At 46.2% G+C, this 288,358-nt stretch overlaps 5 protein-coding genes across 11 annotated transcripts; 3 read left to right on the top strand and 2 right to left on the bottom strand.

Annotated features, from left to right (window-relative positions):
* Positions 1-6,760: 6,760 nt before the first annotated feature.
* On the bottom strand, positions 6,761-58,069 carry LOC144504313 (homeobox-containing protein 1-like). Of its 5 annotated transcripts, none has more exons than XM_078229459.1 (9): positions 57,822-58,069; positions 24,268-24,741; positions 23,055-23,140; positions 20,343-20,453; positions 19,443-19,596; positions 14,896-14,978; positions 13,942-14,037; positions 11,012-11,103; positions 6,761-8,478 (listed from the first exon to the last, which is right to left on the bottom strand). In XM_078229459.1, exons 2-9 carry the CDS (start codon positions 24,729-24,731, stop codon positions 8,338-8,340), a joined length of 1,227 nt encoding a protein of 408 aa, XP_078085585.1. In that variant the 5' UTR covers positions 24,732-24,741; positions 57,822-58,069; the 3' UTR covers positions 6,761-8,337. The 5 variants fall into 5 exon arrangements, with proteins under 5 accessions (XP_078085585.1, XP_078085586.1, XP_078085587.1 ...); XM_078229460.1 differs by having other exon boundaries at positions 11,012-11,106; positions 19,443-19,593; positions 57,822-58,052; XM_078229461.1 differs by having other exon boundaries at positions 11,012-11,100; positions 57,822-58,052.
* A 230-nt stretch (positions 58,070-58,299) lies between these two features.
* Positions 58,300-105,284, top strand: ints9 (integrator complex subunit 9). Of its 2 annotated transcripts, none has more exons than XM_078229462.1 (17): positions 58,300-58,357; positions 63,695-63,822; positions 65,521-65,581; positions 70,867-70,929; positions 72,670-72,809; positions 81,115-81,201; positions 85,394-85,514; positions 86,465-86,599; positions 87,644-87,755; positions 90,854-91,034; positions 92,336-92,396; positions 94,691-94,862; positions 95,104-95,228; positions 96,683-96,850; positions 97,919-98,017; positions 99,510-99,647; positions 103,949-105,284. In XM_078229462.1, the coding sequence occupies exons 1-17, from the start codon at positions 58,349-58,351 to the stop codon at positions 104,123-104,125; spliced, it is 1,977 nt and encodes a 658-aa protein (XP_078085588.1). In that variant the 5' UTR covers positions 58,300-58,348; the 3' UTR covers positions 104,126-105,284. The 2 variants fall into 2 exon arrangements, with proteins under 2 accessions (XP_078085588.1, XP_078085589.1); XM_078229463.1 differs by lacking the exon at positions 58,300-58,357 and adding an exon at positions 58,362-58,487.
* A 16,288-nt stretch (positions 105,285-121,572) lies between these two features.
* map3k21 (mitogen-activated protein kinase kinase kinase 21) lies at positions 121,573-214,888 on the top strand. Of its 2 annotated transcripts, XM_078229464.1 has the most exons (11): positions 121,573-122,488; positions 190,319-190,499; positions 194,087-194,235; positions 195,821-195,996; positions 200,062-200,302; positions 202,067-202,189; positions 204,655-204,777; positions 206,736-206,889; positions 209,779-209,879; positions 210,599-211,378; positions 212,398-214,888. In XM_078229464.1, the coding sequence occupies exons 1-11, from the start codon at positions 121,693-121,695 to the stop codon at positions 212,832-212,834; spliced, it is 3,261 nt and encodes a 1,086-aa protein (XP_078085590.1). In that variant the 5' UTR covers positions 121,573-121,692; the 3' UTR covers positions 212,835-214,888. The 2 variants fall into 2 exon arrangements, with proteins under 2 accessions (XP_078085590.1, XP_078085591.1); XM_078229465.1 differs by lacking the exon at positions 204,655-204,777.
* Positions 214,889-225,952: 11,064 nt separating this feature from the next.
* Positions 225,953-228,247, bottom strand: LOC144504891 (microtubule-associated protein 1 light chain 3 gamma-like). The gene is made up of 4 exons (XM_078230639.1): positions 228,190-228,247; positions 228,030-228,085; positions 227,845-227,951; positions 225,953-226,118 (listed from the first exon to the last, which is right to left on the bottom strand). The coding sequence occupies exons 1-4, from the start codon at positions 228,245-228,247 to the stop codon at positions 225,953-225,955; spliced, it is 387 nt and encodes a 128-aa protein (XP_078086765.1).
* Positions 228,248-243,186: 14,939 nt separating this feature from the next.
* On the top strand, positions 243,187-261,949 carry dact2 (dishevelled-binding antagonist of beta-catenin 2). Its single transcript, XM_078230524.1, has 4 exons — positions 243,187-243,444; positions 255,055-255,187; positions 258,887-259,189; positions 260,095-261,949. The coding sequence occupies exons 1-4, from the start codon at positions 243,187-243,189 to the stop codon at positions 261,696-261,698; spliced, it is 2,298 nt and encodes a 765-aa protein (XP_078086650.1). The 3' UTR covers positions 261,699-261,949.
* Positions 261,950-288,358: the final 26,409 nt, after the last annotated feature.

The following is a 288,358-nucleotide window of genomic DNA, read 5'->3' on the forward strand; positions in this document are numbered from 1 at the left end:
TACTGTGTTATCTTTAATTAACAGAGCTACCCCACCTCCTTTTCCTTCCTGTCTATCCTTCCGAAATGTCTGATACCCTTGGATATTCAGTTCCCAATCCTGGTCACCCTGCAACCACGTTTCTGTAATGGCCACTAGATCATACCCATTTGTACTGATTTGTGCCGTCAACTCATTCACTTTACCTGAATGCACGTAGCATTCAAAACAAAGTGTCTTGATGCTAGCCTTTATATGGACCCGATTTGTTAGTGCATTCTTTTGATTGCACGCTCTGTCCCTACCTGTCGCAAACTGGTTATCCTTCCCCAGACCATCTCCTTGCACTGCGTTGACCACCTCCCTCTTTGTGTTTGTCACCTTTTTTACTCTGCCTGAGCCCTTGACTCCTTTTAACTAGATGAATGTCCTCATCATTAACCTTCACTCGTACTCTCTCCTTTACCATTGATTTTGTAATTTTCCATACCCCTGAACCCCCCCCCCCCCCCCCCCCCCCCACTATTTAGTTTAAAGCCCTATTTACAGCCCTGGTTATACGATTCGCCAGGACTCTGGTCCCAGCACGATTCAGACAAAGACAGTCCCATCTTCCCCAATACTGGTGCCAATGTCCCATGAATTCAAACCCATTCCTTCCACACCAATCTTTGAGCCACGCATTTATCCTGTGCCAATTCGCTTGTGGCTCAGGTAGTAATCCAGGGATTACCACCTTGTTGGCTCTGTTTTTTAATTTGGCTCCTAGCTTTTCATACTCCCTCTGCAGAACCTCTGTTCCTGTTCTGCCTATATCGTTGGCACCTATGTGGACCACTACAACTTCCTCTGCAGCCCAGATGAGATATCCTGGACCCAAGCACCAGGCAGGCAACACAACCTTTGGGATTCTCGATCCTGGTCACAAAGAACAGTGTCAATGCCCCTAACTACACTATCCCCAATTACCACTACATTTCTTTTTTCTTCCTCCACCTGAACGGCTCCCTGTACCACGGTGCCGTGGGCAGTTTGCTCGTCGTCCTTGCGGTCCCCATTCCCATCCACACTGGGAGCAAGAATCTCAAACCTGCTGTACAGATTCAGGGACTGAACAAAGTAGTTTTGTTGCCCAAAGAGGAAATTGTGGGTTTCCGTGCACTGTATTTGTAACAAGAAATACTTTGGGACGAGCACTTTTGCAGTCTTGTTTAAAGATCAATAGGAGGGTGTAATGGTTAATCAAGAGAAATTTATGAGAAAAGAATTAATCACTGGGTGGTCATCAGTCGGAATAATCTAGAGGATAAAGTTAGGGAGTCAAAAGAGAAGAGTTTGAAATACAGCTGGTTCGTTGATGGATGACTTAGACAAGAAGAAAGAAAAGATTTCTACTGCAGTCGAGAACAACTGTGTGAAGATTGGAGCAAGACGCAGGATTTGTGATGTTTGCGTTTTCCGCTCATACTGTATGGTCTAAAAAATATAGGGACATAAGATTGCATTTTTTCTATTCCTTGGTTCTGAGGGAATCACTGTGTGCTTTCAGCCTTTTATGTTTCCCTTCATTTGATGTGTGAAAGAGACTAGCAAAGAAACCCCATTTTAAAAGTCACAGAAGCAGTGAATACAGAACGATTTAAATTATAGTTTATTTTTTCCTACTTAGTACAATACAGAGATTTAACACAAATTTTAAAAAATAATTTCTCAAAACAAAACTGTACAAACAGCATCATAACATGTTTGACTTTTTTTGCAGAACAGTCTACTGTCCAAAAAAGGCACTAATCCAGAATAGAAAAAAAACACAAGGACTCGAATGAAAATACAACTTCTGCTCAGTATATATTTACTTGGAAAAAAATCTAAGGCTTTTTTTTAAAGATTATCCTGTTCACCTTCCAGTTTGGAAATCAATTGGCTATTTCAATGCAGACCTGCCACATTTCCTGCATTATTTACCCCTCTCCCCAAACAAACCTGGAATGTGTGGGGTTTCATTAATGACTGGTATCGTGCATCTCTTTTTCTATCCTGGTTTTAAAAAAAGCAGAAATTGCAAAGCAAGCCTTTCAAAGGCAAACAAATGCAGAATACATAAGATATGGAATATGAATAGGTCATTTGGCCCTATTGGGGCCTACTCCCCCGTTGAGTAAGGCCTTAACTCCACATTCCTGCCTACCCACCCCCTCATGACCCCTTTGTCGATCAAAAATCTGTCTAACTCAGCCTTGAATATATCCAAAGATCCTGCCTCTCGTGCTCTCTGCCAGTGAGAATTCCAAACACTAACAGCCTTCCTCATCTCCATATTAAATCAGAAACCCCTTATTTTTGAACTGTGCCCCTAGTTCTAGATCCCCACAATCTTGTGATAAGATCAGCGCTCATTCTTCTATACTAGAGTATGGGGCCCAACCTTTCCTTGTAAAACAAACCTCTTGTTCCAGTATAAAGTCATAATGTTGTCATCTTTTCTGAACCATTTATGATTTTGCAGTGGTTTTATTTGCACTGTCATTGCTCCTCCAAGCTGCTGCTTTCTCGGTAGGCAGAAGATTCCTTTATCTATGCTACACAAATATCTTTTAATAAAGAACTTGTGAAAATTTATGATTCACACGTGGTGTTGCTCAGGTTGTGAACCCAGCAACATGTGGATCTGAGCTTAATTCAGAATGATTCCTATTTCCAGAGCTCAACTGTATGGTTGACTGGGAAGGATAGAATGTGGCATTTCTGCCAGTCTGAGAGATATAGAAGAGCCCATTATTAACAAGTCAAAATGTGGAACCACAATGGCCTGTGACTGGGCAGCTCTTTTGTACACACACTTTCCTTAAAGACAGCTTGGCAACATCTTGTACTAACGTCATTGCCTCAGAATTATTACGGGTGCTTGTCCACCATTGCAGAGTTAGAGTGATTCTGGCTACACTCACTGTGACTAGAGGGACAAGTGATCAGGGAGGGGGAACTATGTTCCTCCTTTGGTTGGATGGAGGTAATGAAGTGTCCAGAATTGAGTCAGAGGTTTACAGCATGGAAACAGACCCTTTGGCCCAACTTGCCCATGCCATCCCTTTTTTTTAAACCCTTAAGCTAGTCATAGTGTGGTTCTTTTGAATGAGCAACTACGATGTACTGAAATTTGATCTTCAAGAACAGAGATTATAATAAATTAATCCATGACCACAATGTTGAAGTAGGGCCAGAAACAACAACCCTGTACAATCAGTCCTGTCGTCACTTAATCCTTTGTAAAAAAAAAATGTATAAAATTGATTAAAGTGAGCAGAAGTTAAAACAGTTTTTGATACACAGAATAGTTTTGCTAAAAGGCATGGTTACAGCAGAGGGGCTTGCACAGATACAATGTCCTGTGCTGTAAATTTCCATGGTTAAGATTTGCCTCATTTGTCTGATGTCAGACTGGGGGAAGTGACAAGTTTGGAGAAAGGGATTGGGATGAATTGGCATCAGTTGTTAAAAGGGAAAGTTTATTAGTGTCACAAGTAGGCTTACATTAACACTGCAATGAAGTTACTGTGAAAATCCCCTAGTCGCCACATGCTGGTGTCTGTTCGGATACACTGAGGGAGAATTTAGCATAGCCAATGCACCTAACCAGCACACATCTTTTGGACTATCACAGCAAACTGGAGCACGTGCAACAAATGCATGCAGACACAGGGAGAAAGTGCAAACTCTGCACAGTCACCCGGGTCCCTGGCACTGTGAGATTGCAGTGCTAACCACTGTGCCACCCACAGTAGCTTGCTTATATTTTTGCAGCAGTTTTTTCGAACTGAATCTACCCCCTTCCTTCTGAGCCGTCAGTTTCTACCAGGTTCTGAAAATACAATGGCAGGAATTCCTTGTCCTAACTTGAACTATACAGGCATTTCAACTCTCAAACTATGAATACAAGTGCTGCTTGTATTCATTCACAGTTCCTTGTACTGCTCTTTTATGAAAGGGATGCTAATATTGATCCAATTTATGAAAACCTACCCCCAGTCAAAATCCAGTGTCTGTCTAAAGTTAAGAACATGATTCATTCAGGTAGTGTGTGTCTTTTAGGTCTGGCACTGGCTCTCGCATGCAAAATGGAAAGAGTAACAAGACAATCCCTTTAGAAAGTATCTTGATGTGTGGAAAACATTTGAGGCTGTGTTAGTGGAGAAGGTGGAATTGGAATATAGATAACACAGCTGCTAGAATAGCAAATAAAACTTGCATCAAGAGCAGGATTATGCGAACCTGAACCCTTCCTTCAGTTAACCTACAGAATATTCCCTGTCTGCTTAGCAGAAAAATACATCAATTTATTTTACAAGACAAACAAAACCATTAATGAGCAGCGTCTCTATTCCAGTGCATTAGTTTCTAAGTTTGGCAGCATTAGCTCAAAAAATGTACAGAAAGTGAATGGTTATTTTGATAACTGTCATTGACAGATCAGTCAACCCTGTCAAAGGGTAATTTAAGAGTTGGTCACATTATTAATGGGACATCATTGACAGATCAGCCAGAAAGCCTAGTTTTCACAAACCAAGGGCAGCCATTTTCAACAAGTTTATTTCTACTGTCCCTGGGAGAGATGCTGCAAACTAATGTGACCGCTTCCTTACATAATAGCTATTGGTAATGGCAAGTTGGTTGTTGCAACAAGAGATTTACTATCATTTAGAGGTTGCCAGTTTAATTGCCTCCTCGCTTTTCTCATGCAAACTCTGGTACTTGAATCGATCACATTGCATTCATTAAACATCATAATTCACAAAACCTGTTGCACGCAGTTGAACTACTTACCCTACTGAACCAAGGGACTGGTGTTGGTGATAGCCTGGCCCTAGATCAGAAATCTGATGCTCCATCAACAACATTGTGATCATTGAAAAAAACCGGATCCCGTTTACATATTTCCTTGTCATTCATTCTCCCACACACTCTGCAGCTGATTCGCTCTTCATGAATGGTTAATGCTCTCAGGTACAAATTACTCATAACTGCTGTTACAATTCACTTGTCAGGGCAGGTGGCTTACTCTAGACTTTTAGTTGCCTGCCTGCTGCAGACAGTAGCTTTTTAATGTAATATTCACAGGATATGGACTGTGTTGGCACGGTCAACCCAGTCAGAGGGTAATTTAAGAGTCAGTCACATTATTAATGGGACTGCAGTTACAGGTCAGAACGGCAAGTTTTCTTCCCCAAAGTCATTGTTCAGTGATACTAGTCCAAAATTGACAAGAAAAAAAAACTTTATGCAGCGAGTGGTTAATTACTGGAATGTATCCACAAAATGGACGGTCAAAGTTACTGTGGAATAGATAAAAGGGGGAGGCATCCAGGCCGGGACATGAGCTGAGTTAGGATCAGCTGGGTTTCCAATCCATCCACCTGAACGTGGAAATGCAGGGATGTAAAACAGTTTCATTAAGTCAGCGGGACTGATTATCAGACAAAGGGTTTTCACCAGCGATGTCACCCCACCCAAATCTCCCATTTCACACCCTGTACTCCTCACTGATCCTAAAAATAAAGGCAAAATGCTGCAGATGTTGGAATCTGAAACGAAAACAGAAAATGCTGGAGAAACTCAGCAGGTCTGACAGCATCTGCGGAGACCCAACGTTACAAGTTTGGATAAAAGCAAATTACTGCGGATGCTGGAATCTTAGCTTTGACAAAGGGTCATCTGGACTCGAAACGTCAGCTCTTTTCTCTCCTTACAGATGCTGCCAGACCTGCTGAGATTTTCCAGCATTTTCTCTTTTGGTTTCCAAGTTTGGATAATCAGCTCTGATGTGGAGATGCCGGCGTTGGACTGGGGTGAACACAGTAAGAAGTCTCACAACACCAGGTTAAAGTCCAACAGGTTTATTTGGTAGCAAATACCATAAGCTTTCGGAGCACTGCTCCTTTGTCAGATGGAGTGGAAATCTGCTCTCAAACAGTGCAAACAGACAGAATCAAGTTGCAGAATACTGATTAGAATGCGAATCCTACAGCCAGCCAGGTCTTAAATGTACAGACAATGTGGGTGGAGGGAACATTAAACACAGGTTAAAGAGATGTGTATTGTCTCCAGACAGAACCTCTGCAGGACGTGCCGGATCATCGACACGGATGCCATCATCTCACGTGAGAACACCATCTACCAGGTACACAGTACCTACTCTTGCAACTCAGCCAACGTTGTCTACCTGATACGCTGCAGGAAAGGATGTCCCAAGGCATGGTACATTGGGGAAACCATGCAGACGCTACGACAACGGATGAATGAACACCGCTCGACAATCACCAGGCAAGACTGTTCTCTTCCTGTGGGGGAGCACTTCAGCAGTCACGGGCATTCAGCCTTGGATCTTCAGGTAAGCGTTCTCCAAGGCGGCCTTCACAACACACGACAGCGCAGAGTCGCTGAGCAGAAACTGATAGCCAGGTTCCGCACGCATGAGGACGGCCTAAACCGGGATGTTGGATTTATGTTACATTATCAGTAACCCCCACAGCTTGCCTCCTGGACTTGCAGAATTTCACTAGCTGTTCTGTCTGGAGACAATACACATCTCTTTAACCTGTGTTTAATGTTCCCTCCACCCACATTGTCTGTACATTTAAGACCTGGCTGGCTGTAGGATTCGCATTCTAATCAGTATTCTGCAACTTGATTCTGTCTGTTTGCACTGTTTGAGAACAGATTTCCACTCCATCTGACGAAGGAGCAGTGCTCCGAAAGCTTATGGTATTTGCTACCAAATAAACCTGTTGGACTTTAACCTGGTGTTGTGAGACTTCTTACTGTAATCAGCTCTGACGCAGGGTCATCCAGACTCGAAACGTTGGCTCTATTCTCTCTCTCCCCAGATGCTGTCAGACCTGCTGAGTTTCTTCAGCATTTTCTATTTTTGTCCCTAAAGCTACGGGGCTCAAATTCCTTTTTGTTGAAATGCTTCCACAAGCACACAAGGAAGCACCCATTGTGTTCTTCCCTCCTCTCCCCCTTTCCCTGCACTGCTCTGAAACCTGTTACATCCTTGACTTTTTTCCTGTTCTGATGAAAGGTCACTGACCTGAAACATTAACTTCTTGTTCCACAGATACGGTCCCTGCTGCTATTTCATACGTGTGGAATACCCTGTGTCACGTTTATGTGGGCATTGCACAAGGGAAATACTGTGCACACAAAAAATAGCTTTCAATCTGCCTTTGATCATTATTAAAACAGAGTACAGAAAGGAAGTACGACTGATGAGTCACCATGTCCTTTCAGAATATTTTTTTGACAACAGCACACCGGCAGTGGGCATACTAACATCCACGGCACAAGAGTTGAATTAGGAACATTCTTTTGGAACTAAAAGGAAGTGAATGGGGTCTACCGGTTGCAGTGGGTAAATTCTCGGAAACAGAAAGGATGATCTCTCCCAGTCTGGACATGGAATCAAACTTGTATTTACTGCAAATCTAATAAAATCAGACGTTATACCAAGTTCAACCGTGAATCTTCCCTCAAGTCAATTACGTAAGTACGATTCCAGTGGTCAGTTCCCCGTTTATGCAAGACTTGTTATCTAATTAACTGCCCAGGCCTGTCTCTACACGTATTGGTGATATCTTGCAATTTTTGGTGGCTAGTTAGCACCAAAAATTGTCACTGGTTATATAACAGAAACAATTTTCCCTCCTCTGAAACTCCGAGGGATGTGGCATGATCCAGTCCTAGTCCAATAGCAGGAGAAATATTTTGTCTGTGATTCTGAACCAACCAGCATTTTCAATTCCCAAATCCATCATGGATAACAAAGACTAACGGTCATATAAGTAGCAAATCTAAGCAGGTTTGGCCAAGGAATGCGTACCTCCAACCGGGAATATGTAATATTAGAGGTTGAAGCCTGGGTAGGTGGAATCAGTCAATCCAGGATGTCCATTGCAGAGTTCTGGGTGCTGGGGGGCCTTGAGCCATAACTGTGGAGTGCGGTGGCAGGAGAAGAACCCTTAAAAGCTACAATGCCCAAAGTTTGAGGTTACAGACTGGCTAGTACATTTGTATGGAATGCTAGGCTCAGGAACACTTCACGCTTGGGATACTGGGTTCCCAGGAATGTTTGCGGTCAGACAGTAAGGGCAGAGGTGCACCTTTGACCGGGACAATGGAGGGCTTCGGGGTGAGAGGCACGACTTATTGCCCGAGTCATCTCACAGGATAGCTTACCGAAATCTGGATGAAGAGAACCCTATTAACTAGTTCAAAACAAGATCACGCACAGATATATTGAGATTACATTAAAGATAGGGTAGGCCAATGATGTACCAAATCTCAGTCCTTCCCAACAGTGCTTCAGTCATCTTCGATCACCTCTCTCTTTATTTCGTTACCCCCTTGTCTGGCTAATGCCAGGATGGTGTGATTGACTGCAGCCATTTCAACAGCTAAAGAGATAGGATCTTGCTGGGGATCACTGTGACTTGTGTTGTCATCCTGTGTTCAGGAGAGAAAAAAACATTGGTTCATAAAATTGTGAACCTAGCATAAACAAGTCTCTGCCCTTTTCTCTAATGCCCTCTTCTCCTGATGGCAGTGTTAGCTAGGATATGGACTATTGGGCACAAGTAGCCCGTTGCCACCTCACCCAAATGATCAATCTTCAGACAAGAGTCAGCAGTTTCTGCCTGCTCTTCTTCACCCAATGTCCACATGTAGGCAAGAGTTACTAAATGGAGATCAGGAGCAGGAAGCCCCAACCCCGCTCAGGGACATTGAGACCATTGGTAATGATTTAACTGATGTCAACTCATACTTAACTGGGATCAAAATGAAGACCTCTCTCATCTGTACAGCTCACTACCGCAATGGACAATTTGCCCTCTGACCCATTATGTTGCTGCAATTTTGCTTTTTTGTTGGTGTTGAGATCCAGCACTTATTCTGAAGTGTGAAAGCAATAAAACAAGTGTAGAATTCAGTGCCAAATACAGTTATAAAAAAAATACCAGCACCAGAGATCACTGATCCTGAGGCAATAGAATTGGCCTCAACCAGCCCTGCACCACATTGGAGACGCAATTAGCCCAGTATGATAACAGGCAAGTTGTTGTTGTTTCACCGATGAGTACAGTTTATTTATTAGTGTCACAAGTAAGGCTTACATTAACACTGCAATGAAGTTACTGTGAAAATCCCTTAGTCACCACACTCCAGCACCTGTTCGGGTACACTGAGGGAGAATTTAGCACAGCCAACGCACCTAACCAGCACGTCTTTCAGACTGTGGGAGGAAACCCACGCAGACAGAGGGAGAACGTGCAAACTCCACACAGACAGTCACCCAAGCTGGGAATTGAACCTGGGTCCCTGGCTCTGTGAGGCAGCAGTGCTAACCACTGTGTCACCCTGGGATGGGGAGCCTTCGACAATAGGACAGCTTGCTAAACAATTTCACAGACACATTAAGATCCAATTGTGTAGCATGGACCAAAACTGAGCACATGGGTGCTGTGCTCCTACAGTGAAGACTATGAAGTGTTGTTTCTTGGCCCATGTCATCTGGACTGGTGCAGGATGCATGAAGAATTTGAAGAAAATTATTTCCTCGAATTTTATCTGTGATTCTTTTGACTATCCCAAGCGATGACATGGGGCAAACGTCCAGTGTGATGTTCCAGCCATCAGGAAACGTTGGGCAAGTTTGATGGGCCAGTTGTTATTTTTCTGGCTGTCAATTGCTTGTGCTCTCTTAGAAAGAACATTTTTTTAATTCATTCGTGGGACAAGGACATCATTGGCTGGTCAGCATTTATTTCCCATTTCTAGTTGCCCGAGGGCAGTTGAGAGTCAACCACATTACTGTGGCTCTGGAGTCACATGAAAGCCAGACCAGGTAAGGACAGCAGATTTCCTTCTCTAAAGGACAGATAGGTTTTTCCAACAATCGACAATGGTTTCATGGTCATCAGTAGATTCTTAATTCCAGATATTTTTTTATTGAATTCAAATTCCACCACCTGCCATGGCGGGATTCGAACCCGAGTCCCCAGAACATTGGCTGCCTTTCCGGATTAACAGTCTAATGATAATACCACTAGGCCTCCCCTTGATGGTGAACTAGTTGGAGTTTTTACAACTGTCGGCAGCTTTCACGATCATTATGTTCTGCTGCTACCTTTACAACTAAAATGCTATTGTGGTGGGATTTGAACTCCTAACACTGGCTTGCCTTCAGCTAGAGCAGTGAGTCCAATGCTGGGTGCCACACTGGGTTTACTAGAATGGCACCAGGGCCTTCAGTGACATGGAAACTGGAGTTGAGTGAATGAGAAACTGTTTCCACTGGCAGGAGGGTCAGTCAGCAGAGGACAAGGACTTCTAAGGCGATTGGTAAAAGGACCAGAAGTGGCGTTTAACAAGTTGTTGTGATCTGGAATGTGTTAATGTCTTGTCAATTACATTGTTACAGTTAAGAGAAACAGGTGATGGATATTAATTATCTTTGAGCACATGGGGGATAGCTGGGACACTGGGTCGAATGGGAGAAGAGCTCTGAGACTGAACCAATCAATAAACTCTCAATAAAGAAAAGCTCTGCGTCTTGGATTCAGCTCCATCAACCGGTTTGAGTCCTATTAACAGGATGCATTGCCCGATAGGGTGATGGAAACAGATTCAACTATAACATTCAAAACACAAGTGGATTAAAAAACAAATAAACTCTACCAAAGAGCTGGCACAGCCACAATGGGCTGAATGGCCTCTTTCTGTGCTGTATCATGCTATAAATACAACCCCACCATGTACTGTGCACATATACGTCAGACAGGAGCAGGATCAGCCTCAGTTATTGTGCCCTTTAGGTAAAACAGCTCAGGTGTGAAAGATTTGGGTCATACCAGAGGATTGTCAATGCTCACGGAGCCCAAGTGAAATCAGGGCCATCACGCGATGGACAGATTTTTAAAAAAAACAATTTTAAAAATGCAAGTATTTTTGAAAGACCTAAATGGGGAACAATCTCTACCTGCTCCAGAAAATCACTGCCGTCGATATCGTCGCTATTGGAATGTCCGCCCGGACTCTGTACATCGATACCGTGAGTTTCCAGGATTGCTGCTTCTTTGAAAAAGCAAAATTTTCCATAAGAAAATAATATTGCTGCTCCAAAAATAAATGTTCAGCTTAGGGAGTGTCTCCAAAAATCCCACAGTTAGTTCCAATGTCAGCCACTGAATCTGACCATGGAGAAGGTCGACTGGCTAAAAGCTAGCACTGATGTGGAGATGCCGGCGTTGGACTGGGGTAAACACACTAAGAAGTTTCTCAACAATAATTTGTAAATTATTTTGTAAATTGAGTTTGTGTCTTTATATGCCCTGTTTGTGAACAGAACTCCCACTTACCTGATGAAGGAGCAGCGCTCCGAAAGCTAGTGGCTTTTGCTACCAAATAAACCTGTTGGACTTTAACCTGGTGTTGTGAGACTTCTTACTATAAAAGCTAGCAGCCACTAATGGCGAATTGGAGAATAAAAACAAAAGCACCTCACACTTAGAGCGTTTCTACACTATGGGCACCATCTCTGATGTTAGTGTGTACTGCATGTCTACAGTCAGCATGTTTGCATCATAGAATCCCTACAGTACAGGAGGCTGCTATTCGGCCCATCGAGTCTGTACCGACCACAATCCCACCCAGGCCCTATTCACATAATCTCACATATTTACCCTGCTAATTCCCCTGACATTAGGGTCAATTTAGCATGGCCAATCAACCTAACTTACACATCTTTGGACTGTGGGAGGAAAGCCACACAGACACGGGGAGAACGTGCAAACTCCACACAGACAGTGACCCGAGGCTGGAATTGAACCTGGGTCCCTGGCGCTGAGGCGCAGAAGTGCTAACCCACTGTGCCACCCATCCATGCTGTGTGTCCACATGAGCATGCTGAGCACTGGTTTCCTCTATATGTATTCATAGGTATGTGTGCGAACCCACTGTCCCTGTCATTGTCTGGATCAATAATCAGATTTTAGCACACCATTTACACAGAATGCATCTTTTAAACAAAGCACTGACAGGCCACTTAGCCTAGTGGCAGCAGTGTGAAAACTGGCCGCAATGGCGATTGCCAACGAGGGTGCAAGGGTAGCAGGATAGAGCTACAATAACAGAACTGTCATCATTTCCGTGACGACGAGAGCAGGAGAGCACAGAGGGGGTCCCGGATGTCACTCATGCCACAGTCTCCTGAACAACCTCTTATTCTGTGACAGTGTACGTGACAAGTGATATCACAAAATTCCTGAACCAATGTTTCCTTCTCTGAGGGGTGCAGCAGTAGTGGGGGGGTATAATTGGCCTCAACTCCCCTGGGCTAGGAGGGGGGGGTGTCATGAAACAGTTGCAGGAGTCCTCAGTTCCTGACCACAATGTAGAGACTCACGCTGGATAGTGTCCATGTGTGAACATTGGACAGGGACAGGACAAGCTGAGCTGTGACATGCCCTCTGGTGGATACAGCGACAGAGAGTTAATAAAAGACTAAGCTGAAATGCGAAACAAAGTCAGTTGGATGAGAAAGTGAAGCACAGCCACTCCCTGTAAGGTCAGATCTCAATGAATATCAGACTTTTTTGGTTGGGACAGAATATGGAAGCAAGAAAAAGGAAAGAAATTGAAACAAATTTAATGATATAATCCAAAAAAGAGCAGGGGACTAGAGAATGGAGGCTGGAGATTTGATAGAGATGTTCAAAATCATGAGGGGACTGGACAGAGTAGATAGGGCAAAACTGTTCCTCCTCGTAAAGGGATTGAGAATGAGAGGGAAAACAGATTTAAAGCGATTTGCAAAAGTAGTAAATGTGGTGTGAGAAAAAAAGCTTTTTCACACAGAGTGGTTGGGGTCTGTAATGCACTGCCTGTGTGTGATGGAGGCAGGTTTAATCGAGACATTCAGGAGGGAATTAGATGATTACTTGAAGAGAAACAATGTGTGGCGTTAGGGGAAAAGACAGGGGAATGACACTTAGCCATGATGGGCCAAATGGCCTCCTCCTGCACCATAACAATTCTGTTAACCAGAAGTTAAAGATTATAGCTAGTGGAAAAGATAGAATCATAGAATCCCTACAGTGCAGAAGAGGCAGTTCAGCCCACCCAGTCTGCACCGACTCTCTGACAGAGAGTCTTATACCCAGGCCCTCTTTACCCCCCCACCCCCGTAACTGCACTCATTTCCCATGGCTAATCCATCTAACCTACACATCTTGGGACACTAAGGGACAATTTAGCATGGCCAATCCACTTGACCAGCACATCTTCGGAGTGTGGAAGGAAACAGGAGCACCCGGAGGAAACCCACGCAGACTTGGGGAGAACGTGCAGACCCAAGGCTGGAATTGAACCTGGGTCCCTGGTGCTGTGAGGCAGCAGTGCTAACCACCGTGCCACTCCAAGTTTTTCTCTTTAGAAAACAGGAGAACAGATGGAGGTCTTTAAACTCATGAATGGGTTGTACACGGTAATACGGAGTGAAATGTTTACAGGATCCAAAAACAGGGACCCTAAATACAGGATAGCGATTATTGAATCCAACCGGGAAATGAGGAGAAATGTCTTTGCTTAAACTAGTTAGAATTTGGAAGCCCCTGCCACAGGAAATGGTTGAGGCAAATAGCTTAAATACTTTCAAAAGGAAATTAGACAAGTACATGAGAGAGAAAGAAATGCAGCAAGGCTGAAATGAGGCAGATGGAATGGAAGGAGGCTCATGCGGAGTGTGTAAAACAAGCCAACATTAGCTGGGCTGAATGGCCTGTTACTCTCTGGTATCACTAAGCCAAAAGAACAATGAGGTTATAACCTCCTCGCAGGGTTGACTGAAGATTGGGGGCTTTCTTTCTGAGAAGCGCTTTTACTAAACCCAACCATTTCCAACAACGTTACCAATGTTCGCTCTCCTCTTGATCTCCTTCCTGCGATTGGCAAACCAGTTGTACACTTTCAGCGGGGTGACACGCTCAGACTCGGTCAGTTTCCTGCCTACAACAACAACAAAACGTGTCAGTCAGATCTCCAGGAAACAAGCAGCCGCTTTCTAAAATGTGGGGAAGGGAGAGGGAAGGGGCCAGCAATCTGCAGCAGAGCTGAATGGCACCCGTCCAGTGGTACTGCTGCAAAACCTGCATCACAAAAACAACCGGTATTTACGTAGCGCCTTTAACATAATCAAACATCCCAAGGCACTTTGCAGGAGCATTGCAAAGCAAAATTAAACACTGAACCACATGAGGGCAGATGACCAAAAGCTTGGTCAAAGAGATTGGTTTTAATCTGAAAGAAGCAGAGAGCTTCAGAGGGGACTTGCAGAGCTTAGGACCTTGGCAGCTGAAGTACAAATATACCAAATGTCTCCAGCAAGAGCCAACAGGTCTCTCTATGCCTTTGTCCTAGGTGTCCTGTGCATTTTCCAGCATTTCTTGCTTTTATTTCCATTTATAGAGAACATTTCTCAAGCCCTGGGCATCCCAAAGTCCTTTTTCAAGTGCTAATGTACAACACAAAGCAGCCGTTTAATATAATTCCCACAAACAGTAATGTGATAACCCCAGATAATCTGATTGTGATTGAGGGATAAATATCGGAGAGGGTGTTGAGTACTGTAGTAATGCCTTGGGATCTTTTCTGAGCTGACAAGGCCTCAGTTTAAGATCTCATCAGGAAAATGACACTGCAGCGCTTATTAGCATGCACCAGTGCATCAACCAAGATTTGTTTGTTTTTCAGTTTCTGGAGAGGGATCTGTTCTGATTTAAAAATGACAAGACGGCTACGCACTGACCACAACCCACACTGTTGCCAAACTCTGAAATATTCTCCTCCTTGAACACAGCTCCTTACCTGGCTTCTGTATGACTGCATTGCAAGCATTTGAAATCTCCTCCCTCTTAGCTTCATCTGGGTATTGGTTGTCATTGAAGTAACTAAATGAAGGAAAACAGGTCACAGCTTCAACAATATTACAGCTTACAGCCAGAAACAAAAAAAAGCGGTGGTTTATTTGAAAAGGTTCTCACGGCTGTTATGAATGTGCAGATCAGGCACAGCTGGGAAGAGATGGTACTTTAAGCAACATCCGAACAAGTTAATGCTCAGTTGTGGGTTACTGTGCAATTATTGCAGTTCTGCAGCACAGGGGAAGTGATGGCCTAGTGGTATTACCGCTGGACTATTAGTGCAGAAACTCAGCTAATGTTCTGGGGACCCGTGTTCGAATCCCGCCACGGCAGATAGTGGAATTTGAATTCAATTTTTAAAAAATTATCTGGAATTAAGAATCTACTGATGACCATGAGACCATTGTCGAAAAACTCATCTGTTTCACTAATGTCCTTTAGGGAAGGAAATCTGCCGCCCTTACCCAGTCTGGCCTACATGTGACTCCAGAGCTGCAGCAATGTGGTTGACTCTCAACTGCCCTCTGAACAAGGGCAACTGGGAAGGGTAATAAATGCTGGCCAGCCAGTGACGCCCATGTCCCATGAATGAATAAAAAAAAAGTATTGCTGCCTCTTTGTGCCAAGGATGCAGATTCAATTCCGGCCTCGGGTCTCCGTGTCGAGTTTGCACATTCTCCCTGTGTCTGCGTGGATTTCCTCCGGTTTCCTCCCACAGTCCAAAGATGTGCAGGTTAGAGTCATAGCGTCATAGAGAGTTACAGCATGGAAACAGGCCCTTCGGCCCAACTTGTCCATGCCACCCTTTTTTTTTTAAAACCCCTAAGCTAATCCCAATTGCCCGCATTTCGCCCATATCCCTCTATACCCATTGTACCCATGTAACTATCTAAATGCATTTTAAAAGACAAAATTGTACCCGCCTCTACTACCTCTGGCAGCTTGTTCCAGACACTCACCACCCTGTGTGTGAAAAAATGCCCCTCTGGACACTTTTGTATCTCTCCCCTACCTTTGGGAAAAGATACTGACTATCTCGCTGACCTATATCCCTCATTATTTTATAGACCTCTATAAGTTCACCCCTCAGCCTCCTACGCTCCAGAGAAAAAAGTCCCCGTCTATCCAGCCTCTCCTTATAACTCAATCCATCAAGTCCCAGTAGCATCCTAGTAAATCTTTTCTGCACTCTTTCTAGTTTAATAATATCCTTTCTATAATAGGGCAACCAGAATTGCACACAGTATTCCAAGTGTGGCCTTACCAATGTCTTGTTAAAGTTGTAGAAGACATTCCAACTCCTGTATTCAATGTTCTGACCGATGAAACCAAGCATGCCGAATGCCTTCTTCACCACTCTGTCCACCTATGACTCCACTTTCAAGGAGCTATGAACATGTACCTCTAGATCTCTGTTTTGTAACTCCCCCCAACTCCCTATCATTAACTGAGTAAGTCTTGCCCTGGTTCAATCTACCAAAATACATCACCTCGCATTTATCTAAATTAAACTCCATCTGGCATTCGTCAGGCCACTGGCCCAATTGATCAAGATCCCGTTGCAATTGGAGATAACATTCTTCATTGTCCACTATGCCACCAATCTTAGTGTCATCTGCAAACTTACTAACCATGCCTCCTATATTCTCATCCAAATCATTAATATAAATAACAAATAACAATGGACCCAGCACTGATCCCCGAGGCGCACCGCTGGTCACAGGCCTCCAGTTTGAAAAACAACTCTCTACAACCACCCTCTGGCTTCTGTCAAGAAGCCAATTTTGTATCCATTTAGATACCTCACCCTGGATCCCGTGAGATTTAACCTTATGCAACAACATACCATGCGGTACCTTGTCAAAGGCCTTGTTAGGTGAATTGGCCATGCCATATTGCCCCTTAGTGTCCAAGTTGTGTATGTTCGGTGGATTAGGCATAGTAAATGCGCAGGGTTATGGGGATATGGCAAAGGATGTGGGCGTGGGTAAGATGCTCTTTCGGAGACAGTGCAGACATGATGGGCCAAATGGCCCCCTGCACTTTGGGATTCTGTGATTCTTCAATGTCCTATGTTAGGAGTTGTGGGTTTTATACAAACCGAAAAGACATTGTTTGAATTTACATGTGAAAACCATCACACGACTGGTTGTTGATAGGTTTGAGATGCAGTATAATGAGGATAAATGTGAAGTTATCCACTTCAGATGGAGAAACAGAATGGCAGAGTATTATTTAACTGGTGAGTGACTGGGAAACGTTGACATACAAAGGGACCTGTGTGTCCTAGTACGCCAGACACTGAAAGCTAGCATACAGGTCCAGCAAGCAGTCAGGAAGGCAAATGGCATGTTGGCCTTCATTGTAAGAGGACTTGATCACAGTAGCAAGAATGTCTTACTGTAAATGATGTGGAGATGCCGGTGTTGGACTGGGGTAAACACAGTAAGGAGTCTAACAACACCAGGTTAAAGTTCAACAGGTTTATTTGGTAGCAAACGCCACTAGCTTTCGGAGCGCTGCTCCTTCGTCAGGTGAGTGGGAGATCTGTTCATAAACAGCAAACAGGGCATATAAAGACACAAACTCAATTTACAGAATAATGAATAATGATTGAAGCTACGACATCTCCTCCGGAGCCTTCAACATGTCATTGATGAAGACGAACATCTCGCCAAGGCCATCCCCACACCCCCACTTCTTGCCTTCAAACAACCGCACAACCTCAAACAGACCATTGTCCGCAGCAAACTAGCCAGCCTTCAGGAGAACAGTGACCACGACACCACACAACCCTGCCACAGCAACCGCTGCAAGACGTGCCGGATCATCGACACGGATGCCATCATCTCACGTGAGAACACCATCCATCAGGTACACGGTACCTACTCTTGCAACTCGGCCAACATCATCTACCTGATACGCTGCAGGAAAGGATGTCCCGAGGCATGGTACATGGGGAAACCATGCAGGCGCTACGACAACGGATAAATGAACACCGCTCGACAATCCAGGCAAGACTGTTCTCTTCCTGTTGGGGAGCACTTCAGCGGTCACGGGCATTTGGCCTCTGATCTTCGGGTAAGCATTCTCCAAGGCAGCCTTCACAACACACGACAGCGCAGAGTCGCTAAGCAGAAACTGATAGCCAGGTTCCGCACACACGAGGACGGCCTCAACTGGGATCTTGGGTTCATGTCACACTATCTGTAACTCCCACAACTTGCCTGGACTTGCAAAGTCTCACTGGCTGTCCTATCTGGAGACAATACACATCTCTTTAACCTGTGCTAATGCTCTCTCCACTCACATTGTCTGTACCTTTAAGACTTGATTAGCTGTAAAGACTCGCATTCCAATCATTATTCATTATTTTGTAAATTGAGTTTGTGTCTTTATATGCCCTGTTTGCTGTTTCTGAGCAGATCTCCCACTCACCTGACGAAGGAGCAGCACTCCGAAAGCTAGTGCCGTTTGCTACCAAATAAACTTTATGGACTTTAACCTGGTGTTGTTAAGACTCCTTACTGTAAATGTACAGGGCCTTGGTGAGACCACACCTGGAGTATTGTGTGCAGTATTGGTCTCCTTACCTAAGAAAGGATACACTTGTCATAGATGCAGTGCAGCAAAAGTTCACCAGACTGATCCCCAGGATGGCAGGATTGCTGCATGAGGAGAGATGGAGTCGACTAGGTCTGTATTCAGATGAATGAGAGGGGACCTAATTGAAACATATGAAATTCAAAGCTGGACATACTGGATGCAGGGATGATGTTTCTTCTGATGGGGGGTGGGGGTTGATCACAGTCTCAGGATACGGGAATGGGATACATTTAGGACTGAGATGAGGAGAAATTTCTTCACTGAGAGGGTAGTGAACCGGAGGAATTCTCCAACACAGAAGGCTGTGCAGGCCAAGTAACTGAAGGTATTTATGAAGGAAACAGATAGATTTCTAGACCCTAAATATATCAAGGAATATGGGGAAAGCGCTGGAGTATGGGGTTGAGATAGAGGATCAGCCATGGCCATGTTGAACAATGATGTGGAGATGCCGGCGTCGGACTGGGGTGAACACAGTAAGAGTTTTAACAACACCAGGTTAAAGTCCAACAGGTTTATTTGGTAGCAAACACCATTAGCTTTCGGGGAGCAGCGCTCCGAAAGCTAATGTTGAACAATGGCGGGCTCGAAGGATCAAATGGCCTAATCCTGCTGCTATTTTCTATGTAAATACATGAGCTTCATTCAGCAATTAACCATCTTACGGGGCATAAACCCATATCCTAATCCAATGTGGAGCACTGTATTTGTATAACCACTGATGGACAAGTGCTCTCTGCAATTCTGCTGACCAGACTTCAGGCTGCAGCAACTGTCCAGGCGTTTAATATCAAACACACACTATCGCGATGCACAACCAGCATGTGACATACGTCAACACAATTCAGAATCTGCAATGGAACATAGATCTCAGGCAGAAGGTACCTTTCCATGACCGTCAGGCACTCCTTCCGCCAGGTGAACCGGCTGCCTCTTCGGAGACGGAAATTGCCCGATGTAGCGCCAATGGGTGGCGTCGTTTGTTTCCACTCTGGTTCTTCGGTGGTGGACGAGGCTGGCCTCATGTTTAAGGTAGCTCCTCCAAAACAAGAAAAGGAAAGACACTTAATCAAAATATCAGCTCCAGGACTGGAGAAACAAGTCTCCCACCCCATGGTCGGCTGCATGTTTCAAAACCTTCACATCTTTTTTTTGGATATCTCAGTTTTGGTCCCTATCCTATCCCCAAGATATTCAACCTCCAGAATCAGCCAAAGCAATATTCAAAACTATGGTAATCTCGTGGTTGTAGGGCAAAGGCAACTTAATCTCAATAACCATCTGCAATTCAATGATACCTAGGTCCTCATTACCTTTTCCAGCTATTGCCAAACCCAAGCTTGCTGTCACATGATTACCACTTTTTGCTACATCATGCCCCTTCTTTCTGGTTCTTTTCACTCTTGGTGGAGCTCTGCATTCTGTACCCTGACCCATTCACCTTAGTCTTGAAAGGAAAACTGGTATCAAATACAAACACATTGGGGTTCATTCAAATCTGGAGTTTCCATTCTAGGCCGAGTTGTCTGTGGACACTGGCTATGATCTGCAGGAACCTGTAACAGTGCCTCCCATGGGAAAGGAAATGCAACCATGGGTGAAATCGTGACTGTTCCTACCATTGTCAGCAGCCGACTCACTCTGCATTTAAATGTTTACTACAGGTGAGTCCACCCCAGGATAGGTCTCATCTGAGAGCCCCATTCACAGCTAGTCTGAAAGTCCGTGCTCCTGGCAATTCAGAGCCGTGTGAGGCGTTTAACAAGCAAAGGAGTTATCCAATACCTGGATTTATCTTCTCCAGGAGGTACCATCTGTATAAAGTCCGCTTCTTGGGTTCACTCATGTCTAATCCCTGCTGCAACAGCCACTGGGAAATGAAACTGCGACTCATTCCTGAAACCACAGAGAAGGTGTCCCCTGGTTAATGCTGCGCACACTTGGACCATTGTCGGGTTTTATTTTTGGTCAATTCACCTCCTGATGCTTCATCTGAGTAACCATTGCTGTTGATTCTCACCACTGTGAGCCCACACAACAACTGTCTGCAAGCTGTCAAAGGTTCTGTAGCCAAGCACACTCCTGCCCTGTCCCAACCTTCAGCCAAAGTTAGTTCAAAGTTAAAAGTTTTAAAGTTTATTGGTGTCACAAGTAGGCTTATATTAACACTGCAATGGAGTTACTGTGAAAATCCCCTAGTCGTCACACTCCGGCACCTGTTCAGGTACATTGAGGGAGAATTTAGCACGGCCAATACACCTAACCAGCACGTCTTTCAGATTGTAGGAGGAAACCGGAGCAACCAGAGGAAACCCACGCAGACATGGGGAGAATGTGCAGATTCTGCACAGACAGTGACCCAAGCTGGGAACCGAACCTGGGTCCCTGGTGCCGTGAGGCAGCAGTGCTAACCACTGTGCCACCAATGCGTTAGTGGGTAGGGATAAGGAGCAAGAGACAAGGATAATTCCACCTTTCCTCGGGTCAGGGGGAGGGGGTTTGGGCATGGGATTGGCAGCATTCTAACTATTGAAGAATGACATGCTTCTTGAATAAGTGAATCCTGGAACTTCAAAATAAATTAATTTACAGGATGTGGGCATTACTGGCTGGGCCAGCATTTATTGCCAATCCCTAGTCGCCCTTGAGAAGATGGTGGTGAGCTGCCTTCTTGAACCGCTGCAGTCCATTTGGTGTAGATAGAACCACAGCGCTGCTAGGGAGGGAATTCCAGGATAGATCCAGCGACTGTGAAGGAACAAACGTCCTCGAGTGTTATTGCAGCTGTTACTCATCCAGGTAAGGGGAGAGAGAGTATTCCATCACACTCCTGACTTACACCTTGTAGATGGTGGACAGGCTTTGAGGAGTCATGAAGTGAGTTACCTGCTGCAGGATTCCTAGCCTTTGGCCTTCTCTGATAGCCACAGTATTTATATGGCTACACCTGTTCAGTTTCTGGCCAATGGCAACTCCAAGGTCGATAGTGTGGGATTTAGTGCTGGTAAAGCCATTGAATGTGACAAGACAATGATTAGATCCTCTCTTGTTGGAGATGGTCACTGCCTGGCACTTGTGTGGCACAAATGTTACTTGCCACATTTCAGTTATCTGACATGGCAGCATTTAGTTAGTTAGGATCAAGGGTTTGTTGGGTTGCAAAGGGTAAATTAAAAGATAAGTTAATTTATGAGGTAATTAATCACATAACCTCTTATACAATGCATTATTTTTGCAGCGCAGTGACTACTGTTACATTTTCCTACGCAACAGTCATTTTGACACCAGCAACATCCTACCTGCAGCTATGAGATAAAAGACCAGTTAATATATTTTAACTGGTGACTGACTGCACTCAAACTTTAAATTCTATTTGAAAAGCAGAATACTGCAGATGCTGGAAATCTGAAATAAAAATGGAGAATGCTGGAACTTACTCAGCAGGTTATAGCAGTGTTGTTGGATGCCTGCTAAGTATTTCCAGCATTCTCTGTTCCATCTTATATTGTTCAGTTATCAGCTGTGGAAGAACTTCTGGATATATAAATGCAAGTCTGTTTGTTCTATTCTGTCAGGGCTGCACTTCAGGCCAATATCCAACAGGCAAATATGAAGGGAGTTTTAAATTTTTCACTTAAATTCGAATGAAGTCCTCAAATCATAGAATAGAATCCCTACAGTGCAGAAGGAAGCCATTCGGCCCATCGAGTCTGCACTGACCACAATCCCAGCCGGGCCCTATCCCCGTAATCCCACATATTCACCCTGCCAATCCCCCGATACTAGGGTTAATTTAGCATGGCCAATCAACCTAACCCACACATCTTTGGACAGTATGATGTATGTACCTGCAATGCGAACAAACTTGTGAACGTATTGGCAATACATCTCTTGCATAAGGGCGGCACGGTGGTTAGCACTGTTAGCGCCAGGGACCCAGGTTCGATTCCCGGCTTGGGTCACTGTCTATGTGGAGTTTGCACGTTCTCCCAGTGTCTGCGTGGGTTTCCTCCCACCGTCCGAAAGATGTGCGGGTTAGGTGGATTGGCCATGCTAAATTGCTCCTTGGTGTCAGGGGGACTAGTTAGGGTAAATGCATGGGGTTATGGGGATAGGGCCTGGGTGGGATTGTGGTTGGTGCAGACTCGATGGGCCGAATGGCCTCCTTGTACACTGTAGGATTCTATGATAATGGGCTTTCTCCATTGCAGTGGTGTTTTTACTGTACTCCACTCTTTACCACTTGTTCCTGCTCTCCACACTCAATGGACAAAGCAGGAGAGTTGAGAATGATTTGAAAAAGCTTGGTGGGAGTTACAATCTACCTGGCAGGCCCATGATCATTGGAAAATTTTACATAAACTTTCAAAGATCCAACATGTTTACAATGTCCTGTCTAACGTGTAAAATTAGCTCTACGATTCTATAACATGTTTTGAGCACTTCTTTTCAAAAGTAAATCGATCTTAAGCACAGGTTGGTTCGCTGCCTCCTCACCTGTGACCTGGCCCACGATAGTCTGGGAAATCATCCGATTAGAAAGAAAGCTCTTAATGTCTTCTTTAACAGCAGTGCTGTCCCTCCTACAGATCGTAAACAAGAGGGGGGGGGGAAAGAAACAGCATTAAAGCCTTCTAGCAAACGCTTCTATGTTTCGGAGTTTCAATACCTTTCCACTTCTCTTTCCGAGAAAGGTGTGGTTTTGTTGATCAACCCATTAAAACACAGTTATCTTATCATCAGTCAATTCCATTTAAAGACTCGGGCGGCAGATTGCAACAGTGAGAGCATACCCAGTTTAACTGCTCACAAAGCTCGCTTTGCCATGCAACCTTTTGTTTTAAAATATATAGAATCATAGAATCCCTACGGTGCAGAACAGACCATTCGGCCCATCGAGTCTGCACCGACTCTCTGACAGAGTATCTTACCCAAGCCCTCTCCCCACCCTATTTGTAACCCCACAAATTTACCTGCACATCTTTGGACTAATGGGAGGAAACCGGAGCACCCGGAGGAAACCCACGCAGACACGGGGAGAACGTGCAAACTCCATGCAGACAGTGACCCAAGGCTGGAATTGAACCCGGGTCCCTGGAGCTGAGAGGCAGCCGTGCTAACCACCGTGCCACCAACATCATATCGCGTGGTTCTCTTTAGTGCCTCTCGGTCTATTTAGCATTTCACCATTAGTCAAGAGTTTCCCCATCAGGTGTTGGGAGATAAGCCAATGATAAACCCACACAGACACTGGTCAAATTTGAGGGCAGTAAGAGTTTTAACAACACCAGGTTAAAAGGACAGAATCCACATCCTGCTTTGTGTTTAAATAGAATTATACACATCCATTGCATTGAAATCTCAGTGACATACTGCACAGGAACAGGAGGAAGCTGTTCAGCCTCTCGAGCCTGTCCTGTCATTGAATTAAATCATGGTTGATCTTTAACTCCATTTACCTGCTGTGATTCTATATTGCTCAAAGCCCTCGACTAGCAACGATCTAAGGCTCTTGGAACCAAAACAAAAGTGCTACTTACCTGGCGAGCTTCCTGTGTATTATGCCATGCCAGAGTGGGGCTCCTGAGCTACACCAGCTGATAATACAGAGTTAACCATCACGGCACAATCCATTGCCTTATCAGATGGCAGGCTGATGTTGGTGTATAATAATCGCAACAGCAAAATAACCTCAGTCATTTCAACTAACCTCATGAGCTCCTCAACCTTTTCTTCTAGGTCCATCTCCTCTTCCATCGTGTGAGAGCCCCCCGTCCTCTGGCTGCTGTTGCTGTGGAAACGGTTGGGCGACAGCCTGCCGTTAGCCACCGGCAGCTTTTCATTGTTAATGCTCTCTCGTCCGTTCAGGTTGGTGCTGCACGGCGGCGGGGAGGTGTCGTAGCTGTTACTCGGAGACGGCGACGCGCCGCTGTACTGGGTCTGCGTCGCAGCCGTGACTGTCGAGGACGACGCGGGGACGTTGTTGCTGTTGCCACAGGAACTGTTGCTGTAGCTGTGCCGCTTGCCGAATTTCTCCGCGTGCTCCTGATCGAGTCGGTCCAGAGTCTCCAGTGCGTGGATTATGTCACGCTTTGTCATTCCGCTTCTTCGAAGTCGCTGCAACAAATCGATCTGTTCGATTGTAAACCTAGGCTCGTCTGTGTAGTGTGACATTATGTTACTGCTGTATGGAACACAGAAAAAGGGCATTATTAAAACCCCAATGGTGAAGGAACACAGCAATCTCAGTTGATTTATTACTGTCCCATGTACTAACATACAGTGAAAAGTATTATTTCTTGCGCGCTATACAGACAAAACATACCGTTCATAGTGAAGGAAAGGAGAGAGTGCAGAATGCAGTGTTACAGTCATAGCTCGGGTGTAGAGAAAGATCAATTTAATGCGAGGTAGGTCCATTCAACAGTCTGACAGCAGCAGGGAAGAAGCTGTTCTTGAGTCAGTTGGTACGTGACCTCAGACTTTTGTATCTTTTTCCCGACGGAAGAAGGTGGAAGAGAGAATGCCCGGGGTGCGTGGGGTCCTTAATTATGCTGGCTGCTTTTCCCCGAGGCAGCGGGAAGTGTAGACAGAGTCAGTGGATGGGAGGCTGGTTACGCCTTGTCTTTTTTATTCCATTAAAAAGTGACTCCAATAACCTCAATCACGGAATGTCATTATAAACTCAGTTACAATCCCTGATCCCTCAAAATCAGTATCAAAATGCTGCAAAAAGGGAGGGGGGAAACAACACACACACACGCATACCCTTGGGTCCAAATGTGTTGTGTTGTAGCTGTGCACTTGTACCATACACTTAATTCATTACTTCAGACTGCTCCTACTGTCACTATTAGCAATTTACCTCAGAGTCATAGAGTCGTACAGTGCAGAAAAGGCCCTTCCGCCCTTCGAGTCTGCATCGACAATAATTGCCACTAAAGGCGCACCAATCCCATTTTCCAGCACTTGTCCCACATCCCTGAATGTTGTGATGTTTTAAGTGCTCATCCAACTACTTTTTAAAGATTGTAAGGTTGTTACATAACGCTGTCTGAACATAGAAACTTGTGTTAAAGACAAAATGTTTACCCTGGTGTCTTTCAGTAAACATACAGATACAGTATGAGCAATTCCCTGCAGTCAAACCCTAGTGACACTTGTCCTGAATACTAGCAGAAAAGATTGTCTTTAGAAATTCTGTGTCATGGCAAAGACACCATTTTGTAACAGAGCGACAATTTTTCCAGAACTGGTTGGCAACATCATTCTGAGAAAAGGGCCAAAATTCCGTCCAAGTATCCAATTCCCCTGTGAGGGTAATATCATTGCCACCATGAAGGTAGCCGTTTTGTGATTTGACAAGTCCCTAGCCACCAACTCCATCCCTCTCCCTGGCAACTATGATGCTGAAACACTGACCTTCACAACTTTGGTGTCATATTTGCCCCCGGAATAAGATTTCAACCATATATCTGCGCTACACCATCACTAAGACAGCCCATTTCAACCTCCAAAACATCACCCAACTTCACTCGTACCCCGAACCTTTGCAGCTAAACCCTCATCCGTGCTTTTGTGACCTCCTAACTTGGCAGTCACACCAAATCCCCACTCACCCATCACTCCTGAACTCTGTGACCTACACTGGCTCCTGGTTCAGCAATGCCTCAATTCAAAAATTCTCATCCTTTTTTTCAGTTCCCCCCATTGCTTGCCCTCCATTATCTATCTGATTTCTCCCAGTTCTCGCCCCCCCACCCCACCCCCCGACTCCCTTCCTCCCTTTCCTCATCTAAGGCACTTGAAACATATTAATTTGACCAAGCTTTTGGTCACCAGTGCTAGTTTCTCACACGCCTCAGTGTCATATTTTGTCTGAAGCGTTCAAGTCAGGTGACCCTGACTTATACAAGAAAGCCAGATATGATCTAAGGAGATCCATCAAAGATGCCAAAATACGGTACTGGACCAAGCTAGAGTCCCAGGCTAGCCACACTGACCTCCGTCGACTATGGCAAGGTCTGCACGACATAACAGGCTACAAGATGAAGGCATGTAAAATTGCCAGCTCCAATGCATTCCTCCCTGATCAGCTCAATGCATTTTACGCCCGTTTTGAGCAAGAGGTCAGTGAGAGCATGCCCTTCACCCTGGAAGAACCTGTATCTGGGGTCACCATTGCAGATGTCAGAACAGCTTTCTTGAAGGTCAACCCTCGGAAAGCGACTGGCCCCAATGGGGTGTTAGCGCGAGTGGGCGAATATGACCACTACGGACCCAGAGTCAGGTTCAACAATGGCACAGCTTTATTGCTTTACGTCGACAGAGATACAATCAGGACATACAGACAATAACAGTCCCGAAGGTACTCTGAAGGCCCACCAAAACGGGTTATAGTTATAGTGATATTCTGTAGTTGATGTGTAAATGGTTTGTTTATGGTTTTCTGCTATGGTCATCCTGTTTAATGGGTTTTTAGGTGTGGAGTTGATGTGTTAAGTCTGGTGATTGGCTAGTCTAGGGAGGTGAGAATTGTCTGAGATCTCCGGACTTTCTTATACAATAGGCGTTTAATTGGATATCAGGAAGTCTTCCAGGTCTCGGAGACTTTCTGAAGTGTTTGATAAGGGCTTCCTGATATCCTTGGAGCCAATTTAATTAAATGGAAGGGTATGCTAATGTGAGTTCCTGAGTCCTTTTGTCAGCCTTGTTTCTGCGTTTTAAAAGACCTGCTTGTCTGTTCACACTTTGTGCCTGGGTGCTGCTTTGTCCTGTTTCATTTATTTGATTTTATTCCAAGAAATATTTAATCTAAGGAATCTCAGAAATTTGTGTCCGCTTACAGTTCCCCCCTGTCGGTCGGGAGTGGACTTGTTCCACCTCCCTCAGACCGACAAATTTTGTGTCCGGTGCTCCCTGCCTCTGCACGCTGCAGTCGTACAGTTTAGGGGAGCCACGGGAGCTTGTCAAATTAAGTGTATGCGGGAGTAATCCTCCCGATTTGTTAACTGTCCGACCACGCCAATTGTCCTAACTAAGTTTTTATGTGATTTTGTTTTCTTCCGCTGGCGGTATGTGGAGCATGTTGCTACTCCCCAGGAAAGTGCTAAGATGAGTTGGATGACAACCAGTGTATGTGAAATGATTCGGATCCAGGGGTGGATGTTTACGTTTAGACTCCAGTCCCACACCTCCTGTGCCCATGTTTGGCTTTGTAATGCCGTTTCGGTGTCCTGCTCCAAGGTTTTGATATGTGATTGTCGCTGATGGTATAACCGGACGGAGTGTCCTACTTTGAGTCGGAGCTCTCTTAGAACTTCAGTCAGGTGTGGGATGGGGGCTTGCTCGGGTTCCTGATAGTCTTTTAAGTTATCCTTTAGAGGGTCTGTGGCATTAAAAGTTACTGTCTGTCTATTTCGGATATTGGTGATGTGAGCCTGACCTATAGTGACCGGTCTGCGCGGGGTGAAACAGAAGTTTGGGTTGGGGATTGGGCATGTTAGTCCATTGTATATAAATGATGTACGTGTGGTGGCCACACAGTATCTACCCCGTCCCCCGTATCCTGCCCGGGCGAAGTGTGGATCGATGGGTGTAATTTCTAGGGTGCAGTCCTGTGTCCGGTTAAACCCACATTCTGCTGCCTCTCCTTGTCTCAGTGGGTGAGGACAGATGGTGATCTCTCCCTGCTGTTTGCACCCTGCGAGAGAGACACTGGACATTATACCATGCCTGGAGATGGCCGTGGTTTCGGTTATGTGGTAGCGGAGGGAGGCATTGCCCCCAACAACACCAATGTTTTCAATCCGGAAGATAGGGAACGGCCCTGCGTCCTGTGTGACTGTTGGAACCAACAGAACCATTCCTATCCCGGTGCCCTCACTAACCTCGCAGTCCGGGATCACTGGATACACCCGTGTCATCCCTTTCAGGGTCCGGTCATCCAGCACCCACTTCTGATCTGCAAGTTGCGCTAGCTGGGCGCTGTCGATCCAGTCGGGCACCTCCCCGCTGTGTACCTGGTCCAGATTGTGTCGTACTTGTGCTACCATCCACTGACCACACGCATGGCATAGCTGTCCCTGTTGTACCCAGGCAGTGTCCTCCCTCTCCCTGTCTATGAGGTTATAGGTCCGGGCGTGTGCTTCTAGTACTGCAATCCCATCTAATCGGATGTGGGCGCCCGCTTCCCCTAGAAAGGTTTGCTCAGCCTGTTGGTCTAGTGACCGCCGTAAGATGTTCTTCATCACCCCTTTTAGTTGTTCAATTTTGTTGTTAAGACCCTGGATGTCAATGGAGTTAACCACTGTGGATCCTGTGTTTAACCCCGTGAATATGTCATTGACAATGCCCCTTTTATTCCTGTATGTGTTTGTGTTTCCCCTGTAATGTGTAGCCCCCATTGGGTCAATGGCCCGTTTTATGGTCTCCCTTCCCAACATTCGTTACAAGTTTTGTGTCTGCTCCGAGCAATACTCTGGCACCTGAATTCCTGAAATATCAATCAGGACAGGTACGACCTCATGTTTCACATTATCATATACAATCTCCCCCTCGTTCCACAATACCAGTCCTCCCTCCGGACCCTTGCTTTGCAAGGGGCAGGGTAAGATTTCGGGTGTTGTAGTCGTGGGGCCCCGCGTTGGAAGCGGCGCGAAGCGTACATACAGTGAGACTGTGGGAGCCTCAACAAGTCCGTAATAGCCGCAAATGTCCATGTCCGGTTTTAAAATGTCCTGTGGTAGTGTAACCAGTGGGTTGTCGGGGAGGGCGCAGATGGTCCCGAAAGTGCAGTCGTTTCTGTTCCGAAGGTCCCGTCATTGGATGCATGTTCGGAGTCCTTCTAAGGTGCGAGTGAAGCAGATCTCGTTGATACCCGGGTAAACTTGTAGCCATGCATTAAAATAAGCTCTACTGTCCATAGGGTTTGGTTCAGCTGGCACACACAATGCCTCAGGTGTGTTGAAGGTTACCCCGTGGAATCGCGGGTAGATGGGGTGTTCTATGGGTGCAATACCCGTCAGGAAGGTCGCCGTGAGGATCATCCTCCAAGTGGTCCACATAGTTCTGGAGAGGGGGTTGGGGGAGGGTATATAAAACCTGGTGGCCACCAGACGTTAGATTGATATCAAATGACTAACTTAATCTATTTATCTATTCATGTTTATATTCCTATATACATATATACATCCGTGCCACGGTTGGCGCACGACTCCTTTGTGCCAAAAATAAAAGTTGTTATTCCGACCTCCGCTGTCTGGACAAAGATGGTTAGGGGCCAATACGTGGAGTGGTCGGAGCATCCCTGTCTTTACAGTCAGTCTGTCCTGTCTCTTTCCCGTGGTGGTAGGATTTTAATTGTGACCAATGTTTCCAGCGGCCCCTTCCCTTAACATCGACACAGGCACATGTGTCGCTGGTAAGGATAATCTCGTGGGGTCCTATCCATTTTGGTGCAAACCCGGGTCGGTCTGGGGCAACCCGAATGAAAACTTTATCCCCTACTTGGGGGAGGGTGGTGGTGTGACTGACATTTTGATCTCTAGCCTGGTCTCTGGCTGCGTGGTGCAGATCTCGGAGCTGTAAGTCTAGATGCTGTACATATCTCTTGATTTTGTCCTGAAGGGGTGCCATTTCTTCCCCCTCCACGGCAATGTTTTCTGGGAGTCGCATTGCCCTCCCGGTCATTAGCTCAAACGGGGTGAGCCCTACGGTAAGACCTGGGGTGGCCCGTAGGCGCATCAAAATACAAGGAAGGACATCTACCCACCCCTGACCTGTCTCTGCGATGGATTTGGCTATCGCATTTTTGAGAGTTCGGTTCATCCGCTCTACCATTCCAGCACTTTGAGGGTGGTACGGGATGTGGAATCGCTGTCGGATTCCTAGGGCTTTGCAAGCGTGCTTCATCACCTTGCCTGTAAAGTGTGTCCCCTGGTCAGAGTCCAGTTGCAGCGGGACTCCCCACCTTGGTATTATTTCATATGCCAGGATGCGGGCTACAGTGGTCGCCCCGCAATCCTGAGTTGGAAAGGCTTCTACCCATCGGGTGAACTGGTCTGAGGACGAGGCAGTACTTCTTCCCGCGGCTGGTGGGTAGGGGGCCGATGAAATCAATTTGGAGGTTTTCCCAAGGTCCCTTTGGTCTGGGTTGGTGCTAATTTAACTTTCAGGGGCCGACCGGGGTTATGCTGAGCGCATATAATACATCTTTGCCAGTGCTTAGCTACATCTCGCCCCATCCCTGGGCACCACCAATCAGCTGATAAGCGGGCCAGGGTCCCATCCCGGCCGGAGTGGTCCGGTTCGTGGTGGAGTCGGAGTAGTTCAGCCTGTGTGAATGAAGGGGCAACTACCTGGTGCCCTCTGCGCCATACCCCATTCTTATCTAGGGACACCCCTGCCTGCTCCCACCGTGCCACCTCGTCTGGGTCAGTGCTGCCCTGGAGTTTACAAATGTCCACCTCTTCCGTGGGTGGAGTGGTGATGGCGGCTCCCTGCGGGAGGGCTTCCCCAGCTGCAGCTTTGGCAGCAGCATCTGCTAGTTGGTTTCCCTTTTGCTCCACAGTCCTCGCCTTCTGGTGGGCTTTTATTTTAATTACGGCTGCTTCCGAGGGTAACCTGGATGCCGTTGCCAAGTCTCGGATTATGTTTTCGTGTTTTACGTGCCCCCCCACCCCCTGCGGTGATGAATCCGCACCTTTTCCATGCCATCATATAGTCATGGACCACCCCAAACGCATATTGGCTGTCTGTATATACATTTATCCGTTTGTCCCTTCCCGCTTTAAAGGCCTCTGTGAGTGCTACAAGTTCAGCCACCTGAGCGGAGGTTTCCCCACTCAGGGTGTCCCTTGCTATCAGTGCCCCTTCCTGATCTCCCACTGCCCAGCCTGTGCGGTACTGTCCCTCCACTTGTCTTCGGGAACCATCCACATGTAACGTTAAATCGGGGTTGTCCAGGGGCTGATCATTAATCCCATCCTCTGCGTCAGTGTCTGGATTAATTGGACAGTGGTGCGGGCTGCCCTCTGGAAGGAACCCCTCTGCAGGGTTTCTTCCGGTATCTCGCACAATTTTAATGGACTGATCCCGGGGAAGGAGCACTGCCTCCCAGTTGGCCCTCCGAGCAACGGAGACAGTTCGGAGTCGACCGGTATTCAGTAGCTCAACTATAGTGTGTTTTGTGTGCAAAATGATCTGCCCTAACATAGTGATGGGTTCACACACCTTGACTGCCCATGCGGCACAGTCCAGGGCTGCCACACATTTGTGCAGTCCTTTGGCTACCGGGGACTGTCGGGCGGAGTAGTTTGCTACGGGTCGCATGGTGCCCCCACATTCTTGGGTCACCGCGGAGCTGTAAAATCCCTCCTCCGAATTGTAAAAGAGGTGGAAGGGCTTCGTTCTGTTGGGCAGGCACGAGGCTGGGGCTGCGAGTAGTTCTGATTTTAGGTGGGTGTCTGCTGCCTCCTGCTCAGGTCCCCATTCAATTGTTTCTGCTCCTGGTCTCCCCCCTTTACCAGTCGCTGGATTGGTTCTGCCAGGGATGCAAATTGGTCAATAAAATTCCGGCAATAGTTAAAGAGCCCCATAACCCTACGGACCCCTCTAACTGTATTAGGACGGGGCATATTGACAATTGCTGTTTTTCGGTCAGTGGGGAGAGTTTTCTTTCCCTGGCTTATGTCGTGCCCCAAGTACCGGACTTCAGATTTGGCGAGTTGTGCCTTGGTTGGGTTGATTTTAAATCCTGCTGTCTGTAAACCAGCAGCTTTTGCTACCAAATAAACCTGTTGGACTTTAACCTGGTGTTGTTAAACTTCTTACTGTGTTTACCCCAGTCCAACGCCGGCATCTCCACATCATGTCTGTAAACCACGCAGGATTACCGACAGGGCTCCTAGATGTCCCATGGGGTTGGTGGAAGCGATCAGAATGTCGTCCACAGATTGAAGGAAGGTGCTCTTATAGGGGGACAGGTCACAATGAGGGCTCTGCTCATAACCCGGTGGAATATGTTGGGGCTGTTGTGGAATCCCTGGGGGAGACGAGTCCAGGTGTATTGCTTACCTCCACAGGTAAAGGCGAACCTCTCCTGGGAGTCTGGGTGGAGTGGGATTGACCAGAATCAGTTTGCTATATCTAGCACGGAGAATATACAATGTTCAGGTTGCAATCCGTTAAAGATGGTGGCCGAGTTCGCAACAATAGGGTGTTCCTTTGGGGTTACCCTATTCAGGGCGGTATAATCTATGGTCAGCTGGTAGCTTCCGTCTGGCTTACGGACGGGCCACATCGGGGAATTGGTTGTGATACCGTGGGTCTCAGGATGCCCTGGGCAACCAAAGCCTGGACGATTGTTTCGGTCGCCTGCAGCGCTTCGGGTTTTATGGGGTATTGGGTGTGGGGAGTGTGAACCGGTCCTTGTATCTGTAGGGGAGGGATCCTTACGATAACGCAGTCTTGCTTGCCCACCGCCCAGACTCGGGGTAATGATTGGCACAGGAGCCCCACGTGTCCTTCCTTTCCCCAGTCTCGGGTCGTGTGAGTAGGGGCTCCCATACGTATGGCTGCTACGTTTTTATTGGGGACCCAGTATCCCTGAATCCCGCTTTTAAGTTCCTTTCTTGCAGTCCACAGCAGGCGCTTATTAAAAGCGTCCACCACTGCTCCTAACTCTCCGAGGAAATCTACCCCCAAGATTGTTCCCTCTCGGTTTGGGCCCACCCAGGAGTGTACAGGGAGTAGGATTCCTTCTATCTCAAGTCGGACTGCTTCGCTTTGGTATGCTGTAGTCCTATCTCCCCCTACTCCTACCACTACGATGGAACGGTGGGTGGTGGGTAGTGCCATGTTAGTGAGGGATATCGAAGCCCCCGTATCTATTAATACTTTGCATCGCCGGCCTCCTAACGATGCATTAACCCAAATACGGGGGTCCGTTCCCAGGGTGGGGGCCGATGCCACTCATGCGGACTTCTGTGCCGCGAGAGTTTGTACAATATCCAGCAGCTGCTGGTGGCTGAGGTGCGCAATATCGGAGACGACTTTGTTCTCCCTTATATCCGGGGCGCTTGCCGGGGTTTGATCATATTTCGGGGGCGCTCTCTCTCTCCTTGGGAACCTTCTGCTTCTGCAGGCTGATTCGGTGTGACCGAATCTGCCGCACTGTGGCATATGTTAGAGGGATGGGGTGCCTGAGCTCACTCCATCTGACGAAGGAGCAGCAAGCTCCGAAAGCTTTGGTATTTGCTACCAAATAAACCTGTTGGACTTTAACCTGGTGTTGTGAGACTTCTTACTGTGCCTGAGCTCGGCAGTCCTTTTTATAATGGCCCGATTTCCCACACCTGTAGCAATTCCCTCCTTCAGTCCCCAGAGCTGATATCCCTACTCTGGCACTTTGGATCTTTCTTTGTTGATTATCTACAGTGATGGCCCAGTTCTCTAGTTCATCAAAGGTGTTGAAATTTACCAACCCGGTTTTCAGAACTGCTTGGTGCTCCGGGCTCAGTCCATCCCTATATAATTGGAGGAACGCGGGGTTCTGCCTATCTGCATCGGGCATTCCCCCGTGGGCCATAAAGGCATCAAATTTCCGTCACCCATATTCCTGGGCCCCTTCCTCCTTCCCCTACTATTGCGCCCCAGCTCACGGGGACCTGCCCCATGGTCTGGACAATATCATTTTTAAAGTCTGCCAGAGCCTGATCCTGCTCTCGGCGACTCTCATCCAGGTTTGCACACCAGGACCCATTCTGGTGCTCTGCCTGAAGCCGGGCCCAATAATTCTCGGGCATCTTGGCTCTTATCAGCCCTGCTATGTCCTGGTTATGTAGGTTATGACACAGTTGCATTTCCTTAACCTTCTGCCAGAAGATCGCATAACTGTGTCTGGGCTGGAGGGTCGGGAGTTTCTCTAATAATTTCATTGTGTCTCCCGGTGTGAGTGACACATAGATCATTTTAATCTGGGTCTGCCGCCCTCGCCCATCTCTCCCTTGTCCCCCAGGAACGCATTCGATCTTTAAGGGAGCTGCCCTAGCGTCCTGGGACGGGGTCGGTGGTCAACGGGAGGTCCCCCCCCCCTGTCGGGCACAGTGAGCCCGTTTCATCCATTAAGCATTCCCAATTGGGACACTCCTCACTTGGAAATTCATGTGAGAAGTGGGACAGTGCTGGCAGCACGGGGTTAGCAGCCATCACAGCGGCGCGCTTTCGCTGTGCGGACTGTTCTTGCTTGTCCTGAACATATTTATGAACTCGCCCTGCTAGAGTGATGTGGGCTTTTAATATCAGGATCCAAGCCTTATCATCTTTATTCCTCTTTTCTTTCGCCCACCATTCCCGTTGGTTTTCAAGTGGGTCTTGGGGTTTCCACCCTGCTTTGATCATGCTTTTAATTAGTGTCTTATTTTTGTCTGCTAGATAGCGGGTGAGGGACCCTTCCGGCCCCCCATTCAAAAGTGATGCCCTCGCTATCCATGGTGCTGATTCTTACTAAGACCGGTGGTGTGCTAGTCCTGGCTCTGGTGCTTCTCACAGATACTTGTGTGGGTATCTCTGAGGTTACTGGTTTGGTGTTCCCACTGTCAGTGTGTTTAAACTTTCAGCAGCAACACGCAGAGCCCGTCCTGCGTGTAGCGGGGAGATTACCGCGCACAGAGGCAGGTGAGCTCTGACCACGACTACAGGGTGTGGAGATGCCGGCGTTGGACTGGGGTAAACACAGTAAGAAGTTTAACAACACCAGGTTAAAGTCCAACAGGTTTATTTGGTAGCAAAAGCCACACAAGCTTTCGAAGCTCTAAGCCCCTTCTCACCTGAAGAAGGGGCTTAGAGCTTCGAAAGCTTGTGTGGCTTTTGCTACCAAATAAACCTGTTGGACTTTAACCTGGTGTTGTTAAACTTCTTACTACGACTACAGGGGCCAGGGCCACCCTTTCCTTGCCAACTCCTATCGTTAAATCAATCCTCAGAGGCTCACCGTTTTCCCTATCTCCTCGGGATCACCCTGACCTGGGTGCGGACAGGCGTGGAATTGACCGCAGATAGGAGTTCCCCCGGCTTATAGCCGTTCTTTTGCGCTACCAGAGGTCTCCTGCTCGTAGTGGTCGAGGCACTCAGAGGCTCCAGACTTAGTAGCGCCCGGACATGTAGCAGACTCCTCGCGGATTCTGCCCCCAGTGGCCCGAACCTTTCGCGCCTGCAGAGGTCCTACCCGACTGGCAGTGCCCGGACTTGTACCAAACTCCGAGAGCCCGATCACAGTGGCCCAAACTTGGACGTCCTCCCGGCTTCTACTATTTTCAAACTCTGTCCTGTCAGGTACCTATAGGTCAGTTAGTTTATGGTCGGGTTCATCGTCAGGGGTACATGGAATGTAATGGCAACACAATCAATCTCAGTTCGTGACCCTACTCGCCCGCCCAAAAAGAACCTACCCTACTGTGCAGTTTACTGAACAGACTCTGTTCACAACTTCAGATCGCGGCAGCCGTGAAGCACCGCTCTGACACTGGGAACGCCCGCGGATTTAAAAGAGTAAAAATACTCACCCAGTGCCCAGAGACGATGTTCCAGCGACGGTCACGGTCCCGGACGAGCCCCCAATTGTTAACGCGAGTGGGCGAATACGACCACTACGGACCCAGAGTCAGGTTCAACAATGGCACAGCTTTATTGCTTTACGTCGACGGAGGTACAATCAGGAGATACATACAATAACAGTCCCGAAGGTACTCTGAAGGCCCGCCAAAACGGGTTATAGTTATAGTGGTATTCTGTAGTTGATGTGTAAATGGTTTGTTTATGGTTTTCTGCTATGGTCATCCTGTTTAATGGGTTTTTAGGTGCGGGGTTGATGTGTTAAGTCTGATGATTGGCTAGTCTAGGGAGGTGAGAATTGTCTGAGATCTCCAGAGTTTCTTATACAATAGGTGTTTAATTGGATATCAGGAAGTCTTCCAGGTCTCGGAGACCTTCTGAAGTGTTTGATAAGGGCTTCCTGATATCCTTGGAGCCAATTTAATTAAATGGAAGGGTATGCTAATGTGAGTTCCTGAGTCCTTTTGTCAGCCTTGTTTCTGCGTTTTAAAAGACCTGCTTGCTTGTCTGTTCACACTTTGTGCCTGGGTGCTGCTTTGTCCTGTTTCATTTATTTGATTTTATTCTAAGAAATATTTAATCTAAGGAATCACAGAAATTTGTGTCCGCTTACAGGGGTATCCGGACGAGCACTCAGATCCTGCGCGGATCAGCTGGCAGGGGTATTCGCAGACATCTTCAACCTCTGTTATAAAGTTTTTGAAATATCTTCATTACATTAAATGGGGCTACATTAAAACAGGGAGTTTTTAATCCATCTGTGTTGGTAACAGCATGTTTAATGCTGCTGTATCTGTAAGGAGACAAGACAGCTTTTTATTCTGCTGTGAGGCTGATATGAAGCTCCCGCCCACTAATACCAAATCAGTGAAATGCCAACTTTGTGGTGGTTAGTTAGACTTAGAATTCACTGAATGAAGGACATGATATAATAGCCTTTACCCTGGGTTAAGTAGACAATGTACTGAATGCTGAAACTCTAATGGGAGATCACCCATCACCTTTGCATCAATGTGTGCCACCTGCACATACCTTTTGCTCCAAAACCTACGTACAAAAAAGACCCAGTGTCTAGAATTTTCATTCCTGGCACAGAGGTTACAGATCCAAGCTGGTCTCGAGCACCATGTATCAACAATAACACAGAGGAGTTTGTTTTAAATCCAGTTATGAAATTACTTAAATACCTTACACAGAGGTTACAAAATGGAGGTGTGGTAATGTCACTGGACTAATAACTGAGGCGCCCAGGCTAATGCTCTGGGGACACAGGTTCAAATTCCACCGCAAATTTTAAATTCAATTAATAAATCTGGAATATAAAGCTAGTATCAGTAATGGCAACTATCACTGATTTCTGTAAACACCCATCCAGGTCACTAATGTCCTTTAGGGAAGGAAATCTGCTGTCCTTTCTGCATCTGGCCTACGTGACAACAGACCCACAGCAACACCCCCTGAAATGGCCTGGAAAGCCGTTCAGATCCAGGGCAATTAGCGATGGGCAAACAATGCCGGCCTCGTCACTTACGTTCACACCCTACAGAAGAGTTAAAAAAGCACAAAGTGCCCAAAACATTTTTCTTCATCCATATATCTAAGCTAATCTAAAAACTGACAGTCTCTGCCTCAACTGCTAATCCTGAAAGTGAATTCCACAGTACACAACTCTGGATATTTCTCCTGTGCGCTGTTCGAAATCGCTTGCATTTTATCTTCTATCTATAGCCTCTTGTTCCAGATCCCTGTGACTAGAGATTGTTCGCTTCTATCTTCCATGTCTCATCCTTTCATTATTTTAAACTCACTTTTATCACCTGTAATCTGCTGTTAAAGCCCCAGTTTCTTTGTTAAATTGCTTTCTGTATTTCCTCAAACCAAGCAGCGTCGTAGAGGATTTGTACAGTATTGTATTTTCTCAAAAACCTGAATATCTTCCCATTGTAAGTGACGTTTATTTTTTTTTAAAGTTTTAGTTTATTTATTGTTGTTACAAGTCGGTTTACATTAATACTGCAATGAAGTTACTGTGAAAATCCCCTAGTCGCCGCACTCCGGCGCCTGTTTGGGTACAGTGAGGGAGAATTTAGCATGGTCAATGCACCTAACCAGCACATCTTTCAGACTGTGGGAGGAAACCGGAGCACCTGGAGGAAACCCACACAGACACGGGGAGAACGTGCAGACTCCGCACAGACAGTGACCCAAGCCGGGAACTGAAACCTGGTCCCTGGCGCTGGGAGGCAGTAGTGCTAACCACTGTGCCACCCAAAGGTCATCTTTGCTTTTATTCTCTACTTAATGGTCAACTTCTATCCTCTTTTTTCAAAACTGTTCTATCCATCTGACTTAAATGTCTTATGAAGCTGTGAACAGCCCCCCTACAAAAAACTCCCTCTGATCTTGCTCGGCACCCTGCCTATGTAATTTTAAACACCCATAAGGTGTTTAAAATTAAACACCTTTAATTGGAGGATAATTCATGTTTTTTTTGCTCAAATATATTTGCTTGACATTTATTTATGCAACTCCACCTGCCACTTTTTTTTTTAAAGCCTGTTCCCCATTGGCAGCTACCTTTGATCTTCTGAAGGCTGAACTCCAACTTGTGCTCTTGGCATCAGTTTAAAACTCTGACACTAATTCCTCTGGGCCGATATCTCAGTCACCGATAAAGGCACTGAACAGAAATAGAACCAGATTGAATGTAGCACGGAATAAGTGGCGATTGCACTAAAACACACACAATTCTTGCAGGGATCTACAGGGTAGACGCAGGATGTTTCCCCTGGCAGGGGGGTTGGTTTTGGGGGAGTGGGGGGATGTTGATCTAGAACCAAGGGACACAGTCTCAGAATAGGTGACAGGTCCATTTAGGTACAAGATGAGGAATTTCTTCACTCAAGAGGTTGGTAAATCTTTGGAATTCTCTACCCCAGAGGGCTATGGACGCTCAATCATGGAACACGTTTAAGCCAGAGATCGTTAGATTTATAGATGTAAAAAGACATCGAGGAGTGCGGGGATAGTGTGGGAAAATAGCGATGAGGTAGATCGGCCATGATCCAGTCGAATGGTGGAGCTGGCACGAGGGGCTGAATAGCCTATTCCTGCCCCATTTCTTTTGTCACCTCCTAGTCCAACTGTTCTTTAGCTATTACTAAGTGATACCCTTTATCTTGTCAAAGGATTTTCTTAAGTCCATAAGTATGACAGCCCCTAAATGTCTGTAACTCCCTAAGAGAATTCTACCAGTCGAGTACAATCATCCCCTTCTTGGAATCTGTGCCGAGTACTTCTATTTTCCCTTTTAGATGAAATTTTTCTCTTTTCATTACCAATTAGAGACACTAACATTTTCCCTAACTAGCTGCTCTGTATTTATCTTGATTTTTAAAAAATGGGTACAATACTGGTAACTCCCAGTCTTTCAATGCATAAATCAGGCCTCTGAAATTTCCTCCTTTAGGATATCAGGGTGTGTTCCACCTGGTCTTGCCAATTCCGCCTACTTTACCCCAACTATCAACATCCTGAGGGTTACCATTGACCAGAACCTGAACTGGACTAGCTCTATAAACAATGTGGCTGCAAGGGGAGTCATGATGTGGAGATGCCGGCGTTGGACTGGGGTAAACACAGTAAGAAGTTTAACAACACCAGGTTAAAGTTCAACAGGTTTATTTGGTAGCAAAAGCCACACAAGCTTTCGGGGGCTTAGAGCCTCGAAAGCTTGTGTGGCTTTTGCTACCAAATAAACCTGTTGGACTTTAACCTGGTGTTGTTAAACTTCTTACTGCAAGGGGAGGTCAGAGGCTAGCAATCCTGTGGTGTGTAACTCACCTCCTGACTCTCCAAAGCCTGTTCACCATCTACATGGTACAAGTCAGGGGTGTGATGGAATACTCTCCACTTGCCTGGATAAATGTTGGTCCAACAACACTCGAGAAGTTTCACACCAACCAGAGACAAAGCAGCCGGCTTGATTGGCACCTCATCCACAAACATTCACACCTCTACCACCGATGCACAGTAGCAGCAGTGTGTACTATCTACAAGATGCACTGCAGGAACTCATCAAGGCTCCTTATACAGCACCTTCCAAACCCATGGTCATTATCACCTAGGTCACAGACAGCAGATACTAGACAACACCACCAGGAAGTTCCTCTCCAAGTCACTCACAATCTTGACTTGGAAATATATCGATGCTCCTTCACTGTTGCTGGGTCAAAATCCTGCGATTCCCTCCCTAACAGCACTGTGGGTGTACCGACACCACATGGATTGCAGTGGTTCAAGAAGGCAGTTCATCATCTGCTCAAGCATTACGGATGGGCAATAAATTCAGCTTAGCTGGCGAAGCTCACATTCCATGAATGAATAAAAATTAACCGAGTTATATTTTTTTCATCCTTCACCTGTTTATTTAATTCTTTCTTGGGACGTGGGCATCGCTGGAAATGCCAGTATTTCTTGTCCATCCCTAGCTGCCCTTGAACCGAGTGGCTTGCCAGACCATTTCAGAGGGCAGTTAGATGCAACCACACTGCTATAGGTCTGGAATCACATGTAGGTCAGACTGGTTAAGGATGGTAGATTTTCTTCCTGGAAGGATACGAGTGAACCAGATGGATTTTTACAATAATTAATAATAGTTGCCACAGTCACATCACTTAAACTAGCTTTATTTTCCAGATTTATTAACTTAACATTAAATTCCACAGGTGCCATGGTGGGGGTTTGAACCCGTGTCCCCAGAGCATTAGCCTGAGCCTCTGGATTACTAGTCCAATGTCATTAACAGCCACTGTCTCCCCTATTGTCTCCACTGTTGATCACTGTGTTTACTCTCAACCAATTCAGGATTCACTTCCTCTCTGATATCCTCTTTACTGAATTCAAATTTCACCACCTGCCCTGGTGGGATTTGAACCTGGATCCCTACAGCATTACCCTGACTGTCTGGATTACTAGCCCAGTGACAATACCACTAAGCCACCACCTTCCTCAACAATATCCCCTTTATTAAAGAACTGTGCAAATTACTTATCAAGTACCTCATCAATTTTTATTGCCTGCAAATTGCCAATCTTCTCAGTTCCACCTCCCTGTTGCTAATTCTCTCTCCGCTGTGTCCCTTTAGCTTTCTGATCTCACTTTTAACCGATTAAATGTTCATACCCTCTTTTAGTTTTCTCATTTTTATTCTTGCAGCCTATTTTTCTAATTGTAACCAGATTCTAATATCCTTTATTTATCCAGGGCATTGCAAATAGCTTCCTTTTTAATGATTAATCTGTAGCTTTACAACCTCTTTTTTTAATAGAAGATAGTCCCACTGTTGCCATACATCCTTGTGTGTCAATTTCTCCTCACGCCTCAGCTACTGTGATCTTTCATCTTTCTAAAACCTGCTGGAACACAATCTGCTTTCTAGGTGTTGTACTGACCTTTTTCCCTTCCTAGTTGAATCTTAAACCCTATCATATCGGGTTGATATTCTCAGCCCACATTTCTCTGATCTATTTCATTACCCATTCCAAATCTACAGAAACAATTCCTCTCTCAAAGAATCACTAACATACTGCTTGAAGGAATCCTCTGCATATTTTACAAGTTCTGTTCCCACTTCTCCATTTACTCCCTCGTTCTGTCCTAATAGATAAACTGAGACTCAGACTCGGCACTCAAACTCTTGAATTATTTATAATAAATCTCCCTTATTATACTCTACCAAGTTACCACAAAAGTATCAAACTCTACCATAAAACTTTAGCACCAGGCATCAAACTTTGTCATTCACAAAGTATTCAACCTCTGACCTTGCTTTGTTAGACACTAAGTAACTAACCACTGACTTACTTCGTTATACACAAAGTATTCAAAACTTCACAAAATATCCAAACCCTTGACTTGGACTTAGAGATACTACCCGTGGAGAGGCAAACTGATCAGATTCCCTCCCAGTGGACTTTGTTTCGATGTCTCCGAGTCTCAGACTCGGGGTCTTGCTGCTTCTTCTGCAGTGTTGATCCTGGGTTATTGCTGCCAATGTCTCCCCTTGTATAGAGGTTGCTGGCACTGATCATGCTTCCAGTCATGTACTTGTAGGACTGGCACAAATCAATCATGGTCACCAATGCTGAAGAATCATGCCTATATCAGAGGTCGCAATTACCTCAGGAACATGACACAGGAATCTGTGTTCAGTCACTATCTATTCAAGGCACAGCAACAGCCACTGACCAATCAACTCTCGTGTTTGTTCCATAGCTGCATATTCTTTCTTTGCTGCTCCCAGTCCTTAGCCTGATTCAGAGTTAGCCCTTTTCATAGAATCATAGAAACCCTACAGTGCAGAAAGAGGCCATCTGGCCCATCGAGTCTGCACCGACCACAATCCCACCCAGGCCCTACCCCCATATCCTCAGATATTTTACCCGCTAATTCCTCTAACCTACACATCTCAGGACACTAAGGGGCAATTTTAGCATGGCCAATCAACCTAACCCGCACATCTTTAGACTGTGGGAGGAAACCAGAGCACCCGGAGGAAACCCACGCAGACACGAGGAGGATGTGCGAACTCCACACAGACAGTGACCCAATTCGGGAGTCGAACCCAGGTCCCTGGAGCTGTGAAGCAGCAGTGCTACCGTGCCGCCCCCATCAGGCTTTGTTGGTGCCGTTATGAATACCCATACTCTGGCCATACTCATCTAGCACCTGCTTCCTTCTTCTAATGTGTGTGTCCACCTACTTCCAACTTGATGCATCAGATTGGCCTTTCAAAGAGAACTAAATATAGGTGTTAAATGGATCCCAAGCCAGTTGAAATATGAAACTAGACAAAAATTATATTCTTTATAGCATTACATATGTCTGCCTCCTACTAACTAACCCAATTAAGTTGATCTTTCTCTACACCCTAGCTATGACTGTAACACTATATTCTGCACTCTCTTGTTTCCTTCTCTATGAACGGTATGCTGTCTGTATAGCGTGCAAGAAACAATACTTTTCACTGTATGTTAGTACATGTGACAATAATAAATCAAATCTATGTCCTGGTACTTAAGCGTCTCACCTGTGCATCTTAATATAACCAACAAACCATTCACAATAGGTGGACAATCCAAGTGCAAAATATTGCAGATGCTGAAAATCTGAAATAACAGAAAACGCTGCAAATATTCAGGTCAGCATCTGCGGAGAGAGTAACGGAGATTAACTTTTCAGGCCAATGGCATTTAATCAGAAAATCAAAGTTCTGTGAAAAGGCTATCAGCCTGAAATGTTTCCAGCATTTTCTGTTTTTATCAGTGGATAATTAATTGACTTCAAAATTAACAGGTTTGAAAATTGAATGAAAATGAAAATAGAATATCTATGGTACAGAAAGAGGCCATTTGACCCATCGAGTCTGTACCGACCACAATCCCACCCAGGCCCTACTCTCATAGCCCTCATTTATCCTGCTAATCCACCTGATATTACAGTCAATTTAACATGGCCAACTAACCTAACCCACACATCTGTGGCGTGAGGGGGGAAACCGGAGCACCCGGAGGAAACCCACGCAGACACGGGCAGAATGTGCAAACCCCACACAGACAGTCGCCAAGGCTGGAATTCAACCTGGGTCTCTGGCGCTGTGAGGCAGCAGTGTTAACCACTGTGCCATTGTGCCTCCCAGAAAATGTCTCCCTCTTCACCTTCAAACACCCTTGTGCTAACTTTTCATTTCAGCTGTATAGTTATGAGAGACGGAGAGAATAAAGATGAACAGGAATGTCAATGGAAACAACAGCTCCAGCCATTGGTTCTTCAGTGTGTGTCGGTGGTGGAAAGCGGGCTTTGCACACACAGTAGAAACGCCACAGAAAGAGGGCAAAAGGAAAGAGTTTGAGTTATATGGTGTCTAACTGTGTTGAGTGTCTTAAAGGAAAATGAGTGTTTTCTTGTGCCATGACTGTCATATTGACAAACGGGGAGAACATTTCAGACACAAGGTTCCACAATCAAAGATGACATGGCTAACTAATCTGTTTTGACAGTGTTAGTCAAAGAATCCCCCTCCTGCTGATTGCTACCCAACTACTGCTGAAAACTCAACACAACAATGGGATTGGGTACAGCTAGGATGCCCCTATGGGCAAACAGCACACTGACACACATTTCCCAATGGGCAAGATGCTGGATTTCTATTAATGTCTACATCTGACAATTAGTGTTTTTATGAGAGAGAATAAAGTGGAAAGAGAAAGCCAGTCAAGATAATAAAATCTTCTCGTGGTGACATCCTCAGCCTTCTGGATATTAAACTTCCATCACAATGTTGGCTACTTTCTCAGAAATCACTTCCATATCTTGATTTCTTTTGGGTGTCAGTGGCAACGCCAACATTTGCTGCTCATCCCAATTACCCTTAAATTGAGTGGCTTTCTAGGCCATTTCAGAGGGCAGTTAAGGAGCGACACGGTGGCACAGTGGTTAGCATTGCTGCCTAACAGCGCCAGGGAGCCGGGTTCGATTCCCGGCTTGGGTCACTGTCTGTGCGGAGTCTGCACGTTCTCCCCGTGTCTGCGTGCATTTCCTCCGGGTGCTCCGGTTTCCTCCCACAGTCCGAAAGATGTGCTGGTTAGATGCATTTGCCGTGCTAAATTCACCCTCCGTGTACCCGAACAGGTGCAGGAGTGTGGTAACTAGGGGATTTCAACAGTAATTTCATTGCAGTGTTAATGGAATCCTACTTGCAACAAATAAAATTATAAGAGTCAACCACATTGCTGTGGGTCTGGAGTCACATACAGGCCAGGCGGGCAAGGACGGCAGATTTCCTTCCCTAAAGGACATTAGTGAACAAGGTGGATTTTTATGACAATCAATAATAGTTTCACGGTCAGATTATTAAAATACCTTTCAATTCCAGATTTATTAATTGAATTTTGATTTGTCACATGTATTAGTACACGTGAAAAGTATTGTTTCTTGCACGCCATACAAAGCATACCGTTCATAGAGAAGAAAACGAGGGAGTGCAGAATGTAGTGTTACAGTCATAGCTAGGGTGTAGAGAAAGATCAACTTAATGCAAGGTAAGTCCATTCAAAGGTCTGACAGCAGCAGGGAAGAAGCTGTTCTTGTGTTTGGTGGTACGTGACCTCAGACTTTATCATTTTCCCCGAACGAAGAAGGTGGAAGTGTGTGTGTTTGGGGTCCTTAATTATGCTGGCTGCTTTGCCGAGGCAGCGGGAAGTGTAGACAGAGTCAGTGGATGAGAGGCTGGTTTGCGTGATGGATTGGGCTACATTCACAATCTTTTGTAGTTTCTTACAGTCTTGGGCAGAGCAGGAGCCATACCAAGCTGTGATACAACCGGAAAGAATGCTTTCTATGGTGCATCTGTAAAGGTTGGTGAGAGTTGCAGCTGGTTTCCAAATTGCCAAATTTCCTTGGTCTTCTGAGAAAGTAGAGACATTGGTGGGTTTTCTTAACTATAGTGTCGGCGTGGGAGGACCAGGACAGGTTGTTGGTGATCTGGGCACCTAAAAACCTGAAGCTCTCGACCCTTTCTACTTCATCCCCATTGATGTAGACAGAGGCATGTTCTCTTCTAGGCTTTCTGAAATTGATGACAATCTCCTTCCTTTTGTTGACATTGAGGGAGAGATTATTGTCATCGCACCAGTTCACCAGATTCTCTATCTCATTCCCGTACTCTGTCTCATCATTGTTTGAGCTCCAACCCACTATGGTGGTGTCATCACCAGCTGCCATGGCGGGGTTTGAACCTGTACCCTCAAAGCCTGGACCACTGGATTACTATTCCAGCAACATTATGCAGGGAGATGATGGAGTCGTGGTGAATAAAAACAAGGCCATTCAGGTGGGGGGAGATGACGTGGGATGGAAAGATGCTTGTGTGCAGCATCAACACTGCCACAATCTGGCTGCAGTGAATGGCTTGTCTGGGCTTTCAATTTTACGTAAAATCACCGCACCAAATGATGTTGGAACTAAAGGGGGCAAATTTTGTGCTCCAAGATATCCCCTTGAGATTTTGTTGGCTTCCAGAGCTCATTCTTCATTTTCACACACGAGTGTTCAGATATAGATTTTTGAACAGTAAAGGAATTGAGGGTTATGGTCAGCAGGTGGGTAAGTGGAGCCGAGTCCATTAAAAGATCAGCCATGATCTTATTGAATGGCGGAGCAGGCTCGAGGGGCCAGACGGCCTACTCCTGCTCTGGGTTCTTACGCTCAAGGCACTATTCTTTCTTAGTTCCTTGGTATTTTCTCTCAAATTTGGATTCTAAATACAACTCCCAATTTACAATAATAAACTAAGATCAGATTCTTCTCAAATTCCAACTTTTGGATCCAATGAAACAGAAATCGCAAGGCTATAGAGAAAAAGCAAGGGTGTAAATCCACAGAAAGAATTTAACATAATGAATGAGATTAAATATTATAATTTGATTAAGAATTTTAAATGGAAGTCAATTGAGCTTCAATGACACCTTAGATGAGTGTTTCTGGACAGTGCATGACAACATCTCGTTAGAAATGTCAGTTCAAAGTACCAAATTATAGAATGGAATTTTAAAAAACGGGACAAGATAATGGTCTACCACCTCTCTCCGCCTCACACTGGGGTGGCAGGGAGACTTTCACATACACTGACTGACCTGCTGCCCACCAGTCCCAGGGGCTCCAATGGTGCAAACCCACCCCAGTTGAAGCCAGGCCCGGACGCAGTCATTGGCAGATTTTCCATGGCCCGGAGCCATGACACAAGTGAGCATCCCCTGCCGGGGGAACAAGTGTAGGACAGAGAGAGCGGGGAGCCTGCAGCAACCCCAGGGTCTGATACCTGCTCAGGTCAAAGCCAAGAGCCAGTTTCAACTGGCAGCATCCACCAGCACAATGCTCAGTGCACAATGTCACAGGGTTCAAAACACAGTGGCAGTAGAGGAATTCTCCCCCTGAAAGTTCCCAAAACTCTGTGAAATTTCACTCAAAGGGGCAGCCACTGAAAGAAATGCTGGCCCGATACGTGGAGGGATTGAATCTGCTCTTCCAATCACAGATCCTGTCATTCCCCATCTTGCTGTTGCTCCAGAGACTGAATGGAAGAGCAGTTATGCAACCCATTTTGAGGTGGGAAGCTCACTGATGTGCTGGCTAGTGATGTGTGAAGAAGCTGTGTCTTCCTGTGGACAGAACTGCTGTGCCTGCTTAACAACAGCTAGAGAGTGACTAGTAATGTGAGAATATGGTAGCGACCACTGGACAAGTGTGGAAGGCCCCCCACTCTGCCAAGCAAGCCTCGATTTCTTTATATACATTTTGTGGGTGGGCTAAAAGAACTCGGGGGTGCACAGGGCAGGAGTCTAATCAACCAGGTATTGAGAACTCACTTACTAATCATGCGCCAAATTAGAAGCCGAGATACATTCATCCACATTTACATTCTTAACTACTGTTATTTCCTGGTTAACACTCAAGACAACATATAGAACCCACCCACCCCACCACCTGTCTGAACTGATCTCAACCTGCATTGTAGACACCCGACAGAAGAATATACAATTGAAATCGTTACACGAAAGCTGGCAATGGAAGAGAGCCAAACAATGATCGAAGCCACTGGAGGAATTGATAAAATATCAAAGAGTAAATAACTTTGGGAAGCAGCTCGCCACGTGCTCCGCTAGAAAATATTTGTAACAATTCAAATTATGCAAAAAATAAATGTTGTAATTGCATGGAAATAGTCTGAAATCCTCTTGCTGTTTTGGGGGATTGTTGTTCAGAGGGGAGGAGTGCCATGTATGTTGGGACATAGCCACTTTAAGACAACGGTTCAGGTGACCCTAGATGTGGGGTGATCTTCCCAGGAACCGCCCTGAGAGAGGGGAGTAGTAGTTTGGAGTGTGGAGCGAGTAAGACCTGCAATAAATACCCGTGCTCCCTGACGCCTGTCTAGTGTGACAGTAGTCCTCAATCGTCAAGAATTTAACAGAAACATTGGCTCCATTCTCTCTCCAGGTGCTGTCAGACCTGCTGAGATTTTCCAGGGTTTTCTGTTTTTGTTGCAGATTCCAGCATCCGCAGTATTTTGCCCTTATATTTATATTATTGCCAATGAGTTTTGGATGTAAATCCATACACCAGGAAGATCAGAAGTTTTTCCCTGCTCCACTGTCCCATCCGATAAACAGTCTGCGCTTACATCACAAATACACAAATGCTTTACGAAATGAGCAGTTTGTAATAAAAAGAGTAAAATCCAAAATGAAAGACCATCAGCGTCCAGTTCCCTTAAATTTCAACAAAGCAGAATGTGTTCAATCCATGCTGATAATTTCAGCAGATTCTGGTTTTATTCTGAAAGAGTTTCACTTGACACAATGACAGAAAGTGTCTTTATTTGATAGGGGGCTAATATAACCATCAGGGGGTTTGTTTCAAATGCTGTTGAACGCTGGGTTTTCAAAATAGCTCTCCAAAGAGAGAAAGGGCAGAGACAGGCAGTCAGCAGCAACATAAAATTTACTTACCCTATAACAGTGAAAACGGAATGTCAGTCATACAGTCAGACTGCACACAAGACAGGTCCTGTCTACAATACGTTTATTGGTAGAAAGGGGAGGTGATGGCCTACTGCTATTGTTGCAAGACTATTATTCCAGAAACTCAGCTGATGTTCTGGGGACCCGGGTTCGAATCCCACCAAAGCAGATGGTGCAATTTGAATTTTTAAAAAACATCTGGAGTTAAAAATCTACTGATGACCGTGAAACCGTTGTCGATTGTCGGAAAAGCCCATCTGGTTCACTCATGTCCTTTAGGGAAGGAAATCTGCTGTCCTTACCCGGTCTGGTCTACATGCGACTCCAGAACCACAGCAATGTATTGACTCTCAACTGCCCTCCCAGGGCAACTAGGGGTGAGCAATAAATGCTGGCCAGCCAGCCACGCCCATGTCCCACAAATGAATAAATGAATTTAAAAAATCCAGAGCTTATAAAATTCCCACGGCACCTTCTTTTCCCAAAGGTAGGGGAGTCTAAAACTCGAGGGCATAGGTTTAAGGTGAGAGGGGAAAGATACAAAAGTGTCCAGAGGGGCAATTTTTTCACAGAGGGTGGTGAGTATCTGGAACAAGCTGCCAGAGGTAGTAGTAGAGGCGGGTACAATTTTGTCTTTTAAAAAGCATTTAGATAGTTACATGGGTACGATGGGTATAGAGGGATATGGGCCAAATGTAGGCAATTGGGATTAGCTTTGGGGTTTTAAAAAAGAAAGGGGGGCATGGAAAAGTTGGGCCGTAGAGCCTGTTTCCATGCTGTAAACCTCTATGACTCTCCCATGCGAGTGCAGGAGATACAACACCTCCCCCCTACCCAGCATCTAGGGGCTGGAGGTGAAACTCATTTCCAATAAGTTAATTTGTGCCAAGCAGTTTGAATTTTCATTTTGGGAGATGTGTTTATAATAAATGTACAATAGTTGGTCTTTGTGCTATCTAAAGGAAACACTTAAAAATAAATCAACACAATCACAGAAGGTTATGTTACTTGGTGACTGCGCGTCTAATAAAAGGGGCAGTGAGAATGACAAAGGAAAGCCCTCAAAAAATATATATTTTGACCTCTGCTATGTCGAGCATGTTGAGGCTGGAACCCCCCACCTCCTATCTGGCCACCACAGAGATGCTCCAGCTGGCTGGCAATGCTGCCCAACACTAGATTTCCTGCATCATCCGGTCACCTGCAGCTCACCACGCGCAAAGGCCAGGAACTCGATGGGATGCAGGGCGGGCTCACACAGCCCAGAGCAGGTTTCTGCCCAACATCCAGCAGCCCAGCAAATCAGGGGGAAAAAAAGAGCATGAGGAAGGGGATCTGTGATTGGAGGAGCTGGAGCAGCCACATGGGAGAGACACAATCTGCGATTGGAGGAGCAGCTCCTCACACAGATTCTGTCTGCTGTATTTGGTGCGGCTCCAATCAAAATACACAGGACTGACACTTCTTGAATGCTTTGCCCCCATCATTGAGTTTTCAGGGGCTACGTGAGGCCTCCAGGGTGAATTTGAACCCTGGACTTAGTGTCAAGCAAACTGAAGCAACAAACAACCTGCTGGACTCAGCACTACAAGCCAAGTAAGTAATCTCATATCAGGCTAAAGCCCAACAGGTTTATTTGGTAGCATGAGCTTTTGGAGCACTGCCCCTTCATCAGGTGAGTGCAGGATTTGTTTCACAAGCAGGGCCTATAAGATTATGGAACTTGGAAGTTCTGCACACGAGGACAGCCTCAACCAGAATCTTGGGTTCATGTCACACTGCCTGTAACCTCCAAGATTTGCCTGGGCTTGCAAAATCTCACTAACTTTCCTGGCTGAAGACAATTCACATCTCTTTAACCTGTGCTTAACCCTCTCTCCACTCACATTGTCTGCACCTGTAAAGACTTGAATATCTGTTAAGACTCGCATTCCAACCATCATCTTGTAATTAATTTGTGTCTATGTAGGCCCTGCTTGTGAAACAAATCCTGCACTCACCTGATGAAGGGGCAGTGCTTCGAAAGCTCATGCTACCAAATAAACCTGTTGGACTTTAACCTGGTGTTGTGAGACTAATTGACTATGAGTTTTGCCTGCACTGGACCGAGTAATTGAGTCCAAACCCAGGTTTCAATCTCTGGTTGCCCTATGAAATTGGCCATATAGGAGAATAGAATCAGCAGACTTAGCTGACATGTTGGGGGCACCACAAATAGGCTGGAATCATTATCAGAACATAGAAGGTTCGCTGATGCAAGGGTCAATACAGCCAGGCCAACAGTCAAACTCCAGACATGTAGTGAGACTTGCTATTAGTTAGGGCAGCATGGTGGCACAGTGGTTAGCACTGCTGCCTCACAATGCCAGGGACCCGGATTCAATTCCCGTGTAGAGTCTGCACATTCTCCCTGTGTCTGCGTGGGTTTCCTTCCACAGTCCAAAGATGTGCGGGTTGGGTTGATTGGCCATGCTAAATTGGCCCTTAGTGTCAGGGATTAGCAGGGTAAATATGTGGGGTTACAGGGATAGGGCCTAAGAGGGATTGTTGTTGGTGCAGACGCCATGGGCTGAATGGCCTCCTTCTGCACTTTACGAATTCTAGTCAGGTTAGGAATAGGGAATTGGACAATAAGATTGTCCGACGGTCTGCTGCAAGAATCTAAGACCAACTCTTGGAGGCAAGACAGGACCCTGAGTGCAGGACACAGGAGACTGATCACCTCCACGTTTAAAGTTTTTAAAAAATGTATTTATTGGTCACAAGTAAGGCTTACATTAACACTGCAATGAAGTTACTGTGAAATTTCCCTCGTTTGGGCCAATGCACCTAACCAGCACGTCTTTCAGACTGTGGAAGGAAACCGGAGCACCCGGAGGAAACCCACGCAGACACTGGGAGAACATGCAAACTCCACACAGTGACCCGAGGCCCGAATTGAACCTGGGTCCCTGGCGCTGTGAGGCAGCGGTGCTAACCACTGTGCCGCTCCTGTATGTAAAGGGTAGTATTGCTCTGTGCAAGAAGTGAGCTTGTGCATTGGTTTTTGTATTCTGCCTATTAAACTAGTCGTATTTTAAACATAAAATTATAGTGGTATTTTCTCCAGTACTACTGCATGACCAGGGACTTATTACCTCAATGAGGGTCTTGCTTCCTGGATTAACAGTGAAATAGGCACAATACTATCACAATAAAAAGAAAAATGGCAAAGGCTGAAAACTTAAAATCAAAATATTTGCTGTACGAGGACAGATCCTCTTTAATCCGTCTTCGATGGGTTCTGCTGCATCCATGCACTCACAGGGTTACAGAAGATCCCATGGTACTATAAAAACAACAGGCAGCTCCTTCTGCTGATCTAGCCAATGTCTATCTCTCCTCCAACATCGATTAAAAAGATAATTAGTCTCAGTGACTGTGGGATCTTGCCATGCACAAACTGGCTGCCACATTCGCAACGGTGATTCCATTTCAAAAGTATAATCGCTGTATTGCATGTTCTCCCCGTGTCTATTGGAAGATCTTGAGAATATGAAAGGTGCCCGAAGATGCAAACATGCCAAAAAACATTTAACAAATTCCCAACTGAAAGGGAACTAGTTAAAACCACAATATGTGGAAATCCTGAGAAGATTGTGGGACTGGATAAGAAACAGAACAAAAAAACGATAGGAAACTGTGTACTCGTGAGGCGTGGCGTTGCAAGTAGGAAGTTAAAACTGATCACAGGAATTTCACAGTAACTTCATTGCAGTGTTAATGTAAGCTTTACTTGTGACTAATAAATAAAAAGGAATCTTTGCTCAGATCCAGAGCGAAAAGAATAAATTGTTAAATTTACAGAAACCCCTGAAATAAAGAGAAATGCAATTAGGGTTTTGTGAAAAGGTTCATATTTATGCCGGTAATCAGCAAATGGAACTTAATACCAGCAAATGCAAAGTAATGAACACTGGAAGAAAGAATGGTGTTCGCAGGTATTCAATGGAAGCAGAGAGGCTGCCTGGGGGTGAAAACAATGTTGAGATAATGTGGAGAAATAATTAAAAGGCAAATCGAATGTTGGGATGGGGATAAATCACATAGGCCATACTAAGGCTCTAGAAGGCATTCATTTTCAACACTTAAATTCTGGCAGCCACATTCAAAAGAATTAAATTGCACTCATTTAGTGCCTTTCACAACCTCAGGATGTCCTAAAGCACTTTACAGCCAATGGAGTACCTTTGAAGTACATTCGCTATTGTAAAGTAAGAAACAGGGCAGCCAATTTGCAAACAGCAAATTCCTGCAAATAGCCACGTGATGATGGCCCGATAATGTGTATTTGTCACATTGATTGAGGGATAAACATTAGCTGGGATGACACCCCTGCTCTTCTTCAAGATTCCACTGTGGTATCTTTTACATGATGTGGAGATGCCGGCATTGGACTGGGGTAAACACAGTAAGGGTTTTAACAACACCAGGTTAAAGTCCAACAGGTTTATTTGGTAGCATTTGCTACCAAATAAATACCAATGGTATTTGCTACCAAATAAACCTGGTGTTGTTAAAACCCTTACTGAATCTTTTACATCCACCCGAAAGGTCTGACAGACCTCGGTTTAAGTCTCAGCCGAAAGACAAAGATTTTAGAAAAATATTTCCTTTCTTACAGGGTGATAAACCCTGCCGGCATGGTGGCACAGTGGTTAGCATTGCTGCCTCACAGCACGGGGAACCAGGGTTCAATTCACTGGCTCGGGTCACTGTCTGTGTGGAGTCTGAACGTTCTCCCCATGTCTGCGTGGGTTTCCTCCGGGTGCTCCGGTTTCCTTCCACAGTCTGAAAGACGTGCTGGTTAGGGTGCATTGGCCGTGCTAAATTCTCCCTCCGAACAGGCGCCGGAGTGTGGCGACGAGGGGATTTTCGCAGTAACTTCATTGCAGCGTTAATGTAAGCCTACTTGTGACATTAAATAAACAAACTAAACTTTAAATAAATTTTAAAAACCCTTGGAATGATCCAGCACACAGAACGGGAGTTGAAGACAAATTCGGATGCTCACTGGGAGAGTTGAAATGATCAAGTGGATTGATTTTATTTCCGCTCATCCCTGGCTTTGTTTCATGTTCTTATAAATAACAATAAATTGTAAAAACAGACCAAACTTGACTCTCTTCTCGCAAGCATTGCTTCTGGACAAGGTATTTCTGCTGGAATCAGCATTATGGAATTCTGCGCTGCTCCAAAGGCTTTTTTAAATAAAAACTTTCCTGCTCTTTGCAGAACTCAGTGCCTGAACTGGAAGCTCAGAATTCTAGAACGCCTTCAGAGGAACCATGAAGAGACAAAACAAACACATCGCTATTGTAGCCGGCTGAAAAGTTCTCTTTTAAACAAGGCATTTCTGGGCAGATCTAATTTTGTCACTCATGCACTCAAGTGCTTTCAGCCATTCGAACAAGGCCACGTGTGACCACCATTGCCATCCCATTCACAGTCAAGTTTATGCAGCTGCCTCACAAATAAGGAACTCAACTGTATTCAGCCTGTCTTTGTGCAAGCCCCGTGTATAAAATATCAAGATGAAATAACCCAGAGAAAACTTGCACCAAACTTAATTCCAGTGCATTCTTGAGCATATCTGAAGATATCCAGTTATGTTGCAAAATTAGATTTTATCTGATCCTTTAAAATCCCCATTTAATGAGGGACATTCCACTGTCCAGCCTCTGTTTAAATATAACAGAGTGATTAGAATACAGAACCTTCACTTTTCAAGCTACCCCTGTGCCACGGCAGCCTATAGCACATATACAATAAGACTGGCAGGGTTTTTAGCACATATGGAAACTCATGTAAACAACAGCACACAAAGTCAAAAGTCACATTTGAAGATTATCAGGTCACCTATGTAAAAGCAAAATACTGCGGATGCTGGAATCTGAAACAAAAACATAAAATGCTGGAAAATCTCAGCAGGTCTGACAGCATTTGTGGGAGGAAGAATAGAGCCAACGCTTTGAAACATTGGCTCTATTCTCTCCCCACAGACGCTGTCAGGACTGCTGAGATTTTCCAGTATTTCCTGTTTTTGTATCAGGTTACCTATGATTATCATGATTTTACCTGCCTTCAAACAAGTGGTGATAACATGAGGTTATACCATCCTTTACCACATCTTTATCATAGAATCGTAGAGTTTTACAGCACAGAGAAAGGCCCTTCAGCCCATCGTGTCGGCGCCGGCCGTCAAGCACCTATCTATTCTAATCCCATTTTCCAACATTGGTCCATAGCCTTGTATGCTATGGAATTTCAAGCGCTCATCTAAATGCTTCTTAAACACTGAGGCAATTCAATATAATTTCAGACGGAAATGTCTAATTTAACCGTGGTCACATCTGGTTGTCGCTCACAATCCTGTGCTGGTTCACCTCTGACAGTCCCGCAGTGAGTTCCAGATTCCCACCACCCTCTGGGTGAAAAAGCTTTTCCTCAAATCCTCTAAATCTCCTGCCCCTTACCTTAAATCTCTGGCCTCTGATTATTGACCCCTCTGCTTTGGGGAAACGTTTTTTCCTATCTACCCTATGTCCCTCATAATTTTGTACACCTTGATCAGACCCCCCCCCCTTTATTCCTACAAAACTCATCTCCAAACTCCGTGGCCTGGGCCTCGACTCCTCCCTCTGCAACTGGATCCTGAACTTCCTAACCCACAGACCGCAGTCAGGAAGGAGAGGCAACAACACCTCCTCCATTTTCTATGTTTCTATATATGGGGGTGAAGGGGGGGGGAAATCAGGAAATTAAATTCAATTTGATCAGCCATGATCAAAATGAATGGCAGAGCAGGCTCGAATGGCCTACTCTGCTTCTATTTTCTATGTTTCCACGATCATCCTCAACTCCGGTGCCCCACAAGGCTGTGTTCTCAGCCCCCTACTATACTCCTTATACACCTATGACTGTGTGGCCAAATTCCCCTCTAACTCAATGTTCAAGTTTGCTGATGACATCACCGTAGTGGGTTGGATCGCAAACAATGACGAGATGGAGTACAGGAAAGAGATAGAGAATCTGGTGGACTGGTGTGACGACAATAACTTCTTCCTCAATGTCAATAAAATGAAGGAGATAATCATCGACTTCAGGAAACGTAGTGGAGAACATGCTCCTGTCTACATCAACGGGGATGAAGCAGAAATAGTTAAGAGCTTCAGGTTTTTAGGTGTCCAGATCATCAACAACCTGTCCTGGTCCCCTCATGCCAACACTATAGTTAAGAAAGCCCACCAACCGCCTCTACTTTCTCAGGAGACTAAGGAAATTTGGCATGTCCACTATGACTCTCACCAACATTTACAGATGCACCATAGAAAGCATTCTTTTTGGTTGTATCACAGCTTGGTATGGCTCCTGCTCTGCCCAAGACCACTACAAAGAGTTGAGAACGAAGCCCAGTCCATCACTCAAGTTAGCCTCCCATCCATGACTCTGTCTACACTTCCCGTTACCTCGGAAAAGCAGCCAACATAATTAAGGACCTCACACACCCCAGACATTCTCCCTTCCACCTTCTTCTGTCGGGAAAAAGATACAAAAGTCTGAGGTCACGTATCAACCGACTCAAGGACAGCTTCTTCCCTGCTGCCAGACTTTTGAATGGACCTACCTCGCATTAAGTTGATCTTTTTCTACACCCTAGCTGTGACTTTAACACTACATTCTGCACTCTCTCCTTTTCTTCCCCAAGTACAGTATGCTTTGTCTGCATAGTGCACAAGAAACAATACTTTTCACTGCATGCCAATACATGTGACAATAATAAATCAAATCTAATCAGCCTTCTCTGCTCTCGGAGAACAACACAGTAAGAAGTCTCACAACACCAGGTTAAAGTCCAACAGGTTTATTTGGTAGCAAGAGCCACTAGCTTTCGGAGCGCTGCCCCTTCATCAGGTGAGTGGGAGTTCTGTTCACAAACAGGGCGTATAAAGACACAAACTCAATTTACAAAATAATGGTTGGAATGCAAGTCTTTACAGGTAATCAAGTCTTAAAGGTACAGACAATGTGAGTGGAGAGAGGGTTAAGCACAGGAGAACAACTCCAGCCTCTCTTCAGAGCTGTTTTACCAGGCAACATCCTGGTAAATCTCCTCTGCATCCTTTCTAGTGCAATCACATCCTTGATCATATTTGGCCAAAGATTTGGAATGGAAATCACTTTAAACTGATGATGTTCTATAAAATATGGAATGGATTGGAGGAAATTGACACAAACAGGTACCTGGTGTTCCGCAGCAATGACCAAACAGGAGATAGTCATCCATACAAACTACAAAGACTTTTCCCAGACAGTGCATCAACAATCTTGCTTCCCAAAGACAAAAGACCCATCTTTGGATTATTTCAATTATAAGTTATCAGGACTACCATCTCAGCAGCTCACATCTGCTTTAGTGAGCACTACCCAGATAAATGTTGGCAGGATACAGACAAGAGTCTGCAATGTCAACGCAGCCAAACCAGAAGGAGAAATACACAAGAGTCGAATGATTCAGCCTCACACACGTTTCAGGACTTTACAGGTGTTTTATCTCCATGTGGAAACTTACCATAAGTCATCCTAGTACGGTGAGATTGTGCAGTGCAAAGGTCCACTGCAAACTTACTTGCCTGCATGGCCCTTGTGGAGAGTCTTGAGAGAAGACATTTCCCAACGCCATTGTAACCTTATTCAGAAATGTCACATCTCATTCGGTTTAAGTAACACACTCATTTATTTTCTTAAATAACATTCATAATATTGACGCATTGGTACTCTGGAAAAAAAATAAGCACCTTTGTTTGTGTTTATCACCTTTCTTATTTTAAATCTCTGCATTTTCTTTAAAATTTGACAGCTGTTAACTAGCCCTGAGTTGACTCAATGCAAAGTGGCCACACACACAAAATACTATATAGGAGAACACAACCTTCTGCACTGTGGCCTAAAATAAAACAAAAAAGACTTAAGGATCACTTCCCACAACTAAAAACAAACAGCCTCAAGCTGAAATAAATAAAACACTTACCACCTTCTCAGCTTCCTCTGTGATTGTTAGAAATAGCCTCACCCATTTAAACATAACCAGGGTGTTTTCTCCCCCCAAGGATTCATTTGTGTTTTTTTTTAATTAAAAGTGCAGAGAAACTTTCTTAAACCTGCGCCTCAGGAGTAGGAGTGAGAGTGAGCCCCTTTGTCTGCCTCAGACCCGCCATGATTAACAACATCAAACTCCCACAGAGGGAGGGAGCCGGCCCAGCGCTCTCTCCCTCCCACACCCCCCCGCCCTCACAGGGCCGCGCCCCGCGGGGCACGCCGGGACTTGTAGTCCGCGGCCCCCTGCCGGCCGGCCGCCGGGACAGCGCCGGACTACACCTCCCGCCCTGCCTTGCGGGCCATGCCGGGTCCACGCATGCGCCCTCCCTTTGACCTCCCTCTCTCACTCTCTCCCCCACAAAGGGCCGTTGAACCTTGACATTTGACCTCCTGGAAAGGTGGTGGGGGAGGGGGAGCTGCCCATGGAAACAGCTCTGGCTGCTTGAAGACGGGGAGAAAATGAAGCTGGTGAGCAAATTTAATTTAAGAACTGATTTGAGGGGGATTTACCTCGTGGAGGCTCAGCCATTATGGGATAGTTGTGAGTGTAGATGAAGCTAAGGCAGTCCAACTTGGAGCAAAGAGACAAGCAGTTCATGTGAGTTTAACAGAGTTCAGTATGAGTTATCGATATAATACCATGTCTGTGTGTTCATCTTGTGCTCTGGAAGGAGGGGTGAGGTATGCCTGCCTCTTTACTCTAATTGCATCATTTATTATTGTCACAAGTAGGCTTACATTAACGTTGCAATGAAGTTACTGTGAAAATCCCCTAGCCGCCACACTCCGGCGCCGCTTCGGGTAACATTGAGGGAGAATTTAGCATAGCCGATCCACCTAACCAGCACGTCTTTCGGAGGAAACCGGAGCACCCAGAGGAAACCCACGCAGACACGGGGAGAACGTGCAGACTCTGCGCAGTTGGTGACCCAAGCTGGGAATCGAACCCGGCTCCCTGGCGCTGTGAGGCAGCAGTGCTAACCGCTGTGCCACTGTTCTTCCCTGTGGACATGCTGTTCAATATGAGTTTAACAGAGTTCAGTATGAATTATCTGTATAATATTATGTGTGTGTATTTATCTTGTGGTATACGAGGAGGAGGGAGGGGGTATACCTGCCTCTTAACTCAAGCTAATGTCTGAAATGACCTGTGGGGAAATAGTCCAAATTTCAGAGAATCATAGAATCCTACAGTGCAGAAGGAAGCCATTCGGTCCATCGAGTCTGCACCGACCACAATCCCACCCACGCCTTATGCCCGTAACTCCAGGAAACGACTTCAGGAATAAAGGAGAATGTGCCCCTGTCTACATCAATGGGGACGAAGTAGAAAGGGTCGAGAGCTTCAAGTTTTTAGGTGTCCAGATCACCAACAACTTGTCCTGGTCCCCCCATGCCGACACTATAGTTAAGAAAGCCCACCAACGCCTCTACTTTCTCAGAAGACTAAGGAAATTTGGCATGTCAGCTACGACTCTCACCAACGTTTACAGATGCATCATAGAAAGCATTCTTTCTGATTGTATCACAGCTTGGTATGGCTCCTGCTCTGCCCAAGACCGCAAAGAACTACAAAAGGTCGAGAATGTTGCCCAATCCATCATGCAAACCTAGCCATCCATCCATTGGCTCTGTCTACACTTCCCGCTGCCTCAGCAAAGCAGCCAGCATAATTAAGGACCCCACACACCCCAGACATTCTCTCTTCCACCTTCTTCCGTTGGGAAAAGATACAAAAATCTGAAGTCATGTACCAACCGACTCAAGAACAGCTTCTTCCCTGCTGCCATCAGACTTTTGAATGGACCTACTTTGCATTAAGTTGATCTTTCTCTACACCCTAGCTATGACTGTTAACTACATTCTGCACTCTCGTTTCCTTCTCTATGAATGGTATGCTTTGTATAGCGCGCAAGAAACAATACTTTTCACTGTATGTTAATACATGAGGGCAATAATAAATCAAATCAAGGCCACAATTGAACCCGGCTCCCTGGAGCTGTGAGGCAACAGTGCTAGCCATTGTGCCACCCTATGCTGCCAGATGTGTGGGTTAGGTAGATTGGCCATGCTAAATTGCCGCTTAGTGTCAAGGGTACTAGTGGGGTAAATACGTGGGGTTATAGGGAATGGGCCTGGGTGGGATTGTTGTTGAATCTGGCTCGATGGGGCAAATAGCCTCCTTCTGCACTGTGGGGATTCTATGAAATTTCAAGGTACCTCCTGGATGCTTTGGAATATGATGTGGAGATGCCGGCGTTGGACTGGGGTAAACACAGTAAGAAGTCTAACAACACCAGGTTAAAGTCCAACAGGTTTATTTGGTAGCAAAAGCCTTTGCTACCAAATAAACCTGTTGAACTTTAACCTGGTGTTGTTAGACTTCTTACAGTGCTTTGGAATATGTCAGCTAGGATGGTTTAGCTTCAATTAAAAGGCCTTTTCTCCTCGAGTTTTATCCAGCCACCTGGATGAGAAGGGTGCCCCTACAAAAGGGCACAAAGTATTCCCCATCACCCACACCCCATCACCGTATCCCAACTGTTTCTTGTTAGCTTGTACTTTGGCTCCTTTCATGCTGTCAATAACGACATGCAACTTTCACAACATCAGGGTGTTCCAAGTGGGCTGAACAGCCAGTGGGTGATTTTTTTTGGCATAGTCACTGTGAGGGAAACACGACAGCCAGTTTGTATATGGCAAGCTCCCATTAAAAGCACGGTCATAATAGCCAGATAAGGCCATTAGAAAAAAGAGTGAGAGTAGGCCATAGGCTTGTTGATCCTGCTGTGCTACTCAATATGATCATAGTAAGAAGTCTCACAGCACCAGCTTAAAGTCCAACAGGTTTATTTGGTATCACCAGCTTTCGGAGGGCTGCTTCTTCATCCTCTCTGCATTTGTGAACCCACCTCTCGACTCACCTGAGGAAGGAGTAGCGCTCCGAAAGTTCGCGATTCCAACTAAACCTGTTGAACTTTAACCTGGTGTTGTGAGACTTCTTACTGTGCCCACCCCAGTCCAACACCGGCATCTCCACAATATGATCATGGCTGTTTTTCGTCAATGGATAAATGTTGACCAGCACAATCTTTAGTTCCACACTGCTGGTGATACTATTAGCTGCCAGGTCATGTTCTGGAATACCTTCTATTAACTCATCTTGCTTCCTAACACTCTCATTAAATCTCGCTCTCTGATCCAGCCTTCGCTCATCCCTGCTAATGTTTATTCCTTTGGATGGGTATCCATTTTTCCTTGTACCTCTGTAAAGTTGCTTGTGTAAATACAGATTGGATGGTGATTGCTGACAACAGCCACTGCCGCAAATGATCACATGCCTACTGAGAAAGGACAAGATCGATAACCTGGAAAATTCAACTTTTTAAGGTGGCAAAGTGATTAGCGGGCAGTACGGTGGCACAGTGGTTAGCACTGCTGCCTCACAGCGCCAGGGTCCCAGGTTCAATTCCGGCCTCGGGTCACTGTCGGTGTGGAGTTTGCACATTCTCCCCATGTCTGTGTGGGTTTCCTCTGGGTGCTCTGGTTTCCTCCCACAGTCCAAAGATGTGCGGGTTAGGTTGATTGGCCGTGCTAAATTGACCGTAGCGTCAGGGGGACTAGCAGGATAAACGCGTGGGGTTACGGTAAAAGGGCTAGGCTGGGATTATGGTTGGTACATACTTGATGGGCCAAATGGCCTCCTTCTGTACTGTAGGGATTCTATGATTTAGGGTTGGAAGCCCCAACAATGACAAGACAGAGGACAGGATTGAGAGAATCTGGTGAACTGGTGCGATGACAATAGTCTCTCCCTCAAGGTCAACAAAATGAAGGAGATTGTCATCGACTTCAGGAAGCGTAAAGGAGAACATGCCCCTGTCTACATCAATGCAGACAAAGTAGAAATGGTCGAGAGCTTCAAGTTTTTAGGTGTCCAGATCATCAACAACCTGTCCTGGTCCTCCCACGCCGACGCTACCATTAAGAAAGCCCACCAACACCTCTACTTTCTCAGAAGACTAAAGAAATTTGGCATGTCAGCTACGACTCTCACCAACTTCTATAGATGCCCCATAGAAAGCATTCTTTCTGGTTGTATCACAGCTTGGCATGGCTCATGTTCTGCCCAAGACTTCAAGAAACTACAAAAGGTCGTGAATGTAACCCAATCCATCACGCAAACCAGCCTGCCAACAATTGACTCTGTCAACACTTCCCGCTGCCTTGGCAAAGCAGCCAGCATAATTAAGGACCCCACGCATCCTGGACATACTCTCTTCCACCTTCTTCCGTCAGGAAAAAGATACAAAAGTTTGAGGTCACGTACCAACTGACTCTAGAACAGCTTCTTCCCTGCTGCCATCAGACTTTTGAATGGATCTACCTTGCATTAAGTTGATCTTTCTCTACACCCCAGCTTTGACTGTAACACTGCATTCTGCACTCTTTCCTTCTCTATGAATGGTATGCTTTGCCTGTATAGCATGTAAGAAACAATACTTTTCACTATACTAATACATGTGACAATAATATATCAAATCAAACCAGTTCGCTGGAATTTACTTTGTTTTTAAAAAATCTTTTATAACTTACAAGTTGCTGTAGCAAATAGGAGACTTAGTTCAAGGAGTTCCAATGGATGATGTGGTCACTTTAATTGAAGAAAAATACTTTCTCTTAGTACAGCTTCCCTGTGATTTTTGTTTTAAATTTTTCCGTGGAATGTGGGTGTCACTGGCTGGGCCAGCATTTATTGCCCATCCCTAATTGCCCTTAAGAAGGTGCTGGTGAGCTGCCTTCTTGAACTGCTGTCTATTTGGTGTAGGTTCATCCACGGTGCTGTTAGGGAAAGAATTCAGAGATTTAGACTCAGCCACGATGAAGGAATGGTAATACAATTCCAAGTTAGGATGATGAGTGTCTTGGAGGGAAACTTGACGCTGGTGATGTTCCTATGCTGCCCTTGCCTTTCTGGGTGGTGGAGGTTGTGGGTTTGGAAATTGCTGTTGAAGGAAGTGTGGCGAGTTGCTACAGTGCATTTTGTATCCGGTATTGGCTGCTGCCACTACTGTGTGCCAGTAGTGGAGGGAGTGAATGTTTAACCATTTATGGATGTCCTCAAAGCATCCCTAAAGAGACTAAACATACCTGCTGACTCATGGAAGTCCTTGACTAGCGACTGATCAAAATGGAGAAGGTTTATTCAGGAAGGCACGGAACACGTTGAGAGACTTCGTTGGGTGCAGGCGGAAGGAGATGGTTAGATTCTCTCTAGCTGGAGATCATCGTTGCCAGAAGCTTGACTGGTTCAATTTGCTTGGCACTTATCTATTAGCCCAAGCTTGAATGTTGCACAGCATGTGGCCACGGACTGCTTCAGTATCTGAGGAGTGGCGAATGCTACTGAACCTTGTGCATCACTTTACACAAGGTGGCACAGTGGTTAGCACTGCTGCCTCACAGCACCAGGGACCCAAGTTCGATTCCCGGCTTGGGTCATTGTCTGTGTGGAGTCTACACATTCTCCCCATGTCTGTGTGCATTTCCTCCGGGTGCTCTGGTTTCCTCCTACAGTCCGAAAGATGTGCTGGTTAGGGTGCATTGGCCATGTTAAAATTCTCCCCCAGTGTACCTGAACAGGTGCCAAAGTGGTGACTAGGGGATTTTCACAGTGACTTCATTGCAGTGTTAAGGTAAGCCTACTTGTGACATTTTAATAAATAAACTTTAGACTTTTAAACCTATACGTGTTTGTATGTTTCTTTGAACAGTGGAACACTGTTATTTTGCTTCTTCCCTCAGTACTGCTTGTCTGGTCATCCGACATTACCATGCAATGTCCTGAAGTTCAAGTCCACCACTATCATGCTGGACTGTGGGTTAGACATGACCTCAGCACTCCACTTCCTGCCTTTGCCACTTGTCCACAGGTAAGCTTTTCCTATTGAATATTCCAATATCTCTAGGTGACATTTAAAATTGTAAATCCTGGAGGCTGCACCAATATTTCTTTTTGTCAGATAAACCACCTGCTGTAAGATTGCAATGGACGTACTAGAAACACCCCAGGTTAAACCCCTCATCCCTGCTGAATTATCTTAGCTAAACTGGGGTAATGATGAGGGTAGAACATCAGTGACACCAGACTCCCACAAATAACAATCAACCCGTGTTCCTACTGCTGATCAGTGGAGCTACAGGACAACGCCGCAGGCCTCTTGATCTGAGAGTGTCTGTACGTTCTGTCTCTCATCCACCCACCACACCTACCTGATGTTGCTGCAGTGCATGGATATAATAATCCTGAATTTGCAAGAGCTGGAACTGCCTTCAAAAGCGAAGTTCAATCCTTTGGAACAAGACACAGATCAGAGCTAAAGTTGGGACGGGGATCGGGGGTGGTATATGTCAAAGAAGACCTGCTCCTTAGGAGGGAGGGAAAGAGTGCCAGTGGAGTTTATCCGTGGCAATATGAATGGTGCCAGCACGTGCAAAGGTGGCAGCACAAAATGGACGGCTCGACAAATGTTCCAGCAAACTTCAGGAGAGAGTGGGGAATAATGATTGTCAAACAAACCAACACTGAAGTGAAATAGTTTAACAATCTGAGAGTATAAAAAAGTATCCGCTGTGGGCTGGAATTTCTAGAAAAGGAATAATAGAAAATCTTTGCAATTTTCCAGTCACTCCACAATCAATATCCCGTCACCCCCATCAGGAACCTGCAAGAAGGGCTCTGTGTGTGAATATATGTGGTGTCTTGCATAGTGTCTAACAGTAGATGCGATTCTGTGATCTTGCTAAACAATTCTGATTGTGTTCTGGGGACCTGGGTTCAAATCCTGCCACGGGCAGGTGGTGGAATTTGAATTCAGTAATATTTTTTTAAAATCTGGAATTAAGAATCTACTGATGACCATGAAACCATTGTCGATTGTCAGGGAAAACCCATCTGGTTCATTCATGTCCTTTAGGGAAGGAAATCTGCCGTCCTTACCTGGTCTGGTCTACATGTGACTCCAGAGCCACAGCAATGTGGTTGACTCTCAACTGCCCTCAGACAACTAGGGATGGGCAATATATGCTGGCCAGCCAATGACGCCCATATCCCACGAATGAATAAAGAAAAAGAACTGCACTGAACAGCATTTTAAGATTATAATTTGGGCTCGCAGTGTGGCTCACATGTGTCAGGAGCCACATACATTCACACACAGGGCCCTGTCCTTAGAACATGTCCACACATTGCGCTTTCTTCAACAGAACAGAAAGTTAGGTAATAGCCATTCCCTGGTTCATTCCCCGGTTCATTCCCCAGGGCAATTCCTTGACCAATCAGAGTCGGCCTGCCCAGTTTGAATTTGAAATAAACTGGGCAGTTAACTGTTTCATGTTGCATTCTCCGTGGCAACGCGTCCACCAATCAGAGTCCACTGGCCAACCAATCTGCACCGTCTTCCCATGCGGTATAAATTCTTGTCACATTTACATTTGACACAATTTTGCAAACTATTCTGGAGAATGTAGATTGAAAAGCTTTGGTAGTGTGCATTATTATAATGTAGATGAAAATGTTTAGATTGGGGCAAAGGTTTTTTTTTTAAACGACGTTTGTTTTTCTCTCCAAGCCCGAGACTTTCGAAGTTGCCAGGCTGGATTTCAAAGGATGGAAATACCATGCTGGAAAAGGTATGATAGGAATGGAAGCTGTGTACTGTGCAAACGTGAGAAATTCATTCTGAATGCTGGTCACAACTGTTCACAACATTCTGCAGTAAACACTTTACCTTTCTTAATGTGGGTGAGAAGACGTTGAGTTTCTCTCTCTCTTTCTCTCTCTCTCTCTCTCTCTCTCTCTATCTGTCTGGCCCAACCCGGCCCAGCATCATTTTCCATTAAAGAGACCAGTAACTTTTTGTTTAAGATAAAAGCAAAATGCTGCAGATGCTGGAATCTGAAACAAAAACAGAAAATGCTGGAAAATCTCAGCAGGTCTGACAGCTTCCGCAGAGAGAGAATAGAGCCAACGTTTCAAGTCTGGATGACCCTTCGTCGGAGCTAAGGGCAAGAAAATCAGCAGAGATTTATACTATTGAGGGGGGGGGGGTGGTAATTCGACAAAGGGAATGTAAATGGTGGTGATTAAAGGCTGAGAAAGGTGCTAAAAGCGTCCATTAAGGGATTGGAATATATGAATGGCAGAACAGAGGTACAGATTGTTAAGGGACTGCCTGAGAAATGTGGCAGTTGCCCAGGAGGGGGGGTTATGGTAGTGGTGGCAGGAGAGCGAGAATGGAAGTGAGAATGAAGGGTGATAAAAATGGATGAAAAGAAGAAATGAAATAAAATAAATGGAAATGGAGTGAAGGTAGAGGGGAGAGTTCATGCTCTGAAGTTGTTGAACTCAATGTCCAGTCCAGAAGTCTGAAAAGTGCCCAAACGGAAGATGAGATGCTGTTTCTCCAGTTTGCGTCGGGGTTCACTGGAACATTGCAAAAGGCCCAGGACGGACATGTGGACAGGAGAGCAGGGGATGTGTTGAAGTGGGAAGCGACAGGAAGGTCTGGGTCCTGCTTGCAGACGGACCGAAGGTGTTCAGCAAAGTGGTCACTCAATCTGTGGTGTCTCCAATGTAGAGTAGACCGCATTGGGAGCAGTGAATGACACTTATAACACCTTTCTCAGCCGCCACCTTCATCATTCACATTTTCTTTGCCCAATTACAGCACACCCCCCACCTTCTCTGCTGATTCTCTTTGCCCTTCGCTCTGATGAAGGGTCATCCAGACTTGAAACGTCGGCTCTTTTCTCTCTCCACAGATGCTGTCCGACCTGCTGAGATTTTCCAGCATTTTCAACTTTTTATTTAAAGTGGACAAAGTTTGAAATCCTACTTGTCCACTCGGAGAATGCGGGCACAAGTTTCCATGGTTTACTGTGCAAAGTCAGAAAAGTAAAACAAATCTACAATGTATATCTTATGCTCTAAAGTTCAGAATTCACATCAAGTAAATACAAATTAACGGGCAAACTGAGGTTGAATGCACCTTCAATGGCAGATGGGATAAAGACAAATCCCACAGATTTCTCAGCAACCCACCTAGACACCAGTGACCATTGTGAGTCACAAAACCTTGTTACAACCCTTGTCTCCAAGTGACCTTCTGCCACCTTCTCAGCTTCCACAGACGTCTCTGTTAACAGCTCTCAAGTCGTCTTTGTGAGCTACAAACCACACAAGATCCAAACTGCAACCACTTGCTACACCAAACAGCTCCCAAGGCTTCTCTGAGCCCAACCCTCTGGAGCCTGCAAGCAGCAGCACTTTTTCGGTATGGAGTCTCTTCCCCTGCTGTAGATGCTCAGATAAATTGAAACCAGTGATCCACCTCAAGTTCCACCTATCTCTCCGTTACCAGTTAGCCGTTCAATGTTCACTGAATGCTTGAACTAATTGAACTCTAATGTCAAATACAGAACATCTTTGTTGACTGCACTTCTTTGCAAGCAGTGCAGACATTGTCTCCAGTTCTCTAGCTAAGTAAGGCAACCTGCTGTTTTATGGCTCCATCGCTTCTATTTCAACGCTATTACAGAAACATGGGTAACATTCTGAACTGCTATTTTCTTTTAGGCGTGCTGGCAATCTCTGGAGCCCAGCATTTTGGTTACAATCTTCCCAGAGTGAAACAAAGAAAATTACAGCACAGGAACAGGCCCTTCAGCCCTCCAAGCCTGCACCGACCATGCTGCCCGACTGAACTAAAACCCCCTATCCTTCCGGGGACCGTATCCCTCTACTCCCATCCTATTCATGTATTTGTTAAGACGCCCCTTAAAAGTCACTGTCGTATCCGCTTCCACTACCTCCCCCGGCAGCGAGTTCCAAGCACCCATCACCCTCTGTGTAAAAGATCTGCCTCGTACATCTCCTTTAAACCTTGCCCCTCACACCTTAAAACTATGCCCCCCGAGTAACTGACTCTTCCACCCTGGGAAAAAGCTTCTGACTATCCACTCTGTCCATGGCTCTCATAATCTTGTAGACTTCCATCAGGTCTCCCCTCAACCTCCGTCGTTCCAGTGAGAACAAACCAAGTTTCTCCAACCTTTCCTCGTAGCTAATGTCCTCCATACCAGGCAACATCCTGGTAGATCTTTTCTGTACCCTCTCCAAAGCCTCCACATCTTTCTGGTAGTGTGGCGACCAGAATTGAACACAATATTCCAAGTGCGGCCTAACTAAGGTTCTATAAAGCTGCAACATGACTTGCCAATTTTTAAACTCAATGCCCCGGCCGATGAAGGCAAGCATGCCGTATGCCTTCTTGACTACCTTCTCCACCTGCGTTGCCACTTTCAGTGACCTGTGTATCTGTACACCCAGATCCCTCTGCCTATCAATGCTCTTAAGGGTCCTGCCATTTACTGTATATTTCCTATCTGTATTAGACCTTCCAAAATGCATTACCTCACATTTGTCTGGATTAAATTCCATTTGCCATCTCTCCGCCCAAGCCTCCAACCGATCTATATCCTCTGATGGTCCTCATCACTGTCCGCAAACTTAGTAATCAAACCAGTTACATTTTCCTCCAAATCATAGCAAAGGTCCTACCACTGATCCCTGAGGAACACCATTTGTCACAGCCCTCCATTCAGAAACACACCCTTCCACTGCTACTCTCTGTCTTCTTTGACCGAGTAAGAAGTCTCACAGCACCAGGTTAAAGTCCGACAGGTTTATTTGGTAGCAAAAGCCACTAGCTTTCGGAGCGCTGCTCCTTCGTCAGGTGAGTGGGAGTTCTGTTCACAAACAGGGCATATAAAGACACAAACACAATTTACAGAATAATGGTTGGAATGCGAGTCTTTACAGGTAATCAAGTCTTAAAGGTACAGACAATGTGAGTGGAGAGAGGGTTAAGCACAGGTTAAAGAGATATGTATTGTCTCCAGACAGGACAGTTTCTTTGACCAGGTCAGTTCTGTATCCACCTTGCCAGCTCACCTCTGATCCCATGCGACTTCACCTTCTGTACCAGTCTGCCATGAGGGATCTTGTCAAAGGCCTTATTGAAGTCCATGTGGACAACATCCACTGCCCTACCCTCATCAATCATTACCTCTAAAATATTAACATCAACCAGGAACTAGTTATTTGTCACAAATGGACCTGGCACTTTTTCTTGTACATTTTCTGCAAGTAAATGCCAGCCAATGTAAAAGCTCCCTTTCCATTTTTGTTTCTGCTTCCTTCCCAGTGGAAATTGTTGGAATATACCTTTTCCTTTCTAGAGATCAGGAATATAAAATGTTTGGAGGAAGGGGTGGTTGGAGAGTGTTGTTACAGCTGTACAAAGTTCAACTTCAGAGCCTGAACTCTCCCACCCACCTTCGCCCCATTTCCATTTATTTTATTTCATTTCTTCTCTTCATCTCGTTCATCCATTTTCATCACTTTTTATTCTTCTTTCCATTTTTCCACTTTTGAAATCTCGCTCTTCATCTTGCCTCTAAACCCCCGATGCCCCCTTCAGGGCCAACTGCCACATTCCTCAGGTAGACCCTTAACAATCCATAACTTGTTCTGCCATTCACACATTCCAATCCCTTAATGGACGCTTTTCACACCTTTTATCATAACCATTTACATTTCCTTTGACCAATTACAGCTGTCCCCTCCCATAGTATAAATCTTGTCTGATTTTCTTTGCTTTCAGCTCTGATGAAGGGTCATCCAGACTCTCAACGTTGGTTCTATTCTCTCTGTACAGATGCTATCAGACCTGCTGACTTTCTCCAGCATTTTCTGGTTTTGTACAAAGTCCTGTTCTGAACACATTGGGGAGTACTGTCTTTAGCTCTGGGCAGCAAACCTTAGAAAGGATGTATTGACCATAGTGCATTGCAAATTTGCCAGACTGTTTCTGGTGTTCCAAGAGGTTAAACTACGAGGAGGAATTACATAAACGAGCATTATATTCCTTGGAACATCGGAAGTTAAGGGAAGATATGACTGAGGGTTTTAGGATTATGAAAGATATTGGCAGGTGACATAAATTCAGAATCAAAGCCAAGCCTTTCAGGAGATGACACAGTAAGAAGTCTTGCAACACCAGGTTAAAGTCCAACAGGTTTATTTGGTAGCACGAGCTTTTGGAGCGCTGCTCCTTCATCAGCTGACTCACCTGATGAAGGAGCAGCTCTCCAGAAGCTCGTGATTCCAAATAAACCTGTTGGGCTTTAACCTGCTGTTGCGAGACTTCTTACTGTGCCCACCCCAGTCCAACGCCGGCATCTCCACTTTCAGGAGATGAGTTCGGAAACACTTCTTCACACAAAGGGTGGTAAGAGTATGGAACTCTTCCCTGCAGAAAGCAGAATGAGCAATCTGAATTAATCATTTTAAATCTAAGATGGTTTGATTGTTTTGTTGGATAAGAATATCAAGGAATATGGAGGACAAGGCAGATCAATGGACTTTGGATATAGATTAGCCATAGTCTGTTTGAATGGTGGAACAGACTTGAGGGTTCAAGTAGCCTACTCCTAAGTTCCTAGAATGCACCGGATGGGGCAAGGCACTCCAGGCTTTTAGCAAAACAAAAACAGGGTAACTTTGGCCCTCAAAGAGTTGAGTCTGTTCTTGTAGATCCTCATTCTGTTGGACAGCACAATGGTCATTGTGGACTTGAGGAAAGTGACAGCGAGGTACGGTGTAGCAGTGTAGACATCGAGTGACTCCATCCCTAAGGTGACATCACTGAGCATACGCACAGGTAAAGGGGAGATCAGGGATGGAACCGTGGGCTGCCGGTCACAGTTATTGACCTGGTTGCGAATGGTGAGCGTGCAAGGTGGGGACTCTGAATACTGCACAGGTTTTACCTCACTCATTCAGAAACATCAGTAACTATTTGTAATTCCTTGCATAGGTTTCAAACACCATTAATTTAATGTTTCAATTCTAGGAGCTGAAAGATTGTGCTGGGCGAGTGTTCGTTGATTCTGTACCAGAATTCTGCCTACCTGAGGTAAAAGAAATTACATTGTGATATGGCATCAGAAAGAGCAATAGTTTGATGTTGATCGGGAAGCATTATCATAGAATCCCTACAATGCAGAAAGAGTCTGCTGTGACTCTCTGAAAGCGCATCCCATCCAGGCTCACCCCTCTGCCGTCACCCATAACCTCACACATTTACCTCACTAATCCCCTAACCTACACACCTTTGGACACTAACAGGGCAATTTAGCATGGCCAATCCACCTTACCTGCACATCTTTAGAGTGAGAGGAAACCGGAGCACCCGGAGGAAACCCATGCTGACACAGGAAAAACGTGCAAACTCCACATAGACCAGTGGTTCCCAAACTTTTTTCACTGGGTCGCACTTTCGGAATAAAAATTTGCTCACGCCACACCGAATTTTTTATTGATAAGAAATACATTCAAAAACAAAAAAAAACAACTCCTAGCAGTGCTTGATTCATAACATAGAACACAACTACTTTATAATATGATCATGGGACATCCAGGAAGTATAAAACAATGCTTGTTTAAACCATGTTTAAATGTTTCTTTGATTGTCCTTGAATCTTCCCGCCACACTTGCCATCCTCTCTCGCCGCACCAGTGGGGCGCACCGCTCCCTTTGGGAACCACTGACATAGACAGTTACCCAAGGCCGGAATTGAACCCGGGTCCCTGGTGCTGTGAGGCAGCAGTGCTAACCACTGTGCCACCCATTCGTATTGTTGTGTCCAGTAGCAAGGTCCATGGCCTCCCATTCATACTGGGACCTCTAGCAATGAAACAGTGGATCCTCATTCACTTTGGCTTCTTCAACAGTAACAATTTCCGTAAACTGCTGCTCGTATTCACATGTCAGTGCTGTGTTTTCCATGGAGCAGGGGCTAGGATCAATACCTGAGCAGTCTGACATTGGGAGAATGGTGAAAATGGCTGGAGCTGCTCTGAAAAGTCTGAGCTTCGTCCTTACCAATCACCCCACCATAGAATCCCTACAGTGCCGAAAGAGGCCATTCGGCCCATCGAGTCAGCACCGACCATAATCCCACCCAGGCCCCATCCCTGTAACTCCATGCATTTACCCTAGCTAGTCAGCCTGACACTTAAGGGGCAATTTAGCATGGCCAATCCACCTAACCCGCACAACTTTGGACTGTGGGAGGAAACCCACGCAGACACGGGAAGAATGTGCAGACTCCGCACAGACAGTGACCCAAGCCGGGAATTGAACCCGGGTCCTTAGTGCTGTGAGGCAGCAGTGCTAACCACTGTGCCGCCCCATAAGGAGCATGAGGCCCTGTTCGGGTTTTTGTTTCGAAATATAACATTTTTATGCACCGACTCTGGGAGAGTGCATTTCCCGAAACTCGTGCTTCCCAAACTTTTTCCCCACTGGTATCTCAGTTTGAGGCTTTGAACCCTCGGTGGGAGCAGGGGGAGATGTGTGAGAGCAGAGGGCAGAGTTTTATTATCTTCGCATATTTTAAAAATTTACCTTTTCAGTAGAAGCCAGGTCTACTCAAGCCCACCAGTAAAATATCACAAGGATTTAAAGGGGCCTCCACAGCTGTTAACGTTTAGACGGCGCTCTGCGGCAAACATTCTTACCCCAGAATCGCATCTCATTTGGGAAGCCCCACCTTAAACATCCCTTCCCTTTTAGACATGATGTCCTTTGCACTGGAGCTCGTTTCACATTGTCGCTGTATTTCTCTAAAATTTTTTGTAACCTCCACTGCAGACAGAGTTACTGGACCTCTCCACTGTAGATGTCATCCTGATATCAAATTATCACTGTATGATGGCACTGCCGTACATCACAGAGCACACTGGCTTCACCGGGACTGTATATTCCACCGAGCCCACAATGCAGATTGGAAGGTAAGCACTTCAGTAGTGTTTTAAACATGATTTTATTCTTTTTTTTCTCTCCTTTCCTCATTTTCTATCCTCCCCCTCTCTGCTGGCAATGACTGCAGTCCCCTGGTTGGAATGACCTGGAACGACCCTGGTTGGAATTTTTTTTTAAATTCATTTGTAGGACCTGGGTGTCGCTGGCTGGCCAGCATTTATTGCCTATCCCGACTTGCCCTTGGAATAGTCAACCACATTGCTGTGGCTCTGGAGTCAGGCCAGGTAAAGATGGCAGATTTCCTTCCCCAAAGGGCATTGTTGGGTTTTTCCAACAATCAACAATGGTTTTATGGTCATCAGTAGGTTCTTAATTCCAGATTTTTTAAATATTGAATTCAAATTCCACCATCTGCCATGGCGGGATTTGAATCCGTGGCGGGATTCGTCACCAGAACGTTAGCTGAGTTTCTGGATTAATAATCAAGCGATAATACTACTAAGCCGTCGTCTTCCCAATACTATTCTACATGCAGTGTTTGCCTATCGGTAACTTTCTCAAAGCGGCCGTTCAAGTGTCACCTGCAGGATCACTTAATGTTCCTCTAAAGGCCAATGTGCACAGAAGCAACCCAAGCTGGTACAAGAACAGACAGACCGCTGGGAGTGTTCTGCTGAAGGTGGCAGGACAAAGCAGTTAATAAAACAGATGTCCATCGACTCTCTATCAATTTTGTTAGTAGCATCCTCAAAAACACTCCCAACCAGCTTGTCAAACATGATTTCCCATTCCTGCAGTCCATGCTGACCGTGTCCAACCAGATCATGCTTATCCAAGTGTCCATTTATCAGACAGGAAAATAGAGATGTTTTAGAGCAGCTGTACGGGGCCTTGGTGAGACTACATTTGGAATACTGTGTACCGTTTTGATCTAATTTCAAAACATATACAATTGCATTCGAGGCAGTTCAGCAAAGATTCACTCAACTCATGCCTGGGATGAGTGGTTTATTTTCTCAGGAAAGGTTGAACAGTTTGAGCCTATACCCATTGGAATTTAGAAGAATGAGAGGTTTTCTTATTGGAATGCAAGATTCTGAAGGGATTTGATAGGGTAGAAACAAGGAGGATGTTTCCACTTGTGGGAGAGACAGGAACTAGGAGACCCAGTTCAAAAATAAGAGGTCGGCCATATAAGATGGAGATCAGGAGAAATGTTTTCCCTCAGGGTGGAATGTTTTTGATTTGATTTATTATTGTCACATGTATTGGTATGCAGTGAAAAGTATTGTTTCTTGAGTGCTGTACAGACAAAACATACCGTTCATAGAGAAGGAAATGAGAGAGTGCAGAATGTAGTGTTACAGTCATAGCTAGGGTGTAGAGAAAGATCAGCTTAATGCAGGATAAGTCCATTCAAAAGTCTGACAGCAGCAGGGAAGAAGCTGTTCTTGAGTCGGTTGGTACGTGACCTCAGACTTTTGTATCTTTTTCCCGACGGAAGAAGGTGGAAGAGAGAACGTCCGGGGTGCATGGGGTCCTTAATTATGCTGGCTGCTTTGCTGAGGCAGTGGGAAGTGTAGACAGAGTCCATGGATGGGAGGCTGGTTTGCGTGATGGACTGAGCTACATTCACGACCTTTTGTAGTTCCTTGCGGTCTTGGGCAGAGCAGGAGCCATACCAAGCTGTGATATAACCAGAAATAATTATTTCTATGGTGCACTTGTAAAAGTTGGCGAGAGTCATAGCTGACATGCCAAATTTCCTTAGTCTTCTGAGAAAGTAGAGGTGTTGGTGGGCTTTCTTAACTATAGTTTAGGCATGGGGGGACCAGGACAGGTTGTTGGTGATCCGGACACCTAAAAACCTGAAGATCTCGACCCTTTCTACTTCATCCCCATTGATGTAGACAGTGGCATGTTCTCCTTTTACGCTTCCTGAAGTTGATGACAATCTCCTTCGTTTTGTTGACATTGAGGGAGAGATTATTGTTGCCGCACCAGTTGACCAGATTTTCTATCTCATTCCTGTACTCTGTCTCGTCATTGTTTGAGACCTGACCGGTCGCTCTTGCCCTGAAACTGGAAAATCCCGTCCAAGGTCATAGAATTATAGAATCTCCTACAGTGCAGAAGGAGGCCATTCGGTCCATGGAGTCTGCACTGATAACCATCCCACCCAGGCCCTATTCCCATAACCCCAAGTATTTATCCTTGATAGTCCCTCTGACACTAAGGTCAATTTAGCATGGCCAATCCACCTAAACCGCACATCCTTGGACTGTGGGAGGAAACCGGAGCACCCGGAGGAAACCCATGCAGACACTGGGAAAAGTGCAGACTCTGCACAGACAGTGACCCAAGCCAGGAATTGAATCTGGGTCCCTGGCGCTGTGAGGCAGCTGCACTAACCACTGTGCCACCCCTAAAAGGTCTATGGACCTTTCCATAATCTGCCCCTTGCCTGCTATGATTCCCGTGGCAGAATGGGAAAATTCGCCCAAAAGGGTAATTAGTCTGTGCAGTTGTTTTCCCCAGAAAGCAATGGAGGCTGAGTTATTGAATTTATTCAAGTCAGAGTTGGATAATTTTTCAATAGATAAAGGAGGTCAAGGGTTATGGGGGAAAAAGTGGGGTTGAGATGCAACCAGGTCAGCCATGATCTTATTGAATGGTGGAGCCTGAGGGCTGAATGGCCTATTCCTCCTAAGTCCTGTGTTGATTAAGAGTTTAGATAAAGTGTTTCCAAAGGCTTCAGGATCAATAACCACTGATTTATGATTGGCTAAAGAACCAGAGGTGACATGAGGAAAACCTTTTAATGCGATGGCTGGAGAATGGAGCCGGAGCAGACACGATGGGCCGAATGGCCTCCTTCTTTTCTGTAAAATTCTATGATTCTAAGGGCCGATTATGATTGGGAATGCACTGCCTGATAAAATGGTGGATATAGATTCAGTAGGAGCCTTTATAAGGGAATCGAACAGATACAGGAAGGAGGAAGATTACAGGGACAAGAAGGAACTGGATTGTGGGACCAACTGGATTGCTCTTCTAAGAGAGCCAGCACTGACGACGGGCTGAATGATCTCATTCTGTGTTGTATTAATCTACGATTCCAAGTTCCCCGCCAGGTCATTTAAAATGCCCGTATTTTCAACACAACCGGGTTGGAATCCTGGATCTCTTTGCCTAACAGCAAAGTGGGAATACTTCCATGACAATTCCCATCACCACCTTCTCAAGGGCAACTGTGGTTGAGCAAAAATTGTCAGCCTTGGCAGCCAAGCTCACCTCCCAACAATGAAGTCTTGTAATGGTCCATATCAGAAAACCTCAAGACTGGAAAAGATTGTGGGTTTATCTGTTCTCCCCTCCTGCTATAGTAATGATTGTAAATAATGTACTTCTTGTCAAGACCTTGAATGAAGCTAAATTTTTTACCCTTGTTAAGCTGTTCCAAAAATAAACACTCACTCCCTCAGTGACGTAATGCTTTCTGGTAGCAAGCTTGAATCGATCCCTTTTCAGCTTGTACCTCTTTCCCTAACCCACACCAAATCAGATATCCCTGACTAACCTTTGGAAATTGAGCCATTGAATCATTACAGCACGGAAGGTGACCATTCGGCCCGTGGAGTTCGTGCTGGCTCTCTGTGCAGCACTCCAGTCATTTAGAAGTCAGAGCAAATTATAAAAGTGCTGAAAGATCTGCTTGACACAGGTCAAGTGGCACCTGAAGGAGGAATTTAGGTGCAGCTAGGTAGTCAACATCTTTCCCCAAAGGAAGGGGAGTCTAAAACTAGAGGGCATCTATTTAAAGTGAGAGGGGAGAGATACAAAAGGGTTCAGAGGGGCACTTTTGTTCACACAGAGGGTGGTGAGTGTCTGGAACGAGCTGCCAGAGGTAGTAGTAGAGACGGGTACAATTTTGTCTTTTAAAAAGCATTTAGACAGTTGCATGGGTAAGATGAGTATCGAGGGATATGGGCCAAATGCGGGCAATTGGGACTAGCTTAGTGGTTTTTTAAAAAAAGGGCGGCATGGACAAGTTGGGCCGAAGGGCCTGTTTCCATGTTGTAAACCTCTATGACTCTATAATTTTTGGGTGTGTCTCTATACCTGAGCTCGCAGGAGACTAATGCATAACCTTATTTAATTCGTCCTATATTGAATTGTGGAGTAGCTATGTGACCGAGTGCAATCGCAGAGAGGCAAGTGTATGTCCTCAGTGGTGAGAGGCTGGGACATTTCGATGTCCAAAGGGATCTGGGTGTCCTGTTGGAGTCACTAAAAGCTACCATGCAGGTGCAGCAAGCAATGAGGAAGGCAAATGGTATGTTGGCCTTCACCACAAGGGGATTTGAGTACAGAAGTAAGAAGGCTTGGTGAGACCACACCTGGAATATTGTGTACAGTTTTGGTCATCTTATCTAAGGAAGGATCTCAAGTCACATTGGTGCCACACAAGTGCCAGGTAATGATGACCTCCAGCAAGCGAGATTCTAACCATCTCCCCATGATATTCAATAGTAATGCCATTGCTGAATTCCCTACTATCAGCATCCTGGGGGGTTACCATTGACTAGAAACTGAACTGATCAGCCTTATAAATACTGTGGCTACAAGAGCAAGTCAGAGGATCGGACCCTGTAGCAGGTAACTCATCTCCTGATTCCCCAAAGACTTGTCCATCATCTATAAAGCACAAGGGTGAGGGGTGTGATAGAAGACTCCATTTGCCTGTTCAAGTGCAGATCCATCAACACTCCACTGTAATCGGCACAATCCAGGACAAAGTAGCCTGCTTGATTGGCACCCCATTTGCCACCTTCAACATTCAGTCCCTCGATCACTGTGCACAGTGGAAGCAGTGTGTACCATACACAAGATGCACTGCAGCAACCCACCTAATCTTCAACGGCATCTTTCAAACCCACAACCTCTACCACCTAGAAGGACAAGGGCAGCAGATGCATGTGAACATCAACACCACCTGCAGGTTTCCCTCCAAGTTACCATCCTGCCTTGGAAATATATCGCCGTTGCTTCACAATCGTTGAGTCAAAATCCTGGAACTCTCTCCCTACAACACAGGAACTGCAGCGGTTCGAAAAGTCATTGCACCTTCATCTTCAGGGCAATTAAGGATGGGCAATAAGTGCTGTCTTAGCCACATCCCATGAACAAATAATAAATATTTGCCATAGAGGAAGTGCAACGGATGTTCACCAGACTAATCCCTTGGATGACAGGATTCTCTTAGGAGAAATTCAGGAAACCAGGCCTATATTCTCTTGAGTTTTGAAGAATGAGAGGTATTCCCATTGAAACTTACTAAATTCTTACAGGGAATGACAGGGTAGATGGGGATAGGGTATCATAGAATCCCTACACTGCAGCAAGAGGCCATTTGACCCATCGAACCTACACCAACAATCCTACCCAGGCCCCGCCCCCGTAACCCTACTAATCCCCCTGACACTAAGGGGCAATTTAGCGTGGCCAATCGCACATATTTCCCTCGGTTGGTATGTCTCAGACTAAGCTATTTAAGACTTGTTGTGTAAGTAAAGTGTTTGCATCTCTGCTGGTATAACATCATGGGACCCTCAGTGAGGTAAGCGCAGAGATTTATGGGCATTTGGGGCTCTTCCATCTGAGATCTGGAACAAGCCAACATCTCCTCAATAAACCTGCATCGTGTTTGACTTAAACCCACCGGTGTGGCACCTCATTGCTTTTCTCTTTGTGGTAACTCCTGATCGATACGTAACGAGACTGAGATGAGGGGGAATGTCTTCACTCGGAGGGTGGTGAATCGTTGAAATTCTCTACCCCAGAGCGATGTGGAATTCGATTTCTAAGCATGTTCAAGATAATGGAGGGAAATGACGTAAAAGTCAATGATCGACCATGATCTGACGAATGGTGGAGCAGGCTCGATGGGCCGAATGGCCTACTCCTGCTCCTCTGTTCCTAAAGCCACTGAAGGTGTTCAGATGAGAGTTTTAAAAAAATCATACTTGGCCTTAATTATCGTAGTTTCTCAGGCACTTTGCATAATTGCTGTATGGAGTAACTCCAGAAGAGAACTGATCAACTCTGCTGTTCTTTCTCAAGATCACCACTGAGCTCCAAATTTAACTTCTTGTCACCCTGAGACTCAGTCTCACAGTGGCTACCAAAACTCGAAACACCCAACTGAATTAAGATGTAAAACAACAAGATTTAAGAGTAAAAGCAAAATACCACAGACGCTGGAAATCTGATATAAAAACAGACAATGCTGGAAACGTTCAGCAGACCTGGCAGCATCTGTGGAGAGAGAAACAGAGTTAATGTTTCATAGAAACATAGAAGATAGGAGCAGGAGGAGACCATTCGACCCTGCTCCGCCATTCATCACGATCATGGCTGATCATCCAACTCAGTAGCTTGATCCCACCTTCCCCCCCATATCCTTTGATCCCCTTCACCCCAAGTGCTGTATCTAATTGCTTCTTGAAAACATTCAATGTTTTGGTTTCAACTACTTCCTGTGTCAGCGAATTCCACAGGCTGACCTCCCTCTGGGTGAAGAAATTTCCCCTCGTCTCTGTCCTAAACGGTCTACCCTGTATCCTCCAGACTGTGACCCCTAGTTCTGGACACACACCCATCACTTACCCTGTCTAGCCTTGTTAGAATTTTATAGGTTTCTATGAGATCTTCCCTCCCCTCATTCTTCTGAACTCCGGCGGATGCAATCCTAACGGACTTGATCTCTCCTCGTACGTCAGTCCCGCCATCCCAGGAATCAGCCTGGAAAATCTCTGCACTCCCTCGAGAGCAAGAACATCCTTCTTCAGATAAGGAGACCGAAACTGCACGCAGCACTCCACGTGTGGTCTCACCAAGGCCGTGTATAATTGCAGCAAGACATTCCTGCTCCTGCAGTCAAATCCTCTCGCTGTGAATCGAGCCCACGATGACTCTTCTACAACTCTGAAGATTTAAAAATAGTCCAGTGCCGTAACTCACCCCTACATTGAATAAACTAGAATGTCTGCTGAACACTGCACCTTGATAACGTAAAGACCCCAACCCTAATCTCATGATAGGGCGGCACGGTAGCACAGTGGTTAGCACTGCTGCTTCACAGCTCCAGGTTCCCGGGATCGATTCCCGGCTCGGGTCACTGTCTGTGTGGAGTTTGCACATTCTCCCCGTGTCTGCGTGGGTTTCCTCCGGGTGCTCCGGTTTCCGACCACAGTCCAAAGATGTGCGGGTTAGGTTGATTGGCCAGGTTAAAAAATTGCCCCTTAGAGTCCTGGGATGTGTAGAGGAATTAGCGGGTAAAATATGTGGGGGTAGGGCCTGGGTGGGATTGTGGTCGGTGCAGACTCGATGGGCCGAATGGCCTCCTTCTGCACTGTAGGGTTTCTATGATTAGTACATTATTCTGTTTTTACCATTTTTTTTGTATTTTTATATTTTAGTTGGAATGTAGTTTAATTTAACTTATAATTATAAATCAATATATTAATAAATTAATCTATAAAATATTTAATTTATAATAAAAAATTTAATTGGAAACCTACCACAATTTGCCCTTTGGCCATGAAAGTTTTTTTAAAAATCATTGTCCCTGCTATAAATCATAGAATCGCTTCAGCAGAAGGAGGCCATTCAGCCCAACAAGCCCACACCAACAACAATCACTATCCCCGTAACCCCACCTATTTACCCTCCTAATCCTCCTGACACTAAGGGGCAATTTACCATTGGCCAATCCACCTAACCCCCACACACACATTTGGACTGTGGGAGGAAACCGGAGCACCCAGAGGAAACCTGTGCAAACTTCACACAGACAGTGACCCAAGCCAGGAATCAAACCCGGTTCCCTCTCGCTGTGAGGCAGCAGTGCTAACCTCTGTGCCACTGTGCTGCCCTGATGCAGTTTATCATGGTGTATATAATGGTGTCTGTCTGATGCAGTTTAGTACATTTCCATTCTGTTTAAATCATTGACATTTCAAGTGGGGTGGCACAGTAGCACAGTGGTTTTCACTGCTGCCTCACAGCCCCAGGGACCCAGGTTCGATTCCCGGCTTGGGTCACCTAAGTGTGGAGTTTGCACGTTCTCCCTGTGTCTGTGTGGGTTTCCTCCGGGTGCTCCGGTTTCCTCCCACAGTCCGAAAGACGTGCTGGTTAGGTGCATTGGCCGTGCTAAATTCTCCCTCAGTGTACCCTAGGGGATTTTCACAGTAACTTCATTGCAGTGTTAATGTAAGCCAACTTGTGACTAATAAATAAACTTAATCTGTATTTTTCTCCTGTTTTCAACAGGCTTCTCATGGAAGAGCTGGTGAACTTTATGGAACGTGTGCCCAAGTCACAGTCTGCCACCTACTGGAAGAACCGAGAAATGCTCAGGTACAATGAGCAGAACCATTCCTGACTAACACTCTGCAATGTTTCTCTCTCTCATTTCTTGATGAGATTTGTGTGAGGGTTTTCTGACAGAAGTCCAGTACAATGAATGTTAGCAGTTTTAATGCTGACGTTTATCAATTTATTTTCCTTTTTTTTTACATTTAAGTTATTGCAAGTCCACCTAGTTACCAGAAAGATAGGTTACAAAAAACACAACTCTGATATTACTGTGAGGAAATGCCTGTGGAAAGTTATAGGGAATCATCCCAATATGTTGTGCAGCTGAGTATTACAGCATTTAGAGGTGTAAATGAATAGAGCCAGCCATGTAAATACCGTGGCTGCATCATCTACAACAAGGGTGTCCAAATGTAATGCACGAGGGGCCACATTTCAATGTCTTTCTCACTCACTCAATCCCAGAAAGAGAAGGCAATCGCAATTTATCTTGCCATGGGGCAGGACGGTGGCACAGTGATTAGCACTGCTGCCTCTCAGCACCCGGGGCCTGGGTTCAATTCACAGCTTGGGTTACTGTCTATGTGGAATTTGCACGTTCTCCCCGTGTCTGCGTGGGTTTCCTCCCACGGACCAAAGATGTGCCGGTTAGGTGGATTGGCCATGCTAAATTGCTCCTGAGTGTCAAAGGGACTAGCTAGGGTAAATGCATGGTTTAGGGCCTGAGTGGAATTGTGGTCGGTGCAGACTCGATGGGCCGAATGGCCTCTTTCTGCACTGCAGGGATTCTATGATTCTAAACAATTTTAAAAAGTGCATTTTTATGAACAGACTACAAATGAGAATTCTAATTTATTAGCTTGCTTTCTCATCTCTATGTTGAACACTGATTTAGCGAGAGATCTGAAATTGTTTTTCTTGGACAAGTAGCCAGTGCACACTTGATGTTGCAATGTGGAACATTCTGGATAAATGTCCGTCTGTCGGGAGTGATCTTGATTTTATTTTGAGGCTTTCAATTCCTGCGGGGAAGACAGGTGTTTTTGCAGCAATAACTGCAGTGCAAAGAATTGTTTTGATAGATTTGGATAAGACTTTGAGAGAATGTGTTGACTCCGCCATGACAGACAGCCAAGTCCTCCGAGAGCTCTCTTCATTTCGCTATATAAATGGATCTCTGTTAGTTCCAGTTGGAACACCTCAGTTCCAGGTGAATCAGCAAACAGCTTCAGTTTGTCACAGTGTTCCCAGAAATCCACAAAGCTTTGTTTGAATCGATCTCTCAGGCTGCCTTTCAGTGCAGAACACTTTTTTCATGTTTTAACATCTCACCAAGTGTTGTGAAATGGACAACTTTCTTCATAATCAACTGTTTCAGAATCAGTTCTAACTTCTAAACGAATGGCTGGACCTGCTCATAATGTTTGTGGACAAATTGATCCTTACCTTGTCGTTTCACATTTGAGTCTGCAATACTCATGGATGATGTCTAGGAACGCCAAGTGGGTGGCACAATGGTTAGCACTGCTGCCTCACAGCGCCAGGGACCCGGGTTCGATTCCCGGCTGGGGTCACTGTCTGTGTGGAGTCTGCACGTTCTCCCCGTGTCTGTGTGGGTTTCCTCCGGGTGCTCCGGTTTCCTCCCACAGTCTGAAAGACGTGCTGGTTAGGTGCATTGACCCGAACAGGTGCCGGAATGTGGCGACTAGAGGATTTTCACAGTAACTTCATTGCAGTGTTAATGTAAGCCTTACTTGTGACTAATAAATAAACTTTACTTTTACTTTACTTTATTCAGCCACAACATCTTTTCCTTTGTCTGTCATGAAGGTTTTTATTTTTTTCAAGCAGCGATGAGAATCTCGCTGGTCCAGCCGTCCTGTTTAACCAGCAGACATAGCTGAAGGAAATGACAATGTTGTGGTCTGGTCCTATCTCTCCGTAAAAAAGGCTTGGAGCTGTCAGTGATTCAGCCCCTTGGACCTTGTGAGTGGGCTGTAGAAACAACCCTTACCATCACATGCTTCACCTCCAGGGTCTTTGCACACAGCTGTTTTGGATGAAAGATGCAGTGATGAGTGATGGCTTCATGAGGCACTGATTTGAGTAAGAGAATACTGAGTCCATTGTGCCCGTCTGCCATCTCAGGATCTCCATCAGCAATCAGACCACAAAGTTTGTCATCTGGAAGATTGAATTTCACCTAGACACATTTTACAAGGGCGGCACAGTGGTTAGCCCTGCTGCCTCACAGCGCCAGGGTCCCAGGTTAAATTCCCAACTTGGGTCAGTGTCTGCGGAGTCTGCACGTTCTCCCTGTGTCTGCGTAGGTGCTCCGGTTTCCTCCCACACTCTGAAAGATGTGCTGGTTAGGTGCATTAGCCATGATAAATTCTCCCTCAGTGTTAGGAATGTGTTAACAGACCTTCCAATTAAGTCCTAATTTGATGTCAATTATTCAATAGAAGTCACTGATATATAAAGGGGCCACAGGTGGCACTGTTTGTTCGTGGAGAATTGTGTGTGGTGTTGGATCAAAGAAATAAAGGTATTTTATAAAGAAGCAGAACTTGTGTCTCCTTTACAGCAACTGAGAGGCTCAAACAGTGTACTCTAACAGGCACTGGAGTGTGGCGACTAGGGGATTTTCACAGTAACTTCATTGCAGTGTTAATGTAAGCCTACTTGTGACACTAATAATTAAACTTAAACTCGAGACTGTCTTGTCCTGTTGTTGTGCCTTTCATCAGATATTGGCTGAGCAGTTTTTCAATTATTTTGAGACTTTTCGTGACTGCTTATACAAAGGTTGCCAGTTGAGCTGTTTCACTCACATCTGTGCTGTCATCGAACCCTAGACTCTAAAACTGACAGGCATTGAGTCTTTTCATCAGAAAATGTTGAATGTTGGCTGCTCGGTCGCCTACTCTTCTGGCAGCGGTCCGATGCGCAAGACTGGTTTTCTCTACCATGGACTTGTTATCAGGACATGCCCCAGATACAAATGTACCCTAGCAGCCTTTCGCAAATTTCCCCACCAGACAACAGCTTTCCTCTCTTGCCTGTTGCGTCAGCTATCAAAAAGAACAGTCCTGGTCGCTGCCTCAGAACTCTGGTTTGCAGCTTCGAAGAAAGATTGTTGCCTGATAATGTTTTATTTCTCACCTGACCCGTGAGGCTGTCAAATTTGCCAGCACATTTCGTAGAGTAATGTCCCTTGGTTTGTATTCCTTGAAAGCAGCAGACACAATATGCCCCCCGTTCTAAAATCATAGAATCCCTACTGTGCAGAAAGAGGCCATTCAGCCCACCCGAGTCTGCACCAACAACAATCCCACCCAGGCCCTATCCCAGTAATCCCACTCTGCTAACCCCCTGACACTAAGGGGCAAATTAGCATGGCCTAACCTGCACATCTTTGGGCTGTGGGAAGAAACCGGAGCACCCGGAGGAAACCCACGCAGACACGGAAGAATGTGCAAACTCCACACAGACAGTGACTCGAGGCCGGGATTGAACCCGGGTCCCTGTGAGGCAGCAGCACTAATCACTGTGCCACCGTGCTGCCCAATTTGTGCTTAATAACAAAAAAAATCAACAATCCAAGAGCCTTTGGAGACCTGACATTCCGAATCAGCTTTCCCTATCTTGCCAATAATCAAGGGAGCCGCCATCTTTGCTTTGATAAGCATTATGGGTAGACATTGTTCGAGATGTAGATCTATCCAGGTACATATCGATACTTAAGGTCGATGGAGTGAAAACCTCAGCAATTAGGTTCAGAGTTGAAAGACACCTGAAGCTCACTTGGGCTGTGTATTTCACCACCTGTCAGTACCAGTTATGAAAGGTTGGTGGAGCAGATAGAAAGCTTTGGTGGGCCAGACTCTGGCCCATGGGTTCTATGTTGAACAACCCTGATCTTCAAAATGCACTGCAGCAACTCGCCAAGGAAGCAATTCCCAAAGCCACAATCTCTCCCACCTAAAGGGCAAGGGCAATGGATGCATGAGAACACTAGTTCCCCTCTAAGCCGCACACAGTCACCCAAGGCCGGAATTGAGCCCGGGTCCCTGACGCTGTGAGGCAGCAGTGCGAATCACTGTGCCACCCCTGTGATTGCAAGCAACTCAACTGCTCCCTGTGATTGCAAGTTTAGGATTTTAACCATATCCTGGGCAAAGAGCTTTCTCTCGTTATTATTCCTGAAGGTGTTACCTTACTCTGTTTACAGGCACTTACCGGCACCTCTGAAGGATGCTGTGGAGGTTTTGACGTGGAAACGGTGTTACACAATGTCGGAAGTAAACTTGGCCCTAAGTAAAGTTCAGCTCGTAGGATACTCTCAGAAAATAGTAAGTACCAGTTTCTCATTTAAGTGATGGCCAAACTTCCTGGGTGAGGGAAACAGAATGGTGTGAATGCAAAGCAAAGTTGTCAACAGTTGAAAAAGGTGGGTTAACATCTTGGGTAGAACCCTTCACCTCAATATCTTGCTTCGATATTTGATTGCCAGCATAGGGTGGCACAGTGGTTGGCACCATTACGGAAACTGATTCAGTTCCAGATTTTTATTAATTAACTGAGCTCAAATTCGACCAGCTGCCGTGGCATTAGCCCGGGCCTCTGGATTGCTACTCCAGTAGCATTACCACAATGCCATTACCTTGAGGCAGCACGGTGGCACAGTGGTTAGCACTGCTGCCTCACAGCACCAGAGACCTGGGTTCAATTCCCGGCTTGGGTCACTGTCTGTGGGGAGTTTGCACATTCTCCCCGCATCTGCGTGGGTTTCCTCCGGGTGCTCCGGTTTCCTCCCACAGTCTGAAAGACGTGCTGGTTAGGGTGCATTGGCCGTGCTAAATTCTCCCACAGTGTACCCAAACAGGCGCCGGAGTGTGGCAACTAGGGGATTTTCACAGTAGCTTCATTTCAGTGTTAATGTAAGCCTACTTGTGACAATAAAAAATAAAGTTTAATCTTTAACAGGTCTCTGCATTTGGAGGCCACAATCGACCTCTCCTGCCACAGTATAGGGACGCAGAAGATCAGCCAAGTTTGAGTTGCTAATCACTGTCCAAATGAATATTGCTGGAAAGTGTGTGGGTGTGGATTTCAGATGAGGACATCTGTGAAAGCCTCATGGTAGAATAGCCTACCAACATTGACTGCCTTAGCTCAGAGTGACTAAACACGACTTTCGGAAAGTGGGGAGAGAAATTGAGGAGGGGGATTAGAGTCTGTTTTGAAGATCACTTTCTAAAATGCCTTTATTTGAGTTCTGTTCTTGTCTGTGGAATCTCAGGAGCTCTTTGGTGCAGTACAGATCACCCCACTCAGCTCGGGCTATTGTCTGGGCAGCTCCAATTGGATCATCCAGTCGCACTACGAGAAAGTGGCCTATGTGTCTGGGTCCTCGCTGCTCACCACGCACCCACAGGTAACTATGTCCTCTTTTCCTCATCCTTACCATTGGTGGCAGAGCCCTCTAATATTTATTACGGTGCTTTTAACACCCCAAACCGTCCCAAGATACTTAACAGAAGCTTCATGAATAAGAGCGTTTTGGACACCAATAAGAAGTCTCACAACACGGGTGGCACAGTGGTTAGCACTGCTGCTTCACAGCTCCAGGGACCCGGGTTCGATTCCCAGCTTGGGTCACTGTCTGTGTGGAGTTTGCATATTCTCCTCGTGTCTGCGTGGGTTTCCTCCAGGTGCTCCGGTTTCCTCCCACAGTCCAAAGATGTGCGGGTTAGGTTGATTGGCCATGCTAAAATTGCCCCTTAGTGTCCTGGGATGCGTAGATTAGAGGGATTAGCGGGTAAATATGTAGGGATATGGGGGTAGGGCCTGGGTGGGATTGTGGTCGGTGCAGACTCGATGGGCCGAATGGCCTCTTTCTGTACTGTAGGGTTTCTATGATGAACACCAGGTGTAACCCCCACCATTTGGCCTGGGTTTGCAAAATCCTCCTGACTGTCCTGGCTTGAGACAATTCACTCCTCTTTAACCTGTGATTATCCCTCTCTCCACTCGCACTGTCTGTACCTGTAAAGACTTTATTACCTGAAAAGACTCGCATTCCAACCATTATCTTGCAAGCGGGTCTTTGTCTATATATGCCGTGTTTGTGAAACTACCTCTCCACTCACCCGATGAAGAGCAGCACTTCGAAAGCTCGTGATTCCAAATAAACCTGTTGGACTTTAACCTGTTGTTTGTGAGACTTCTTACTGTGCCCACCCCAGTCCAACGCCGGCATCTCCACATCATTTAGACACCAAGTTATTGGAACAGATCATGGAAAACTTGGTTCAAAGCGTTGGGTTTTTAAGGAGCAACTGAGAGAAGAAACGATAAGACAGATTAACAAATGGGGAAGCCAGTCATTTATACGATTATAAGTTTAAACTTTAAAACTCTTGGAGTGCGGCTGGCTGAAGAAAGAATCGCTTAAAAAAAAATACAATTTTTTTTTCAGCCCATGGAGCAAACCTCCCTGAAAAATAGTGATGTCCTCATCCTGACTGGCCTGACGCAGATCCCTACCGCGAATCCTGATGGCATGTTGGGAGAATTCTGCAGTAACCTAGGTAACACACTGGGAGGAGGTGTGATAAGATCGGGGAGCTCCATCTTCCTCCCTGCTGGGCTGAAAATGTTTTATTTTCTATCAATTCTCGATATGTTTTGTTTTAAGGCCTCTGTGTTTGATATGTACTTTACCACCTCAAGATCAATATTTAAGTTCTAATATTTCTGCCTGCGTAGCAGTCACCACACCTCAGAAACATTATTGTATAGAATTTTACAGCACAGGAACAGGTAAGTCTGTAGGTCTGTGCTGGTGTTTGTGGTCCACGTGAGTCCCCCTCACCCTACTCGGTGGCACAGTGGTTAGCACTGCTGCCTCACAGCACCAGGGACCCTGGTTCAATTCCAGCCTCGGGTTACTGTCTGTGAGGAGTTTGCACATTCTCCCCGTGTCTGCGTGGGTTTCCTCCGGGTGCTCTGGTTTTCTCCCACACTCCAAAAATGTGCGGGTTAGGTTGATTGGCCATGCTAAATAGAAATCATAGAAACCGTACAGTACAGAAAGAGGCCATTCGGCCCATCGAGTCTGCACCGACCACAATCCCACCCAGGCCCTACCCCCCTATGCCTATATATTTACCCACTAATCCCTCTAACCTACACATCTCAGGACACTAAGGGCAATTTTTAGCATAGCCAATCAACCTAACCCGCACATCTTTGGACTGTGGGAGGAAGCCGGAGCACCCGGAGGAAACCCATGCAGACACGAGGAGAATGTGCAAACTCCACACAGACAGTGACCCAAGCTGGGAATCGAACCCAGGTCCCTGGAGCTGTGAAGCAGCAGTGCTAACCACTGTGCTACCGTGCTGCAAATTGCCCCTTAGTGTCATGGGGATTAGGAGGGTAAATACGTGGGGTTCCGGGATTAGGGCCTGGGTGGGAGGAAACCAGAGCACCCAGAGGAAACCCATGCAGCCATGGGGAGAATGTTGAAACTCCACACAGACAGTGACCCGAGGCCAGAATTGAACCTGGGTCCCTGGTGCTCTGAGGCAGAATGCTAACCACTGTGCCACCGTGTCGCCCTGAATTCTCCCGAATTCCCCGTTGGAACTATTAATGGCTATTTTTATTTATTGTACAGTGGTTGTTATTAACCCTCCCCCCCCCCTCCCTTTATTGGGTCACCAGGCAGCATTCCCTTTCCGAGAGGAAAGAGAGCAGAATTCCAGATGTTGTACATTAACAACTCTTGAGACATTTCGATATGATCGATTATGAATGCATTCAGTAAAGTTATTTTTGGCCACGCATGTTGCTGAAGACGTGATTGCGGAATGATTTTGAGGAATAAAATGACTTGCAAAAGAATATCTTCAAGAACAACAGATAGTCTGACTGTTGGAGGAAGCACAGTAAGAAGTCTCACAACACCAGGTTAAAGTCCAACAGGTTTATTTGGTAGCAAATACCATAAGCTTTCGGAGCGCTGCTCCTTCGTCAGATGGAGTGGTCTCTGTTCTCCAATAGTGCACAGACACAGAAATCAAGTTACAGAATACTAATTAGAATGCAAATCTCTACAGCCAGCCAGGTCTTAAAAGGTACAGATAATGTGGTTGGAGGGAACATTAAACACAGGTTAAAGAGATGTATATTGTCTCCAGACAGAACAGCTGGTGAGATTATGCAAGACCAGGGGCAAGCTTTGGGGGTTACTGATAATGTGACATAAATCCAACATCCCGGTTTAGGCCGTCCTTATGTGTGCGGAACTTGGCTATCAGTTTCTGCTCAGCGACTCTGCGCTGTCGTGTGTCGTGAAGGCCGCCTTGGAGAACGCTTACCTGAAGATCCAAGGCTGAATGCCATGACTGCTGAAGTGCTCCCCCACACGAAGAGAACAGTCTTGCCTGGTGATTGTCGAGCGGTGTTCATTCATCCGTTGTCGTAGCATCTGCATGGTTTCCCCAATGTACCATGCCTCGGGACATCCTTTCCTGCAGCGTATCAGGTAGACAACGTTGGCCGAGTTGCAAGAGTATGTACTGTGTTGGAGGGAGACCAGAATGGCATCCTTCTCTGCACCTCCTGTCCCAGCGAACGCACTCGTGCCCAGTATAACATCAAACATCAGCTGCAAGGAAACTCCCAACAGGTATTTTCACAGTTGGGCTGGATTGGTAGATTGGGTCAGTGGACTTTCCTCTCATCTCCAGTCCAAACTGACGGCTCTGTTGGTGCGAGAGGAAAAGATGGCAAATGCCGGAAGTCTGGAATCAAGACAGAAAGCGCTGGGAATGTTCAGGAGCTCAGGCAGCATCTGCGGAAGAGAGAGAAACAGAGTTAGCATTTCCAAGAGGTTGATGATCTTTCACCGGAACTGGGAGAACTTTAGAAACGTAAGGGGAATGGGGAAAAGAGCAAAAAGGAAAGGCCGCTGATCGTGTGGAAGAAAGTTCCAAAGTCCTCTGATGGACAACCATCCGTGCAAAATCCCTCAAACTGACCTGACAGACCAGGCGAGTGAGTGAAGGAGACTGGTTTGAGATACAGAAGTCTCGCACTCAATGTTGCCTATGGTGCAATTCCAAAACTGGCGCAAAGATACATTGTTTAAGGCAGAGGAGGGATTTTTATTGTGCATCTGGCTCTAATATTTAAGATACGGAGATGCCGGAGTTGGACTGGGGTGGGCACAGTAAGAAGTCTCACAAGACCAGGTTAAAGTCCAACAGGTTTATTTGGAAGCACGAGCTTTCGGAGCGCTGCTCCTTCATCAGGTGAGTAGAGAGTTGGGTTCATAAACGGGGCATGTATAGCTCGTGATACCAAATAAACCTGTTGGACTTTAACCTGGTATTTTGAGACTCTTTACTCTAATATTTAACTTCAGCGTTCTTGATGGTGACGGTGTTCCCAAACCTGATGGACACAGGGAGGGGGGGGGAAAACACTTAACGTTTTTTTAAAAAAAGGCCAAACAAATTTTTTAAAAATCTAAAGAGCTTTGTCTGCCGCCCTCTAAATCCACTTCTCCAGATTTTAAGATTGCTGTATATACGTGCAGCTGAGTTAACGAACTTTGCTCTGTGACAAAAGGCATCTTTCTCTTTGTAATACCTCCATGTGGATTTTTTTCCACCCTCAGCCGTGACCGTCCGAAGTGGTGGGAATGTCCTGGTTCCGTGCTATCCCTCGGGCGTCATTTACGACTTGCTGGAATGTCTGTATCAGTACATCGACTCCGCTGGGCTTTCCAGTATCCCGTTCTACTTCATTTCCCCTGTAGCCAACAGCTCGCTGGAGTTCTCCCAAATCTTTGCAGAGTGGTAAGTGTGTGAGAATCCTGCATTTAATGAACTGGGCACTCAGTTCATTGACGTTACAAAGAGAGAATTTTATTCTTATTTTTACATTTTCTTCCCAGCTATAATCCAGGCCGAAAGAGAGACTTTTATTTCCAGTTTTGTTTTTAACCAAATTCAAATTCTCACATTGCCAAGGTGGGATTTGAACACCATTTGCTGAATTATCAGCTCAAACTGCTGGGTTAACAGCCTGGTAAAGCAATCACAAACACAACTGCATCCATATTTGTATGTATAAGCTATTTAGATATTTTAATACTTCAATTTGCCATTTTAATTTTTTAAATTTCATTTGTGGGACATGGGCATCGCTGGCTGGCCAGCATTTATTGCCCATCCCTAGTTGCCCACAGATAGTTGAGAGTCAACCACATTGCTGTGGCTCTGGAGTCACATGTAGGCCAGACCAGGTAAGGGCAGCAGATTTCCTTCTCTAACGGACATAAAATGAACCAGATGGGTTTTTCTGATAATTGACAATGGTTTCATGATGATCAGTAGATTCTTAATTCCAGATTTTTTTTATTGAATTCAAATTCCACACCTGCCGTGATGGGATTTGAACCTGGGTCCCCAGAACATTAGCTGAGTTTCCGGATTCTAGCGATAATACCACCAGGCTATCGCCTCCCCAATTTAGGAACATAGGAGCAGGTATAGGCCATTCAGCCCCTCTAGCCTGCTTCACCATTCAGCTAATTAGATCATGGCTAATCTCCCTCAACTCCCACACTATTCCCACATCCTTTGATTTCTTTAATATCGAGAAATCTATTGATCTCTGTCCTGGGTAGGGAATTCCAAAGATTAACCACCTCTGAATTAAGAAATCCTAAATGGCTTGCCTCTTATTCTGACACTATGTCCCCTGGTTATAGACTCCACCAGCCCAGGGAAACATCCTTTCTGCATCTCCCCTGTTGAGCCCTGCAAGAATTTTCTATACTTCACAGCGATCACCTGTTCTAAACGCTAGAGAATATAGACCCAAACTCCACAATTCCTCCACATAGGGCAATGCTGCTATCCCAGGGATCAGTCTGGTGAACCTTTGGTGCACTAGCTGTAAGTAAGTATACCCTATCTTGAGTAAGGAGACCAATACTGTGGACAATACTCCAGTTGTGGTCTTTTAAGTTTCTATACAACTGCAGCAAGACTTCTTTACTCCAGCTTACTGTTTGGTGACATTTTCTCGTTATGACAATCTCTGAATGCTTACTGGTTTCACTTTTTTTCCTCCCTACCCTCTTCCACTTAAGGCTTTGCCACAATAAACAGTCAAAGGTCTATCTGCCAGAGCCGCCATTCCCACACGCAGAGGTAAGGGAACAGCTGGAAGAACTTTTGAGGCATCTGGCCATTTGGTAAACATAGAATTATGCAGCACATGACTAGCTTTAGGATCGATGTTTCTGTAGTATTCCGAGAAACCCTACAGTGCAGAAAGAGGCCATTTGGCCCATCGAGTCTGCGCCGATCACAATCCCACCCAAACCCTATCCCCATATCCCTACATATTTACCCACTAATCCCCCTAACCTACGCATCTCAGGACATTAAGGGCAATTTTTAGCACGGCCAATCAACCTAACCCGCACATCTTTGGACTGTGGGAGGAAACCGGAGCACCCGGAGGAAACCCACACAGACACTAGGAGAATGGGCTGAAAAATGGCAAATGGAGTTTAACCCTGATAAATGTGAGGTGATTCATTTTGGTAGGTCTAATTTAAATGTGGACTACAGGGTCAAAGGTAGGGTTCTGAAGACTGTGGAGGAACAGAGAGATCTTGGGGTCCATATCCACAGATCTCTGAAGGTTGCCACTCAAGTGGATAGAGCTGTGAAGAAGGCCTATAGTGTGTTAGCTTTTATTAACAGGGGGTTGGAGTTTAAGAGCCGTGGGGTTATGCTGCAACTGTACAGGACCTTGGTGAGACCACATTTGGAATATTGTGTGCAGTTCTGGTCACCTCACTATAAGAAGGATGTGGAAGCGCTGGAAAGAGTGCAGAGGAGATTTACCAGGGTGCTGCCTGGTTTGGAGGGTAGGTCTTATGGGGAAAGGTTGAGGGAGCTAGGGCTATTCTCTCTGGAGCGGAGGAGGCTGAGGGGAGACTTAATAGAGGTTTATAAAATGATGAAGGGGATAGATAGAGTGAACGTTCAAAGACTATTTCCTCGGGTGGATGGAGCTATTACAAGGGGGCATAACTATAGGATTCATGGTGGGAGATATAGGAAGGATATCAGAGGTAGGTTCTTTACGCAGAGAGTGGTTGGGGTGTGGAATGGACTGCCTGCAGTGATAGTGGAGTCAGCTACTTTAGGAACATTTAAGCGGTTATTGGATAGGCACATGGAGCACACCAGGATGATAGGGAGTGGGATAGCTTGATCTTGGTTTCAGATAAAGCTCGGCACAACATCGTGGGCCGAAGGGCCTGTTCTGTGCTGTACTGTTCTATGTTCTGCTCTAATGTGCAAACTCCACACAGACAGTGACCCGAGCCGGGATTCGAACCCAGGTCCCTGGAGCTGTGAAGCAGCAGTGCTAACCACTGTGCTACCGTGCCGCCTGTATTTCTGCATGTTACCGACACAGTGGAAAAGCAGTCCACCTTTCAACTCTATTTACCTATGAAAGTTACCTTTAATGACGCTTTGAATGTGATATTATTGTGTATTTATTAATGTAAATAACGAGCAGCTGTGCCGATTTGTTAATTAAATGGGGTGAGGAGAGTGGTCAATATGCTTTCCAGGGCTAAGGCAGCTATTAAAATGCCTTGGTGAACATAGGAGTTAGGAGAAGGAATGCGCCATTCAGCCCTTCGAGCCTGCCAGCAAACCCCCCCCATAGCTTTTGACTTCCTTGTCTGTCAAAAATCTGATTCTGCCTTTTAATAAATTTAAGATTTGCAATGCAGTGGTCTGAGAATTGTAACGTGATGCTATAAGTGAGTTCTAATGATTCTGCCCCACAAAACCTTGAAATATGCCCTCCCTCACACACTTCCCACCACTTGGTTGCGGGCAATCACTTAGCAGAAGACCAAACTAAGCACTTTCCCGTCAGAGAGGGAACAATAGAGAATCTCCAGCCTATTGTCTTCATAGAATCCTACAGTGCAGAAAGAGGCCATTCGGCCCATCGAGTCTGCACTGACCACAATCCCACCCAGGTCCTATCCACAAATCCCTACATATTTACCCACTAACCCCTCTAACCTATGCATCCCGGGACACTAAGGGGCAATTTAGAATGGCCAATCAACCTAGCCCGCACATCTTTGGAGTGTGGGAGGAAACCAGAGCACCCGGAGGAAACCCACGCAGACACGGGGAGAATGTGCAAACTCCACACAGACAGCGACCCGAGCCGGGATTCGAACCCAGGTCCCTGGAGCTGTGAAGCAGCAGTGCTAACCACTGTGCTACCGTGCCGCCCAGTCTTGTGCAGAACGTGGGAACAAATCAAATGCCCATTCTTTTAGTCCAAGAGGGGGAGTAGAGGAGGCTGTATTTATTGTGCTGAACCCATTGAAGCCACACAGCACTGTTAATCGTGTTCTTTGCTTTCTTCTTACCTGGTCTTATTTTCTTGTCTCCAGCTAATTTTGACCAATAAATTGAAGCACTACCCCAGTATCCACGGGGAATTCAGCAATGACTTCAAGCAGCCGTGTGTGGTATTCACGGGCCACCCATCTCTGCGCTATGGAGACGTCGTCCATTTCCTGGAGCTGTGGGGCAAATCCAGCCTCAACACCATCATTTTCACAGGTAACTGAGCCATTGCCAATCGAAAAGGGAGCTGGGAGACGGGTTGTGAGGGGTAGCGTCATCCATCTTTCCTGTGAGGTGTTAAACTGAGGCCTTGTCTGACCTCTCTGACACATGTAAATAATCCCATGTACAAAAATACAGAACAGCTCTGTTTCCATCACTAACATCCTGAGTGTAAGCAAATCTGCCTTTTAAATTAATAGTCATTGTACACTGATGCATCTAATTTTCCTTTCAGAACCAGATTTCTCCTACCTAGATGCTTTGGCACCATACCAGCCACTGGCTATGAAATGCGTTTACTGTCCAATCGATACGCGATTAAACTTCATTCAAGTTTCCAAGTTATTGAAGGAGGTTCAGGTATGATGGGTGATTGCTGGGGTGGGTGGCTGATCTTGTTCTGGATGTCTTTTGGGTTAAGAGTGAGCAGAAAGCCTCAGACAATGAGGGTGGTCTTCCCAGCGAAATGGGTTGATTATTTATTGTTGCCGTTCGGTTTAGATTTCAGATGGATGTTTCACAAATCCAGATATGATGCAGTTTACAAAGCCAAAGATATTGCACATTCTGTTCACTTTGCTGACTCAAAAAGTTTGGAAAGTTGCCCGATAAATTGCCAACTGCAGGATTTCCTTCAGTTTTCAAAACAGAATAAGAAGTCTCACAACACCAGGTTAAAGTCCAACAGGTTTATTTGGAATCACGAACTTTCAGAGCGCTGCTCCTTCATCGGGTAAGTATTGATGACGGAGCAGCGCTCCGAAAGCTCGTGATTCCAAATAAACCTGTTGGACTTTAACCTGGTGTTGTGAGACTTCTTACTGTGCTTACCCCAGTCCAACACCGGCATCTCCACATCATGGATACCATTTACAAGACAGATGCAGACAAAGAAAGCAACTCGGTCCTATCTTGCTCATCCAACTGTTCCCTTTCTCTCCCGCCAACCTTAGAATCATAGAATCCTACAGTGCAGAAGGAGGCCATTAGGCCCATGGAGGCTGCACTGACAACAATCGCACCAGGCCCTATTCCCGTAACCCCACATGTTTACCCTGCTAATCCCCTGACACTAGGGTCTATTTATCATGGCCAATCAACCTAACCCGCACATCTTTGGACTGTGGGTGGAAAATGCAGCACCCGGAGGAAACCCGCACGGGCACAGAGAGAACGTGCAAACTCCACACAGACAGTCACCTGAGGCTGGAATTGAACCCGGGTCGCTGGCGCTGAGAGGCAGCAGTGCTAACCATTGTGCCACCGTGCCACCCTTGCTGGCTAGTCCAGTACACCAACACTCACTTTGCAAAAACAGCAATATCCGAATGAGCCAAGTGTGTGATTACCAGCACAGATACCACCTTGCCGTTCAGTCCAAAGATGTGCAGCTTAGGTTGATTGGCCATGCTAAATTGCCCCTTGGTGCCCCTGGTTAGGGGGCTGAGTGGGGTAAATACATGGGGTTACAGGGTTAGGGTTTGTGTGGAATGATCTGCTGGAGGTTCGGTGCAGACCCGATGGGCCAAATGGCCTCCTTCTGCACTGTAGGGATTCTATGATTCTGAGACCATGAAAGATCAGGTAAGAGTTGTTTGACATTGATTTGCCTACAGAGGGAAGTTGCAACTCTGTTCTCTGTATTTTTTCATGCTAAAGCTTGTGGAAATGTGAAGATCAACCAGGCTCAGGAGAGACGAGATGGCTCCTCTATCTTCCCCCTCGCACCCTTATTGTCGGTGAATCTCAGGGCGTGAGAATGATCTGTGGAATGTTAATTTTTTTCCCCCTCTTTCCCCATCTTGCCTTTCCAGCCATTGCATGTTGTGTGTCCGGAGCAATATACCCAACCTCCACCCGCCCAATCACACCGCACAGACCTGATGATTGACTGCCAGCCCCCACCAATGGCCTACCGGAGGGCTGAAGTACTGACCCTCCCCTTCAAAAGGCGCTATGAGAAGATTGAGCTCATGCCTGATGTAAGTGTGTGGCGGTTTATTAATCTCTTGATGGTGTTATGCATTTTTTAAAAGTGTGTTTGTTTCATTTTTTTCCCCTCTCCTTCACCCCTTTTCAAACTTAACACCTTTCCGCATGCAAGGATGAGCCTGGACTCCCCTTTGTATTGAAGACTGGATGGCAGCCACGACTTGAAACGTTCAAGAAGCACAGTGGCAGAGTAGTTAACACTGCTGCTTCACAATGCCGGGGACCCAGGTTTGATTCCCGGCTTGGGTCTCTGTCTGTGCAGAGTCTGCACGTCCTCCCTGTGTCTGCGTGGGTTTCCTCCGGATGCCCTGGTTTCCTCCCACAAACCGAAAGACTAGTTGGGTGCATTGGCCATGCTAAATTCTCCCGCAGTGTACCCGAACAGGTGCCGGAGTCTGGCCACTAGGGGATTTCCACAGTAGCTTCAATGCAGTGTTAATGCAGCCTACTTGTGACACTAATAAATAAACTAAAAAAGCTAAAGATAGAATGGCTGAGATCAGACTCTTTACCGTGGGGAGAGGAAAGCCAACATATTGCCACTCCAAACTGGTGGCACTTGAAGGTTCATTGTGCAGAATGGACTAAATGCTCAGTTCCCAATGCTGGGTTAACAAACGTTTGGAGTGTGTTTTAACCACGCTTTACTTTCCAAGTTTTGCACATGTAACAAGAAAGAAAAGTTCTGCACTCTCAGAGGTGGCGTCTCTCAGTGAAATTCTAAGCCGAGTCCCATCTGCCATCTTCAGGTCCTGTGGCATTATTTTGAGGAAGAGTAAGGGAGGGTTTTCCCTGCTGTCCTGGCCACTATTTAGCCCCCAGCCAACTTCACTGTAGCGGGTGACCTGGTAACTATCTCACTGCTCTTTGTGGAGCTTGCTGTGTACACGCTGGCTGCCATATTGCCATCACAACAGTGACTACACATCTTAAATAAAAAGTACATTGTTGGCTGCAAAGAGACTTTATGGTGGCTGTAAAAGGTGCTATGTGAATGCATGGTTTTCCTTTCCTTGCTCCCGTGTTCTAATTCCTCTCCCATCATCACTGTTTTACAGCTTGCCGAATCCCTTGTGCCTTCCGAGATCAAACCTGGCATCTCCATGGCAACTGTGTCTGCAGTACTACAGACCAAAGACAACAAGCATGTACTACAGGTAAGTCACATAGAGAGAAGTTCACTAGTCCAGCAGCGTTGACGAATGCCCACCTGATTTAGTTAAATAAATGATGCCAGCGCATGGGAGCACCACAGGTTAGTATGCCATCTCCTTTACCCTCCTTCCCCCCTCTCTACCACCCCCCTCCCCCCCTGCCTCCCCCAAACCAGAAACTCAGAACATGGACAACTGCCGCTAAGTATTGCTGCTCAATTGCACTTTATAAAGCTGGCACAAGGTATGATTACTGGCAGTCATACAAGTTCCCAGGGCACTACTTGGGGTGGCACAGTGGTTAGCACTGCTGCCTCACAGCACCAGGCAGGCGGGTTTGATTCCGGCCTTGGGTCACTGTCTGTGCGAAGTTTGCATGTTCTCCTCGTGTCTGTGTGGGTTTCCTCCGGGTGCTCCGGTTTCCTCCCACAGTCCAAAGATGTGCGGGTTAGGTGGATTGGCCATGGTAAATTGTCCCTTAGTGTCCCAAGATTGCCGGCTCTGGGGAATAGCAAGGTAAATGCGTGGGGTTACTGGGCGGGGGCAGGGTGTGGGCCTGGTAAGATGTTCTGTTGGAGAGTCAATGTGGACTCGATGGGATGAATGGCCTCCTTCTGCATGTGATTCTATGAAAGAAGAGCAGGGTGTTCACTAAATATTTATATTCAACCAGCATTGTTAACACGGGCAATCTCGTCATTCATCTTATTACTGTTTGCGGGAGCTTGCTGTGCACAAATTAGACTCTTGTGTTTCCCCACATTATAACTCCAACTTCAAATAAATGTATTGGCTGCAATTACTTTGGGATGTCCTAACGAAAATTGCAAGTTTGTTCATTTATTCTTTGTTTCTTTCTCCCGCTGTCTCATCTCTTTCCATTAATTAGCCATGCTTCATTAGTGAATTATCAATGGGAATGAGTTGGACCTGCCTACTGTAATTATTGAAGTAGTCAGTTCTCCCAGGGATTGCCTTCTGAAGTCTATTTAATTCTGAAGAGATGTTGCTTAATTCTGTGGCTGATTTCATGGGATCATACAGTGCGGAAGAAGGCCATTCGGCCCATCGTGTCTGCACCGACCACAATCCCACCCAAGCCCTATGCTCATAACCCCATGCATTTACCCTGCTAATCCCCCTGACATTAAGGGGCAATTTAGCATGGCCAATCCCCCTAACCTGCACTCTTTGGAGTGTGGGAGGAAACTGGAACACCCGGAGGAAACCCACGCAGACATGGGAAGAATGTGCAAACTCCACACAGACAATGGCCCAAGGCGGGAATTGAACCTGGGTCCCTGGCGCTTGAAGCGGCAGTGCTAACCACTGTGCCACTGTGCTGCTCCAAATTTCTTGAGATTGAGTAATTTGATTGGTATCCATCATTGTACACCGTTTGTTAAGACAATGGGGTGAAATGTTGGGTGGCTCTTGCTTGCACCTTTATGTTCTTATTAAATGCATTTTAATATTCCAATCTTCTCCTTTCCAGTCGCTCCCAAAGTCAATACAACAGCAAACTGGCAAGAAGAGGAAGCGGGTAAATGACGATTCTCCAGAGTTCAAACCTCCCAAACCACTGCTGTGCGGTTCAATCACCATCGAACAGTTTGTACAGAGCCTAGAGAAGGTGACTATCTGCAGCGCTCTCTGAAACAACTCTGGCCTCCTCTGCTTTCCCAAGGCCACAGCTCAATCACTGCTGACCCTGCCTTCAGCTGCCAAGGCCCCAAACCCGGAGGGAGATTCCTTCCTCGTGCCTTTCCAGCTCCTCTCTCCTTCAAATCACCGCTTAAAACCTATCTCGAGCTTTTAATCACCTGTCCTACTATCTGCTCAGACAGCTCGGAGTCACATTTGTCTATTATGCTTCTGTTACGCGCCTTGGGACGTTTCAGTATGTAAGGGTGCCGTGTAAGGCAATGGAAACAGAAAATGCTGGAGAAACTTGGCAGGTCTGACAGTATTTGTAGAGAGCCAAGAGTTAACATCTCGAGTCCAATATGATTCTTTGGAACAGAATCTATAAATGCATCTTGTCAATTAACATTGTGGAGGCATAGAATCTTCCAAAGTTGTGACTGTAAAACTAAAACCGGGGTATAAGTGTTTTAGGCGAGACAGAGGAGGGGCTAAAAAAGGTGGGGGAGTAGTGATATTAGTTAAGGAGCATATTACCGCGGTGCAGAGGGTAGACAACTTGGAGGGGTCATGTACTGAGTCGCTGTGGGTGGAACTCAGAAACAGGAAGGGTGCAGTCACTATGCTGGGGGTGTACTACAGACCACCCAACAGCCCACGGGAAGTGGAGGAAAGGATATGTCAGGAGATTCTGGATAGGTGCAGAAAAAATAGGGTTGTTGTAGTGGGGGACTTTAATTTCCCTGGCACAGACTGGAAAGTGCTTAGAGCTGGGGGTCCGGACGGGGAGGAATTTGTAAAATGCGTACTGGAAGGTTCTTTGAAACAGTATGTAGATAGCCCGACTAGAGAAGGGGCTATACTGGACCTAGTTCTGGGAAATGAGCCCGGTCAGGTTGTCAAAGTTTCGGTAGGGGAACATGTGGCAAATAGTGACCACAACTCTGTTAACTTTAGGATAGTAATGGACAAGGATGAGTGCTGTCCTACAGGCAGGGTGCTAAATTGGGAGAAGGCTAACTATAGCCGGATTAGGCAGGAATTGGTGTATGTTGATTGGGAGAGGATGTTCGAGGGTAAGTCTGCGTCTGGCATGTGGGAGTCTTTTAAGGAACTATTGATAAGGCTGCAGGATAGGCATGTGCCTGTAAAAAGGAAAGATAGGAAAGGTAGGATTCGAGAGCCGTGGATAACCAGGGAAATTGAGGATCTGACTAAAATGAAAAGGGAGGCGTACGTTAAGTCCAGGCAACTGAAAACAGATGGAGCTCTGGAGGAATACAGAGAGAGTAGGAAAGAACTCAAACGGGGAGTTAGAAGGGCAAAAAGAGGTCACGAGATGTTCTTGGCAGGCAGGATTAAGGAGATTCTTAAGGCATTCTATTCATACGTTAGGAACAAAAGAGTTGTCAGGGAGAAAATCGGACCTCTCAGGGACAAAGGAGGGGAATTATGCTTAGAACCCAAGGGAATAGGGGAGATCCGAAATGAATACTTTGCATCGGTATTCACGAAGGAGAGGGGCGTGTTAACTGGGAGTGTCTCGGAGGGAGGTGTTGACCCGTTAGAGAAAACCTCCATTACAAGAGAGGAAGTGTTAGGTTTTTTAGGGAACATTAAAACTGACAAAGCCCCAGGGCCTGATGGCATCTATCCTCGACTGCTCAGGGAGACGAGAGATGAAATTGCTGGGCCTCTGACGGAAATCTTTGTCGCTTCTTTGGACACGGGTGAGGTCCCTGAGGATTGGAGGATAGCAAATGTGGTCCCGTTGTTTAAGAAGGGTAGCAGGGATAACCCAGGAAATTATAGGCCGGTGAGCTTGACGTCCGTGGTAGGGAAGTTGTTGGAGAGGATTCTTAAAGACAGGATGTATGTGCATTTAGAACGGAACTAGTTAGTGACAGACAGCATGGTTTTGTAAGAGGGAGGTCGTGCCTTACAAATTTGGTGGAGTTTTTTGAGGAAGTGACAAAAACGGTTGATGAAGGAAGGGCCGTGGATGTCGTCTATATGGATTTCAGTAAGGCATTTGACAAAGTCCCACATGGCAGGTTGGTTAAGAAGGTTAAGGCTCATGGGATACAAGGAGAAGTGGCTTGGCCATAGGAGACAGAGGGTAGTGGTCGAAGGGTCTTTTTCCAGCTGGAGGTCTGTGACCAGTGGTGTTCCGCAGGGCTCTGTACTGGGGCCTCTGCTATTTGTGATATATATAAATGATTTGGAAGAAGGTGTAACTGGTGCAATCAGCAAGTTTGCAGATGACACGAAGATGGCTGGACTTGCGGATAGCGAAGGGCATTGTCGGGCAATACAGCAGGATATAGATAGGCTGGAAAATTGGGCGGAGAGGTGGCAGATGGAGTTTAATCTGGATAAATGCGAAGTGATGCATTTTGGGAGAAATAATGTAGGGAGGAGTTATACAATAAATGGCAGAGTCATCAGGAGTGTAGGAACACAGAGGGACCTAGGTGTGCAAGTCCACAAATCCTTGAAGGTGGCAACACAGGTGGAGAAAGTGGTGAAGAAGGCATATGGTATGCTTGCCTTTATAGGACGGGGTATAGAGTATAAACGCTGGAGCCTGATGATGCAGCTGTATAGAACGCTGGTTAGGCCACATTTGGAGTACTGCGTCCAGTTCTGGTCGCCGCACTACCAGAAGGACATGGAGGTGTTAGAGAGAGTGCAGAGAAGGTTTACCAGGATATTGCCTGGTATGGAGGGTCTTAGCTATGAGGAGAGATTGGGTAAACTGGGGTTGTTCTCCCTGGAAAGACGGAGAATGAGGGGAGATCTAATAGAGGTGTACAAGATTATGAAGGGTATAGATAGGGTGAACAGTGGGAAGCTTTTTCCCAGGTTGGAGGTGACGATCACGAGGGGTCACGGGCTCAAGGTGAGAGGGGCGAAGTATAACTTAGATATCAGAGGGATGTTTTTTACACAGAGAGTGGTGGGGGCCTGGAATGCGCTGCCAAGTAGGGTGGTGGAGGCAGGCACGCTGACATCGTTTAAGACTTACCTGGATAGTCACATGAGCAGTCTGGGAATGGAGGGATACAAACGATTGGTCTAGTTGGACCAAGGAGCGGCACAGGCTTGGAGGGCCGAAGGGCCTGTTTCCTGTGCTGTACTGTTCTTTGTTCTTTGTTCTTTGAGGCTTGATAATAATGGTACCTTCACTGTGACGGTAACCCTGACATTCTGCGGTTGATAAATTGCGTTATTGTGACCAAAGGACTGCTATCCTAACTGTAACATGGAGTTGCCGGCGTTGGACTGGGGTGGACTCAGTAAGAAGTCTCACAACACCAGGTTAAAATCCAACAGGTTTATTTGGAATCACGAGCTTTCAGAGCGTAGACTCACCTGATGAAGGAGCAGAATAAACCTGTTGGACTTTAACCTGCTGTTGGGAGACTTCTTACTGATCCTAACTGTAGTGAGACCATTTCGTTTTCTCCATGCCCGATTAAAACACCCTTTCCTCCCCCAGCTCCACGTTGATGAAGAAGGCATTTCTTCAGGTTAAAACTGTCTCCAAAATGACACACTGTTTGCGTACCAACACAAACGTCTCCAACCTTTCACTGATTCTATGGCCTGATTTGCGTCTGTATGTATTGTGGGTTCCCTCAAATGTGTAGGACTCGCCAGAGTCGGAGGCGGGGCAAGGTTGTGGGATGGTGAGGATGTGAAGTCCCTATCCAAACACATTGACTGAAGGGAGCCCCTTTCCTGTCTTAATCAAAGCAAATCACTGCGGGATGCTAGAATCTGAAACCAAAAGAGAAAATGCTGGAGAATCTCAGCAGGTCTGGCAGCATCTGTAAGGAGAGAAAAGAGCTGACGTTTCGAGTCCAGCTTTGACAAAGGGTCATCTGGATTCGAAACATCAGCTCTTTGCTCTCCTTACAGATGTTTCCTTTCCTATCTTGCTCACCCATATTCCATTGTGGGTGTTTGTCTGGCTCTGTAACGAATACAGTTTTTTTTTGGAAGTATATTTTTTTCTCATCATTTCTCTCATCCCGCCTGTGACCAATCTTAATGATTTGTGAGTGTGCCGGCAAGTAGTTTGATCCCGAGGGAGGAAGCAGAGTGACTAGCAGGGAACCTGATCCCTATTTCCCCACTCTGTGACACAATACTTTGATATTCCCAAAGGAATGTGCCACGCTACTGCTAGTGCTTTTCTATTTTTTTTAATAGCATTTTAGCTGAGGAGCAGCTGGATACACTCTCCTCAGTCCCTCGGTTCATTGTTCCCTTGTTTCTTCGCAGCATGGCATCACAGATGTGAAGGTTGAGGACACGCCAGAGGGACACATTGTCCACCTTCAGTCTGAAGACACACTGGTTCAAATCGAGGAAGATTCCACGCACATCATTTGCGACAACAATGAGCCGCTGCGCACCAAACTCCGAGACTTGGTCCTTAAATTTCTGCAGAAGCTGTGAGAGGTTCTGACCTGTTGTGACGCAGATTAGTGGCTTCTGGATTTGGGACTGGCTGATCGAAGCACAATATAAACCCGTCGTTGTGCCCTGTTTTAGGAAGAGGAGTCGGCCGTGCAGCCCCTTGAACCTCTTTCACCATTCATTTAGATCATTGGTGTTCAGTATCTGAACTTCATTTGGTGAGACCTTCAACCACTAATCAATCTCAGTTTTAACAATTTTAATTAAATTTTAATTTTTAATCCCCGCCCCCGCGCCAGGATCAGCAACTTTTTGAGAGAGAGTTCCAGACTTTCATTTGGCTGATGTCAGAAAGCGCGTATTTTTCACTCGGTGAACAGAGCGAGGTCTAGCTCTAATTTGGATGTTATATTTGTCTTTGTTCTGAACTCCCCCATCAGGAAAGTAGTTTATTTCTCTCTCTCTCTCTCCCTTTTTATCTCTCTCTCTCTCCTTTCCTTTCTTTCTTTCTCTCTCCCTTTCTCTCTCTCTCCCTCTCTCTCTCTCTCCCTTTCTCTCTCTCTCTCCCTTTCTCTCTCTCTCTCCCTTTTTCTCTCTCTCTCCCTTTTTCTCTCTCTCTCTCTCCCTTTTTCTCTCTCTCTCTCTCCCTTTTCTCTCTCTCTCTCTCCCTTTTTCTCTCTCTCTCTCCCTTTTTCTCTCTCTCCCTTTTTCTCTCTCCCTTTTTCTTTCTCTCTCTCCCTTTTTCTTTCTCTCTCTCCCTTTTTCTCTCTCTCTCTCTCCCTTTTTCTCTCTCTCTCTCCCTTTTTCTCTCTCTCTCCCCCTTTTTCTCTCTCTCTCCCCCTTTTTCTCTCTCTCTCCCCCTTTTTCTCTCTCTCTCCCCCTTTTTCTCTCTCTCCCTTTTTCTCTCTCTCTCTCTCCCTTTTTCTCTCTCTCTCGCTCCCTTTTTCTCTCTCTCTCTCTCTCCCTTTTTCTCTCTCTCTCTCCCTTTTTCTCTCTCTCTCTCTCCCTTTTTCTCTCTCTCTCTCTCTCTCCCTTTTTCTCTCTCTCTCCCTTTTTCTCTCTCTCTCCCTTTTTCTCTCTCTCCCTTTTTCTCTCTCTCCCTTTTTCTCTCTCTCTCCCTTTTTCTCTCTCTCTCCCTTTTTCTCTCTCTCTCCCTTTTTCTCTCTCTCTCCCTTTTTCTCTCTCTCTCCCTTTTTCTCTCTCTCTCCCTTTTTCTCTCTCTCTCCCTTTTTCTCTCTCTCTCCCTTGTTCTCTCTCTCTCCCTTGTTCTCTCTCTCTCCCTTGTTCTCTCTCTCTCCCTTGTTCTCTCTCTCTCCCTTGTTCTCTCTCTCTCCCTTGTTCTCTCTCTCTCCCTTGTTCTCTCTCTCTCCCTTGTTCTCTCTCTCTCCCTTGTTCTCTCTCTCTCCCTTGTTCTCTCTCTCTCCCTTGTTCTCTCTCTCTCCCTTGTTCTCTCTCTCTCCCTTGTTCTCTCTCTCTGCCTTGTTCTCTCTCTCTCCCTTGTTCTCTCTCTCTCCCTTGTTTTCTCTCTCTCTCCCTTGTTCTCTCTCTCTCCCTTGTTCTCTCTCTCTCCCTTTTTTCTCTCTCTTTTTTCTCTCTCTCCCTTTTTCTCTCCCTTTTTTTCTTTTTTTCTCTCTCCCTTTTTTCTCTCTCTCCCTTTTTTTTCTCTCTCTCTCCCTTTTTTCTCTCTCTCTCTCCCTTTTTTCTCTCTCTCTCTCCCTTTTTTCTCTTTTTTCTCTTTTTTTCTCTCTTTTTTTCTCTTTTTTTCTCTCCCTTTTTTTCTCTCTCTCCCTTTTTTTCTCTCTCTCCCTTTTTTTCTCTCGCTCCCTTTTTTTCTCTCGCTCCCTTTTTTTCTCTCTCTCCCTTTTTTCTCTCTCTCCCTTTTTTCTCTCTCTCCCTTTTTTTTCTCCCTTTTTTTCTCTCTCCCTTTTTCTCTCCCTTTTTCTCTCTCCCTTTTTCTCTCTCTCTCCCTTTTTCTCTCTCTCTCTCCCTTTTTCTCTCTCTCTCTCCCTTTTTCTCTCTCTCTCTCCCTTTTCTCTCTCTCTCTCCCTTTTTCTCTCTCTCTCTCTCCCTTTTTCTCTCTCTCCCTTTCTCTCTCTCTCTCCCTTTTTCTCTCTCTCTCTCCCTTTTTCTCTCTCTCTCCCTTTTTCTCTCTCTCTCTCCCTTTTTCTCTCTCTCTCCCTTTTTCTTTCTCTCTCTCTCCCTTTTTCTTTCTCTCTCTCCCTTTTTCTCTCTCTCTCTCCTTTTTCTCTCTCTCCCTTTTTCTCTCTCTCTCCCTTTTTCTCTCTCTCTCTCTCCCTTTTTCTCTCTCTCTCTCTCCCTTTTTCTCTCTCTCTCTCTCCCTTTTTCTCTTTCTCTCTCCCCCTTTTTCTCTCTCTCTCTCTCCCTTTTTCTCTCTCTCTCTCTCTCCCTTTTTCTCTCTCTCTCTCTCTCCCTTTTTCTCTCTCTCTCTCCCTTTTTCTCTCTCTCTCTCTCCCTTTTTCTCTCTCTCTCTCTCTCTCCTTTTTCTCTCTCTCTCTCTCCCTTTTTCTCTCTCTCTCTCTCCCTTTTTCTCTCTCTCTCTCTCCCTTTTTCTCTCTCTCTCTCTCCCTTTTTCTCTCTCTCTCTCTCCCTTTTTCTCTCTCTCTCCCTTTTTCTCTCTCTCTCTCTCCCTTTTTCTCTCTCTCTCTCTCCCTTTTTCTCTCTCTCTCTCTCCCTTTTTCTCTTTCTCTCTCCCCCTTTTTCTCTCTCTCTCTCTCCCTTTTTCTCTCTCTCTCTCTCTCCCTTTTTCTCTCTCTCTCTCTCTCCCTTTTTCTCTCTCTCTCTCCCTTTTTCTCTCTCTCTCTCTCCCTTTTTCTCTCTCTCTCTCTCTCTCCCTTTTTCTCTCTCTCTCTCTCTCCCTTTTTCTCTCTCTCTCTCTCCCTTTTTCTCTCTCTCTCCCTTTTTCTCTCTCTCTCTCCCTTTTTCTCTCTCTCTCTCTCCCTTTTTCTCTCTCTCTCTCTCCCTTTTTCTCTTTCTCTCTCCCCCTTTTTCTCTCTCTCTCTCTCCCTTTTTCTCTCTCTCTCTCTCTCCCTTTTTCTCTCTCTCTCTCCCTTTTTCTCTCTCTCTCTCCCTTTTTCTCTCTCTCTCTCTCCCTTTTTCTCTCTCTCTCTCTCTCTCCCTTTTTCTCTCTCTCTCTCTCTCCCTTTTTCTCTCTCTCTCTCTCCCTTTTTCTCTCTCTCTCCCTTTTTCTCTCTCTCTCTCCCTTTTTCTCTCTCTCTCTCTCCCTTTTTCTCTCTCTCTCTCTCCCTTTTTCTCTCTCTCTCTCTCCCTTTTTCTCTCTCTCTCCCTTTTTCTCTCTCTCTCCCTTTTTCTCTCTCTCTCCCCCTTTTTCTCTCTCTCTCTCCCTTTTTCTCTCTCTCTCTCTCCCTTTTTCTCTCTCTCTCTCTCCCTTTTTCTCTCTCTCTCCCTTTTTCTCTCTCTCTCCCTTTTTCTCTCTCTCTCCCTTTTTCTCTCTCTCTCCCTTTTTCTCTCTCTCTCCCTTTTTCTCTCTCTCTCTCTCTTTTCTCTCTCTCTCTCTCTTTTCTCTCTCTCTCTCTCCCTTTTTCTCTCTCTCTCTCTCCCTTTTTCTCTCTCTCTCTTTTCTCTCTCTCTCTCCCTTTTTCTCTCTCTCTCTCCCTTTTTCTCTCTCTCTCTCTCCCTTTTTCTCTTTTTTCTCTTTTTCTTTTTTTTTCTCTCTTTCTCCCTCGCTCTCTTTCTTTCTCTCTCTCTCTCCCCCTCTCCCTCCTCCTCTCTCTCTCTCTCTTTTTCTCTCTCTCTTTGTATCTACCATAACAGCACTCATTTTAACTACCAGGTAATCTCAGTTAGATCAGTCCTTAATCCCCCATTCAAGGACAGGCATGAACAGACGATGATATAACTGCAATTATGAAGTCTGTGAGTTGATACTTTCACTGTAGCCTCAAGGCTTGATAATAGCTATGATCTAAGGGGTGGTGTTAATCAATTGATGACAATGCCAATGTCAGATGTGACTGAATTGAGGTTGCTCTTGTCCCCTGAGTCAGAAAGTTGTGGGTTCAAGTCCCACGCCAAAGTCTTCAGCAGAAAGAATGCAGGCTGACACTCCAGTGCTGTACTGAGGGAATGCCACACTGTCTCTTTGATGAAACATTAAACCAAGACCCTATCAGCCTTTTCAGTTGGATCCAGGGGCACTGTTTAGTAAAGGAGCCAGGGAGTTCTCCATGGTGATGTGACCCATAATGATTCCCTCAACACCAGCAAAAATACATCATCTGGACATTATCACATTACTGTTTGTGGGAGTTTACTGTGTTTAAATAGGCTGCTAAGTATCCGACAGTGACTATACTTCAAAAGTACTTAATTGTCTGCAAACTGCTTTGGGACGTTATTTGGTTGCAAAGGCTTTATATAAATGCACATTTTCTATGACATTAAACTTAAAATTCTTGATGTGTGATATATTCTGTGAATAGCGGCTCATTGATCAAGATCCTTTCTCTATCAGCAGACTGCAAATATCTCCCAGCCGATATTTCAGACAACTTTATCTGCGATGTATATTTTATAAAGCAATGACTGGAAATCATTTGATGAAGGATCATGTCTTGCGGTGCCCCACATACGTGTTGCCCACATACATGTTGTCCACAGAACATCCAATGGAAAACACAAGCATTCCAGCAGCATCCAGAGTGCCTGGGGATTTATCAGCAGTCCCAGTGATTTCTCCAGCACTATTTTTTTTTTAACTCCAATAAAGTCAGTACAGACCTGATGGGCTGAATGGCCTCCTTCTGTACAGTAAGAAGTCTCACAACACCAGGTTAAAGTCCAACAGGTTTATTTGGTAGGCAGGGATACTATGATGATACTGATTTTCTTCCATTCTTAATTCTCACTGGATCCTTGTTTCCCTAACATTTCTGGGACATTATTTGCGTCTTCTGTGAAGACAGAACTAAAGTAATTGTCTAATTGCTCTGCCATTTGCTTGTTCCCCATTATCAATTCTCCTGTTTCAACGCAAGAACACAAGAAACAGAAGCAGGAGTGGGCCACCAGGCCCTTCATGCCTGCTCCACCATTCAATACGACCATGGCTGATCTATGCCAGCCTCGGCTCCTTTTCTGTGCCACTCCTCCATAGCCCTCTATTCCTTGATCTTTCAGACTTGTAAGGGACCTACATTTGTCTTCACTAATCTTTTTCTTTTTACCTACTTTTCTACACTTAATAGTGTAAGTATTTTGAATTCTTATTATTTACCAATGTGGCATTCTTAAGGAATATTATACCAAAATACAGTATGCATAAGAAGTTACTGCAAATAAACTTGAATCAAGTTTTTAATGTTTGGCTACAAAAAGACATTCTTTAAAGTGTTAATCATTAATAATCATTCAAACACATCCCCGTGCCTGTGTGGGTTTCCTCCGGGTGCTCCGGTTTCCTCCCACAATCCAAAGATGTGCAGGTTAGCTTAATTGGCCATGCTTTAGTGCCTCTAATCAGGGTAAATACATGGGGTTTCAGGGGTAGGGCTTGGGTGGGATTGTTGTCGGTGCAGGCTTGATGGGCCAAATGGCCTCCTTCACTGTAGGGATTCTGTGATTCACAGACGTATGGGAATGCCAATACACCACACAATGAAAAAGAGCCAGTTACCATGCTTCTTTCACAAGACAACTTCCCATTTCCAATCTGTATCACTGTATCAATTTAAACTGTAAAGGACACACGTGACGTAGTGAGTAATTTGTGGGCTGGGAAAAGAAGCAGTCATTTTCCATGTTTTTGACGATGGGACCAAAATAATCTAATTTTTTTTTTTAAGAAGTCTAGGAGTGCATACATTTACAACAGGACATTGCCCTTTGCAGACAGAAGGAGCATGTCAACACATTGCACATTTTTCAACTCCAACAAAATCTTGGAGGACAGCCATTCCCTGATTCATTCCCCCTGACAATGCCTTGACCAATTAGAGTGGACCTGCCTGGTTTGAATTTAAACAAAAGCTTGGCAGTTAACTGTTCCCTGGTGCATTCTACATTACAATGTCTCCACCAATCAGAGTCAACTTGCCAACTAATCAGCATCCTCTTCTCATGCTGTATAAATAATTCTCTTTATATTTTGTATTCTTGTGAATTTGTCCTGATGAGTGTAAGATGAAAAGCTTCACAGCATATCTCTTTTTTTTCAACAGTACTCAAGTTCTGTGCTACCAAGTGACTATTTGAAAACCTTGTTTATTTTACACCACTAATGTTGATCATTCACCTTCTACGGGAAGTTTTCTAGATTTGAGGCACTGAAGTTTCAGCAGCAGTAATTTTCTAATACAGGGGACATCCTCTCACCACTTTCCTCGCCCAATAGTCCTTGTGCAATTTGACCTACGTGAACCCTGAACTTAATTATGTGCTCTTCTGAGGGATTGTTGTACAGTGTCTCTGTTATCTAAAGTTAATAAATCAAGTAATAACTTAATTACCCTTCAATGCCTCTCCCTCATCTACATGGTTGATGGTGGGAGTGTGATTGATTCCGCTATGCTCACCTGGTTAAGTCATGATGTGGAGACGCTGGCGTTGGACTGGGGTAAACACAGTAAGAAGTTTAACAACACCAGGTTAAAGTCCAACAGGTTTATTTGGTAGCAAAAGCCACACAAGCTTTCGGAGCCTTAAGCCCCTTCTTCAGGTGAGTGGGAATTCTGTTCACAAACTATTGCGGTTACGGGCATTCGGCCTCTGATATTTGGGTAAGCGTTCTCCAAGGCGGCCTTCACGACACACGACGGTGCCGAGTCACTGAGCAGAAACTGATAGCCAAGTTCCGCACACATTAGGAGGGCCTCAACCGGGATATTGGGTTCATGTCACACTATCTGTATTCCCCACAGCTTGCCTGGACCTGCAGAGTCTCACTGGCTGTCCTGTCTGGAGACAATACACATCTCTTTAACCTGTCTTAATGCTCTCTCCACTCACATTGTTTGTAACTTAAACACTTGATTATCTGTAAGTATTCGCATTCCAACCATTATTCTGTAAATTGAGTTTGTGTCTTTATATGCCCTGTTTGTAAACAGAATTCCCACTCACCTGAAGAAGGGGCTTAAGGCTCCGAAAGCTTGTGGCTTTTGCTACCAAATAAACCTGTTGGACTTCAACCTGGTGTTGTTAAACTTCACCTGGTTAAGCCCAGTTTTCTTCCTTTGTTGTTTGTTTCAGATTTCCAGTAATTATTGAAAGAGGTAGATAGTTGAAAAGGGCATTATAGCTGTGAGACATCCTTTCCTTCCATCATTGTGTTGATTCAGTGTGTTGGAGATGGGAAAGTCCCATGTATTCCTTAATAACCTGAATTTACAACAACTTGCACTGTTAATATAAGAAAATATTCCAGGTGCTTTACAGGGACACAATCAAGATATGACACTGAGCCACCAAAGAAAATATTAGGGCAGATGACCAAGTACTTTATGTTTTAAGGAGTGTCTTAAAGGAGGAAAGTAAGGTAGAGAGGGGCCAGGCATGGCCACCAACGGTAGAACACTTAGAATTGGGATGTTCGAGAGTCTAGAATTAGAGCACAGATATCTCAAAAGTGTTGTAGGACATTACAGGGGAGAAAGTTAGGAAATTAAAGAGAGGGAAGGGCGAGGCAATGGAGGAACTTGCAAAAGAGGATGAGAATTTTAAACCTTGACCAGGACACAGTGTGGGTCAGTGAGCACAGGGCAGGTGGGAGAGCAGGTTTTGATGCACGTCAGGACACAGACAGGTCTGTGTTAGAAGAGTTGGGCCTGCAGGTTAGAAAGCGATTGGTGCACTTCTATTGGTCCAGATCTAATTGTGATGCCATTATAGTTGTGATTATTGAAACAGCAACTGATTATACAGAAGTGGACTCAATCGTTGGGTTGCTGCATTTAGTAGATGGCCCTTAGCATCCATTAGATGGCAGCAAATCGTTGTGGCAATAGGGCAAGGCAGAAACAGCAAGGCCAGTGACTCTGAGCCAGACACGTTTGATAAGTCTTAAAGCTAGAAATGGTAATATCGGGAGCCGCACTTCTCGGTGACTGATGTTCCTTATAATAAGCTCCAAAAAATATATACATTTATTGGGGAATGAAAATCTACTATGCTGGAACTGATATCAATCAGTCAATTTTAACCTCGTTAAAATAGTCTTCTCACTGATTCTTAGCTTGCGTTCAGCCAAGAACACTCGGTTCCAGATCTCACTTCACCCTTGGTCCAAACATGGTACAACAGAACTGAATTCCAGAGGAGGGTTGAGATGATGGTGTTGACGTTTGACCGAGTGTAGCACTAAGGAGTCTGGGTGAAATCTCAGTCAACGGGAATGAGGGGGGGAAACCCATCATTGATTTGAGTCATGTCTAGCCCAAAGGAAGATGATCATGGCTGTTCTCGAACATTGCTGCAGGAGTTCCTCAGGACAGTGACGTAGGCCCAAACACCTTCAACTGCTTCATCGATGCTGGACATTCACTGATGTTCAGTTCCATTCACAACTGCTCAGGTAATGAAGCATTCTGTGCCTGCCTTCCTGCAGCAAGATCTGGACAAAACTCACATTTGGGCTGGTAAATGGAAAGTTGCCTCACAACGACCATCTCCAATGAGAAATTCTAACTTTCTGTATATCTTCAACAGCATTGCTGTTGCTGTATCTCCTCCATCATCAACGTCCTGAGGGTTACCATTGACCAGAAACTTAACTGGACCACATAAACACTGGCTACCAAAACAGGTCAGAGTCTGGGAATTCTGCAGTGAGTGCCTCACCACCTGACTCCCCAAAGCCTGTCCACCACCCACAAGGCACAAGTTAGGAAATGTGATGGAATACTCTCCAATTGCCTGGATGAGGGCAGCTCCAACTACACTCGAGAAACTTGACATCATCCTGGACAAAGGAATCTGCATGAGTCATACCCCATCTACCACCTTCAACATTCACTTCCTCCGCCATGGATGCACAGTGGCAGCAGTTTGTACAATCTACAACATGCACTGCAGCAACTCACCAAGTCTCCTTTGATAGCACCTTCCAAGCTCGTGACCTCTACCATCTAGAAGGGCAAAGGCAGTAGACACATGGAAACCCCACCACCTCCAAGACACACACCAGCCTGACTTGGAACCATATTGTCATTCCTTCACTGTTGCTGGGTCCAAGTCATGGAACTCCCTTTCTAACAGCACTGTGGGTGTACATACAGTACATGGGCTGCAGGGGTTCAAGAAAGTGGAGCCAATGGCCTAGTAGTATTATCGCTAGACTATTAATCCAGAAACTCAGCTAATGTTCTGGGGACCAGGGTTCGAATCCCGCCACAGCAGGTGGTGATAAAAAAACATCTGGAATTAAGAATCTACCGATGCCCATGAAACGATTGTCGATTGTTGGAAAAACCCATCTGGTTCACTAATGTCCTTTAGAGAAGGAAATCTGCCGTCCTTACCTGGTCTGGCCTACATGTGACTCCAGAGCCACAGCAATGCGGTTGACTCTCAACTACCCTCGGGCAACTAGGAATGGGCAATAAATGTTGGCCAGCCAGCATCGCCCATGTCCCACGAATGAACTTAAAAAAACTTTAGGAATGGACAACAAATGCTGGCTTTTCCAGTGATGCCCACATCGATGAACACATTTGAAAGAAAACCCTGCCAGATGGGAACTGGGGTCAATGGAGGGCAAAATAGGGCAGAATGTAAAACAGGTGCCAGCCTCGAACACACTCACTTTGTACTGGGTGGTTTGGTTTAAAATTACCCTCCATATGTTGGCACCTATATGCCCATCCACTAAACTGAGAAAGAGCAAGAAACAAAAGAATTTTGCAACAGCTGAATTGCTTTTTATTTGTGCCCATGTGTAGAAACACTATCGTGTGGGACAGCAGTTAGGTGTTAATGTTACTAGGTTAGTAATCCAGAAATCCAGACTGTGGAGGCATGAGTTCAAATCCCACCACAGCAGCTGGGCAAATTTAAATTCAATTAATAAAATCTAGAAAGTAATTCTAGTCGTGATTATGAAATTACCCAATTATCGTAAAACCTATCTGGTTCACTGCTGTCAGTCAGGAGTGTAAATCTGCCATTCTTACCTGGTCTGGTTGACATCTGACACCAGAAACTCAGTAATGTGGTTGACTCTTAAATGCTATCTGTAATGGCAAAGTAAGCCACCCAATAATTGGCAGGTCTGACAGCATCTGTGGAGAGAGAATAGAGCCAATGTTTTGAGTCTAGATGACCCTTCATCAGAGCTGAGAGCAAAGAGAATCAGCAGAGCTTTATACTATGAGGAGCTGGGGGGATGGGGATGAGGGAGGGAGGGAGGGGGGGGGGTGGCAGGGCAGTGGGGGAGCAGAGCAGGGTGGGGGGTGGCAGGGCAGTGGGGGAGCAGAGCAGGGTGGGGGGTGTGCAAGAAGGAGAGCTGGAATGTAGAAGTGGAAAAATTGAAGTGAGAAAGAAGGATGATAAAATGGATGAATGAGATGAAGTAAAATAAATGGAAATGGGGTGAAGGTGGAGTGGAGAGTTCACGCTCTGAAGTTGTTGAACTCAATGTTCAGTATGGAAGGCTGTAAGGTGTCCAATCGGAAGATGAGGTGCTTTTCCCCCAGTTTGCGTTGGGGTTCACTAGAACATTGCAAAAGGCCAAGGATGGACGTGTGGGCAGGAGAGCAGGGTGGTGTGTTGAAGTGGCAAGTGACAGGAAGATCTGAGTCCTGCTTGCGGGCGGACCGAAGTTGTTCAGCAAAGTGGTCACCCAATCTGCGTTTGGTCTCCGATGTAGAGTAGACCGCATTGGGAGCCGCTGCCTCACCTGAAAAGGGCGTTTAGGACCTGGAACAGTGAGCAGGGAGGAGATAAAGGGGCAGGTGTTGCACCTTCTACGATTACATGGAAAGGTTCAATGGGCAGAGGGTGATGGAGGAGTGGACCAGGGTGGTTCCTGCGGAATGCTGACAGTGGGGTGAGGGGAAGATGTGTTGAGTAGTGGCATCATGCTGGAATTGGCAGAAATGGCGGAGGATGATCCTTTGAATCTGGAGACCTGGGGTGAAAAATGAGGACAAGAGGGACCCTATCCTGGTTCTGGGAGGGAGGGGAGGTGGTGAGAGCAGTGGCCTAGGGGATGGATCAGACGTGGTTGAGAACCCTGTCAACCACAGTGGGTGGAAAACCGTGATTGAGGAAGAAGGAAGACTTATTGGCAGTGCTATTTTAGAAGGTGGCATCATCAGAACAGATGTGGTGAAGGCGAAGGAAGTGAAAGAATGGGATGGAGTCCTTACATGGCATGGGGTATGAAGAGCTGTAGTCATGGTAGTTGTGGGAGTCGGTGGGCTTGTAATGCATACAGGTGGACAGTTTATCACCAGAAATAGAGACAGAGAGGTCAAGGAAGGGAAGAAAAGTGTCAGAGATGGACCACGTGAAGGTGGTAGAGGGGTGGAATTGGAAGCAAAATTGATAAATCTTTCCAGGTCCAGACAAGGACATGAAGTGGCACCAAATAGTTGTCAATGTACCGATAAAGGAGCTGTGAGAGGGGTCCAGGGTCAGACTGGAACAGGAAATGCTCTACATAATCCATAAAGAGACAGGCATAACTGGGACCCATGGGGTGTCCATAGCCACGCCTATTATTTGGAGGAAGTGAGACGAGTTAAAGGAGAAATTATTGAGTGAGAGAACCAGTTCAGCCAGGATTCAGGCCTTTTGGCTATGATCAAGCTTGTACCAAGCCCAAGATGGGGTGCAGTGCCTTATCTTGTCAGCTTGGATCTTGTTTGTCTATCTTGTGGGGACCTTGAGTTGGATTCAATTGGATTTGAATTTGGTTTTTGGAGCAAGAAGATGGATTTGGGTTTGCCTGGTCCATTCTGAGCACTGGCTTTGTAACTTTAAGAATGGAGTAAAACATTTTTAAAAAAAAGTTAGGGTTCAGCTAAGATCAAGCATCAGATCAAGATCAGGTGCAATGCCTTTCCTTGTCAGCTTGGGTCTTGCATGTCTCTCTTGTGGAAACCATGAATTAGTTCAATTTGAAACTATTAATGATTTTGAATATTTATACTGAATGTCCTCTTCAACTTTTGTACTGGAAGGAGAGTAACATCAACCTCTCCGAGCTCTCTCTCGGATCCAGGATTTTATCTGGGCTGATTATCTTTATTTATTTATTATTTATTAGTGTCACAAGTAGGCTTACATTAACACTGCAATTAAGTGACTGTGAAAATCCCCTAGTCGCCACACTCCAGCACCTGTTCGGGTACACTGAGGAAGAATTTAGCACGGCCAATGCACCTAACCAGCACATCTTTCGGACTGTGGGAGGAAATGGAGCACCCGGAGGAAACCCACACAGACACAGGGGGAACGTGCAAACTCCACACAGACAGTGACCCAAGCTGGGAATTGAACCCGGCTCCCTGGCGCTGTGAGGCAGCAGTGCTAACCATTGTGCCACCATGCTGCCCAATGTTCTCATTGCAATGTTGAGGTTGTCCTTTTCATGATGATACTGTAGAATCACTTGAGGTTCTAATACATTCTATGTATCAACTTGAGTAAGAGGCTAACCTGTGGAAGATAGTTTTCTGTCCCCAAATACAATGATTTTTTAAACCTCAGACCTCTTTGTCCTCCGTTCTGCTTGTTGACTCACATCATAGATAATCATAGAATCCCTACAGTGCAGAAAGAGACCATTCGGCCCATCAAGTCTGCACCGACCGCAATTCCATTCAGACCTGATCCCCATAACCCTATGCATTTACCCTTGCTAGTCCCCCGTCACTAAGGGGCAATTTAGCGTGGTCAATCCACCTAACCTGCACATCTTTGAACAGTGGGAGGAAACTGGAGCACCCGAAGGAAACCCAAGCAGACACGGGGCAGAATGTGCAGGCTCCGCACAGACAGTGACCCAAGCTGGGAATCGAACCCAGGTCGCTGGCACTGTGAGGCAGCAGTGCTAACCACTGTCACCATGCCGCCCAAGTATCAGTACCTGGAAGTCCGGGTCAGTGAGATGCAGTGAAGCAAATTCTCTGTCTTCCAATAAAAACAAATCCCAAGCCTGGGCATAAAAAATAATGTCCAAACAATTGTCTTTCATGCTTCAAAACCCCTGTGCGTGCAACTGAAGGGATTCCACCAATCTACCGATCCAGGACTAGAAAGTGTTGTTGACAGGTGTTGGTGGGTACCCGAGGTGACCAGTACTGTCAGGAAAACTCAGACAATACAAGACTCGTGAATCCAATGTTTCTGAACCAAAGACGTAACTTTATTTAACTAGCAGCTGCTAGGAGATCATCATAGGGTCGAGTCAGCTCTCAGATGGTGCAGCCAGACCACTCTGAATAGATCTGACTTTTACAATTCTAAACAGATCAATTATAGGTTTTCTTAACAATCATTCTTGTCTTACATTAGCTTAAAATCAATCATCTTTAATATACAAATATCAATAATCATCCTGTCATGCACCTCAGCCAATTGCATCTCACCATCCAGAATAATGATATCTCATTCATCCATTAAATCCGGACGCTAACTCCCTTCTTGGCTAAAGTCACTTCCCCGTTGCCAGGTTACCCTAGACACTCACTATAGGGGTCAAAGTGACTGTTCCCACTGGATCATTGCCAAACTGGATAGACACGTCCGGGCATGCTCCCATTCTGAGTCTGGACGATGAATATGCCAATTTATGAAGTTACAATATGTGATCCCGCATAAGAAACTTTCTGATATGAATTTTGCTAACTATAGGGTTCCCAGGGTTTTAGTTCTGAACTATTCACCTTTACCATCACACCTTGCAGTAACTTGCCTTCGGCTAAAGTGGACAATGATTCATACAGTACTTAAAATACATTTAAAATATCAGCATATATGTATTAAGTCATAATTACTTCTTTAATTCTCTTACTGCAATGTGTGTAAACTATTCTCTTGAGAATCATTTATCTGTTAGCTGGTAGCTCTGTCAGTGCCTTAATGTCTACTGTCCAAAAACCTTATTAACTGGTTAGAAATTCCCCACATCAATGGGTGACAAAAAAGGGAAACATTTTGTTTTCCCCACTAGCTCACCCCAACATTTTACACTGACCTGTCAACAATTATATTTATGTTTACACAGTGGGTTCAAATCTCACTCCAGTCTGGAGCCCAAAATACTTAGCTGAGACTCCAGTACTGAGTGAGCGCATTGTTAGAGGTGCCATCTTTTAGATGAAATATTAAACCGCGACTCCATCCGCCCCTCTCAGGTAGATGTAAAAGATCCAAAGATGCTATTTTGGAGAAGAGCATATTTATCTCTCAGTCATTATCATGTTGCTATTCGTGGGAGCCTGCAGGTTGACTGCCATGCTTCCTACATTACAATGTTGAGTATACTTAAAAATATTTCATTGGCAATAAAGAGCATTGAGCCACCTTGTTGATTCGATTTGATTTATTATTGTCACATGTATTATACAGTGAAAAATATTGTTTCTTGCACGCTATACAGACAAAGCATACCATTCACAGAGAAGGAAAGGAGAGAGTGTAGAATGTAGTGTTACAGTCATAGCTAGGGTGTAGAGAAAGGTCAACTTAATACGAGATAGATCTGTTCAAAAGTCTGATGGCAGCAGGGAAGAAGCTGTTCTTGGGTCGGTTGGTACGTGACCTCAGACTTTTGTATCTTTTTCCCGACAGAAGAAGTGGAAGAGAGAATGTCCAGGGTGCATGGGGTCCTTAATTATGCTGGCTGCTTTCCTGAGGCAGCGGGAAGTGTAGACAGACTCAATGGATGGGAGGCTGGTTTGCGTAATGAACTGGGCTTCATTCACAACCCTTTGTAGTTTCTTGCGGTCTTGGGCAGAGCAGGAGCCATACCAAGTTGTGTTACAACCAGAAATAATGTTTTCTATGGTGCATCTGTAAAGGTTGGCGAGAGTCATCGTAGAAACCCTACAGTGCAGAAAGAGGCTATTTGGCCCATCGAGTCTGCACCGACCACAATCCCACCCAGGCCCTACCCCCATATCCCTACATATTTACCCGCTAATCCCTTTAACCTACGCATCTCAGGACACTAAGGAGCAATTTTAGCATGGCCAATCAACCTACCCCGCACATCTTTGGACATCATAGCGGACATGCCAAATTTCCTTAGCCTCCTGAGAAAGTAGAGGCTTTGATGGGCTTTCTTAACTGTAGTGTGTGAAAGGTGCTCTACAAACCTGTTGTCTGTGAGATGCTGTCACTGTTGTAATGCCTGGAAAAATTGTGCTTCTTGCGTGAGGCAGATTTGTGGGTCAAACTCTACCTAAGGCAAGGATTATTTGTGAATTGGATGGAGCTAATGACATTGCCAGCGGGGAGACATGTCAGCCACGGTTTAGTAGTTCAAAAATACTTCATTGGCTCAAGAGCATTTTGGGATGTCCAGTGGTTGCACAAGGTGCTATGTAAATGCAAATCTTTCTGGAGGGAGTGACAGATCTGACCGGTTAATAACTTATGCTGGACGAAGTGAGAGCCCTAGCCTAAGCTCCCGGCTGCTGCCCCGGGCACATCCCTCCACTTTCACAACCCAATATTTACACTCCCACCCCCAACCTCACGCACTCCCAGCCCCTCCCCCACACTTCCAGCTCCTCCCCCACACTTCCAGCTCCTCCCGCACACACTCCCAGCCCCTCCCCCACACATTCCCAACTCCTCCCGCACACACTCCCAGCCCCTCCCTCACACTTCCAGCTCCTCTCGCACACACTCCCAGCCCCTCCCCCACACTTCCAGCTCCTCCCGCACACACTCCCAGCCCCTCCGCAAACACTCCGAGCCCCTCCCCCACACACTCCCAGCTCCTCCCTCACACTTCCAGCTCCTCTCGCACACACTCCCAGCCCCTCCCCCACACTTCCAGCTCCTCCCGCACACACTCCCAGCCCCTCCCCCACACTTCCAGCTCCTCTCGCACACACTCCCAGCCCCTCCCCCACACACTCCCAGCCCCTCCCCCACACTTCCAGCTCCTCCCGCACACACTCCCAGCCCCTCCCCAAACACTCCGAGCCCCTCCCCCACACACTCCCAGCTCCTCCCACACACACTCCCAGCCCCTCCCCCACACACTCCCAGCTCCTCCCGCACACACTACCAGCCGCTCCCCCACATATTCCCAGCCCCAACCCCACACACTCCCAACTCCTCCCGCACACACCCCCAACACCTTCCCCACACTCCCAGCCCCTCCCCCACATTTCCAGCCATCATACACTCCCAGCCCCTCTCCCACACACCCCGACCCTCCCGCACACACTCCCAGACTCTCCCTCACACTCCCAGACCCTCCCTCACACTCCCAGCTCCTCCCGCACACACTCCGAGCCCCTCCCCCACACACTCTCAGCTCTTCCCGCACACACTCCGAGCCCCTCCCCCCACACACTCCCAGCTCCTCCCACACACACTCCCAGCCCCTCTCCCACATACTCCCAGCCCCAACCCCACGCACTCCCAGCCCCTCTCCCACACACCCAGACCCTCCCCCACACACTCCCAGACCCTTCCTCACAATCCCAGCCCGCCCCCCACACATTCCCAGCTCCTCCCGTACACACTCCCAGCCCTCCCCCACATACTCCCAGCCCCCCCCCCCACATACTCCCAGCCCCCCCCCCCACATACTCCCAGCCCCCCCCACATACTTCCAGCCCCAGTCCCACACACTCCCAGCTCATCCCGCATACACCCCCAACCCCCCCCCCAAAATTCCCAGCCCCTCTCCCACACACCCAGACCCTCCCTCACAATCCCAGCCCGTCCCCAGCATACTCCCAGCCCCTCCCCACACACACCCAGCCCCTCCCCACACACCCCCAGCCCCACATTCCCAGCCGCTCTCCCACACACTCAGTCCCTCCCCCACACATCCAGCCCCCACATACACACTCCCAGCCCCACCCCCACACACTCTCAGCACCTCCCCCCACACCCAGCCCCTCCCCCCACATACTCCCAGCCCCTCCCCCCATCCCAGACCCTCCCCCCCACACACACACACACATGTCCAGCGTTGGCCAATGGCAGTGTCCTTGCGAAAGGGACGGGTCGGAGTTGGCCCAATGGCAGTGCGGTGGGCAGGGGCGGGGCTATACCTGGCCAATCGCCAGTGTCCTGAGCAGGGGCGCGGCTGAGACTGGCCAATGGCAATGAGGGGGCGGGACTTATACTGCCCAATGGCAGTGAAGGGGCGGGGCTGACGCTGACCAATGGCAATGAGGGGGCGGGGCCGACACTGGCCAATGGCAGTCAGGGGCGGGGCTGACACTGGCCAATGGCAGTCGGGGGCGGGGCTAACGCTGGCCAATGGCAGTGAGGGGGCGGGGCGTGCCGGTGACCGGGAGTGACCCCGCGCGCGCTGAGTGAGGCCGGGGACGGAGCGCCGAGTCCATGGAGCCGGAGCGGCTGGCGGAGTGGGCGGCGGCGGGCAGGCAGGACGAGGGAGCCGCCGCCTCTGCTGCGCCGCTGGGACTGGGCCCATGAGCGCGACTGGAGGCGGCGGCGGCTGCGGGGCGGCGGTTGCTATGGAGCCGCTGGAGGCCTTGTTCAGCCCCGATGTGGGAGTTGACGGCGGCGGCGGCCGGGACATGGGCCTGGGCCCCGGGGCCGGCTCCTTCTGGACGGCGGTGTTCGACTACGAGGCGAGCGCCGAGGACGAGCTGAGCCTGCGGCGGGGCGATGTGCTGGAGGTGCTGTCCACGGACGCCAAGGTGTCGGGCGACGAGGGCTGGTGGACGGGCAAGATCGGCGAGCGGGTCGGCATCTTCCCCGCCAACTACGTGAGCCGGCCGGCGGCGCGGGCCCGGGGGCGGCCTCAGGCGGCCGAGCTGCCGGGACAGGCCGGCCGGGAGGCCCAGGCCGCCACCGAGATCGAGTTCAGCCAGCTGAGCCTGCAGGAGATCATCGGCGTGGGCGGCTTCGGCAAGGTGTACCGCGGCACCTGGCGGGGGCAGCCCGTGGCCGTCAAGGCGGCCCGCCGGGACCCCGACGAGGAGGCGGGCGCCACGGCCGAGAGCGCCCGGCGGGAGGCCCGGCTCTTCGCCATGCTCCGGCACCGCAACATCATCGCCCTGCGCGGCGTCTGCCTGCAGGAGCCCAACCTCTGCCTGGTCATGGAGTACGCCCAGGGCGGGCCCCTCAACCGGGCCCTGGCCGGCCGCCGCATCCCGCCCCGCACCCTCGTCAACTGGGCCGTGCAGATCGCCCGCGGGATGTGCTACCTGCACGCCGAGGCCATCGTGCCGATCATCCACCGGGACCTGAAATCCAGCAACAGTGAGTACCGGGGGGGGGGGGGGGGGGAGAGACAGCTTTAACTGGAGAGGGGGGGCTGTGTACACGGGGAGAGGGGGGCGGGGTGTGTACACGGAGAGGGGGGGGGCTGTGTACACAGGGAGTGGGGGGGGGCTGTGTACACGGGGAGAGGAGGGGGGGCTGTGTACACGGGGAGAGGAGGGGGGGGCTGTGTACACGGGGAGAGGAGGGGGGGCTGTGTACACGGGGAGAGGAGGGGGGGGCTGTGTACACGGGGAGAGGAGGGGGGGGGCTGTGTACACGGGGAGAGGAGGGGGGGGGCTGTGTACACGGGGAGAGGAGGGGGGGCTGTGTACACGGGGAGAGGAGGGGGGGCTGTGTACACGGGGAGAGGAGGGGGGGCTGTGTACACGGGGAGAGGAGGGGGGGCTGTGTACACGGGGAGCGGGTGGGGGGGGGCTGTGTACACAGGGGTCTCCTGAATTGTGTACACGGGGGTGGTTCTCCTGGATTGTCTACACGGAGGGGGAGGGGGTCTCCTGGATTATGTACACAGGGCATCCTTGGCTGTGTATACAATGTTGAGAGGGCCCTCTGTTGTGCCAGCTGTGCGTTGGGCAGGGGCCTTGGCCGTGACTGCTCTGTATTGGTCAGAGGCCTTGGTTGTACCTGCTGTGTGTTTGGGGCGCAGTCATCACTGTGTTGTGGGATCATTGCCTTGCACATAGTGATATGTCAGAGCTCAGGGTGAGATTGAGAGCTATAAAAGATTAGGGGGCTGCCAGAACTATATTGATGGAAGAAGGAGAGAGATAGGATGAGTTAGAGCCGTATACATTTTGTGTGGATTAGCGTACGTAAGAGTTTCGTAACAGCAGTAATTGGATTGGAGCTTTAGGCAATGTTATAAATGAGTTGCTCAATGAAAACAATATTGCATGCGGGGTGAACAATGTCACAGTTGTTTAGTGTTATAAATGGATGGGGTGTCTATATATACACCGATGTTTACACTCCACATGAGCCGCTTTACACCCATGTTAGCCTAACTCAGTCAAAATATTCTTCCAAGGGCCTGTTCCTGTGCTGTACTGTTCTAAGTATTCCTTTCTCCCTCATATATTTATCTATATGTTTCCCTTCGTTTAACAATGTCAATTGCCTCATCCTCCTCTGGCAACTCTACATTCTCTCCACTTCTCTGGATAAAGAATTTTCTCCTGAATATGTTTTGGATGTATTAGTTTTGAAGCTTGTACCTGTGCTTTTGGATGCCGCCACAAGTTGAAACATCTTCTCTCTGTCGACCCAAATGATGCCCGATCTGAATTTTGAAAGATTTTGTAACATTGTAGTACATTTTCAGTTGTGATTGGAGTAGAATGCAGTCATGTTATCACTTGCTCTCTGCCATGTTTATAGCATTTTCCTACAGTAGTAAAAATGGTCAGAGTTTGAGACATAGTTATAGATGGGTTGGATTTGCATAAAATGTTTGAAGTGGATCAAATTTATTTATTTAATCTGGGATATGGGCATCGCTGGCTAGGCCAGCATTTTTATTGCTCTTGAGAGTGTGGCGAGCTGCGTTCTTGAACTACTGCAGTCTGTGTGGTGTCGCTACACTCTCAGCGCTATTAGGGAGGGAGTTCCAGGATTTTTACCCAGCAACGGTGAAGGAATGGTGTATAGTTCCAAGTCCTGACGGTCTATGCTTGGAGGAGAACTTGCAGGCGGTGATGTTCCCATGCATCTTCTGCCCTTGTGTTTCTAGGTAGAGGTTGCAGGTTTGGAAGCTGTCTTCGTGATTTCCTGCTATGAATCTTGCGGTTGGTATATACTGCTGCTCTTGTGCGTTGGTTGCAGAGAGAGTGGATATTGGAGTCGATGGGTGGTGTGCCAATCATCTGAGCTTGTGTTGCCTTGCAGAGTGTCCAGCTTCTTGAGTGTTGTTGGAGCATCACTCATCCAGACAAGTGGAGAGTATTCCATTGCACTCCTGATTTGTGCCTTGTAGATGGTGGACATGCTTGGGGAGTCAGGAAGTGAATTACTCTTCACAGAACTCCCAGCCTCTGCTGACCTGCTCTATATCCCATATAATTTTGTACACCTCGATGAGCTTCCCCTCTGCTGTCTCTGTTCTATACAATAATGATGTGGAGATGCCGGCATTGGACTGGGGTAAACACAGTAAGGAGTCTAACAACACCAGGTTAAAGTCCAACAGGTTTATTTGGTAGCAAACGCCACTAGCTTTCGGAGCGCTGCTCCTTCGTCAGATGAGTGGGAGATCTGCTCGCAAACAGGGCATACTCTCCACTCGCATTGTCTGTACCTTTAAGACTTGATTAGCTGTAAAGACTCTCATTCCAATCATTATTCATTATTCTGTAAATTGAGTTTGTGTCTTAATATGCCCTGTTTGTGAACAGAACTCCCACTTACCTGACGAAGGAGCAGCGCTCCGAAAGCTAGTGGCTTTTGCTACCAAATAAACCTGTTGGACTTTAACCTGGTGTTGTGAGACTCCTTACTGTCTATACAACAATCCCAGCCTATCCAGCCTCTCTTCATAGCTGAAAACGCTCGAGCCCAGGCAACATCTTGGTGGATCTACTCTGCACCCATTCTACTTCAATCACATCCTTCCTGTAGTGTGGTGGCAGGAACTGGGCACAGCACTTTAGTTGTGGCCAAACAAACGTTTTATATAGCTCCATCATAACCACCTTGCTCTTATATTCGGCTAATAATGGCTGCCTTATCAACCAGTCCTGCTGCCTTCAGGGATTATGGACATGTGCCCCAAGGTTCCTCTGTAGTTCCTAGCACCCTACCATTCATTGACTGTTCCCTTGAATTTTCCAAAATGCATCACCTCTCAATTTTCAGGGTTAAATTATATTTGCCACTGTTTTATCTGTCTGACCAGTCTATATCATCCTGTAATCTAAGGCTTTCCCTTGCTATTTGCCACACCACCAATATTCACGTAATCTGCAAACTTGCTGATTATACCTGGTGTTAATGTCTAGATCGTTAACGTACTGTGATAATGAGGTGTGATGAGGCTAGGAGCTATGTTGCCCTGGCAGCACTCGAGAGTGTGAATGAGCAGGTTGTCTCTGAGTAAGTGTCACCTGAGCACTGTGGATGACCCATCACTTTGATTGAGAGTAGACTGCTGGGATGGTAATTGGCTGGGTTAGACTTATCCTGCCTTTTATACACAGGACGTACATGGGCAATTTTCCATATTGCCGGCTAGATGCCAGTGTTGTAGCTGCACAGTTTTGCTAATGGCTCAGCTAGTTCTGAAGCACAGGTCTTCAGTACTTTTGCTGTAATATTGTCAAGGCCCATCGCCTTCGGCCGTTTCTTGACATCATGTGGAGTGAATCGAATTGGATGAAGACTGACTTCTGTATTTCTGGGAATCTTGGGAGGAGACCAAGATGGATCATCCACTCAGCACTCTTGGCTGAGGATTGGTGCTGCTGTAGTTTGAAAAATGGATGAGTTATTTTTATGATAACTTGGGACTGCTTTATGTATTACTCTTTATCTGGTGGGTCCTTTCACTTCTTGATTTTTTTATCTTAGTTCTGATCTGTTTATTTTCAATGATATATGCTTGTGAATTCTTTGTTGTTTATGTCTGTGTATCTCGGTATGCCTGGTCCCACATCAACTCTTGTGTGGAACAATGTTTCCTCCAATTACAGTTGGAAAGACTGAAACTTCCAATCCTGTATCATCTCCAAGGTAGTTTACTCCACTGCCCCAGCCATCTGTTGCTCATCCATACTCATTACCACATGACCCAAATTTTCATTACTCTCCTGACTGGCCTCCCATCTTCCACCATACAATAATTGGCGAGCCCTATTCACCTTTCGCCCTGTGCATGATTGACTTCCTGTACCCAAATGCTTCAATTTTGAAAATTCTTATTATAATGACATCCCTCGGTGGCCTTGTCCCTTCCTGCAGTAACCTTTAATGCTGAGAGGCTTGTGTTTCTGCAACACAGAGGCCCTTGCCCACTGGCGGCCTTGCCTTCAGCTGACTATAGACTGGACCATACAGCGGCCTCATGCAAGGCCAGGGGCCTGCTCTGTCCAAGGCCACAATAAACTACAGCCTCCCATCCATTGACTCTGTCTACACTTTAAAACTTGCATCTTTGACCAAGCCTCACTGGGTCAATGTCTGTGCGGAATCTGTGCCGTGGTGCATTACTTCCCACTGCTGCGACTTTGTTTCTGGGATCTTTATATTCCCGTTGCATTATTTTGTCACGCGTCTACCATTTATCTAATTCCATGACTCCTGTCAAATATTTCTGAATGGGGCAAGTTGGTAGCAACATTGAATTTTAGGAAAGAGGAAGGCAGGCAGTGGGGAAATACTTACAAATGCTTGGGTTTTCTGACCCTGTATTGAAACATGTGTAAACAGTAAAGCGGAGGTTATTTAATTAGCAAGTAGGCAGCGTTACAGGAAAGGTGAGATATTCCATTTAAAGGTGCTACTCAGTGATGGCGTCAGACTAAAGAGTCAGTAACAAGTACGGGGAATGTTTTGAAGAGGGATTGCATTGGATTTGAGATGTTAATTCTGTTTCTCTCTCCACAGATGCTGCCAGGCCAGCTGAGTTTTTCCAGCATTTAATTTTTATTTCAGATCTCAATGCAAATAAGATGGAACATATATACGGAACATGTATACTAGTGCCATGGGCTCTGAGTGCTTTTTGAAAGTATCTGTGGAAATGTTTGTTGATTGGGTTCGGAAGGTCTTTGGAATAGTCCAATGGCATGGTCCAGTGAACATGTTGAATGTTGCTGCTGATTGTGACCAGAAATGTACAAAGAAATTCTTTCAGCCTTGATGTAATTCAGGGAATATTTATTATTGAGTCTAGTAGTCATAGTACATTGTGTCCCATTTAATTACATTCTAAATTGTGTGTATAGAATTATGAATGAGGGTGAGTAATAGGTTGTAATTTAACTGGTGGGGAGAGGTGGTTCACGTGGCTTCACAATGCTGAGTGGTTTGTAGATTTATTTTTAAAAATATCTGTTATAGTTTCCAAATAAAATCTGGGCAGTTCAAAGCAGTGCCAAGCTGAGTAATGTGATGTGGTTCACAAGATGGTCTGAGGATGCCGTTTTTCCACAGGTAGAAAGGAAGGTGCAGTTATTGGGACTGAGTTGTTAGTCTGGAGTCTGAATCCTAGTTAACAATTGTTATGAAGGCCACGGGGGAATCGTCAGTAGATCCCCCCGGAGGCCTCGTGGAATACAAGCTCCCTTGTTAGGTGAGTGGAGGCTCACCCAGTAGCGCAGGAGCAGTGGCAAGGGGGGGGGGAGAGAGAGAGGGAGAGGGAGAGAGAGAGATTAAAACCAACTGGATCCTCTCAAGCCAGCAGTCAAGAGACTTGGGACTGATCTGTAGCTGCTGAATGGCGCCTTGAACACACTGGAAATACAGGGTGATTGATGACGGAAGACTGGCCTCAGTAAGATTGTTATATTAGCGACAAGGAGTAAAGCGAGTTTTTTTTCCCTCCAGATCATCTTTACTGTCCAGACAAGTAATCCTCGGGTAAGAAAGGTGCCACTTTTTGGTAAACTTGAAGTCTAGGATGCAAGCATGGAAGACTGGGCCCAGTACTCTGAGCGCATGTGTTACTACTTTGGACCAACAATATTGAGGGGGCCAAGGAGCAAAAAGTGATCCTGCATGCGGGGGCCCGACCTTCACTGTTGTCAAAAGCCTGACCTATCCAGCTGTTCCCGACTCCAAAACCTTTAATGAATTGGTGGACTTGGTTAAAGGCTATTATGACCCGAAACCTTCCATAATACTCCAGCGATACCACTTTAACACAGCAGGGCAAACCCCTGGGGAATCTGTCACCGCACTTCTGGCCAGGTTGTGAAAATTGGCAGAGCACTGTGAATTTGGGCCACACCTGAATGACATGTTCCGAGATAGACTGGTCTGTGGAATTAACAATGTGACAATCGAAACAAAATTATTGACAGAACCCAGTTTGGATCTAAAGAACGCCACTGGGATAGCTCTATCATTGGAGAATGCCGAGAAAGGAGCTCAGGAACTACTGGGGACATCAGATAGCAGTGTCCTCCGATTGCGGGGGGGAGGGATCTCATGCAACATTTATCCCTTTACTGAGAGCCATGGTATTGGTAAAATATCCCAGGATCCCTTCCATCAGTGAAGCCTGAGTCGCATCACCAGGCAGTCGAGGAAGGACAGGGCCAGCCTTCAAACTCAGAGCGTATTCCAGAAGGTTGTACATGCGAGATGACAGACTATTGCAAGTGCTGCAGAAGACCGTAACCGAGGCCGAGATATAGGGACAGTCAAAATGCGTTCTATTTCATAAAAAAGGCCAAGGTCATTAACAGACCGTACCTTTCAGGTAGGCCCACAGCCAGAAACAGGGACAATGCAGTTAAACCACATCTCCATGACAAAGGTTGTTCCCATAATGGTGGAGTTGTTAGTAAATGACCACCTATTAAAAAGGGAAGTGGATATGTGGGCTGCAATCTCCATTATTGAGGGGCAGACACATGATTCTCTCCAGGCTGGTATTCAACTCCTGAACTTAGAAAAAACACAGAGCAGGCAGGCCACCTACACGGGGGCTTGCAGATAAGGGGCACCATTGCAACCCTAGTGATTTGGCTGCAATCAGCTCGACTTCCACTCACCATCGTACAGGGATAAGGACCTAGCCTTATGGGGAGAGATTGGGTGAACTGGCTGGAGATCTTCAGGCTGGGTGCAGTGGACTGTACAAAGTTATGGAGTTGTACAGCGCAGAAAAAGCCCTTTGGCCATCGAGTCTGCACCGACAACAAGTACCCCGAAGTCTCCCAAGAAAAGGTTGGGAAAATAAGGGGAGCCAAAGCTAAGATCTATGTTCATAGAAATCATAGAAACCCTACAGTGCAGAAGGAGGCCATTCGGCCCATCTAGTCTGCACCGACCACAATCCCACCCAGGCCCTACCCCCACATATTTACCCGCTAATCCCACTAACCTACGCATCTCAGGACTCTAAGGGGCAATTTTTAACCTGGCCAATCAACCTAACCCGCACATCTTTGGACTGTGGGAGGAAACCGGAGCACCCGGAGGAAACCCACGCAGACACGAGGAGAATGTGCAAACTCCACACAGACAGTGACCCGAGCCGGGAATCGAACCCAGGACCCTGGAGCTGTGAAGCAGCAGTGCTAACCACTGTGCTACCGTGCCGCCCATTTGTTGACCCCCGACACCTGAGTGTTCTAGAGTGAGTCCAGTTCCATACTTCCGATTGGAAAAAATAGTGTCGGAACCAGAACTCCTGGAAAAGTTGGGCATAATAAATCCCGTGCAGTTCGCAGATTGGGCTGCACCTGTTGTTCCTGTCCTTAAACCAGATAAGTCGATCTGACTTTGTGGAGACTATAAGTTTACTGTCGATAGGGTTTCTAAGCTTGATACCCTGGTACACCAGGTTAACTGGAGGTCAAACATTTCTGAAGTTGGACTTGAGCCATGCGTGTCTCCAACTTAAATTGGACAAGCCTTCCCAAAAGTGACAATTAATAAGCACAAAGACCTATACAGTACACTCCTCCTGCCCTTTGGGTCTCGTCTGCATGTGCCATTTTTCAACGGGTCATGGAGAACATGCTCCAAGGTTTACCTCAGGTAACGGTGTACCTGGATGATGTCTTGGTTGCTGAAACTTTGGAATGTGAACATCTAGCGAATCTGGAAGAGGTTTAACGGCAACTTCCCGTGTTCAGGGTGCGCCTGAAAAGGGAAAACTATGTCTTCCAAGCAAGTGTTGTGCCCTATTTGGGCTATCGGGTAGATGGCAACGACTTTCATCCGGTGGAGGACAAGATGAGGGCCATGAAGGAGGTCTTGGGGATTCCGCAGCTGGATGCTTTCAACAGTGTTAAACAGCAATTTAGTCCTCTAATTTATTGGTCCATTTTGACCCCAAAAAGGACCTTGTCTTGACATGTGATGACTCTCTGTACAGGGTGGAATGGTACTGGCACATCAGTGGATGGAACTGAGAAGCCTTTTGCGCCTGCTTCTAGCAGGACGCTGAGGGGAGGTATTCCCAGATCGGGAAAGAGGGGTTGGCATTTGACTTCGGTGTTTTTTTAAAAAATCCAGTCAAACGCCTATTGTAAACGCTTCTTTGTAACTGAGCATAAACCATTGCTGTGACTTTTAAGGCAATACCTCCCCACCCCTGTATTGCCTCTGCCGGGATACAGCATTGGGTCTTGTTGTTGGCAGCTTGTGAATGCCCCCTAGAGCACCGCCCCAGGACCCTGATAGCTAACACTGATGCATTGACACCAGCTACTTGCTGACGAAGAGGCTGTGATGAACCGCAGTTTTGTGGACACCTTACTGGTGTCTGTGAGGAAAATCCAGCACTGGACGCACAGACCCAGTATTATCTAAATCAAAAACACAATATTACATGGGAGGTTTAGAGGAGAGCCCTCGGGTTAAATGAAACTCTACTGGACAAAGAAAGACCCGCTCAGCGTTGAGGATGACAACATCCTCTGAAGTTTCTGCGTAGTTGTCCCTCGCCAGGGTGAGTCCGTTTCTTATGGATTTACACCACAGCTACCCTGGGATTTTGGAGATATAAATGCTAGCCAGGAGATACGTATGGTGGGCCGGTGACGATGCAGCCATTACCGACTTGGTCAGACAATGAGAGTTGTGCCAAGAACATCAAAAACTGCCCCTCCCCCAGCCTCCCTACATCCATCCGAGTGGCCTGAGAGGCCCTGGGTGCAAATGCCTGTAGACTTTGCAAGGCCTTTTTTTGGGCTCCATGTTCTTAATTATGGTTGATACGTATTTCAAATGGTTGGAGATATATCGCATGGGTTCCCATGCTACCATTGAAAAACTACAGCAATATTTCTGCATGCATGGGATACCTAAAGTCTTGGCCTCTGACGATGGCACTTCCTTTATTAGCACCGAGTTTCAGATCTCATGCTTTCCAATGGAATCAAACACATTAGGACAGCACCCAGTCCACCGTCATCGAATGGATTGGCTGAATGAGCGGTGCAGGCGTTTAAACTCGGCTTGAAGAAGCAACCTGCAGCATTTAGAGGAGATTTTCACGGTAACTTCGTGGTAGTGTTAATGTACGTCTACTTGTGACTAATAAACACAATAAATAGAGATTAAACTGGTGTGATTTTTATTCGATTACAGAACTACCCTTCAAACAATGACTAATTGCCCCAGGGGAATTAATAATGGGACAGAGGCTTCAGACAAGCTGAAGCCAACTGTTCCCAAACCTGGCAGGGAGGGTGGAGTCCCAATAAAAGAACTAGAAGAACTATGATTCTGTAAGAATGGAAAGAACGTTCAAAACCGGCAACCTGGTCCACCTGAGGAACTTGGGGGCAGCCTCTGATAGATTTCCAAGATCATAACGGGCCCATGTCTTATAAGGTTCAAGTCCAGGGCAAAATTGTCAGGAAGCAGCTAGACCATCTCAGGAGTAGGGGGCCTGTGTCGGTACAGGCCTCATTACCAGCCATGGGGCTGGCCGCTGCTGGCATCAAGCCACGATTGGAAGTCGCCCTCCTGCCTGCCCCTCTGGTGATGAGGACACGGATTCTGAGATGGAAGTGGGAGAGACCGGCGCCCCTGCTGAAGCGAGACCTCAAGAAGAACCAGAGTCGGTGGCTTTACGGCGCTCCCGCTGGAAGTGAAGGTCTCCAATTTGCTTCACATCCCCCGATCTGGTCCTGCCTCTAATCGACCCCAGGCCGATCGCTAAGTGGCAGGGGTGTTGGGAAAGACATGGACTTGAGGGGGAGGGATGTAATGATGGCCTCGCAGGGACTAATCAGTCCATCTCCCTGTGGGCCTTGTAGAATATGAGCTCCCCTATTTGGTGAGTGGAGACTCACCCAAAAGGGAAAGAGCAGTGGGGGGGGAGGGGGGTTTAAAAGAACAGCTTCTTCCCTGTTGCCATCAGACTTTTGAATGGATCTACCTCGCACTAAGTTGATCTTTCTCTACACCCTAGCTATGACTGTAACACTACATTCTGCACTCTCTCGTTTCCTTCTCTATGAACGGTATGCTTTGGATAGTGCACAAGAAACAACACGTTTCACTGTATACTAATACATGTGACAATAATAAATCAAATCAAAGCCAGCTGGCTGCACTCACGCCGGCAGTTGAAAGAGTCGGGGCTAACCTGTGCTCTGTAACCACTGAACGGCATTTTGAACACACTGTAAATAAAGGGTGATTGGTGACGCAAGACTGGCCTCTATGACTATTGCATCAATCATCTTGTTCAAATGCCAGATTCTCCCTGTACCCAGATGAAGCAGTTTACAACTCTGCTCAGTGCCGAGATGCCTCTGCACCCACCACTCTCTACTGGAGGTTTCACTGAAAAGCTTGTGTGGTTTATAAGAGTCATCTGAAGACTGATATGAGATGACTGCACTGGTGGGTTTTGGTGGGTTCCATGGTTTATTATATGGCTGAGGTTCATTGTCCTGGCCCACCAATAGAGAATAGCCTCCGTGAGGAGGCACCAAAGCCCTGCCTGCTGTTACAAAAACATGAGCCACATGAGGGAATATGGTAGCCATGATGTAGAGATGCCAGCGTTGGACTGGGTTGGGCACAGTAAGAAGTCTCACGACGTCAGGTTAAAGTCCAACAGGTTTATTCGGAATCACGAACTTACGGAGTGGCCACTCACCTGATGAGGAAGGGGCAGCGCTCCGAAAGCTCGTGATTCCAAATAAACCTGTTGGACCTTAACCTGGTGTTGTGAGACTTTCTTGAGGGAATAGGGAATTTAAGAGTAGAGTAGGGATTCCTTTCTTTTAATTTATGCTTTGTCTCTCTTTAAAATACACACAGCAAGGAGGGCAAGCTTAGGAAGCTATTTACTCAGCTGTCTCTCTTGTTTCTTCTCTCTTCATTTTACTTCTGTTTGGATTTGTGATGTTGCCTGTGGAATGAGGGGGCACTGGGGACCAGAGCACAGCAACCATCGTATGAGAGTGTACTTTACAACAACATTGGCATGTGTGACCACGATGTGGAGATGCCGGCATTGGACTGGGGTAAACACAGTAAGAAGTTTAACAACATCAGGTTAAAGTCCAACAGGTTTATTTGGTAGCAAAAACCACAAGCTTTCGGAGCTCCAAGCCCCTTCTTCAGGTGAGTGGGAATTCTGTTCACAAACAGGGCATATAAAGACACAAACTCAATTTACATGAATAATGGTTGGAATGCGAATACTTACAGCTAATCAAGTCAAATCTAGGCAAATTCCATGGTTCCAAGACTTGATGAGCTGTAAGTATTCGCATTCCAACCATTATTCATGTAAATTGAGTCTGTGTCTTTATATGCCCTGTTTGTGAACAGAATTCCCACTCATCTGAAGAAGGGGCTTGGAGCTCCGAAAGCTTGTGTGGCTTTTGCTACCAAATAAACCTGTTGGACTTTAACCTGGTGTTGTTAAACTTCTTAATGTGTGACCACACCATGTCTTGGAATTTCCCCTTCTCTCCCTCTCCTTTGTGCACCAATTTCTTTTTGTGCCGACTCACATTAATTATCAAACCTTATGTTTGGTATGTGGTGCCACAGTTGTGACTCAAGTGACTATTTCTGAGAGAGCCAGATGTGATTTTTTTTTTAGCAAATCCCATTTTTTTTCATTGGGAACACTGAAATCCATTTCCCCCTCCTCCAACTCGTTTGATTGCTGAATAGTACGCTGTGCCTGAGATCAGCAATCTTACTGCAGGTGGGCAATGACTTGTTTGTATCGTGGATCTTTTCTTAAATAATCCTATAATTATTGAGGGAGGTGGGAGACATTCAGTTCTAGGTAATGCAAATTTGCGCAAGAGTTTTCCAAATGCTTGGGTGCAGTTCCATGTTTTGCTACATCACCTGATGCGTGTGAGCACAAGTTGTTAATTATGTTTAAGACTGTTATTGTTTGTGTTGCTGCCTTACCTTGTATTGTTATGGTTCAGATCAGGAACTCGAGTGTTTTATGGAATCCACCTGGATCATCAGTTTTGCATCTTGAATTTGCCTAGATTCCTGACAGTACAGAAGGAGGCCATTTGGCCCATCGGGTCTGTACTAACCACACTCCCACTCAGACCCTATTCTCGTAACCCCACGCATTTACCCTGCTAATCCCTCTGACACTCAGGTCAATTTAGCATAGCCAATGAACCTAACCTGCACATCTTTGAACTGTGGGAGGAAACCAACGCAGACGCGGGGAGAATGTGCAAACTCCACACAGATAGTGACCCGAGACCGGAATTGAGCCTGGATCCCTGGCGCTGTGAGGCAGCAGTGCTAACTACTGTGCCACCGTGCCATGAGGATAAGCATGATATGTTTCACCTCGGGTGAAATGACACACTAGGGAGCTTTTATCCGAAAAAGTTTATTTAGGAATGTAGTTAATATGTATGGAAAGAAAATTAGCAATAACTTTTATCAATTACAAACAAAAACAAAACAACCATGAACATGTATAACCCTTAACAGATAAATCTCAAGATGTTCCAATCGAACAAAACTCCCCACAAACAAAAAAAACCCTTTCCACAGGTTTAACACAGCAAAGACTAATGCTCATGTGATACTGGAACTAAGTCCTTTGGTTGGAGACTTGAAACCCTGACTTCTCAGCTTGTAACTTGTAGCAACCCTTCTGGTTACCCTCAGAACAGTTTGAAGTCAGAACAACTTCCCAGATCACCAGGGAGAGATTCTGGTCTCAGCAGATTCTCTGCTCCAGGAAGGCAAGAAGCCTTACTTCCAGCTGACCAGCAGAATTTCCAAAATCAAGAAGAAAGAGAGACACTGCTTTCAGTCTGATATATACCCCCCTTCTAAACCCTATCTGCAGCCAAACCAAAAATGAACTCTTAAAATCACTAGGATTCACCTGAGTTAAAGATATATTGGGAACAGAAAAAGATTTTTAGACCCAACAGTTAGCTCCCTTTTCCAGGGATCTGCTCTAGCTACCCATCTTAGAATCGTTGAATTCCTATAGTGCAGATGGAGGCCATTCGGCTCATCAAACCCGCACTGACAACAATTCCACCCATGGCCTATCCCCATAACCCCACGTATTTACCCTTCAAATCCCTCTGACACTAAGAGGCAATTTAGCATAGCCAAACAACCTAACCCACACATCTTTGGACTGTGGGAGGAAACCGGAGGAAACCCACATGGACACGGGGAGAACGTACAAACTCCACAGAGAATGACCCGATTATCTCACTGTATGTGACATAGAATCCTCTATACAGTCCATCTAATTGTTCCTTTACCTCGAGGTCAACTCATTCCAGAGCTCTGCTATCCTTTCATTAACATGGTTCCTTCTTGTTTTTCACTTCCTCATTTAATCTCATGTCCCCGGTAGAGTAATTGAGACTTTCACCATTTTGCAGTTATCTTGGACCGATATCAGTCATGCATTGTCGGACATCTGGTAAAGACACAGGACCAATTGAGTAATTCATATTGGGAAATTGGCACATTGACCAAATTTAGCTGTTGAAATATGTCTATGACGAATGAAGTCCATTCATATTGCTTCTTCCACAGACTCTAGTTCCTCTCCAACATGTCAAAAATTCATATTGCAAATTATAAACCAAATACAGAAACCTAATCCAGGGGCGGCACAGTGGTTAGCACTGCTGCCTCACAGTGCCAGGGACCCGGGTTCGATTCTCTGCTTGGGTCACTGTCTGTGTGGAGTTTGCACATTCTCCCCATGTCTGCGTGGGTTTCCTCCGGGTACTCCGGTTTCTTCCCACAGTCCAAAGATGTGTGGATTAGTTGGATTGGCCATTCTAAAATTGCCCCTTCGTGTCAAGGGGACTAGCTAGGGTAAATGTGTGGGGTTATGGGGGTGGGCCTGGGTGGGATTGTGGTCGGTGCGGACCCGGTGGGCCGAATGGCCTCCTTCTGCACTGTATGATTCTATGATTGTGATTGTAAATGCACGTTCTTGGCATGCAGTGTTTTGCATAGGGCGGGATTTTCCAGCCCTTCACGTTGCTTGGATTTTCCAGTCCTGCCGAAGCCGAGCCACTGCGGCGGGTTCCCAGCGGCGGGGTGGGCAAGCCAGGAAAATGTCTAGACATCGGCGGTACCAGAAGATCCCGCTGCAGTAAGCTGGAATATTCCACCCAATCGAGTTAACTGCACGGAAATAGGCCATTCTGCTGAACTAGGGTATGCTGGCATTTTACAATTCAACTTCCGTAACCTCGTATTCCTGTCCCCCGATTTACTTGTCTAGATTCTGTTTAAATGCATCTGTGCTATTCAACACCTTTACATTTACTGCACTGAATTCCATCATCATTTAAAAATGAGCCTATTGTGAAATAGGCTTTAATTCTGCGCCAGCAGTTGTTACCGGTGTTGTTCTTCAGCTATTTTCTATTTCTGGTTTAGCAGTGTGCTGGATCTGTCTTGTCGTACGGCTCTTGTGCAGCCAGCGGCAACACCAAAGCGAAGTCGCTGGGCTGAGTAAGGTTGGCGGCTGGCAAGACCAAACAGAGATCTTCCCAGCTGGCAGAGAGTTTACTTTGGTATAGTGTGAGACCTGTGCATCGAGAGCCAGCGGCACGAACCTGGCACCCAGCCCAGTATAAAGATGACTTCAATTCATTGCCTCACTTTATAGCTACGACTGCCCACCAGTGAAAAACACTCAACTATGATACTTCATCTAGGGTTAAACAACTTTTAAGCACTTTTGATCAATGCATCCCAGAGAAGAATCTGCAATCATACCATTTGAAGTTTAAGCAAATTGGGGAAACTAGGTTTCGCTGTGGGCGGCACGGTGGTTAGCACTGCTGCCTCTCGGAGCCAGGGACCCGGGTTTGAATCCCAGCTTGGGTCACACTGCGGAGTCTACACATTCTTCCCGTGTCTGCGTGGGTTTCCTCCGGGTGCTCTGGTTTCTTCCCCACACCCTGAAAGACTGTGCATTAGCCATGCTAAATTCTCCCTCAGTATACCCAAACAGGCGCCGGAGTGTGGCAATTGGGGGATTTTCACGGTAACTTCATTGCGGTGTTAATGTAAGCCTACTTGTGACTAATAGATAAACTTTAACTTTCACTCTTAGAGGGTTGTAGCTGAACCATCATTGAATATACTCAAGACTGAGACAGAAAGATTTTTGGTCCCTTGGGAAGCTGAGGCATAAGATTAGCCACGATTGTATTAAATGGCAGAGCAGGCTGCGAGGGCCGTATGGTCTACTGCTCCTATTTCTTCTGCTCTTGTGTTTTTACAGAATACTTACCAAGCAAGGAGTAGACTGGTGTTGTGTTTTGCAAGGCAGTTAGAAAGCTGATATCAATGCTCTCTCAGAAAGGATTGGGGCTCACCTGAGCTAAGTATAGACAGCCAACTTTTTAAAAAATTGTTTCTCTATTTATAAATTATTTCCCATGTTCGGTCAGCCTGACCTAATCGTCTCTGCTGCCGAGCAAGCAGGTGGGGCAGCATTCTCCACGTTGCTGCCAATGTTCCCATTGTTAGCTGTCTGGTGTGACTTACTCCAATTTCCTCCCTCCCCGCACATACCACCTCCAAAAAACTTCATTAATTTAATGCTCATTCCCATTGTCCTTCTGAATGCCTTTAATTTGGGTTTTTGCATTTTTCATCTCGTGTTACAGAATTCTTCCTAATGCTGTGTCAAATTTAGCTCAAAATGATTCGAATCATGGAATGTTTATAGCACAAGAGGAGGCTATTTGGCCCATCAAGCCTAAACTAGCCCTCGAGAAGCAATTCAGCTCATGCCGTTCCCCTGCTTTTTCTCCGTGGCTCTGCAAATGTTTCATTTTCAGATAATGATCCAATTCGCTTTTGAAAGTCTTGATAAATCCTATCTCCACCACATTCTCAGGCTGTGCGTTCCAGATGCTAACCATTTGCTGTGTGAAAATGATTTTCCTCGTGTTGCCATTGCTTCATTTACCAAATATTTCCGATCGATGCCCTCTGCTGGTTCCTGATCATTCAACCAGTGCAAACAGTTTCTCCCTATCTGCTCCGTCCAGATTCCTTGTGATTTTGAATACATCAATCAAATCTCCTGTCAACCTTCTCTTCCCCACGGAGACCAGTCCCAACTTCTCCACCCTATCTACATAACTGAATTTCCTCATTCCTGGAGCCAGCCACGTCAGTCTTTTCTGCACCTTCTCAAGTGCCTTTGCATTCTTCCTAAGGTGTGGTGTGCAGAACTGGACACACTTCCCCCGTTGAGGCTGAACCAGTACTTTTTACAGATTCAACGTAACTTCCTAGATTTTGTACTTTTATGCTCCTATTTAAAAAGCCCAGGATGCCACAACTTTAAACTTTTACAGCAGCTAGTGCTGTAAAAAGGATGTGTCTACTTTTGACCAACGTGCCCTCGACACAAGGTGTCGGGAACCGGCAGTACTGCATCACCTTCATCTAGCCCAAGTTAGAAGGTCAAGCGTTAGACAGGGTAGATTCAGAAAGAATGTTCCCAATGGTGGGGGAGTCCAGAGCTAGGGGTCATAGTTTGAGGATAAGGGGTAAACCTTTTAGAACTGAAGTGAGGAGAAATTTCTTCACCCAGAGGGTGGTGAATGTGTGGAATTCACTACCACAGAAAGTAGTTGAGGCCAAAACATTGTCTGATTTCAAGAAGAAATTAGATATAGCTCTTGGGACTAAAGGGATCAAGGAAAGAGGGGGATCAGGACATTGAATTCGATGATCAAAATGAATGGCAGAGCAGGCTCGAAGGGCTGAATGGCCTCCTACTGCTTCTAGTTTCTATGTTTCTAAGCTAGAAAAGTGAGGCTGTGCATTTCAGGATAAGTAACTAGGAGTGGCGTGACATTCCGACCTGATTGTCACTCCATGGTAGTTATGGCCCATTGTCTCGCTGGGTTGTACCTCCCAAGATGAACCACTTCTCTGCATTAACTTTCATTTGCCCTCCCCAATAGCACAGTAAATTTGCCCACCTGGCAAGATTAGTCCCAGATCTGTTTGTGCCCCAATCTGTACCGGTTCCATCTCCTGATGATCACTGATCCCAACGCCCCCAAAATCGAGAACCCTGCTTCCTACACCATCCTTCCAGCCACATGTTCATCCGCTCTATCCTCCCATTTCTTTACTCCCGGTACCACGTACGAGTGAGTAACCTGGAGATACCCCTGCTTGCTAAGTTCCCACCTAGCTCCCTAAATTCTGATTGAAGGACTGCACACCTCTTTCTACCAACATCATTGGTACCATTGGACCACAACTGCTGGCAGTTCAGCCTCCCCTCTTGCGGGGGGAGGGCTCTGCAGTGACATGCTTGACCCCAGCACCAGCTGCAGAAACACCTGCCTGCCCTTCTAACAATCAACGGTCTTATCACGAATTGGACAGAAAGTGGATTATTTTGAAAGAAAAGCGGAGCTCGAATGTTTGTTTTAAATGGTAAATGTTTGTATCTGCTTTCTGGTAAGGCAGCATGCGCATTCTGTGTCACTGAACCGTGGGAGTGGAGTTGTGAATACAAAAATACTCCGTTCGGGCACCAAGACCTTTTGCTGTCAAGCACGTGTTCCCATTGTTCTGAGCAGGAGAATGCTTAACAGGTGTTATATTTGCCAAGACTGAATTCCAAGCTGGCCACATCAGCCTTGGCATCCGCACTATTCTACCTCTAAATGCTACACTCCCCAAGCACCGCCTGCATTCAAGATTGCTTTGTCTACGTTTGAGCAACTTTCATTTGCAAAGGAAGGCAATCTATAAGGGAAGCTACTTGCACTGTACGCCTTCAAATGTCTTCCCGCTTCGATTTTTGTCTTGTCTACGAAGAGTGTCATTCCCCAGTGGTGTGGGTTGGCATGTAACCTCTTTGACTTTTTCCCTACATGACAACATGACTGCACTTCTCTGTTATTCTCTGCTATTTCGTTTTTGGGCGGCACTGCGGCCCAGGGGTTAGCACTGCTGCCTCACAGCGTCAGGGATCTGAGTTCGATTCCCAGCTTGGGTCACTGTCTGTTGAGTTTGCACATTCTCCCCATGTCTGCGTGGGTTTCCTCCGGGTGCTCCGGTTTCCTCCCACAGTCTGAAAGACGTGCTGGTTAGGTGAATTGGCCATGTTAAATTCTCCCTTTGTACCCGAACAGGCGCTGGAGTGTGGCGACTCGGGGATTTTCACAGTTAACGTTGCAGTGTTAATGTAAGCCTACTTGTGGCTAATAAATCAACTTCACTTCAAAAAACTGATGCTGACTGCAAAGCGCTTTGCGATGTCCTGCGTTAAAGGTTCTGTATAAATGCAGATCGTCTCTATCAGTGCTGCTTCAAAACACCTCGCTTGGATAGAATCATAAAATCCCACAGTGCAGGAGGCCATTTGGTCCATCGGGTCTGCACCACAACCCCATGCATATACCCTAGCTACTCCCCCTGACACTAAGGAGCAATTTAGCATGGCCATTCTACCTAACACGCACATCTTTGGACTGTGGGAGGAAGCCGGAGCACCCGGAGGAAACCCACGCAGACACGGGGAGAATGTGTAGACTCCACACAGACAGTGACCCAAGGCCGGAATTGAACCCAGATCCCTGGCGCTGTGAGGCAGCAGTGCTAACCAGTGTGCCACCGTGCCGCCCCAAAGCTAAATGATGTGTGGGTGCTGGGGATTTGAAATAAAAACAGAAAATGCTGGAAATTCTCAGTGTGAGAGGCAACATCTATGGAGGGAGAAGCAGAGTTAATGCTTCTGGTCATTTGCCTTTCATCAGAATTGCACCTGAAAATACATTTCTGGCTGTCAAGTACTTTCTGATAGATTACCAACCCGAAACATTGACTTTGTCTCTCTCTCCAAGGGCACTGCCTGACCTGTCGAATATTTCTAGCACCGCTTGGACACCTGAGATTGCTTTTTTTACTTCCTCTCCCAGTGTAAACTCTTGTCTTTCCCATGTAATACACGATGTAGCACAAGAGTTATGGATTTATTTGTTTTTTCTTGCCCTCCCCTTGAAGTTGTTGATGCTACTGGTTCTAATGGCACCAGCTCTCCTGCTGTAATTTGTGCAAATGGCTCCTCTCTATATCTAATGTGGGCTTTGGTGGACTTACTTGCCTGTGGAGTTGTGACAGCCATCGGGAGCAGGAACCTTGGCTGTGATTTTACACCCCATCCCCAACTAGCTGTCTCTTATGCCTTAAAATAAAGGTTTAATTTGATTAATAGGTGAGTGAGTAATTGGGTGGCACCATGTTTAGCAAATGTGTTTAGTACAATGTTGGTAAATGTGAGGTCATCCATTTTGGTAGGAATAACAGCAAAATGGACTATTATTTAAATGGTAAAAAATTGCAGCATGCTGCTGTGCAGAGGGACCTGGGTGTCCTTGTGCAGGAATCTCAAGGAGTTGGTTTGCAGGTGCAGCAGGTAATTAAGAAAGCAAATGGAAATTTGTCCTTCATTGCTAGAGGGATGGAGTTTTAAACAGCAAGATTATGTTGCAGCTGTATAAGATGCTGGTGAGGCCACACCTGGAGTACTGTGTATAGTTTTGGTCTCCTTGAGAAAGGATATATTGGCACTGGAGGGGCTGCAGAGGAGATTCACTAGGTTGATTGTGGAGTTGAGAGGGTTGCCTTATGAGGAGAGACTGAGTAGACTGGGGCTATACTCACTGGAATTCAGAAGAATGAGGGGAGATCTTATAGAAACATATTATGAAGGGAATGGATAAGATAGAAGCAGGGAGTTGTTTCCACTGGCGGGTGAAACTAGAATTAGGGGGAATAGCCTCAAAATAAGGGGAAGCAGATTTAGGACTGAGTTGAGGAGGAGTTTCTTCACACAAAGGGTTGTGAATCTGTGGCATTCCCTGCCCAGTGAAGCAGTTGAGGCTACCTCATTGAATGTTTTTAAGGCAAGGATAGATAAATTTTTGAACAGTAAAGGAATTAAGGGTTATGGTGAGCGGGCGGGTAAGTGGAGTTGAGTCCACAAAAAGATCAGCCATGATCTTATTGAATGGCGGAGCAGACTCGAGGGGCCAGATGGCCTACTCCTGCTCCTAGTTCTTATGTTCTTAGCACTGCTGCCTCACAGTGCCAGGGACCTGGATTCAATTCCGGCCTCGGGTCACTGTCTGTGTGGAGTTTGCACATTCTCCCCGTGTCTGCGCGGGTTTCCTCCCACAGTCCAAAGATGTGCGGGTTAGGTTGATTGGCCATGCTAAATTGACCCTAGTATCACGGGATTAGCAGGGTGAATTCGTGGGGTTATGGGGATAGGGCCTGGGTGGGATTGTGGTCGGTGCAGACTCGATGGGCTGAATGGCCTCCTTCTGCTATGGGATTCTATTCTGTTATTAAAGGCATTGCTGATGGAAGTTCGATGGTACACTGCAGGTCTACAGTGATATCAAGTTAGTCAATCGTAGCGGTGAGATTGTGGTTGGTGCAGACTCGATGGGCCAAATGGCCGCCTTCTGCACTGTAGGATTCTATGAGATGTGGGATAATTCACCAAAATGCTGCACGCTAGATGGGGCGAAACAGATCATTCAAGATCCTCTTTCCTGATCACTATTCAGTTCCTTCCTATAGTCCCCAGCCAGCAAATGCATGTGTGCTGAGGGCGAGGCTTGATATGTTTGGCCTCCATAAATAAATCTGATTGTTGCTTTAGCTGATGAAGAATGACAAATGGAGTGAGATAGCAGAGGGCTGTTGGTGCCTATTGGCCATGCTAAACATGCTAAATCCACACAGTGTCTATTGATCCAGAAAAAAAGCAAAATGAGCCAAATAAACTGCAATAATGAAGAATGAGATGTTGAATTTCCTGCTGAATTGGAGTGACTGCTACTTGCTATCCATGGTGTAAATATGTTTACAATTCTCATCACTGCCAAAGGATTTGATTGAAGGTCGTGCATTATTCTATAAATGTACCAGCAATCACAGACTTGTATTCAGCATGTTTCCTAATGCAGGAAGATGCTGCTGAAGACTGCGATTGCATGCTGCTGCTCATTGTAAACCCTCCTTGTGTTGAAAACACTCGCTGTGTAACTTAGCACGTTCACAGTCATTTGGAGAGTTGCGGTTAGACGAAAGTCTTGGGCAAATTGGACCAAATCCAGGCACGCAGATGTCAGTAGTCAAAGGAAGAAGTGCTACTCAAACAGGAATTCACTGCTTTCTGAGGCATTGAAACCAATGCTAAATGCGTCCTTTCAGTATTAATCACTCATTGTACTTTTGTATGAACAACTGGATCCTGAAGAATGTTTGCTTCTGGTAATTTATTTAAGCCCTTTTTGGTATAATTGGGAGCCGTGCAAAAATCTCAAGCAAATTATAGGAAACTTCCCTCCATCTAGCTTAGGCAAAACAAGAGAACTCGTGTATAATAAGGGTTGAAAACAAGCAGTCTGCTGCCATTCGGTGCACAATACTCATGATCTTTTCTTGGTAAATGGATCTACTAACATCTGTGTGACTGTACAAACACCAAATTTCAGCTTATTGACCAAATACCAAATGTGTTTATCTGCAGGACAAATAACTGCATATCTATGATGAAGCTGGAGAGAAGTTTATTTATTAGTGTAGCAATGAAGTTGCTGCGAAAATCCCCTGGTCGCCAGACTCCGGCGCCTGTTCGGGTACACTGAGGGAGAATTCAGCATGGCCGATCCACCGAACCAGCACGTCTTTCGGACTGTGGGTGGAAACCGGAGCACCCGGAGGAAACCCGCGCAGACACAGGGAGAATGTGCAGACTCTGCACGGACAGTGACCCAAGCCGGGAATCGAACCCGGGTCCCTGGCGCTGTGAGGCCATGATGTGGAGATGCCGGCGTTGGATGGTAAATGCTGTGAGGCAGCAGTGCTTCAACCACTGTGCCGCAGTGCCGCCCATGGCCGAATAGCAGCATTTGACGTAATTAAGTTAGCAGCAGGTACGTGCTTCTCCAATGCCTCACTGCTAATATAAAGGATGTGAACGCACTTCCCTAGTTAGAACAAATAGAATATTGGGCTTCAGTGGGAAAATAGGGAGAGTTACTCAGAAGCGAGTCGGGATGAGCAGTGCATTGTTTACCACAGGAAACCATTCACTAAAGTGAACTTCAGGGACTCTGGCTCATAAAGTAAGAAAATTACAGCAGAGGGCAGCCATTTGGACCATTTGTGTCAGTTCTTTGTTTAGTCCCATATTTTACTTTATCTGCTTTGAAGCAGGGTGTTCCATTTTCCAACCTCGCCCTGCACATAAAGAGGAACTTTCCTAATGTGTTGTTTGAAGTGATGTGAGTGTTTAAAGGACAGATTTCCAGGTGGTAACCCGGGAGTGTTCAGACAGCAGAAACAGTGTGTGAAGCTGTTCTGCTGGACGTGTGTTCAGAGTTTGTAGATTGGCACAGAGCGTTGGAGTGCAGCTGCAGCAGTCCTCATGTTCCTGATGTCAGAGCAGGCTCTGATTTACACGTTGACTGCGTTTTGTGGTACTGCCCCCACATGTAATCTTGCAACTGTTCCTCATCAGAACATCCTACTCACGGGGTGTGATGATCAACTTAGCAAGAGATAAATTGCACAATGCCACTGGTTGATTCTTTTTATGGGAGTCATTGACTAATCATGGGTGGTATTTTCTCATGAGTCAGTGTCGACAGGACCCTGTAAAAGAGCTGAACTAAATCAGAGGCTTTGAATAAACCCACTGTTCCTTTTTGCTTTGATTTTTTTTTCCCCTTATCCCCGAAGGTATGATCTGTTGGGCTGTAGAAGCCGTGCCTTAAATCTAAAATGCAATCTTTGCATTCAAATTCCACCACGGTCTTGCCGCCACCTGCCCTTAGCTCAGTAACCTTCTCAAGCCCTACTTCCTTCTGAGAACCCGTAGTTCCTCTGATACTGGCTCCTTGTTCATCCCTGATTTCTGTTGCCGTCCATGCTTTCAGTGTCTGGCCCTTAAATCAGGAACTCCGTCCCTAAGCCGTTCTATCCCCTGCCTTTCCTTTTAAGACACCCCTTAAAATGCAGATCATGAACTGTCCCAGTATCTATTTAAGCGCCTTGGTGTCAAATGTTGTCTGATGACACTCCCGTTCAGCATCTTGGGATGGTTTGCTACAGTTAAGGTGCTAAATAATTGTATAAAGACACGCTATTAAATGGTCACTCCTTAACTGGACAGTGAGTGCTAACAAAGTCATCAAGCGTGCGGTAAAATATTCTGCAGATTTTTAGCAGGGCTCACGGATGAATAATGATCGTGTGATGATCTGCTGGATCCTAACAAGGGGTCAGTAGGGAGGGGGTGGTGATGGAGGAAATAGTTTGTGTTTGAGAGGCACCGAAGCTTTACCACTGGTTCTGTACGGATGAGACTGAAGGAAATATTAATTATGTCATTAATGCAGGACTAATTACATTCATCAAAACCATTTATTGCAGCTTCCATGTCATGTCATCCATGCCTCTGTTACCTTTATGATGTGGAGATAGAAACATAAAAGATAGAAGCAGGAGGAGGCCATTTGGCCCTTTGAGCCTGCTCCGCCATTCATGGCTGATTATCCAACTCAATAGCCTAATCCTGCTTTTTCCCCATAACCCGTGATCCCGTTCGACCCAAGTGCGATATCCAGCCGTCTCTTGAATACAATAGAAACATAAGATTGTCATCAGGTCACCTGATGAAGAGGCAGCGCTCCGAAAGCTCGTGATGCCAAATAAACCTGTTGGACTTTAACCTGGTGTCGTGAGACTTCTTACTGACCTGCCTATTCTAGCGGACCTCTGGCTAGACTCCAGCGTCTGCCCCTTTGTCGATTTGATGTCATCCATAACCTAGTTGCCAGCGTACTAACTTGCAGCAAGTCTTGTTTATCCATCAACTCAATGCTCTACCCTTGACCTACATTGATTGTTAGTTGAGGACTGCCTCTCTTTAAAATTCTTATCCTTGTTTTCAAATTCTTCCATGGCCCTGCCCCTCCCTATCTCTGTAATCTCCTCCTGCCCCACAATCCTCAGCTGCACTCCTCTAATTCTAGCCTCTGGATTTTAATCTCTCCACCATTGGGCCCTAAGCTCTGGAAAAGCCTCCTGAAACTCCCCCATCTCGCTACCTCGCTTTCCTCCTTTAAGATGCCCCTTCAACCCACCTTTTTGACACAGCTTTTGGTCATTTGCCCTATGACCTCCTAATGTGGCTTGTTGTCACAAGGTTCGATTCCCGGCTTGGGACACTGTCTGTGTGGAGTCTGCACGTTCTCCTTGTGTCTGCGTGGGTTTCCTCTGGTTTCCTCCCACAATCTGAAAGACGTGGCATTGGCCATGCTGAATTCTCCCTCAGTGTACCCAAACAGGTGCCAGAGTGCGGCGATTAGGGGATTTTCACAGTAATTTCATTGCAGTGTTAATGTAAGTCTACTTGTGACACTATTAAATAAATTTTAAACTTGTCATATTTTGTTTTATGCTGCCTCAATGAAGCACCTTGGAAAATATTATTACATTCAAGGTGCTACATAAGCACAAACCATTATTCTATATCCAGATGCCTTGGCTTAGTTCTTTACCTGGGCTCAAGCTCCACTTCAAACATTGTCACATTATCTGGGCTGGCATTTCAGTGTAATAACAGAGGGTGCTACAACACTGTCTTACTATGAGGCGTTAACAGGAGTCCCTGTGTGCCTGCTTGGGTGGATGCAGGTAACCCTATTGAAGAACAGGGAATGTTCCCACTGTTCTGGCCATAGCTCTCAGCAGGAAATGTGGCGGAGTTAAGTGATGTTTTAAATTATATTTCTGAATTCTGGGAACCTCAGTAGGTCAAGATTAGGAAGTCCAGGAACTTTAGACAATGGTATAAAGAACTCAAATAATAAAGGTATCCAGGTACATTTAAAGTCTTTATCAATGTGCTCCTAATTTAGCGAATATTGTTTTGACTTAATAGAAGCCTTTTATATAAGGGACTTTAAATTGTTATATTTAAATTGATGTATTGATATGTTAAATTTATATAAGATATATTAAATTGAAGGGGAGGGGGTGGTCAGTTTAACTCAGTCGGCTGGACAGCTGGTTAGTGATGCGGAGTGATGCCAGGAGCGCAAGTTCAATTCCTGCACCGGCTGAGGTTATTCATCGAGGCCCCATCTTCTTAACCTGGTCCCTCTCCTGAGGTGTGGTGACCTTCAGGTTAAATCAGCACCCGACTATGATCATCTGGGACTATGGCGACTTTACCTTTTTATTAAATTGAAGTGTCCGACAGATCTTGAGCCCCTCTACCTCAGTGCGATGTCGAAGAATTGTCTGGAGGTTTATCCTTCACATTCTAAGGGTCTTTAGAAGCTTAATACTGTGGCTCACCTTATTACATCATCTAGCCAAAGTATGTTAATAGTTAACTGAAAACAAACTAATCCCCTTGGGAACACTGTGCACTGTTGAGTGAACTAGTTAACCTCTTCTTTCTAAAGTAATCAAAGATTCAGCCTGACACTACAATACTCGCTTTTAAATGATATTACAATGCAATCGCCAGTTGGGTATTAGAAATACACACGTGATTTGGTGGATACTATTAAGTGAGAGTTTAAAATCCTTGCAGGCACAGATGCAGTTTTGATGCATCTTGACACCTCGGTGTCGGCTTACTTGTGGGCAGTGTGAAGTTGGGTTCTTTGGAATAGTGTTTCTTATCAGGTACCTTCATCATTAAAACATGAGAGAAATAGGGCATGGAACCGTCAGAATCCAATTCATTGCCGATTCAGCTGCTGTCTTTCTCCCAGGTTGGAAGCTGGATTGTAGTTTTTTCTTATCTGGTACTATTCCAGACAACTGTTCACTCCATGGCCCTGAGCAGTCTGCACATCTTGGCTCAAGCAGTACAAGCGTTCTTTGTTCTCTCCAGCTTGTTATCTAAACTTGCCAATATTACAGCCTTCTTCTTTTTTGGGCTTATCAAAATTAAGCAGGGTGCTTTTAAAACACCAGTTTGTTAGGTCACAATTATTTGGCCATTCGTTTGCTGTTTGTGGGATCTTGCTATGTGTACTGGCTACATTGTTTTTCTGTATAACATTGACTGCACTTCTAGAAGACCTCCACTGATGTTAAAAACACTTGGAATCTCCTAAGGATGTGATGAGGTGTAATATAACTATTCATTTTTATTTTCTTGGTTCCCCTAGATACATTATAAAGTACTAACTAACGGTGTTTAAGGTTGAATGTTGTAACAAGATTAATTCTGAATATTGTTATATAGCAACATTGCTATATTTTTGTTCGACACGTGCATAACAAAAGAGATTGTGATATTTTGGGTAGATCCTTCATTTGGATCCACCCTGTTTATCTTTGATTTGACTTATTACTGTCACATTTATTAGTATAAAGTGAAAAGTATTGTTTCTTGCGTGCTATTCAGACAAAGCATACCATTCATAGAGAAGGAAAGGAGAGGATGCAGAATGTAGTGTTACAGTCATAGCTAGGGTGAAGAGAAAGGTCAACTTTATATCAGGTAGATTCATTCAAAAGTCTGATGGCAGCAGAGAAGAAGTTGTTCTCGAGTCGGTTGGTACGTGACCTCAGACTTTTGTATCTTTTTCCCGATGGAGGAAGGTGGAAGAGAGAATGTTCGTTGTGAACATTTCTGGGAAGGATTCCATCCAAAATGTTCCTGTCACCTATAAATCCTATTCACAGAATAGTTATAGCACATAGAGGCCATTCGGCCCATTGTGTCTCCACTGGCTTTCTATGGGATCAATTTGCAATGATGCCATGCCTCCACCTTCTCCACACACACTCTTTTAGTCTTCCTCTTTCAGATGCTCTCTGACCAATGATATGTGTTCCCCAACATTTCCCCTGGAAGTGCATGGTTGAGTGCTTAACAACATTATGCATTTATTCAGCACCTTTAACAAAGCGAAGCATCAAAGATCAGTGAATCTTCTTCAGTCAGTGAAGCTGATAGTACAGGTGACCAAGAGTGTGACAACCAGGAAGGAGGAGGAAAATCTTAGTGAGAAAGAGAGCCAGAAAACGCACACAACAGGATTTAGGAGGCGGAGTGGAGACAGATCTTTCGTGAGTTCCAGAGAACAAATGTTTTGCTGACTGAAAGATTGGCTTCCCATGGTTCAGTGGAGGGGATAGATGGAACATGGAAGAAACACAACTCAGAGGGTCGTGTAGGGATGAGTTGTGGAGGAACTTGAAGGCATGATGTTGAAGATATTTTTTTTTCTGGATACAAGGATCCAGTCAAGTTTGGTAAGGCCAAGCATGGCGGGTGATTTTTTTAATTTTTAACTATTTCTTTCTTCAAACTGAATATTCCATGGCATTTATCACTCTTATGTGTAGTCCCTGTTTTAGTCTGAATGTAAAACTTTGCAATGAAGACTCCTTTCTCATCCGATAAGCAACAGTTCATAACAATTGCGAGCTGCCCTGTTTCTAGCAAAATGTGTTATTAAGATGCTGTCTGGAAACTTCTCAGCATTTTGACTTGTGTAACAAGATTAGACAAACTCTGAAATTCACCTCATTAATTCTGATTAAGTTTATTTCTTAGTGTCAAGTAGGCTTATATTAACAATGCAATGAAGTTACTGTGAAAGTCCCATGGTCGCCACATTCCGGCACCTGTTTGGGTACACTGAGGGAGAATTTAGCATGGCCAATGCACCCTAACCAGCACATCTTTCGGACTGGGAGGAAACCGGAGCACCCAGAGGAAACCCATGCAGACACGGGGAGAACATGCAGACTCCACACAGATAGTTATCCAAGGCCAGAATGAAACCTGGGTCCCTAGCAGTGCTAACTGCCATGCCATGCATTGTTGAAGTTTTCAATTATTTCTATTCTTCATGCTGCAATGTATGTTGGAGAACTTGTACTTTCTTTTAATTAAGTATACCTTTTGGTACCTTTCATTTTCAAATCGAATGAAGTTTCATATATTCTTCCAGACCCAGTTGTTGACGTCAGACTGATGGGGAGCATTGAACCATACATTCTATATTTGAGAAACCCAATGGTAAATTAAGACATTTTATTCTTCCTCCAGTTTTTCCTCCTGAAGTTCACTCAAGCCAGGGTATAGTCAAATCTTCCAAACAGCTACTAAACTTAAACATCAAGTGCCAATAGTCCATCATTCACGGTTAAAAGAACAATTGTCCTGTCTTCCCATGCACTCACTTTGGCACCTTTTAGTAGAGGCTACTTTCTAGCAATCTGCAACAGAAACCCAAGTATATTTTTCCTCCCTACATTGGCTACGGCCAGTGCAGATAATTGTAGTGGTCTAATTGCTGCCTCAGTTGAGATCAGCAACTCAGTTCAGATTTGAGCCTGTGACCTACGTGTTTCCTTTACTCTATGAATGGAGAAAGTGCTTTTCATTGATACAGATTCTGAGCTAGGATTGTTCTCGTTGCGTTGACATCAAGTGGCTTGTTTTGTGTAACTTTGCAGTAGAAAGTTTCTTTTGTATAGAAATTGTCCTTTTGTAATTGGTATTTTGAAGACGTGTAGAGAAGAAGAGAAGATGTGTCTCAGGAAAGCTAATTTTCAGTAAGGTGTGGTATGCCATTACTGATCAAAGGATGACTGTTTCCTTAGAAACTTGAGCAGTGTACAACACAACAAGACACTTGATCGAAGCTTTGGAAACTTATTTTCCATGCTTGGGGCTTAATGATTGTCATGTGTTGTGTATGAAATTTTTAAGGATTGAAAAGTGATAAACCTAACTGTTGGGATTTTAAAAAATCAAGACTAAACTGAAACTGGTAGCGGAATAAGTTCAACTTTGAAACAGTAATTCATAGGATCCCTACAGTGCAGAAGGAGGCCATTTGGCCCATCGAGCTTGCACTGACAACAATCCCACCCAGGCCCTATCCCCATAACCTCACGTATTTACCCTATTAATCCTCCTGACACTAAAGGGCAATTTAGCAAGGCCAATCCACCTAACCTGCACACCTTTGGACTATGGGAGGAAACCGGAGCACCCGGAGGAAACCTGTGCAGACACGGGGAGACTCCACACAGACAGTGACTTGAGGCCGGAATTGAACCCAGGTCTCTGGCGCTGTGAGTCAACAGTGCTAACCACCGTGCCACCCCTAATTCTGGTAGATGAAAGAACTGAAAACCAGAAAGCAGTAGATTCAAGAAATAAGAAACATGTTTAACAAACATGCCAATTTTTCCATTATATTACTGACTTGGATAATGCGCTCGATATTACAGACTTGGGTTTTCAGAAAGCTTTGAAAATATTTTATGCCCATTACTATCTAAGGCACAGCTAGCATATAGCACAATAGGTAAGAGTTAAGCTTCATTAGAATGTATTAATGACCAAGCCAATTAAAAGCAAATGCTACAGATTTGTAAATAACATAGAAATGGAAGAAAGGACAAATGTGGTGGTGGTGTGATACTGTCCACTCAGAGTCTGAGTGCTGTGGCAACATGCACCTCTACATGCATGTTGTATGTCGTCTGGAGCAGGGGAAGCTCCAATATTTTTTCCATGTTGTGGCTGACCTGAGATCTCTGTCACTCTTACTACTTGCTACTGGTGTGTTTTGGAAAGATGAACAGTTACTCGACCTGTATGACCACATTATGAACGCACTTCCTTGGGCCATCAAATCCTGTGGTGGAATTGGAACCTAAAGCATCTGATCCCGAGGCAAAGACCTTACGTACTGTGCCACAAGACCTCGAGAAGACTAGTAATGAGCAATAATAAGACTTGATGGACTGAAGGGCACAGTGGTTAGCACTGCTGCCTCACAGTGCCGGGGACCCGGGTTCAATTCCTGGCTTGGGTGACGTTCTCCCCGTGTCTGTGTGGGTTTCCTCCGGGTGCGCCAATTTCCTCCCACAGTCCAAAAGATGTGCTAGTTAGGTGCATTGGTTGTGCTAAATTCTCCCTCAGTGTACCCGAACAGGCGCTGGTGTGTGGCGACTTGAGGATTTTCACAGTAACTTCGTTGCACTGTTCATGTAAGCCTACTTGTGACACGAATAAATAAACTATTGTGCTGTATTATTCTATGGTAGGATGGGGCCTTCTGGACTTGCATTTCACCAAATTTGCCAAGTAACTGGGTAAAGTCAGCTTCGGCCAAATCTGCTCTTAAGCTGAAAAAAATATTACGGTCAGTCCAAATTAGGGAATCTCCTACATTTAATGAGCAAAATAATTTTGGAAGGAGTAGCGGAATGATAAATAACGAACATATTATGCTAAAAGGTGTTGCTGCAACCTCAGCAACACCACTTGCTAATTAATGTGGTGCAGGTTACTGAATATACACTCTTCATGCTGCCTGCCATACAGGAGATGATGATGATCTGGTCTCCATGTCAAAAGGTGTTGCTTGCATCACGCCTTCCAAAAATGTGAGAGATTATTTATGGAGAATAAAGATATGAAGCTGCAGTAAAAATGTTGGGGCAAGCACTGTGGGTGTATTTGACGATGAAGAGAGATTGTATAGTTATATAAATTACTGAACAGATCTCATCTTGTGTGTGTGGTTTTGCTCACCTGATTATTTAGAAGGATATAAATACTTGTTGGTAGCATACAAGAGCCAAATAAAAATAATGCAGCAAGAAATAGTGAATAAGAAAGGAAGTTGAGCATTATTTCAGAATAGTTACTTGGGAGAAAATGGAACAAATTAGCATTTTTGTGGCATCTTTTACCGAGTCACAGTGCCTTGAAGCACCCGACAGTGAAAAGGAATTAGACAGTATATCAGTTCTGGAACTTGTATCTGCAGGGAGAAAGGATTGTCGTGAACAATGAGATCGTGTGTACAGTATGTGAACTGGCATAGACTTGTTGGACCAAATGGGCATTTATAAATCAAATCTGAAGCTCTCCTCTTCTTTGGGTAAAAGTTGTAGAATATGTATGGACAAATACCTGTCTGTGCGATGGCAGTGTTGGAGTGGGCATGTGAATGGTTGATGCTCATTGTGTAAAATGCAAGTTTTTTTTATTGCCTTTTGGTGGTACTTAAACCAACAAAGGTATGTTTTTCACAATCACTAATTTTAGAGATTAATAAATTGCAGTGCCTGCTTTATATTTGCACCGACTTTTTTCCTAAATTGGCAATGCACAGGACAGAGTCTTGAAACACTGGCCCAGGGTAGATGGACCTCCTGGGCTTGGTGTCAATGTTGGCTCTGTGGCTAGCATTCTTGCCTCAGTCAGAAGGTTCAAGTCCCACGCCAGAGACTGGAGTGCAAGAATCTAGCTGACGCTCTGATGCAGCAGGCCATTACCGAGGTAGAAGTGCCGTCTTTCCGATGAAATGATAAACTGAGGTCACCATCTCCATTAAAGGACCCAATGACCGTAGAATTCCCACAGCGTTAGAGAGAGACCATTTGGTCAATCGAGTCTGTACCGACTCTCCAAAAGTGTATCTTACCCAGCATCTCTCCTCCGCCCTATCCCTGTAACCCTGAGCATATACCTCGCTAATCCCTACACATCTTTGGACACAAAGGGGCAATTTGGCATGGCGAATCCACCTAACCTGCAAATCTTTGGACTGTGGGAGGAAAGCAGTGCACCCGGAAGAAACCTATGCAGACACGAGGAAAATGTACAAACTTCACAGACAGTCATCCAAGGCCGGAATTGAACCTGGGTCCCTGGCGCTGTGAGGCAGCAGTGCTAACCACTGTGTCACCGTGATGCTAAGTCAAGAGCTGGGGATGTTCTTCCCTGTGTCCTGGTCAATTTTATTCCTCAATCAAGATAATTGACGACAGATGATATGGACCTTTATAGCTATTTGCATAATTGTATTGTGTGTAAATTGGCTTGTCATGTTTCCTATTTTACTCCAGTGCTTCACTTCAAAAGTAATTCTATGATTATAAAGCATTTTTGGGGTGCCCTGAGCTTATGGAAGTCACTATATCAATGCAAGTCTGTCACTGTTTCTCATGTCTCAGGTAGTGCCATATGGGAAAGAGATCAATGATGAAGAAACAAGAGACTTTGAGGCGGTGGTGAGATACTCTGGGATTATTGCTGTTTTAAATAGATGAGATGAAATGGGCGGAGAGGCACTAGGAGCTCCAGGTATTTTCATTAATACATACTGTAGATGGAATGAAGGTAATGCATTGAAGAATTCTCTTTAGGTCAAACTTTTCTTTGCATAATTAGGTTTTAAATGCACCTTTTGTCACCATTAGGTTTCTTGAAACTCTTGGTATCAATAACTAATTAAGACAGTTTACTTTGATCGCAATTGGACAATCTGGTGGCTGTTTTCTACAGTCAAAATAGATAAAAGTACAAAAATATTACACACCCATTGAAATATTATCTTGGTTTGTTCTTCAGTTATGGATGTTGTTGCAACGGTACAATTATTGGCCATCCCTTGTTTTCCCGAGGGCATTAAGGAACACCTTTTGCTAGCGTGGAACTCTAACAGTCACAGTTAGACAGATGGCGTGGCAGCTTCCTTGTTGAGATTTTGTGACAATCTCGGCATCTTTTCTGCTAATTGTTTTATGCCGATTTTGCCGCAGTGGGATTTGAACTCACTGCACTACCATACACCTGATGGGGAGTGTGGAGACATGAAAACATGGTGCATCAGTAAATGACAGGAGAGAGCATGCTTATATAATCGCCTTTCACATTCTCAGTCATTGATGAAGAAGTGCTTGAGAAATGTATTGCTGAAATAAGTGAGAACAGGAGCGCACACAAACATTTCCTTTGAGTTACCTGATCCATCAAATAAATGTCAACAAGTGATCTTCTGTGGGGAGTGGGTCAAACAGAACAGTTATGTGACAATAATGCTGTAATATTGCAGTATTGGAGTGAGTCTTTAGATAGTAAGTGATCTTTTACAGAAACTAACTAACAATTAGATAACTTTGCAACCTAAAGCATTATCAATATGGTTAACAAGATTCTTTCATTACGTGTTGTTCGTAATCAGGTTTGATGTGCACATTTAGTCCCAGCACTCATTGCTCTTCAGATTTGGTTTTGAAATTAAGTTAAGTTTATTTATTAGTCACAAGTAGGCTTACATTAACACTGCAATGACGTTACTGTGAAAATCCCCTAGTTGCCACACGCCGCCCGCCTGTTCAAGTACACTGAGGAAGAATTTAGCTTGGCTAATGCACCCTAACCAGCGCGTCTTTTAAAATGTGGGAGGAAACCAGAGCACCCGGGGGAAACCCACGCAGACACGGGGAGAATGTGCAGACTCCGCACAGACAGTGATCCAAGCCAGGAATCGAACCCTGGTCCCTGGTGCTGTGAGGCAGCAGTGCTAACCATCGTGCCATCCTTAGGCTAACGAGATTTTATTTACTTGTGTTTGCACAATGGTCTGGATTCCGTTCTCATGGTCTGTTGCTCACTGACTTTTGGATGAAGTTAGTGATATCACTTAGACCGGGAGGGTCATTGTTATTGGCAGTGAATGTGGTTACTGTTGAAGTAACACTAGCAGAAGTTTTATTCTGCAAATACTGGTTGCAATGGTTAATAGTGTTCTGATCCTCAGTCCTAATCATTAACTCAATGTGTTCAAATGTAATTTGATTCCCACTTAATTTGGCATATAGTTTGCTTTCCACATAACTGGGCTGAATTTGTTAAAGTTTTTAAAGTTTATTTATTAATGTCACAAGTAGGCTTACATTAACACTGCAGTGAAGTTACTGTGAAAATCCCCTAGTTGCCACACTCCGGCGCCTGTTGGGGTACACTGAGGGAGAATTCAGCATGGCCAATCCACCTAATCCGCACATTTTTTGGACTGTGGGAGGAAACCGGAGCACCTGGAGGAAACCCACGCAGACACGGGGAGAACGTGCAGACTCCGCACAGACAGTGACCCAAGCCGGGAATTTGATGTGGAGCATGGATGTCCCTGCCTCCCAATGTGAAAATCAGGGGGTGAGCCCGCCTACAATAGACCAGCTCGCCCTGCAGCCATTTAATGCCCATCGGACCTTTATAATTGGCCCCATCTGAGAGAAGTCTTTGCCTTTTGAGAGCTGGTGCTCAAACAGTTTGTCTTGGCCCAGTAGCGCCACCAGGGGCAATGGCCACTGTTGAGATTACAGAGAAATTCCCTCGAAGGAGAGGGGGAGCTCAGAACAAGATGAGTACAGGGAATGAAAATGGCGCTGGGAGGAAAAGGGCCTCAATTGGGGAAATTAGCCACCTCATGCTTCCCCTGTTGCCACCACGGTGCCCAATTGGTTCTGTTGTTTGTACCAATTATTTGTTTTAAATTTGGGTACTTTGAACTTCGAAAGAAGTCAAATATTTTAATTGAGTTTCAGCTTAAATAAACCATCATCTGTGGTCTTGAAAAATATTTGAGCTGTTTTTGGTTTATTCCGCTTCAGACACTGGTAGAACCATAGAAAATTACAGCTCAGAAACAGGCCTTTTGGCCCTCCTTGTCTGTGCTGAACCATTTTTTGTCTAGCCCCACTGACCTGCACCTGGACCATATCCCTCCACACCCCTCTCATCCATGAACCTGTCCAAGTTTTTCTTAAATGTTAAAAGTCATTTACCACTTTATCCGGCAGTTCATTCCACACTCCCACCACTCTCTGCGTGAAGAAGCCCCCCCTAATATTCCCTTTAAACTTTTCTCCTTTCACCCTTAACCCATGCCCTCTGGTTTTTTTCTCCCCTAGCCTCAGTGGAAAAAGCCTGCTTGCATTCACTCTATCTATACCCATCAAAATCTTATACACCTTTATCAAATCGCCCCTCATTCTTCTACGCTCCAGGGAATAAAGTCCCAACCTATTCAATCTCTCTCTGTAACTCAGCTTCTCAAGTCCCGGCAACGTCCTTGTGAACCTTCTCTGCACTCTTTCAACCTTATTTACATCCTTCCTGTAACTAGGTGACCAAAACTGTACACAATACTCCAAATTCGGCCTCACCAATGCCTTATATAACCTTACCATAACACTCCAACTTTTATACTCGATACTCCAATTTATAAAGGCCAATGTACCAAAGGCACTCTTTACGACCCTATCCACCTGTGACGTCACTTTTAGGGAATTCTGTACCTGTATTCCCAGATCCCTCTGTTCAACTGCACTCTTCAGAGTCCTACCATTTACCCTGTACGTTCTACTTTGGTTTGTCCTTCCAAAATGCAATATCTCACACTTGTCTGCGTTAAATTCCATTTGCCATTTTTCAGCCCATTTTTCTAGTTGATCCAAATCCCTCTGCAAGCTTTGAAAACCTTCCTCACTGTCCACTACACCTCCAATCTTTGTATCATCAGCAAATGTACCCATGTTCAGGCAAACTTTCCAGTGGTATATCGTGCAGCATTTGAAAATGTTTATGATGACCATGAAGGCCACAGCAGATCATCAATAGATCTACTCGTGAGCTTTGTGGAGTTTGAGCTGCCTCACTAAGCGCGTGGAGGCTCGTCCAATGGGCAGCAGTCAGCAGGGCTTTTTAAGCCTTGTAACTTTACCTGGACCGGAGTTGTAGGTCCCGAGGTGAGGACTGCCTGTAAGCCGCAGGAGCAGCCTTTTCCTTTGGTGCACAATAAAGGGTGTTGATGATGGGAAACTGGCATGTGGCTGAATTACTACATTGGCGACGAGGAGAAAATTACTTTTTTCCTCCATCTTTCCCTCAGAACAACCTCCGAGAGTCAAGAATCTCTCCGCTGAAAGGCCATAATGCCTCTTCTTGGGAAATTTGAGCCCCAGTACACTGAGTGCGTGTGTTACTACTTCTGTGGTAACAACATTGAAGGGGAGGAAATACAAAAAGTGATGCTGTTAACAGCATGTGGCACCCCAACTTTCAGTGTGATAAGAAGCACCTCCAAGTGGGCATCCAACTCCTGAGATTGGAAGATACGAAGCCCAGGCTAGCCATCTACACTGGATAGCCCTTACAAATAAAAGGCACCACAGTGGCCCCAGTGACTTGTAGGCAGCAATCCGCTCATCTCCTACTCATTGTTGTACAGGGGCATGGACTACTCCTTACGCCGGGGAGGGGGGGGGGGTTGGAATTGGCTCCAGTGGATTTGGCTAAGCCAGTTAGTGATCTTCAGGCTAGGCGTGGGAGGCGGTGGCTGTCAAAGTTATCAGGCGATAGCCTGGAATCTTTCAGGAGGACCCGGGGAAAATAGAAGGAGCCAAGGCCAAAATTTATGTTGACCCTGACGTTACACCTAGGGTATTTCAGAGCAGGGCCAGTCCCTTGCTCCATGCTGGAGAAGGTGGAAACAACTACGGTGCCTTGAAAGCTTGGGTATAACGAGGCCTATGCAATTTGCAGAATGGACCTTGATTGTAGTCCCTGTCCTGACAATTGACAAATCAGTTCATCTTCATGAGGACTATAAACTGACAGTCAATCGGGTCTCCGAACGTGATAGGTACCCCATGCCCCGCATCGAAGATTTGTACGCTAAGTTAATAGCCGGTAAGATGCATTCTCCAAGCTGGACATGAGCTGCGCCTATCTTCAATTTGAATTGGATGAGTCCTCCCAGAAATGTGACAATCAACACACACGGACTCTACAAGTATACCCGTTTGCCCTTTGGAGTCTTGTCAGTGTGCGCTATCTTCCAAAGAGTTATGGAGAACATCCTTCAAGAGCTACCCAAGGTAGCAATATAATTAAATGACGTCTTGGTCACGGGGGCTTCAGAACAAGAACACCTGGCCCTGCTCTGAAATACCTCGGTGTAACCGAGGAGAAGTCTTGCAGAGATTTTCCAGAGTGGGAGTTTGCTTGAAGAGGGAGAAATGCATTTTCCAAGCAGATGAATTAACCTATCTAAGCTACCAAGCAGATGACAAGGAGTTAGTTACATCCAGTAGAGGATAAAGCAAAGGCCATAAAGGAAGTACCAATCCCAAGGGACACCACGGATCCTCCCTGAGGTTCGTCAATTATTCTGGAAAATTTATCCCTAATTTGGCTTTCATGCTGGCCCCCTTGCATACCCTACTACGAAAATCCTGGGTGGGATTATGGTCAGTGCAGTCTCGATGGGTCGAATGGCCTCCTTCTGCACTGTAGGGATTCTAAAGATGGTTCTGGGAAGCTCCGGAGGCAGAGGCTGTTTTGAAAGTTAAACATCAGTTACTGTCATTTAACTTACTGGCCCATTTCAATCCTAAGAAAGAACTTGTGTTAACTTGCGCTGCTTCCCCATACAGGGTTGGTGTGGTGCTGTCACATTGTTGGAAAGACGGGATGGAAAAGCCCATTGTGTATACCTCCAGGACCCTTTTGGATACTGAGCGAAGGTATTCTCAAATTGAGAAGGAAGGGCTGGCAGTCGTATTTGGTGTGAAGTTGTCCATCAATACGTCTGCGGTTGACTGTTTTATAGTTAACGACCATAAATCCTTACTGAGCCTCTTCAAAGAAGACAAGGCAATACCCCCATCGCCTCTGCTCAGGTGGCAGCACTGGGCGTTGTTATTGGCGGCCTACAAATATTTTCTGGATGCTGCCCTAGTACCTGGATAGCTAATGGTGATGCATTGAGTTGCCCACAAGCCTGGCTCTGTGCATTGGAAGAGATTGTTCTGATCCTGAGCTTTTTGGAGACCTTGCCAGTGTCAGCAAGGCATATTAAAGCCTGGACCCAAAAAGGTCCAACCTTACCCAGAATAAGGCACAGGTCCTTCATGGTGGATTCCAAGGACAGATAGAACATAGAACATAGATAGATCTCCAAAGAAATGAAACCCTACCTCATTAAGAAAGCTGAGCTTAATGTTGAGGATGGGATCATTCTTTGGGGGTCTAGAATAATTATTCTGCCCCCCCAGGATGATGTCCAGTATTAACGGAACTGCATAATGGCCAGCCGGGAGAATCAACAATGAAAATGCTCACTGGGAGCTACATCGGGTGGCCTGGTCTTAACTCTGACATCACAGACTTGCTGAAGCGATGTGATCTGTGCAAGAAAATCAAAAGCTTCCACCCTCAGCCTCTGTGCACTCATTGGCAGGCCATGGGTGTGTGTACATGTGGATTTTGCGGGTCTCTTTATGGGTTTTCTGTCTCTAATCATGGTGGAGACACACACCAATGATTGGAGGTGCGCTGCATGGGTTCCATGACTTCTCAGGCAACGATTGAGAAATTATGGCAAAGTTTCAGCACACATGGAATACCAGAAGACCTGGTTTCCGATAACAGTACGGCCTTCGCTAGCAGTGATTTCCAGAACTTTGTGCTCTCTCCAATTATATCCGACATGTCCAAACTGCACCCTGTCATCAAACGGGCTGGCAGAACGGGCGGTTCAAACATTCAAAAGTGGTATAAAGAAACAACCGGTGCCATCCATGGAGATTAAACTGGCACGGTTTGTGTTTGGTTACAGGACCACACTGCACACAACAGGTGTGGCTCCAGCAGGGCTGCTAATGGTACGGCACATTCGCACCAGATTGAGGCTGCTATTCCCAAACCTGGGTGGGGAGAGTGGAATCCCAACAGGAAAACCAGAAAAGGAACTTTTTGATTATGCAAAGACAGAAAGAACTTTTGATCTGGTTCACATAAGGAACTTCGGGGATGGTCATGGTGGGTCCCTAGGATCATTTAAGGAGAAAACAGGACCAGTCAAATTTCAGGGTAAAACCTTTAAGGAGCACTTGGACCAGGGATTCTTTGCCTGAACGACTCCTGCCATCGACCCAAGGAGATAGCTGGTGCCAGTCCTCAGCTTGAAGCTGACTCTGTGTTGGCCCCTCTGAGTAGTAATGATACAGACTTGGAGATAGAGACTGAGGAGGTGGGCCTCCAGGGCTGAGGAGGAGGCCCACCCCCCCCCCCTGCATTGGTAACACTGCAACGCGCCTTCCTAAAGAGAGGGTCCCCTGTTCAGTTTATACTGCCCTGACCCAGCCCCGTCTTCAACAGGCCTCCGACTGAGTGCCAAGTGACGGAAAGGACCTTCTCGCAGCGGGGCTGATGGGTGATATGTGGGCGTAAAAGGGGAGGGATGTTATGATGACCATAATGGCCACGGGGGCTCATCAATACATCTATCTGTGGGCTTCATGGAGTACGAGCAGTCTTATTGAGTGAGCAGAGGCTCGCCCAACTTAGTTGTTAATTTGTCCTGTCTCGTATTCCTTTAGGTATTGTTAGGCTCAACAGTGGTATAAATCTTTACATTATTATGTCTTTATAATGCGGCATGGTGACCTGCTTCAGATCCAAAAATCTGTTTATTTAAATTGTAAAAGTGCTTTGCTCGGCAACAGCAATAACACAGACCACTGACCATGTAGAACATTAATTCTTAGTCTGGCAGTTAAGTAAATCAGCCTCCGGAAAACCATGTTGTTCGCGTGCATGTTAATGTATGCAATTAACAAGTAACTGCAAGAGACCTCTTTGGAAGTCACTTCTTCACTGGCTGGAATCCTAAATGTTTAAGAGCTTGAGGTTCACAGAAAGGACATACTTGTATGTATAAACTGTGAACATGGGCTGTGACATTAAAGCTTCTGGTTTAAACATGCTAATAAATTGGGTTTTAGGCATGTTTGAAGACCTGTATTAGACGGCAAGGTGGCACTGCTGCCTCACAGCGCCAGGGACTCGGGTTCGATTTCTAGCTCGGGTCATTGTCTGTGCGGAGTCTGCACGTTCTCCTGTGTCTGCGTGGGTTTCCTCCGGGTGCTCCGGTTTCCTCCCACAGTCTGAAAGACGTGCATTGGCCATGCTAAATTCTCCCTCAGTGTACCCGAACAGGCTCCGGAGTGTGGCGACTGGAGGATTTTCACAATAACATAATTGCAATGTTAATATAAGTCTACTTGTGACACTAATAAATAAACGTTAAGTAACTATACAACGTGTCCTCAGTGTTTTTCCTCTAACCTGCATTGAAAGGAAAGTCATGAACACTGGCCATATTACTGTGGAATCGTAGAATGATATATAGCACAGGAAGAGGCCAGTCAGCCCATTGTCCTCATGCTAGCTCTTTAAAAGAGCATTGGTGAGGCCACATGTGGAGTATTGTGTGCAGTTTTGATGTCCTTATCTGAGAAAGCTATAGCGGGAGCACAGCGAAGGTTTACCAGGCTGATTGCTGGGATGACAGGCCTGTCAGATGAGGAGAGATTAAGTTGGTTAGGATTATATTCACTGGAGTTTAGAAGAGAGAGGGGATCTCACAGAAACTTATAAAATTCTAACGGGGTTGTACAGGGTAGATTCAGAAAGAATGTTCCCAATGGTGGGGGAATCCAGAACTGGGGGTCATAGTTTGAGGATAAGGGGTAAACCTTTTAGAACTGAGGGGAAGAGAAATTTCTTCACCCAGAGGATGGTGAGTATGTGGAATTCACTACCACAGAAAGTAGTTGGAGGCCGAAATGTTGACTGATTTAAAGAAGAAATTAGATAAAGCTCTAGGGGTTAAAGGGATCATGGGATATGGGGTGAAGGGGGGGGATCAGGATATTGAATTTAATGATTAGCCATGATCAAAATGAATGGCGGAGCAGGCTTGAAGGGCCGAAAGGCCTCCTCCTGATTCTAGTTTCTATGTTTCTATCCAATTATCCTTCTCTATAGTTTTGTAAATCTTTTTTCCAGTAACTGATATTCTGCTCTCAGTCTGAAGTGGGTGAATTCCCTGCTTTCTTTCCTTCTCATTGTCTTTTAAAGATAAAACCTTCTAAAGTGTGTTTCCAGGTAAGAACTGGGTTCGGATGATTAATCTTCTGAAAGAGCATGGACATTTAACCTGAATTCCCCTTAGAATGCTAGCACATTCCCCTCAGTTTTTTATTTGAAAACCGCCCAAGCACATGTTTGGTAAACCTTTGATTAGACGTTCTGCCATGCTGTTCAATAAATTAAACCAAAAAGAAAGCTCTATAACGAATTGAGAAAACTTGTCGTAGCAAAAATACAGGGTGGTAAGCACAGGAAACCAAACTATTGAGCAGTACACGTACTGTTAAAATATAGCTTTCACAATGTAATAAATCATTGCCCTTTATGGGAGTGGGCTGAAGCAAGCTAACTTATCAGAGCTTGCACATAAACAACATAGAACATAGAACATAGAAAGCCACAGCACAAACAGGCCCTTCGGCCCACAAGTTGCGCCGATCACATCCCCACCTCTAGGCCTATCTATAGCCCTCAATCCCATTAAATCCCATGTACTCATCCAGAAGTCTCTTAAAAGACCCCAACGAGTTTGCCTCCACCACCACCGACGTCAGCCGATTCCACTCACCCACCACCCTCTGAGTGAAAAACTTACCCCTGACATCCCCCCTGTACCTACCCCCCAGCACCTTAAACCTGTGTCCTCTCGTAGCAACCATTTCAGCCCTTGGAAATAGCCTCTGAGAGTCCACCCTATCCAGACCCCTCAACATCTTGTAAACCTCTATCAGGTCACCTCTCATCCTTCGTCTCTCCAGGGAGAAGAGACCAAGCTCCCTCAACCTATCCTCATAAGGCATGCCCCCCAATCCAGGCAACATCCTTGTAAATCTCCTCTGCACCCTTTCAATGGCTTCAACATCTTTCCTGTAATGAGGTGACCAGAACTGCGCGCAGTACTCCAAGTGGGGTCTAACCAGGGTCCTATAAAGCTGCAGCATTATCTCCCGACTCCTAAACTCAATCCCTCGATTAATGAAGGCTAGTACGCCATACGCCTTCTTGACCGCATCCTCCACCTGCGAGGCCGATTTAAGAGTCCTATGGACCCGGACCCCAAGGTCCTTCTGATCCTCTACACTGCTAAGAATGGTACCCTTCATTTTATACTGCTGCTCCATCCCATTGGATCTGCCAAAATGGATCACTACACACTTATCCGGGTTGAAGTCCATCTGCCACTTCTCCGCCCAGTCTTGCATTCTATCTATGTCTCGCTGCAACTTCTGACATCCCTCCAAACTATCCACAACACCACCTACCTTGGTGTCGTCAGCAAACTTACCAACCCATCCCTCCACTTCCTCATCCAGGTCATTTATGAAAATGACAAACAGCAAGGGTCCCAGAACAGATCCCTGGGGCACTCCACTGGTCACTGACCTCCATGCAGAGAAAGACCCCTCCACAGCCACTCTCTGCCTTCTGCAGGCAAGCCAGTTCTGGATCCACAAGGCAACAGCCCCTTGGATCCCATGCCCTCTCACTTTCTCAAGAAGTCTTGCATGGGGGACCTTATCGAACGCTTTGCTGAAGTCCATATAGACCACATCCACCGCTCTTCCTTCGTCAATGTGCTTGGTCACATTTTCAAAGAACTCAACCAGGCTCGTAAGGCATGACCTGCCCCTGACAAAGCCGTGCTGACTACTTTTGATCATACTAAACTTCTCTAGATGATCATAAATCCTGTCTCTCAGGATCCTCTCCATCAACTTACCAACCACTGAGGTTAGACTCACCGGTCGGTAATTTCCCGGGCTGTCCCTGTTCCCTTTCTTGAATATAGGGACCACATCCGCAATCCTCCAATCCTCCGGAACCTCTCCCGTCTCCATCGACGATGCAAAGATCATCGCCAAAGGCTCCGCAATCTCCTCCCTCGCCTCCCACAGTAACATGTTGGAGTACTTCCAGACCTGATATGTGAAGTCTGCAGAGGAGTACAGCCTCGGGAATCAATGAATAATCAGACAGCCAACTAGAAAAATCCAAAGTTCAATCACCTGTCTGTGTCGTGATAGCTAATTTCAGTCGGAGGGAACAGTAGGAGGATTACAACGAGCCTGTGCTCCTTGACAGGTGGTAGGAGTGCCTCTCTTGGGTTTAGGGAGGAAATAATCAGCCCAGGGTCTTGCTATCCACTGACCCCTGCTTAAAATGCACAGCTGAGGGCAGGGTTGAGCCTTAAAGCGGTCACTCTCCGTGATGGAAGAGCTGTCTCACTGTCTTGCCTCACACACAGGAAGAATGATCACTTTGGGTGCAGGGCGCAAGGCCTTGTTAAATTGTACCGTGGGGGTTTTTGAGAAGGGGGAAATTGAGAAGGGGGGGGGAGCGGAGGGGGGGGGAGCGGAGGTGGGGTAATTGTTATCCAAATTCTAATTTCTAGTGAATTTCTTTATGCCTTTCAAAATGCTTAATCCAAACCTGCTAATTTTATATGAAATTCTTTTTGGAACTTTGAAAATTATAACCCTCAGTTATAATTGCACTTTAAATCTCTGAATTTGGGCTCCCATTTTGTAAAGTTCATTCATTATCACCGCGTACCATGTAGTGCATGGTATTATGATCTCGGAACATGATCAAAGAAACACAGTCCCATTCACTTGCACCTTCACATATATTTAGCTGTACTGAGCTGTGTATCTTGGGCTAGGATTTATTATGCTCCATGTAGAGACCTTGCTTCAGCTGGAACTTTGGCAGGTCTACAAAGTACATGAGGCACCTCTGGCAGCAGAGGCTACAATGCCAGGGTTATTTCGATGGTTAAAAGGCATTGGTCCATTAGCCTGGACTGGATATAGAGAATATTGTGGAGTTTGAATGGCACGCACATTAACTCAAAAAGAGCATTGTGTTTGCACATGGTTCTTTATTTATTTGATTGCGTGTGTTGACTTATAGCCACATGGTCTTCTAGATGGGGCTACTTTTAGCTTTACTGTGTTCCCCATTTCCCACTTCTTATTAATGGTTTGACTGCATCCGATTTGACATCAAACCAGATTTGTAGTAAGAAGTTAGACACGCACTATCTGAACTTTTTTAAAAATGGGAAGAGCCCAGACACCAGTTAACCGAAGAACTAGGAGCAGGTGTAGGCCACCTAGCTCCTTGAGCCTGCTTCGCCATTCAATAAAATCATGGCTGATCTTTTCGTGGACTCAGCTCCACTTACCCTCCCGCTCACCATAACCCTTAATTCCTTTACTGTTCAAAGATTTATCTCTCCTTGCCTTAAAAACATTCAAAGGGGTAGCTGCAACTGCTTTACTGGGCAGGGAATTCCACAGATTCTTAACCCTTTGGGTGAAGAAGTTCCTCCTCAACTCAGTTCTAAATCTGCTCCCCCTTATTTTGAGGCTGTGCCCCCAGTTCTAGTTGCACCCACCAGTGGAAACAACCTCCCTGCTTCTATCTTATCACCTGAATAGGAGGTTGAGTTAATTTCTGCCCTGAGCCTCAATGTTAAGTAGATTAGAGCAGAGCTAGTAAAACTTTGCCTGAACATGTTTTTTAAAAATTAACCCTACAGACTACACATTCTCTTAGAATGCATACCATTCAAACAGCTGGGACTGGGCTGAGCCAGGCTCTCTCCACTGGACTAGCCTCATAAATACTGTGGCTACAAGAGCTGGTCAGAGGCGCTAGGTATTTAGTAGTGAGTGACTTGACCATCTGTCTTTGTTAAAACCTTTTCATCACCTACAAGGCACAACTCAGGAATGTGATGGAATATTCTCCACTTGCCTGGATCACTGCTCTGCTCCAACAGTACTTGACTGCATCCAGGGCAAAGCAGCCAGCATGATCAACACCCCATCCAGCACCTAAAGTATTCATCACTGGCACAATGTGGCAACAGTGTGTACTATCAACAGATGCATCACAGAAATTCTCAAAGGCTTCTTTGATAACACCTCTCAACATGACCCTTACCACTTAGAAGGACAAGGGCAATAAGCCTGTGGGAATACCGTAATCTCCCAACGTCCCCTCCAGTTCAGACAGTATCCTCACTTGGAACGATGTTAATGTTTCTTCATCGTGGCGGGGTCAGTATCCTGGAACTCCTTCCAAACTGCATTGTGGGATCGACTTCAGCATATGGCCTGCAGCGGCTAAAGAAGGTGGCTCACCACTACCTTCTGGAGGATAATTGGGAATGGGCAATAAATCATAGAATCCTACAGGACAGAAGGAGGCCATTCGGCCTATCGAGTCTGCACCAACCACAATCCAGCTCAGGCCCAATCCCCATAACCCCATACATTTACCCTTGCTAGTCCCCCTGATAGTAAGGGGCAATTTAGCATAGCCAATCCACCTAACCCGCACATCTTTGGACTGTGGGAGGAAACCGGAGCACCTGGGGGAAACCCACACAGACACGGGGAGAATGTGCAGACTCCACACAGTGTGCTGAGCCGGGAATCGAACCCAGGTCCCCGGCGCTGTGAGGCAGCAGTGCTAACCACTGTGCCGACTTCGCCAGTAATGCCCATATCCCAAGAATGAATAAATAGAAAGATCTCTGATTGTTATAAAATTCTGATTTAAATGTTCAATTGTGTTTATGCCTGGCTAGCCTTGGGAGAGGTGGTTCAAAACAGCAATAGCTTGATCAGGGCTGGGAAAAGATTCTAATTTCAGTTGGTTACAACAAGCTGCAATCATAAACAAAAGTGCTGGATAACCTCAGCCGCTTTGGCAGCGCGAATGGAGAGCGAAACAGAGTTAACATTTCATCTGGCCTCAGAGCGTTAACTCTGCTTCTCTCTCCACAGATGAGTTTATTCAGCATTTTCTGTTTTTATCAGGGAGGCGGTTTCCATTGTAGCTTCGAGAAGCGCACTGCAGTCATTCCTATCAGTGGCGAGCTGTACATCCTCGGCCAGCCTTGGGGTTTGTGTCCATTTAAAAATATAAAAGTCAGGTCTTTTTGAAGTCCAACACCTCTGCGTATAATTCCACGTTTTGTTTTCTCCATCATAACAAGTTGTATACAACGTCAGACTACGCTTGATATTTAGTTAATTTTCATGCTTAGAATCGTTAACCTGTAATAGATTCTGTGAAAATGTGAACTTTGCTGAATGTGGAGGATTCTACATTGCTCCTGTGTAGATGATGGAAAAGGCTTTCCCGTGCTGTTTGCAGTAATCTTGAAGATCTGTTTATAAACCTATTTTACAGCAGATAGGGATTTCAACCTCCTGTCCCAGCAAATATTGTAAACAAAGCTATAAGTTCTTTAGCTGCCATCCACATGTGATTATGGTGATAGAAATTTGAGTTTAAATTGGATCATTGCAGATAGCCCTGCCAGAGTGGGACTCTAAAGATCATAAGTAGGAGTAGGCCTTTTGGCTTGACAAACTTGCTCCACCATTCAATAAGATCATAGTTAATTTGATCATGATCTTAAGTCCACTTTCCTGCCAGTTTCTATAACCCCTTTATTGTCACTCAAAAATCTCACTTGGCCTTGAAAATATTTGATGACCAAGTCTCCACTGTTCCCTGGGGAAGAGAATGCCAAAGACTAATGACCCTCTGAGAGAAGAAATTCCTCCTCATCTCCCTTATTTTTAACTTGTCTCCCCTAGTCCTGGAATCTCCCACAAGAGGAAACATCCTCTCAGCGTCTACCCTTTCAAGCCCCTTTAATCTTGTATGTTTCAAGATCACCTCTCGTTCTTCTAAACCCCAACGAGTACAGGACCAACCTGCTCAATGTTTCCTCATAAGACAATCGCTTCATCCATGAAATCGGCCTAATGAACCTTCTCTGAACTGCTTCCAATGCAAGTATGTCCCTCCTAAAGCAAGGTGACCAAAACTGTACACGGTGCACCAGATGTGGTGTGCTCCCACCAGTGTCTTGTACAATTATAGCAAGATTTCTCTACTTTTATGCTTCATTTCCCTTGCAATAAAGGCCAACACTCCATGTGCCTTTGTGATTAGATGCTGTGCGTGCATGCTAACCGTTAGTGATTGATGTAGGAACACATGGATCCCTCTGTACTGCAGCATTCTGCAGCCTCTCTGCATTTAAATAATAATTTGCTTCTATATTTCTACTGCCAAAGTGGACAACCTCATATTTTCTCACATTACCCTCTATTTACCAATTTATTTTGCCCACTCGCTTAACCTATCTGTGTCCCTTAGCAGACTCTTTGTATCCTCCTCACAACTTGCTTTCCTCAAAACTGGCGGGCATCATCACAGGCTGGATGGAAAAAATTGGAGCGCCAATAAAAGGCAACAGTGCCCGCTGGTGTCAGAGCTAAAAAATCCTGCCCTTCGTATCATTAGCAAATTTGGCTAAAATTCAATTGGTCCATTCATTCAAGTCATTAATATAGGTCATAAATAGTTGAGGCCCCCGAACTAATCCCTGTAGCACTCCACTACTTAAATTTGCCAACCTTAAAATGACCTCTTTAACCTTACTATTGCCTATTTGTTAACTAATCTTCTATTCATGCTAATATATCACCCACAAAACCGTGAGCTCCTGTGCGGATGCTGGAAAACTGAAATAAAAGCAGAAAATGCTGGATAACCTCAGCAGGTCTGGCAACATCTGTGGAGAGAGAAACAGAGTTAACATTTCATATGGCTTCAGAATGTTAACGCAGCTTCTTTTTCCACAGTTTATTTGTTAGTGTCGTAAGTAGGCTTACATTAACGCTGAAATGAAGTTACTGTGAAAATTCCCTAGTCGCCACACTCCGGCGCCTGTTCGGGTACACTGAGGGAGAATTTAGCACGGCCAATGCACCTAACCAGCACATCTTCCGGACTGTGGGAGGAAACTGGAGCACCCGGAGGAAACCCACACAGACACTGGGAGAACGTGCAAACTCCGCACAGACAGTGACCCAAGTCGGGAATTGAGCCTGGGTCCCTTGAGCTGTGAGGCAGCGGTGCCAACCACTGTGCCACCGTGCTGCCCAGATGAGTTTATGCAGCATTTTCTGTTTTCACTGGGGGTGGGCGGGGTGTTTCCATTGTCCCTTCGAGAAGCGCACTGCAGCCATTCCTATCAGTGGCTAGCTGTAAATCCTCGGCCAGCCTTGGGGTTTGTGTCCATTTTAAAATATAAAATTCGGGTCTTTTTGAAGTCCAACACCTCTGTATAATTCCACGTTTTTATTTTCTCCATCATAACAAGTTGTATACAATGTCAGACTACGCTTGATATTTAGTTAATTTTCATGTTTGGAATCGTTAGCCTGTGATAGATTCTGTGAAAATGTGAATTTTGTTGGATGTGGAGGATTCTACACTGCTCCTGTGCAGGTGATGGAAAAGGCTTCCCCGTGCTGTTTGTAGTAATCTTGAAGATCTGTTTATAAACCTATTTTACAGCAGACAGGGAATTTCATCCTCCTGCCCCACCTTATCTTTTATATGGCCCCTTAACAAATACGTTTTGGAAATCCAAATATGCCACATCTACTGGTTCCCCTTTTATTCATCCTCCTTATTACGTCCTCAAGGGACTCTGATCAATTTATCAACTGTGATTTCTCTGTCACAAAGCCATTTTGACTCTGCCTGATCGGATTCTGATCTTCTAAATGTCCTGTCGCCGCTGCTTTAAGAATGTGCAAATGCGGGATTTCAGTGAGAGGAGGGAAGCTGGACAAGGTTGCATGAAAAACTCTCAAACAAGGGGTTCAAAGGGATACCACATTGTTTACTGGCAGGGGATGGATGAAGACTCCAGAGGCGATGGGTAGAGATTCAAGTGGGGCATGGACACCTCACGGTTGATGGGCTATAAAGGGAAGGTGGTTGAGTCAAGGCCCAGACTACTACTTGAGGCTGCTAACCTTTTCCCTCTGGATGCTGACAGGTAGGCTTGGGGAGGGAGTGATATGAGGACACCGAGCTGCTATTTAAATATGGCGCCAGGTTTTTATTTTTGAAGCCATCAGCTGAGGGTGGATTGATGAATCAGTTGCAAGCCCACCAGGAGAGTCGGAGGGGAACTTGAAATTAATGAGCTTCCACGCGCAAATTCTGGAGTGGGATCCTGCCATTCTGGTCGGTGGGACAGGTCCGGCCTGCCACCGCACTCAAAATGGAAGAATCCCACCCTTTCTTTCTCAATGCAATATATCTTTGTTGAGGGTTATGCCTGAGTTCTCTCAACGTCTCCTTCAAACATCCTTTCTTTCTATCTCCGTTTAGACAATGAATGTTAGCAGACTATTTGTGCGGTCTTCACAGTAGTGCCCAGTTCTGTTCTTGCCCCCACGTCTTAGACAGGCACACAGATCACGATTGGTGATCATAACTGGGAATACGGGTTAATAATTGTCAATCCCCTCCCGACTGCCCTGACACAATGCACGTAAGGTAGTTCACAATCTGGACCGACCAGGGAACTAGTCTTAAAGTGGTGTGCCGTTATTTTAGGTGGAGGTTAGAGAGCTTGTTTCCCTGCACAAAATAAAATCAACCACATGACTGTCTACGCAGGGTCTAAATATAATTTTCTATTCTCTCTCTCCTTTTAGCCCCCCACCACCACCTACCACCGGCCATGCACCTCCTCTCAGGCTGGTAGTATGGATAATTGTTGAATATTAATGAAAGTAAATAATAATGATCTCCACTGGCATCCCAACCTTGTATGAACTTATTCCACAGCAACCTTTCAGATGTAATGTGTGTCATTATGCTTGAATAACTTTGATTGAATTGGCACCATTGTGCATGTCCAGCGCCTCAGAAACCCTGGCAGGACACAGAGCTACAGCTGCCCAGTTCAGCCAGCCAGTTTGAAAACAATGTCCTGTTATGGTAGCATTGCAGTCTGATCCTGTGACTGATGATATTTGCTGTGTTGCTGTTTTGAAAAAGACAGCTCTTTTACCAGTTGCGGTTCTTTCCTCCGGGTCCTTGTTTAGCAGCAGGGACTGAACTATGACGTAGCATACTCTGATTCTTGCTGAAGAATTTAGGCTGATTCCACTGGTGAGGAACCGTGGGCTGCCTGTAAAGATTTTAAGCAGTGTCTTGGTGCCAATCTCCTTCCCCATTTGAATCTCTGCACCATAATTTGTTTCTTATTGTTCAAAATATGAAATCACTGTTCTGCAAGAGAGCTTGCTTAGACAGCTTAAGTGGTGGTTGAGCCGTAGGGACGTTCTGGCTCAGTGAGGTCGCATAAATTGTACTGCACCGGCCTGTTACATTTCATACATTCCACTTGTTAAATGTTTTTGACCAAGCACTGCCGTCCTATTGTGGAATCGGTCAGTAAGCAGAATCTTGCAATGGTGTATCCTGAACACAACCTCATGCTTAATTAAAGGGGAAGTCATTGGAGTAGGCAGTTGAAGTCTCGCTTGAATTTTCATTTGAAAAACAGAACCTCTGGCAACGTAGCACTCCTCCAGCTCTCCGCCGCAATGAGAGCTTAGATTTTTATGATTCTTGCGATCAACCTCAATGACTCTTCTGGTCACCCCAAGCCTTTGGTGTAAACTACCTCCTAGTCTAAACATACCTTTCACAGCTCTGACAGGCAAAGGACAATGGTGTTTGCCTCAGATTTATGTTCGAATCATGCCCAACCTGATGAATTTCTTCACCCAAAGAGTGGTGAGCCTATGGAATTCATTACCACAGGAAATAGTTGATGCCAAAACATTGAATGTATTCAAGAGGCGGCTGGATATAGCACTTGGGGCGAATGGGATCAAAGGTTATGGAGAGAAAGCAAGATCAGGCTCTTCAGTTGGACGATCAGCCATGATCGTGATGAATGGCGGAGCAGTCTCGAAGGGCCGAATGGCCTCCTCCTCCTACTATGAATTGACACTCTCCTCTTCCCTAGGATAAAGGCAAAATACTGAGGATGCTGGAATCTGAAACAAAAGCAGAGAATACTGGCAAACCTCAGCATCTGTGGAGAGAGAATAGAGCCAACGTTTCGAATTTGAGTCCTGACCCAAAACATTTGCTCTATTCTCCCTCCACAGGTGCTGTCAGACCTGCTGAGATTTTCCAGCATTCTCTGTTTTTGTCTCCTCTTCTCTCGCTGTCTCTGGGTCTGGATAATGCTCGTCTAATTCCGAGTGAACATGTGTCCACAACACCTGACCTGATTTGGCCTTAATCCGCAACTTCAAGGCGCTTCACCTGTCCTGAAGTTAGTGTCCCCATTCCTAAGGTTAAAGTCCAACAGGTTTATTTGGTAGCACAAGCTTTCGGAGCACTGCCCCTTCATCAGGTGATGAAAGGGCAACGCTCCGAAAGCTCTTGCTACCAAATAAACCTGTTGGACTTTAACCTGGTGTTGTGAGACTACTAACTGTGCCCACCCCAGTCCAACACCGGCAACTCCACATTATCCCATTCCTAAATGTCAGAGATTCATTGTAAATCCGTGTGGCTCAATAACTTTAATCAAAGGCCACCATCCCAACCAGTAGTGGGCATCAGAATCACTCTTGGCTGTTTGGCTGAAACCCCCACTCCCAACAACCAGCTTTTAGTTTTAGCCATTCTACTTTGGCTGACATTTGAGGCAATTTCCCAACAGGAAGAGGAAATGGAAAGCTATAGTTCTGTTCCTGCAGCTGCTGTGTGGAGGTGGGGACACCCTTGCCTTTTTGCAGCATTGCGCAGAAGGCCAGAGTTTACTGGAGCCCACAGCTGAAGGAAGAGGTGGGCTCCCAGGCCATCATATGAACACAAGTAATGCACAAAATTCTATTGTTCTCTGTTGTTTCCAGTTCATTTTCCTACCCTGCCTGTTTCTGAATTAATAGGCCCTTTTAAAGGAAAACATTTGGAGATTGAGCTATCAGGTTGCTTTTCTTTCGTAATTCCAACTTCAGGCAACCCACGTTCTATGTGTTGAAATTAATGGTATTAGTTATAGATTAACAACACGGTTGTAATTCAACTTGTATCAGAATTAGGAATCTAGTTCATTCCATGCTTTCCCATGGCTATCAGAAGGTTGTACCATTTGAGTTACTGCCAGTTTTTGTTTTCTTCTGGGTTAGTTTCCATTTTGGCAGTGTTTAAAAAGAAATTGAAGAGCAAATGATTATGGGCCAGCTAATCCTTATTAAAAAGCTGGATGGTGCACACGATGAGGCCTGAATGACTTCTGGTCCCATGGTTTGATTCTATAATTGTCACATCACATGCTACATCTTCCATGCTCACAAAGGAAATGCTTTGGCCTTAGCTTGTAGACTCTCGCAGACCTATGGCACGGAAAATCCCGCACATAGGGCAGAATTTTACCTGCATTTCCGCCCGAGCTTCATACGATCCCACCCGAGGCCAACGGAGAATGCCATTCTCCGAGCCTCGCCCGTCCCCGGAATCGTGCCGGTAAAATTCTGATCATAGTCTCAGTAATGATGACCATGAAACATGATTGTCGTTAAAAACTCATCTGGTTCACTAATGTCTTTGAAGGAAGGTAATCTACCATCCTTACTTGGTGTGGTCTACCTGTGACTCTATGGATGAGATTTTCCAGTAAGAGTTTTAACAACAGGTTAAAGTCCAACAGGTTTATTTGGTAGCAAATACCATCTCCACATCATGAGATTTTCCAGCCATGCTCGCCCCAGGACTGGAAAATCCTGCCCACGGTCTTTTGTTTTTATAAAATTTGATTTATTATTGTCACATGTATTAGTATGATGTGGAGATGCCGGCGTTGGACTGGGGTAAACACAGTAAGAAGTTTAACAACACCAGGTTAAAGTCCAACAGGTTTATTTGGTATCAAAAGCCACACAAGCTTTCGGAGCTCTTAGCCCCTTCTTCAGGTGAGTATGTATTAGTATACAGTGAAAAGTATTGTTTCTTGCGCGCTATACAGACAAAGCATACCGTTCATAGAGAAGGAAAGGAGAGAGGGCAGAATGTCGTATTACAGTCATAGCTAGGGTGTAGAGAAGGATTAACTTAGTGCGAAGTAGGTCCATCAAAAGTCTGACAGCAGCAGGGAAGAAGCTGTTCTTGAGTCGGTTGGTACGTGACCTCAGACTTTTGTATCTTTTTCCCGACGGAAGAAGGTGGAAGAGAGAATGTCCGGGGTGTGTGGGGTCCTTAATTATGCTGGCTGCTTTTCCGAGGCAGCGGGAAGTGTCGACAGAGTCAGGAACCTTTGCATGGCCCCCTTCCGCCCGCTATGATTCCTGTGATGGGCAGGACAGGAAAATTTGCCCCCCCCCCCCTCCCCTGTGTTTGACTCTTAACTGCCTCTGAAATGGCTCTGAAAGGGCAGTTTGCGATTTGCAACAAATACAGGCCTTGGCGGTGACGGCCACATCCCGTGAGGTAAAACAAAATCGGCACCTTTTAGTTTGAACTGCTCAATACCTCAGAGTTTTTTCTTAGAACTAAATCCACTGTTATTCCATTGCTTGATTTGCATTACCTGAGATTTTGATTTTCTTTCATACAGAAGTCAACTTTGAATCATCGTGTGTTGCATATCCATTGGAGGGCAGTTGGTTACTCTGGGGGGGGGGAGCCACGCCCAAACAGTGGAAGAACGGCAAGATGCAACAGCGTAAAAGGAAAGACTGGGTAAATCAGACTGCAGTGATTACATGCCACAAAGCTTGTGCTTTCTACCCCTGGAGGTTGTATGGAGGAAGGAAAGACTGAAGGGGCATTGTTGCGTTATAAAGATGTAGCTGATGGCACACACGCAGTCAGTTGCCTGAGCAAGTACTTAAAAGGCGTAAGCAAAAGATGCACTGTTTCATTGGCATAGAGAACTACCGCTGGATTTGCTCACTCTGCTTCTGTTTGGCATCTGTTAGAAAACAGAAGCTGACCTGAAGGGAAGGGAAGGAAGGAGAATCATACACTGCTCTCCCAATTCAAAAAGTGCAATTTAGAAGCACCTTGAGGGAGATTAGCAATGACCAGTTAGGGGGTCCAGTGAAAGGCGTTAGAATGCAGCGATGTACAGTGGGGCTTGATTTCCACATGAGTGATATTTAGGGAGGAATTTATAGCTCACTGGAATTGTGAAATACCCAGATCTGAAGGTGTGTCAGCACTATTGAAAGTGTACAAGACAGGGTTTTTGAAAAGTTAATTTGATCTATTATCGCCCCTGCCTCCACCCAAAAAAAGTCATCTTTAAGCATGCCTAAAATAAATTAACAGCGTGCTAAGTGTCCTTTATTTAGACTGCACCTGATGCCTTCAGACATGTTTTGCAATCGTCCCTGAAATATTGCATTCCGTGTATGAATCACTACAAGTTTAGTCAGGCAGCTATCAGACTTGTAATGCGTTTGTTACCATCAACAATGTCTTAACTTGCCAGTCAGAGTTGCTGAGTCCTAGATTCCGCATTCCCCCTCGGTGGTGTTGCCTCACTCTTAAATGCTTACGAAAGCGAAATAATTGTGGTAAATTTACTCAGCCACATGACGGTCTTTGCTGACCAGAAGGTTCTGGGTCCAGTATCTAGTCGAGGTTTGCGGAGTCGACCAGTCTTAACTAGGATGGCAGGTTCCTGCCGTGTTTGACCTCAGCGCCCTGGGGGGGGAGAAGAAAATTAGCCAGGGTGTTCCTGTTCCCGCTCACTATTCAGTGATCATGTTTACTGCTGATGCCTCCCAGCGAGCGCCACATGTGGGTTAAGCCTTTCAGCTCCCACACGAAGAATCCAATAAGCGGGCAGGCTGCCAGCATCCATTGAAGTCTAACCCTGTAGGAGTCGGCACATGCAGGAGAGGAAAGGGAGAAAATTGGGAGGGTAGAGCAGAATTACGTAAAATTCTTCTTTGCCTCTGGGACGGTGAACAAAGGGTTTTATTTGTTCTTGGGCTGGGGATAATGCTGGCAGGTTGTGTTTATTGCAAAGCTGATGTTTTTACAACTGGCCTCCCACGTTGCTTCAGTAGGTGCTGAGGGGAGTCAGGTCAGGACACACACTGGTTTCAAGGACCTGTAGCGACGTTCTTGCTTTAGCAGTTGATTTATATGCACTTTATCCTGACGTTAAATATTTTGCAGACTGAATCAACATTTACTAGCAAGATTTTTCATTGTAATGCTAATTCAGTGGCTATAAACCGCCATACATTATTAAAGAAAGTTCGCGTTTTATACCTGTGACCATCTCAAGACATCTTAAAAATGTTTTACCAATAAAGTACTTTTGAAGTGTAGTTGTTGAAATGTCAACTCAGACTTTTGTGCTCCAGTTGCTGGAGTGAAACTTGAACCTACACGCTTCTTAGAGGTGAGAATGCTACCTGCCTAAGCCATACCGCGGCAGCATGGTGGCACAGTGGTTAGCACTGCTGCCTCACAGCACCAGGATTCAATTTCCTGGCTTGGGTCACTGTCTGCACCTTCTCCCCCGTGTCTGCGTGGGTTTCCTCCGGGTGCTCAGGTTTCCTCCCACAGTCTGAAAGACGTGCTGGTTAGGTGCATTGGCCATGTTAAATTCTCCCTCAGTGTACCCGAACAGGCACAGGAGTGTGGCAACTAGGGGATTTTCACAGTAACTTCATTGCGGTGTTAATCTAAGCCTACTTGTGACACTAATAAATAAACTTTATACCATAGCTGACGCATTGTAAATTCACATCGTGCATTGGGGATTCTTCTCTCCCAACCCCCGCCCTCCCCACCCCCGTAACATCCATGACTCCTCTGTTTTTTGTCAGATACCTACCACATTAGACATTCTGCCCCGTTCTGTGAATATAGCAAGCTTACTTAACGATTCATTTCTCTCCGTCAGGCTACTTGTACTCTGCTTGCTCCAGGCACAGCCTGGCTGAGTTGAACTAACTCAGCACAGCGCAAGGATCAAATCTAGCAGCTTCCTTATTTTGTATGGCTCTGCTAGTTACTGGATACACTGCCATTGAGGGAGCTGTTTTTTTTTAAATTAATTCTCAATTCTGCCCCTTTAAGATCTTTGATCTTTTAACACTACACTCTTGTTCTGTGTGAATAAGGTGGAGATTATGTGAGTATATAACAATGATGTATTGATTCATTTTTGGTGTATCAGTCTTTGTTTGAAGAAATTCATCCCATCTCTTGGGTAAGCTCCAAAGTACATCAGTTTACATTTTTCAGGGAATAAGGTTTCATTTTTTCCATTTTTCCCATTCAGGGCAATGCCTTAAGTATTTTTTTTGACAAGCAGAAACGTATCATGCGCCGGTTTTCATGTTATTACATTTGTAAAAATTCCTAGCGCCACATTTACGAAAAAGACATATACTGACAGCCTGTGGTGTTGCTCCTCTTGTTCATATTACTGTTTCCTGAGCTTCAGGAGGCCCCTGGAAAGAAACAGTCAGGCAATCATGCACACTGGTTATCCCATCTTTTCTGACAATGTGCTTGAGATCTTGTGCTCGAAGAAGGGGTGGCACAGTGGTTAGCACTGCTGCCTCTCAGCACCAGGGACCCGGGTTCGATTCCCAGCTTGGGTCACTGTCTGTGTGGAGTTTGCACATTCTCCCCGTGTCAGTGTGGGTTTCCTCCGGGTGCTCCGGTTTCCTCCCACAGTCCAAACGGCGTGCTGGTTAGATGCATTGGCCGTGCTAAATTCTCCGAGTGTACCCGAACTGGCGCTGCAGTGTGGCGACTAGGGAACTTTCACAGTAACTGCATTGCAGTGTTAATGTAAGCCTACTTGTAACACTAATAAATAAACTTTAACTTTAAACCTAAGGTGGCATTGTGTCAAATCTTTACCTCTTTTGTCCTGCTTACACTACAGGAGTGTGTTGATGTGTGAAGGAGTGCCAAACATCAGCAATTAGCCGAGGCTTTGTAAATGGTAGTCAAATCCAGCAGAAGATAATCATGTATGATCCAGGATTAAGGCCTATTTTTGCATTGACAATGTGCTGTCCGCAGTTGCTGACAATGCAAAGGGGAGGGGCTTTGGCCACATCATGGAGCTGCCTTTTCGTTAAGCCCCAAGAGCTGCTGTCAGAGATAAAACAAAGCCTGGATTGCCCTTTATCTGGCCCTCACTCGCAGGTCCCTTCCCCCTGCAGCCTTGCCCATCTCCTGTTTGATATCCCCCCCTTTTACCCGTAAAGTGCCCACTGACCGTCTTCTATGTGAGGAATGATATACAAGTAACAGGCCACGAGTTTCCCCTCATACGTTGCTCTCCCAGCAAGATAACATAAAACAGGATTTAAATTCCAATGTACTATCAACATTGGTATAGAAGCCCTGATCTGTGTGTGCAGTTAGTTGGCAGATCGGTTGTGTGTCTGTCACGGTTCAGCAGAATTCCACTTGACTGGAAAGTAAACAAGATGCTGGAGTGGAATGTGGGTTGCTAGGCATTTGGGCTACGAGAATGCTTCAGTCACCGGCCCTCGAGCCTGGGATGTTTTTCTCTCTGCACTGCCTGCTGGTTGGCCAGCTGCCCGCTGAAGCACTGGGCCTCACTGGCAGAAAGCGGAAGAGCAAAGTGCTCTCAGAAGCCTGGAACAGTGGTTCAAATGAAACCTGGCTTCCCGCCAGCCTAGTCCTTGGTGCCTTATTTTTGGTTTCGGCTTGGTCTGCGCCCGATAAGAAATTTCAGGAATGTCTCTGCTCACCTTTTGGAGTGAAAACATTCCTGTTGATTCTGGCACAGCACCTAATAGGACCGCTCCCATCAACAGTCTCCCTGTGCTAGCAGCTTGTTGCCACTGCTATAAACCACCTTACACATCTTTTATCTCTCTGAAGCCTTTTGGGGGCAACTTCTAATTATGTACAAGCGGTAAACTATTTATAGGTTTTTCTGAGTTAACATTCTCCTGGACAATGTATTCTCCGACCTCCCCTCCCCGGTGGTGTCCATTGGGACAAGTTGAATCTTGTTGCGCTATGGTGGGTGTCTAATTGGTCTCTGCCATGAGGTAAGGTGGTTAGTGGGGCTGATTGTGATTACTGCCAGCATATTTGGATTTGAAACCCAGTACGGTGTTGGTGTCTTCAAGAAAAAACAGGTGTAGAATCCCTACAGTGCAGGAGGAGGCCATTCGGCCCATCAAGTCTGCACCAACAACAATCCCGCCCAGGCCCTATTCCCGTAACCCCACATATTTACCCTAGCTAGTCCCCCCTGACACTAAGGGGCAATTTAGCATGGCCAATCCACCTAACCCGCACATCTTTGGACTGTGGGAGGAAACCGGAGCACCTGGAGGAAACCCACGCAGACACGGGGAGAACGTGCAGACTCCACACAGACAGTGACCCAAGACCGGAATTGAACCCAGGTTCCTTCGCGTTGTAAGGCAGCAGTGGTAGCCACCGTACTGCCCAAATAACTTTTTTTTTCAATAAAAACGCGGTGCAGTTTAGCAATGCTAAATTGATTTCTTATGCATTCACAGTGATGTACAAATTACGAATTACATGTGCCAGGTGAAGGCAGTAGATGATTTGTCTGCCGCTCTATGATGTGGGAAGGAGGAGAACCCCAGTTTTAGGTGAAAATGGACTCTCAATCTGCCTTTCTTTCCCCTCATTCACTTTGCTTCGGGCCGAGTAAAATAAATTTCTCCCGGCTGTATTTCAAAAGCTCCCCGGAGAAATGTTTAATGTGATGCCCAGTTCACCTGCTGGAGTGCAGTTTAGCCCCACCAAAATTGGGTTGTGTCTAGAGAGACCATATTCACCGAGGTAACAAAAGTATAGGTATTTACAGGTGTTGTAAGACTTTTAATTTTATTCCTTTCTCATAGTTATATAGCCAGTGCACAGAGTGGATAGGGCAAGCCCCAATCCAACTCCTTGCTTGTTCCAAAAGCTAACTCCAATTCGAACTGAATCTAATCCATAGATCCCACAAAAGGGGCATACGAGATCCAAGCTGACAAAAGCAGGCATCACACTTGATCTTGGGTCTGATCTTAACCAAAAGGCCAAGAAGTATGGTGGGACCAATTTGAGATGATGAAACTTGATTATCACATTTTCTTGCAAAATCAAGATATATTGGCATAGATATGATGTATTCCTTCACAGCCCAGTAGAACTTAAATACTTGTGCTTGCTTCACTGTCACATATATCAAAATTAGTATCCGTGTCCATGGGGAAGAGAATCATAGCATCCATGGTGCTCAGACTTGATGGGCCGAATGGCCTAATTCTGCTCCTATATTTTATGGTCTTATGTCAGTTTGAGGCTAAAAGTCACACATTCATGAGTTAAACCCACGGGGGCACAGTGGTTAGCACTGCTGCCTCACAGCTCCAGGGACCTGGGTTCGATTCCCGGCTTGGGTCACTGTCTGTGCAGAGTCTGCATGTTCTCCCTGTGTCCACGTGGGTTTTCCTCCGGGTGCTCCGGTTTCCTCCCACAGTCCAAAGATGTGTGGGTTAGGTGGATTGGCCATGCTAAATTGCCTCTTAATGTCAGGGTGACGAGCAGGGTAAATATGTGGGGTTATGGGGACAGGCCTGGGTGGGATTGTGGTTGGCACAGACCCGATGGGCCAAATGGCCTCCTGCACCGTAGGATTCTATGATTCTAAAGTCCTATTATAGGAGTTGAGCAAGTAACTTAGACTGAGACGTAATCCAGTACTGAGGGAGTGCTGCATTGCTAAAAGTTGAGTCTTTAGGATTAGATGAGACTTCACCAGACTATACTATTAGGTGGACTGTACTACTATGCCATTAGGCCAGGAAGAGTAGAGAGTTCCTTGGGTCCTGGCCAACATATATTTTGTCAAACAAAACCATTAGAAGCTAATGGCTTAGCCATTCACCTCGTTTACAGTTGATAGGATTTGGGTGCAAGTTAGCTGCAAAGCCTACAAACCAATAATGACTGCAGTTCAGAATTAGTTGGTATACATTGCCGTTAGCACCTCAGACGGACTGCTTGCATCCCACATCTCACATTGCCAACATTTAATAAGAAAAAGTGACCTTTTCACTTGGAGGTTATCAGGGTTGATTAATTAGATTCCTCAGAGTCAGTCGTGAGCAAGATATTCGGCAAGATTTGTAGTAATTTGGGACAGCACAATGTAAAATGAGGCATTGGTTACCAGGAGACCCTGAGTTGAGTGTGTTCAGTGTTTGTCCACAAGGAAATACCCCCAATGGATTGTGATGACATAAATACTTGGTGTCTTGAGGACATTATTTTTTGTTCGTGAATGGGTGTGGCACAGTGGTTAGCACTGCTGCCTCACCACTCCAGGGACCTGGGATTCGATTCCCGGCTTGAGTCACTGTCTGTGTGGAGTTTGCACATTCTCCCCATGTCTGCGTGGGTTTCCTCTGGGTGCTCCGGTTTCCTACCACAGTCCAAAGATATGCAGGTTAGGTGGATTGGCCATGATAAAATTGCCCCTTAGTGTCAGAGGGACTAACTACGGTAAATGCATGGGATTATGGGGAAAGGGCCTGGGTGCGATTGTTGTCGGTGCAGACTCAATGGGCCGAATGGCCTCCTCCTGCACTGCAGGATTCTACGGATTCTATGAAAGAAGCAAAAGGAGAGATTAGGTGAATTCTCTTTATCGCAAAGTGCTGTTAGAACACTCCACCAGAGACAGTAGTGGAAGCAGAAACCCGCAGTGGTTTTGTCAGAAGGAAGTGGTTTGAGTGTTCGGTAAAGAAAGGGGAAGGGTTATGGAGAATTGGGCTAAAATGGGTAACTCGCTTTGGGAGAGCCAGCAACAAGATAAGCTGATGCCTTCCCTCAGTGCTGATAAATTCGACATTTAGCTAAGTGGCTTTCTGCTGGGCTGCGTCCCCAATGAGGAATAACTTTTAACCACACAAGATAAAAGGGTTCATGGAATGTGCAGCTGGATAAATATTTGACCCCTCTCCCACTTTGGATTGATTTTCTAGTGCCGAGGAATCGAATGCAGCGCGGATATAAAAAGGAACTAATAGCATTTATCATCCATTATCAAGAGATATGTCAAATTACTAATTGTTAGCAACTGTAGCCAGCTTGGGTCAGTTTAATCTGAAATATTGCTAAAACGACATTATCTTGAAAAAGTAGGGGCTGCAACCTGAGCCACAAGGGAGATAAAACGGGGATGGAAATTTGCAAACTGATTTTTGCCACAGAAGGAGCAGAAATTAATTGATTATTATCCTTCCACGTACGTTTTATAAAAGGCTTTCTCAATTTAAAAAAAATTCTCCAGAGGTTTTTGAACGGCGCTCACTGGTCTGTTACAATGTGCAGTCCCGGCAATCAGAACTTTCTTTCCACCAATCTGGATCGAATTTAAACGGAGGGGGGGATGGAAAGGTCAGTATCTAAACAAACTGGACCACCCAACCCTCTCTGCCTTTTGATGACTCATTAATCTCAATGCAGGGTCAGTTTGTGTTTGTATAGAAATTGAGCTAATCACCTTATAGCATGAGGCACTGCTGGCATTGACCAGGGAGGCAATTTGCACATCTGGAATAAATGGGAGATGTCATGTGGTCTCCTCCCCCCCCCCCCTCCACCCCCAATGCCGGCTCTAATCTCTTCATATCGCTGAGAGACCATTTAATTATCTAAGGATTTTTGATGCAGTAATTCGGAATAGTTTCACTGCAGTCACCTGTAATCCGAGGGTGTGTAGTTGTAATGTGAGCCCGAAACACATTGTTGTTGTAAAGATATTCTCAACATCTGAGGTGGGAAAAAAAGATACAGCAGGGTACAGAATGATGGCCACAAAAAAAATGATGCAGAATTCTGGAAATATAGCAAGCCCTTCTGCATCCGCAATGTGTTTCGACCAAGAATTCTCCTGAAACGCTCAGCCAAGTTCTCTGTTTTTGTTTTCCAAATGTATATTTTTGTAGCAGTTTTTCGTTCTGCTTCTGAACACGGGTGTTGGTGCTGGTACCTCAGCCCTTTGTCGTTAGGTATCCTTCACAACACACTTTCTGATGTCTTTTCAATTGAACTGGAACCAAACGGTGTGCCTCTGCTGCCCCCAGTCAGCAAAGGGCAGTATTGCAGGTGCTTGTACAGTTCTGCATTTTCACCACATTAATGTGAAAATTTTAATCTACAAAACGCCTTCTCACCTCCCAAAGAATTCACCTGGCACTGAATTAATTACTTTCTGAAGTGCATTTGGTGTTGTGTAGATAAATGCAACCCTCAGTTTCTGCAAGGTAACGTGCAGTGAGCAAGAAATGAAATGAAAGGTTAGCTAAACTGTTTTGATATCGATTACGTAAATTAAAGATCTCGAGTGCAAAGTACCACACTGATAAAGAAAGCATTGCATTTATATAGCACCTTTCAAGTCTCCAGGACACCCTAACCGTTCACATCCAATGAATTGTTTTGATGTGCAGTCATTTCTGTAGGCAGTTTGAATACGCACAATTCCAATAAACAGTATTGAGATAAATGACCTTTTAATCTATTTTTCTGAAGTTGTGTGAGGGAAAGAATGCTGGTCAGTGCCCTGGAAAACTCCTTATATTTGAAAACTGCCATAAGCTCTTTAACTACATGTAAACGGGACCTTGATTTGTCAACTGATCTGCACAGTAGCATCTGTGACAATGCAGCACTCCTGCACAGACAAAATGGGGGAGAAGGAGACCATTCGGCCCTTCTGCCATTCACTATGACTCATCCAACTCAATAGCCTGATCCCGCCTTCCCCCCCATATCCTTTGATCCCCTTTACTCCAAGTGCTATATCTACCTGCCTCCTTAAAACATACAATGTTTTAGCCTCAGCTACTTCCTGTGATGGCAAATTCCACAGGCTGACCACTCTCTGGGTGAGGAAATTTCTCCTCACCTCTATCCTAAATGGTCCACCCTGTATCCTCAGACTGTGACCCCTGGTTCTGGACTCTCTCACCATCAGGAACATCCTTCCTGCATCTACCCTGTCTAGAATTTTATAGGTTTCTATGAGATTTCTCCCCCCACCCCCTTCGGAACTCCAGGGAATACAATCCTAACCGACTCGATCTCTCTCAAACGACAGTCCTGCCATCTCAGGAATCAGTCTGGCAAACCTTCTCTGCACTCCCTCGACAGTAAGAACATCCTTCCTCACTAAAGTGTTAGCGCGAGTTAATGTGCTGAAGTCTTGAACTTGAGAGCACAACTTTCTTAACATTGAACTTGACTTGAAAAGTGATCTCCCTCCATTCATTTGAAGCCAATTTGCTTGCTTTTACTCTCTCGTTGAAACTGAAAGTGGAAGCAGTTGTGCTTATGCACGCATATGAAATTGAGGAAAGGATTTTAGTAGAGTGGTGCCAAGACGAAGGAGCTGGAGTCCCCAGTAAATATGTTGCGGCTCCGATCAATGATCTGATTCAGAAAAGAGGGAGGAGGGGATTATTAAAGGAAGAAAACATTTTTTTCTTGTTCCTCCTCTGCCAATTAACAGTTTGGGGACTTTTGACTCTAAGAATCCAAGAATAAATAGTCATCTTGAAGGCAGAGGAGAGGAAGAAAACAGAAGGTGTATAAGATTGAGTATGGACAGGGTGAGCAGGGAGCAGCTGTTCCCCTTGCTTGAGGGGTCAGTCACGAGGGGGCATAGTTTTAGGGTGAGGGGCATTTGAGAAAAAACATTTTCACTCAGAGGGTGGTGGGAATCTGGAATGCACTGCCTGAGCAGGTAGTGGAGGCTGGAAATCTTACAACGTCTACGTAGAAACATACATAGAAGATAGGAGGAGGCCATTCGGCCCTTCGATCATGCTCCGCCATTCATCACGATCATGGCTGATCGTCCAACTCAATAGCCTAATCCTGCTTTCTCCCCATAACCTTTGATCCCATTCGCTCCAAGTGCTATATCCAGCCACCTCTTGAATACATTCAATGTTTTGGCATCAACTATTTCCTGTGGTCATGAATTCCACAGGCTCGCCACTCTTTGGGTGAAGAAATGTCTCCTCATCTGCACCCTAAATGGTCTTTCCCGAATCCTCAGACTGTGACCCCTGGTCCTGGACTTCCCCACCATCGAGAACAGCCTCCCTGCTTCTACCCTGTCTAGTCCTGTTAGAATTTTATAAGTCTCTATGAGATCCCCACCTCGTTCGTCTGAACTCCAGTGAAGACAATCCTAACCTCGTCAATCTCTCCTTATTCTTCAGTCCTGACAAGCACTTGAAAGATCATAACATTCAGGGATATGGGACAAGTGGAGGAAGATTGGATTAGCGTGCTTTTAGTTGTAGTTATTGTTGGTGCATGGGCAGCACGGTTGGTGCATAGGTGGCACAGTGGTTAGTACTGCTGCCTCACAGCGCCGGGGACCCAGGTTCAATTCCCAGCTTGGGTCACTGTCTGTGCGGAGTCTGCACGTTCTCCCCGTGTCTGCGTGGGTTTCCTCTGGGTGCACCGGTTTCCTCCCACACTCCAAAGATGTGCGGGTTAGGTGAATTGGCCATGCTAAATTGACCCTTAGTATCAGGGGGGCTAGCTAGAGTAAATGCATGGGGTTATGGGGATTGGGCCTGGGTGGGATTGTGGTCGGTGCAGACTCGATGGGCCGAATGGCCTCCTGCACTGTAGGGATTCTATGATTCATACTCGATGGGCCTTTTCTGTGCTGTATGACTCTGACTCTTTAAGTCTTCAATTATCTTGTCTAAGTCCACATTCTTTACATATGAGCTTGGAAATCAAATCAGCATGGCCCCAATGATGTCTCTTTCCTTGCACCAATACTTTGTCTTAAGTCAATCAAAAATAAACCAATTTTTCTTTCCTGACTTTTGCCTGCATTGCCTGATGACGGGTTGATTGTTTCCAAAATCAGCTTAAAGAACCATATAACAGATTGAGTACAGGTGCTGAGTTAGTATCATTCTCCCAAAATCTAGAGCAAAATCCCTTTTTGTCCCTAAGAAAAGTGGCAGGCAGCAACGCATGACCATTTCTGGGGTATTTCCCAAAATTATCAGTGATCCGCTATCATTCTCTTGTGATCAATTATCATTGGTTTCTAACTAACCAAATATTTTGAAATTCAACAAACTGCGGAGAAGGAATTCGAAACTCGCCTTGATGGCGTTGCGCCCCAAGATAAGTGTTACAATACAGGCCTTGTTTGCAGTTTAAACATCGATAAATGGCAGCCGAGAGCGGCGTTGATCCGGGAAGATTGATTGGAAATGGGAGATTGAATTGTTTGTTCCTGATGTTGACAGGCTGTGCTGTTATCAGGAGTGCGAGATGGTGCACTTTACCCTTGAACGTGTTTTAAAGCTGTAAGTTCTGTGAATGTCAATGGCACAACAGCGCAAATCCTCCTGTAAAACTCAGGAGAATTTTATTTCAGTCATCAGGATTGTAGCATTTATGGTGAATTCAAAGGAACTTGGGCCTTGTTATTTGATTTGATTTGATTTATTATTGCCACATGTATTAGAATACAGTGAAAAGTATTGTTTCTTGCGCGTTATACAGACAAAACATACCGTACATAGAGAAGGAAAGGCGAGAGTGCAGAATGTAGTGTTACAGTCATAGCTAGGGTGTAGAGAAAGATCAGCTTAATGCGAGGTAGGTCCATTCAAAAGTCTGACAGCAGCAGGGAAGAAGCTGTTTTTTTTGAGTCGGTTGATACGTGATCTCAGACTTTTGTATCTTTTTCCCGGCGGAAGAAGGTGGAAGAGAGAATGTCCGGGGTGCGTAGGGTCCTTGATTATGCTGGCTGCTTTTCCGAGGCAGTGGGAAGTGTAGACACAGTCAATGGATGGGAGGCTGGTTTGAGTGAGTTTTATCTTGCTCCAAGTGTTTTAAATTGAAGTGTTTAGCGAGTCCAAGTGCTGGTAGAAATTAATTTGTAAGGGTATTTTCCTTTAACTTAAGTTTTCAAGTAATTGTATGCAATGTTCTAATGCAATCTGTCTATCTTTGCACTCTGCTTCTGGGTTCGAGTAGATTTTTAGTGGTATTTACCACTGCACTGGAGGTTGCATTATCTTTGAATTCATGCAGACTGTTCTGTCTTGGTCCCCTCTGTTCAACTTGAAGGTCGGGCTTCATTTTGATATTAATATCCATTACAGCACGAGACAGACTTACAACTGGCTTCTGTTTATGTAAAATATCACCCGATGTTCACGGTGGCACAGTGGTTAGCATTGCTGCCTCACAGCGCCAGGGACCTGGGTTCGATTCCTAGCTTGGGTCACTGACTCTGGAGTTTGCACATCCTCCCCGAGTCTGCGTGGGTTTCCTCTGGTTTCCTCCCACAGTCCGAAAGACGTGCTGGTTGGGCCGCATTGGCCATGCTAAATATTCCCTCCGTGTACCTGAACAGGCGCTAGAATGTGGCGACCAGGGGATTTTCACAGTAACTTCATTGCAGTGTTAATGTGAGCCTACTTGTGACTAATAAATCAACTTTAATAAAGAACTATCCACGATGCATTGGTATTGTGATTCTGGCGAGTATTGCAACGAGATTATAAATTGAGAATCAAACAATTTTTTCTTTAGGATAGGTAGACTTCTGAAATCCACATTCAATGTGGTTATTTTCTTTGTTTCTCTCAGTAGTCACCAAAGCTGTGGAGATCACAAATTCCTTTTTGGAGTGTTACAGTTGACCTCTCTGTCCAAAGCCGTGGAAGGCAAACACAATACGAGATTCTTGCTTCAGATTGCACTCCAGTCAGGGCAGCTGGAAGGTTTTGCTGTGGCTCCAGGCAGGATTGGGTTCAGCTTTGATGTCGCCCAGTGTTGACATTCATTGTCTCGATCCAGATAAGCACTTGGGTGAGGTACCTGGAAGATTGTACCTGACCCAGGCGTCTATCACCTTGGGGAGAACCATAGAACCAAGCCTTTCTCCTTTTCTGCTGTCCCTCCTCAAATAAAATATGTGCCGTATTTAAAGGGTTGTCACTCTCCTGAAAATGCATTCAGTTAATTACGCTTAACGGCCTGGTCAATTACTAATGGAACTGGAACTTGGGAAGGGGATCAGTATAGGCTTTAGCTTTTGCAGGGATACTCATTGACTTAAAAACTTCAATTTTAGAGGTAATAATGATCATAAAATGTGTGAGACTACACAGACCAATGTGATTTTGATTTGATTTATTATTGTCACATGTATTAGTATACAGTGAAAAGTATTGTTTCTTGCGCATTGTATAGACAAAGCATACCGTATATAAAGAAGGAAAGGAGAGGATGCAGAATGTAGTGTTACAGTCATAGCTAGGGTGTAGAGAAAGATCAACTTAATATATAAGGTAGATCCATTCAAAAGTCTGATGGCAGCAGGGAAGAAGCTGTTCTTGTGTCGGTTGGTACGTGACCTCAGACTTTGTATCTTTTTCCCGGTGGAAGAGAGAATGTCCAGGGTGCGTGGGGTCCTTGATTATGCTGGCTGCTTTTCCGAGGCAGCGGAAAGTGTAGACAGAGTCAATGGATGGGAGGCTGGTTTGCGTGATGAACTGGGCTTCGTTCACGACCCTTTGTAGTTTCTTGTGGTCTTGGGCAGAGCAGGAGCCATTCCAAGCTGTGATACAACCAGAAAGGTTTTCTATGGTGCATCTGTACAAGTTGGTGAGAGTCGTAGCTGACATGCCAAATTTCCTTTGTCTCCTGAAAAAGTAGAGGCGTTGATGGACTTTCTTAATTGTAGCGTGGGCATGGAGGGAGCAAGACAGATTGTTAGTAATCTGGACACACAGAAACATGAAGCTCTTGACCACCTCAAATAGTGTGCAGGCAGGCTTTACAATTCAACTTCTCAACAGGAAACAGCAAGGTTAAATATTTACAAGGTGAGACTGACATTGCCCTTCATATTTTTGCCTCCGCAGTTTTGTTACTTGAGAAGATTGAAAACGATGATATAGCTAACAAGACACTGAAGATCACGGACTTTGGCTTGGCCAGGGAGTGGCACAAAACGACCAAGATGAGTGCTGCAGGAACCTATGCTTGGATGGCACCCGAGGTTATCAAATCATCTATGTTTTCCAAAGGCAGTGATGTTTGGAGGTAGCTATGCTCCTGAACTGTAACACTATACATTGAATTTTTTAAAAATGTATTCCGGGGATGAGTGACACTGTCAAGGCCAGCATTTTATTGCCCATTCCAAATTGTCTTTGAGAAGGTGGTGGTGAGCTACCTTGAGCCGCTGCAGTCCATGTGGTGTAGGTACACCCACAGTGCTATTAGGGAGGGAGTTCCAGGATTTTGATCCAGTGACAGTGAAAGAATGGGTGACTGTCTGTGCAAAGTTTGCACGTTCTCCCTGTGTCTGCGTGGGTTTCCTCCGGATGCTCCGGTTTCCCCCCACAGTCCAAAGGTGTGCAGGTTAGGTGGATTGGCCATGTTAAATTGACCCTTAGTATCCAAACATGTGTAGGTTGGGGAATTAGTCTTGGTAAATGTAACGAGTTGTGGAGATGGAGTGGAGGGGAGGGCCTGGGTGGGATGCTCTTTCAGAGAGTCAGTGCAGACTCAATGGGCTGAATGGCCTCTTTCCGCACTGTAGGGATTCTGTTGCCGGTATTTTACGACCTCGCTCAGGCGAGGCTCGTAAAATCCTGCCCGAGGAATCTTTGGATGGTCAGAAGCTTTTTCCCAGGGGTGGAAGAGTCAATTACTAGGGGGCACAGGTTTAAGGTGCGAGTGGCAAGGTTTAAAGGAGATGTACGAGGCAGATTTTTTACACAGAGAGTAATGGGTGCCTGGAACTCATTGCCGGGGGAGGTAGTGGAGGCGGATACGGTAGTGACTTTTAAGGGGTGTCTTGACAAATACATGAATAGGATGGGAATAGAGGGATATGATCACCGGAAGGGTAGGGGGTTTTAGTTCAGTCGGGGGCAGCATGGTCAGCGCAGGCTTGGAGGGCCGAAGGGCCTGTTCCTGTGCTGTAATTTTCTTTGTTCTTTGAGGCCAATGGAGAATTCTGTTCTGTGAGCCTCCTCCACCCCGATTCCGGGGCAGGCGTGCGGTAACATTCCGACCTATGATACTATATTTTTGAGTCAGGGTGGTGTGTGACTTGGAGGGGAACTAGCAGGTGGCCCACTAGCCTTTACTTTCTAGGTGGTTGAGGTCACGGGTTTGGAAGATGCTGCAGTTACTAAGTACTTTAAACTATTCTTGTGAATGTGGAATTAATTTTGGGCCAGTGTGCAGCTTTGATAGATCATAAGAAATAATATAAATAAAAAATGATAAGAAATAGGAACAGCAGTTGATCATTTTAAGGTGAGAGGGGAAAGATACAAAAGTGTCCAGAGGGGCAATTTTTTCACACAAAGGGTGGTGAGTATCTGGAACAAGCTGCCAGAGGTAGTAGTAGAGGCGGGTATAATTTTGTCTTTTAAAAAGCGTTTAGACAGTTACATGGGTAAGATGGGTATAGAGGGATATGGACTACATGCGGGCAATTGGACTAGCTTAAGGGTTTAAAAAAAAGGATGGCATGGGCAAGGTGGGCCGAAGGGCCTGTTTCCATGCTGTAAACCTCTGTGACTCTATTACTCTATTTGGCCCATTGAGCCAACTCTGTGATTCAGAAAGTTTGTCTGATTTGATTGTGGCCTTAATTCCACCTTCCTGTCTTCGCCCATAACCCTCAGTTCCCCTGTTTAACTTAGCCTTGAATATAGTTAAGCATGGTACCTTCACTTTCCCATTCACCCATTTTCCCTGCATCTCTTCCCTTTCTTTCTATGGGGTCCAGAGGAGGTTCACAAGAATGACCCCAGGAATGAAGGGTTTGTCATATGAGGAGCGGTTGAGGAGTCTGGGTCTATACTCGATGGAATTTAGAGGGATGAGGGGGGATCTAATTGAAACTTACAGAATACTGAGAGGCCTAGATAGAGTGGACGTGGAGAGGATGTTTCCACTAGTGGGAGAGACTAGAACTCGAGGGCACGACCTCAGAGTGAAGGGACGCTCCTTTAAAACTAAGATGAGAATTTCTTCAACCAGAGGGTGGTGAATCTGTGGAATTCATTGCCACACAGGGCTGTGGAGGCCAGGTCATTGAGTGTCTTTAAGACAGATAGATAGGTTCTTGATCAATAACGGGATCAAGGGTCATGGGGAGAAGGCAGGAGAATGGGGATGAGAAGCATATCAGCCATGATTGAATGGCGGAGCAGACTCGATGGGCCAAATGGCCTAATTCTGCTCCTATATCTTATGGTCTTTCTCACTTTCGCATTCGCTCTCTCACTCTGGTTTGCTCACTCTCTTCTCTTTCTTGCTCACTTTCTTTCTCAGCTGCGTTCTCTCTCTCTCTCTATCTCTCTCACTCTCTTTCTTATTCACTCTGGTGCACACTCTTGCTCCCTCTTGTGCAGAAACTGAAGCTGCAGATTAGATCAATTTAACTGGATCATTGAGTTGTGTCCAGTTGAGAGTAATTTATCCAATCGAAGATTGACTGTAACAGGAGACACAGTAAGGTTTGTAGATGGGAGTGCGATGTTAGAAAGGGACATAAACTAAGCAACTGGGAAAAACTATGGCAGCAAGTCTCATGAAAAAGTGTGAAGCCTTCCATTTTGGCTATGAGACACAAATTAGACTATTTCCCCAATGGTGAGAAACCTGGAGCTGTAGTGGACCAAAGAACCTTACATGTCCTAATACACACATCACTAAAAGTTAGTGCACAGGTACCAAAGGTCACTGGAAAGCTTAACGGAACATTGCCTTGATTTGCTGGTGCTTTATTTGGAAAAGAGCCTTGGCAAAGTCTAACCCGGAGGTGCTGTGTTCAGTTTTGTGTTCCGCATGGGCAAGATGTCTGGGGTGGCACGGTAGCACAGTGGTTAGCACTGCTGCCTCACAGCGCCAGGGACCTGGGTTCAAGTCCGGCCTCAGGTCACTGTCTGTGTGGAGTTGCACATTCTCCCCGTGTCTGCGTGGATTTCCTCTGCGTGCTCCGGTTTCCTCCCACAGTCCAAAGATGTGCTGATTAGGTGCATTGGCCGTGCTAAATTCTCCCTCAGTGTACCCGAACAGGCGCCGGAATGTGGCGACTAGGCGATTTTCACAGTAACTTTATTGCAGTGTTAGTGTAAGCCTACTTGTGACTAATAAATAAACTTTATATATTGGCTTTGAAAAGACTTTTCAGATTTGCCAAAATGGGCTGTGCTGAAAGGGTTAAATTATAAGGATGGGTACGTAAATGTTCTTCATGCTCTCTGAGGTTTAAAAGGTTGAAGCAATCTAATCAAAGGACATAAAATGTTGAAAGGATTTGACAAGGTAGATGCAGAGAGACTTTCCTCTGGGGAAACCCTGAGCAAGGGGACATGTAGTTTAAAATTAGAATTCAGCTGTTTGGGGAGAATTCAGCATGTACTCTTTCACACAAGTTGTAGTACACCAGAGCTTTCTTCTCCCAAAAGATTGTGCATCAAGACGAAGATTGATAGATTTTTTTTGTTAGATCAGGGTACAGAGCCACAGTGGATAAATAAGCTTGAACAACTGGCTAGGCACGATTTGATGGAGTGCCAGGACAAGCTTCTGGGGTCGAATGGCCTCCTCCTGTTCCTCCTGTCACTGTTTAATAAGTTTGGTGTCACTTTCTTTGGCTGCAGCTATGGCGTGTTGCTTTGGGAGTTACTGACTGGAGAAGTCCCTTATCGTGGGATTGACGGCCTTGCAGTCGCTTATGGAGTAGCCGTCAACAAATTAACGCTCCCTATTCCGTCTACGTGTCCTGAACCGTTCACCAAACTCATGGAAGGTAAGGAAGAGGTTTTGGAAAGCAAACTTTTTAAAAGGACAGACCTTGTTTTTAGCTAACATTTCATCCTGTGAATTATTTAAACTCAGTCACTTTGATTCGTGAGTGAAGGCCGGCTGTATAGTTTTTCTCCATACTGTGTATTTTACCTGAGGAATTCACATCCACGTTACGTAAAATATTAGTATGTATTTGAAGCATTCGCGTAGCAAGCTGATTTGAATGCAGTGTTGTGTCACTGCAGAAGGTGAGAAGGAGCAGAGCTCAGTAGATTCACCTTGACTGAAGGGTTGGGTCAGCTGTGTGGTCGCCCTGGTATTGTGTAACTCAGTGTAGGCCCTAAATAAGCCAATCTGCTCTGCTACCGGCTTTAAGTCAACTTATTAAGTCTTAGAAATCTTAGAATCTTAGAAATCCTACATGCAGAAAGAGGCCATTCGGCCCATCGAGTCTGCACCAACCACAATCCCACCCAGGCTCTACCCCCATATCCCTACATATTTACACCCTAATCCCTCTAACCTACGCATCCCAGGACACTAAGGGCAATTTTAGCTTGGCCAACCAACCTAACCCGCACATCTTTGGACTGTGGGAGGAAACCGGAGCACCCGGAGGAAACCCACGCAGACACGAGGAGAATGTGCAAACTCCACACAGACAGTGACCCAAGCCGGGAATCGAACCCAGGTCCCTGGAGCTGTGAAGCAGCAGTGCTAACCACTGTGCTACCGTGCCGCCCCTAAGTTTGGTGAACGGTTCAGGACACGTAGATGGAATAGAGAGGGTTAATTTGTTGACGGCTACTCCATAAGCGACTGCAAGGCCGTAAATCCCACGATAAGGGACTTCTCCAGTCAGTAACTCCCAAAGCAACACGCCATAGCTGCAGCCAATGTCAAAAGCTGCATTTTAAAGTAACAAGTCTACAGTGTCATTTTCATGTTGTGTCTTCCTTAACTGTAGAAACCTTTCTGTATGAGCAGTGGCAGTAGTTTACCCTCTTATCTCCAGCACGGTGGCCCAGTGGTTAGCACTACTGCCTCACAGTACCAGGAACCCAGGTTCAATTCTGGCCTCGGGTCACAATCTGTTTGCACATTCTCCTCGTGTCTGCGTGGGTTTCCTCCGGGTGCTCCGGTTTCCTCCCACATTCCAAAGATGTGTAGGTTGGGTTGATTGGCCGTGTGTCGCAGGATGAATTTGTGAGGTTACGGGAATAGGGCCTGGATGGGATTGTGGTCGGTGTAGACTTGATGGGCCGAATGGTCTCCTTCTGTGCTGTATGGATTCTATGATTGTTTTCTTCTTGACAGGACATGATAGGGTAGATACCGGGAGAATATTTCCATTTGACCAGAAGACACAGTTTAAGAATAGGAAGATTATTGTTTAAGATGGAGATGAGGTGTCTGAGAAAGGAGCAGCGCTCTGAAAGCTCGTGGTTCCAAATAAACCTGTTGGGACTTTAACCTGGTGTTGTGAGACTTCTTACGGATATTTTCAGTAGAAAAGGGGAGAAAATTTAGGGTCAGAAACCAGTAAGTTAAAGTTTTTGTGTTAATAATCCTGTTGAAACTTTCAGAATGTTGGGACCAGGATCCTCACGTCCGTCCAAATTTCGCTACCATTTTGGAGCAGCTCACTGCTATCGAGGCAACAGTCATAACTGATTTACCCCAAGAGTCCTTTCACTCCATGCAAGATGATTGGAAAATGGAAATACAGCAAATGTTTAATGAATTGAGGACAAAGGAAAAAGTGAGTCTGTCTTTTTTTTTACAACTTTGAATGTAGTGTTAAAATTGTGTAACTCCAGATGGTAAATCATTAGGCAGAACTGGAACAGGTACTTTAATAGAATCATAGAATCCCTACAGTCCAGAAGGAGGCCATTCGGCCCATCAAGTCTGCACCGACCACAATTCCACCCAGGCCCTATTCCCATAATCTCATGTATTTGCCCTGCTACTCCCCGACACTAAGATTCAATTTAGCATGGCCAATCAACCTAACCCGCACATCTTTGGACTGTGGGAAGAAACCCACACAGACACGGGGAGAACGTGCAAACTCCATATGGACAGTGACCCGAGGCCGGAACTGAACCCGGGTCCCTGGCGCTGTGAGGGCAGCAGTGCTCACCACTGTGCCACCGTGCTGCCCCTTTGATTGACGTTCCAGAGTAACTGCTGAGAGAAACTGATTGTAGTGCCCGAGATACTGTTCTTAAGATGAGTGTCTGAGGCACTTTCTGCCTGTTCCATTGAGATGGATATTATGGACATTCCGAGACACCCCCGTTTAAGAAGAGCAAGTGGCTTTCCTGGTGTCCTGACCAACGCTTGTTCCACAACCAGCACCAGCAAAAAAAAACTAACCGTTTAGTCATCTCTTGTCGTAAATATGTGAAGCTTAATTTTTATTTTTTAAAAATTCACTGAAGCTCAGTTGTATTTGCTGTCAGAGTACATGAACTATCCTACTTATAGTTGTGATGTGTTGGAACAGTGTGTCTAGGATCACTAATGAAGTTTTGATCATTTAGGATGGCACGGTGGCACAGTGGTTAGCACCGCTGCCTCTCAGCACCAGGGACCTGGATTTGATTCCCGGCTGGGGTCACTGTCTGTGCGGAATCTGCACGTTCTAGAATCGTAGAAACCCTACAGCACAGAAAGAGGCCATTCGGCCCATCGAGTCTGCACCGGCCACAATCCCACCCAGGCCCTACCCCCATATCCCTACATATTTACCCACTAATCCCTCTAACATATGCATCTCAGGACACTAAGGGCAAATTTAGCATGGCCAATCAACCTAACCCGCACATCTTTGGACTGTGGGAGGAAACCCACGCAGACACGAGGAGAATGTGCAAACTCCACACAGACAGTGACCCAAGCTGGGAATCGAACCCAGGTCCCTGGAGCTGTGAAGCAGCAGTGCTAACCACTGTGCTACCATGCCGCCCATGTCTGCTCCGGTTTCCTCCCACAGTCCGAAAGATGCGTTGGTTAGGTGCATTGGCCGTGCTAAATTCTCCCTCAGTGTACCCGAGTGTGGCGACAAGGGCATTTTCACAGTAACTTCATTGCAGTGTTAATGTAAGCCTACTTGTGACACTAATAAATAAACTTTTTTAAAAAACTTCATGTAAAGTAGGAAGAAATCTATATCTGGTTATAGTGTGGACTGTATAATCTGAAAGCCATTGCTAGGACGTAACCTGTAATGTTAAAATGGTGCCCTCTAATAGCATGAGAAATAAATAACAATTTGAGGGCTTATGTCCTAAAAACCCTGATGCTTGGAATCCTGTTCATCTTATTTTGAAGGCGATGGTTCACGACACCCAATTCAAAAATAAACAGGGTGGTTACAAAATTCCTATCCTCCCTTGCTGGGGCCTGTCTTTGAAGACCAGGTTGTAATTTGGAGATGGGGAACAAGAGAGGATTCAGCAGAAGTCCCAAATACAAACGTGGCAGGACTCTGCAACTCAATGCTTCACAGTCGCTTCACTGCAGAGTAATTCCTAGTGCAAAGCGATGTAAGGCGGTATAATTTGACTTAGTTTTAAAGTTTATTTATTAGTGTTACAAGTAGGCTTACATCAACATTGCAATGAAGTTACTAGTCGCCACACTCTGGTGCCTGTTCGGGTACACTAAGGGAGAATTTAGCACGGCCAATGCCCCTAACCAGCATGTCTTCCGGACTGTGGGAGGAAACTGGAGCACCCGGAGGAAACCCACGCAGACACGGGGAGAACGTGCAGACTCCGCACAGACAGTGACCTGAGCCGGGAATCAAACCCAGGTCCCTGGTGCTGTGAGGCAGCAGTGCTAACCACTGTGCCACCGTGCCTCCCTATAGCGCCAAATAAATTTGACAACATTATTTTCGCTGTCCGTCCTGTATCATTGTCACTCGAGTCATTGCTGAGGTCTGAAATGACCGTCACCCACATGACATGCTGTGAAATTTAGTCCAGATTTTTTGGGTAACTTTCCAAGTGTGTGGTTAATTTTAATGAGGTCAACGTTTGAGATTGACTGAATCTAATTTCACAATGACTGAGATGTTTGGAAAATCTGAAGTCACTGATTTGATTAAAGTGCAGTTGTACGAAGATAAACGGTGGGATTTCCCCCCCTCCCCCCCCCACCCCCGGCTGGCAGCGGGCAGCTCTTCCAGTCCCATCGCTACCAATGGGATTTACAATTGAATCCAGCCCACGCTGCCGGGAAACCTGCAGCGGGGGGGAATGCGCCATCAGCTGACCCGAAAGATCACACCGGAGGGAAAATCTCACCCATAGTCTTCACTCGGTTCTCCTGAACTCTGTAATACTCACCACCAGATTTAGGACCTAGATCGCTTGATGCTATGAACTCATTAAAGCCACCAGCAGCAAATCTGTAACTATTTGCTTCACTTTCATCTTAGTTTTGTTATATTTCAAAATTGTCTTGTCTGGAGGAAGTATAATGCGAAATCAAATGGTGACTAAAGGTCTTGTCACTGGTGGGACAAATTTGGAGAAATGAATTAGGAGTATTGTAAACGAAATGTGTTAGTACAATTTCTTGTTTATTAATATTAAGTAAGTCCAGTGACTTAACTTGTAAATGTTGCAAACACTTGGGCTATTGTTACATTTGCGAGTTATGGATTCTGTCCTCCCTGTGCCCTGACAATGTCTCAGATTCAAATCCGCACCTTAATATAAATCCCTTTATGGACTCAACTCTATCTCTGAAAGTTCTTCCAGGGTTCTTAGCATCCGCTCATGAAATCTTGCTCCTCCAACTCTGATCTCTCGTTCATCTCTGCCTAACTATTTTCACAGTAAGAAGTCTGACAACACCAGGTTAAAGTCCAACAGGTTTATTTGGTAGCAAATACCATAAGCTTTCGGAGCGCTGGTCCATCGGATTTCCACTCCATCTGACGAAGGAGCAGCGCTCCGAAAGCTTATGGTATTTGCTACCAAATAAACCTGTTGGACTTTAACCTGGTGTTGTCAGACTTATTACTGTGTTCACCCCAGTCCAACGCCGGCATCTCCACATCATAACTATTTTCACCCCATGTTGAAAGTGCCTTAAGCTCCACATATTCTGAAATGCCATCCCCACTTCTTCACTATCCTCTTCTAGAATCCGATTCCCTACAGTGCAGAAGGAGGTCATTTGGCCCACCGAGTCTGCATCGACCACAATCCCACCCAGGCCCTATCCCTGTAAACCCATGTATTTATGCTGCTAATCCCACTAGGGGGCAATTTAGCATGTCCAATCCATCTAACCTGCACATCTTTGGACAGTGGGAGGAAACCGGAGCACCCGGAGGAAACCCATGCAGATGTGGGGAGAACATGCAAACTCCACACAGACAGTTACCCGAGGCCAGAATCGAACCAGGGTCCCTGGCGCTGTGAGGCAGCAGTGCTAACCACTGTGCCGCCCCTCTCTTGAGACCCAACATAAAAAGCATCTGTAACCAAACTTATAATAATTCTTCCTAATATCTGCTTTGGCTGGGCATCTGTTTTATTATGTGAAGCACCTTCGGGTGTTGATTTAAGTTAAAGACATCGAATTAGCATGGATTTATGGAATAGAATAGAAACTGAAAATGATGACATTTGAGCTGTTGTACATAGTGCAAATTAGAAATGCAACCGCATCTTACAAATTGAGAAGTGGGATTGAGGATTTTAATGATCATTCTCACTGACTGTTTTGTTGAGATCTGGTTGCAACCAATGCCAGCCCTGGAGGTCTGTTCCCTTTAGCTTTGTCCTCTTGTGCTTCCTAGGAGTTGCGATCACGAGAGGAGGAGCTGACGAGAGCGGAGCTGCAGCAGAAGTCCCACGAGGAGCTGTTGAAGCGTCGAGAGCAGCAGCTGGCTGAACGGGAGATTGATGTGCTGGAGCGTGAGCTGAACATTCTCATCTTTCAGCTGAATCAAGAGAAACCAAAAGTGAAGAAAAGAAAAGGCAAGTTCAGGAAAAACCGGCTAAAGCTAAAAGATGGAAACCGAATCAGTTTACCTTCAGGTATGGAGTCTGGGTAAGATGTCTGGGTGTACAAACAGGGAATACTCACCTCATGCTAGGCTGAAGTTTCAGACTGATGCAAGGGTATATTAAGAAACATACTCAAATAAAAAAATTGAGGTCCAATTTCTGGTCTGTGCAGAGTTGCATCTCACTATGGGTGGAATGTGTTTGATCCTGATCACAATCTAGTGATCCCCACTGGAAAGTACAATTGTTTGGCTGTTGGGTGAGGACAGTATGTGATACCCCAGCACCCAAAGTAACCTGCTATCACTCTCTCGACTTCTGCCTTACTAGCCCCTTTCCAGTCCTTTTAGCCTTCCATTTGCTTTTGGTCCTCTCACCGTCTGTCCTGGTAGCAATGTTAGTTTTCCTCAACTTGAGTCTCTTGATTTGCTTAGAATCCCTACAGTGCAGTAGGAGGCTATTTGGCCCGTTGAGTCTGCACCGACCACAATCCCACCTAGACCCTATCTCCATAACCCCATGCATTTACCCTAGCTAGTCCTCCTGACACTAAGGGACAATTTACCATGGCCAATCCACCTAACCTGCACATCTTTGGACTGTGGGAGGAAACCAGAGCACCCGGAGGAAACCCACGCAGGCACGGGGAGAACATGCAAACTCCACACAGATAGTGACCCAAGCGGAAATCGAACCTGGGTCCCTGATGATGTGAAGCAACAGTGCTAACCACTGTGCTGCCCCTTATATAGGTACTCATATAGAATATACAGTAAATAGGCCATTCGGCCCAACCAGTCCTGGTCGGTGTATATGCTCCATTTGAGCCTCCTCCCATTTCTCCTTAACTAACTCTGCCATTGTAATCTTTTATTCCCTTCTCCATTATATGCTTGCCTAGCTTCCCCTGAAATGTACTGATGCTATTTGCCTTGTGGTAGCGAATTTCACATTCTCACCACTCTGGGGTAAAGAAATTTCTTCCGAATTCCCTGTTGGATTTCTTGGTGACTATCATATAAGGATGGTCTCTAGTTATGATCTTCTCCATAAGAGGAAACATTCTCACTTTAACCACTCAATCAAAACCTTTCATCGTTTTAAAGACCTCTATTGGGTTCACCCTTCAGCTGCCTTTTTCAAAAGAAAAAGTGATCCAGTCTCAATCCTTTCCTGATTATGCATTGCCACACATTTCAGGTATTTCCCCATAAATCTTCTCTGCACCCTTTCCAGTGCCTCTACCCTGTTACAACGTGTCGTGCTAGAACTGCACATAGTACTCTCTATACATACGATAAACGCAAAGTACTACGGATGCTGAAATCTGAGACAAAAATAGAAAAGTGCTGGAAAATCTCAGCAGGTCTGACAGCATCTGTGGAGAGAGAATAGAGCCAATGTTTCGAGTCTAGATGACCCTTTGTCGGAGCTCTGACGAAGGGTCATCTAGACTCGAAACGTTGGCTCCACTCGCTTTGTACATATGGTTTAACCAAAGTTCAATACAAGTTTAGCATTACTTCCCTACTATTCAGTTCAATTCAATTCCTTTAGAAATTAAGCTTAATAATTTCATTAATCACATCCACAGCATTTCCTTATCAATCTGTTATTTCTTTGAAGGGTTTGAGAAGATTGATCAAACATCTCCTACATTGATTGATCCTGTCATCAAATTGCTGTTCCAGTTCCTGATTCATTTCATCTTTGTAATACTGTGAATCGGACTTCTAACTGTGATGGACCACGTTGAGTGTGCATTGTGACATTTCAATTATTTTAAATTGGTAGATTTTCAGCACAAGATCACTGTCCAAGCCTCTCCAACTCTAGACAAGCGGAAAAGCTTGAATGGCAGCAGCTATAGTCCACCAAGCAGCCCCACCATCATCCCACGGCTGAGAGCTATACAGCGTAAGTGCGTTGCTTTTTCCATGATTCAGTCCCGTGCTTGGCGATGGCTTTGTAGTGCTTACCAATTAAAGAACAGTGATTGAAATCTGATTCTTTATTTGGTTATTTAGCCTTCAGGTGGAATTTTCCTGCATTTGTGTGGCAGGATTTTTTTTTTGTCAATGGGATGTGGATGTCACTGGCGTGACCAGTATTTATCGCCCATTCCTAATTGTCCTTGTGGAAGTCCATGTGATTTAGGTACACCCACAGTGTCCAAATAACTTTTAGAGAATGTGTGCCTTTGTAGAATATTTTGTGCAGTTTCTTATTCTTGCTTTTTGTGTCTTGTTGTAGGCCTAGGAAAAAAGTTCCACCCATTCCCCTAAAATAGTGCAGTTAACTCATTTACAATTTTAGTACCATTTAGTGATGGACCTTCATTTTTTTCAGTGCCAGTTTAATTTTATTGAATATTTTCGCCTGCTTTTCTTTCACCACAAGTCCAACTTTGACTTGAACAAGTTCTGGTTGGTCTCTGGTTGGCAAATCCTGTTGGAATCCTTTTGAAAGCAGCTTCTGGTTTTGGCATCAACAGGTTTGAACTTTTCTCACAACTTAACAATTTTCATTGGCTGTTTATGCTGTCATCTCATTTTCAACCGTGCATGGCCTTACCAAAACTGATTCATATTGGAAGAATATTTGAATCTAAAACCAAATATTGTTGCAATATAGTATCTTTACTGCGTTCTTGCAAGTCGTTGACAGATGCAGTGTTTCTAAGTGGTAGACATAGAAATAAACACATTCATTCTGTGGGACATGGGTGTCGCTGGCTGGCCAGCATTTATTGCCCATGCCTCGTTGTCCGAGGGCAGTCGAGAGTCAACCACATTGCTGTGGCTCTGGAATCACATGTAGGTCAGACCAGGTAAGGACGGCAGATTTCCTTCCCTAAAGGACATTAGTGAACCAGATGGGGTTTTTCTGACAATCGTTTAATGGTCACCTGTAGATTCTTAATTCCAGATATTTTTTATTGAGTTCAAATTCCACCATCTGCGTGGTGGGATTCGAAACCGGGTCCCCAGAACATTAGCTGAGTTTCTGAATTAATAGTCTAGTGATAATACCACTAGGCCATCGCCTCCCTCACTTTGTCTTTCCTCCGACGAGGGAACGAGTTATCTTAGATCTGGTAATGTGTAACGAGGTAAGTAGAATTAAGGATGTTCTTGTGAAGGACCCTCTTGGGTCAAGTGATCACAATATGGTCGAATTTCTGATACAAATGGAAGAGGAGAAAGTAGGGTCCCATACCAGTGTCCTCTGTTTGAACAGAGGAAAGTACGATAGGATGAGGGCTGAATTGGCTACGGTGGACTGGGAGAGCAGACTGGTAGGTAGGACAGCTGAGGAACAGTGGAGGATTTTTAAGGAGATCCTTTTCAGTACTCAGCAACAATATATTCGGGTGATAAGGAAGGACTGTAAGAAAAGGGATAACCAGCCGTGGATAACGAAGGAAATTAAGGAGAGTATTAAATTAAAGACCGATGCGTACAGAGTGGCCAAAAATAGTGGAGAATCGGAAGATTGAGAAAACTTTAAGAAACAACAAAGAACGACTAAGAAAGCGATAAAGAAAGGAAAGATAGGTTATGAAGCTCAGCTAGTTCTAAATATAAAAAATGATAGTAAATGCTTTTACAAATATATAAAAAGGAATAGAGTGGCAAGAGTGAATGTTGGACCCTTGGAGGACGAGAGGGGGGATTTAATAGTGGGAAGTGAGGAAATGGCTGAAACTTTAAATAAGTTTTTTGTGTCGGTCTTCACGGTGGAAGACCAAATAGTTTACCGAATATTAACGATAGAGGGTTGGTAGGAGGAGAGGTACTCAATACAATTAATGTTACCAGGGAGGCAGTGCTTGGTAGACTAACGGGACTGAAGGTGGACAAGTCCCCAGGCCCGGATGGAATGCATCCCAGGGTACTGAAAGAAATGTCAGAGGTAATAGCGGATGCGTTAGTGGTTATTTATCAAAATTCATTGGATTCTGGGGTAGTACCGGCGGATTGGCTGCTTTGTCCTGGATGGTGTCAAGCTCCTTGAGTGTTGTTGGACCTGCACTCATCCAGGCAAGTGGAGAATATTATGTACCACGAGGATTCTTATACCTTTTATAGTCACCATTACTGAGGCTAGCTTTATATTCCTGATTTAGTAACTGAATTTCAATTCCACCAGCTGCCATGGTGGGTTTTGAACCCATGATCCCTGAGCATTAGTCTGAGGCTCTGAATTGCTAGTCCGGTGACATTGCTATTAGACCTCCATCTCCCCAGTGCTGTATTGTTTCCACTCCGAGTTATTGTAAATTGCCTTCTGTACAGAGCTTCAAAAACAAGTGTACTTGAACTAAAACGGACAGCTTTCACCCCTCCACCACCCTCCCCCATTTTGTTTATTTTTCTCAGTGAGCACCAAACCAGATGCTGCCAATTCCAGCGGCCACCGCAACAGCATATATGTATACCAACAGGATGTGGATATCGCAAGTGAATGTACAAGCAAACCCCTCAGTAGGGCTAAGACCAAAGGCAAGGCTTTTGTGTTAAATCATCAGGAAGCAATACATCTTTTGTACTCCATAATGCAGTGTTCAGTGGTGTCCATCCTAAAGCAATGAAGCCAATTCCTCCAGTTCTATAATGTGTTTGTGCATTCACTTTAGTGGGAATAACTTTGACTTCATTTTTTAAAATTCATTCCTGGGACATGGGCGTCGCTGGCCGGCCAGCATTTATTGCCCATTCTTAGATGCCCAAGGGCAGTTGAGAGTCAACCGCATTGCTGTGGCTCTGGAGTCACATGTAGGCCAGACCAGGTAAGGATGGCAGATTTCCTTCCCTAAAGGACATTAGTGAACCAGATAGGTTTTTGCGATAATGGTTTCATGGTCACCATTGGATTCTTAATTCCAGATATTTTTTATTGAGTTCAAATTCCACCATCTGCCGTGGTGGGATTCGAACCTGGGTCCCCAGAACATTAGCTGAGTTTCTGAATTAATATTCTAGCGATAATACGACTAGGCCATCGCTAATGTAAAATGGGTGACTTGTCAACCCGTTTTTATATCTGAATTTCTGACAGGAAAGCTAGATTACACACTCCCCCCGCCAGTCCCCTTCAGTGTGCGGTCTGAAGGTGTCAGCTTGTAATGAGCTAATTGACTTTCAGGGCGCAGGATCACTGCTTAAACAAATGGTTTAACATGTTGAATCATAGAATCCCTACAGTACAGAAGGAGGCCATTCGGCCCATCGAAACTGTAACCGACCACAATCCTACCCAGGCCCTATTCCTGTAACCCTCATTTACCCTGCTAGTCCTCCTGACCGAGTCAATTTAGCATGGCCAATCAACCTAACCTGCACATCTTTGGACTGTGGGAGGAAACCGGAGCATGCGGAGGAAACCCATACAGACACGGGGAGAACGTACAAACTCTACACAGACGGTGACCAAGGCCGGAATCGGACCTGGGTCCCTGGCGCTAAGAGGCAGCAGTGCTAGCCACTGTGGCCACCGTGCCGCTCTCTAAGATGTTAGATAGCTCTGCTTTCCCTTCCTCCCCTTGTACCCAGTTGTTGGATATCAGCCTGTCTGCCTTGCTATCGCTGACTATCTTATGTTAAGTTAATATCGATGATCGTTAAGCCTACTCTACACATCCAATTCTGAATTTAAATGTGGATAGGAACTATCTACACAAACGCACGCACACGCACGCACGCACACGCACGCACACGCACGCACACACACAGGAAAATTTGAACAAAATGAAATGCCGTCAATATTAATGACTAAAGTTTGAATTTAAATTCCTCTCATGTTTGCTCCGTGATACTTTCACATGGTCTGATTAATTTAATAGATTTAGATTATAGATCGTCTCTTTTCCCAGCTCCCCTTGAAGAGTGATGAAAGTTTGAAATGACCTACCAAGCAGGTTAATAGGGATGAAAAACATCAGGGTTAATCAAAGTCCAATTAGCTACCATGCTGAAAGTTAATACGAGACGCATGGGTTGAATGAACTGACCTTTCTTCATCCTTGACTTCATTTCTTTTTGAAGTGAATGCTTTTATATTTTGACAGCCTGACTCTAGGCAGTCACCACTGAACAGTGCATTTAAGATTAGATCTCCCTGCGGGCAGACATCTGTCAGTTGATCCAGCGTTTCCCCTTGTCAGTGGGTTCTGCTCCTGTCACCATTTGGTTTGCTGCTACACTTTGGCTGCTCTTCCTTGGCTCTTGGTCTTTTTGGCAATCATTGAAGCAAAATGCTTTAACTTGTAGGATGCTTTCTGTTGAGATTTTGTGCTCTTAATGATCTGTTGCTTGCTGTGTCGCCTCGCTTTCTCTTGATCTTTTTTTTTGCTTGTTATTTGGTTTAAAATCTACCTGACAATTCCTGTGAGTCTTCAGGGGCTAACTCCATTCTTCATACTCTTCTAACATATTTAACATTCTCACTCTGTTTTGCATAGTTACCCTCGATGAGAGCAATAGAACCTGGGGTAAGAGCACCATTTACCGGCAGGAAGATTATGATGAAGAAGTGCAGAAAGCTTGCAAAAAAAAGGGGCGGACTTGGGGACCTAGTTCTATGCAAACCAAGGAACGAGCCAGTTGTGAGGAAAGGTGAGTGCGGGTGAATGGACCTTTCTTCCCCAGTCACGGGTATTATCATAGAAACCCGACAGAAAGAGGCCATTCGGCCCATCGAGTCTGCACCGACCACAATCCCACCCAAGCCCTACCCCCATATCCCTACAGATTTACCCACTAATCCCTCTAATCTGTGCATCTCAGAACACTAAGGGCAATTTTTAGCATGGCCAATCAACCTAACCCGCACATCTTTGGACTGTGGGAGGAAACTGGAGCACCCGGAGGAAACCAACGCTCACGGGGAGAATGTGCAAACTCCACACAGACAGTGACCCAAGCCGGGAATCGAACCCAGGTCCCTGGAGCTGTGAAGCAGCAGTGCTAACCACTGTGCTACCGTGCCGCCCTATTATGGTTGGGTTCAATTCTTTGACCAGTGTTTGTTACCTGTCCCTAATTGTCTTTGAACTGTGCGGCTTGCTGGGCCATTTCAGAGGTCAGTTAAGGGTCAGTCACATTGCTGTGGGTCTGGAGTCACATGTAGGCCAGACCAGGGAAGGACGGCAGATTTCCTTCCCTAAAGGACATTATCAAACCAGATGGATTTTTACAACAATCGATGATAAGTTGTCACAATCACTAAGGCTAGCTTTATTTCCAGATTGACTGTGGAGGGCAGCACACTTGTGCCTGAATCGACAGCGCCTGATATTCGCACACTTTGCAGCAGGAATCAACCTATATCCCACCCCACCCAACCTTGCGCCACCTCGGCCGATCAAAGACAGTAATTGAGCTGGCGAGATAGCTCCAAGCTGGATCTCCGGTTTACTAAATTATCTGATGATCAGTAAAGTGTTGATAACAGGCCAGCTTGATGGGGAAGGAGCTGGAGCCTAGGACTAATTGGATAGCTATACAAAAGAGCTGGCGTCAGCTTAGTGAGTCAGATAGCCTCCCGCTGAGTTGTATTATTCTAGGATTCTATTTTTTGAATTTGGTGTCAGCAACCCTGCCTTTAAAAAAAAAAGAGAAATTAGGCAAATTTCCCATTCCATTTCTGGCTGGCGTTCCACATTTGGCACTGAGCGAGGCTCGGCTGTGATGCCCCCCCCCAACATCCACCTGCTCCGGGTCACGTCTGGCTCATGTGAGAATGACCACTTGAGTTAGATACCATAGAGTCTCTGCGGAACACCTTCAGGGGGATAAGGATGGGCAGGTGAGAGGATGTCTTTAAAACTTGTAATGGTATTCAAGATGGATTACCTTGGCCCTGTTATGCTGTGGAACTGTATTAACTGGGAGAGCAAAGCAATGTTCATGCCTGCAAACCTGTATGTAATTCACTCTGAAGTGAACCAGTAATGCGTTCATCGTTGGAGAACACAATTTTCCTTTATGGTGCCATGTGTTTTCCCAGAAAAGGATATGTAGAATCATAGAATGTTTACAGCACAGGAGAAGGCTATTTACAGGAGCAAAGAAGCAGTTGTGTAGAGCCTCGATGAGACTGCACCTGGAGTACAGCTTTGGTCTCCTTACCCGAGGAAGGACTACACTTGCTGTAGAGGTAGTGCAGTGAAGGTTCACCAGATTGATCCCTGGGGTGGCAGGATTGTCCTGTGATGAGAGGCTGAGTAAACTGGGCCTACACTCTACAGAGTTTAGAAGAATGAGAGGTGATCTCGTTGAACCCATACAAAGTTCTTACTGGGTTTAACATAGGGTGGCACAGTGGTTAGCACTGCTGCCTCTCAGTGCCAGGGACCCAGGTTCGATTCCTGGTTTGGGTCACTGTGTGGAGTCTGCACGATCTCCCCGTGTCTGTGTGGGTTTCCTCCGGGTGCTCCGGTTTCCTCCCATAATCTGAAAGACGTGCTGGTTAGGTGCATTGGCCATGCTAAATTCTCCTTCAGTGTACCTGAACAGGCGCCGGAGTGTGGCGACTAGAGGATTTTCACAGTAACTTCACTGTAGTGTTAATGTAAGCCTACTTGTGACACTAATAAATAAACTTTAAACTTAAACTTTAACAGGGTAGATACAGGAAGTAATACCAGGAATTGGTAGGTTGTCTTATATGGGGAAAATGGACGGGAAAGACTTTTATTTGCTGCAGTCTAGAAGAGTCAGAGGCAACTTGATTGAGACATACAAGATCCTGTGGGGTCTTGACGGGGTAGATGTTTCCTCCTGTGGGAGAATTTTGCTGTGGGAGATCTCCTTTCCTCAAAAGGCAGTGAAAGCAGAGTCTTTGAATGTTTTCAAGGCAGAGCTAGATAGATATTTGATAAAGCCACATCAACCATGATCTTATTGAATTTGGAGATAGGGAAACAAAACTCTCCAGCTAATCAACTGTGGTGTACAATTTCTGTCATGTCACAGTTTGATTTTTCTTTCTCTCTCAAGTGTGGTCTGGTGATCAGATCCAGTGCACTCTGCAGTTAAGTGATAGGCCCCAAGCCTGGACCTCAATTTATCCTCTCTCCGGTGCTCCCATTTTCTTTCAGATCTGCCCCTGCTTTGTCTCTCTCTGTAGGTAAGTGATAGGCTCCAAGCCTGGGTTTCAATTTATCCTCTTTTCACAGCTCCCAATTCCCCTCAAATCCATCCCAGCTCCCGATTCTGTCTGCGGATAACTGATAGGCCCCAAGCCTGGACCTCAATTTATCCCCTCTCCGGTGCTCCCATTTTCTTTCAGATCGACTCCTGCTTTGTCTCTCTCTGCAGGTAAGTGACAGGCCCCAAGCCTGGGCTTCAATTTATCCTCTCCCCACTGCTCCCACATGTGCATGGCTGTGAGAACAGGTCTGGGCCTGTACGACCTTCTCCTTCATGGTGTATACTGGGACTCTATTGGGAAGAAAAGTAGAACACGATGATAAAAAGAATAATTGTTGTTTTAAATTTTAGGACAAGGCCGTTGTCAGATGGAAACAATCCATGGTCTACAAGTTTATTGAAGAGTCCAACTTTACCTCTAACCTCAGTTTTTGCAAACGTTCCGGACCAAGGTTTGAATTTTTACCTGTTAAATGTTTTACATTCCCCATGCAGTTTAACCAGCTACACTGAGCTGGTAAAGGAAATTTATCATCCATTGATGTAGCAATTAAAAAACTTTATATATTACATAGCACTTGTCACCAGCAGTGGACGTCTCAAAGTGCTTTACAGCCAATCTTTGAAATGTAGTCACTATTATAATGTAGAAATCTGGCAGCTAAATTGAAATCAAGAACCTCCCCTAGGCTGCCATGTGATACTGTCCAAATAAAGTTTAATGTTCTAAAGTTAAGGTGAAGGAATGTTTAATTTTTATCCTATTTTGTGTTCCCTGCGGGGATCATAGAATCCCTACAGCGCAGAAGGAGGCCATTTGGCCCCATGAGTCTGCACTGACAACAATCCCACCCAGGCCCTATCCCCACAACCCCACATATTTACCCCACTAATCCTTCTAATCTACACATCCCGGGACACGCTAAAGGGGCAATTTAGCATGGCCGATGCACCTAACCCGCACATCTTTGGATGTATGGATTTAGACTCATTGCTGATGTCAAATTTGGGCAGTTCTCTCAAGAGAATGTTCCAGATGATCACCCTGACCAGTGTTGTAGCAGCCTTGTGTCCTGAGAACTGGAAGCTAATTGTTGATCCCTCTTGCTTTAACTTGGGATTTAAGAGGCATTGACTGTGGCAGTGAACTGTCCAATTGTCTTGTCTACAGGGAGCACTTCTGAGCAGACCCGAGCAGCTGAAGACTATGAAAACCGACCAAAGCAGTCCAAATTACCTAATCAGGTGTACATTGATCTACCTCTTCGTAAAGATCATCAGGGAGAGGGAGATGGTGGCAGTGAAAGCCAGGAGGAGGTGACCCCTGTCAGTTCAGCCAACAGCACTCCGCAGGTCACTCCCACAAACAGCCTGAAGCGATTGACGCAGAGGAAGAAAACCAATATGGTACTGTATGGGTGCGCTGTGCTGCTTGCGTCTGTGGCCTTGGGGTTTGACATTCGGGAAGTGAATAAATCGCAGGTTTCGGAGGAAATTGAGGTCAAAGAGGAGAAGAAGAAAAAGGAGGGTCTCTTTCAGAGGACCAGCAGGTTCCGCAGAAGCACAAGTCCTCCAAACAGGACGGTCTCCAGAAAGGAGGAGACAAACATTCCCTCACTGAACTCGCACGCTGTTAACCTCTTGTCAATGTCTTCCATATCCAAATGTAATTCCACAAGGTCCTTGCTGCGGTCGGACAGCGAGGATACGTCTGTTTCTAATACACCCCTCACTCCGGACACTGTGGTCCACAGACCAGCATTCTTGACTGACAATCCTTCAAACGGTTCTGTAAACGGGGTGCACAAGGACCTGGATGAGTCACCTTTGTCGGACACAGACGCACCGGTTTTTGTGCGTCTGAAAGAATCCAGTGCGTTGTCAGCAGAGGGAGCTGCTAATCACAATGTTACCCACCACAGCCAGCTGCCGTCGGACGGAAGCCCAGCCAGTAAGTTTTTTTTTTTATTTGTCAAAAGCCACATTCCCGACCAGATGTCTTGCTTGGGGAGGGGGGGGCCACGCTCCTGAAACCGTGAGTGATAGGGTGTCGATTTACACTCGGAATTCCCCACTCGGCACCTGATCTCAATCACACCACTTGTAGGCCTCGTACCAACTGGAGGCCAGTGTACATGTCCCACTGGGAGTGACACAAAATCCTCCTCATACATGCTTCAGTAGAACTCTGTTACTTTAATGGAACCTGAGGGGTGGCACGGTGGCACAGTGGTTGGCACTGCTACCTCACAGCACCAGGGACCTGGGTTCGATTCCCGGCTTGGGTCACTGTCTGTGCGGAGTCTGCACATTCTCCCCGTGTCTGCGTGGGTTTCCTCCGGGTGCTCCGGTTTCCTCCCACAGTCCAAAAGATGTGCTGGTTAGGTGCATTGGCCATGCTAAATTCTCCCTCAGTGTACCCGAACAGGCGTGAGAGTGTGGCGTCTCGGGGATTTTCACACTAACTTCATTGCAGTGTTAATGGAAGCCTACTTGTGACACTAATAAACTTCTTTAAAAACTTTAAAAGATAAAGTTGTCAAGGCAGACACCCTTGCCTTTATCTGCGAGAGAGCGCTAAAAGGGAAGGGATAAGATTGAATTAATTAAAAGCCACCATTACTAGCAAGGCAATGAAAAGAAGCCGGAGAAATATGAAACAGCACTTGAGTCACAAAGGGGAAGTGGGCAGAAATATCCATGCATTACATTGAGTACCACTGCATTGCCTGGAAGGAGGCTGAGATATGCTTTGGTGCTCTTAAATACTGTCTTGATTATTGGGCCCTGGTTTTTCAGATTTGTTGCCCTATTTAATGGGTAGTGTGATTTTAATTTCTGGGGTATTATACACCAGGTTATGTTCCAGTTTGGTCTGGGGACAAAAATCCAATCCAAATATGTTTGGATGTAGAATCATTTTCTCAAAAGGTTGTGAAACCATTATTTGTTTTCTCATATTTCTCATAGCAAATGGAGTTTCTGACTCCAGTCCACGTAGAGAGTCATCAGAGTTCCCACGTCTTCCAGATCCCAAAACCATGTATCCAGCATCGACAAGACGAAGAACCCCAAAAAGGGACGCGACCCCCGAGAGACCAAAATCTGGGGACATGGTGCCTAGGCCTCGGCCTTCTTTGTCCCGAATCAGGACAGACCCCTGGCAACTTATGTCTCAGTCAATCAGCCAAAATGAGTCCTCGGAAGGTTCGGGAGATGCCACGGTGCCTAGTTTGGACATAGTTCTCACTACCGAGCGCCAACCCAGTTTGCCCTTTGGTGCCTGCTCTCTACTTGACATGGACATGGAAGGCCAAAGCCAGGACGGCACAGTACCCCTCTGCAGAAGTGAAACCAAGCCTAGCAGACCAAGTGGCTTTGAACTGGCGAGAGAGTTTTTGTCTTAGCACTCACTGCCTTGGAGACGGGACCTCGCGAACATTCCCTTTTCAAATTTGAGAGTGAAAAATGTATAAATGCAATGAACCCTGTTTGGAAAAAGAAATGTGAATGGAATGTAATTTTTTTTCTAGGCGTTTGTGTGACACTTTTCTACTGTAGGCCCGCGGGGGTCACATCTGATCAAAACAGATGAAGAATATCATCTCACGACTTTTCCCTCTTTATTAACACCCAAACCTTACATCCTGGATCCCAGCTGGATTTGATCTTGGGTCACTGGTACAGAAGGACTGTCTTATTTTGCACCTAGTTCTGGCTCCGATTTTGGGAAAGGAAGTGCATTTTGTTGCTCGCAAACTCGAGATCAATCTACTGCATGTTGAACGGAAGGACCTGTTCTGCGTGTAGCCCTTGGTATTTTGCACTTTGAATGTTTTGAACATAACAAAATTTTACCTGAGTTATTATAGTGTGCCCATTCCATATTTAAACTGCAAGTCTTGGGATTTTTGGGTCATTTGCCTGAATGAAGAACTTGATTAGTCTTTTTTGCATTTCCTTTTACTGTGGTCCAAGAATGTTAACGCTCTACGTGTAATTGGCTGGTATAAATTACGTTCCCTTCCAGCTCACAACCTTGATTTTTATTTCTCCCAACAGAAAGATAGTATCCTTTTTACTGTTGTTCCACAGAGTTATAGAGTCATAGAGGTTTACAGCATGGAAACAGGCCCTTCGGCCCAACTTGTCCATGCCGCCCTTTTTCTTTTTAAACCACTAAGCTAGTCCCAATTGCCCACGTTTGGCCCATATCCCTCTATACCCATCGTACCCATGTAACTATCTAAATTCTTTTTAAAAGACAAAATTGTACCCGCCTCACTACTACCTCTGGCAGCTTGTACCAGATACTCCCCACCCTCTGGGTGAAAAAATTGCCCCTCTGGACCCTTTTGTATCTCTCCCCTCTCACCTTAAACCTATGCCCTCTAGTTTTAGACTCCCCTACCTTTGGGAAAAGATATTGACTATTTACCTTGTCTATGCCCCTCATTATTTTATAGACCTCTATAAGGTCACCCCTCAGCCTTCTACGCTCCAGGGAAAAAAGTTACCTTCTCAAATGCCATTTTTTGTGGTAGTCGCTATGCAAACTCCATTGAAAAGCTGAAGTTTTCATCACATTTGATCAGCATAATGTCCAAGCTCCGTGAACACTGAAGGTTAATGAAAAAGCTATATTTCAAATGCCTTTTAAAATAAAATTAATTGGTGATGTTCTTCCCCCACTCCTGTTGCTGAACCATAGAACTCCACGATGTCCCAGGTTTATTCGCTGATTTGTACTGAGTTAACTGATCCCCGTCAGTGACAATTAGGAGTGCTACAATCGACTGTAGCATCCCTGGCTTTGCAGGTGTCACTACATAGCGGACCTTTGCTACTAAGTGTGAGGATGGAAGTGCACCAGAAAGTCATGCCCTTGCGTTGAAACAATCTGCCGATGCTAACTGTTAGCTCACACACACAGTCTGACACTTTGGGTAGTTGCATAGAGCTGTACCCTCATTGAGGGAGTTGACACTGTCAAGAGAGGACAAGTGAAGGTGGGAAAATAAAAGCTGTAACTTGCACTGTGTAAATCAACAAAAGGGATTCTGTGTAAAGTTTAGTTGCAATAGTGCACATATTTTATAATAATACATACTTTTGAGTGTTAAGTGCAACAAAACCTGTAGTATACAGAAAGGACTAAAATATTGAGACATTGCTACTTAGATCAATCTGAAGTCTTGACCTGGAATAATTTTGGAGAACTGTAACTATTTCTGAAGAGATTTAAGAAGGCGAGCGTTTAATTAATGGCGCCTGGGATTAACGGCTCACCGTTTTTAGAAGTTAAATCTCAGAAAATGATAGCTAAGATCATGTATATTAATTATAGGGTCATAAAAAAAAACTCCACACCCATTTTTAAAATTTCAATTTTGCCTTTTGAAAACCACAGTAAAAGTCACTGAAACACTGGAATTCGTTAATATTTGGGTGTTTTTACGGCGCTTCCTCAATTTTGGTGGGGTGGGGTGGGGGAGACGGTGGGGTGGGGGAGACGGTGGGATGGGAGGGACGGTGGTGTGATGGGAGGCTATGAAAGCTTTTGTGAAAGGTTTGCAGATGAGTGTGATCACCTTCGGTTTATGCTTATCTGCCATCTTCTTACACTAGTCTATTCTGCCTGGGCTGCAGTGGTCCATGAAGCAGACTTATCTTGGAAAATAAAGCACAAATAGCATATGTAAAATATTCTGCTGCTAGTGCACAACATATGTGACACGCCTCCTTGAAAAAATGAGTTTGTGTGTGAAATGTAGCCTGTATGCTGAAGATGTATTTTTTACAGGTCTGTTGGCCGGTTCAAACACTGATTTCTTTCACACCATCTCATGTCGGGCAATCATAAATTTGACTGGCTGTATTTAACATGTTTTGACTTGTAATCCAGTGCTCTGCAGGTGCCTCCCAGAGCCCCAGTTTGCCTTATTGTCACTTCACCCCAACTAGATGCTTCAAAGTACAATCAACTGTCATTCCCAAGTTCTTTTCCTTAAAGCAGTAATTCCTCATAAAGTTGTACAGTTTACATGGTGATGCGAAATGGTGAACTTGCTCCATTAACGCATCTTGAAGATATTTCCACTTCTTTCCAGTAGATGTTTAACTTGCACTACCAGGAGCTGGGTTATAGGTATAAATTATTACATTCCACAGCATCTAACACAAGCCCATCCTTAGTTTTCAGTAATAACTGTAGCTAGGCTCTGGATTTTCTTGCGTTATTGTTTCTTCATCTGAAAAGCATAAAATCATGAATGTTTGTGGGACCTCCTTTTTCAGGTACTAATGTTTCCTTTATTGTTGGAATTTTTACTGAATTTGATAAGCTAATAGACATTTTTTCATCATAGCAACACAACCAGTGGAGCCATGCGTATTTGCTGATTCACCTTAATTTTCTTTTAGCCTCCTTTTACCGCTCTGTAGATGTGCTGAGTTGATTAATTCTGCCAGCTTGTTTTAGGCTCTACTTGGTGCAAGAGTACGAGACTGTGTGTAGCTCTAAGCACCATCAGAAAGAAACCTATCTCCCCCCCCCCCCCCCACTGGCACTCCACCAATTCCCTTTTCTTCCAGATTGCCCTGGAGAGCATTTTATTTAATTTCAGCTGACCGCATGGGGATCATTTCCATTTATTGTACAGTAAAGAGCATCTCTACTTGGGCTGTTGTGGAGGTATCTGGCCAGCCATTTGAATATTTCCAAAATGAAATGATGGTAGTGCAGCAGTGGGTTTCGAGTTCCTCCGATAATAAAGGCAAAATGCTGCGGATGCTGGAATCTGAAACAAAAACAGAAAATGCTGAAAAATCTCAGCAGGTCTGACAGCATCTGTGGAGAGAGAATAGAAAGAAGTCTCTCAACGCCAAGTTAAAGTCCAATAGGTTTATTTGGAATCACGAGCTTTCGGAGCGCTGCTCCTTCATGAGGAGAGAGAATATAGTCATAAAGGTTTACAGCATGGAAACAGGCCCTTCGGCCCAACTTGTTCATGCCGCCCTTTTTAAACCCCTAAGCTAATCCCAATTGCCTGCATTTGGCCCATATCCCTCAATACCCATGGAACTATCTAAATGCCTTTTAAAAGAGAAAATTGTACCAGCCTCTACTACTACCTCTGGCAGCTTGTTCCAGACACACTCCACCCTTTGTGTGAAAAAATTGCCCCTCTGGACACTTTTGTGTATCTCACCTTAAACCTATGCCCTCTAGTTTTAGACTCCCCTATCTTTGGGAAAAGATATTGACTATCTAACTGATCTGTGCCCCTCATTATTTTATAGACCTCTATAAGATCACCCCTCAGCCTTCTGTGCTCCAGAGAAAAACGTCCCAGTCTATTCAGCCTCTCCTTATAACTCAATCCATCAAGTCCCGGTAGCATCCTAGTAAATATTTTCTGCACTCTTTCTAGTTTAATAATATCCTTTCTATAATAGGGTGACTAGAATTGCACACAGTATTCCAAATGTGGCCTTACCAATGTCTTGTACAACTTCAACAAGACATTCCAACTCCTGTATTCAATGTTCTGACCGATGAAACCAAGCATGCCGAATGCCGCCTTCACCACTCTGTCCACCTGTGACTCCACTTTCAAGGAGCTATGAACATGTACCCCTAGATCTTTGTTCTGTAACTCTCCCCAGTGCCCTACCATTAAGTGAATAAGTTAACAGAACTGAGTAAGTTAATAGAACAAACGTTTTGAGTCAGGATGACCCATTAGGGGAAGCGGTGGTGTAGTGGTATTGGCGCTGGACTAGTAATGCTCTTGGAACCCGGGTTCGAATCCTGCCACAGCAGATGGTGAAATTTGAATTCAATAAAAATCTGGAATTAAAGGTGACCATGAAACTGTTGTCGATTGTCGTAAAAACCCATCTGGTTCACTCGTGTCCTTGAGGGAAGGAAATCTGCCATCCTTACCTGGTCTGGCCTACATGTGACTCCAGACCCACAGCAATGTGGTTGACTCTTAAATGCCTTCAGGGAATGGGCAATAAATGCTGGCCCGGCCAGTGAAGCCCACATCCCATGAACAAATTTTTTAAAAAAATCTCTCTCCATAGATGCTGTCAGACCTGCTGAGATTTTCCAGAATTTTCTGTTTCTGTTTGAGATCCCCCTATCTAAAATGGGCCTTAATGGTTACAGTTGCTCACAAGTTAAATGATAAAGGAACCCAGTGAGAAGTTTGTACCTCTGTGCCTGTTTTTGCAAGAATCTGCTGTTTTAACTTTTGATCGTGTACCAGTGGCCAGTAATAATCAGTGAAAAGCAAGAGGATCCAGTGGTGATTAATTTTCTTAAGGGTGATTTTTTTGTTGTTGTTTTCCCAATCTCTCAATTTGTCATTTTCTTGTTTAAAGTTGTCCAATGAGTACAAAATTTTAATTTAGAAAGTGGGACATTGACATGTAACCCAACAGATTCACCTTGCCAGTGTTATTGTGCATTTTAAAACTAGCTAAGCTTTTTTAAAATAACTGGTTGTTGGAGTATTGTCATCTTTTACCTCTGTTCAAATACAATCTTAGTTTTATTTTTAAAAGCATTAATTACTGTACATTCAGAGAGACTGAATCCGATTCTTGCTACTCAAATCATACAATTTATTTGTTCTATGATTTTTCAGTAAAATAAGGAAGCTATTTCTACCACTCTGTAAAACCATCTGTCAAAGGTCTTTTCACTTGAAGATGCTGCTTTATATATTGTTTAGTTGTATTTTTACTGCAGTTTGAGACTTTGAATAATATTTATGTAAAATCCTAGGTATTAAATAAGAACGTGTTTTATATTTTACCAAGCGGGCTTGGTCCATGCTGAATCCCAACAAAGGCAAGCAGGAGTCCTTTTTGAGAAGCTCAGCATCAGAGTACGTGTATAGCCCATGTGTTTCCCTCTTCTAAACATATTGTTCTGATTATAAAAGCTCTTTTTTATTTAAAAAAATCATTGTCGATTTCGTAATTGTATCGATGACAAAAATTGCAGAGAACAATTCCATTGGACAGTTTATCCTGAACAAGTCTTGATCACTGGTTAGTGTCATTGTTTACTTTGGGTGAAATGAAATCTCTCTAACTCATGATGCAGGCTATCCGTGGTCGGAACATGGGAACTAGGAGTGGGCCATCCTGCCCCTCGCGTACTTCCACCATTTAGCTAGATGATGGCTGATTGTACCTCAACTCATCCACATAAAATACTCAAAAATTGATCCATCTCAGTGTTGACTTGGTCCCCGTGTCCAAAGCCTTTTGAGAGAGGCTGTTCCACATTTGCACGACCCTTTGGGTGGAAAGATGCTTTTGTCATGCTCTTGAATCTCACAGTTCTCATTTTAACATTGAAGGGGGAACACAGAAGTTAAAATCACTTAATGTTATTTCTTTGAATCTGGCACGATGTAAATGACACACTAAACAGATGGGTGCCGTCCATTATAAATTTTCTTCCTTGGTAAGGAGAAAAATTAAAGAAAGTATTATTTTCATTTGCATGCAGTTTGCATTTCTATTTAAATCCATTGGGGAATTTCCCTGCCGTGCCCCGATACCTTTCCTGCAATCGGACTTGGCAATCATGCTCTGTGTATCGAAAACCTCTCACATACAAGACACTAGAGGGCAGCTTGTAGCCACAGAGCTTGTGTCAGGAGGAGTTGGTGCCTACATGAGCTGAAGGGAAGAAACTACTTTGTCATTACATTTCATTTCCCTTTAAATCTAAATCTAATCAAGACATTAGTCCAGTCTATCCCGCCATCCTCAATTAAAATCTATTGTCAGCAACCGTGTCCTTCAGCCGAGTCCTTGTTCAGTATTTAAGTCTGATGATGATTATTTGATGCTTGTGGGGTATGTGAAGTGCAGGAAGGTTTTAGTGTGGCCACTGACCAGTAATTGTATAGCCAAACACAAAGGAATTCCCACAGTCTCCTGCTACCAGTCAGTGAAAATTCTACTTGATTGCAATATCCCTTTGATGTGTCAAAAAGTTGGGATAGAGAAAGTCTAATTCCAGTATAATCAGAAGTCTCAACACCAGGTTAAAGTCCAACAGGTTTATTTGGAATCACGAGCTTTCGGAGCGCTGCTCCTTCATCAGGTGAGTCTGCGCTCCGAAAACTCACGATTCCAAATAAACCTGTTGGACTTTAACCTGGTGTTATGAGACTTCTTATTGTACCCACCCCAGTCCAATGCCGGCATCTCCACATCATGTCCAGCATAATCGATTGAGGAAAGTAGATTTCTATTCTCCATCCCAATTGAGACAATATTAAGGTGGAGTTCTCCATCTTGAAAGTTATGCCCTACATTGGAACCTTGACAAAAACAATTAATATAAAAAACATGGCTAACTGTTTTAATGCAAGATAAGTCTAAAGTCGGCTTGTTTTATAAAATGAATTATGTTTGAATGAAATCAATTTTCAACATGGACAATTGTCAAGATTAGTTAAAATCCATTTTTTAAAACTAAGTTACTGGAAAGCAATGTGCTTATGATTTGGATTTTATTTGTTTTAATCTATCAAATGTTTACATTGTCAGACTGCATCGCTTCCAACTCCAATGTCCCAATGTAGTGCTATGTTTAACATACCTCAGCTTTTAGATCATAGAATCCAATAGTGCAGGAGGAGGCCATTCGGCCCATCGAGTCTGCACTGACTACAATCCCACCCATTACCCCATGTATCTACCCTAGCTAGTCCCCCTGAAACTAATGGGCAATTTAGTATTGCCAATCCACCTAACACGCACATCTTTTACCTTAAATAACTATATAGCTTTCCTATTTTGAATTGCATATATTGATTTTTGAACAGCTGGAATGAAAACTCATCTAATAATGGGTTTTCCAATCCCTAGTGTTTATTTTCTCCTACCTTTTGGGTCAGGCCCTCCCAGCCCACAAAAGGAAAAAGATTTTCTTGAGCCTCTGACTGGAGTTAGTTGAGTGGTAGCATATCAGGAGTGAGTTACTGACTCCCCTTCTAGCCAGACACTGTGGATTGTCTCTTTGGTCGTGTTAGCAACAATCCTGCATCCTCCCCCCTGCAAAAAAGAAAGTCTATTTTCCTTTTAAATCATCATTGGATATAAAGTTGGAGGGAAGAAACGTCAACTGGCCCATTGATCCCACACCAAACAAAATCCATGAATTTATAATGACCCTCTCTGATCCTTTATCACCGCAGCCTTTTAAGTATAAAAACATTGACTGTTGTTACTTCAAAGAACACCCTACCCCTGACCTGCCTTGGGGGGGAAGGGGGAAAGAGTCAGGCATTTTAATTAGTATTTAAACCTCCGTTTCCCCCTCTTTCCCCACTACACCCCCCCCCCCCTCTGTATTCAAGTATAATAAATTACTTAAATATTAAAAGCAATACAGTATTAACCACGCAAGTTGTTTTTAATTCCAATTACAAAAATAATTTTGCGAACTGCTCTGGGTGTTACCCCTCCCTGATGCTGGGCTGGTGTTGTGAAAGGTTGATGTGTGACTGCATTGTTTCTGTGCCTTAAAATGCTATTAAATGCAGTGGGTTGGAACCAAAAGCCCTCTGATGTTTTGAATTGATTGAAAAAGGATATACTGTATTGGGTGAAGCTTTACCACTCTAGGTAATAGACCAAATGGTAGAATGTACTATTGTATTGAAGGACTCTATTCTGCTGCCATACTGCTATGTGCATACGTTGATTGACTTGGACAGCAAAGAGTTAATCTGCACATTTCCAACAAAAAAAATTATTTAAACTGCAAAAGTATTTGGATTAAACCACCCATTACATTTGTATTGCATTCACTCGTTGGGTTTCTGCAATACAATATATACATAGCTGCATACACCTCTGGTCAAGGTGCCCATGTGTATTTTGCCTTAAGGAAAGGTAGTTAAACAATGATGGAGGTGTTCCTTTTTCCACGTGGATTGTGTAAACTGAATAGCTGACACAGATGGGATGGATGTAATTGGACAGTTCGCTCTGCTTGTCAGTTTTACTTGTATCACGGGTGCTGTTTGGAATAGAGTGTTAACACTGTTACAGTACAAAATCTACAATGGGATGTGTATACTACTGAACATTTTCTTTAGCTATAAATTGTTTTTGTATTTTAAGTTGTAGTTGGCACCCATGCTACTGTTGAGGAAAATCACTGCATCACTTTCTGCAAAAGGATATTTGTACGAGATAATTGTGCTGTACAGAGAATTTTGGCACTTTTTTGGCCAATACAAGAAGCACATCGGTTTTAATAAAACACTTTTTCAGTAATATGTTTCGTGTTCTGTTTTAATTGCTCATCTTGCTATCGTTCTAAGGGGGAAGAACATGGGCAGCAGAATTTATTTTGGATTACTCGTTGAGTTTTTTTTTAAAAAAGCCACAGAGATGAGTGACTGAAGTGGAGGCCTGTAACATTTGAACATGTCCATTGCAGCATGGTGGCACAGTAGTTAGCACTGTTGCCTCATAGTGCCAGGGACCCAGGTTTGATTCCCAGCTTGGGTCACTGTGCGGAGTCTGTACCTTCTCTGTGTATTGCCTCCCACAGTCCCAAAAACGTGCTGGTTAGGTGCATTGGCTATGCTAAATTCTCCCTCAGTGTACCCGAACAGGAGTATGATGACTAGGGAATTTTCACAGTAACCTCATTGTAGTGTTCGTATAAGTCTGTAACATTAATAAGTAAACTTAGTTTTAAATGAGAGGTGCTTGGACTTCATCACTTTAAGTGTTGCCAGCTGAATAAATGTATTCCTGGAGGTTTCATCACATGACTTCTTTCCATGCTCCAGCCATCAGTCAGTCAAACACATCCATCTTTGTGATGCTCTACCTTCCTCCACCAACTGGAAAGCAGACTCATCCCTGGTTCTGCAGCCCAACCCTCGCGGACATCCTGCATCTACCCTGCCTATTCCTGGTAGAAATTTATAGGTTTCAGAGATCCCCCTCATTCTTCTAAACTCCAGCAAGTACAATCCTAACTGACTTGATTTCTCCTCGTATGTCAGTTCTGCCATCCCAGGAGGCCGTCTGGTAAACTTTTGCTGCACTCCCTCTATAGAAAGAATATCCTTGGTCAGATAAGCAGACCAAAACTGCACAATATTCCAGGTGTAGCCTCACCAATGCTCTATATAATTGCAGCAAGATATCCCTGCTCCTGTACTCTAGTCAATCTTGCAATGAAGGTCAGCATACTATTTGCCTCATTACGACCAGCTACGTGCTTAGTCAGTAACTGGCGTAAGAGGACATTGTTGCACATTCCCCTCTCAATTTGTAGTCATTCAAGTGTATAACATTTGTCCACATACCGAATCTGCCATTCATTTGCCCACATCTCACTGAAGCATTTCTGCATCGTCCTCACAGCTCACCCTCCCACCCACCTGTGCGTCATCTGCAAATTGAGATAATACGTTTAGTTCCTCCTTTAAATCATTCATAGATAGTGACTAGCTAGGGTCCTAGCACCACCAATCCCTCTGGTACTCCACTCGTCATGGCCTGCCATTTGGAAACAAAATGGCCTTTTATTCCCGTGTTTTGGATTGCAGGGGACCTACATTTGTCTTCAGTCTTTTTCTCTACAAGTTTACTCTTCTATTCTAAATTCCCCTTGATCAATCCCCTAGTCTTTGCTGAATTTTAAACTGCTGCCAATTCTCAGGTCTGTTGCTTCTTCTGGTCTCTAATAATATCTTGAATTTCTCTCAAGCCATGGTTTGGCTTCCCTTCCCATTTTACTTTTGTGCCAGACAGGAATAAACAGTTGCTGCAGTTCACCTAAGGCACGTTTGCCATTGCCTATCCAGTCATCCTTTTAAGTGATGTTTCACAATCCATACCTCATACCATTCTCTCCACCACTCTTCTCCTTTTCCACCCCCACCCCAAAAAAACCTTTCTTTCCAGTGTTGCATCCACAGTTTCCTCAAGATTGATCTTCAATTCCTGGAGACATTGGGTCCATCATGGTGGAATGTCAACACTTGAGGACGGAATAAAACTTGATAGTCAGTTGCTGGCATATATATTTTGTAGTGTCAATAACACGAAGATCGTCAGCTGCAAACTATGTACAGTTATGAGAATACCCTCAATTCTCTGCTGGCTAGACTCTGAGCATATGTCACTTAGTCTAAGACTTAAAGTTTTTATTGTCAAAAGTAGACTTCCATTAACACTGCAAAAATCCCATAGTTGCCACACTCCAGTGCCTGTTCAGGTACAGTGGAGGGAGAATTTAGCATGGCTAATGCACCTAACTAGCATGAGTTTTAGACTGCAGGAGGAAATCCCAGTGACCCAAGCCAGGAATCAAACCTGGGTCCCTGGTGCTGTGAGGCAGCAGTGCTAACCCCTGTGCCACTGACTACACTGTCCACTTTGGTAATACCTTGTAGCTAGATTCAGGGTCTTTACTCTGGTTGGTAGTTCTGTGCCACATCAAAAGGGGAGTACAAGATATGAAGTTGAAATGTTGGCTATTTACTCAGGTTTGAAAAGCATTGGAGTTATCTCAATGTTAGGGCAGGTATTTTAATCCCTCAACTTTATCAGCAAAATGATAAGAGTGCAGCTATTGTTAGATTATAGGAAATGCAGTAGTTCAGTGAATGCTAGAAAATCAAAGTTTCCTATACACACCCCATGTGTCAGAATGATAGATGAGTGAGTATTAATTGGCTAAAAGTGGCAGTTTTATGTTAGCTGGAGTTTACCATAGGAGACAAAACATGGGGTTCAGTAGTTATGGTAGGGTTAAAACGAGAAGCCCAAAATTGTAGAATCCACTCAATGACTAGGCAATTTATAGCACCCTGCTATTTTCCTCTTGGTCGTGGCAAATTAATTTTCAAATATTGTGGTAGTGCAGATTTTATTCAATAAATAGAGACATTATACAGACCATTTAAAACAAGTATAAAAGAACATTACTATTGAATGACAATCGAGACACCTAGTTCAAACTCAAGTATTCATTTATCCTATTATCTGGTACCAGTTTACTCCAACTCCCACACAAGAAATGTGCTAATGTAGTCCTGTGTTTCCACAAGTAAATGATTAGATTAAAAATTATAAAGGTACATTTGTAAACAGTGATTAGAAATTGGCCTTCAGTGATGGGAATTTGATTATATGCAAATCTAAAAGCACATGCCATTCCGAGAAATCACATTCTTCCCCACTTTGTCAATCACAACCAAGGCAGCTATCCAGATAGCTGGTCCCATGAGCCCAAGTACCTAGGCAAGTAGACAACTGGAGTAATACACAGGAGACAGACCCCAATGCAAATTTCTTATCTGAGCCCCATAGAATGGAGGGTTGTCCAATGAAGGGAGTCCCTCACCTGGGATTCTATTAAAGTCTTCACCTGTGCCATTAGTCAAAGCTGGATTCCAATCTGGAAGAATATAGTGCAGTTGATCTCTTCTGTACATATTTTGCTGTGTTCCATTACCAAATTCCCCTTTCCCCAAGTCACACCATCCTGGCTAGTGTTGGGTCAAATTGCTGGAACTCCAAAACAGGGTGTATTTACAACTCAGACTTCAGGAGACAAGAGTCTTCTTTCCCTCCACAATTAGGGCCATCATTGCATTATGAAATACATCCTTATTCAACTGGGAATGCAGCACTTCAAATACTATACAGTCATTATGCCACACACAGGACCATTTAATCAATCACAAAATTACCTCATTTCACTTAAACTCAAGTAATTTGACACATCTGCCACAAATCCATGTGTCAGTTACAGTACTATTCATAGCAGAGATTTTAACATTCTGCAATAAACCAAAGGGATATTAGATAAACTGCCTGAGTTATAACTTGACAAGGAGTTTTTGCTCAAATTGAATATTAAAACCATTGGGTTAGGTTGTATTGAAGCAAAAGGAGAAAGTGAAAGTTAAAGCAGTGAATAAATGTCAAAATGCGCTGGCTTAACTGCAATTGTTAATCATTTAATGTGTGGTATCAGTACTATAAATAAACTCTATCAGCATATCATTCAGAACTAGAGAGGAAATTAGAATTATACAACCACAAACAGAAAGGCTTCAGACTCAAGAATCACAAGTAGACCAAAGTAACAGAAAATTCTGCTCTATAGAATACCCCCAAGACCACATCTTCACTTGACTTGCTCACCATTCCTCAAGTGGGTTTTTTTGTTGGTGTTAAAACAAGTTAGATTTGGACATTGCTTGAACAATTAATGTGGTAGACAGATAGCCCATTCTTACACCACTAGCCGAGGCCTGTACTTTTCATAAGTATTTATCATTACCGCTACAGTAAACTCTGCCAAGTGTTCATCACAAATTAAACGAGAGAAAAAAAAAAAGTGTTTCCTTTGCTTTCAAAAAAGACCAGGCAACAGACTTGCATCAGTTCAGGAATTACTTCTCAATGTGCAGGAACTCTACAAGAAGTCTTCATGTTCCCACCTCAGTCAGCTTGCACCGAACATTTCCTGGGATGCATAGCAGATGTACAGGAAGCCATCAGAATCCTGGAATTCTTGGTCCAGTTCAAGAATGGTGGCATGCATATTTGAGAGACTGCTGTTCTTCACCACAAAGTAAAAAGCTTGATTAGGTGTTAGAGCCAACCTGGTCCTAAAGGAAAAAGGGCAAACTCATTAACATTTCATATCTTCCTTCCTTCTCTTTCCCCCCCCCAAAAAAAAACTACTTAACCACATCAGTCCTTTCTGATATCCACGTTATTCACCTCATAGCTACAAGTTTGTGCTTCTATAGAATGTTCAGTCTCCAAATTCCTTCATAGAAATCATAATAGAAACCCTACAGTACAGAAAGAGGCCATTCAGCCCATCAAGTCTGCACCAACCACAATCCCACCCAGGCCCTACCCCCATATCCCTACATATTTACCCACTAATCCCTCTAACCTACGCATCTCAGGACACTAAGGGGCAATTTTAGCATGGCCAATCAACCTAACCCGCACATCTTTGGACTGTGGGAGGAAACCGGAGCACCCGGAGGAAACCCACACAGACACGAGGAGAATGTGCAAATTCCACAGACAGTGACCCAAGCCAGGAATCGAACCCAGGAGCTGTGAGCAGCAGTGCTAACCACTGTGCTACCGTGTTGCCCCATTGACCACAGGTTCATAGAACCTCTACAGTGCAGAAGGAGGCCATTTGGCTCAGAGCCTGCACCAATCCCATCCAAACCCTAACCCTGTAACACCATGTATTTACCCTAACAAAGGGACAATTTACTACAGCCAATCCACCTAACCTGCACATCTTTGGAGAATGATGGGAAACCAGAGGAAACCCACAGACATGGGGAGAACCTGCAAATTCCAGTGACCCGAGGCTGGTATTTGGAATACTGCGTCCAGTTCTGGTAGCCACACTACCAGAAGGACGTGGAGGCTTTGGAGAGAGTACAGAGGAGGTTTACCAGGATGTTGCCTGGTATGGAGGGGCTTATTTGTGAGGAGAGATTGGGTAAACTGGGGTTGTTCTCCCTGGAAAGACAGAGGATGAGGGGAGACTTAGAGGTGTATAAAATTATGAAAGGCATAGATAGGGTGAACGGTGGGAAGCTTTTCCCCAGGTCAGTGGTGACGTTCACAGTGAAGGGGGGGGGGGGGGGGGGGTGGAGGTTTAACACAGATATCAGAAGGACATATTTTACAGAGGGTGGTGGGGGCCTGGAATGCGCTGCCAGGCAAGGTGGTAGAGGCGGACACACTGGGAACGTTTAAGACTGATCTAGATAGCCATATGAACAAAGTGGGAATGGAGGGATACAAAAGAATGGTCTAGTTTGGACCAGGGAGCGGCACAGGCTTGGAGAGCCGAAGGCCCTGTTCCTGTGCTGTATTGTTCTTTGTTGGAGTTGAACCCAAGTCCTTGGTGCTGTGAGGCAGCAGTGCTAACCACTGTGCCACCCTTCCATTATTCAAGTCAAATCCTGTAGGTTATTAAAGTCCAACCCTCCACATTTTAGTCTCCCTTACCAGCAGTGGAAGCATCAACTTTAAAAATCAACCACCAAAGCCTTTATCAGCTTACTCCCACAATCTTCTTCCAGGAGCCCCAGCTTGCCTGATGGGGCACAACACCTTGTGGAATTATAATTTATTTGTTACAGCTGTCATTCATACCATTCCTCTCACTTCCCAAACCCCACAAGAGACAGGCCACCAGGAGTTGGGACCTGCACACCAGACAGGCACCATTTACAAATGGCTATTTTGCCAGTGCATCAATCTCAAAATATCAGCAAGAAAAAAAAATTTTGTTACCAACTTCAAGTGTTTGGGATCTGATTGTAAATGTTATGAGCAGGTTAATGATACCTGATGATGGTGATGAAGTGGCTCACAATCACATCCTGAGGAACCAGAAACTTGGCTTTATCCAGTGGCTTCAAGTATCTTTCTCCAGGATACCGTTCCACAATAACCTGCAGAGAGAAGGGGGTGTCCATCACCAGAGAGAGAGAGACAGACATTGACTCAATCAACAACTAGGCAACTCTTACCGGTATTTTCTTTGGGTATTTGGATCGAATAAAGGTAGATTCTTCTTTCCTTGCAGCTATTTAAAAATAGAGGAATTGGAAAACAACAGTTAAAGTTCCCGGGCTCAAGTTAACAAATTAAAAGGGAGTTTTTTTTAAGGGTCAATGCAGATAGATTTACCAAAGGTCTTTCTGTGTTTGAAGCGCTGAGCTCCGTGAGTCTGATGCACCACTCCCATGCTCCACATTCCAGCTTTTCCAATCTACTCCTTCACCCAGCCGCTTTGTTTCTCACCCGGTTAATTCGCTGAGTAGGCGGTGGATCCGGGCCTGGAGTAGCCTATTTAACTGGAATGGGCCGACTAGCTAACTAACCACACAAGTGGTTCAAATGACCCGACCGAGACTGAGCCACTTCCCTCCACTTATAATAATCCTAATTAGTAATGACAACATGTGAGAGAACGAGTCAGAATAGACAACAACAAAGACCTTTGTTCCTTTTTAATTGTCAATTAGGGTTACCTTATTAAAAGTGTTAAAAAAAAGGCTCGAATTTCTAATTAAAACAAAGGGAAAATTTAACCAATCCCCCGCTCACTTTTGCTGCTACAGATTTGCACTAAATTGATGAGGTTGTATATCCATTGGGGCTCCCTCCCCTGACACCTTGTTGGATTATGACACTGTTCCTGATTTGTACTGATTGCAAACTCGCAGGTTAATTGTAGATTTTTATTGAATTCAAATTTCACCATCTGCCAAGGTCTACGGGCGCGGTTGACGCCTTCCGCGCCCGCTGGGCACCGCAGGGGCTGGGGTGTATTATCGACCCTGATAATCACCTTTTGGTTTGATGTTTTAAGTTTCCTTTCGACTTTGTTTTTGGTTCGGGCTGTTTCCCCCTTCCTTTTGGGGAGCTGCCCCTTTTAATTTGTCCCTAAGTTAATTTGAGTCCGTTTACTTGGTTGGTGTTGAAAGAAATGCCATGGTGTCCAAAGCCTAGACCTCCCCCCCCCCCCCCCCCCCCCGGTCAGGTGCCCCACTGCGTGTGCCGCCTCGTGGAAATGTCCTCCGTGCCCTTTTCCACCGCGCGGAGGCGTTTCCTGTACGGGCTGCTGCTGCACACCTTTCACTACCGCGTCCTTGCCCGTCGCCCGGATACACCTTGGCGGGCCTTGTTGCCGCCGGGCGGCGGAGGTCCCCAGTGGAGGTCCCTCTACGGAGGGATCTCCCCCAATTATCTCGGGGACCTGGGGTGGAGGGTGCTGCACACAGCAGTGCCGCACAACCGTAGGTTTTTCCGGTACACGGGCTCCCAAGACTGCCCTTTCTGTGGCCTTGTGGAGTCCGTGGACCATGTCTACGTTCTGTGTTTTAGACTGCACACCCTTTTTGGTTTCCTCAAACACCTCTTATTGATGTTTTGTTTGCACTTCAGTCCCACGCTCCTGATCTACGGGCACCTGGTGCGGAGAGGGGCGGGTCGGGATGCCGACCTCCTCGTGAACCTGCTCCTGGGCCTGGCAAGATGCGCCATCAATAGGTCCAGGCAGCGGGCGATTGATGGGGTCGTCCATCCTGATTGTCTGCCCCTCTACCGCGGCTACATTCGCGGCCAGGTGTCTCTGGAGAGGGAGCATGCAGTGTCTACGGGCGCGGTTGACGCCTTCCGCGACCGCTGGGCACCGCAGGGGCTGGGGTGTATTATCGACCCCGATAATCACCTTTTGGTTTGACGTTTTAAGTTTCCTTTCGACTTTGATTTTGGTTCGGGCTGTTCCCCCCTTCCTTTTGGGGAGCTGCCCCTTTTACTTTGTCCCTAAGTTAATTTGAGTTCGTTTACTTGATTGGTGCCGAAAGAGCTACCAGAATGGTTCCAGCAATGAGGGGATTGTAACTGCAGGGTTAGGGCTGGGGTTGTTCCCCCTCGAGTGAAGGAGGTTGAGGGGAGACTTGTTAGAAGTGTAGGTTTAGATAAGACAGCTAAAGAAAAAGATGTGCAGATTGGGTGGATTGGTCATGCTAAAATGCCCTTTAGTGTCAGGGGGATCAGCAGGGTAAATACATGGGGCTATGGGGATAGGGCCTGGGTGGGATTGCGGTCGGTGCAGGTTCGATGGGCTGAATGGCCTCCTTCTGCACTGTAGGGATTCTAATGATTCCATGAAAACTGTTCCAATCTAAAATTTATTTATTTGTTACAAGTAGGCTTACATTAACACCGGAATGAAGTTACTGTGAAAATTCCCTAGCTGCCACACTCTGGCGCCTGTTTGGGTACACTGAGGGAGAATTTAGCACGGCCAATGCACCTAAACCAGCACGTCTTTCGGATTGTGGGAGGAAGCAGGAGGAAACCCAGGCAGACACGGGGAGAATGTGCAGACCCCACACAGACAGTGACCCAAGCCGGGAATTGAACCGGGTCCCTGGTGCTGTGAGGCAGCAGTGTGCCAATGTGCCTCCCCAATGGTACAAGGACTGGGGGACACAGATTGAATTTTTTTTTTGGCAAGAGACTGGTGAGAGGGGATGGTGGAAGAATTATTTTTTATGCAGTGAGTGGCAATGGCCTGAAACTTTCTGCCTGTGCGGCTGGTGGAAGTGAAGAAGAGGAATGAATTCAAAAGGAAATTGAATGGACATTTTCTTTCTTGCAGGACTACAGGGATAGAACGGGGGAAATGGGACTGAATGGTTTGCTTGACAGTGAGATGGTCGGGACTCAATGGGCCGAATGGCCTCCTGTAGTGACTCTAAAGTTTGACACTAAATTAAAATCAAAATGGCAGTTGGTGGTGTTTACAGCTCACTTCGGGAGTCTGAGTTTCTGCAGCGAGCACTTTACACATATGTTATAGTCTGGAGTGAGGGTGAAGTCTCCCGCCGGAATCCTACTGTGCCGCCTGCCCCAGAATCCGAGCAGGCGAGGGGCGGACAACAGAAATGTCCGTTGACCTTGGGCAGGATTTTCCAGTCTCACTTGAGCAAGGCTGTAAAATCCCACCCTCCAACTTTCTTTCCATCAGAGAGATGTCTGACTGGTGTTCCTGTAAGGAACTGACCACTGGTTAAACACTTTGAGACACTTCACTGAGAGAAGGGAGCTGCATCCATGCAAGTTGTTTTTTCTGGGATAACGGAGGGGGGGGCAATTGGGTGAGAAGGAAACAAATAAAGTAAAAAATGTTGGGTGCTTTGAGAGTTAAAGAAAGCATTTGAAGGATCCACCAGGTGGCAATATAATATCATCTTGCTTTAGGATCAGGCTGTTGTATTCAGGATTAATGGGTAATGGGCTAAACCTGTGCTCGCCAATGTGAAAAGGGCTCAATGGCCAATTAATGACTTGTGTTTCCTGCCTAGTGACCTTTTTCTCTAGAATGGGTTTTGGTGAAATAACTCCTTATGTACAGGTTATTCCTAGGTTTAAGGTGGAGTGAAGGAGGTTGAGGAGAGACTTGTTAGAGGTGTAGGTTTGGAGAAGATAGCTAAAGAAAAAGATGTGCAGATTGGGTGGATTGGTCATGCTAAAATGCCCCTTAGTGTCAGGGGGATCAGCAGGGTAAATACGTGGGGCTATGGGGATAGGGCAAGGTTTAAAGGAGATGTAGGAGGCAAATTTTTTTACACAGCGGGTGGTGCGTGCCTAGAACTCGCTGCCAGGAGAGGTAGTGGAAGCAGATACATAGAACATAGAACATAGAACATAGAACATTACAGCGCAGAACAGGCCCTTCGGCCCACGATGTTGCACCGACCAGTTAAAAAAAAACTGTGACCCTCCAACCTAAACCAATTTCTTTTCGTCCATGAACCTATCTACGGATCTCTTAAACGCCCCCAAACTAGGCGCATTTACTACTGATGCTGGCAGGGCATTCCAATCCCTCACCACCCTCTGGGTAAAGAACCTACCCCTGACATCGGTTCTATAACTACCCCCCCTCAATTTAAAGCCATGCCCCCTCGTGCTGGATTTCTCCATCAGAGGAAAAAGGCTATCACTATCCACCCTATCTAAACCTCTAATCATCTTATATGTTTCAATAAGATCCCCTCTTAGCCGCCGCCTTTCCAGCGAAAACAATCCCAAATCCCTCAGCCTCTCCTCATAGGATCTCCCCTCCATACCAGGCAACATCCTGGTAAACCTCCTCTGCACCCTCTCCAAAGCCTCCACATCCTTCCTGTAATGTGGGGACCAGAACTGCACACAGTACTCCAAGTGCGGCCGCACCAGAGTTGTGTACAGTTGCAACATAACGCTACGACTCCTAAATTCAATCCCCCTACCAATAAACGCCAAGACACCATATGCCTTCTTAACAACCTTATCTACTTGATTCCCAACTTTCAGGGATCTATGCACACATACACCTAGATACGATAGTGACTTTTAAGGGGCGGCTGGACAAATACATGAATAGGATGGGAATAGAGGGATGTGGTCCCCAGAAGAGTAGGGGGTTTTAGTTCAGTCAGGCAGCATAGTTGGTGCAGGTTTGGAGGGCCGAAGGGCCTCCAAGTTTCTCATACTGAGAGTGGTGGGTGCCTGGAACACGCTGCCAGTGGAGGTGGTGGAAGCAGGCATGTCAGCAACATTCAAGATGTACCTTGATAGACACATGACAGGGGGGCGGGCAGAGGGTTAGAAGCCACGCTTTGGCACAGCTCTGGTGGGCTGAAGGGCCTGTTCCTGTAATTTTCTTTGTTCTTTGTACATGGGGAGCAAAGAACAATGCAGCACAGGAACAGGCCCTTCGGCCCACCAGGGCTGTGCCAATCTGTGGTTTCTATCCCTCTGTCCACCTCACGTTCATGTGTCTATCAAGATACATCTTGAATGTTGCTGACATGCCCGCTTCCACCACCTCCACTGGCAACGCGTTCCAGGCACCCTCAGTGTGAGAAACTTTCCCCGCACGTCTCCCCTAAACCTACCCCCTTTCACCTTTAACCTGTGCCCTCTTGTAGTCGACACTTCCACCCTGGGAAAAGCCTCTGACTATCCACCCTATCTATGACTCTCATTATTTTGTAGACTTTTATCAGGTCGCCCCTCAGCCTCCGTTTTTCCAGTGAAAACAATCTGAGTTTATCCAACCTTTGCTCATACTTAAAACCCTTCCAACCAGGCAACGTCCCAGTAAACCTTCTTTGCACCCTCTCCAAAGCATCCACATCCTTCTGGTAGTGTGGAAAGACAGACATTTCATCCTATTTAAACTCCCTCTCTCTTCAGGTACCATGCCTTGGGAGGGATTTGTAACCATTGGACCTCCATGTTAATCATGCGCTGATATGATATGATTTGATTTGACTCATTATTGTCACATGTATTAGTATACAGTGAAAAGTATTGTTTCTTGCGCACTATACAGACAAAGCATATTATTCATAGAGAAGGAAAGGAGAGGGTGCAGAATGTAGTGTTACAGTCATAGCTAGGGTGTAGAGAAAGAACAAAATGCAAGGTAGGTCCATTCAAAAGTCTGATGGTAGCAGGGAAGAAGCTGTTCTTGAGTCAGTTGGTATGTGTCCTGAGACTTTTGTATCTTTTTCCCGATGGAAGAAGTTGGAAGAGAGAATGTCCGGGGTGCGTGGGGTCCTTGATTATGCTTGATAAAAGCAAATTACTGCGGATGCTGGAATCTGAAACCAAAAGAGAAAATGCTGGAAAATCTCAGCAAAGTTTTGACAAAGGGTCGTCTGGACACGAAACGGCAGCTCTTTTCTCTCCTTACAGATGCTGCCAGACCTGCTGAGATTTTCCAGCATTTTCTCTTTGGGCCTTGATTATGCTGGCTGCTTTTCCGAGGCAGTAAGAAGTGTAGACAGAGTCAATGGATGGGAGGCTGATTTGCGCGATGGATTGGGCTACATTCATGACCCTTTGTAGTTTCTTGCGGTCTTGGATATGTGGAGACGTGGATCACCTTAGTTGGTGGTACATTCATCCAGTTTGCGAACTCTTCAGAAAGACCATCCTTTTGTCCACCTCGATCTTCCCTGCCAGCATCAGATTTCCTAATCGTGACTTCTTATCCCATGGCCCAAAGATTCCAATCCTCTCTTCCTGATCCCAGTCAACAGAGTATTTTTTGGTCTCAGATTTTGCCAACATCTTTTCATTGGTGGAAAGACTCATCCAAGATATCATCATTATTTGCCTCAAAAACCGCAACATTTAAATGAAGCCAGCTAATTTAGGCACCTCTGTTCATGAACAGGAGTGAATAAAGAACTTGGCAAAAGAGACAGAGATGAGACGAGAAGATATTTCCTTTTTAACATCAGGTTCTTGTGATCTGGATTCCACTCTTCCCCTGCGGGTATGTTTTACGGCGGCAAAAGCAGCTCACCATTGGTCACTGGTGGGATATTCTGGTCCCGCCAATGTCTACGGCGATTTGTGTGGCTCGCCAGTCCCGCTGTGGGGGGAACCTGCCATGGGTGGGGGTTAGTAGGGGTGGGAGAGGTGAGGTCATCTTAAGTTTAAAGTTTATTTATTAGTGTCACAAGCAGGCTTACATTAACACTGCAATGAAGTTACTGTGAAAATTCCCTAGTTGCCACACTCCGGCACCTGTTCGGGTACACTGAGGGAGAATTTAGCTTGGCCAATGCACCCTAACCGGCACGTCTTTCGGACTGTGGGAGGAAACTCACGCAGACATGGGGAGAACGTGCAAACTCCACACAGACAGTGACCCAAGCCGGGAATTGAACCCCGGTCCCTGGCGCTGTGAGGTAGCAGTGCTAAACGCTGTGCCACCGTGCCGCCCTCATCTTTAGCAGGACCAGAAGATCCCACCATTGGGAATGGCCAGATAATCCCGCCCTTGGAGTGGACAAAATTGCAAGGATGTGGGACTGATTGGTCAAATCCAGTCCGATCTGTGCTGGAACATCCTAAAGTGGAGCATCTAGACCAAGTGACATCAGAATTCAATATTTCACCGAGAAGATAGAGAACCGATTTCAGGTCGGGTCACTGAGATTATCTTTTTTTAATTTGTTTTTGCAGGATGTGGGCATCACTGGCTGGGCTCGGCAATTATTGCCCATCCCTAACTGCCCTCCATTTCAGAGGGCATTTGAGAGTCAACTGCATTGTTGTGGTTCCGGGGCCACATGTAGGCCAGACCAGGTAAGGACGGCAGATTTCCTTCCCTAAAGGACATTAGTGAACCAGATGACAAAAGTGAAAATGCTGGAAAATCTCAGCAGGTTTGGCAGCATCTGAAAGGAGAGAAAAGAGCTGACATTTCATTGTCAGCTTTAACAAAGGGTCATCTGGACTCAAAACATCAACTCTTTTCTCTCCTTACAGATGCTGCCAGATCTGCTGAGATTTTCCAGCATTTTCTCTTTTGGTTTCAGATTCCAGAATCCGCAGTAATTTGCTTTTATCCAGTGAACCAGGTGGGTTTGTTTTGTGACACTCGACAATGCAACAATCATGATTAGACTTTTTAATTCCAGTTTTTCAAAATTATTATTGAATTCAGATTTTACCACCATGTGCCACAGTCGGATTTGAACCGGGTCCCCAGTTCTGATGAAGGGGCATCCAGACTTGAAATGTTGGCTCTATTCTCTCTCCACAGATGCTGTCAGAGCTGCTGAGATTTTCCAGCATTTTCTGTTCTTTTTCTCCCCAGTTCTTGCTCTGGGTCACTGGATTGTTAGACAATACCACTGTGCCACTGACTCTAGTGAGGTATGGCTTTCATAAACTTAACCTGTCGTGATCATGGGGTGCTTACTAGCTTCTTGCTGCCTTCCCCATATCTCTCCACCTCACCATCTCTCTCCTCAAAGAACATAGAACAGTACAGCACAGGAACAGGCCCTTCGGCCCATCAAATCTGTGTCAACACAGATGTCTCTCTCATCTAATATTTTCTTGCCTCTACATGGTCCATATCCCTCTATTCCCTGCCTATTCATGTATCTACAGTAAGGAGTCTAACAACACCAGGTTCAAGTCCAACAGGTTTATTTGGTAGCAAACGCCACTAGCTTTCGGAGCGCTGCTCCTTTGTCAGATGGAGTGGAAATCTGCTCTGGGGACCAGGGTTCGAATCCCGCCACAGCAGATGGTGGAATTTGAATTCAATAAAAAAATTCTGGAATTAAGAATCTACCGATGACAGTGAAACCATTGTCGATTGTCGGAAAAACCCATCTGGTTCACTAATGTCCCTTTAGGGAATGAAATCTGCCGTTCTTACCTGGCCTGGCCTACATGTGACTCCAGAGCCACAGCAATGTCTCAACTGCCCTCGGGCAACTAGAGATGGGCAATAATTGCTGGCCAGCCAGCGACGCCCATGTCCCATGAATGAATGAAAAAAAGGGCAGTTCAGACAGCCTCAGTATCTATGGGTCAGGGGGGATAGGTCACCCTGGGTTAAAATGTATGAGCCCTCTCCAGTTACTGGCCCGTGTGTTGGCATTGGGTGAGGCTCACGTGAACGAATAGCCATTTTGGGATAAGCAGAGTGGAGATACGATTGGTTTGGGATAGGAAAGGGGTTTGACCCCTCATCTCTACCCGATGACCTCCCTTGTTGGGTGACTGGCATGTGAGTACAGGGCCAGATCTGTCTGGTCTGGGAGCTCCCATGGAGAGGGACAGAGTTATTGTTTCTTGTCCAAAATTCCATTCAAAGAGTGGATAAGAGGAGATGTCAGGGGTACGTTTTTCACTCAGAGGGCGGTGGGTGCGTGGAATGGGCTGCCGGCAACGGTGGTGGAGGCGGATTCGATAGGGTCTTTTAAGAGACTTTTAGATAAGTACATGGAACTTAGTAAGATAGAGGGTTATAGGTAAGCCTAGTAATCGCTAAGGTAGGGACATGTTCGGCACAACTTTGTGGGCTGAAGGGCCTGTATTGTGCTGTAGTTTTTCTATGTTTCTTTCTATGTTTCTAACAATGTCATAAATGATCAGAATGTTTGTTTTCATGATGCGAGTTGAAGAGGGGGTCGTGGCCAGGCCTCTGGGGCAACTCATCTGGGCTTCGGATGGTGCGCGGAATCGTTTGTATCCATCTGAGAGGGCGGATGAGTCCTTGGCTTGATGTCTCATCCAGAGAATTGCCTCTCTGGCGGTGCAGCGTTGCTTTGGTGCTGCACTGAATTGTCGCCTTGGAGTGTATGCTCGGTCCTTTGGAGTAGGGCTAGAACCCATGGCCTGGGTCTGGGGCACGGGTGCTGCCACTTGAGATAAGGATAATAGTGATGCGATTGCAAAATGGGAAGTCTTAGTTTTGGGGAGAGGAGAGAGATACGGAAGTGTCCAGAGGGGCAATTTTTTCACAGAGGGTGGTGAGTGTCGGGAGCAGGCTGCCAGGGGTGGTGGTGGAGGCGGGTACAATTTTGTCTTTTAAAAAGCGTTTAGATAGCTACATGGGTACGATGGGTATAGAGGGATATGGACCAAATGCGGGCAATTGGGATTAGCTTTGAGGTTTAAAGAAAAGGGCGGCATGGACAAGTTGGGCCGAAGGGCGTGTTTCCATGCTGTAAACCTCTATGACTCTATAACAGTCAAAACTCAGACCACAGGCTTGTACTGGAGGATAAATGAAGAGTGAATGTCTTCGGGAAGGAAGGGAGACTCTGGAAACAGGAATCAAAACCAGAAGATTGGGACAGGAGCAGATTGAACTGTGAACAGATATTGGCAGCAACTCTTCACTGTTTACATCAAGAAAAAAGCAAAACAGAAAGAAGGTCATCCTTGTGCGTAACTGATTCCTTTGTCTCCCTTCCTTTTCTGAAGATATTGACTGTAAGAAAGAAGATATAAATGCAAGTTCTTCGGCACAATGGTTAGCACTGCTGCCTCAGAGCTTCGGACACCCTGGTTCAATTCCGATCTTGGGTCACTGTCTGTGTGGAGTTTGCATGTTCTCCCTGTGTCTGCGTGGGTTTCCTCCGGGTGCTCCGGTTTCCTCCCACAGTCCAAAGCTGTGGAGATTAGATGGATTGGCCATGCTAAATTGACCCTTACTGTCTAAAGGCTAGGGGGATTAGCCATGGGAAATGCGTGGGCTTGCGAGGATAGGGTGGGCAGAGGACTTTGGTAAGGTACTCAGTCAGAGAGGCCATGGAGATTCGATGGACCGAATGACCTCTTCTGCACTGTAGGGATTCTGTTCTTTGTAGGAAGTCCCTTGGGATGAAGGATGACTTTCCTCCACGTTGGCTGGAGTTGTGAATATTGATGTGATTAAAAAGTCTGGATCCGCACACACTGCCATATTGGAGGTGTCTCGCCATCACCTTCTCAAGGGCAATTAGGGATGGGGAACAAACGCTGGCGTGGCCAGTGATGCCCATATCCCAAGAATGAATAAAAAAATATGTGGTACTCTCAATTTCTCTCTGGCCGGAACCAGCCAGGAAGCGTAGTGGCGTAATGCCCCTGTCTACATCAACGGGGACGAAGTAGAAATGGTTGAGAGCTTCAAGTTTTTAGGTGTCCAAATCACCAACAACCTGCCCAGGTCCCTCCATGCGGACGCCGTAGCTAGGAAAGCCCACCAATGCCTCGACTTTCTAAGGAGACTAAGGAAATTTGGCATGTCCCTTACAACTCTCTCCAATTTCTACAAATGCACCATAGAAAGCATTATTTCCGGTTGTATCACAGCTTGGTATGGCTCCTGCTCTGCCCAAGACCGCAATAAACTATAAAGTGTCATGAACAAAGCCCAATCCATCACTCAAACCAGCCTCCCATCCATTGACTCTGTCTACACTTCCTGCTGCCTCGGGAAAAGCAGCCAGCATAATCAAGGATCCCACATACCCTGGCATCCCCTCTTCTGCCTTCTTCCATCGGAAAAAAATATACAAAAGTCTGAGGTCATGTGCCAACTGATTCAAGAACAGCTTCTTCCCTGCTGCCATCAGATTTCTGAATGGACCTACCTCGCATTAAGTTGATCTTTCTCTGTACCCTAGCTATGACTGTAACACTACATTCTGCACTCTCTCGTTTCCTTCTCTATGAATGGTATGCTTTGTCTGTATAGTGCGCAAGAAATAATACTTTTCACTGCATGTTAATACATGTGGCAATAATAAATCAAATCAAATAAGTGACCTCCCAGCCTGTATCATAGAACCACCATGTTCTGACTCAGAAGTGAGAGTGTTTCCCCAAGGCTACAACTAACTAACACCCTCGGAAAGATTCACCTGGAGTGCAAATCCACTCGGGATGTGGTCTCGGAATGTAATAGCTCAGAATGATGAACAAGCAAGCGGGAAATCTGGCAAAAAATAACATTTGAACTCAAAATGATTTTGAATGACATTTTATCAGTTATTTGTCCAAAGCTTTAAACTCAATTATTGAGCATATCTTGCATCTCCAAACCTCTTCAAATCTTCCCCTTCTTCACCTGAAGGTGAGAATCCATTGAGGAAGATTTTTAATTCATTTAACTGTTAACATGTGACAGCTTGCATTTATATAGTGTAACACGTCACAAGACACCTCACAGCTATAATCTACACCTCTATATAAGTGAATAATTGATACAAGGGGATTTGGATCATAATGCCCAGCGTTAGAGTTTATCCCCGCAGTGAATGTCTGGAAGATCTCCGGTCCATTCTGTCCTCTGCGCACTCGTTCAAGATGGCCGACAGCAGCCACATTCCGATCTGCTGCCTCCTGCTGGAAGATGGTTTACTTCTCATGGGCAAACCACAAGCCAACATTCAACTCTCTGACCTCAACAGGAGAAGAACAATTGCTAGGGCAAGGGGCACCGAAGGATGATAAGAGGCAGTTGAAACCAGCACCAGTGAGGAGCCAATGCTTTCCGGAGGAGAGGCCAACCCTTCTCCAGGGTCAGGAACTGCCTTTACCTCCAGATGTTTTGATGTCTCCATCTTCTGTGCCAAGCCATGCACCACCTGCACTGCTCCCCCCACCGCTCCCCCCTCCGCTCCCCCCTCCGCTCCCCCCTCCGCTCTCCCCACCACTCCCCCCCCACCGCTCCCCCCACCGCTCCCCCCACCGCTCCCCCACCACTACCACCTCTTTTTCCATTACTGTAATAAGGCCTGTTGTCGGTATATCAATAGAATTTGGTTTAATTTATTATTGTCACATGTATTAGTATATAGTGAAAAGTATTGTTTCTTGCGCGCTATACAGACAAAGCATACCGTTCATAGAGAAGGAAAGGAGAGAGGGTAGAATGTAGTGTTACAGTCAGCTAGGGTGTGGAGAAAGATCAACTTAATGCAAGGTAGGTCCATTCAAAAGTCTGACAGCAGCAGGGAAGAAGTTATTCTTGAGTCGGTTGGTACGTGACCTCAGATTTTTGTATCTTTTTCCCGATGGAAGAAGGTGGAAGAGAGAATGTCCGGGGTGCGTGGGATCCTCAATTATGCTGGCTGCTTTGCCGAGGCAGCAGGAAGTGTAGACAGAGTCAATGGATGGGAGGTTGGTTTGTGTGATGGATTGGGCTACATTCACGACCTGATGAATGAGTGTGAAAAGAAAGATCATTAATGGTGACTATGACCTGGATCACTGTACAAAATCTGTGAAAATGCAGAAGAATGCCTCATAGGTTTTGTATAATCAAAATAAATTAGCCAGGGCTCAGTAGGGAGTACTCACCCTGATGTGCCAGAAAGTTGTGGTTTCAAGCCCCACAAGTGGAATTCAAGCATTGGCAGCAATGTGCACCATCTACAGGATGCCCTACAGCAACTAGTCAAGCCCCCATTGACAGCACCTTCCAAACCTGTGCTCTTTACCTCCAGGAAGGACAAGGACAGCAGGAGGTACATGGGAACACCACCACCTGCAAGTTCCCCTCCAAGCCACTCACCAACCTGACTTGGAAATATATCGCCATTCCTTCACTGTCGCTGGGACAAAATTCTGGAACTCCCTCCCTAACAGCACTGCAGGTGTACCTACACCACATGGACTGCAGCGGCTCAAGATAGCTCATCACCATCTTCTCAAGGGGGAATTAGGGATGAGCAACTAAAGCTCGTCTCCCCAGCTATGCTCACATTCCATGGAAGGATAAAGAAATGTAATCCAGGCTGACAGCGCAGTGTGATGGAGGTCTCCCCAGAATCCTGACCAACATTTATCCTTCAGCCAACAGATGGCCAGTGCCACTTTATCATGTGGGATCTTGCTGTGTACAAGATGACTGCCACATTGCCCTACATTACAATGGTGACTGCTCTTCAAAAGTACTTCATTGGCTGCGAGGCACTTTGAGAACATCTGGAGGCTGTAACAGGGGTTATGTAAATGCAAGTTGTTTTTTTATATATATGAAAATAACATTTCCAAACCATTACTAATTCTGATTCCAACAATGTTCCTGTTAGGAGATTGCAAATTCTTGCAAGGCTCTATGTTGACAAAATAATCTCCGACAGGAGGGTTAACCTTGCGGGGTGGGGGAGAGATTGAAGAGAAGGGAAATAGGGTTGGAAGCGAATGGGACTGTAACTCTCCGTGCTGGAATGCTGAAATTTGGTCAAATTCTGATTTTTAACAAGTAACTGAATTGAAAAACACAAAAATACTGTGGACGCTGGAATCTGAAACAAAAACAGAGAAACGCTGGGGAATCTCAGCAGGTCTGACAGTTTCTGTGGAGAGAAAATAGAGTCAAGGTTTCGAGTCTAGATGACGAAGGCTCTGATAAAGGGTCATCCAGACTCGAAATGTTGGCTCTATTCTCTCGCCACAGATGCTGCCAGACCTGCTGAGCATCTCCAGCATTTTAAAGTTTATTTATTAGTGTCGCAAGTAGGCTTACATTAACGCTGCAATGGAGTTACTGTGAAAATCCCCTAGTTGCCACTCTCCGGCACCTGTTCGGGTACACCAAGGGAGAATTTAGCATGGCCAATGCATCTTACCAGCACGTCTTTCGAACTGTGGGAGGAAACCGGAGCACCCGGAGGAAACCCACGCAGACACGGGGAGAACGTGCAGACTCTGCACAGACAGTGACCCAAGCCAGGGATTGAACCCGGGTCTCTAACGCTGTGAGGCAGCAGTGCTAACCGCTGTGCCACCTGTTTTTATTTTTCAGTTTTTATTTCAGAATTTCAGCACCTGCGGCACCTTGGGCATGTCTCATAAGAAATAGGAGCAGGAGGAGGCCATTCAGCCCATCGAAGCTTGCTCCTCCATTCAATAGGATCTTGGCTAGTCTGATTGTGGGCTTCACTCCACTTTCCTCACCCCCACTGCCCCCCACCCTGCCATAACCTTTCATTCCACGGCCAAACCAGCCTCCCATCCATTGACTCTGTCTACACTTCCCGCTGCCTCGGAAAAGCAGCCAGCATAATTAAGGACCCCAGGCACCCGGGACATTCTCTCTTCCACCTTCTTCTGTCGGGAAAAAGATACAAAAGTCTGAGGTCACGGACCAACCGACTCAAGAACTGCTTCTTCCCTGCTGCTGTCAGACTTTTGAATGGACCTACCTCACACTAAGTTGATCTTTCTCTACACCCTAGCTATGGCTGTATCACTACATTCTGCACCCTCTCCTTTCCTTCTCTATGAACGGTATGTTTTGTCTGTATATCGCGTGAGAAACAATACTTTTCACTATATCCCAATACATGTGACAATAATAAATCAAATTCAAATTAAATGGGAGACCCTCTATTTTGAAACTGTGCCCTCCTCCCCCGTCCCGGATTCCCCCACGAGGGGGAACATCCTCTCAGTATCCCTGTCAAGTGTCTGAAGCAGCGGGGTATATATTGAAATGGCTACATCTTAAGAAGCAGTGAGGTTTCTGAAATGAATGGGCAGGTCCCAGAAGCTGATGACGATGAGGGTGTACATCTAGTCTCACCAATTAAAGGCTGGTTTATAGTTTTACGAGAGGGGGAAGGGTCGAGGATCATAGAAACTTCAGTGAGCAGGTGGGTTAGGACTTAGTTTGCGAGCAAGCAGTTTGGAGTGAAGGTGATAAATAGTTACTGTCTCCTGTGTCTATTGAGTTTGCTCCTTCTGTGTGTGTGTAAAAGAGGGAAACCAGCCTTTCTCTTGCCACATTGTACCTTCCAAAGTTAAAGGTGAGAGAGAGAGGGAGGGAGGAATTCCTACCCTGCCAGTCAAGCTCAGGGACTCTGCAGGATGTTGAACAGGAGACACCGAGCCGTCCCTGCCCCTTTCACCGTCTTTGACCGCTGCCGGGCGGGCGAGAGGCTGCAGGCAGCCCTGGCTGGGCTGCAGGAGCTGGAGTTGCTGAAGGAGAGGCAGGGGGAGCTGGTGCGCAGAGCTCTACAGCCGGAGCCCCCTGGAGCGAAGGCCGGCAGGGAGGAGAGGGACAGGCAGAGCTGCACAGAGGAGGAGAGGTTAGAAGCCACTCTGAGTGCCCTGAAAGAGCAACTGGTAAGAGGAATTTATACTTGTGAATCCCTCCCTTCCAACCCACTGCCCAGAAACATCTCTGACAGCTGTTGTTTTATGATAACAATGTCCCATTTCTAAACCCCACATTGCTTTGATATCACTTTGATTGTTTTTTTTCCAAATTGGGAAGAAATCAACAACTTTATAACGAATCAAAAAAGGGATATTGGAGAGTTACTGCTTAACTAGAATCAATGAAACCAATCTGACGTTCCCTTAAATATTTGTATTTTCCATTAATAAACCCCAAGAGTTGCTGTCAATGCATCAGAGGATTTTCACAGTAACCTCATGGCAGTGCTGATGTAAGTCTACTTGTGACACTTATAAATAAACTTTACTTTATAAATGTGATATATATTTCGAACGGTCACACTAGGGATACTTCAGAATAAGATTTTCTTTTCTTTAAGGATATGTATAAATATACCTCTTGTATATGAGAGAAATATACATAATGTATATTTAAATACATTTCCGGATTCTCTAAATTAAGAATTCTACAGATAAATATTAGTATTTTAAAGTTTTTATTATTGTCACAAGTAGGCTTACATTAACAGTGCAATAAAGTTACGGTAAAAATCCCCTTTATGTGGCTAGTATTGTGTAAGTATATTTAAGTTTTACATATCAGTTATATAAGTTTGTATATTTCAATGCTTGGTATATCATGAGGGTGATACTTAATTCAAAATTATCGGAATATATTTTGGGATTAAATAGAGTATCCATCCATCCATCTACATAAGGGTTTTACGTGAATGTAAAGTTAACTCTTGATGAGGATTACACGGCAGAGAAGTTAAAACTCAGAATTGTTTAAACATTAAGGAGAGAATCACCTTAAACGCCACACTACCGGATAGTTAATGCCCTGTTTATTTCTATTTTGAAAGATCACGAGTCAAAGTTCCATGTAAATCTAACCAAAACATTCATAGTTTTCCTTTAAAAGAAATTCCTGGATTAAATTGTGAAAGATGTGCGGTTTTTAAAAAAAACCCTCGGTGATTCCCCTCCCCCCCCTCCCCCCTTGGTTGAATAGCCTGTGTCCTGAGTGGGTGAATTAGCGGCCATTTCCATGTCTCAATCTACATCCAGTGGGATACACATCACGCTGATAAATATTGCACTGATCCAAATGCTCTGTCCACACTTAAAGCATCAACAGCTCGTTAATTTGAGTGTGAAAAATGGGCAGGCCCCCCCCGCCTCCCGGATCACATCCCCGGCTCTCTCTCTCTCTGGGCTGCTGCTCTTCCGGAGGCGAGCTGCCGCTTATTCTTATTCAATGCCAATGTGTATTCCTCTCTAACCTCCCCTGTCTACCATCTCCCCAACCCCCATCTCTTCTCAATCCCGCCTCCAGCAAGGGAATCCAACCTATTCCACCAACTGCCCCCAGTCAAATGCTAAACTTATATTAAACTGATCTTTCTCTACACTCTAGCTATAACTTAGTGGCACAGTGGTTAGCGCTGCTGCCTCACAGCGCTAGAGACCTGGGTTTGATTCCCAGCTTGGGTCACTGTCTGTGTGGAGTTTGCGCGTTCTCCCCGTGTCTGTGTGGGTTTCCTCTGGGTGCTCCGGTTTCCTCCCACAGTCCAAAAGACATGCTGGTTAGGTGCATTGGCCATGTTAAGTTCTCCCTCAGTGTACCCGAACAGGCGCTGGAGTGTGGCAGGTGGGGATTTTCACAGTAACTTCATTGCAGTATTAATATAAGCCTACTTGTGACAACAATAAATAAACTGTAACCGTAAAACTATTCTGCACCCTCTCCTTGCCTTCTCTATGAATGGTATGCTTTGCCCAAATAGCATGCAAGAAACAATATTTTTCACTGTATCCCAATACATGTGACAATAAATCAAATCACAAATTCAGAAGTTTCTGCTTGGTTAAGGTTATCTGCTTGTGAAAAGATAACCTTGCATTTGTTTAGCGCCTCTTAGGTGATCCAGAAGTGCTTTCCAAGCCATGAGCTATGACTTGAGGTGCAGTTGTTGTTGTACAGTAGAAAATGTGGCAATATTGCTAAATTGTCCCTAGATAGATAGGTTGGGGGATTAGTGGGGTAAATACGTGGGGTTACAGGGATAGGGTCTGGGTAAGGTGCTCTTTCGGAAAGGTCCGATGTGCTGAATGGCCTCCTTCTGCACAGTAAGGATTCTATGATTCTAGACTTACATTAACACTGCAATTAAGTTGCTGTGAAAGTTCCCTATTTGTCACACTCTGGTGCCTGTTCGCCTATGATGTAAAAGCAAATTATTGCAGATACTAGAATCTGAAACAAAACAGAAAATGCTGGAAAATCTCAGCAGATCTGACAGTATCTGTGGGGAGAGAATAGAGCCAAGACTTCGATTCTGGATGACTTTTCTTTGGCTCTATTTCTCTCTCCACAGAGGCTGTCAGACCTGCTGAGATTTTCCAGCATTTTCTGTTTTTGTTGTAGAAAACATGACAGCCAGTTTGTGAACAGCAAGCTCCCATAAAGCAGCAATGTGATAATGATTAGATAACCCAAATTTGTGATATTAGTGGATAAATATTAACCTAGATACTAGGGATAGCTCTCCCCTGCTGTTCATTAACATGGTGTAGTGTCCACATAGAACATCGAACAGTACAGCACAAGAACAGGCCCTTCTGCCCATGACGTGCAAACTTGACACCAATTTAACCTCGTCCCTTCTGCCTGCCCTTGCTCCATATCCCTCTATTCCTTGCATATTCATGTGCTTATCATGGGTGGCACAGTGGTTAGCACTGCTGCCTCACAGCGCCAGCGACCCGGGTTCAATTCTGGCCTTGGGTGACTGTATGTGTGGAGTCTGCACGTTCTTCCCGTGTCTGTGTGGGTTTCCTCCGGGTGCTCCGGTTTCCTCCCACAGTCCTAAAGATGTGCGGGTTAGGTGGATTGGCCGTGCTAAATTGCCCCTTAGTGTCGGGGGGATTAGCAGGGTAAATACATGGGGATAGGGCCTGGGTGGGATTGTTGTCAGTGCAGGCTTGATGGGCTGAATGGCCTCCTTCTGCACTGTAGGGATTCTATGATTCTATCTAAAAGCCCCTTAAACCCCCCCTATCGTATCTGCCTCCACAACCATCCCTGGTTTCAGACACCTACCACTCTCTCTGTGTAAACAAAAACTTGTCTCTTACATCCCTTTTGAACATTCCCCCTCTCACCTTAAGTGCATATCCCCTAGTATTGGACATTTCAACTCTGGGGAAAAAGATTCTGACTGTCAACCCTATCTATGCCTCTCATAAATTTATAGACTTCTATCAGGTCTCCCCTCGGCCTCCGCCACTCCAGAGAAAACAGCCCCAGTTTGTCCAGCCTCTCCTTGTAGCTCACCTGAGCGAGCAGACAGGGCCTTGGTTTGACCTCTCATCTCCGACATGGTTAGCTTGGCGTAATGTGACCAAATAAACTGGGTAAGAGTTGAAAAGCACCTGGGGGCTATTCACTGAGCGCTTGTTCCACGTTAGACAAAAAACCCGATAAGATAAAAAATGTTTAGGAACTCGAACAAAGAGAGAAATCCTCTGGGAGAAGAATGGGGCATTGAGGAGGAGGGAGTGACTGTGTAAATAGCAGGCGTACCTGTGAATTAGAGGCAGACTGGGAACAATTGACTTCAAGACAAACATCCTCCTCGATCCAGTCTGTCTGATTAAAAAGCTATAATTGTGCGTTTCCACCTATTCATTCATAGATTGGCACGACTTGCTTCTTGCAAGGTATCATTTCTCCTTTTGTTTCTGTTTCACGACACTTTCTGACGGGATTTTTTTCACCTTTTTCTGCTGTTTTGTGATGGGCCTTTGGTACCTTCCCTGCCTCAATCAATCAGGATAGTTAATTGGAGTCGAGCACTCTCACCTCTGCGTCATCTCTGAGGTTCTGGAATCAAGCCCCGCTCCAGTCCTTCAAACACAAAAAAAAAATCAAGACTGCCACTCCAGTGCGGTGCTGAGGGAGTGCTGCTTTGTCGGAGGCCAATCTTTTGTTTTAAACATTAGATCAAGACCCCGTCCGCTCCCTCGGGAGGGTGAAGAGATCCCAGTGCCCCGGGTCCCTGGCGGCACAGTGGTTAGCATTGCTGCCTCTCAGCGCCAGGGACCCGGGTTCAATTCCCGGCTTGGGTCACTGTCTGTGCGGAGTTTGCATGTTTCCCCCCCCGTGTCTGCGTGGGTTTCCTCCGGGTGCTCCAGTTTCCTCCCACATTCTGAAAGACGTGCTGGTTAGGTGCATTGACCCGAACAGGTGCCGGAGTGTGGCGACTCGGGGAATTTCACAGTAACTTCATTGCAGTGTTAATGTAAGCCTTACTTGTGACTAATAAATAAACTTTACTCCTCCGGGTGCTCTGGTTTCTTCCCACAGTCCAAATAGGTGTGGGTTAGGTGAATTGACCGTGCTAAATTGCCCCTTGGTGTCAGGGGGACTAATGTGCATGGGGATAGGGCCTGGGAGGGATTGTGGTCGGTGCAGACTTGATGGGCTGAATGGCCCCCCTCTGCGCTGTAGGGATTCTAAGATTTCAAAGAAGAACAGGAGAACTCTCCCTTGCGCCTCGTTGGTGTTTATCCCTCCATCAACATCGCAAAACCAGATCATCCGATCATTATCACCTCGCCTGTTTGTGGGAGCTTGCTGTGCTCAAATTGGTGTTGCCACATTATAGCAGTGGCTACACGCAAAGCTGTAAAGTGCTTTGAGCAGTGGTAATGAAAGGTGCTATATAAATGCAAGACTTTATTTTAAGTGTTGACGTTCGGGGGTACCTGCTGAGCGATCCCAGCCTTGGCTTTTCTTTCTCTCTCTTTCTGCTAGAGATAGCTTTAAAAAAGAAACACAGAATATGGCATTTCTGTGGCAACCTTTCAAATTCCCGTCATGTCCTGAATCACTTTGCAGCCAATGAGCTGCTCTGAAGTGTGGTCACCGTTGTAATGTCAGGAACCATGGCAGCCAATTGGAGGGCAGCAACCTCCCATGAGCAACTGAGAATGTGATCAGGTGACCCTTCAAAGATGCTGACTGCTGATTGGCCAGGATACGAAGGACAGCTCCCCTGCCCTTTGCAATGGAGCCATTGAAGCTTTTTACTTCAACGAAGGACTGTTGTTGACACCAAGCGATTGGAAGGAAGATCACATTTCATGGGGCTGTCTCGAATTTCGGCTCAATCTTTCACACACTGACCTTTGACATCATGTGCCATGTTCCTCCCTCAATTTTACCTCATGCACTCATGCCAATTAGAAGTAGGCCCCTCGAGCCTCCTCCGCCATTCAATAAGATCATGGCTGATTTGATTGTAACCTCAACTCCTCATTCCCACCTATTTCATCCCCTGACAATGTTAGACCATTCTGTGCATTCCTCTCCCATGTGTAGTACAGTATCTGTGTATCGAGACTGGAGTGACAGGGCTGCTACACTGTGGAAGGCATCGCAGCTGAGCCTAGTTGAGGGGGGATCTCATAGATTCTAAATTAAAATTAAATTTCTAGACAGAAAGGATGTTCCCGATGGTGGGGGGAGTCCAGAACCAGGGGCCACAGTCTGAGGATTCGGGGTAGACCATTTAGGATGGAGATGAGGAGACAGTTCTTCACCCAAAGAGTGGTGAGCCTGTGGAATTCATTACCACAGGAGGTACCAAAACATTGAATGTATTCAAGAGGCGACTAGATCTAGCACTTGGGGCGAATGGGATCAAAGGATATGGGGATAAAGCAGGATTAGGCTATTGAGTTGGACAATCAACCATGATCGTGATAAATGGCGGAGCAGCCCCAAAGGGCCGAATGGCCTCCTCCTGCTCCTATCTTCTATGTTTCTCGCCTGATGCTTGGGTGCTGGTTAGCAAAGGAGTGTCACCAAGTAGCAGTCAGGTGTGACAGTTCCTCGTCGTCCCTCCCCGGCCTTGGAGACTGCAGTCAGGCATTGTACCCCACTCCCTAACTGACATGGGGGCATGAATCAGCTTCCTTCACAACAGCTGGGACAGAGGCTGGAGTCTCTGGGCTTGTGAGGGCACAGCTCCAACCCAACTGAGCAAGCAGGGGGAGCTGTACGCCTGAGTGAAGTGTGGCATTATTAGTGACTCGTTATCCTCCTTGGCTCAGAGCCGGTTAAAAAGACAACTTAATAAAAGGGTTTCAGAATTCTCGAGTTAGATAAGGAGGAACTGTTTCCATTGGCAGGAGGGCTGGTCACCAGAGGATTCAGATTTAAGAAACTGGTAAAAGAGCCAGAGGAAATGGATCTGAGATTTATTCTGAATATGAGTTGTTGCGATCGGGAATGTGATTCCAGACAGGGTGGTGGAAGCAGATCCCATTGTAATTTTTAAAAGGAATTACAGATATATTTGACCAAAGTAAATTTACAGAGAAAGAGATGGAAAGTGGGGCTGATTGGAAAGTTCTTTCAAAGAAGCAGCACAGGAACAGTGGGCCGAATGGTCTCTCCTGTGTGAAATGGTGCCTTGTTCCTGGCAATACCTGGAGCGTGACAGGGTCGTAAGTCATGCAGACAAATTGCGTTTTACTTTCATCTTCCTCGTCAGCTTTTTGACTGCTTCTCTCTCACCTGTGCACGCTCTCTCTCTCTTTCTCTCTCTCTCTCACCCATGCACTCTCTCTCTCTCTCCCATGCACATTCTCCCCCTCTCTCTCTCTCTCACCCATGCACTCTCTCTCTCTCTCTCTCTCTCTCCCATGCACATTCTCCCTCTCTCTCTCTCTTTCTCTCTCACCCATGCACACACGCACCCCCCCCTCACTCTTGCTCTCGCTCTCTCTCCCATGCGCACACACCCTTCCTCTCTCTCACCCATGCACACTCCCCCTCTCTCTCCCCGATGCGCGCACACACTCTCTCTCTCTTGCTCTTTCACCCATGCACATTCTCTCTCTCTCTCTCTCTCACCCATGCGCGTACACACTCTCTCTCTCTCGCTCTTTCTCTCACACCCACACATACACCCTCTCTCGTTTCCTCTCTCTCACCCATGCACACGCACACTCTCTCTCACCCATAAAGTTTAAAATGTATTTATTAGTCATAAGTAAGGCTTACATTAACACTGCAATGAAGTTACTGTGAAATTCCCCTACACTCTCTCTCTCACTCACTCGTGCACATACACTCACGCTCTCTCTCTCCCATGCACACACACACTCCATCTTTCCCCTCTCTCGCTCTCTCTCACTTGTGCACTCTCTCTCTCTCTCTCTCTCTGCAGGGACATTTTGAAAGCTACAATTATAGGAAACCCAATACTTGCATCGCATAATCACGATTAATGCCTTTGTTTTTCCTGAAATGACTGAAATGAGATCTTTACGATGTCCTGAATTATCAATGACCGCGGTATATCTTCAGGACTGCTTTATGTGACCCGCTGACATCAATCAAGAAAGTCTAGACTTCAAGAAGCTTCGGCTCCACATTCGTCAATTCTCAATGTGGCTGTGGGTCATTGCAGAACTGGAAACAGCCACATCGAGATATAAATCACTTCAGACTCTTGTCGTTCTTGGAAGTAACTTTATCTATTTTCCTTCTCATCAAAGCAATGATACATAGATTATCGCTTTAAACAATAAACTTGTGAATAATTGGCTGATAAACATGTTTTCCCGTCTGAATTGGGAAGGATCTGCATTCAGACACCAATCTGTGGCTGGAATGTATCTTTAAAAGTTCTTTCATGGGATGTAGGCATCTCTGACAAGGACAGTATCTGTTACCCATCGCTAATTACCCTCGAATTGAGTGGCTCGATTGGCAGTTTCAGAGCGCAGTTAAGAGTCAACCACTTTGCTGTGGATCTAGAATCATAGAATTCCTACAGTGCAGAAGGAGGCCATTCAGCCCATCGAGTCTGCACCGACAACAATCCCACCCAAGCCCTATTTCCGTAACCCCACATATTTACCCTAGCTAATCTCCCTGACACTAAAGGACTAAATTTAGCACGGCCAATCAACCTAACCTGCACATCTTTGGACTGTGGGAGGAAACTGGAACACCCGGAGAAAACCCACGCAGACATGGGAAGAACGTGCAAATTCCACACACACAGTGACCCAAGGCCGAAATTGAACCTGGGTCCCTGATGCTGTGAGGGAGCAGTGCTAACCACTGTGCCACCGTGCTGCCTCTGTAGGTAAGGATCGCAGATTTCCCTCTGCTCTACAGGACATTAGTGAAGCAGATGAGTTTTTACAGTATTAGCTTTCATGGTCACCATTACTGAGACTAGTTACTGAGAAAAGACCGTAAACAAAGCCCAGTCCATCACTCAAACCAGCCTCCCATCCATTGACTCTGTCTACACTTCCCACTGCCTCGGCAAAGCAGCCAGCATAATTGAGGACCCCACGCACCCCGGACATTCTCTCTTCCACTTTTTCCATCGGGAAAAAGATACAAAAGTCTGAGGTCACGTACCAACCAACTCAAGAACATCTTCTTCCCTGCTGCTGTCAGACTTTTGAATGGACCTACCTCGCACTAAGTTGATCTTTTTCTACACCCTAGCTATGACTGTAACACTACATTCTGCACTCTCTCGTTTCATTCTCTATGAACGGTATGTTTTGTCTGTATAGCGTGCAAGAAACAATACTTTTCACTGTACGATGATACATGTGATAATAAATCAAATCAAAAAGCTTTATGTTCCAGTTTCATATTTAGATTCCAGCAGCTGCCACGGTGGGATTTGAACCCATGGCCCCCAAAAGCATTAGCCTGAACCTCGAGATTGCTAGTCCGATGATTCTATCACTACACCACCGTCTCCCCTAATGGGCAAGGTGCCAGGCAGTGGCTCAATGGGTAGCACTCTGACCTCCTGAGGATTGTGGGTTCAATGTCCGCTCTGGAGACCCGAGGACAAATTTCTCCCGGCAAACCATGTTAGCTGAGATGCTAAACACTCCCAGTAAGCTGTTTAAAAAGCCCGGCGTCCCTCCCTGAAGGAGAGCAGTGGCGCGCTCCCAAGTGTCTTGGTCAATTTTTATCTTTCAACCAACATCACTTACGAGCAGATGAGTGGGCCATGGTCGAATAGCTGTGTATAAATACTTTCCGGTGTTGTCCTGGGAGTTTGCTGTGTGCAAATTGGTTGCTGCATTTCAGCAGTGACAACACTCCATAGGCTGTGAGGAAGTTTGGAGGTTGCGTAAAGGTGTTTTATCAATGCAATTCTTTTTTGTTAGATGAGGGGTCATCCAGACTCTAAACGTTGGGTCTGTTCTCTCTCCCCACAGATGCTGAGATTCTCCAGCATTTTCTGTTTTTGTTTCTTTTCCTATTTGTGATGAAATTACATGGAATCTATGCTGAAGTTGGAGTCAGGACTTTTATGGACTGCTCTCTCTCTTCCGCTTATCTTTCTTCATAGAATCCCTACAGTGCAGGAGGCCATTCGGCCCAACAAGCCTGCACCGATTACAGTCCCAACCAGGCCCTATCCCCATTACCCCACGTATTTACTCAGATAAGCCCCTGACACTAAAGGGCAATTGAGCATGGCCAATCAACCTAACCCCCACATCTTTGGAGTGCAGGAGGAAACTGTGGGAAACCCGTGCAGACACGGGGAGAATGTGCAAACTCCACACGGACAGTCGGTTACCTGAGGCCAGAATTGAACCCGGGTCCCTAGTGCTGTGAGGCAGCAGTGCTAATCACCGTGTCGCCCCTGCCTTGTATGTCCAGAGTCCCACAGTTTCTACAGCTAGAATGGAGGGAATGGGTTCTGCCAATGCAGCCTCGATGGGAGATATTACAGAGGGAGAATTGTTGTGGTTTTGCTACAGATACTCGGTGTCCACTGGTTTTTGGAGGGACAAGGCTTCAAAGTTTGACTTATCCACGGTAACAATTGCAGGTCGTCCTTACGATACGTGTTTTGTGTTGACCATTATCTGGTGTTCCTGTGGATCCCAGCCCAGTCCCACTGTATACTGTGGTAGGTGGCCACTAGACAGTGGGTCTTATCCATTTAGTCCTTGTGGCTGCTGCCCCAGGCTTTGGTGTGCCCCTTGGCACATAGTCCTGGGCCTTGGAAGATGCCAGTCCATCGTGGGTGGCTCTCTGTGCCAGAAAAAAGTCTCTCACTAAGTCGGGGGTGTCCAGGAGCTGTAGATGTTTATCTCGGTGTGCATCCCTGTGAATGAGCATTCGAGCAGAGCCCTGCATTGTGGGGCAGCTTGGGGTGAACCCTTGCTTTGCATTGTGGGGCAGCTTGGGGTGAACCCTTGCTTTGCATTGTGGGACAGCTTGGGGTGAACCCTTGCTTTGCATTGTGGGACAGCTTGGGGTGAACCCTTGCTTTGCATTGTGGGATTGCTCGGGGTGAACCCTGTTTTCCTCTTTGCTTTTTTTTGGAAATTATTTTGTGAAGAAAGTTTGTGAAAGTGCATTTTGTTAACAGCTCAAATTTGAAAATGGAAAGCAAATCAGTTTCTTTCAATCCAGTGTGTGGTGCTCTGATGTGCCGCAGTGTATTCGCATGTTTTATTACAAGTTATGTACAACGTACACCTTCGATGTTGAGGATCCATATTGTGCAGGGTGTAAAGCTGTGCAGGTTAGGGTGCATTGGCCATGGTAAATTTCTCCTTTGTGTTCGAAGGGTTGGCACGGTGGCCCAGTGGTTAGCACTGCTGCCTCACAGTGCTAGGGACCCGGGTTCGATTCCCGGCTTGGGTCACTGTCTGCGTAGAGTCTGCACGTTCTCCCCGTGTCTGCGTGGGTTTCCTCCGGGTGCTGCGGTTTCCCCCCTCAGTCAGAAAGATGTGCTGGTTAGGTGCATTGGCCGTGCTAAATTCTCCCTCAGTGTACCCGAACAGGCACCGGAGTGTGGCGACTAGGGGACTTTCACAGAAATTTCATTGCAGTGTTAATGTAAGCCTACTTGTGACTAATAAATAAACTTTGCTTTTACTTTGAGGTGTGTAGGCGAGATGGTAAATGTGGGGGAGAGGGCCTGGGTGAGATACTCCGTCAGAGAGCTGGTGAAGACTCAATGGGCTGAATGGCCTCTTGCATTGTAGGGATTCTGTGATTTTAAACCAGGATTCTGCTGGCGTTCTATACAAAATAGCTGTAATCGATCTGTGTAACCTTCCCATCTAGAACCAGAGGGCACAACCTCAGGCTAAAGGGACGATCCTTTAAAACAGATGAGGAGGAATTTCTTCAGCCAGAGAGTGGTGAATCTGTGGAACTCTTTGCCGCAGAAGGCTGTAGAGGCCAGGTCATTGAGTGTCTTTAAGACAGAGATAGATAGATTCCTGATTAATAAGGGGATCAGGGGTTATTGGGAAAAGGCAGGAGAATGGGGATGAGAAAAATATCAGCCATGATTGAATGGCGGAGCAGACTCGATGGGCCGAGTGGCCTAATTCTGCTCCTATGTCTTATGGTTCTTATCTGAATGTTAAAAATCAATTGTTTTTAATAATTGAGTGTGTGTGTGAATGAGTGTGTGGTTTTTGTGTGTGTGTTTTTGAGTAAAATCCTCTTCTTTTGGTTTTCAGTCACATCTCAGAAAGCAGGATGCGGGGCTGAAAATTCACCTGCAGCATTTGGACCGGCAGATCAGTGAGCTCAAACTCGATGTTAACAAAGCTTCCACCGAGCAACTGGAGAGTGACAGCAGACCAAGCTCCGGTAAGGTCTGGCGGGCAGGAGCTCTGCGCTGCAAACACCATGCCCCTGCACTTTGCGGCATTTACCCGGCTGTCTTGGTTAGAGGGTGGGACAGACCACACCAGTGTGCCTGTTTGCAGGAAGAGGGGGAGGCCATTCAGCCCATTGAACCTTTCCTGTCGTTCAAAAAGCTCATGGCTGATCTGTATCTTAAACTTCATTTAACTGCCTTGGCTTTAGAAACCTGACGGTATCCGTGAATTAACCAGTTACATTCTGACTGTGTGGTGCACAATTATGAAAGGGTTTGGTGGGTAGATGTAGGGATGGTGTCCCCATTTATGGAGGTGGATAATGCGGGGCGGCGGGGGGAGGGGGAAGGAACCACATGAATATAAGGCAGATACTAACAAAATCTAATAAATAATTCCAGAAAGTCCTCCTTTACCTGGGCCCTAATTTCTGGAATTCCCTCCCTAAACCTTTCCACTTTTCTATCCATAGAACCATAGAAAATTACAGCTCAGAAACAGGCCTTTAGGTCCTTCTTGCCGAACCATTTTTTGCCTAGTCCCACTGACTTGCACTTGGACCATATCCCTCCACACCCCTCTCATCCATGAACCCGTCTAAGTTTTTCTTAAATGCTAAAAGTGACCCCGCATTTACCACTTTATCCGGCAGTTCATTCCACGCTCCCACCACTCTCTGCGTGAAGAAGCCCCCCTAATATTCCCTTTAAACTTTTCTCCTTTCACCCTTAACCCATGCCCTCTGGGGTTTTTTTCTCCCCTAGCCTCAGTGGAAAAAGCCTGCTTGCATTCACTCTATCTATACCCATCAAAATCTTGTACACCTCTATCAAATCTCCCCTCATTCTTCTATGCTCCAGGGAATAAAGTCCCAACCTATTCAATCTCTCTCTGTAACTCAGCTTCTCAAGTCCCGGCAACATCCTTGTGAACCTTCTCTGCACTCTTTCAACTTTATTTAGATCCTTCCTGTAACTAGGTGACCAAAACTGTACAACTCTCACTTCCTCTTAATCAGTACGCACGGTAGCACAGTGGTTAGCACTGCTGTTTCACAGCTCCAGGGACCTGGGTTCGATTCCCAGCTTGGGTCACTGTCTGTGTGGAGTTTGCACATTCTCCTCGTGTCTGCGTGGGTTTCCTCCGGGTGCTCCGGTTTCCTCCCACAGTCCAAAGATGTGCGGGTTAGGTTGATTGGCCAGGTTAAAAATTGCGTAGGTTAGAGGGATTAGCGGGTAAATATGTGGGGGTAGGGCCTGGGTGGGATGGTGGTCGGTGCAGACTAGATGGGCCGAATGGCCTCCTTCTGCACTGTAGGGTTTCTATTATTCTATGATCTCCCTCGAGAACCAAGGTTCCTTATTCCTATTTACTTTGCCTTTAATCCTGACAGGAACATACAAACTCTGCGCTCTCAAAATTTCTCCTTTGAAGGCCTCCCACTTTCCATTTACATCCTTACCGGAGAACAGCCTGTGCCAATCCACACTTCCCAGATCCCTTCTCATTTCATCAAATTCATCAAATCCCTCTTACTTCCTTTAATGCTTTTCAGTGTAGTGGTAATATCACTATTCTAGTAATCCAGAGGTCCAGGCTAATGCTCTGGGGGTCTCCGGTTTCAATCCCACCACGGTAGCTGGTGGGGTTTGATTTTGATTGATTAATCTGGGATTATAAAGCTCGTCTTAGTAATGACAACTATAATGAATTGTCGTGAAACCTATCTGGTTCACTAATGTCCTTCGGGGAAGGAAATCTGCCGTCCTTACCCGGTCTGGCCTACATCAATGCAGTTGACTCTTAACTGCACTCTGAAATGGCCGAGCAAGCCACTCGGTCCCGGGCCAATTAGTGATAGGCGATGAACGCTAGCCTTGCTGCAACTCATGGAAGAATAAATATAAAACACAGGTGAATTCATGGGGAGCTAGATCTGTACGTGAGGATTATGGATGGCTATTGTGTAAGGGTGAGAGGAAGTTTGTGTAAGTCGTTACCAGCACAGATCGGTTGGGCTGAATGGCCTGCTTGCGTGCTGTTACTAAAATGTAACCTCAGGTTGGGCGGTAGGGTGGCACAGTGGTTAGCACTGCTGCCTCACAGAGCCAGGGATCCGGGTTCAATTCCTGGCTCGGGTCACTGTCTGTGCGGAGTCTGCATGTTCTCCCGTGTCTGCGTGGGTTTCCTCCGGGTGCTCCGGTTTCCTCCCACAGTCCGAAAGACGTGCTGGTTAGGTGCATTGGCCGTGCTAAATTCTCCCTCAGTGTACCAGTGTCCAAAGATGTGCGGGTTAGGTGGATTGGCCATGCTAAAATTGCCCCTTTATTGTCAGGGGGACTAGCTAGGGTAAATGCATGGGGTTATGGGGATAGGGCCTGGGTGGGATTGTGGTCGGTGCAGACGCGATGGGCCGAATGGCCTCCTTCTGCACTGTAGGGATTCTATGATTCATTGTGTGGATTAAATTGGGTTTCCAATTCTGCTTCATTGCTGCCAGATCCTGCTGCAGTGACGTACACACCAGGCATCTTCCCGCATGAATTGGAGCCTTTCCCAGACCAGGCTGCTTTAGTTGAATGAGTAACACAACAGCATGATGTGTGCCAGGCATCGGCACAGTGCAAACTAATGGCACGGGGTGCTTAGTGAACTTGTATCAGGTTCCTTATCCCACTGTGCTTGGACAATAGCATCTCCCAGTCTATTCTATAGGTTCCAGTTTGGATCAGTCAGCTTGGCTGTGTATCTGTCTGCTGCCTGTGAATTCGACCATGTTATTGGTAACGTGCAGTGCAGCTCAAGAGCTGTTCCTGTTTTAAGTTTTCCCCCTGATGCTTCACGCTGTTAATTTGATTTATTATTGTTGCATCTATTAGTATACAGTGAAAAGTATTGTTTCTTGCGCGCTATACTGACAAAACATACCATTCATAGAGAAGGAAAGGAGAGAGTGCAGAATGTAGTGTTACAGTCATAGCTAGGGTGTAGAGAAAGATCAACTTAGTGCAAGGTAGGTCCATTCAAAAATCTGACAGCAGCAGGGAAGAAGCTGTTCTTGAGTCGGTTGATACGTGACCTCAGACTTTTGTATCCTTTTCCCGATGGAAGAAGGTGGAAGAGAGAATGTCCAGGGTGCGTGGGGTCCTTAATTATGCTGGCTGCTTTTCCGAGGCAGCGGGAAGTGTAGACAGAGTCAGTGGATGGGAGACTGGTTTGAGTGATGGACTGGGCTTCATTCACGACCCCCTTTGTAGTTTCTTGTGATCTTGGGCAGGGTTGTGGGAGCTCCATTGTTGACTATATTTAAGGCCGGGATAGGTAGATTTTTGGAGGTTCGGGGAGTGGGCGGGAAAATAAAGTTGAAGCTCGAGACTGGCCACGATCATAGTGAATGGTGGAGCAGAATCACTCCTGTGATCTACTCCCGATCTTATTCCTTGCGCTTTTCCGGGTTAACAGGTCATTACCTGAAGCGTTCGCCCTCCCCCAGCAGTCGCTGCCTGATTTCCTGAGTATCTGCAGCGTTTTAAATGTCGAATATGTAAAGGGCTGAATTTCCCTACTCCTGCTCCTAATTCCAATGTTCCTCTTCCAGCTCTTTGATAATCTGCAGTGTTTTGCTTTCTGTGGCCTTTCCATACCTTGTGCTTTGTTGTCTGACTGTAATGTGGTTTCTAACCTGCAGGGTTTTATGAACTCAGCGATGGAGGCTCCTGTTCCTTGTCTAACTCCTGCGCCTCCATGTACAGTGAGTGCAACTCGTCCTCCCAGGGCAGCCTGCGGTCCAGCAGCCAAGCAGCCGAGACCAAGGGCAGCAAGTCAGAGGACCGGCCTCGCTCTGCCGACGAGATCACCGTGCAGTCGGCGGCTTTCAAGCAGCGGGGGCCTGGCAAGTGGCCGGGGAAAGGCATCAAAACCACCACCGAGCCAGTGCTGGCCTCCCACATCGGCAGACTCGCCAGCCCCAGGCAAAGACCGGTTTCCACAGGTAACCTGGGAAGATCTCCCTTAAACAGGCAAAACGACCCAGAAGGGTGCGGGCAGGTAGACTGACTGTCAGGGCAGCGGGGGGGGGGCGGGGGACTGGCTATCGGGGGGAGTGGGGAAGAGACCAACCAAGGAACACACAAGAAGAGACCAACAGTGGAGGAGAGGGTGGGGGTAACCAACTGTTAATGGGGTGGGGGGAGGAGATGGGGGTTGTTATTGGAGAGGGGGAGACCAACTGTTGGGGAAGACTGGCGAGGTGGGGGGTGGGGATGAGGCAGCACTGTGGTTAGCACTGCTGCCTTACAGTGCCAGGGACCCAAGTTCGATTCCCGGCTTGGGTCACTGTCTGTGTGGAGTTTGCACATTCTCCCCATATCGGCGTGGGTTTCCTCCGGGTGCTCTGGTTCCCACCCACAGTCTGAAAGATGTGCTGGTTAGGGTGCATTGGCCATGCTAAATTCTCCCTCAGTGTAACCCAAACAGGCGCCGGAATGTGGTGACTTGGAGATTTTCACAGTAACTTCATTGCAGTGTTAATGTAAGCCTACTTGTGACAATAATAAATAAACTTTAAGAGGAGATGGAGGTTGTTATTGGAGAGGGGGAGACAAACTGTACAGGGGTTCAAGGATAGATACTGACTGGGCAGGGCTGGGGGTGTGGGGGAGACTGGCAGGGGTGGAGGGACAAGAGACCAATTGTGTGGGGTGTGACTTGACAAAGGTGTGGGGTGTGTGGAAGGTGACTGTCTGGGGGCGGGGGGGGAAACGGGGGAGAGTCTGACTGAGGTGTGGGGGAGGATTATGCCCACACACTGTGGAAGGGACAGAGGCCAGTGAAGAGTCGGGCAATGAGCAATGGCTCCCAGATGTGTAACGTAGATCGCTCTCCCTTGTGATGCAGGTGACTTGGAGAGATTTGCACCATCGCAAAGAGCGCCCCCAGGTGTTTCCGACTGGAATCGGTTCCCGCCTGCCCCTGCCGGGAGTGAGCTACATCTCCCTGCGCCCAATCAGAAGTTCCGATGTGACCTGGTCTCCAAGAACAGCAGTGACGTGTACAGTTACCCCAGCCCCCTCCACGCCGTGGCTCTGCAGAGCCCCCTGTTCTGCCTGACCGAGCAGGCCATCAGTGTGGACAACAGCCCCGTCCCGGGCCGCAGCCCGCCATCTAATCCAGCAAGTGGGCCGCCCCCAGTCGAAACCAGACCGGGCTGCCTAAATAAACAAACCGCACAGCAGCCCTGCAGAGTCAACAAGACTGCTACAGACCCAGAACTCGAAGTGAGCCCCAAAGCTGTGCTGCCTGAGAAGGACCTCTTGCTCTCTGCCGAGGCCCTCACAGCGAGGAGGCAACGTGAGAGGCTCACAGGCCTACGACAGGGTGCCAGCTGCAGAAATGTCGGATTTGTTGCAGAAAGCACCACCAACACTAGACTGGGGCTGCAGGAGGCTAATGGCCGCCCCACAATCCCACCGGTACCTGATGTGTTGGCGCAAGAGCCTAAAGTCACCAGCAGCAGTCGCCCATTCAGACTGGGGGTGAAGGACTTGCCTGTGGCCAGTGTCTTGGCCGCCCACTCAGGCCCCCCGGATTCCAAAGGCCTCGCCTGCGATGGTTGCCGGGCACCCAGCACTGACCCGCCTCGGAGGACCGACCAGAGGTCAGGGGTGACAGCGGGAAGAGACAGGGAGGCCTTGCCCAAGAGCGGGTTTGTACATGCGCAGTATGTGCCCGCAGAGTCCCGGCATCGGGTGCAGATCCTACCAGCTGGTGGCAAGACCAAAGTGGCCAAAATCAAGAGGAGGAACGGCGAGATGGCGCGGGCTGGCAAGAGACTGGCCACCCGAGGGGCTGGGGCTTTCAGATCCACAGCCGAGGGAGACCGCACCATGGCAACCACCGGTGCGGGCCTTGAAGTTCCGGGTCGCTCCTGTTCAGAGTCCAGTCTTCATCCCGTGTGTTACAGCCCAGAGTTCCAGAGCCAGGTCCTCTGCGGGCTGCCAGTACCCACCGCTGGCCAGGAAGGGACTGAGGCCAAACATCGTCAGTGGCAATCGACCATCGAGATATTCCACAGAGTGCCCGCCCATCATCTCTGTTTCGGTGGCCAGCGGCAGAGGGCAGGGAGACACTGGCTGGCACGGGCTGCCAGCTTTGGCCGGGGGCGGACCCTCCGGCGACCGGGTGCCCACAGCGAGTCTGACCAATCAGAGTACTCGGCCGAGTGCGCCTCGCTCTTCCACTCCACCGTCGCCGAGAGCAGCGAGGACGAGCACAGTGACTACACGGCCAACCGCTTCGGCGGCAGCGAGTCGAGCGGGAGCGAGGGCTGCCCGAGCGAGGACCAAGCGGGCAGCCACGCCCTGGTCTGGCCTCAGGGCTCCGGGGGCCGACAGACACTCCACTCCGAGGCCAGGATTTGCCGCATAAAAGCATCGAAAGCTCTGAAAAAGAAGATTCGAAGATTCCAACCTGAAGCCTTAAAGGTTATGACCATGGTTTAGGGGCGTGACCTCTTGGCCGACCCCATGGGGACTGCACGCGGGGCATCACTGTCCTGAGAAACAAAAGAAATTACCTTCTAAAAAGAGAACAAGCTCCAGTTGTGAACTGCAAATGACCCCTGTGTAAGGGAGCAGCGGTGCTGCATCACATGGGCCCAGCCTTTTTACTGTGTAGAATCATTAATGTTCCTGTTTTGTCTGTAAGGATGTTGTGTGACCTGAATAAATATATTCAGTTGTGATATCAGAGTCGATCCCATTGCTTTTGAGTTTCTGTTCTAACATTCAGATGCACCATCAGGGTAGCAGATATAAACTCTCAACACACGGGCAACGCAGTGGTTAGCACTGCTGCCTCACAGCACCAGGGACCCGGGTTCGATTCCCGGTTTGGGTAACTGTCTGTGTGGAGTTTGCACGTTCTCCCCCGCGCCAGCGAGGGTTTCCTTCCGGGTGCTCCGGTTTCCTCCCACAGTCCAAAGATGTGCGGGTTAGGTTGATTGGCCAGGTTAAATTGACCCCAGTGTCAGGGGATTAGCAGTGTAAATATGTGGGGTTACGGGAATGGGGCCTGAGTGGGATTGTGGTCAGTGCAGACTCGATGGGCCGAATGGCCTCCTTCTGCACTGTAGGGATTCTATGAATATGGTCTCCCGTTGCCCAAAGCTCAGGGCTGCAAGGAGAGTGCGAGGCCATCAGGAATAGCAAGAGATCTCTGATTCAACCTAAGACCATAAGATATAGGAGCAGAAGGAGGCCATTTGGCCCATCGAGTCTGCTCTACCATTCAATGAGATCATGACTGATCTGATATAATCCTCAACTCCATTTTTGTAGAATCCCTACAGTGAAGAAGAGGCCATTCGGCCCATCGAGTCTGCACTGACTCTTTGACAGAGTATCCTACCCAGGTCCTCTTCCCCCGCCCTATCCAGTAACCCCTCACATTTACCATGGCTAATCTATCTAACCTACACATCTCTGGACCGTGGGAGGAAACCGGAGGTAACCCACGTAGACATGGGGAGAACGTGCAAACTCCACACAGACAGTGACCCGAGGCCAGAATTGAACCTGGGTCCCACTTTATCCCCATAACCCTTGATTCCCTTACTGATTTAAAAACCTGTCTGTCTCGGCCTTGAACATACTTAATGACCCCTATGGTAAAGAATTCCACAGACTCACCACCCTCTGAGAGAAGAAATTCCTCCTCATCTCTGTCTTAAATGGGCAACCCGTTGCTCTGAGATTATTCCCTCTGGTCCTAGACTCTCCCGCAAGGGGAAACAACCTCTCAGCATCTACCCTGTCAAACCCACTGAGAATCCCATATGTCTCAATAAGGTTGCCTCTCATTCTTCTAAACTCCAATGAGTACAGACCCAACCTACTCAACCTCTCCTCATAAGGAAATCCCTCGGTACCTGGGATCCACCTAGTGAACCTTCTCTGGACTGTCTCCAATGCCAGTATATCTTTCCTGAGGTAAAGGGACCAAAACTGTTCACAACATTCTAGATGTGGTCTAACTAGTGCCTTGTGTAGTTTTAGCAAGACTTCCCTATTTTTATACTCCATTCCCTTTGAAATAAAGGCCAACATTCCAGTTGCCTTCCCATCTTAACGAAAAGGATAATATTGTTGTGGAATTAACTATCGGGAAGAACTAGAAAACAAGCGATGAAGAAATGAAGGGTTGCAGAGCCCAATGGGCAGGTGATCCAGTCTTATTGCTGTTAGTGGGAGCTTGCTGTGTACCAATTGGCTGCAGTCTTTCCTACATTACAGCAGTGACCACACTGAAATTTCATTGGCTGTCAAGTGCTGTATGGGATGTCCTGAGGATATGAAAGGCACTATATAAATACAAGTCTCTATGGGTCCAATGTAAAATTGGATTAATGGGATGTGGGCATCGCTGGTAATACCAGCATTTGTTGCCCATCGCTAATTGCCCTTGAACTTAATCGATCATTTCGGAGGGCAGTTGAGAGTCAACCACATTGCTGTGGGTCTGGAGTCACATATTGGCCAGACCAGGTAAAGACGGCAGATTTCCTTCCCTAAAGGACATTCGTGAACCAGATGGGTTTTTGTGACAATGGTCATCAGTCGATTGTTAATTCCAGATTTTAAAAATTGAATTCAAATCCATCTGCCGTGGCGGGATTCGAACTCGGGTCCCCAGAACATTAGCTGAATTTCTGGATTAGCAGTCTAGTGATAATACCACTAGGCCAAGATTCATTCACTCCTTCAATTTTAGTCTCTTTCTTATCCCTCATTTTAATCGCTCCACCATTGGTGGCTGTGCCTTCAGCTACCTGCGTCCTAAGCTCTGGAATTCCCTCTCTCCCTCTCTTGGACACCCCTGCAAGTCTAGTTTAATCTCTCCTTGTGCAGCTCAATGTTAAATTTGGTTTAATAATTGCTCCTGTGAAGTGTCCTTGGGTGCTATGTGAATGCAGGTTGCTGTGTTCTGAGCCCCCTGTTGGAATGTGTGTATTTTTGGGCAGTTGGTAGGGACGGGATTAATCTGCTTCAATGGCTTCCTTGGTTACGCACCCTAGTGTCCGGGCATGTTTGTGTAGAATGGCATCAGGATTGATTGAACAGAGGCTGGGAATTCCTCACACATTAACTCACCTCCTGACTCCCCAAAGCTTGTCCACCATCTACAAGGCACAAGTCAGGAGTGTGATGGGAAACTCCCCACTTGCCTGGATGGGCGCAGCTCCAACAACACTCTAAGTGTGACACCATCCAGGAGAAAGCAGCCCACTTGTTCAGCACCCCATTCACCACCATAAACATTCACTCTCTCCACCACCAACGTGTGTAGCATCTAATAAGATGCACTGCAGCAACTCACCAAGGCTCCTTCAGTTACCTGGGTCCTAAGGCTTTGACGGGTCACCTTTTCTGTCCTTACAGATGCTGCCAGAACTGCTGAGATTTTCTCTTTTGGTTTAAGGCTCCTTCAACATCACCTTCCCAAACTGCAACCTCTACTACCTAGAAGGTCAAGGGCAGCAGATACATGGGAACTCCACCTCCTGCAAGTTCCCCCTCCAAGCCACTCGCCACTCTCACTTGGAAATGTATCACCATTCTTTCACTGTCGCTGGGTCAAAATCTCGGAATTCCCTCCCTAGTGGCTCTGTGGGTGTATCTACACTATAGGGACTGCAGCGGTTCAAGAAGGCAGCTCGCCTCCATCTTCTGAATGGGGCAATTAGGGATGGGTAAAAAATGCTGGACTAATCAGCGATGTTCATGTCCTATGGATGAATCCCACAGCGCGGGAGGGCAGGGGGATGACATCTTGGTAAGGTGGTAACATTAGCAATAAACAGGTTGATTCTCGTGTGAAACGAGTGGACGGGAATGCCAGGCCTGAACATATGAAATAGAAGCAGTGATAGGCCTCTCAAGCCTGTTCCATCCTTTACTATAATCATGGCTGACCTATTGTGGTTTTAACTCCATTTTCCTGCCATAACCCTTGTCCCCCTTGGCCATCAATTAACAACCTCTGAGAGAGGAAATTCCTCCTCATCTCCCTCTTAAATGGGAGACCCCTTTTTTTAAACTGTGCCCCTGACTTCGAGATTCTCTCATGCCAGGATGCATGGTGGCATAGTGGTTAGCACTGCTGCCTCACTGTACCAGGGACCTGGGTTCGATTCCCGGCTCGGGTCATCGCCTGTGCAGACTCTGCACGTTCTCCCTGTGTCTGTGTGGGTTTCCTCCGGGTGCTCCGGTTTCCTCCCACAGTCCGAAAGATGTGCTGGTTAGGTGCATTGGCCGTGCTAAATTCTCTAAATTCTGTACCCAAACAGACGCCGGAGTGTGACTAGGGGATTTTCACATTAACTTCATTGTGGTGCTAATGTACAGTAAGAAGTTTCACAACACCAGGCTAAAGTCCAACAGGTTTATTTGGAATCATGAGCTTTCGGAGCGCTGCTCCTTCATCAGGTTAACTCACATGATGAAGGAGCAGCACTCCGAAAGCTCGTGATTCCAAATAAACCTGTTGGACTTTAACCTGGTGTTGTGAGACTTCTTACTGTGCCCACCCCAGCCCAATGCCAGCATCTCCACATCAGTGTTAATGTAAGCCTACTTGTGACACTAATAAGTAAAGGTTTTAATCTTTACATTAAAACATCTTCCCAGCATCCACCCTCAGAATCCAATCTCTTTCAATGAGATCACCTCTCATTCTTCTAAAAGCCAGTGATTACAGTGATAGACATCCAGAGAATCGGCCAAGCGAACTGCTGTGAATGGCTTCCAATTACGTCCCTCTGAAGAAGTAGTGGTTTTACTCTCTCAGTAAGAGTGGATGTCCCTGGCTCTCATTGCCGCTGCTGTCCCTTCAAGGTTTTGCATCCATCCCATTCCACCATCAGCACATTGTTTCAAAGTGCCTGCTATAAATGGACAGAGTGCGATGAACAGTAAGAGTTTTAACAACACCAGGTTAAAGTCCAGCAGGTTTATTTGGTAGCAAATGCCATTAGCTTTCGGAGCGCTGCTCCTTCGTCAGATGGACCATCTGACGAAGGAACAGCGCTCCGAAAGCTAATGGCATTTGCTACCAAATAAACCTGCTGGACTTTAACCTGGTGTTGTTGAAACTCTTACTGTGTTCACCCCAGTCCAACGCCGGCATCTCCACATCAGAGTGCTATTAACACAGGGGCTTTGAAAGTTCCTCACACTGGCAGGAAGTGATTAAATGGCCTCATGAAAGGACTGAGTATAAAAACCCCGTGTCTGCATTGCCTTCACTACAAAAGACGTGCGCTGTTTCCTGTGCTGTCTTATTCAAACACATTAAAGTCAAGCATATTTTGCAATGAAACCTGTGGACTGTTAGCACTTTATAACCATTGCTGCTCCTGTACCCAGCTGGCAGTGTCATTGGTGAGACTATTTACCCTTTAAAGTGTCACGACTTGCATTGATGTAGCGACAGAACTTTCACAATACCCGAGTTTCCCAAAGCACTTTAAGCCAATGAAGCTACTTCTGAAGTGCAGTTATTGTTGTAATGTAGGGGACGCAGCCATCAACTCTCGCACAGCAAGATCCCACAACCAGCAACGGGATAAGTAAGCAGATTGTTGTTTCTTTCTTGGTGGATGGGGAGGCCAGCACACTGGGGATAATTCACCTGCTTCCAAATAGTGTCATGGGGATCTTTTACATCCACCTGAGAAGCAAGCGAGGCCTTGGTTTAACATCCAATCATAGAATCCCTACAATGCTGAAGGAGGCCATTCAGCCCATCGACTCTGCACCGACTCTGACAAAGCATCTTATCCAGGCTCTCCACACGTATTTATTTTTGTTTTTTTATTCATTCGTGGGGGACACGGGTGTCACTGGCCGGCCAGTATTTATTCCCCATCCCTAGTTGCCCTTGGAGGGCAATTGAGAGTCAACCACATTGCAGTGGCTCTGGAGTCACATGTAGGCCAGACCAGGTAAGGACGGCAGATTTCCTTCCCTAAAGGACATTAGTGAACCAGGTGGGTTTTTCTGACAATCGACAATGGTTTCGTGGTCATCAGTAGATTCTTAATTCCAGATATTTTTTATTGAATTCAAATTCCACCATCTGCTGTGACTGGATTCAAACCCGGGTCCCCAGAACATTAGCTGAGTTTCTGGATTAATAATCTAGCAATAATGCAACTAAACCATTGCCTCCCCATTCATCCCGCTAAACCCCTAACCTACACTAAGGGGCAATTTACCATGGCTAATCCACCAAACCTGCACATCCTTTGGAATGTGGGAGGAAACCAGAGTACCCGGAGGAAACCCAAGCAGACATGGGGAGAACGTGCAGGCTCCACACAGACAGTGACCCAAGCTGGGAATCGACCCCAAGTCCTTGGCGCTGTGAGGCAGCAGTGCTAACCACTGTGCAACCGTGCCGCCTGTATCCCATCCAACATCCCATCCAAAAGGTGGATGGCACATCTGCCATTGGAGTGCTCACTTAGCACTGCACCGAGAGCGGGACTTGAACACACAACCTACTGACTGGGTGCTGTCCATTGAGGCATGGCTCCAACCAAAAAGAGCTGCCAGATGTGTTCCGAGTGCCTGAAAGGGGGTGGAGGGAGGGGGAGCCAGGAGGACAGATGTGTGGTGAACCATCGTTGGTTCCCACTGTGGGATTGTTCTAATGTTGTTGTTGGGCTAGGGTGGGATTAATACACCTGTGGTTGTTACTGTTGTGGCACATCCCAGTCGGGCTCCGCCTCCTGGGAGAGGTATAAGACCCCCCTGCTCGGGCGGGACCTCGTCAGTCTGGGATGGTGTACTTACGTTCTAGTAGTTCCATTGTTAGGCAATAAAAGCCTTCAGTTACCGAAGCCTCGTGTCTTGAGTTCAATTGACGTGCATCACAAGGATTAAAGACTCTTAAATATGCTTAAAAATGAAAAATGTTCTAAGTAAAGACAATCAGGAACAAAATGGCTTCTCTCTCCCCCTCCCCCACTCCTTTCCCCAGACCAGGATGAATCCCTGTTCCCTCCCCGCTCCTCCCCCAGGGCTGGATGAATCCCTGTTCCCTCCCCGCTCCTCCCCCAGGGCTGGATGAATCCCTGTTCCCTCTCTTTGTTGTTTCTCTCTGCCAGTTCAGGCCTGATGAGCCACATGGCTTTCTTCTGCATTGTAGGGATTTTATGTTTTCAATGATTCTAAGTAAAATCGGGGAGTGACCGGCTTTCTGGAAGGTTCTTTTCCTCCAATCTCTCCAGATGTAGTAGCCTTCACAAAGAAGTGGTGGGGGATGGGGTGGGGTGGAAGGGGTGTGGAGCATTATCAATGGGCCACACATAATTCTCTTCCCCAACCCCATCAGAATAATTGCCATTGCAATGTGAATGGGAACCCACCAGAGGACATCTAGATAGGGAAGAAAGGAGCCATAGAATAGAACCATAGAAACCCAATAAAGCAGAAGGAGACCATTTAGCTCATCAAGACTGCACCGATTCTCCGAAAGAGCATATTACCCCACTCTCCCGGTTACTCCGTGCATTTACCATAACTAATCCACCTAACCTACACATCTTTGGACACTAAGGGACAATTTAACATGGCCAATCCACCTAACCCGCACATCTTTGGACTGTGGGAGGAAACCAGAGCACCCGGAGGAAACCCACGCAGACATGGGGAGAACTGGCAAACTCCACACAGACAGTCACCCAAGCCGGGAATCGAATCCTGGCGACTAGGGGATTTTCACAGTAACTTCATTATAGTGTTAATGATAGCCTACATGTGACACTAATAAATAAACTGATAGAACAGTATGGTACAGAAGGAGGCTATTTGACCCATCGAGTCTGTGCTGGCTCTGTCATAGAATCATAGAATCTCTACAGTGCAGAAGGAGGCCATTTGGCCCATCGAGTCTCCACTAACCACAATCCCACCCAGGCCCTATCACTGTAACTCCACATATTTACCCTACTAATCCCATGACACTAAGGGTCAATTTAGCATGGCCAATCCATCTAACCCGCACGTCTTTGGACTGTGGGAGGAAACTGGAGCACCCGGAGGAAACCCACGCAGACACGGGGAGAATGTGCAAACTCCACACAGACAGTAAGAAGAGTAATTTTCCCTTCTTTGGTATTTGTTACATTCTCTTTTGTGTGTCACACAATGTGTAAAAAAGATTTCCTCCTGTCTCCCCTGCCTTTTTGCCAATCAACTTAAATCTGTTTCCTTTGGTTATTGAGCCTTGAGCTGTTGGAAAGAGGGGAGGGAGTGTCGATAGAGACACTGTAACAAGAGGAGGGAATTACACTTGACAACAGTAAGAAGGTTGAGAGACAAATGAAATGCCATGTCTAAATTTAAACTATGTCCAGCGAAGCGGCAGCTTCTAAGAGAGTAACACTGGACTGTACATATGAATAGAACCTTTGGGCCTTGCTCAGAATGCTTCCCGCATGACAATAATTTGACCTGGAGAGCAAATGCCATCCCGGGTCATTTTGCTGTGGGGTGCATTAGGTTCAGACGCTTTAACCTCTGATTCCCTTCTGGAAAGAAAAGCCCCCCAGTGAGAGGGGTCCACCACCTGGGTTGTGACCGCTTGATGTCCAGTTGCCTTATTTGGATGTCCTCTTCCACAGCTGGCGACACTCGTGAGCTACAAGAAAAAACATTCATTTCAACAGCACATGTCATGACGCTGGGATACTTTGCTGCCGGTGAAGGCATTCTGAAATGCAGTCACTGTCGTGTGAAACATGGCAGCCATTTTGTGCACAGCAAGCTCCCACAGAGGTACGATAATGAGCAGATAATCTGTTTTTTTGTTTTAGTAACGTGAACTGAGGGATTAAAATTGACCCTGACGGCAGAGAGATCGTGCCTCCATTCTCCGAAACAGCTCCACGGATTCTGTTATGTCTGCCCACGAGGTGGTTTAATGTCTCAAGGACACCAAGGTTCCTTAGGCAGCACCTTCCTAACCCACGCTCTCTAACATCTATAAGGATACATGGCACATGGGAAACACCACCGCCTCGAGGTTCCCCTGCAGTCCTCACACCATCCTGACCTGGAAATATATCGCCATTCCTTCACTGTCATTGGATCAAAGTGTTGGAATTCCCTCCCTAACAAGACTCCCAAACTACCCGACATGGCTGCAGCGATTCAAGATGGCAGCTCACCCTCGTCTTGTCAAGAACAACTGGGGATGGGCAATAAATGCTGGCCAGCCAGTGATGCCCATATATGTAAATGAATTTTTTTTAAAATGCCACCTCTGATGGTGTTGCGTTGGCGTAAGGGGGGGGGTATGTAATTTACACAATGGGGGCGATCCTCCCAGCTAGAGCAGCGCAGAGAGGCGGGAGACATGAACGGGGGCCGCATAACGGACTTCCCCTGGACGCCACGGCCTCCGTGTGTCCCGGGCTGCCGAATTTCCAGAAATCAGTGCGGAGATGAATAAATTATTTAACTGAGAATTTGCATTTGATGAGTGGGCCCGGGACTGAAGTCTCCGAGCTCGCTAGCCTCCCGCCACCCCACCAGGAGTGTTTCAATCCAGCAGGGTTTACAACAGCTCCCCACCACCGGGCGGCCCGACCCCGCTGGAGTTAAGGGAAGGGCCATGGAGGCCCCCCAGGAGGTCAAGGATAAGGGGGGATGTGCCCTCTGGCATTGCCAGCTTGGCAATGCCAGCCTGGCCCCCTGGCACTGCCCAAGGGGCAAAGTGTCAATGCCCAAAGGGACACCTTGACATTGCCCACCAGGCATCGGGCAATGCCAAGGGGGTGGGGGGGGGGGAACCAGGGGATGGGGCCGATTCGGAATGTGGGGCCCCTGAGGTAAATTGTGGGGGTGGGGGGGCCCCCCGCTGCCACTCTGCACTTGGGATCGTAGGCAGAGGGAGGGAGGCCTTCGGGATGGGGTTGACCTGCCGCAGGGTTCAACGCTGTGGGGGGGGGGGCGGATGGTCGGAACTGCCGGTGGGAGGGGGTGGGGATCGGGAAATCGAGGTGGGCTAGTGGAGGGGGAAGGGGAGTTGGGGCGATTGGAACTGCCAGGGAGCGTGGGGGGTTCACATGGCCAGCATTGCAGGGTGGCGGGACTGGCCAGCAATCGAGCTGGCCAGAAACCGGGAGGCTGGCAGTGCGCGGTTACTGCATATGCACTGCCCTCGGCGCTGACAGGTTGGCGATGTGCAGTGGCTCGCTCTGCGCTATGCTGCCAGCCTCTCCTGTGAGAATAGGCCGCGTCCCCAGATTTTCAGTGTGAATCACGGTCAGGCCCTCTGTGATGCACAGAGGGTTGGAGATTCATTTTGAAAACCCCGCTAAAAAAAAAGTGGGATTTACTCCAGTTTTTACTCGAATTTGGGACTATTTTTGGGAGAATCCTACCCAATGTTTTTGAGCTATTTGCTTGTGACGTGGATTAACTCTTTTATCAAATTGGGAATGCCCTAGTTACAGGCGTAAACTGGGGTTTGGTGATTTTGTGTGCAGTGACAGAGTGGAAGAAGATGATAGGCCAAAGAGGCTGCCAAGCATGATGGGAAAATGGACAATATTGTAAAGGTGCAGAGTGAACCGGTTCTGCAAAGGTTGATGGGTAATCTTTCACTGCACAACCCTGCGGCACAAGACCTGTCAATAAACTGATCGTTGAACCGGTCCTGTGACTGGGGAAGGGGAAAGTGATTAACTTTAATTGATTCCAACACTCGAAGTCAAAGAAATAAATCTCAAGAGTTTGACCTTTGGCTTGAATCATGATTTTGCCCGCATCAAGGTAAATGTGCGGGGGAACCACAACAGAGACACAAGGCAGCGGTGATCATGTCAGCAGCGGTAACTATATTAGCAATGTTAACCATGTCAGCAGTGGTAACTATGGGCGGAATTCACCGGCCGCGCTGGTCTAAAAGCCGGAAATTCCCGCCCGAATGTCAAGAGGTTTCACATTGTCTGCAACCCGCCCGCTAAAATTCCAGTGGCGGGCGGAGTGGGAGAATTCTGGCCTGTATTACCAATGTTAACCATGTCAGCAGTGGTAACATGTCAGCAGGGATAACCACATAAGCATTGTTAACTATGACATCTTGAAGAAGAGACATGCTAGCTGATGGGATCTACAGCCACACTGTATGCGTCACAGTAGCACAGTGGTTAGCACTGCTGCCTCACAGCGCCAGGGACCTGGGTTCGATTCCCGGCTTGGGTCACTGTCTGTGCGGAGTCTGCACGTTTCCCCCGTGTCTGTGTGAATTTCCTCCGGGTGCTCCGGTTTCCTCCCACAGTCCAAACGACGTGCTGGTTAGGGTGCATTGACCGTGCTACATTCGCCCGAACAGGTGCCGGAATGTGGCGACCCGGGATTTTCATACTAACTTCATTGCAGTGTTAATATAAGCCTACTTGTGACACTAATAAATAAACTTTAAACTTAAAAATGTGCACTTGGAAACAACACACACTGCAGTCGGAAGGGAGTGGTCTTGTCAGTCGCTGAAGATGTAAAGAGAACTCATTCAGCGGACAAACCATCCAGGATGAACTCTTGCACGAGGGGAACCCAACTCCCAGTATCGTGGGAACGGCTGTAGTTTGGGAAAAGAGTAAATAAATCAATTTGTAAGACAGATACTTGCTTTTTCAATTCATTCACGGAATGTGGGCATCGCTGGCTAGCTAGCATTTATTGCCCATCTCTAATTGCCCTTCAGAAGATGATAGTAAGCTGTCTCCTTGAACCGCTGCAGTCCCTAAGGTTCACATACACCCACAGTGCTGTTAGGGAGGGGTTTCCAGGATTTTGACCCAGCGACAGTGAAGCAAGGGTGATATATTTCCAAGTCAGGATGGTGAGTGGCTTGGAGAGGAACTTGCAGGTGATGACGTTTCCATGTGTCTGCTGCCCTTGTCCTTCTAGATGGTAGCAGTTGTGGGTTTGGAAGGTGCTTTCGAAGGAGTCTTGGTGAGTTCCTGTAGTGCATCTTGTAGATGGCACACACTGCTGCTACTGAGCAGTCGGTGGTGGAGGGAGTGGATGTTGGTGGAAGGGGTGCCAATAAAACGGGTGGCTTTGTCCTGGATGGTGTTGTGTTTCTGGAATGTTGTTGGAGTCGCACCCATCCAGGCAAGTGGGGAGTATTCCATCACACTCCTGACTTGTGCCTTGCAGATGGTGGGCAGACTTTGGGGAGTCAGGAGGTGAGTTACTCTCTGCAGGATTCCAAGCCTTTGACCTGCTCTTGTAGCCACAGTATTTAAATGGCGAGTCCAGTTCAGTTTCTGGTCAATGGTAACCCCCAGGATGTTGATAGTGGGGGGATTCAGTGATGGTAATGCCATTGAATGTCATGAGGTGATGGTTAGATTCTCTCTTGTAGAAGATGGTCATTGCCTGGCATTTGTGTGGTTCGAATGTTATTTGCCGCTTGTCAGCCCAAGCCTGGATATTGTTCAGATCTTGCTGCATTTGGACTGTTTCAGTATCCTGAGGAGTGATGAATGATGCTGAACATTGTGCAATCATCAGCAAACACCTCCACTTCTGACCTTATGGTGGAGGGAAGGTCAATGATGAAGCAGCTGAAGCTGGTTGGGCCGAGGACACTATCCTGAGGAACTCATGCACTGATGTCTTGGAGCTGATTGACCTTCGACCACCAGAACCATCTTCCTTTGTACCAGGTGTGACTCCAACCAGCGGAGAGTTTGCCCCCTGATACCCATTGATTCCAGTTTCACTAGGGCTCCTTGATGCCACACTCGGTTGAATGCAGCCTTGATGTCAAGGGCTGTCACTCTCACCTCACCTCTGGAGTTCAGCATTTTTGTCCATGTTTGAACCAAGGTTGTAATGAGGTCAGGAGCTGAGTGACCCTGGCCAAACCCAAACTGAGCGTCAGTGAGCAGGTTATTGCTGAGCAGGTGCTGCTTGATAGCACTGTTGATGACCTCTTCCATCACTTTACTGATGATCGAGAGTAGACTGGTGTAGACGGTAGTTGGCCGGGTTGGATTTGTCCTGCTTTTTGTGTACAGGACAATATTCCACATTGCTGGATAGATGCCAGTTTTATAGCTATTGATATCAAGGATGAGGCAAGATCCCGCAGTATTTGTGAACTGACCTGGGATAAAGGGGCGATGGAGCTACACTGGAGTGAGTCTCACCCTTGATTCAGTGTCACGTTTCTGCCGTGAGGCTCGACTCCACACCTGTCAATGTCAGAAGTGTGAGAACTGCTGACTGGGCCACAGCGAGCATCCTGTGCAGGTACAATTACCCTGGAGGAGTGCAGCCAGTGTCAATGGCAGCCGAGGACACAACAACTCACGTTTTATACCAATCTCTCTTCCAGCTGGAAGTATCAGGAGGCAATAAAGCAAATTCAGTGGAAGAAACCAGTCCTTCAAGCTCGCGTTCTCCAACAATCTGAACCCAAGACATTAGCAGACCAGCAAACACTGAGAATAAAATGGGAGGAAAGAGTTTTGTGATGACTTCAATCAGGCCATTGAGGTCTGTCTTTTGACACCAACCAAGTAAACAAACTCAAATTAACTTAGGGTCAAATTAAAAGGGGCAGCTCCCCAAAAGGAAGGGGAAGCAGCCCGAACCAAAAACAAAGTCGAAAGGAAACTAAAAACATCAAACCAAAAGGTGATTATCGGGGTCGATAATACACCCCAGCCCCTGCGGTGCCCAGCGGTCGCGGAAGGAATCAGGCCATTGAGGTTGGCCTATTGGAATATGAACTCCCTCATTAAGGAGTCAATTGATGGGCCAATCAGGAAGTCTTTTCCTTGTATTTAACCGGGAATGTCAGTTCCTCTGGCACTCCCGAAGGTAGACTGCTGACTGCGAGCACTCTGTGTCCTGCTGTTGGAATTGTAAATAAAGGGATTTTGGTGAAGGGACTTCTGCCTCCGAGGACTTATTACAAGTTTAAAATTACCTTTATCTGAGCCCTGGGTTAAAGTTAAAGATTTCAGAGATGAGGACAATTGGTCGACACTCCTGTGCAGTACAGAGGAGGTGCTGCACAGTCAGAGGTGCCATCTTTCAGATCGGATATTAAACCAGGGTCTTATCTCTCAAGTGGGCATTAAAGATCTGGTGGCACTATATTGAAATGGAGCAGGGAAGTTCCCCCTAGGGTATTAGCCAATATTTTATCCCTCAACCAACATCATAAGCAGCCAGCATAATCAAAGACCCCACGCACCCCGGACATTCCCTCTTTCATCTTCTCCCATCGGAAAAAAGATACAAAAGTCTGAGGTCACGTACCAACCGACTCAAGAACAGCTTCTTCCCTGCTGCCATCAGACTTTTGAATGGATCTACCTTGCATTAAGTTGACCTTTCTCTACACTGTAGATGTGACTGTAATGCTACATTCTGCCCTCTCTCCTTTCCTTCTTCCCCATGTACTCTATGAATGGTATATTTTGTCTGTATAGCGCACAAGAAACAATATTTTTCACTGTGTCCCAATACATGTGACAATAATAAATCAAATCAATTCAAATCATTATAACAGATTATCTGATTGTTCATAGAATCCCTCCTGTACAGAAGGAGGCCATTCGGCCCATAGAGCCTGCACCAACAACAATCCCACCCTAACCCCGTAACCCCGCATATGTACCCTGCTAATCCCCCTGAAACTAGGGCCAATTTAGCATGGTCAATTCACCTAACTTGCACATCTTTGGACTGGAAACCGGAGCACCCGGAGGAAACCCACGCATCCACGGGGAGAAATGTGCAAACTCCAAACAGACAGTGACCCAAGTCGGGAATTGAACCCGGGTCTCTGGCGTTGTGAGGCAGCAGTGCTAGCCACTGTGCCACCGTGCCGCCCCACATTGCTGTTTTGTGGGAGCTTGCTGTGTACAAATTGGCTGCTGTGTTTCTTACATTCCAGCAGTGACCACACTGTACCTGTTGATGGTAAAGTCCCTTTGGGACATGTTGAAGTCATGTGATGTGCTATATAAACCTTTCTTATGTCCTTTAGCCTCTCCTTAGCAGAAATGTGTTATGTTACTGCCCATCAGGATACGCACAATGAATTATACTTTGAATAAAACATAGAAGTTATTATAAACTAACGAAAATCACAGCCAGACAAATGACATACACACAATGAGAGGCCTATCCTGCGCAGAGTGACTAGGTAGCACAGTGGTTAGCACTGCTGCTTCACAGCTCCAGGGACCTGGGTTCGATTCCCGGCTTGGGTCACTGTCTGTGTGGAGTTTGCACATTCTCCTCGTGTCTGTGTGGGTTTCCTCCGGGTGCTCCGGTTTCCTCCCATAGTCCAAAGATGTGCGGGTTAGGTTGATTGTCCACGCTAAAATTGCCCCTTAGTGTCCTGAGATGCGTAGGTTAGAGGGATTAGCAGGTAAATATGTAGGGATATGGGAGCAGGGCCTGGGTGGGATTGTGGCCGGTGCAGACTCGATGGGCCAAATGGCCTCTTTCTGCACTGTAGGGTTTCTATGATTCTATGAAAACAGGAGCTTGCAATCAGAATGGAAAGCAGATTGTAGTTTCCCTCATTGTGAGCCAGCTCCCCACACACCAGCCAAGCTATATATTTATACCTCAGATGTTCTGAGTATTTGAGGTCAGGGTAGCCTCAGGCTGTGCCAACTGGGCAGCCCCGGCAGTGCAGGCAATGGGATTGTTTCTCTCTCAATCAACCCTGGACTCTTACTTTCAACTTGAAACTTGTTAGAGAGCTCCAGTTGATGGCTGTTAAATGGCGGGTCCTACTCGCTCAGTCACCCATCTCTCTCCAACAATGTTGCAATGTTCCTCCCTGTCAGGCGCTTTGTCGGGATGCCTCGTTGCAATGTGAAAGTTACAAATGCGAATTCACAGAATTTATGATTTCCTGGAATGGGCTTTGATGGGCCAGATGGTCACCTTCTGTGCCAAATGAGTCTATCGGCAGAACTCATGTTCCCCGGTTTGGAAGCAGGTGTTGTGGCTATGAAATACTACATTTTTCCTTGCCACTAACCTCCCGTCTGTCCCAACCTCTCCACAATTTTACAGCAAGATGAGTGAGGCCTAGGCCTGTGGTGACACGGTGGCACAATGGTTAGCACTGCTGCCTCACAGCTCCAGGAACCTAGGTTCAGTTCCGGCCTTGAGTGACTCTTCGTGTGGAATTTGCATGTTCATAGGATCATAGAAACCCTACAGAGCAGGAGGATGCTATTCGGCCCATTCTCCCCGTGTCTGCGTGGGTTTCATGGAATCATAGAATCTATAGTGCAGAAGGAGGCCATTTGGCCCATCGAGTCTGCACTGACCACAATCCCACCCAGGCCCTATTCCCATAACCCCTCATATTTACCCTTCTAATCCCCCTGACACTAGGGAGAATTTAGCATGGCCAATCAACCTAACCCACGTATCTTTGAGACTGTGGGAGGAAACCGGAGCACCCGGAGGAAACCCACGCAGACACGGGAAGAACATGCAAACTCCACACAGACAGTGACCCAAGCCAGGAATCGAACCCGAGTCCCTGATTTCTCCTGGGTGCTCCGGTTTCCTCCCACACTCCAAAGATGCACAAGTTAGGGTGGATTGGCCACGGTAAATTAGAGTCCCAAGATAGGTTAGGTGCAACGCCTGTGGTAAATTACCCCTTAGCGTCCAGGTTGTGTGGGTTAGCTGAATTAGTAGAATGGCGGGAAATGCCATCTTAGAAATCCTGGCCTATGACTGCATGCTCTATTCAGACACAGTGTTCTGTTCTGTGCCTTCCCTGAGTCATTCTAAAGGTGTGCTGATGTTAAAGAAATCAGGGCATTGTAAATGCACATTACTGCAGCAGACTGGAGATTGGCTTCAGAATCATGGAATCCCAGACAACAAAGCAGAAATAAGTCATTAAATCTCTCCTGAGAAAAGCCCCATATAAATATCGCTGTAAATTAGCAAATCAAGATTCCTTTGATCTGTGTTGCAAGGGGACAACACCATATCAAAGACTAAACGTTGGAATTGCGTGTCAACTTGACCCTGCATTTGAGCTTGGGAAACTCTTTCAGTTGGGTGAGTGCAATTAAGGAGTGAGGGTGGCTGATTGGAGGTGGGTGCCTGTTCGTGCTGTGTGTTATGACGATTGTCTCCACTTCACTGGGAGGCATGGTGGCACAGTGGTTAGCACTGCTGCCTCACAGCGCCAGGGACCTGAGTTCAATTCTGGCCTTGGGTCACTGTCTGTGCGGAGTCTGCACGTTCTCCCCGTGTCTGCGTGGGTTTCCTCCGGGTGCTCCGGTTTCCTCCCACAGTCCAAATGATGTGCTGGTTAGGTGCATTGGCCGTGCTAAATTCTCCCTCAGTGTACCCGAACAGGCACCGGAGTGTGGCGACTAGGGGATTTTCACAGTAACTTCATTGCAATGTTAATATAAGTCTACTTGTGACAATAATACAATTAAAAAAGTCTTTCTGTTCTTTTATTTCAGTTACATGAGGACGATTACAGAAATACAAACCAAGATAGGAAAGGATTTACATTTACATGGCGCCTTTCTCGACCTAAGGACATCTCAAAGTGCTTTACAGCCAATGAGATACTTTCTTTGAGGTGCAATGGAGGAATTGCAGCGGCCATTTGCTGCGCAGGAAGGGATTGAGGGGAGACGGTGTTGCTGTGGTGGTGATGTCACTGGAGACCCAATTCAAACCCCAGCCTGCGAGATTCATAAAATTTAGAATTTAGAATAGTCTCAGTAATCAGTGATACACGCCACGGAAGTCATAGAATCATAGAAACCCTACAGTGCAGAAGGAGGCCATTCGGCCCATCGAGCCTGCACCGACAACAATCCCATCAAAGCCCTATCCCCGTAACCCCACATAGTTACCCTATTAATCTCCCTAACATCCCCCTGACACTAAGGGTCAATTTAGCACGGCCAATCAACCCAACCTGCACATTTTTGGACTGTGGGAGGAAACGGGAGCACCCGGAGGAAACCCACGCAGACACGGGGAGAATGTGCGGACTCCGCAGAGGCAGTGACCCAAGCCGGGAATCGAACACAGGTCCCTGGCGCTGTGAGGCAGCAGTGCTAACCACTGTGCCACCGTGTCACCCCAGTCGACACATAACCCATTCTATCAGGTGAAATGCTAAACTGAAGCCCCAGCTGTCTAGCTTTGTATCCACTGGAGTTTAGAAGGATAAGAGACGACTTGATTGAAAATACTGACAGGGTGGATGTGGAGAGGATGTTCCCCCCTGTTGGAGAATCTAGAACTAGGGGTCACTGATTAAAAATCAGAGGTCGCCCATTTCAAATGGAGTTGAGGAGAATGTTTCTGCCAGAGTGTCGTGAGTCATAGAATCATAGAATCCCTACAGTACAGAATTTTGATTTGATTTGATTTGATTTATTATTGTCACATGTATTAGTGTACAGTGAAAAGTATTGTTTCTTGTGCGCTATACAGACAGAGCATACCGTTCATAGAGAAGGAAAGGAGAAAATGCAGGATATAGTGTTACAATCATAGCTAGGGTGTAGAGAAAGATCAACTTAATGCAAGATAACTCCATTCAAAAGTCTGACAGCAGCAGGGAAGAAGTTGTTCTTGAGTCAGTTGGTACGTGACCTCAGACTTTTGTATCTTTTTCCCGAAGGAAGAAGGTGGAAGAGAGAATGTCCGGGGTGCGTGAGGTCCTCGATTATGCTGGCTGCTTTTCCGAGGCAGAGGGAAGTGTAGACGGAGTGAATGGATGGGAGGCTTGTTTGTGTGATGGACTGGGCTAATTTCACAACATTTTGTAGTTCCTTGTGGTCTTGGGCAGAGCAGGAGCCATACCAAGCTGTGATACAACCAGAAAGAATGCTTGTAAAATGAATGAATGTAAAAATTGGTGAGAGTCGTAGCAGACATGCCGATAAGGAAGACAGTATTAGCTGGTGGTTTTCGGCAGAGTTATAGAGTCATACAGTCATAGAGGTTTACAGCATGGAAACAGGCCCTTCGGCCCAACTTGTCCATGCCGCCCTTTTTGTTTAACCCCTAAGCTAGTCCCAATTGCCTGCATTTGGCCCATATCCATCTATACCCATCTTACCCATGTAACTGTCTAAATGCTTTTTAAAAGACAAAATTGTACCCGCCTCTACTACTACCTCTGCCAGCTTGTTCCAGACACTCACCACCCTGTGTGTGAAAAAATTGTTCCTCTGGACCCTTTTGTATCTCTCCTCTCTCACCTTAAACCTATGCCCTCTAGTTTTAGACTCCCCTACCTTTGGAAAAGATATTGACTTTCTAGCTGATCTATGCCCCTCATTATTTTATAGACCTCTATAAGATCACCGCTAAGCCTCCTACGCTCCAGAGAAAAAAGTCCCAGTCTATCCAGCCTTTCCTTATAACTCAATCCATCAAGTCCCAGTAGCATCCCAATAAATCGTTTCTGCACTCTTTCTAGTTTAATAATATCCTTTCTATAATAGGGTGACCAGAACTGTGCACAGTATTCCAAGTGTGGCCTTACCAATGTCTTGTACAACTTCAACAAGACATTCCAACTCCTGTATTCAATGTTCTGACCAATGAAACCAAGCATGCCGAATGCCTTTTTCACCACTCTGTCCACTTGTGACTCCACTTTCAAGGAGCTATGGACCTGTACCCCTAGATCTCTTTGTTCTGTAACTCTCCCCAACGCCCTACCATTAACTGACTAAGTCCTGCCCGGAGTTCCAGAGCTTAGGGCCTAAGCGAGTGATGGCATGGCTGCCAATGTCGGAACAAAGAAGGATGAGGATGCTGGAGGTCTGTGAGGTTAGAGGTGGTTCCCGAGATGGGAGTGATGGGACCATGGCGGGATTTGAAAATGAGAAAGAAACCATTTGCATTCACATAGCGCCTTTCACGACCAATGACATTCACAAAACACTTCACAGCCAATGGAGCACTCTTTTCTGAAGTGCTGTCACTGCTCGAATGGAGGTAACATGGCAGCCGATTTGTGCACAGCAAGCTCCCACAAGCAGCAATGCGATAATGACTGGATAATCCGCTTTTAGATTGTTGATTGAGGGACTAATATTGGTCTGGACACCAGGGAGAACACCTTTACTCTTCTTCCAAATAATATTCTTTTGATTTTCACCTTAGAGAGCAGAAAGGATCTTGAAATGTCTTGGAAGACAGCACCCCAGGCAGAGCAGCACTTCCTTAGTATTGTGCTTAATCTTTATGCTCAGTTCCTGCTGAGGAATTTGAACCTGGGACCGTGCGAGTCGGAGGCAAGAGTGCGACCAACTGAGCCGGGGGGGGGAAGATTCTCAAATGGAGGCTTGCTGGACTGGGAGTTGATGTGAGTCAGTGCAGGAACTGATAGCGGGTAGGCTGAGGTGGGGGGGGGGGGGGGGGGGTGCAGGCTGAGGGGGGCAGGCTGAGGGGGGCAGGCTGAGGTGGGGAAGGCTGAGGGGGGCAGGCTGAGGGGGGCAGGCTGAGGGGGGCAGGCTGAGAGGGGCAGGGTGAGGTGGGCAGGCTGAGGGGGGGCAGGCTGAGGGGGGGCAGGCTGAGGGGGGGCAGGCTGAGGGGGGGGCAGGCTGAGGGGGAGCAGGCTGAGGGGGGGCAGGCTGAGGGGGAGCAGGCTGAGGGGGGCAGGCTGAGGGGGGTCTGGGGGAGGGGCAGGCTGAGAGGGGGTGAGGTGAGGCGGGACAGGCTGAGGAGGGCAGGGCAAGGGGGAGCAGGCTGATGGGGGGGAAGGTTGAGAGGAGCAGGGTGAGGGGGCAGGCTTAGGGGGCAGGCTGAGGGAGGGGCAGGCTGAGGGGGCAGGCTGGGGGGGGGGCAGGGTGAGGGGGGACAGGGTGAGGGGGGGAAGGCTGAGAGGGGTAGGCCGAGGGGGGAAAGCTGAGGGGGGCAGGGTGGGGGGGGGGGGCAGGGTAAGGGGGGGCAGGGTGAGGGGGAAGGCTGAGGGAGGCAGGCTGAAGGGGGGCAGGCTGGGGGGGGCAGGCTGAGGGGGGCAGGATGAGGGGGGGCAGAGTGAGGGGGTCAGGGTAAGGGGGGGCAGGGTGAGGGGGAAGGCTGAGGGAGGCAGGCTGAAGGGGGGCAGGCTGGGGGGGCAGGGTGAGGGGGCAGGCGAGGAGGGCAGGCTGAGGGGTGCAGGCTGAGGGGGGGCAGGCCAGGGTGGGACAGGGTGAGGGGCACAGGCTGAGGCGAGGCAGGGCGCGGGGGGCAGGCTGAAGGGGGGGGGGGCTGAGGGAGGGCAGGCTGAGGGGGAGCTGGCTGAGGGGGGCAGAGTGAAAGGGGGCAGGCTGGTGGGGGCAGGCTGAGGGGGGAGCTAAGGGGGGGGTGGAGCGAAGGGGGCAGGCTGGGGGGGGGCAAGCTGGGGGGGGCAGGCTGAGGGGGGGCAGGCTGAGGGGGCGCAGGCTGAGGGGGGTGGGGTGAGGGGAGGCTGGGTGAGGGGAGGCAGGCTGAGGGGGGGGCAGGCTGAGGTGGGGGCAGGCCGGGGTGGGACAGGGTGAGGGGTGGGGGGCGTGGGGGGCGGGCGGGGAACTGACTCTTCCATCCGTTTGGAAATCTCATTAAGTTGGTGAAGGGTTTATGGTTTGTTAAAAAGTTACAGAAAGAGCCAGCTGGCTCGGAGGATCCCCATCACACCTGGAATTTCGCTGCCGCTGTCATTTGTGAATTGTATAAGTGGCCCCCGGTGAGATGTCTGCCTTTTGTTTTAACTCCTCCAGATGTGGTTGCTAAGCAACCGACGCTCAGTCTCCACTTCAGATCCTCGGTGAGTATTGTTTTTCCACGGGATGCTCGTTTAACACAAACATATAAAAAAAAATAGGAGACTAAAGAGAGGGATGGAAAATTCAGGGGAAGTACGGCCTGGCTGTCGGCATGTCTGGAAGGAGCTGGGAATCTCTGCATTGAACAGGCTGGCACATTGCTGTGTTTCTGAGGGGAGGGACATGAGTCCATGTTTGCCCATCGCACCATGGAAATGTGTGCCTTGCTGACTTGTTACTACCGACTGAAGTTACTGGGGGAATTTCACAGTAACTTCATTGCAGTGTTAATGTAAGCCTTACTTGTGACTAATAAATAAACTTTAATCACTTCAGAAGGCATAGAATCATAGAATCCCTACAGTGCAGAAGGCACTAAGGGTCACTGTCTGTGTGGAGTTTGCACATTCTCCTCGTGTCTGCATGGGTTTCCTCCGGGTGCTCCGGTTTCCTCCCACAGTCCAAAGATGTGCGGGTTAGGTTGATTGGCCATGCTAAAATTGCCCCTAGTGTCCTGAGATGCGTAGGTTAGAGGGATTAGTGGGTAAATGTGTAGGAATATGGGGGTAGGGCCTGGGTGGGATTGTGGTCGGTGCAGACTCGAAGGGCCGAATGGCCTCTTTCTGTACTGTAGAGTTTCTATGGATTTCTATGGATTTCTTTCTATGGAGGCCATTCAGCCCATCGAGCCTGCACAGACAACAATCCCACCCGGGCGCTATCCCCGTAACCCCACCTATTTACCCCGCCAATCCCTCTGGCACTAAGGGGCAATTTAGCCTGGCCAATCCATCTAACCCGCACATCTTTAGACTTTGGGAGGAAACTGGAGCACCCAAAGGAAACCCATACAGACACGGGGAGAACGTGCAGACTCCGCACAGACAGACAAGCCGGGAATTGAACCCAGGTCCCTGGCGCTGTGTGGCAGCAATGCTAACCACTGTGCCAACGTGCCACCCATGAAGGAGTTCCAGGATTTTGATCCAGCCACAATGAAGGATCGGCCGATATGTTTCCAAGTCAAGATGGCGAGTGGCTTCGATGGAAAATTCCAGGTGATTTCAGGTGATGGTGTTCCCAGGTATCTACTGCTCTTGTCTTTCTAGGTGGTAGATGTCACGTGTTTGGGAGCTGCTGTCAAAGGAGCTTTTGTCAGTTGCTGCAATGCATCTTGTAGAAGATCCACACGACAGCCTCTGTGCGTTGTTGGCGGTGGGAATGGATTTTTAAGGTGGTGGATTGGCTGCTTTGTCCTGAAGGGTGTCAAGTTTCACAAGTGTTGTTGGTGCTGCACTTATCCGGTCCAGTGAAGGGTATTCCATCATATCCTGGCCTTGTGCCTTGTAGATGGTGGACAGGCTCTCGGGGTCAGGAGGTGAGTTACTCACTGCAGGATTCCCAGCCTCTGATCTACGCCTGTAGCCGTGATATTTATATGGCTAGTCCAGGTCAGTTTCTGGTCAATGGTAACCCCCCAGGATGTTGATGGTGGGGGACTCAGCGATGGTAATGCCATTGAATGTCAAGGGGAGATGGATCTTGCTGGAGATGGCCATTACCTAAAGTTTATTCATTAGTCACAAGTAGGCTTACATTAACACTGCAATGAAGTTACTGTGAAAATCCCCTAGTCGCCACACTCCGGCGCCTGTTCAGGTATTCTGAGGGAGAATTTAGCATGGCCAATGTACCTAACCAGCACGTCTTTCAGACTATGGGAGGAAACCGGAGCACCCGGAGGAAACCCACGCAGACACGGGGAGAACGTGCAGACTCCGCACAGACAGTGACCCGAGCCAGGAATCGAACCCGAGTCCCTGGCGCTGTGAAGCAGCAGTGCTAACCACTGTGCTACCGTGCCACCCACCGTGACCTGGCACTGTGTGGCACAATTGTAATTGTCACTTCTAAACCAAAAGCCTAAGATGGGATCAGCTTGCCATTTGGCTTGTTGTGTGGCCTTGCTTTGCACTCCATGGCTCTCACATACGCCTGCAATTCAACAGTGAAGGCTCAAGACAGTTGGAGACATTCGCTCAGACTTCTTGACTCAAACCCCCTTGTTTCTGCTCTCAGATATTTGTGGATCTTACTATCTAGTTTCAGCATTGGCTGGATTTAATGTCAGGTGTACTGAACCTGCGCCATTGTTCCCATTTCACTTTGACACAAACTAATAATGTTTTAGCCGAGGAAAGGATGCGAGTGTATGTTTTGTCTGTATAGTGCGCAAGAAACAGTACTTTTCACTAATTACCAATACATGGTGGCACAATAGTTAGTGCGGCTGCCTCACAGCGCCCAGGCACCCAGGTTCAATTCCTGGCTTGGATCACCGTCTGTGTGGAATTTGCACGTTCTCCCCATGGGTTTTCTCCGGGTGCTCCAGTTTCCTCCCACAGTCTGAAAGACGTGCTGGTTAGGTGCATTGGCCGTGCTAAATTCTCCCTCAGTGTACCCGAACAGGCACCGGCCTGTGGGGACTAGGGGATTTTCACAGTAACTTCATTGCAGTGTTAATATAAGCCTATTGTGACACTAATAAATAAGCTTAATGTGACAAAAATAAATCAAATCAAAAATCCTAAATAGTTGAGACTTTTTCATAGACTGTGACCCTGCGATCTAGGTTTTGCTACCAAATAAACCTGTTGGACTTTAACCTGGTGTTGTTAAACTTCTTACTGTGTTTACCCCAGTCCAACGCCGGCATCTCCACATCTAGGTTCCCCAGGCAGGGGAAGCATTCTCTCAGTGTCTACCCTGCAAAGGTCCTTAAAAAATCACACATATTTCAGTGCAATCATCTCTGATTCTTCTAAATGCGAGGAGAATGGGGCCAGGTGGACCCGGTAAATGATTAGCCCCATTCTCAATTCCTTGTCAGGAAAGTGACACTTTCGGAACCTGGTAAAAAGAGCCACTTCACGACTGACAATAGCGACTGGCTCCTCTGAGCTGGTGAATGAGACAACATTCCTTCTGAAAACATGTGTTAATCTTCCTGCAATGCAGCCGGTCGCCAGCGACAGATTCCGGAGGTTAAACGAGGTTAAAGAAAAAGCCTGCTAATATACATTTGTCCCTGTTCAGCATGTGAAAAGACGGGTTAGACCAGGCATGGGCTAATGGGGGGTGGGGGGGGGGGGGGCGGGGGGTGAGGAACGCAGGTCTGTCATCTCTTCTCTTCTCTCCCTCAGATTCCAGCCCCCCCCGCCCTATCCATCCCTGCCCCCACCGCAGTGAGGCCTTCTCGAGTGACAAACTGCTACAAGCCTGACTACCTGAGCTGTATGTGAGTGAGCGAGGCCTCTCGCCTGAGCTAATCATGGAGTGTCTGGCTATTGATTAACTGGTGTTGAACAAAGGGGACAGGAGAGCTCAGGTGGCTAGCTCTCGCAGTGCCAGGCCAGACTGTGACCTGCTCATCAGGGGTCAAGCTACAGAAAGAAAACTTCAATCAGCGTTTTGACGCGCAAAAGAAAACCGAATGCGTGACATAAAGAGCGTCCCATGACATTAAGTATCCAGTCCTCCCCAAGGCTAAACTCTGTCATGGGAGGGTCGCAAAGGGTCAAAGAAAGTAGATACTCGGGCTTGCTGAAGTTTAAATTGTTGGGAGTTCAAAGCAGCTTTCGGAACGTGCCATATGTTGCGCGCACTAACCCCACTCTCGATGTTGTGGCTATTATTATCATCTCAGCAACGTCTCAGAACTCTTTATCCGTAACTCATTCCACCCGCAGGCCGGGATCCTCACACAACCGGGCCCGTCGGCCGGGGGAAGATCACGGCACATGCGATCAAGCCAGCGCTAAAGTGGAAAATTCCAGCCGCTGTGACGGTCGTGTCAGCAAACCTGGCAGCCATTTTGCACACAGCAAGATCCCACAGCCAGCAATGGGATGAAGATCATAGAAACCCTACAGTACAGAAAGAGGCCATTCGGCCCATCGAGTCTGCACCGACCACAATCCCACCCAGGCTCTACTCCCATATCCCTACACATTTACCCGCTAATCCCTCTAACCTACACATCCCAGGACACTAAGGGGCAATTTTAGCATGGCCAATCAACCTAACCCGCACATCTTTGGACTGTGGGAGGAAACCGGAGCACCCGGAGGAAACCCACGCAGACACGAGGAGAATGTGCAAACTCCACACAGACAGTGACCCGAGCCGGGAATCGAACCCAGGTCCCTGGAGCTGTGAAGCAGCAGTGCTAACCACTGTGCTACCGTGCCGCATGTGTGGTTCAGCTGGTGGCCTCGGGATCAGAACCGACTCAAGAACAGCTTCTTCCCGGCTGCCATCAGACTTTTGAATGGACCTACCTCGCATTAAGTTAATCTTTCTCTACACTCTAGCTATGACTGTAACACTGCATTCTGCACCCTCTCCTTTCCTTCTCTATGAATGGTATGCTTTGCCTGTATACCGCGCAACAAACAATACTTTTCACTGTATACTAATACATGTGACAATAATAAATCAAATCAAGTCGAAAAGAACCTGAAGACGATTATCGGGTCTGATGGCTCTCCAGAGACCTGAGCAAGAGAGCAAGAAATCAAGGCTGACAGAGTGGCACGGTGGCACAATGGTTAGCACTGCTGCCTCACAGCGTCAGGGACCTGGGTTCGATTCCCAGCTTGGGTCACTGTCATAGAATATAGAACATAGAACATTACAGCGCAGTACAGGCCCTTCGGCCCTCGATGTTGCGCCGACCTGTGAAACCAATCTAAAGCACATCTAACCTACACTATTCCAATATCATCCATATGTTTATCCAATGACCATTTAAATGTCCTTAATGTTGGCGAGTCCACCACTGCTGCAGGCAGGGCATTCCACACCCTTACTACTCTCTGAGTAAAGAACCTACCTCTGACATCTGTCCTATATCTATCACCCCTCAATTTAAAGCTATGTCCCCTTGTGCTAGCCATCACCATCCGAGGAAAAAGGCTCTCACTGTCCACCCTATCTAATCCTCTGATCATCTTGTATGCCTCTATTAAGTCACCTCTTAACATTCTTCTCTCTAATGAAAACAGGAGTTCCGTGCGGAGTCTGCACGTTCTCCCCGTGTCTGTGTGGGTTTCCTCCGGGTGCTCCGGTTTCCTCCCACAGTCCGAAAGACATGCTGGTTGAGTGCATTGGCCGTGCTAAATTCTCCCTCAGTGTACCCGAACAGGTACACATGTGTGTGTGAGTGGGTGTAGGTGTGAGTGTGTGACTGCATGTGTGCCTCAGCGGGTTTGGGTGTGAGCGTGTGAGTGTGTGTGTGTGAAT

The sequence above is a fragment of the Mustelus asterias genome, chromosome 15 (assembly GCF_964213995.1).
Source record: "Mustelus asterias chromosome 15, sMusAst1.hap1.1, whole genome shotgun sequence".
In the NCBI taxonomy this organism is placed as follows: Eukaryota; Metazoa; Chordata; class Chondrichthyes; order Carcharhiniformes; family Triakidae; genus Mustelus; species Mustelus asterias.

What these genes read in the sequence shown, in the direction of transcription:
- LOC144504313 (XM_078229457.1), bottom strand. Translation starts at nt 29,002, where the DNA reads ATGTTGGGAAGGGAGACCATAAAACGGGCCATTGACCCAATGGGGGCT.
- ints9 (XM_078229462.1), top strand. An exon ending in CCCACAATGCAGATTGGAAG is followed by an intron (nt 72,810 to 81,114) that starts GTAAGCACTTCA and finishes TGTTTTCAACAG; the next exon opens with GCTTCTCATGGAAGAGCTGG. An exon ending in TAGGATACTCTCAGAAAATA is followed by an intron (nt 85,515 to 86,464) that starts GTAAGTACCAGT and finishes GTGGAATCTCAG; the next exon opens with GAGCTCTTTGGTGCAGTACA.
- dact2 (XM_078230524.1), top strand. Translation starts at nt 243,187, where the DNA reads ATGTTGAACAGGAGACACCGAGCCGTCCCTGCCCCTTTCACCGTCTTT. An exon ending in TGACAGCAGACCAAGCTCCG is followed by an intron (nt 255,188 to 258,886) that starts GTAAGGTCTGGC and finishes TCTAACCTGCAG; the next exon opens with GGTTTTATGAACTCAGCGAT. An exon ending in GCAAAGACCGGTTTCCACAG is followed by an intron (nt 259,190 to 260,094) that starts GTAACCTGGGAA and finishes CTTGTGATGCAG; the next exon opens with GTGACTTGGAGAGATTTGCA.
- map3k21 (XM_078229464.1), top strand. Translation starts at nt 121,693, where the DNA reads ATGAGCGCGACTGGAGGCGGCGGCGGCTGCGGGGCGGCGGTTGCTATG. An exon ending in GGACCTGAAATCCAGCAACA is followed by an intron (nt 122,489 to 190,318) that starts GTGAGTACCGGG and finishes TTGCCTCCGCAG; the next exon opens with TTTTGTTACTTGAGAAGATT. An exon ending in CCGAATCAGTTTACCTTCAG is followed by an intron (nt 200,303 to 202,066) that starts GTATGGAGTCTG and finishes TTAAATTGGTAG; the next exon opens with ATTTTCAGCACAAGATCACT.
- LOC144504891 (XM_078230639.1), bottom strand. Translation starts at nt 228,247, where the DNA reads ATGGGAGTGGTGCATCAGACTCACGGAGCTCAGCGCTTCAAACACAGA. An exon ending in AATACCCAAAGAAAATACCG is followed by an intron (nt 227,952 to 228,029) that starts GTAAGAGTTGCC and finishes TTCTCTCTGCAG; the next exon opens with GTTATTGTGGAACGGTATCC. An exon ending in CACTTCATCACCATCATCAG is followed by an intron (nt 226,119 to 227,844) that starts GTATCATTAACC and finishes TTTTTCCTTTAG; the next exon opens with GACCAGGTTGGCTCTAACAC.